This window comes from Chrysemys picta, chromosome 4 (assembly GCF_011386835.1).
Source record: "Chrysemys picta bellii isolate R12L10 chromosome 4, ASM1138683v2, whole genome shotgun sequence".
Classification (NCBI taxonomy): domain Eukaryota; kingdom Metazoa; phylum Chordata; order Testudines; family Emydidae; genus Chrysemys; species Chrysemys picta.
Window position 1 is genome coordinate 148,079,001 of NC_088794.1, and position 258,413 is coordinate 148,337,413.

General features: G+C 48.6%; 3 protein-coding genes and 1 long non-coding RNA gene across 10 annotated transcripts; 1 reads left to right on the forward strand and 3 right to left on the reverse strand.

The window, feature by feature from the left end:
- The first annotated feature begins 18,895 nt into the window (after positions 1–18,895).
- On the forward strand, positions 18,896–71,759 carry NID2 (nidogen 2). Its single transcript, XM_065593942.1, has 21 exons — positions 18,896–19,204; positions 20,165–20,476; positions 33,958–34,190; positions 37,422–38,134; positions 41,029–41,178; positions 41,262–41,507; positions 42,872–43,072; positions 44,426–44,656; positions 50,078–50,221; positions 52,074–52,202; positions 54,471–54,614; positions 58,345–58,464; positions 60,984–61,226; positions 63,026–63,247; positions 63,872–64,041; positions 65,916–66,045; positions 66,755–66,926; positions 67,868–68,025; positions 69,681–69,804; positions 70,791–70,903; positions 71,003–71,759. The coding sequence occupies exons 1-21, from the start codon at positions 19,010–19,012 to the stop codon at positions 71,011–71,013; spliced, it is 4,161 nt and encodes a 1,386-aa protein (XP_065450014.1). The 5' UTR covers positions 18,896–19,009; the 3' UTR covers positions 71,014–71,759.
- A 100-nt stretch (positions 71,760–71,859) lies between these two features.
- On the reverse strand, positions 71,860–97,042 carry RTRAF (RNA transcription, translation and transport factor). Its single transcript, XM_005290222.5, has 8 exons — positions 96,762–97,042; positions 93,421–93,545; positions 91,192–91,291; positions 89,820–89,906; positions 86,831–86,919; positions 82,558–82,626; positions 73,649–73,697; positions 71,860–72,301 (listed from the first exon to the last, which is right to left on the reverse strand). Exons 1-8 carry the CDS (start codon positions 96,820–96,822, stop codon positions 72,147–72,149), a joined length of 735 nt encoding a protein of 244 aa, XP_005290279.1. The 5' UTR covers positions 96,823–97,042; the 3' UTR covers positions 71,860–72,146.
- Positions 97,043–108,428: 11,386 nt separating this feature from the next.
- Positions 108,429–201,255, reverse strand: GNG2 (G protein subunit gamma 2). Of its 6 annotated transcripts, none has more exons than XM_065593939.1 (5): positions 201,034–201,252; positions 131,507–131,617; positions 119,357–119,421; positions 116,387–116,502; positions 108,429–112,131 (listed from the first exon to the last, which is right to left on the reverse strand). In XM_065593939.1, exons 4-5 carry the CDS (start codon positions 116,471–116,473, stop codon positions 112,003–112,005), a joined length of 216 nt encoding a protein of 71 aa, XP_065450011.1. In that variant the 5' UTR covers positions 116,474–116,502; positions 119,357–119,421; positions 131,507–131,617; positions 201,034–201,252; the 3' UTR covers positions 108,429–112,002. The 6 variants fall into 6 exon arrangements, with proteins under 6 accessions (XP_065450011.1, XP_005290276.1, XP_005290275.1 ...); XM_005290219.5 differs by lacking the exon at positions 131,507–131,617 and adding an exon at positions 139,615–139,658; XM_005290218.5 differs by lacking the exon at positions 131,507–131,617 and having other exon boundaries at positions 201,034–201,255.
- A 30,525-nt stretch (positions 201,256–231,780) lies between these two features.
- LOC101948856 (uncharacterized) lies at positions 231,781–246,708 on the reverse strand. 2 transcript variants are annotated; one of them, XR_255510.4, is made up of 4 exons: positions 245,398–246,514; positions 235,325–235,480; positions 233,967–234,129; positions 231,781–233,369 (listed from the first exon to the last, which is right to left on the reverse strand). It is a non-coding gene; the product is annotated as an uncharacterized LOC101948856 (long non-coding RNA). The 2 variants fall into 2 exon arrangements; XR_508819.4 differs by lacking the exon at positions 233,967–234,129 and having other exon boundaries at positions 245,398–246,708.
- Between the last annotated feature and the right edge of the window lie 11,705 nt (positions 246,709–258,413).

Sequence of the window (258,413 nt, forward strand, 5' to 3'; positions counted from 1 at the left end):
GCTGGAGCAGCGCAAAGCCACCAGACTCAGGGAATAGAGACCTTCATGTTTGCAGCATAAAAAGCCCTCCTGAGACTCCATATGAGGTAGGCAGGTATTATGATGTATTTACTATTTATATTAGCAGAGCACTTGGGAACCCCAGTCAGACACCAGGCCTCACTGTGCTAGTCATTGTAAAGAGAAACTCTCCGAGTTGCATTTCTTAACATCCAGGACCAGACTTTCTTGGCATCTTGTGGACTGAAAGTTCATTTATAGGAAATACAGAACTGATTTGTGGCATTCAGAAGCCAGCTATAAAAGAGTTAGGCAGCTGTGTGCTTCTGATATTTGACATAGTAGGAAATAAGGGAAAGCGAAAATCTGTTGATATTTCTCTGCACTATGATGAGATGGGGAGAGGCAATCTTAAACATTCATATGTTATACTGGCACTAGAAAAGGTTCAGAGAAGGGCAACTAAAATGATTAGGGGTTTGGAACGGGTCCCATATGAGGAGAGATTAAAGAGGCTAGGACTCTTCAGCTTGGAAAAGAGGAGACTAAGGGGGGATATGATAGAGGTCTATAAAATCATGAGTGATGTGGAGAAAGTGGATAAGGAAAAGTTATTTACTTATTCCCATAATACAAGAACTAGGGGCCATCAAATGAAATTAATAGGCAGCAGGTTTAAAACAAATACAAGGAAGTTCTTCTTCACACAGCGCACAGTCAACTTGTGGAACTCCTTGCCTGAGGAGGTTGTGAAGGCTAGGACTATGACAGCGTTTAAAAGAGAACTGGATAAATTCATGGTGGTTAAGTCCATTAATGGCTATTAGCCAGGACGGGTAAGGAATGGTGTCCCTAGCCTCTGTTTGTCAGAGGGTGGAGATGGATGGCAGGAGAGAGATCACTTGATCATTACCTGTTAGGTTCACTCCCTCTGGGGCACCTGGCATTGGTCACTGTCGGAAGACAGGATACTGGGCTGGATGGACCTTTGGTCTGACCCAGTACGGCCGTTCTTATGTTCTGACGTTTTTAGGAAGGAAAACGGGGCTTTCCCTCTTTGTTTCCACATTTAAAAAGCGGCCACTAATTTGGGTTGTGTCGGTTTGGGGGCAGCCAGCTTTTAAATATCTTGGCGGAAATCCCGGCCCCATTGAAGTCAATGGCAAAACTCCAGCTAACTTCACAGAACACGATTCCCCCCCGTGTCTGATTTTTCCAGCGTGCCGAGCCCCCTCTCCTCCCCGCCGCTCCTGTTGAATTCGATTGGAGCGCCTCTGAACATCAGGCCCAAGACATTTCAAGGTGGGCCTCAATAATGAGCCGCCAGGGGGGTGTTAGTGTGTTACAGATTGTTGGAATGAGCCATACATCCAGGGTCTCTCTTCAGTCCACGATTTTTTGTGTCTAGCAAAGTTATGAATTTAAGCTCCCAGGCTTGGCTTTTGAAAGCCTTGTGCGGGTTTCCTGTGAGGACGAGGACTGACAGGTCAGATACAGAGTGATGGGTTAGTGAAAGGTGTTCGCCCGCAGGTGAGAGGGTGGTTTTGTCTTTTAACATTTTCCTGTGTGTTCATTCGAGAGCAGCATGATTGTCTGGTTTCACTCACGTACGTGCTATTGGGGCATTCGTTGCACTGGCTGAGGTGCGGCATCAAGGTGGTGATAGGCATGTGTAGGACCCAGGGATCAAGGTGTGTAGTGAGGGGTGGTGATCATCGTAGCAGTGGAGATAGGCCTGCAGGTTTTGCATCTCTTGTTCTGGCAGGATCTGCTACCGCTGCGCTTAGGGTGACCAGATGTCCCGATTTTATAGGGACAGTCTCGATATTTGGGGCTTTTTTTTAGATGAGCTCCTATTACCCTCCACCCCCGTCCCGAGTTTTCACACTTGCTGTCTGGTCTCCCTCGCTGCGTTCGTGGGTCCTGGTCTGTCGTGAGGTTGCTTCTGATGATGCACTTGAAGAGGTTTCCAAGGGAAAGAGTTTGAGTCTTTTCCACTTTACCCAACAGAGGGCGCAATTGTCATTACAAATTCTCACCTTCGCTGCCCAGCTGCATAGAAAAGGCCCTGAAAGTTTTATCAACTTTTCTACCCTCCTCTTTTGTTCCTCTCCCCCCCCCCACCTTTTTTTTTTTTTTTTTTTAATCTGCCTAATACATAATGTGGAAAATTCAAGGGAGCAAAGCAGCCAGAAGTGGAGAAGATCTTCCCCTCTGCAATGCACTATTGCCATTGCATGGTAAAACCTCAGTAACCGCTCATTTATTAAACACGAAAGAGCAAATCCTGACACGCACTGGGAAGGCGCTGGGCAGAGCAGAGCTGTGATTCCACTGCTCAGAAAGGGGCCAGAATTCAGTGCGCACCAGCCGTGCCAGGTCTGCTAGTGGGTTTAGCGGCAGACTGGTGAAGAGGTGGGCCTGCATCTATGTGGGTGTACCAACCCTCGCCCTGCAGAGGTGGGGCACACAGCAGTTAGCTAGGCCGTGGCTGGAGAGGGAAGAGTCACTGGCTCCTCGAACACGATTCTATCCTAGTCAGGTTCTGATTCTGCCCCTCATTTGCACGCCTTCTAGTTGTGCATCGAGAGCCGTGACTAACATCTGTCCTGTCTGGTTTGTTTCTCCCTCTCAGCCTCTCCCCAGGGATGTATTTATTCAGTCTGTGCTCTGGGGGATGATTTGTAAGTATCTGACTATCATTAGTTAGACTACAATTGCATTCGCTCTCATATGGCTCCACAGTGGAGTGTAATGTTATTTGACGAATCTTCATGCTCATCTAATCCTTATTGCAGCATGATGTTCGAACCAGACCTTTCATTTTAATAGGAGTTGCCTGGGGTCTATCTTGTCCAGTACCTTTCGCTAGTTATGGCCAGCACCAGCTGCTTCAGAAAAAGAAACTCTGCAGAAATGGGATAACCTGAGCCCAGGGAGAGTTTCTTTCCAACCCCTATTAGGCCATGTCTACACAAGGAAGTTCAATCAGTTTAACATCAGATGTGCATTTCTAGCAATTTAGTTAAATGGGTTCAACCTCCCCACCCCGCATGGATGTCCTTATTTAGGTCTAACACTGGTTCCTTTTGGCTAGTTTAAATCCAATAGGAATTGTTTAAGCTAAATAGGAGTAAATCACTCTTAAATCAAAATAACTGCCCACCATTTGCACCAGTTTGAAAACTCTTTTAAATTAAACCAGTGCAATTTTCTTGTGTAAACAAGGGTTTAATTAGAAACTGGCTTACGCGAGCAAGTATGAGGGGTTCGATCCCTTCCAAACTCTTGGGGATTTTCCCCTCTAGACTATTTTGACTAATTGGCGTTGGTTGAAAGATGGAGGAAATGTTGGCGTAATTGCTGCCAATATGTTTGGTGATTTCTCATTGAAATTTAGATTTTCAATTTTTCCCCAACCTGCTGTACATTTTAACAAGATCCCACCTGCCTGAAATAAATTAATGGAGATATCCTAGAGCTGGAAGGGACCTTGAAAGGTCATTGAGTCCAGCCCCCTGCCTTCACTAGCAGGACCAAGTACTGATTTTGCCCCAGATCCCTAAGTGGCCCCCTCAGGGATTGAACTCAGAGTGCTGGGTTTAGGAGGCCAATGCTCAAACCACTGAGCTATCCCTCCCCCCATTTACACACATTTGCATTGTTTATCCCCCCAAAATCCTAAATTTAAAGGTCTAGCTCAACAAAGCCCCTTTGCTGTCTGTTTTCAGGAGATTTGCTGGTTTCTCCTGAATGGTTGTGTCCGAACAACACACATAAATGGATGCTAATATACTGTGCTGCTGAATGACACAGGGTATATTTTGCTTGCCATTTAGCTCAAGTAAGCAGGCCCGTTGGTACATCCCAGTCTGGGCACTTCACAATGAGAGTCCTGTTCTTGTTAAGTGCACGTTGATGGTAATGGAGAGATGGCAAATTTTGGTGGAAAACCAGAGCTCTGGCCGTGTGGGTGAATGTTTAACTCTTCAGAGCACTTGCAATAAATAGGCAAAGGCATAAAGATAGATTAATGCCACGCTCCTGAGTTGCAGAAGAAGGCTGATTGAGTACGGATAAGCTCCAGTGACATATTTAGGATCTGGAAAAGTGAGTGATGGACTTGGGGTGAGATGAGGAGAGCTAGAGGGAAACTCTGGGAAGGGTCTGAACATTGCTATTAGAGGCACTGCTATTTAGTTCAAGGCAGGAGGGATAGCTCAGTAGTTTGAGCCTTGGTCGCTAAACCCAGCGTTGTGAGTTCAATCCTTGAGGGGGCCACTTAGGGATCTGGGGCAAAATCAGTACTTGGTCCTGCTAGTGAAGGCAGGGGGCTGGACTTGATGACCTTTCAAGGTCCCTTCCAGTTCTAGGAGATAGGATATCTCCATAAATTTCTTTTCTAGTTCTGAGATGGAGAATCCTTAAGAATAGATCAAAGACAACAACCTTCCGGCAATCAATGTACCTTCCTCTTCGGCATGGACTCAGGCCTTGCTCGGATTGTCTGCAACTTCATGTTACTGTCTCTCTGGGTTATTGATTTAAATGCTCAGGAGTCCGACGATGACCTCGGGAAGTTTCTCAGAGTAGCATTAACAGAGCCCATTCCACAGGCTGTAGAGGGCCAGATTATGCTGAGTAGCACCTTACTCAACTAGACTACTCCTGGAGCAAGACACTAGTTAGCAGAAGTAAGGGTATCGGGTCCATCTCCAATATACTAAAGCACAGTTGCGAGGGGAGAAACAGGAATAGAAATGATCACATGGTCCAGATCCTCAACTGTTGCACATCATTGACTTCAATGGAGCTACACCTGCCCATTGACCCTCCAGCACCCAGGCCTGATGCAAAGCCCTTTGAAATCAGTGGGAGTCTTTCCATTGTTTTCAACAGGCTTTGGATGAAGCCCTTATTGTAGAAAGGATGCGGAAGAGCTAAACATGGAAATCTATTCCCTGGTGGAAAAGGCTGGCCCTGTCCAGCCAAAGAGTTCCTGCCCCAGCTCATGTATAGACCCCCACACCTGTCTACAAAGCCTAGCGAGGATGGAGCCGGCAAATCTCTCTCTTGTGTTAATCTAGTAACGGGATCTGGGCTTCCTGCAGTCCAGAGCATCAAAGAATCTCACGTTGGTGTCCGCTTCCTGCAGCATGGGTTGAAGAACTCTCCATCTGAGCAGTCGTTAGGGATTTCCTCATATGCTCCTGCGGCAGCGCCTGTCCTGTGCAACATCATCTGCATAAAAATTCAAAGAATGCCGGTGCTCATTCACTGCCGGGCCAAAAGGGCTGGATCAAATATGAGGCTACACGCCCAACGACACAGAGCGGGGGTCAAGCCGCAGGTTCTCAGAGCGTGAATTGTTGCCTGCTTTGGAGAAGAGGGGACCAATGCACAGCCCATCTGCAGTGTCACTGATGGCGCAGACGAGGTACCGTGCTGCATTTCAAACATATCTAGGGGGACCATACATCCCATTTTGGCCGGGACAGTCCCTTTTCTAAGCCCTGTCCTGGCCGTCCCGACTTTTTTTTTTGGCAAAAGTGGGCATTTGTCCTGTTTGCCAATTTGATCAGTCTGCAAAAGCAAATGGAACAAATGCCCATGGGGGGGGGGGGAAATGGGGTGCAGCGGAACGTGTGTGTGGGGGGAGCGGTGATGCCAGCCCCATGTGGGGGAAGGGGGGAGAGGCAGGGCTCCGGTGGGGGGCAGGCAGGGCTCGGGCGAGAAGCGATGCCAGCCCCAGTCTTTCAGAAATATGGTCACCCCATTTAATATGTGTGTCGCTGCGCACCAGAATCCTGCCTGCCCCCTGCATGGGGAGGGGGGCTTGGGTGAGTGGCTCCATGGTGGGGAGGGGGAGAGGGAAGGCCAGCCCTGCATGATGTCCCATTTTCCCTTTGGGAAATATGATCACCCTAAACGTATTCTCTTTTTAAAATTCCCCTCTTTTAGGATGCCCAGGGGTGGGTCTCGCTCTGAGCTCTGTTACGTGTTTGAGCAGGGTTTGGAATTTCTGATTGTCCTGTCAAAAGATACAAAATGCCACTCCCCTCATTCATAGATTGTTGCCTGGCCAGGAGATACCTTTGTGTCTCACAATGAACAATGTAATACCTATCAATACCACTGTCCCCTCCCTTGCCACCGGCTTTCACAGCAAAAGATGGTTGCTCTGCACTTCATCCCCTCTTTGCTGATGCTGAATTACCTAAAACGTTTGATTTTTGCCTTTGAGCAACAAACTGCAGCAGAAGGAACTTCTACACAGTGAAAAGCCAGGAAGCAGGGACGGGCATCGGGCTACGCAAGTCTGAATGAAAACTGAGAGTTGTTTGGGGAAATATACAACAAAAGGTTCCTTCTGTAAAGATCAGCACTTTAAGACTCCTGAAAATATTTCTCTATGGCAGTAAGAAGAAAGCACAGTTTCAGCACATGGGAAAATGATGGCTCTGTATTGGAAATGCAAACTACTTAGGCAATATGAGCTAATATAAGCGTCTTGTGTTTCTCCATAATTGAATTGAAGGAAAAATCCTTGACATCAGGAAGCGTTTTGCAGGAATTAGAACCAAGTAAGGACTTCTGGTTTTGTCCCAAAGTGAGACTGTCATTAAGAAAATCAATCACTGTCAGATGTAGTTACAGATGCCATCTCCCTTTCCCGTGGGGGAAGGCTGGACAGACACCACGACTGAAGTCAATGGAGCTATGCTGATTTACAACAGCTGAAGAGCTGGGGCTGTGTTGCATTATCATCATTTAATGGTCATCTCTTGACAGGCGGTGCCAAAGAAAGGTCAAGCTATTGATAAGGAAGGAAGGAAGGAAGGAAGGGGTACCACAGATAAAATTCCTTTTCCTTTTCAAACTTTGCCTCTTAAATACATTTTTAAGCATTTGCATTAGTTAGTTGAGATGAGATTTTTCAAACCTGCCTACGGGATTTGAAACCACAATCCTGTTCATCTCTAACAAGGACAAGGTACAGACTAACACGGCTACCACTCTGAAATCAAATTCCTTGGTTGACTTTGAAATCCTCAGCCTTCCTACATTTCTGGCTGGGAGAAGCAGGAATAAATCACCTTCAGTAGCTGGCCTTTCAAAGTAACAAGTCCACATTTCTTCTTCTCCACACATAAAGCCATCTTTCCGCAGCTAAGCTCTGATGGAGTTACTGCCGGGATAATTTGGCTCCATCTCTGAGTGGAGACCTCTCTTATCTACATCATCAATCAAATTTTTCACTGGGCTAATCTCAGGGACTATTGGGGGAACGACAGCTGGGCCCCACGTTGCTCAGACCCAGAATGGACACCGGCATGGATAGATCCCCTCTTCCCTTCCCCATCTGATCAGCGGGAAAGTCCAAGAAGGAGATGAGTCAGCAGAAGTCACTTCCTGCTCTAAAGAAGAGATATACAAATTAAATGAGATCTTGTCCCGAAAAGGGAAATATTAATGAGGCTCTGGAGACATAGGGCGAGCTGAAAATCAGCATCACTCTACTGACTTCCAAGCTGCCCCAGGAACCCAGAAAGGGCTTCCCCTGGACCACTGTGGAGGTAAATGCAGACCCAGATGGTTCTGCGCAACATTTCAGATGGAAATGAGTTAAACTCCAAAAGGACAGGGCACAAAGGTCTAGAAAACATGACCTATGAGGGAAGATTGAAAAAATTGGGTTTGTTTAGTCTGGAGAAGAGGGGACATGATAACAGTTTTCAAGTACGTAAAAGGTTGTTACAAGGAGGAGGGAGAAAAATTGTTCTTAACCTCTGAGGATAGGACAAGAGGCAACGGACTTAAATTGCAGCAAGGGAGGTTTAGGCTGGACATTAGGAAAAGCTTCCTAACTGTCAGGGTGGTTAAGCACTGGAATAAATTGCCTAGGGTGTGGTGGAATCTCCATCATTGGAGATTTTTCAGAGCAGATTAGACAAACACCTGTCAGGGATGGTCTAGAATAATACTCAGTCCTGCCGTAAGTGCAGGGCACTGGACTAGATGACCTCTCGAGGTCCCTTCCAGTCCTATGAGTCTATGATCCACATTCCCAAGGCTCAAACAGAGCCATTCCTAATGTGTTGAGATACAGAAAAATACAAAGGACCAAATCCTGCTCTTCTTTACATCTTGTGCAATGGCAATAACTACTAACTGGTGGGGGTGAGGAAAGAACATCCCCCATCGGCAGTTTAATCCAGAGTTGTCCACTATGGAGATTCCAGTACCTTTCCCCAGAAGTAGCTGGTACTGGCCATTGTCACAGAGTGGATGCTAGAAAGACCACGGGTCTGGCTCAGTATGGCTGTTCCTGGGTCAGGGCAGAAGTAGGCTCAAAGGCTCATAGGCTCCTACGTCTCTTGATTTCAGTGGAAGTTAGGAGCCTAAATACCGTTGAGGATCTGGGCCAAAGTGAACCCATCGCCTTCTTGCCTGGAGCGATTTGTGTGAGAGAATGTTGTTGATTTGTGATCAAGCTTTTAATATTCATGGTTCAGCAGCTTGGATCAATTAAGTAAAGAAATCGGCGCATCCAGCCAATGTGCCCATTTGACTATAATTAGATCCATCTGTTGCAGACACAGAAAATGGCTAATAGCTGCAGATTGCAGCTATCATTTCTCCAAATAGGCTCCCGCACGTCCACTCGCGCGGACCGGTGGGAGTTGCAGTAGCAAGGGGAATCGCTAATTTTTGGAGGAACATCAGCCATTCTTATTGCAGCTGCCACGATCACGTGGAAAACAAGTGGGATGGAGAAAAAATTAATTTTCCCTTCTGAAGACTAGGAGCAGTGTTTATTTGCTGCTAGATAATAGCACTTTGGTTGAGAAGCCGGCATTAGCCTTTTCTGCGACTCAGGGATACATGGTGAGAACATACTGAGCATGGTGGGGGGAGGGATAGCTCAGTGGTTTGGGCATTAGCCTGCTTAAACCTAGGGTGGTGAGTTCAATTCTTAAGGGGGCCGTCTGGGGATTGGTCCTGCTTTGAGCAGGAGGTTGGACTAGATGACCTTCTGAGGTCCCTTCTAACCCTGATATTCTATGATCATCCTCAGCTTGACTAGCAAAGAGCCCCAATCAAAGAATTTCCCAGTAACTTTCTTGGAGTTTTCAATATCAGGAAAACAGGACATCCCATTGAGAAAATCATCAGCACATATCCGGGCACAACTCCTGTTGACTCCAGGGTGCAGAATCAGACCCTAATGGCAATGGGTGATGAGTAAGGTTTAAAAGAAGCATTTTCCATTGCTGCACTTCATTTGCCCGGGTAAAAGACCTAAACTACCAGCTAGCTATAGAACACGTATGGTATCTTTCTTTCAGGGATCTCTGTGGTCAAATCACAGCCGCCGTTCAGTTGGCCAACAAACAAAACTGAGGACATTTTCAACAGTAGCCATTCCTTTCGGGCACCTCCGTTATTGACACCTGGGAGCTGGCTTTTCAGAAATGTTATGCACCCACAAACCCACAGATGGAAGGATGGGCCAGTGATTATGGCACTAGTCTTGGACTTCGGAGACCCAGGTTCCTGTGTGGGTCCCTGTTTGGCCACAGACTTCCTGTGTGACCTTGAGCAAGTCACGTAAGTCTCTCCTTGGGCCTCCATTCCGCAAGTGATAGCACTGCCCCATCCCCCGGGGGCTTGTGAGAATGAATCCACTAAAGACTGTGAGGTGCTCAGATGCTACAGATAAGTCCCCAGGATAGATAGAATTGCACTCAATGGGGGTATTGAAGCTGCAAGTGTTCAGCAACTCTTACAGTCAAAGCGCAGGGGTCACAAGCCGGGCAGTGAGGCACCCAGAAAATAGTGACTGTTTGTGAAGGCCTCAGTAAATTATCTCCTTGGGCAGAAACACTGAGTCAAATCCTGATGGGAGAAATCACTGTATAACCCCCACCCAGTGGGTGTCACTGAGATCAGTGGGTGGCCTATAGCATGACTGAGTTACACTGTTATCCCAGTGTTTAGTGTGTGCTGCCGTACAGAGCAGTGAGAACCTGTCTGTATCCATTTGTTGTCTCTTTTCCAATACTTAGATCGTAAGCTCTTTGGGGCAGGGACTTCTCCTTTTGGTCTGTGTTTGTACAGCACCTAGCACACTGGGATCTTGGGCCATGACTGGGGCTCCTAGGTGCTATGCTATAATAATGACTGCAGAACCCAGCGGGCACTGCCAGCTTTTGGAAGTGCTGAGGAAGGACTAGTTGGACAAGAGTGAAGAAAATCGATTTCTCTCGTGACCGTTGAATCACACAAGCTATAAATCCTGTGTCTTTGCTTAGCGTGTATCTTGGTAGTAGGTGATCATCAACGTCTCACTGAAAAGAACAACAGCAAAAAGAAGGCAAAAACATTCACTTAAAAAAAAAAGAGAGAGAGAAGGAATCAGCTACAATCATTACTAAAGATAAATCAGCAGCTGCTGCCCTATTTTGTAGAGGATATTGTGTTCTGGATTTGGAGTGGTAGCCAAATTCTCCACAAGAAAAGTTCCGCGCTATGAAGTAGGCCAAATGGACTAAATGTAGGATCTCTCATACCAATCGTGACCCAAAGTTGTTGTCATTTGATCGCTATTTAGTGGTCTACCCAACATGAAAGAAGTTGTTGGTCTTATTCCATTATTTTATGACTGCCAAATGTCTCAGCTGGTTTGGACTGTACAACACAGAGCAAATTATTGCTCAGTCCCAAAGCATTTATCCAAGGAACGGGTCTGTTGTGCACAAAAAAAAATAAAAAATATAAATAAAAGGAAGTTCTTCACACAGCGCACAGTCAACTTGTGGAACTCCTTGCCTGAGGAGGTTGTGAAGGCTAGGACTATAACAGGGTTTAAAAGAGAACTGGATAAATTCATGGAGGTTAAGTCCATTAATGACTATTAGCCAGGATGGGTAAGGAATGGTGTCCCTAGCCTCTGTTTGTCAGAGGGTGGAGATGGATGGCAGGAGAGAGATCACTTGATCATTACCTATTAGGTTCACTCCTTCTGGGGCACCTGGCACTGACCACTGTTGGTAGACAGGATACTGGGCTGGATGGACCCTGGGCCATTCTTATGTTCTTATCGCAGAAACACCATCAGTCTAGAAATCTACCCAACCTCCCCCTGGCCCCTCGGGCATGAACCTGGCAAACAAATAGCGGACGTCTTCACTAGAAATGGGCTAGATTAAAGCATCCCTGTGATGTTATTGATATAATCTGGGACCATATAGAACATGGTTGCAACCAAAGTCCTATAGTGGCACCAAATCTTGTATGAAGGGGGTCAAATGAAGTGTCTAAGACAAGGTTATGGTTTGCTGGTTATAATTATGCTGTCTATATGTGTATATCAATTTTGTAGTTGAAGTTATGAATATTGGCTGTATACTGTCTGTATTTCAAACTTATGCTATGCTTCTGGGAAACATCCCAGACAAATTGGTGTTAGCTCTCCCTAGCCTGCTTGATGACCCATTAAGGACCATCAGCTATACAACTGACCCATTGAGAGAAGGCAGATACTCCTTGTAACTCAGCAAAGTATGCAGGGACTGGCCCATGTGACTCCAGACTCCATTTTGCTGTAATTTTCCACAGTAAGGACAAAGAGGTTTTCTTATATCTGGAAAAGACTATAAAAAGGCTGATGCCTCTCCCCCATCTTGTCTTCAATCCTGCTTCTTACCTCTGGAGGGACTTTGCTACAAATGGAAGCTCTACACAAAGGACTGAGGACCCATCCCAGCTGTGGATGTACTCCAGAGATTTGATTTGAACCTGCAGTTTATTCTGTCACTGCTACAAGCCTGAACCAAGAACTTTGCCATTACTGTATGTCATTGATTCCATTTAACCAATTCTAGCTCTCATCCATATCTTTTTCCTTTTATGAATAAACCTTTAGATTTTAGATTCTAAAGGATTGGCAACAGCGTGATTTGTGCGCAAGATCTGATTTGTATATTGACCTGGGTCTGGGGCTTGGTCCTTTGGGATCGAGAGAACCTTTTTTCTTTTACTGGGGACCTGGTTTTCACAACCATTTGTCCCCATATCAAGTGGCACTGGTGGTGATACTGAGAAGCTGGAGTGTCTAAGGGAATTGTTTGTGTGACTTGTGGTTAGTCAGTGGGGTGAGACCAAAGTCTTCACTGTCTGGCTGGTTTGGTTTGCCTTAGATGTGGAAAAACCCCAGCCTTGGGCTGTAGCTGCCCTGTTTGAGCAATTTGTCCTGAATTGGCACTCTCAGTTGGGTCCCGCCAGAACCGCATCGTTACAATCCCTGCTCGTGATTCCAGCTGCTTCCCACAGCTCCAAGCATGACCTCTGCCTTAACAAGTGAGTCTGCCTTAGCCAGTTGTCATCTGGTCTTGGTGGTCCATTATTTACTATTTATACTGTGGTACCACCCAGGGGTCCTGACTCAGGGATCAGGGTCCATTGTGCCAGCCCCTGTACACACAACAAAAAACAGACCATGTCCCATATCGTACAAACGGAGGCCCTGCTATGGGGGAAAGCACTTCAGAATGTGCTAGACCATTGGTGTTATTTTAGCCAGCGGAACGTAAGCGTGTGCGTAATGCTCTCCCGGACTGGCAGGCTTTTCTGAATCGGCCTATGTATTTGATGAGGTGAAAGAGAGAGAGAGAGACACTGGGGAAGCCGCTCACCTACATCATCCATGTCTGTGTGCACACAATCGCCATCTATATGTATCTGGGGGCTGGGCACCATTTTGAAAATCTAGGGTGACATCCTGGCTTCAGTGGCAAAACTCGCATGGAGTGGAGCCAGGATTTCACGCCTAGGCTTTAAGGGTGAGGAAACGGGCCCCTGTGGGCTTCACTTGCTGCAAAGGATTCCTGTGGCGGTTCTGTACTGCTCTAGCATGGAAATGATAGCTCAGTGGTTTGAGCATTGGCCTTCTAAACCTAGGGTTGTGAGTGCAATCCTTGAAGGGGCCACTTGGGGATGTGGGGCAAAAATCAGTACTTGGTCCTGCTAGTGAAGGCAGGGGGCTGGACTTGATGACCTTTCAAGGTCCCTTCCAGTTCTAGGAAATGGGATATCTCCATTAATTATTATTATTGCTCCCAAAGCTGCTTAGTAGACTGAGATTGTGTATGAAGACGTACATGGGGGCAGATCGGACGAACAAAGGGTCCTTGGCCAAGACGCAAGATGAAGCAGCTGTAAGAGATTCACTCGAAAGCCAAAAGATTAGTAATATGAAGAGGGGAAAGGGAGGAAATACCCCCCATCCGTCTCGTACGTTTCCTCTCTCCCTGCTTAAGCATCTTAATGCTTTTTCCCCTTTAAAAAATGCTCCGGGCCTTGCTCCTTACCAGTGAAGTGAGAGCTGTGCATGAGAGCGAAGCTCTCCCGTTCTGTCACCGCAGGGACATCTGCTAAGCCTTCTTGGAATTGACATGCTCCAGAGAAACATTCCCTTTCCTTCCCAGATGACATCAGCCCAGATTCAGTGCTGAATGTTGTGCATGTAAAATATGTGCCGTGTTAACAGAAGCAACTTTTGCCTGCACTCCGTCAAAACACTGATAAGAGCTACTGCAGGTATCATGCCAGGCTGAACGCCTGTATTAGGGAGGGAAAGCCGGTCCCACTAAAGGCAAAACTCCCCCTCATCTCAGTGGGGCTAGGCGTTCACCCTGTGTTTAATACTGCATCAAGCTCAGCTTTACTGTGCACAGAAGTATTGAACTAATTTTTGCTTTGCCATCCATAAATTCAGTCCAGCTGTTTTGGGAGCATAGTGTTCCCGTAGTGGGTAACACACTGGACTGGGATTCATAAGATTTGGGCTCTGTTCTTCTCTTTGCCCCTGGCCTGCTGGGTGCCCTGGGGCAGGTCGCTTTAACCTCCCCGTGCCTCGGTTTCCCCATCTCTCCTTTGTAGAGTGCTTTGAGAGCTCCTGTTTCGTCCTACTCCCAGCGCTTGGGTTATGACTTGAAGCCGGAGGGTTTATATCCCTGCAAACTTAAAAAAAAAAATCCCTGCTAATGTGAAGCAGGATGACCGTGTTCACTGTCTCTGTGTCTTGACCTCAAAAGTGAGCACCATGTGGTGGCATTTAAATCCACACCCTTACAAAACCTAGACCAAATGTGGACACAAATAGTACCAGTGAAACTAACCCCACGCCAGAGTCCAGCCACTTACCAGCAAGCCCTTCCTCTTTGAGAAAAGCTTTTCCACCAAGACCAGAAGAATATGTAAAGCAGTAACCACAGCCCTCCCCTTCAAAGAAATCAACCCCAGGAAGGGCTTCCTCTAACCAGGGAAGCAGACGAGGGGAGGAGACTACATGAAATACACTAGCAACCTCGTGCTGCCGATCCGTTAATTTAGAAGGCACTGAAAAACTCCCAGCGCTCCCTCGTTACATTTTCAAACAGGCACCTTCCTGCTTTCCCCTGTGCTGACCCTTCTGCTTGGGAGGAGCTCCCTGTAAACGTCCACAAAGCTACCTCGATATTTCCCTTCAACTCCCTGCTCCAAACACTCCTTTGCTGTGATGTGAGAGCAGTTAGACTGCCGGTGTGCTGAGACCGCCGCCGATCAGGCTGACCTATCTCATCTCGCTGGTTCCTTGTGCTCTCCCTTTTGGCTGAATCCATTTGCAGCTCTTGTCTTATACCTAGATTGAAAGCTCTTGGGGGCAGGGCCTGTTTTTTGTTCAGCGTTTGTACAGCGCCTAGCACAACGGGGTCTTGGTCCATGAGTAGGGCTCCCCCTAGTAGTACAAATGAATAGTAACAATGAATGGGCACCAGCGCATACCCTAAGGCAGACAGATGAAGATGATTAAGCTTTGAGGTTAGATTTAAGAACTCCACGTTGTTTCTGTTCTGATTCAGGGGTGCTGGAACGGGGGAGTGGGGGTGGGGAAGGGGCCATGACCCTCCCACTTTTGAAAGTGGATAGGCCTTTTCACCATGGGCCTGGCCCCCTGCCCCGCCTCTTCCCCCTGAGGCCACGCCCAGGTGGAAGCAGGAGCCCAGTTCAAGTAAGAGTGGCCCAGGGAGCCCAGGCAGCTGTGGGGAGCTGCTCAGGGCAGGTGGAAGGTCTTACCTCGACCCGGCTCCAACTTCTGGCTTGGCCTGGGGATGGGGTCTCGGGGCCAAAGAGCTGCAGCCGGGCCATGGTCAGAGTTGCCTGGGCAGCTGTGGGGAGCCACAGACCCTCCATCTGCCTTGGGTGGGGCGTTTGGGGGGCAGGGACACGGGCTGGGGCCTGCTTTCAGGCTCCGCCGCCACCCCGGGCAGGTAAAGGGGCCCAGGCTCCCTGGCCTGGCTCCAGCTTCTGGCTTGCCTGGGGGGCAGGGCCTCGGGGGGAAGAGGGGCAGGGGTGGGGTGCGCCCTCCCCCCACTATTAGGAAGAATCCTTTGCCCCTGTTCTGATCCTTGTAGACTCAAAACGTAACCCAACCCAGCCTGTTCTCAGCCTGGCCTTTACCCCGTAACACGCCGAACCTCAAATAGAAGCACAATGACAACATCACTTGGAATCCGTTTTTGTCTTCAAAACGTCTCAGGAGAAATGAGCATTTCCTGTTTATTTTCTTAGCTTCCCCTGGTGCAATTTCTAATCAACTCTCCAAGGGCTGTGGGGATTTCCTGTCCGTGCTTCAGCCCCACAAACTCTCACACACTCTCCGGTGTGGAGTCTAGCTGTAGTTTTCCCTCCAGGGTGCGTGGTTAAATATTGTTGACTATCAGGCCTCATAGGTGCAGATGGCACTTTGCAGACACAGATACGAACAGAGGTCCCTGCCCAGAATAGTGTACAGTATAAAGACTTGGGTGCACAGTGTGTGTGTTTTTGGGGGGGGGGGAAGGCGCACCCAACCTCCCTTTTCATTCCAGGCATAGTCTTCGTCCCTGTGTTCCTCTGAGTGCATGAGCTGCTCCAGCCCAGTTCTGCTAGCTCTCCCAAGGGAGCGAGGCCCATGGCCAGCTCTGCACCAGGAGGGGGAAGGATAGCTCAGTGGTTTGAACATTAGCCTACTAAACCCAGGGTTGTGAGTTCAATCCTTAAGGGGGCCATTTAGGGATCTGGGGCAAAAATCAGTCTGGGGATTAGTCCTGTCTTGAGCAGAGGGTTGGACTAGATGACTCCCTGAGGTCCCTTCCAACCCTGCTATTCTATGAAGTTATGGCAGGCTGTGGTGTTCAGTCTCATAAGGCCTAAGGTTACAGTACTGGAGGGGGATTCAGGAGAGCTGGGTTCAACCCTCTTCCTGTTTTATCTTGGGCAAGTTGCTTAATCTCTCTCTGGGAAAGGTGCGAGGAGGTGTGAATTTAGGTACTTGCATGCTGTGGCAATGGGGCCATGCCGGGAGCTATATAGATATGGAGTCACAGTGCAGCCTGAGATAACAGACAGAGTTGGGGGAAGGCTACTAAGGAAGTAGCTATCTAAGCATTTGTAAGGCACCAGTGGCCACCAAGGTGTTGTGAAGTATCAGAGGGGTAGCCGTGTTAGTCTGAATCCGCAACAGAGGGTCCTGTGGCACCTTTAAGACTAACAGAAGTATTGGGAGCATAAGCTTTCGGTGTAAAGGAAGGCGGCTCGGCTCTGCAGATTGTTATAACGGAGGCTGTGAGTGTCTGTTCAACAACTTCTTCCTCAGAGAGAAACTGGGAGGAAGCTAATACTGTACAGGAAAGATGTTGCAGACTGCCCTGAACCCCATTCGATTTGGTTCCAGCTGGTTATCGTCTGGTAAGTGCAGCCTGGGGAATTGTGAGTGGCAGATAATACACCAAACTACGGGATTAGGTACAAACTATCCGGAATAACCCATTGATGAAATAAACCAGCCCCTCCCTCTCAACCTGTATTTAATGATGCTTGTAGAATGGCATGAAAAGGGGGCCGATCATTTGTGGGTTTTACCCACTGCAAATCATCAGGTGGGAAAATGTCAATTATACGGCTTCTCAAAGCGGCATATTATGAGCTGAATGGGGACAGTCCGAGTGATGGCCAGACACAGCAGTGATGAATCAGCGCGGTGTTCAGCCTGTTTCTTCCCAGCATACAGCTTTGGAAGACGGAGGATGTTAGACTTGATAACTGCCCTCCTGAATGCTTTCATGGCTGTTAAAAATCTTCTTTGTACACAAACGTATTCCATAATATTCCCTCGGGAAAAAAAGGTTGCCCGGTCTGTTTCTGCCTTTCGGGGCCAAACAAAAGGAACAGACGTTGTTGATAATAAGCATGTGTCTTTGTTAAGACGGAACTATTAAAACAATTAAAGCCCAGCAGACAAAGATTGCGGTGTTAGCTATTGGAAATACAGAACCCGCAACCGAGAGTCCATCCACTGGGCAGTGTCTTTTGCCACAGGTTCTTAAGTCCAACAACCAAAAGTTCCTTTAGTGTGCCTCTCCCTTGTCCCTCTACCGCACCCCACTCACAGCTGTTGTCCTTGGTCAGTGAAGACCCAGAGTTCAGAAGTGCATTCGTGTGAATTCACTTCCCACCCGGGATGGGGGAGAGGAGAAGGCACCTTGCTCACTCCTTCAGCCGCTCGCTCCTCCAGCCACTCCAAATGCACCACTGGCCGCACTGCCAGCCTCTTGCTGCTGTGCCAGCCACTGGTTCGGTGCCCCGCCAGCCACTCGGTTTGCTCCGCCGGCTGCTCGGTTCAGTCCTAAGGGATGTCTGTAGATGCTTGCTGAACATAGATAATACAAATGTTGCAGGCCAAAGGGGCACAAGCAGGGAATGTGAAACCTAGAGTCAGATTATTAGCTGGAGAAGATCAAGCAGGTTTACGACATAATCAGGCCAAGATTTTCAAACGTGGCTGGCGATACCGGCTGCTTCCATTTTTCGGGGCCCAAGTTGAGACACCTTAAAGGGGCCTGTGTCTTGGGGAGTACCAAGCACCCCTCCTTTGGCAAATCAGGCTCCTTTATGGGGGCTCAACTTGGGCACCCCAAAATGGAGGCCCCCCCAGAAGGACTCACCCCTGGTGAAACTCTCGGCCGTCCAACATTTGAGTGAGTGGTGTGGCTTCCCTGGCTTTCCGCACCCCCGTTGGGATGGGCCAGAACGGGGGGCAACCAGCTGCACCCTGGGGGGTTTGCAAAACACCAGCCTCAAATCTCCACAGTCACATCAACCCACCGTTGGGTGCGTGTGTTTCCGTTTTTCCTTGTTATCAGCTGGCCAAGAGACTTGCCCGGCCTTCCTCCGAGTCCTGCAGCTTCTGCGGAGATGGAGTCCAGAGACCCACTCTGGCCATCAACCCAGGGGGCAGGCAGAGCCCCGCTCCAGAGGGCTCCCCACACCAGGGCCACGTTGGCACACCAGCCCCCCAGCACATGGCTGGCCAGCGGTGCCCTGGCAGGGGTGTGAACAGACCAGCCATTGGTAGGGTGACCAGACAGCAAGTGTGAAAAATCGGGACAGGGTGTGTGTGTGTGGGGGGGGGTAATAGGATCCTATATAAGAAAAAGACCCCAAAATCGGGACTGTCCCTATAAAATTGGGACATCTGGTCCCCCTAGCCATTGGCATGGGGCTGATTCAGTCCCCACTACCGGGGGGCGGTCGCTGAAAGTCCCCTACAAAGAGGGGCTTAGACTAACCCCGACCTGTCCCCCCATAATCCGGTGTGCAGCGCACCAGCGGGGCCGGCTCTTGCTTCTCCCCCCGGCAATCGGGGGACCCCCTGCGTCCCCCCACGCCGGGCTCCGGCTGGCCCCGGGCACCGCCGGGCTTAACACGAACCAGATGCGGCGCCGCTCCGGCTTGCTGGGGCCGGGAGTGATTGGCCGCTGGCCGGGCTCGGGGCGCCCAATGGCGGCGCCGGGGCAGAGCCGAGACCCCGCCCCGGCCCAGGACAGCGCCGGGAGCTCAGGTCGGACGTGGTGGGCTGCAGATTCCTGCCGCCGCCGCCGCCGCCCGGGAGGGGAGCGAGCCCCGGGCCACCGCCGCCCCCAGCATGGGGCTCCCCGCGCTGCTGCTCCTTCGCTGCCTGCTGCTGGGCTCGGCGGCGGCGCTGCCCCGGCGGGAGCTGCTCCCCTACGGGGCGCCCCGGGGCGATCGGCTGCTGCAGGACGGCGACGACGAGACCTCGGCCGTGGTGCCGCTCGGGAAGCCGCTGCTCTTCTACGAGACGCGCTTCAGCCACCTCTATGTGAGTGCTGAGCGCCGGGCCCGGGGCTCGAACCCGCGGCTCCCGGGCACCCCCCGCCCTGCCCAGGTTACAGTCACCCGGGGGCTGGAGGCTAGAACGAGAGCTGAAGGGCTAGTAACAGCCTGCAGCAGGGTTATTGGTCCGGGACTGGGCAGACTTTTTAGTCCGAGGGCCACATCTGGGTATGGAAATGGCATGGCGGGCTACTCCCCCCACCGCCACAGGTGCCGCCTCTGTAGCTCCCATTGGCCATGGTTTCCGGCCAATGGGAGCTGCAGAGCCGGCACTTGGGGCGGGGGGCAGCGTGGGGAGCCTAGGTGTAGGAGCCGGAGGGGGGGACATGCCACTGCTTCCCGAGAGCTGCGCGGAACCACAGCACATGCGGATCAGGGCAAGCCCCCCGACCCCGCTCCCCGGCAGGACCTTGAGGGCCAGATTCAAAGGTCTGATGGGCTGGACGCAGGCCCGTGGGCCGTAGTTTGCCCAGCCCTGTCCTGGGAAGATGCAAAGAACTTGGTGCATCCGTAGATTGTCCTACATGCTCCCCTTTCACCCAGCTATCCCTACCCCTACCGCTCTGTCTAGCTAACGGTGCTGGAAAACATTGTGCCCAGCTGTTTCCTCTGGTGTGGGGGTTGCCTGGAGTGAGCGTGCAGCTGGGGATGGAGCTCACATGGGTAGAGAAGAAAGGGAGGAAGTTGAGGGCTTTGTCCCCCCTGCAATGCTGGGTAAGTGAGGTCCCTTGTGATGGGGTCCCTGCTGGACTGAAAGCCCCTGGATGAGGTGGGTGGAAGGACTTGGCTCGGAGGGAGGAACTGGTGATGCAGAGGGGGGCAGGGGTGTTGCAGTGAATGGGATCTTTCTGCACTGCAGCTGTTGCTGCCTGTTGACAGGAGTCCTGTGAGGGTGGACCGAATGGTGGAGGGTGCTGTGAGTAGAATTCTTTGCTGTCTCTTGTAGGTAGGGACCAATGGGATCATCTCCACCCAGGATTTCCCCAGAGAGACCCAGTACGTGGACGACGACTTCCCCACCGACTTCCCAGCCATCGCCCCCTTCTTGTCCGATATTGACACCAGTGGCGGGAGGGGGAAGATCTATTACCGGGAGGATCAGTCCACCGAGGTACTGGGCCAGGCCGCTCGCCTTATCCGTGCTGGATTTCCTAGTGCAGCCGCCACTGCCTTCACGCCCATCCATGCCTTCATCGCCACCTGGGAGAACGTGGGTGCCTATGAGGAAGTCTCTCGAAACTCGGAGCCCTCTAAGAAGGTAAGACCAATGTTAATGTTAGCTGCTGTGATCCCATTGGGATCTGAAGAAACAGTGTAATTCCAGAGAGAGATGTGGCTGGGAGAAGGTTTCTAACCAGAAATGCATCAGGCAAATATTACCCAGGTCGATGGCCCCTGTTTCTTTTTTTTTTTTGAGCATCTGTACCAATTTTCCAGACTAAGGTTATGTCTACACTGCACAGTTATCCCAGGTGATTGGCACCAGGGTCTGGGCACCCTAGTTAGCCTCACTCAGGTGTGAGCATGCCCACTGCAAATGTAAGACTGACAGACCCTGGTTATTGGTGGGCGGGATCGAACCTGGGAAGCTTAGTGCATGAGCCTGTACTGCGTGAGCTAAAAGCCACATGGCTCTTAGCTAAGTCTGTAGAGAAGGCTCATTAATCTCTCTCTCTAACTGGTCTCGGTGCCAGTAGATGGGACAGAACACCACACCCAGGAGATGTGTGGGTTACACAAAGTCCTACCTGCATTACTGTGTCCCTAGTGTTTCTACCCTCACCCATGTGTGTCTGGGTGCAGATCCCAGGGTTCTCTGTGCTGAGACACTCTAGGATTCTTTCCCTGTAAGTTAGGTCAATTACTGAAAAACTTGTCTGTCCTCTGGGGGAGTTGTGGGAAGAGCTTTGGAGGACTATCGGCACTCGAGTGATTTAACCCTCATCAGCTTTCAACCTGAGTTAAAGTGGAGTTCAGGCTCTAACCCACACCCGCAGCCTGGGCTTAAAGTGCCTCTGAGTTAACTGTGCAGTGTAGACATATACCCTAAGACCTGGACTTTCACTCGTGTGCTCTCTAACCCCTCATGGAGCATGAGCTGAACCAGAGCTCAGACTTAGGGTCACAGCCCAAACTCCACCGTCTAGAGTGTCTACAATTGAACAGCTGATGGCAACACAGCTTGGATCTCGCATGGTGAGGCTAGAATACCATTCACAAAACGCTTAAGGACCGACTGTGAGACCCTTACTCCAAGGAGTCCTCTTGAAGTCAGCTGGGCTACTGTTGTCACTCGCTGCTCACAAGGGATTCACAATCTCTCTTGCAAACACCAGTGGTGAAAATCAACGGTCATGAGCTATCATAATTTGACTATTAACAGCATCCACTCAACATATACAAAGACTTGGTCTCTGCTGCAAAGACCTTGATAGGGCCCTTTGTTTTCAGTTTTTATTATAGTTAATTTTTCTGGGAATTTATCGGTGTTTATTACTACAACCAAAACGGGTGAAAAGCGGTGGAAAAAACGATTAATAATTTTTCTGGGTAAATATCAGGGTTTATTTTGGTGGATGGACAGACAGGGGGAAAAAGTATTCAGTAGCTTTAAAAAAAATAAATTTTAATAAATTAAATACATTTCCATTTAAAGCTTTGATGAATGGAATTCAGTGTGGTTTGCTGCAGAACTAAAACAGAACAGAAAACAAATGTCACCTCTGAGTTTAAGAAAACAATACATCTCTCATCCCCAAATAAATCTTTTCATTCGAATAAACAGTTTACGGTTGTAGACTTAGAACTATTAGCCTATAAATATTTACATTTAATATTGGGCCACACCATTTGCAGCGCATACACTTGCTTTCATCCTTTTCGCCTTTTTTTGTTTTTAAATCTTGAATACTTCCTTGTGTTCTGAAACGTATTCTGAGACGGATTTTCGTTTTCTTCCCATGTTAGTGTGTCAGATCTTTAAACCGTTATCTGCTTACGGCTTGAAATGTGTACATGGTGGGCGTAATATTCATCAGTACATTCAGATGCGCACGCGCTTCAGAGCTTGTGTGTGTGCCTGTTTGTTTATTGTGTGTATCTTCTAGACTAATACAAAGCCTTACTTCAACAGACAGTTTTGCATATACACACAGACTAAAGTATTATCGTACTACAATCCATTGCATGACATAGATGTATTTTCTTAATAAAACGATTTACTTTTTTATATATTTAATGGTACAAAAGTAGGGTGAAAATCAGAAAAAAACGAATAATACTTTTTGTAAAACCCGGGATTTTTTCAGTAAAAATCGGTTTAAACTGAAAACAAAGGGGCTTAAGTATAGACAAAGAGAAAACCAACCAGGTGCTTTGAATGCTCCGGGTGATGGTATTAGTTAGAGGTGGTGCAGAAATCTCCCATTGGCCTTTGCTGAAAGGTTCAGCTGCAAATGTAGCTTCAGTGCAGTTGCTCTGGGTTTACATTGGTGTAACTGAGATCAGAATCTGGCTCAGAGGGACTGATACTTGTGAAAACAACAAGGAGTCTGGTGGCACCTTAAAGACTAACAGATTTATTTGGGCATAAGCTTTCGTGAGTAAAAACCTCACTTCTTCGGATGCATAGAGTGCATCCGAAGAAGTGAGGTTTTTACTCACGAAAGCTTATGCCCAAATAAATCTGTTAGTCTTTAAGGTGCCACCAGACTCCTTGTTGTTTTTGTAGATACAGACTAACACGGCTACCCCCTGATACTTGATACTTGTGAGTATCTCAAGTAGGTGTTTGGCCCAGGGTTTGTGATTTTATTTTTTTTAACCACTCCGAACATTTTGTTAATGATTTGGGATCCTAGTCTCCTTTTCTGGGGTTTGTTTTCCAAGTTACTCATTAACAAATGTCTCTGGGGCATTGCTTTCAGAATTTCCACCGTGGGTTGATATTGTGTATGGAAAAGTAGGCACCAATTAGATCTGGTCTCAAGAACTTCCTGCCGTGATGCATGCTTTTCAGTGACACGAACTGATAACACTCATGAATAGACTGAAACGCTTTTAGATTCACAGCCCTTGGATTCCCAAGTCATTTCATGGCTCTGGCCCATGAAGGCGGAAATTGCTGTCATGATGAACGCTGTTTCACTGGTCTGATTCCTTACTGAGGGGTTAGGGAGCTCCTAGTGTTGTCAGTGCCCCCCTGCTTGACTTTTACAGCGTTATTTGCACATCTCTCATGTGCCCTGAAAGCCTGGCTGTAGTCTTTTTTTTTAATCTGTAATTCGTTTGGGTTGCAGAGAAAAACTTCTTGAAAAATACCTTGATTTTCTGTTCTGAGCTGCCTGCGTGCAGCTTGCTGATGACATGCTAACATCATGTTGCAACATGATAGGAACATAGGAGTTGCCATCCCAGGTCAGCCTAGTGGTCCATCATCTAATCCAGCATCCCTGTCTCTGACAGTGACTAGTACCAGACGCTTCAGAGATGGGCAATTATTGAATAAATTGCAGTAGGGAGTTTTCTTCCCGGCCCTATCCGTTAGGAGCTGGTTTGTGCCCTGAAGCATGAATTTTTCTATGATTATTTATAAGATTTATAGATACATATGATATTTATATCATGGCTACATCTACACTGCATATATCCCCCCTCAACTTTAAAAAAAAATTATATTACAGTAGAATCTCAGAGTTACGAACACCTCAGGAATGGATGTTGTCCGTAACTCTGAAATGTCCTTAATTCCGAACAAGACATGCACTTAATCCACTGGGAGGGGGGGAGGGGGAAGGAGGGTTGGGGCTGCAGCCAAGGGTGTGTGTGTGTGTTAGGGCTGGGGGTGGGGTCAGGGCTTCTGACCCTTGGGAGCACCAGAGCTCTGGAGTTTAGATCTGGGAGGAGCGCTGGGGCTCGGGGCTTCAGCCCTGCAGCTCCATTCCTGGCTTCTGCCCTGGGGGGGGCAGGGCACTGGGGTTCAGGACTCCCCACAGCTCTGCTCCTGGTTTGAGCGGGGGGAGGGGTGCCTGGGCATTGGCTACAGGGGGAACACCGGGGGCTGAAACCAGTGCTCCCCTCGTAGCTAAAGCCCCGAGCCCCAGTGCTCCCCGCGGGGCTGAAGCCGGGAACGGAGCCGTGGGGCTGAAGCCCCGAGCCCCAGTACTCCCTCAGGTCTAAAATCCTGAGCCCAGTGCTCCCGAGGGTCAGAAGCTCTGACCCCGTCTGGAGCAAGCTAAAGCCCAGAGGCAATAAAGTATTTGCTTTTTATCTCTGTCTGTCTGTCTCTGCGGCTGCCTGATTACTTCCAGTACCAGAGGGTGTCTGGTTGACCAATAAGTCCGGAACTCTGGTGTTCGTATCTTTGAGGTTCTACTGTAATGTAACGCTGAACGTTCTCGCTATCCAGTTGTCTATACAAGTGCCCTATCCTTTTTTGAATCCTGCTAAACCCGGGGTCTCGCTGGTACCTTGTGGCAATGAGTTCCGCAGGCTAACCAACCACTCGTTGTATATGAAAAATATTTCCTTTAATCAAGTTATAAATTTGCTGCCTTTCAATTTCATTGGCCATCCTCTTGTTTTTGGATGATGAGAAGGCAAATAGAAGAGCCTGGTCCTGAGGTGGAGGTAATGTGGCCCAGCATTGCCGTGTGGTGAGATAATGTCACTATTCTGCACTTACTTGTATTGTCATATTAAGAGGTTGCAACAGTCAAGGGTGTCTTCAGAAAACAAGGTCTCCTTTGACCTTTACTCTCCTCAGCCATACAGCATATAGACTAGTGCTGCTTCCCCATGAATGCCTTTCTGCACCTCCTCCTTCAGCTCCAGCATCAGATGTCGAACAGCCTGTTTTAGGATTGAGAGATCTCCAAAGCACTGGCCCCCTGGCCTCTTTGCTCCAAGACCCCAAGAACCTTACAAATAGACTCTCTTTCTCTCTTCCCATGGGCTCTTATTAGGTTGTTTATCTGCTGCCTCTCCATGCTGGTGATGAACAGAGGCACAGTCTGGCTGAATGTCCATTGCTTTTCAAGCTGTCGAAGTGCCTCTTTCCCATTGGCAATGCATCTCTGATTCATCCACCGGCTTCCTCTATGGACCCAGTGGGTCTCCTGCAGGTTGACTGATGGACTGGAAGAAAAATCCCACGCTGTGCTAAGCGGGGATCAGGAGCGCAGTCCTCCACTCAACGCATCTTCTTTAAAAGTCCGCTGTTTAGCAGGCCTGCTGTTGCTGGAGCCCCCTGGCCCAGTTGTGGGTTTTGGTGCCATGCCAGTGCCTCTCCGTTGCAGGATGTTGGTCTGACATAGGAAGTGTGGGTCACCGGTGGGGTTTGTGCTGAGGGTTTTTATGGCTGCTTTGGGAAAGACTGTGATAGAAATGGAGCGACAGTATTTCAGGACTTCCTAACCTGGTACCAAATGGGAGTGAAGAAAAATGTGTTCTTTTTGAAGGAGGAAGTTGCTGTATGCCTCAGGGAAAACAATCATACAATCCCTAATTAAAATATCCGCTACTTGTGACATGCCAAGCATAGCTCACTCCAGGAGCAACAATTTTGTTGAACTCAAGTGTTCAAAAATCTGCCTCTCCCACTCAAAAAAATTCATGAGTGGCTTAAAAATCATGAGGCTTTTTTTTTTAAAAGGGGGTTCTATTTGCTTTCTAGGTTTTGAACCTTTATGGTCACATTTTCAAGCTTTTCTCCGCATGCATGAGAGTTAGAACCTTACATTTTTTTTTTAAATGCAAGTTAAGATTCTCACATAATCACATGATTCCAAGAGCAGGGGCTTTAAAATAAACTCCAAATGAGACCTGCGATAAAACCGCAAGATGTGGCAATGCTGGATCAATATACCGTTGCTAACGATGCTGCTACTTAGTTTGTTTAGGGACAGCATTTCACAGACATTTCTCCCCAGTGTTCTTATACACTGGCACGATCTTGATCAAGTAACTGAAAACAGGAACGGTGTTTGTGAGCAGTCTGGTCTCTGGCAGCCTGCACAGTGAAGCGAGTTGAAATCTGACTTACCCCTTAGCTGGAGCTCTGGGAAGCTGCACGGAGGTGGAATTTGCCCTCTCTGGCTCTTTTAACAAGTGTTAAACGGCCAAACTCCACTGAGATCAGCCTAGTAACAAGCTCTGAGCTGACCTTTCTTGCTCTTTGACCTCTGTCCTTTACACTCCATCCATCCCTCTTATCTGTCCCATTTTTCCCTAAACCTTCTGGCAAACGTTAGGAGCGATCCTGTCTGATTATCCTCAGTTTGTTCAGTGAGGACTTAGTGAGCAGAGACAAGGCCCAGAGTAAACTCTGTTGACTGCAGTGAAGTTGCACCAGGCTTTGCCTTGCCCGGCTTTGTAGAGTGTTTTTTTCCCCCCCCTTTTGAGATCTTTTTCTGTGTAGCTTTGTTTGTGTTGCTGAACTGCTGTCGCTGGGGCATAGTCCTAAATGCCTGTGGTTGTGAGTGTGGGGGTGTGTCCTTCACAACAAACTCCCTTTATAGAGGACGGATGATGACCGCCTTGTGGAAATGCTAGGAAACTCTGCAAATAGAGCTGGGGCCCTTTTTTGGCTGTTGAAATTACTGTAATAAGAGTAGTCCATGCTGCTGAGCGTCAGTGACGCCAAAGGCGAACGGGCTTGGGAGGGCATCTTTCCGTGGCTTTACCCTCATCATCACACTTAGAAGGGGATCATTAATAGGATTTCATTTTCCATCATTTCTCTGGAAAGGCTTTTAAACATAATTGAAATTCCTTCCTTCCCCCCAATAAAACACTAGCAGGTCATTCTCATTACGTTCTTATATTGCAGCAGCCCTTAAAGGACCCGTTTTGAGGGCAGGGCCTCTTTGTGCTAGTGTAACCCATGCCGGCTGGGTGTGGTGCTCTGTCCCTCTCTAGGGGCACTTAGACCACTTGGAGGTAATGAGTTTGCTACAGCCACCGAAGAGCCAGGTGACTTAGCTCACGCAGTAGAGGCTCATGCCCTAAGTTTCAGAGGTTGCAGGTTCGATCCCACCTGCCGGCAGTGTTACAAGTGGGGCCTCGTCGGGGATATCAACTGGGAAGTCTCTGAAGCTTGGGGTGTTCTTCCTTGGCTAGGGGAAGTACATAACCCAGGCCTGCTTGGTGGGACACAGTCCCCTCTAGTGGTACCCAGACCACCTAGAGATTAATGAGTCTGCTACAGCTTTGGCTAAGAGCCATGTGGCTTTTAGCCCATGCAGTAGAGCAGAGGTGGGCAAACTATGGCCCGCGGGACCCTCCTGCCTGGCCCTTGAGCTCCTGGGAGGCTAGCCCCTGGCTCCTCCCCTGCTGTCCGCCCCCCCCCCCCCCCCCCCCCCCAGCCTCAGCTCGCTCCACCGCCGGCGCAATGCTCTGGGCGGCCGGGCAGTGCAGCTACAGAGCCGCGGCCTGACCCGGTGCTCTGGGCGGCTCTCCAGGCAGTGCAGTAAGAGTGCAGTGGAATTGGGAGTGGTGATCAGGGGGCAGGGGTGTGGATAGGGGGTGGGGTGGTCAGAGGGCGGGGAACAGGGGTGGTTGAATGGGGGTAGGGGTCCCCGGGGAGCAGTCAGGAAGGAGAGGAGGGGTTGGATGGGGTGGCGAGGGTCCAGGGGCGGTGAGGGGACAGGGAGCAGGGGGTGGTGGATGGGGCAGGAGTCCTGGGGGGGGCTGTCAGGGGGCGAGAAGCAGGGGGGGTTGGATAGGGGTTGGGGGCCGGGCCACACCTGGCTGTTTGGGGAGGCACAGCCTCCCCTAACCGGCCCTCCATTCAATTTTGGAAACCCGATGTGGCCCTCAGGCCAAAAAGTTTGCCCACCCCTGCAGTAGAGACTCATGTGTTTAGCTCCAGAGATCCTAGGTTTGATCCCACCCACCAACAGCTGGGATCTGTTGGTGTTATACTAACCCTGGTACATACACATAGCAGGAGACAGTCCCTGCCTGTATGAAAAGACAAGACAAAGATAGTGAGAAAGGAAGTATTATTTTGCACTTTCCAGCTGGGGAATTGATGGACACAGAGATTCAGCCTCATTAAATCAGTGAGCCCAAAACTCAGAAAAAATATGTTTTAGTAGAGACTGGGGGATGGATTCTTCTCTCCCACTGGTGCAAAGAAGGAGTAACTCCAAAGCAGTCAATGGGGTTATAGCTGTGAGATACAGGAGAATTGTGTTTGGGGTTTACTCAGAATACAGTACAAAGGTTCATAGAGTATCAGAGTTGGAAGGGACCTCATCTAGTCCAAACCCCTGCTTAAAGTAGGACCAATCCCCAGACAGATTTTTGCCCCAGATCTCTAAATGGCCACCTTAAGGATTGAACTCACAACCATGGGTTTAACAGGCCAATGCTTAAACCACTGAGCTACCCCTCCACCCTTGTGTTTCTTGTGTGCTCAGGAAAAGAAGAGCTGGGGTTAAGAGCCAAGAAGCTAAAGTAGAGAAAAATGATGGAAGAGCCCCATTGCAGGGGAATGCATGCTGGGGAATAACTCACTGTGAGGAAGGGAGGGAAGTGGAATTTGTTTAGGGCAGCCTTGAAGCAGATGAATGTCTCATCCTGGAGCCATGCAAGTGAAACAATGCAGTGCTTGTTCTGTGGCTGATCGCCCCTCGAGTGGTGAATTCAGCCCTGTGCAGAGGGCCAGCCCGAGACCTGCTCAGCACTTATTTTGAGGAGGAAGGATGGGGATAGGGCACTGGACTTGGACTCTGGGCTCAGTTCCTGGCTGGGTCACAGAATTCCTGTATGACCGCGGGCAAGTCCTTTAAGCCACCCCATGCGTCAGTTTCCCACGGGACTAATAGCACTGCCCTACCTCAGATGGGGACTGAGGATGAAATCAAATAGTGTTGAAGTCCTCAGATACTCTGGTGACGAGGGTCTCGTAGACATAGATAGGGAGGTGGATATGCTGGAGACCTATTTTAATTTTGGGATGCCCTATGAGCTTCGCTAACTGGAGCTGCTCCTTGGTCAGTCTAAAAATTCCTGCTTATAGCTAGTTTTTAGACAATGGTGGTGTAAATTGGCACAGGTCTACTGGCTTCACTGGAGCGACGCCATTTACATGGGCCAGCGATCTGGCCTGGTGTTGGTTACAAGGAACATCTGCTCCAAGGAGACGTGTGGTATATTGATTCACCTTCTGAGGAATTAGCAGCTTCTTTTCCAGTGCATTGGGCCTTGTCTACACACACACATTGTACCAAGCCACTGGTGGGACAGTTATGCCGGTATAAATGTGTTTATACTGGGATATCATACAGTGACTGGGAAGAGGAATAAGCTACACAGGTATAAGGCACCTTTATACTGATATAATTATGTCCACATGTGGGGTTGTACCAGTAGAACTATATTGGGAAAAAATTCACATCCATAACGGTACAAAACCTACGTGTAGACAAGGGCTACAGCCATGTCTACACTACAGCCTTCTGCAAGCATAGCTGTGATCCCCGACCGACAGAGCTGTGCCAGCACAATTTAGATATAGCCGCAAAACTTGCACTTTTACCAGTATAGGGGTTTTACAATATTCATCCAAACTGCGGCTTTGCTAGCATAGCTGCGTCCACACCAGGAGTATAGTTAGCTGGTAAAGCACTGCTAGTGTAGATGTAACGCCAACAGGCCCCAGTCATCCGCAGGCGGGATCGAACCTGGGACCTCTGAAGCTTAGTGCATGAGCCTCTACTGGGTGAGCTAAAAGCCACGTGGCTCTTATCGAAGGCTGTAGAGCAGACTCATTAATCTCTCGCTACGTGGTCTCGGTGCCACTAGATGGGACAGAACCCCACGCCCGGGAGGTGTATGGTTTACATAGACATAGCCTAAGTGATCGTGAACTGACAATCTCCGGGTTTTGGAACGGGTTCTGCTCTCACCGGATCCTGTTGTATATTTGGAGTAGCTCCTCTGACGTCAATAGCGTCGTATGGACGACACAGGAGTTAATGGTTGCCCTCTCCTCAGCGCTGCTGAGGCCACCGCCGGAGTTCCGTGGCCAGTTTTGGACAACACGCTTGAAGAAAGATGCAAACAAATTGGAGCGAGTCCAGCGGAGAGCAGCAGAAAGGAGAGGAGGTTTACAGAACCTGACCTCTGAGGAAAGGTTGAAAGAACTGGGCATGTTTATCTAGAGAACAGAAGGCTGAGGGGGGAAATGATATCAGTCCTCAAATATGTCCAAGGTTGTTATAAAGAGGACAGTGATGGGTTGTTCTCCATTTCCATCCAGCAGGACAAGAAATGGCTTAAGCTGCAGCAAGGAAGATTGAGGTTAGATGTTCGGAAAGGCTTTCTAAGGCTAAGGGTCGTTAAGCACACGAACAGGCTACCTAGGGAGGTTGCAGAATCCCCATCCTTGGAGGATTTTAAGATCAGGTTGGACAACTGCCTGTCAGGGATGGTCTAGGTCAGCGTTTCTCAAATGTGGCCACATGCAGCCACCAAGGGGCTTTTCTTGAGGCCACAATCTCCAGGGCTTTGATGGGGGGAGAGGGGGAATGGCAAAGTAGAGTCCCCTCCCTGTTTTTCCTGACTGCACTGCCTTGGTGTTGATTGCTGTTGCTGGGGCTGTCAGTAGGGGTTGGGCCCTGCCCCCCTCCGGAGACACTTGGGACACAACACTGGAGGAGCAGGCAGCCAGTGAGTTCCCCACTGTCCCAGAGGTGGTGGAGCTCAGGCTTTGGGCTTCAGCCCTGGGGAGGCGGCAGGCTCTGGCTGTGGGAGTTCAGGTTCCAGCCCTGGGCTCCAGCCCCAGAACTTCGGGCTCTGTCCCTGAGCCCCGTTCCCCAGCCGTGGGGCTTTGGGATCTGGCCACAGGGCTTCATGCTCCAGCCTCCCCCGGCCGGCCACCCACCCACCCTGTCGTCCCCAACCCTCGCTGCCTCCCCCGACCCTTATCCAGGGTTGAATTTGTCCCCAGGCTTGCCAGGGCTGAGTAAGTCTGCTGTGAAAAGTGATCCTTGTAAGTTTGTTAATATCACTTTTCACAGCAGACTTACTAGCTAGCCATATAGAAATTACAATGATTTGGACATGTCTATGTGCATATTTATTTGTTTTTCCTAAAGCAAATTAAGTATCTTAGGAAAAAGTGTGAGAATGGCCACCAGCAAGAATGGATGGCCGCACTCTGAGACCACCAAAAAATTTGTCTTGAGAACCCCTGATCTGGGTATATTTAACTCTGTCTCAACACATGGGCCTGGCCCCCCTCTTGAGATCCCTTCCAGCCCTACATCTCCATGATTCTACGACTAGAGATATAGATATATAGAGACTAGAGATAGAGACCCCAGGTATAAATGAAAGCAGAATCTAGCCTCACGTTAATAATAATGTGTCTTCCTGGAGCTGGAGGATGCTCAAAAAGACTTCACAGGGGCATTTCCTGGCTCACAGTGGCAAATTCAGGTGTCTCTCTTGCTCCTATCTCAGTTGGACAGAAGCACAGCCCCTGTTTATGTAACACGGTTTCCCCCCACCCCAGCGAGGACGCTGACAGTCTTGGGAGGGTCGTTTATGTCTGAACATCAGATCCGTGTGAAAGGCAGGTGGGTAATGGAGAAAGAGCTGAGGAAACCACAGTCCCCACAGGGTCTGGTGGGTGAACTTTGTTCCTGACTGCAGCCCTGTTCTCCTGCCCTTGTTCGGTCCTCTGCTGTCCTGACCAGAGATTGCCAGCTGGGTTGTATTGCTCCCTAGGGACTGTGACTGGGGCCAGCAAAATTTGTTTCACACATAACGTGTCTGGAGACTGAGGACTAATCTATGGACAGATGGTGAGTCTCATGGTCTGACTGGCTGGTGAGCAATACCGTAGAAGTTTGTGCCTGGATTTCCAAACCGTGGAAACGCCTCATGATGGGATCATTGTGGTGTGAACTGATCATTCTTGTTTGAAGTGGACCATTGGCACCAATTACACAAAAAGCTCATTAAGCCCAATTTAAACCACATCCCGTTGAGCCAATGAGCCAACTCTCTCCCATACGAAATAACGAATGCAGAATGTGGTACGGTTTTGGTTCTTCGTGAGCCACTATCGATCTCTGGCTGCTTTCCTGTGCGAGCTGAGGCAAGAATTCCATGTGAGAATTCAGTCAAACACAAACCACGTGAAAAGCGGAAGGCGCACACTGCATTTGTTCCTCTCTACAGTGCTGGGGTTGGTAACAGCAGTTCTGGCAACACATCCCAGTCCCAGTTTTTTCACATGGCGTTTCCTATGATATGCTAGGAGGTCTCTCTTCAGGGTAAAAGCCCCAGGTTGCACATTTCTTGTAGTTCCAGCGAATATTCAGGTCCCTCATTCTCTTCTCTTGAATGCCTGTGTGTGTGTTTGTGTGGTGTGTGTGTGTGTGCACGCGCGCAACAGGGAGACGATTTCCCCCCTTTCCTGTTTTAAACACCCAGAACATATCACACTTATGGATCATTTTGCAACACACGCAAGATTGTGACACTAAATTATTTTCCTAGATTCCAAAGGCGCTGCTTGTAATAATTCTCCCTTCAATTAACAAGATGTGGAGGGTTGTAATAATTCTAATGCTGGACATACAGGGGGAAGGGGATAAGAGATGGTTGCTATTGACAGATTTTCTGGCTAAGCACCTGAGTGGGATTTTCCAAAGGAATGAGATGCCCAATTCCCAGAGAATTTCAGAGGTATAACTCTCTTGCCAAATCCTAGCCGTTGTCCCTACCTCTCACGTTTTCATCACAGGAGATGTTGTTATCCGGGGTTCTTTCAACCCAAAGCTCTTGGTAACTTTTACTCTGTGCGAGGTGGTGTCAGGAAATCAGGGGAGACACGGCCATCCGACCGATAGATGGCTGGCACAAACAGGACAACACAAGAGTGCTTTCACTTAAAGTTAAACTTTACTTAGTCTCAAGCACTTACACACATCCGCAACAGATTAGTAAAACACCCCCAACCCTTGATAATTACCAAAGCTGTGTGTGGCTTTCGAGTGACATAGCGGCAGGCTTCCGGTGGCCAAATCTTTCGTCTGCCGGTGGGGACTGCAAGATGTATCCAGAGGGAGAGTCCAAAAAGAGTCCCCAAACGAGTCCAACTATCTCAAGCTTTTTTCCCTTATTTATACATTAGTAATAGAATGACATGTCCCTTAGAGAAAACTTGTTAAGCAAGCAGTTCCAATGGGCAAGCAAGAGGCTCCTTCTGATTATTGATTAACCAGGTGTGGGTTTTTCCAGAGTTTGCAGCCTTGAGACCCCAATAGACATTCCTGGGGCACATCCTGCTCTTCTAAAATGCATGGATCAGCAACTTCAACACAATTCTTATCAGGAAGGATGCGGGGTCAAGCTGCCCTTTCTGTGGCACCTTAAAACTTCCCCCCCTCCTACCTTGGTCAAGCTGAGACCGCTGAATGACCAGTTTACAGCTTGCTGACTAGGCCGCCTTTAACAATAAGCCATAGTGCTTTCAGGCACTTTACTGGTTTGCCAAAGTCTCCCCGTACAATGTCACCCAGTCTGGTCCCAGAGTTCCAAACCCCTTTGATGTGCCCTTATTTTTAATTGCTGTGAACTAATTGCATCAAAACCAAAGTCCCATGTAGGTGAGGTCAGTTTGTGTCCCTCATTCCAGGGCTTTCTCTCATGGTGACTCCCGCATCCAAGCCCCCGTTTAACAAGTCTCCCGTACATTTGTGATGTTGCTTTCTTCTGCAGCTGAACACCTTCCAGGCAGTCTTAGCCTATGATGACTCCGACACCTACGCCCTTTTCCTTTATCCCGATGACGGCCTTCAGTTCTTTGGGACTCGGCCCAAGGAGTCTTACAACGTCCAACTGGAGCTGCCAGCCAGAGTGGGTTTCAGCAGAGGCGAAACTGATTACCTGAAGAGAGAAGGGCCGTATTACACTGTCACCAGCAGCGAGCAGTCTGTGAAAAATCTCTACCAGTAAGTAGCGCGGATGGGAGCGCGTTGAACGGCATGTCTGTATAACGCGGCTCTTTCATCAGATACAACCCCAGGCTGCTGAAATGCCGGTTCCTGGATCTGTCAGAGCTAAAAGCAGAGGCTGCCTCAGGGAAAACATTCCCTTTGGAAACAGTCTTCTGCTTTGGGATCCTGGTATGCAGAAACGCATACCGATCCTGTTGCCCTGATTGATGGTTTCCTACAGTTTACTTACCCGTGTTATTGCAAAGAGGTATTGACTAGCTCAGAGATCCCCCTGGGGGGGTGCGGAAGAACGTTCGGGGGGCGCGGCTGGGGCCCAGGCCAGCCCCCATGTGGGGCCCAGAGGGAGCACCACCCAGCTCTGCTCCTGGCCCCGGCTGCTGGTCCTGGCTGCTGGCCCCACACTTGGGGTCCCGGCGGTCGGCCTTGGCCCTGGCCGAGGCGTTGCTCCCACCCTAGCTGTGGCCCCAGCCTTGACCCCCTTACCCCTGTGTTGGCCCCACTCCCAGCCCCGGTGGGGAGGGTGTGGACAGGCTGCGAGGTAAAAAGTTTGGGAACCACTGGACTAGCTGAATCAGTGTTATTTGCTCCTTCTCATAACACAAGAACTAGGGGGTCACCAAATGAAATGAATAGGCAGCAGGTTTAAAACAAACAAAAGGAAGTATTTTTTTCACACAACGCACAATCAACCTGTGGAACTCCTTGCCAGAGGATGTTGTGAAGGCCAAGACTATAACGGGGTTAAAAAAAGAACTAGATAAGTTCCTGGAGGATAGGTCCATCAATGGCGATTAGCCAGGATGGACCCAGGGATGGTGTCCCTAGCCTCCGTTTCCCAGAAGCTGGAACTGTGCGACAGGGGATGGATCACTTGATGAGCTGGCTGGCTTGGAGGACATAATAGGTGCCACTAAGACATGGGAAGTATGAAAACAAGCAGGCTAGATGGGTTGTGTATTGATACTGGTCAAGCCCATATGTTGGGTGAAGCCCTGGCTCCACTGAAGTCAATGGACTTCAGCGGCTCCAGGATTTCATCTGTTCTTGCCAGTGCTCCTTGGCGCTTTTGGTGAGGTAGAACACAGTCCAGGTTTTGCGGAACAGGCTATTGTTGTAGTGACACGCTCGCTGTCTTCAGGTGTGTCAAAGGTGGTTATAAAGAGGAGGGTGATCAGCAGGGTTCCCTCTAATTTTTCCCACCCATGTGCAGAATGAATTTTGTTATGTGCACTAATATGACACACCACCTTCATATTGGTGCACATAACAAAATTCATGTGATGAGGGTGGGACTGAGGGGTTCAGCGTGTGGGAGGGGGGCTCTGGGGCAGAGGGTTGGGATACAGGGGCATGGGCTCTGGGGTGGGGCCAGGAATGAGGGGTTTGGGGTGCAGGAAGGTGCTCTGGGGCTACCGCAGGGAGAGAGGACTCCTCCCCGCCCCCCCCCCAGCACTCTCTCCCTACAGTAACACCTGGGCTGCGGGGGAGGGGGGGGAAGAACAGGTGTCTCTCCACGCCGTGGGAGCTCTGGGGCTGCAGGATAGGCGCCCCAGCAGATCCAGGCCGCCCCTTCCATGCCTGGGTCTGGGCCGCTCCGGAGTCGGGCCGTGCCGCATTGCTGCGGCTGGGCCCGATCTGGCCGCGGCTGGGTCCGGGCAGGGGTGGCACGGCCGGTTGGGGGCCGGGGAAGGGGTGCCCCTCCCCCGACCATGGCAGGTCCGGCTGGGTTCCCTGAGCGCTTGCGTGGCGCTAAATAGGCTGCTGCGCGGCCGTGCAGCTTACAGGGAACTTAGGTGATCAGTTGTTCTTCATGTCCACCAAGGGGAGGACAAGAAGTGATCTGTTTATGTTGCAGCCAGGGAGATTAAAGTTAGATATTAGGAAAAACTTTCTAACTATAAGGATAGTTAAGTACTGGAATAGGTTCCCAAAGCAGGTTGTGGACACCCCGTCATTGGAGGTTTTAAATAACAGGTTAGACAAATACCTGTCAGGGCTTGTTGAGGTGTACTTACTTCTGCATCAGCACCCGGGGTGGACTAGATGACCTCTGGAGCTCCCTTTTAGCCCTAGGTGTCTAGGAGTCTATGAATTCGGAGAAATTTAAAGAGCCAGAGACATCCGAATCGGTTGCCGTGGAAGTGATTGTGATGTCACCAACCCGTTAAAGACTTCAGTAGGGCTGAAACTCACCCATGTCCAGAGAGGCAGGACACCGGGGAAGCCTTCAAAACTGGGCTTATATGGTCCTTACGTGTCATATAGGCCTGGTATTGGCCTTCTGCACAGAGGGGGGATTTCTTCCAAACAATGGGAGCCGTTGAGCTCGTGAAATGGCAGCTGTTCTGTACATTATCTCTGTTCTCGAGGACCAGCTGTTCTCCTGCACACAGCTGACCTCAGCCATAAAGAACAAGGGAAGAAAAAAAAAATGCAGAAAATGTGACATAAAAGCACAACTGTTTCTAAAGAAACTTTTTTTCCCCACAAGGCACTAGTGCCTATTTAAGCCTGGCGCAGCTCAAATAACAGGTTGGGTAGAGCTCATCAAATTGAATGAAAAAACAGCTGTGAAAACATATAGACTGAGATTTTCTAAGAAATAAACTTTGATTTTTCCTCCTGACGTAAAATATTGATCCTCTCCTGTACCAGAAAGATCATTGCCGAAATTTTCAAATGGGACGAGCGATTCCAATTTAAGGGGGGGCAATTTGAGGCCCCTTAAGGGAGGCAGTGTAGTGGGTAGAATACTGCACTCAGGAGAGCTGGCTTGACCACTGGCTTGCTGGGTGACCTTGGGCAAGTCACTGCCCCACTCTGTGCCTCAGTTTCCCCATCTGTAAAATGGGGATAACGATACTGATCCCCCCTTCGTAAAGCACTTGGAGATCTACCGATGACAAGAGCTAGGTAAGGGCTCGGTATTATTATTAAAGGGGTCTGTTTTTTCAGAGGGGGAGTCATTGGCACTTTCTGAAAATCAGGCCCCTTAAGGTGTTTCAGGTGTTTGCTGCCTCCCCGCCAATCAAGGCCCCTCAAATCACTAGCCATTTCTGAGCATTTCGACCAGTAGCTCCAGTTGTACAGTCTGTCCTCAGGCAAATCTCCCATTGAGCACAGTGGGAGATTTTGTCTGAGCAGGAGTTGATGGATGGGACGCTCTGTGATTTGTAAGCAGCTGTAAATAGTTGTTGCATGTAACTGTTTGTAATTTGTATCTAGAACAAGCAACTCAGGGATTCCTGGCGTGTGGGCCTTCCACATTGGCAGCACCTCCCCGCTGGACAACGTCATGCCAGCTCAAGTTGGCGAAAAGCCTTCCGTGGGGCATTCCCGGCAACCTCTGGAGAGCACGCTCAGCAGTGCCACCTTGGAGCAGAACGTCCTGGAGGCTGACTATCCTGAGGAGGACACCGACTACGCCGAGCCCTTCTACGACGAGAACGAAGAAGACGACGTTGAGTACCCGACCGAGCTGGTGCCTGATGTTTACACGAGACTTGATTTGTACAGCGAGCCAAGACGCTCCGGGGCCAGGCTGGGTTCGGAGCTGGAATCCACATTGCCGTATCCAGTGTCCAGCCGTCACCCGGCCTCTCCTGAAATGCATGGGACGAAGGAAGGGCCATCCCAGGCGCCTCCTGCATTGGAAGATGAAGTGGAGTCCTCCCAAGAAACAGGAATCCGAAACCCGTCCTCACTAGAGACCAAGGACAGCCTGCTGGAGCTAACGACACAGGGGCTGCCAGCAAACACTGAGCAGGACAATGTCCAGCCCTACCCAGACAGTGACACTGTACTGTCCGAGCCGGACATCTTTCCAGTCTACCCACAGGGGGAGGTCATGCATCAGGGCTACCCAGAGAACTCCCCTCCCTTTAATCGTGGGAGGCAGGTAGTTGGTGTGGATGAAGACGGCAGCTTTAACCAGGAGGGTAAGTGATGTGAACCCAAAGTGTCCGTAATTGATTTCCAACTGTTGGGTTTCTTTGTAGCTAACAACATTTAAACTCTTCACCGGAAAGACTCGTTTGTTGATTGGGACATGAGTGAAATTAAGATCCATCGAGCCAGAACCTTCACTAGTGTAAACTGGCATCAACCGCATTGAAGCCAGCTGGACTTCCACTGGAGTCCGGGGAGCGACGCCGATTTGCACCAGCTGAGGAGGTGGCCCATAGCGAGCGATTTAACTTGGCGATGTCCCGCGGAATTTAAAATCTCGTATCCACTGAGCAATAAATGACCTTCGCCCCAGCAGTGTGAACTGAAATCAGAGTGACACCAAGTGCTGATACCCTTAACTAGAGCAGGAATTCAGCTACATTAACGGGAAGGGAGATTTAGCTTAAGGTTTGGCGTGGGGAAGTACAGATAATACAGTGGCAGGGGCATTGTTATTTTGGGAGGGGATCACTGTATAACCGTACGCTGGCTTTGGGCGAGAGAGATTTCTCCACCACAGGGAACTATCTGCTGAGACGACACATTTTACACATGCTTGTAATAGTCAGAAATCTTATTGTTTAACTTCCTGCAGCAAAGGTGTGAGGAGCTCGGGTTGTTTAGTCTGACAAAACGAAGGCTGAGGGGGGATATGATTGCTCTCTTTAAATATATCAGAGGGATTAATACAAGGGAGGGAGAGGAATTATTCCAGCTTAGTACTAATGTGGACACGAGAACGAATGGATATAAACTGGCCGTAGGGAAGTTTAGGCTTGAAATTAGACGAAGGTTTCTGACCGTCAGAGGGGTGAAATATTGGAACAGCCTTCCGAGGGAAACGGTGGGGGTGAGGGACCTGTCTGGTTTTAAGATTAAGTTAGACAAGTTTATGGAGGGAATGGTTTAATGGTAAACCATATTAGCTGAGGAATACCGAGCAATAGCAGGTAAACAGTATAATGGCTAACAAGGGTCAGGCTGGAGACTCTTGCCTACATGCTCGGGGTCTTACTGATCGCCATATTTGGGGTCGGGAAGGAATTTTCCTCCAGGGTAGATTGGCTGAGGCCCTGAAGGTTTTTCGCCTTTCTCCGCAGCATGGGGCAGGGATCTCTAGCAGGAGGGTTCTCTGCCAATTGAAGTCACTAAGACACAGGATTTGGGGACTTCATCAGCAGAGTCAAGGAAAGGGTAGGGACGGTTTTGTGGCCTGCAGCATGCAGGGGGTCAGACCAGATGATCATAATGGTCCCTTCTGACCTTAAAGTCTATGAGTCTATGAGGGGCCACCCCGGCTCCCAAAAGGCAGGGGAGCCGTGTGAACTCTTAGGGGGATTAGATGATCCAGAACAGAGCAAACTCCAAGTTTACTTCTGCTTTAATTCATACTCCACAAGGACCAGGTGGAGGAGGCGAGATTATCTGAGCGTTTTGGAGACGTTTTAAGGCCATGGTAACAGGGCCGAATCCCTTGGTCCTACATCGGGGAAGGTGGGCGGGAACGTGGGAGAAGGTAATAAGTCACAGCGGGAGGTAGCGTCTTTGTGTGAGAGGCTTGCATTGGCTGGCCCATTGCGCTTGTCTGTCCCTATGACAGCTGGCACAAGCCGTGGGGAGCTCTGCCAGACCTCCTCCTGAGTTGTGAGGAGCTGAGTGACGGGGAAGGAGAGTAAGGAGTTGTTATTAATGTGCAGAGAGAGAGAGAGCTGGGCCGGGGGTTCCAGCCTTTCTGAAGTATGAGGCATGATGTTTAACAGCTGCCGGATAAAGTACTGTAGCCCGGCTGTTTGGTGAGAAATACAAGCTGCCCAGAAAAAGCAAGAAAATCCAGACGTTGAACCTTTCAGCCATTGCAACGACGGGCAGTTAGGAACTGGCCCTTACCAAGGCAAATGCTTGAGAGCTCCTAGGCAGGCCATAGTTGTGTGCGCACGTACACCCCAGGGGTGATTGCCCTGAACGCAAGGACTCCGGCTCGTTTATGGCGATTCCCACGAAGGTTGCAGGTTTGTAAGCCACTTTGCTCTAGTGAATGGTGGCATCTGCAAGGGGGTCACGGTCTGGCCTGGGCCCAGGCAATGGTGACGGTGTCTCTCAGTAGCTAGGAGGGATTCTGGCTGGAGTTTTCAGTTGGGGCTAAGGAGTTAGGTGCTAAAATCCCTTTGATCTTCAGTCGGGGTTGAGTGCCTAACTTCCTAAGCCCCTTTGAACCTCCCAGCCTACGTGAATTTTACAACTGGCCTTTCCGACAGTACAGGGTGCTAATTAGGAACATCTCCCCATGTGCACCCTTGAGAATGGCCAGTAGAGGTGCTGGGTTTAATCATTCACACAGTCACCCATCCCATCCCAAGTCTGGGGCAGGGGGGAATTCACCCCTGTGGATGGGAGACACTGGCTGGCTGCAGACCCCCTGGTGGAATAGAGTTTGCAGGTTTCCTGTACCGCTGCAATTCTCCTTGGGATGGATTTTTCCACTACTACATGCCTGGCACCTGGGTAGAACTGGGGAACAGTGGAACACACTGGCTGTGTCTCTCGGGCACCTCTCATCTTGTTCACCAGTGGAACACCTATTGTGTTTTCAGCAGTGGAAAACGTTTTTAAGACACAGGCCCCGAGCCTGCAGTCCTGCTGCAGGCTAAACTCCCTTTGGAGTCAGTGAGAGCTTTGTCTGCCCAGGATCCCCCCCACCTTGAAGGGACAGCTGTGTTTTCCCACTCCAAACAACGACAGCGAGAGGGCAGATGTTGTCAGATTTCCTTTAAGATCTGAAGGTTTTTGTCCGGGTTTGTACAGCTTCGCTAGTAGAGGGTTGTGCAGCTGGTGACGTGCTAAGGCCTGGTTCCTTACTACGTGCTAACCTGTGCTTTGGATGTAGGGTTCACGTACAATACCGCCAGCAAGGAAACCTGCGAACGGAACCACCACCAGTGCTCCCAGCATGCTTTCTGCACCGACTATGCCACCGGCTTCTGTTGCCACTGCCAGTCCAAGTTCTATGGGAACGGCAGACACTGCTTGCCAGAAGGTAAATTGTAGCGGGCGTTTGCAGAGCTTCTGTCATTGACTTGTTCTTTGAGACTGATCCAAGGTGTTGTGTCCTCTTCCCAGGGGCTGCTCACCGTCTCAACGGTAAAGTCAGTGGGAATCTCCTGGTGGGACAAACGCCTGTACGTTTTAGTGCCGTTGACTTGCATGCCTACATCGTTGGAAACGATGGGAGAGCCTACACTGCCATTAGCCATGTCCCTCCGCCGGCAGCTCGGGCGCTCATGCCGCTGACTCCCATCGGAGGTCTCTTCGGGTGGCTTTTCGCTCTGGAAAAACCAGGCTACGAGAACGGCTTTAGCGTCACTGGTAAGTCACGGTTGAGTACGCAATGCAAACAGGGCGTGGGCCGGGGCCCACTGACCCCCAGGGGAGCCTCTCCTGTTGACGTTGGGGGGCTTTCAAGGAGTGAGAGGGGTGGGGTGGAACAGCTAATCGTCAGGAACGCCCAGTGTCGTCTGACTTCTGCTTGTTTTCACCTTCTAAATCTCCTGAGTTATGGGCCTGGTTCTATTGATGGAGGAAATGAGTTATTCTGGGGGATCGTGGCAGGCAGCTGCCTGCCGTGCCCCTCCTCCTGGCCAGGGGTGCTTCTGCGGTGCCCTGCTAACAATTTCTCCCGTCTGCAGGGCTCTCCCGTTACATTCCCTTCTCCCAGGCCCTCCTGGCCAAGCGTCTCTTTCCTTTGCCCATACGGCAAACCAGAACTGCAGCCATCACCGTCACGATTCCCCTGCTGGCCTGAGGCTCTGGGTCCAGCTCACAGCCAGGCCCCCTGCCCCTGGTGGCCTCAGCAACTCTCATGACCCCTGTTGCTGCGGCTTCCTGCTGCCCTTCCGGTGGGACCACCTGATCCAACACAGGTGTAATCAGGCCTGGCTAGGCCTCGGGCCTCTGGCCCGTAAGGGCAAGCCACCCCTGTGACAGGGGTATTAACAGGTTGTCTTGTGTAATGGCTACGTACTTCCCCTCCTCTCCTCACACCCGGTGCCTTTCAGCCTTGAGCACCCTAACCCCCGTTCCTCCTTTTTATTCCCCTTCTGTGACACTCACTGTCCTCTGGCTGGTCTTCTCTGGAGCTCTCCTGAAAGGGCCAGAGGGTTCACTACAGGGGCAAGAGGCATTTTCCCCTCTTGGGACTAAGGCCCGTAGCCAGTGGGAGGTAGGCCCCACGATACCTCCGAGGACTGGCGCGTAAGTGTGCGGTCTCTGGGTGCTCCCAGGCCCCACAGACTTGGAAGCTAAAACACCATGCAGAATCTCCATCTCCATGTGATCCCATTACACCAGCGTTGGCCCAGCCTTTACACCCAAAACATTATTGCCAAAAAATCCGTTCAGTACTTCTGAACTTGGGTTTGGAATCCAAGTGACTAGCAGCGTTAACCTATTCCGTGCTGGGTAACGACTCGGATGATTAGTCTCCCCTCTGTAGATGCATGTGACGTGGTGCTCAGCTTGGGAGGCCGTGTGTGATATTAGCACATGCAGATCTTTAAACCCAGCCTCTTGAATCCAAAGGCTTCAGAAAAGGTCGGTATTATCCGCTCTGGGCTAACGATCTGCTTGTGTTATCGGTCTCAAATATAATCTAAGAATTGGGTAAAAAGATCGTTAGTTTATCCATTAAAACAGCTGAAACAGAGCTTGATTTTCTTCCCTGTTCATTGTAGGTGCTAAATTCACCCACAGTTTGGACGTCACCTTCTACCCAGGAGAGGAGAGAGTCCATATCACTCAAACAGCTGATGGCCTGGGGCCAGAAAATTACCTAAGCATTAAGACACATATTCAGGGCCAGTTGCCTTTTATTCCAGAGAACTTTACTGTCCACATTGCACCGTACAAGGAACTTTACCACTACTCTCACTCAGGTATGATTGGAGGTGCCCGGGATCTCAATCATTGTGTGTTTTGTTTTGCAGAGCAAATGTTGTTAGCCTGTTATTAGCCAGGCTGGCGTGTTTGCCCACAGCATGTTATGCACACTGGAATTCTGCAGCGTTCTGCAGTAACCAGTGGCCATTTTTAAATTTTCCACCGTTATCTGCAGAGAAACTGCTTCCTTGCAGGACGTTCGCTTCCCCTTTTGTTTTGGGGACACCTCCCTTTTCTAGGCAGAAGGACTTGGTGCATTTCCGGGACTCTGTGCCTTATATAACGTCCTCCCCGCCGAAAAGGGCTGGACTGCAGAGATGGAGTCCAAATCCCAGATCAAAATCCTCCCCTGAATTTTGCAGATGGTCTCTGCCTCGCTGAAGGGATCAGCCGAAAGCCAGGAACTGAACAGTCCAGAATATTGGGGTGTTTGGAATCCAGATCTGAGCCCTGACTCGGATTTTGTAGTCTGAGATTGGTGTGGCTGCAGGAGTCACGCTTGAGCGATAGGAAGCCTCCCTCCCATCTCCCCCCCGTGCTGTGCATGCTTGCTTCCTCGTGAAATCACTAGGTTTCCTGCTAGGGTTGCCAACTTGGTAATATTTAAAAATGGACACTCCCGCAAGCATGCCGGAATCTCTCCTGCCCTGCCTTTTCCTCCCTGAGGCCCTGCCTCTGCCCCGCCCCTTCCCCCAGGCCCCGCCCCCATTAGCTCCTCTTTCCCCCTCCCCCTGTCGCTCTCTGCTCGTCCTGGCTTCCCCACCCCGGCCTGGTTAGGAGGGACTCTTCCGCGGAGCTGGGGCTGGGAGCTGCAGCCGCCTGACGCCCATAGGAAGCTGCTCCAGCTGAGTAGGGGCCGGCGTGGGTGATGACCCGGCATCTCCGCCACCCGCAGTAACCGGACTTCGGTTGTCCGGTCAGTAGATCTGACCGGACGCTGTCAGGTCTGCTTTTCGACCGGACTTTCCTGTCAAAAACCGGGCACCTGGCCACCCTATTTCCTGCATGGCAGTGCTGAGGGCTAACCAGAGGCCACTGGCCCAAGCCCGGTGCTCACATCTCCAGTGAGTGAAAGTATCATGGTCATCAGTGCACAGAATTAGTCTGTGAAAACACGTTGTATTTACTCCTTTCTTCATTCTCTCCCCCACCCCTTCTCCATTGCGTGGGTTCATCCACCTGCTGTGGCATTACTCCTTGGAGCAGGGACTCCAGGTCTGGAAATTGCCCAGCCCAACAGGGCCTGGATCCGTGATTGGAGCCTCTAGGAGCTGCTGTGGTGCAAATAATAATAATTCATCAAGCTACCGCATGCTTGTGTGACCCGGGTCCTTGGCACTGTTTTGCAGCCGTGACTTCCACAGCTTACCGGCAGTATTTCCTCACCTTTGGGAGTATCAACCAGACCTTTGCCTACCAACTGCACCAGAACATCACCTTCCACGACTGCCCGCCCGCCCGCCACCACAGGGACGTTCCTGCCGTCCAGCAGCTGAGCGTGGATCGGATCTTCGCTTTGTACAACGACGAGGAACGGGTCCTGCGCTACGCCATCACCAACCAGATTGGTTCCAGAGAAGGTGAGCTCTACCGAGTCATTCTCGACTCAGTTGGCCTGTTGAAAGTAGGGGCCGAATTCCCTGCCGGTGCAACACCCCTGCTTTCAGCGTGGCCTAAAATAGTATGAGGGAAGATGGGTGTCAGTCTAATGTGACTACAGGCCCGGCTGTGAGTGGAGTGGTGAGCTGCACCACCGGGGCTAGACCTGAGAGGCCTTGTGTCACTGAGTCACAACCCTCCCCTGCTTCCCCTGGGTCCCTGGGGGTTGTGATTTCCTGGCAGTGTATTGTACCACCTCCTGCACTGGCTAGGCTGGGCAAGGTGGAGTCAAAGCTCTCTGTTTGTCTGCTCTAGGAGGGTGGTGAAGCACTGGAATGGGTTACCTAGGGAGATGGTGGAATCTCCATCCTTAGAGGTTTTTAAGGCCCGGCTTGACAAAGCCCTGGCTGGGATGATTTAGTTGGGGTTGGTCCTGCTTTGGACTAGATGACCTCCTGAGGTCTCTTCCAACCCTAATCTCCTATGATTCTATGAATGACCGTCTGACTCCAGTGGTCCCAGACCAAAAGTCTCGGTAGCCCGTGCGAGAGAGCAAGGGGAATTTTTCCTCCTCTGCACAGGCGCATGGTCCAAGTGGCAGTCTGGCCCTGGGGGTAACTGCTGGTGGAATGATACAGTTCCTGTGAGCACACACAGGCTTGTACGTGTGCCAATAGCACAGTAGAAAATGTCTGTGGAGCTCAATTAGGCCATGTGTACCTGGGCAAAACGCCACTGGCCTCTGGCTTTGCCCCATTTCACCCAGGTGGAGTTTTCCCACTGCTGTTAGATGACTATGAAGGGATTGGATTTGTTTTGTCCTGCTAAGCACGTGCCATTATGATAGATCCCTGCAGGAACTCATCTGCTCAGGATTCGGCCCACAGCGAAAGCTGCTAGTCTGAGTGCGTGGGGTACCAGCGGGGGTTTCGCTGGCTGGCATATGCTGTGCTTTGAGATACATTCGGTTTGGTTTTGAGGCAGCTCTTTCCCGCTGTAAACTCTGCTGCACGGAGGGGTACGAAGCTGTCCACACGGCAGACAGAGCTGGCCCAGAATAACCACGCAGTGTTCCTTCGTGCTGAGTTTTATCCTCAGTGCTGAAAGGCAGAACTCCGGGCTCTGGTGTGTTTGTTGGACGTGCAACCCCCTCCCCAGCCATGAAAAAACGTAGTGAGGGGCCGGGTGGAAAGCAAGTACCCTCCCCCCCACACACATCTCCCCCTGCCTTCTCTTGGCAGAGGTCTGTCTCCATGCTGAAATATCCAGTGGCCCATCGTTTGAAATACAATGAACCCCATTTCCCAGCAGCCGCTGCTGTTTCCTAAAACTTCAAAACTTTAGTCAAGAAAGTGGTAACTTTCCCCCGGCTTTCTGAACTTTCACGAGATTCGGCTTTGGCTTTAAGACAAAAGTAAAGAAGCAAAAATGGGGATTTTTCCACCCAACTCTACTATGGTGGTGTCTAACCGACTGTGTTAGAGAACAAAATGGCTAGGTTGGTCTCTCCTCATTCAAAAATGCACCGGGACATCCATGTGTTACCCATCTAGCCATTTCAGTCCCTTCTTGCGCAGCATAAGGACAGCACTTTAGCAGAGTGGGGTGGAAATTTCACGTTGTTGCTTCATTATTTTTGTTCTCCAGCCAAAGCAGATTCTACATGAAACTTTACTGGGAGTTCTGTGTACAGGGATGTGTGTGTGGGTGTGTAATCTCTGCCTAATCTACTGGCACAGGAGTCGCTCAAGAAAAGCTAGAAGAAGAAAAGCTCTCATGATTCTGTACAGGATCAGGTTTGGAGCCAGAGGCTGCGTTCCTTGTGCAGACTTTTATTTCCTGGAGTGGGGTGATCAGAGGTGGCGCGGAGTGTATTTTGTAGCACCATGCGCGCAGTGAGCATGGTTCTGGGTGCATCCAGGGCCTGCCGGCATCAGTGGAAAGATTCCAGGGGCGCTGGAGCAGGCCCCGGCTGTGTTTGCGTCGTTACCTGTTGAGTTGCACATCGCCGTCCGTGGCGAAAGGACAGAGAAGCTGGAAGGCCCGAAGTGTGGCTATAATGTAAATGTGGGGAGGAGAGAGCTGATTAAGGCCACGTGGGTGGGTGCTAGCCACCGTCTGGTTGGTTAGCTCGCGCTAGAGCTGGTTATCCCTCCGAAGAAGGGTCTTCCTGAAACCCAATCTCCCTGTTGGTCCCCAGGGAGCTCTTATCTAATTGGAATGTGTGTAGAACAACACAGCTGCCTGTACTTTCTGGGAGCCTCATTGTTTCCAGGAGGATGGAGTCAAAGGGGCCGTGTCCTTTCTGAATCAGTAATTGGGAGCCAGAGCTATTGACCCTCCTCTTCCCTTCCTGACCCCGGGGAATTTAAAGGGCATGTTGTGTGGACTTTAAAGGGCATGTTGTGTGGAATTTAAAGGGCACGTTGACTCTCGCACGGGGCAATCACCTGGGAGTGGAGAGCTCTTCCCACTACAGGGTGAAGCGATAGGGCGTGTGCAGGGTGTATGTGCTCTGCTTAAGGAGCCGCTCCTTGAACAAAAGCCTCCCCAGCCTCCTACCCTAAGCAAGTAAATTAGTTCCAGCTCTTGGGGTCAGAAAGCCAAGCTATTTAATAGAGGCCATAAAGGATCCAAAGGGGGACGCTAGCCAAGTGCAATAATGGGGTAGAGGAAGAGCCTTTTGAGAGCACAGCCGGGACCAAATGTGAGAGGGATTCAGAGCCTGCGTCTCAGGGACGTCTCCATGTCAGGGGCCTGTAGCAAACGAATTACACCAGGATCATGGCCGAGTCCGCGTAGCCTGGGCTGATTGCAGAGATGGGCGTGAAGACCCAGGTCCCAGCACCCCCAGAACTTTGGGGAGATTCAGATCCGCAGGCAGCTCCGAACAACGCAGCCAGCGGGGCAAAGCAAAACTGGGCCCACGCCGCCCCTCGCTGGGGGAAGGTTGGCGCTGGGGCTGGAGTTAGCAGCTGCGATTTGTAGGCAGGGCTGTGCTCTGGCCACAGCCAGCAGAAGCCCCGGCAGCCTCCCTAAAGCCAGGCAACGTGTGCCCGGGGGGCTTGGGCTGGAACGGTCCCAGTGCCGGTCCGATGCATTCTCAGTAATAGGATCTTGGGCTGGAGCTGCCGGAGTCACATCAACACTAGTGGGAGTTCTGGTGCTACAGCCACTCCTGCGTGCTGGGCTGAATCTACACTGTGCCGGGCAAGCATATCTCCGGCCCAGAGCATGCGCCCTGGTGAGTAAGGGGCTGTAAAATGCCCGAGTGCTCCCCCCATGTGGGCTTCCTGTATCACCCATCGCAGCCTGGTAGGACAGCAGCCCTTGCAGGGCCCCGGTTCCTGTGCAGGTCGATGGGGAGTGGGGGAAGTCACGGCTCCTTCCCAGCCCCCGTGCATTGGTGAAAACACAATCCAGCCACACGGACTCTGATTCATGGAGTCCAAGGCCAGACGGGACCATTGTGATCATCCAATCTAACTTCCTGTGTAGCCCAGGCCAGAGACCTCCCCCGGATAAGTCCTGCCACAGAGCTTTTAGGAAAACAGCCAACCTTGATTTAAAAATGGTCACCGATGGAGAATCCACCACGACCCTTGGCAAATTGTTCCCCTGGTTAATTACTCACCCTGAAAAATGTATGCCTCATTTCCCATCTGAATTTAGCTAGTTTCAACTTCCAGCCATTGGAATGATTTTGTGGTTTGCATTGGTTACCCAGGGGGGTATTCTGGGACCTGTCCAAATATGTAGTAGATCACACCTACTCCCTCTAGCTGATAACGATATAAATTGGGCTGGTCTTCCGGCTGGTTTTCAGATGGGCCAATGTAGATCATGCCAGTTTCCATCAGGAAAACACAGAAGCAGAGGAGATTAAATCGTTTTAATTACGATCTTGGTTGAAAGCTGGCGAGTCTTTACTCATGTCTTACGGTGTGGTCAACAGGAGTTTCACTTGTGTAAGAACTGACGAGAAACTTCAGGGTTTGGTCCTGACTGGTCTATCTATATTTAAAGCTGGTGGAACTTTACCATCCTGGAAATTCCTTTCGTTGAGTTTTTTGGTGTTGTTTCTAGGAGACGTAAACCAACAATTCTCGATTTCATCGCAAACTCGCAACAGGTCCGGAGAAACCTTTTCAAAAGCCCCTACGTCACCTAGGCCCAGATCCTCAAAGGCATTCAGGCACCTAACTCCCATTGACTTAGGCTCCTAAGCCACCTAGGTGCTATTGAAAATGGGAATTAGACTCCTAAATCACTCAGGTGCTTTTGAAATTTCTACCCCAGGGCTCAATCCAGCATCCATGCAAACTCCGTGGGAAAGACCCCCTTGGACTCCACTGGGTGCTGGGTCAGGCTCCTCACCTTTTGAATTGATCTTGCCAGTGAATTACGAGGTTTTAGGTAGTTTCTCTAACCTAGAGACAAAGTCCAAAGCCGAATTCAATCTCTGCCTGACTTCCCTAAACAGGGCACTTCAAGAGCCAGTTCTGGCTTTGCCCGGGCCCGTGCATGGGGCAGCGCATCGGAGCAGCCTGGGGGCAGATTGTTTCGGAGTCACACTCTGCGTCCTGGTTTCCTCCTGCTCCGTGGGTGGGGGGGACACCCTGGCGCAGCTGCGTTGGCTGTTGTGTTGGCTGGAGCCAAAGCTGCGCCACGTGCAGGAGGGGCCTGTATATGGGGAGCCCGTCTAGTGGATTAAGGGGGTGCCTTCCACCTCCTTAGTGCCTATATGGGATGCAGGACAGAGCAGCCTCCAGCCCTAAATTAGCCAATAGCTGCATCCCCAGCAGCACTTACTGTAGTTCGGTCTTTATTTTGGGTAACCGGCTGTGCACGGGTTAGCTGTAGAAAGGTGCATTCACTCACTCGCTCGCCATTGTGTGCCTGGGTCTTTCTGCACCTCTAGGACATAATTCTCCAGAGCTGCACTGACCTGGGATGTTCTTCCCCCTCTCTGCGTCCGGCACATGGGGATGCAGAATGCCTGGTGGGTTAGAGAACTTGGCCCTTCTGCTCTGTGTGCGAGTGATACGGTGGTCAAGGGGCAAGCTGTAGTTGCACTAACGGCATCTTCATTGCTTCGCACATGCGATACAGCTGTGTGCCCTGGGAAGGCAGTGTGGGCTAGTGGGTAAGGCCCTGGACTTGGGAGCCAGGAGTGCTGGGGTCTGTTCCGAGCTCTGCCACTGCCCTGCTGGCTGACCTTGGGCAAGTCACCTCACTTCTGTTTCCCTTCCTTCCCTTTGGGGTAGGGACTCTCTCGCTATGTGTCTCTGCAGTGCCCAGGGGCTCTGATCTCAGTGGGGGCCTCTGGCTTCTCCTGTAATATAAATACCCGTCCCGTGGCGCCTCATCCAGGTTTGCCTTTTGCTTTCTGGCCAATCTAGGTGGCCCCGACTTGAGCACAGCGAACCCCTGTTACGACGGCACCCATGCGTGTGACACGACAGCGCGGTGCCAGCCAGGCACCGGTCTGGATTACACCTGTGAGTGCACGGCCGGCTATCGGGGAGACGGCAGAGACTGCGTGGGTAAGTGGAGAACACCGCTAGCGGCTTCTTGCCGGCCGCAGGCTTAATTCTGCAGGTCAGGCTTGGCGATCTACAATCCGCCATCTTGCCTTTCTCTGCACATCCTTCCTGACGGGAGATTTATAATGATACTTGCTTAGTGAGAGGGTACCCAGCACTTTTCATCGGACGAGCTCAAAGCAGGGTAAGTATCCTGGTCATGGGGAAACTGAGGTACACAGCAGGTATGGCCCCGATCCACACAGGTTTTTAGGTGCCTTCCTGCCTCTTTAGGTGCCTGAGTCCGTCATTTAGGTGCTACTGGCATTTCCAAAGCCGCCGTTCAGCTGCCGCCTAACCCAGGAGGTGCCTAAACCCCCAAGGCTCCTAAGTTTCCACCAGTTGGCATCTGCAAAGCTGCCGATGCCACCTCCCCGCGAACGAGCTGCTCTGAGCCCAGCTCAAGCCGAAACCGAAGCCTTGGAGGCATGAAGGATTCTCAGTTCAGGCAGGGATCCCATCACGCCGGCAGGGCCTGACCCCAGAGGCGTGTTCTGAGTCTGCCTCAGGCCCAACACCTGTCAGACCCCGCAGCAGGGGGGCTGGAAGCAGGCCGCTGGTACAAGGGGGTGCAGTACAGCACCCACACGGAGACCGCCAGTGCCCAGGGAGATGGCGGGTGGGTGGGAGGGTGTGAGAAGCAGACAGAAACAGTTCGGTTGCTAGGGCCTGGGCTGCCTCGACGACTGACCTGGCTCAGGGGCCTGTCTTCAGTAGCAGGTTTGCAGCTGAGGGAGGTTCCCATCTTTGGCCCATCAGCCTGGAACACCAGGCCAGCGGCCTGAGCCCCGCTCCTTGGCATTTCCCACCTGGCTAGCTTTGGCAGCACCCCCCTCAGCTTGTTGGCTTCTGAGGATCCTTGTCGGAGGAGCCTCACTCGCCCCGTGCGTTGTACAGAGAGCCTGGGAGCCTAGCTTGGGGCTGAGAAAGCCGCAGGCCACCGAGAGCGACGCCTTCGTACCTTGGAGGATCTGGGCCGATGATTTGAGAAAAGCCACATAGTAATAGAATAATACTTACCTACTAGGTAGCATCCTTCGTCCATACAGCTCCAAGCGCTTTACAAGAGAAAGTCAGCAGCAGCATTGTACAACAGGGGAAACTGAGGCAGAGAGGCACAATGACTTGCCTGTGGTAACTCTTCAGGCCAAGAGAACGTAGGTTTCCTGACTCTATCCCCTGGACCACGCTGCCTCCTTTGCGGGCCTGTGGCAGAGGTGGGAATAGCTTCCCTCACGTCTAGTAGTTCTGGGCTTACGCTGCTGAACTGGAATCCAGTTTCCGGGAGCTTGGTTGTGGGTTTTGGCCCTGCTCCAGGCTCTAGCCCTGTCATCCTGCCCTAATTATGTTGAACATTTTTAGAGGGGGAGGAAAGTCTCTCAAGAATTTTGCTGGAAGGGAGGAAATTCTAGACACGTTTGGGGGGAAGCGGGATCTTCGGAGCCTGAATCTGCCCTCGGTGCCTGTCATGCACATCAGCGGGGTTACGCTGGGGTAAGCGAGATCAGGATCGGGCTCCGTGCCTTTGAGTAGAGCTGGTGTTTTCCTCAGCCTGAGCTGCTGTTTGTTAGTACATGAAAGAGCTCAGAGATCTGCTCATCGGCAGAGATTTCTCTCGCCCTTTACTGGTTCTAGTGGAAGGGGGCAAAAGGTTCCCGCTGAAAGAGAGCCAAACCGGTGCTTAGGAAGGGAACATTTAAGCTGCTGATCAGCCGGTTTAAACGGAGATCCCCGCGCCGAGGCCCCCGGGAAGTGCGAAAGCAAATGTTTTACCCAGCCGGCTGTGTAACCGGGTTCTTCTCTTCCTGCTCAGACGTCGACGAGTGTGCGGAGAGCCTCAGCAGATGCGGCCACCGCTCCGTGTGCATCAACTCTCCGGGCAGCTACAGGTGCGAGTGCCCCAGTGGGTACCAGCTGGCAGTCGACAGGCCTGTGTGTGTGCGTAAGTGTCACGCCCCTTTGTGAGTCTCCCTCCACCCCCACTGTACGTTCCCTACCTGCTACAGCGCGTGCCAAAGGCTTCTTTCCCGGGTCCCTGCTCCCACTGGAGTCGGAGGGAGCTTTGCCATCGCCTGGCAACTAATCAAGAGTTGGCCCCAGGCACTGGCCGGGGCACGTTCCAGGAGGGCCTAGTCGTGCCGCCCGTATTCACCCTGCTCGGCGCTGCCCTCCCGGGAGCTGCCCCGTTGATTGCCAGGGGACCGCCCGTGTGTAAGGGTGGTGGAGGGAGGCCTGGCTCCTCAGCGGCACCAGTGCTGCGCGCGACACGCCTCAGGCCATCCCCACCACGCTAGTCCGGGCGCTGGCCCGCACACCGAACCCTCTCCCCTGAGCTCGGTGGTGCGGGAGCGCTCGGGGGCAGCTTTCACTCAGGTCGCTCACCCGAGTGCTGCTAGTCCTCTGTCGCCGTCCCACAACGTCCCCCGGAAGGACAGACACATTCTCCCGCAGCTCAGCTCCCTGCACGCCGCGGGGGGCGCCCCCCAGAAGCCCGACTGACATGCATGGGGGAGCGCCGCGCCAGTGAGGACCCAGTGACGCAGGCCGGGCTTTGCAGGCTGGCTGCTCACACCTGGGCAAGGCTGACTTGGAGCTCGGACCCGGGTGCAAATCACCGGGCTAACCCTGCAGTGAAGATGGGCCCTGGGAGGTGGAACAGGCAAAGGTGGCCTTCCACCATCTTTCAGTGCAGGCCATCAGCACAAGTTAAAGCAGCCCGAGGGCTGTAGTGGCTTGTAATGCCCCCCCGACCCCCCCCCGAGGGCTGTAAAGCCAGTGGGCATCACCAGAGCGCAGCGCACTCTGGCCAGGCCCCCATCCCAGCCCTGCCAGGCCCTTGTGTGCTGTGGGAGTGGAAGCATAGAGATGGCGATGCTGTGCCAGGGCCTTACCCATTTGCCGTGTGACGGTGGGATGGAGGGGGCTGGCTGGCTGCTGGTCATTTATGTGACCATGGAAAACCCGCTCCCGCAGGGGAAGACACTTTCCTTGTAGGGAGCTGTTGTCGGGCCTATTCCTTTGAATGGCAGATGGGCCAGGGCTGGGCCTCTCTCGCTGCTGTGCCCAATGCTCTGATGAGCCCGCCTACAATGGCGTGTAGCCGATCTGCCACTGCCAGCAGCAAATATCTCCAACGACACTAGACGGGGAGGGCTCCGAGTGACTACAGAGAAATCTTTCCTGGGTGTCTGGCTGGGGGGTCTCGCCCACAGGCTCAGGGTCTAACTCAGGGGAGGGCAAACTATGGCCCACAGGCCGGATCCGGCCCATCAGGGCTTTCAATCTGGCCTGCGGGGTTGCCAGCCCCGTGGCGCAGAAGGGCTAAGGCAGGCTCCCTGCCTGTCCTAGTCCCGCACCGTTCCCGGAAGCGGCCAGCACCACATCCCTGCAGCCCCTGGGGCACAGGGCTCCGTGCGCTGCCCTCGCCTGCAGGCACTGCCCCCCGCAGCTCCCATTGGCTGGGAACGGGGAACCGCGGCCAATGGGAGCTTGGGGATGGTATCTGCAGGCAAGGGCCATGCGCGGAGGAGCCGCCTGCCCCACCCCACCCCCACAAGCCACTGTCGGACATGCTGGCTGCTTCTGGGAGTGGCGTGGGGCCAGGGCAGGCAGGGGGCCTGCCTTAGCCCTGTTGCGCGCTGTTGCCAGCCCGGAGCCGCTTGAGGTAAGTGGCACCGAGCCAGAGCCCACACCCCCAACCCCTTGTGCACCCTGCCCCCCAGCCCCCTGCCCTGAGCCCCCCAACCTCTTGCCCTGAGCCCCCTCCCGCACTCCGCACCCCTCCTGCACCGCAACCGTCTGCCCCAGCAGTACATTCATGGCCCTGCATGCAATTTCCCCACCCAGATGAGGCCCTCGGGGTTTGCCCACCCCTGTGGTCGCCAGATTTGGGGTCAGGAAGGAATTTCCCCCAGGTCAGATTGGCAGAGACCCTGGGGATTTTCGCTTCCCTCTGCAGCGTGGGGCACGAGTCACTTGCAGGTTTAAACTAGTGTAAACGGTGGATTCTCTGTATCTTGAAGTCTTTAAACCATGATTTGAGCCAGGGGCTAGGGGTCTGTTCCAGGAGTGGGTGAGGTTCCGTGGCCTGCAACCTGCAGGAGGGCAGACTAGATGATCACGATGGCCCCTTCTGGCCTTAAAGTTTAGGAGTTGGAGAGAGCAGCTCCAGGCCACTCACAATCCTCGTGTCATGTCGTTCCCTTTCCAGCAATCCCCCCACCGTCCAACCCCTGCGAAGACGGCAGCCACACCTGTGCTTCGGCAGACCGCGCCCGCTGCGTTCACCATGGAGGTGGCTCGTTCAGCTGCGTGTGCCTCGCGGGTTATACGGGCAACGGGCATAATTGCTCTGGTATGTACACTCAGACTGGCCTGGCTGGGTTCCCCACCTCCCTGTCTCCCTCTGGAGTGCTTCCCTGGCAGGACCCCGTTCTCTGCTTGGACCGCTGGGAGGAGATGCCAGTTTGGGTTGGTGATGACACACTGCAAAATCCGGATCTGGACTCAATGTTCAGGGGGTGTTGGCATGGCCCCGTTCCAAAGAGAAAGGCCATTTGCAAAATTCAGCCGCATCTCTGGGTTCAGATTTTGAACCCCCCTAGAGGCCGGGGTCCTTTGGAGCTGAGGGGCTGTTCTGGGCCCATCTCTACATTGACTTAACCCCATGTTAGCCTGAAGTCCCCAGGCATGTCCTGGCTCTTCTTGGGCTACAGAACGTACCGCCTGGGCAGGAGGAGGCAGGGTTACTGCGAGCCTTATGCCTGCTGGATTTTCCTGGCCCAGGACTATGCCCATTGATGCCAGCGGGCATTGGGCCAGTGTCTTCAGCAGGTGCAGGACTGGATTCTCCTCTAGCCTCAGGACTGGGTTGTGACTTCAGACCCAGAATCCTCTTCTGCCTCTTCATTGCCCCCTGGGGAGAGGCGTGGGGGTGGGGTAGCGATTGGCTGCTGGCTTGGACCAGGAGTAAATTATGGCAACCCCTCCCCTCCCCCTCCCCCCATGCCGACTCCGCTGTGCTGGCCCGTCAGTGGGGGGGATGAGCCAAGGCCCAGCCCACTCCCCGTCCCCCTGCTCCAGGGATGGAGCAAATGGGCGCTTAGTCCAGTCTCTTCCTGTGCCCGAGGGCTGGAGAGCCAGCGTAAGGAGGGATGCATGGTCCAGGGTCTGAACTCATGCATTCCTCTCCACGAGCCCCTGCAGAACATGGCCCGAGAGTCTGGTACGCCTGGCTCAGCACGGGCTGCCGTGACGTGCATCACCACAGCCAGCCGTCGAGGTGATCGGTTTCTGCGGCATGGAGGGTTTGCAACCTGTTGAGCGAGTCCACCCCTCGAGGCTCTGGTGATGCTCCAGCCGGGGCCGTGGACAGCCAAACCACTTCCTGCCGAAGAGGGCAAGCAGCCTCTTGGCAGAGGCCCTGAACATCCTTTGGGGGGGGGAGAGGGCTTCTCCTCCCCTCCCCCTAAGCGCTGTCCTGCTCCACATCTGTATTTACAATGCCGAATACGTTCACTGCCTTGCTGCAGCTGGTGGTGCTGCTGGGGCAGCGAGAGCAGGGCCGACGGGTGCGCCGTGGGCTAGCCGTAATGGATGGGCAGAGTGACCTCGTGTGGGAATCCAAACGCTCACACGTGCGTTGCACTTCCCGTCCCGGGGTACTGCTCTAACACGACTAGCACAAAGGAGGCCCTAGGCCGTAGCTAGATTCCTAGACGCCGTGGAAACCGATGGACCGGACCGCTGGCCTGATTTTGTGCTGGGGACAATCAACAGCAACAGCGTTGGTCAATTTCAATAGGTTCTTAAGAGCGGGTTGCTCTCTGTGGGGTCAAGGGAGTCAGTCCCCCCCCCCTCCCTCCACACTACCTGGAGCTTGGGTCTGGGGATAAGCAGGAGTGCCCCTCGCTCGCTGCCTCCCCCGAGTGGGGGAGTGGGAAACCGACTGAGCCCGGGCTCTGCCACGGCACCCCTGAGCCTGCCCCTGGGGTGGGGTGGGGGTGGGTTAGACCAGCTGTGAACTACTACCTTGTGGGATACTCCTGGTAGGGGGCGGAAGTGTGTGTGTGTGGGGTGGGGGGGACGACACAGCTATGTATCACTATAGGCTGGGTGCGGGAATCTAGCCATCACCACTATTATTATTATTATTTATGTTGCAGTAACAACTAGCAGTCTCCACTGAGATCTGGGCCCCCCTGTGCCCGGAGCTGTACAGCCCCCTAGTGAGCGACCGCCGCTGTTCCAAATGGCTCGGTCGTGCGTTTCCGTACGTGTTAGCACAAGGGTGGGCGTCAGGGTGGAGCTTTATTATGTAGCAGAATTTCTGTTCCCACCAACATAACTGCCCAGAAGTGTCTTGCCATGAAGCAGGCCATGAGGGTCAGTTCTTTATCTCCACCCTTCCCGCTCCAGCCCCCGCCAAGCAAACCGGCCTCACCCAAGTTGCTAGATGGGCTTGGACACACGCTTCTGGCCTGATCTTTGCACAGCGCAGCAGTCGCGTGGGATGGCGTTGGGAGCACAATTTCATCGCCGCCTGTAACGTTTTGCTGCCTCGTGGAAGGGAGCGATGGTGCACGGTGCAGCCCAGACCCGGCCCAGATCTTGGCCCTGAGCGCAGGAAACACGTGCTGTGGTGCGCTCGCCCTTCTGGAGCCCCGCCATGGCACTGCGACTGAGCAGAGAAGGGCGGGGGCCAGAACCTGGGTGGTTACTCTGCTGCTCCGAGGGTTCCAGGCCCTGCAGGAGGGGGGCACTCCAGAGCGGTGGGTGAGGAGTGGGTGAGGGTGAGGAGGCCTGGGAGGATTGTGATGATTGGAGGCTGTAGGCAGTTCTTAGTGGGACCCACTGGCTACTAGAGCTGATAGGTCCTAGTGCCTGGAGCACTTTCCTCGCCGGCCTCTCAGTCTGGCCCAGCGTGCGCCAGCAACCCCACGCGGGTGAGAGCTGCAGCGACCCCAGTGCGTTCCGTGAGAGAGACTGGAGGGAAAGGGATTCGGGCCCTGCTGTTGATGTGTATCCTGAATCCCCTGGGCTAGGGGAAGGGGGCACTCTGCGTGCAGGAGCTGGTGCTGTGGCGTAGGGGCCAGCCCTGAGTCATCTGGACGAGCGGTGCCAGGCGAGGCTGGTTCTGTCCCCTCAGTGCCCTGTGCTCCAGCCTGCCACGGTGGTGGGTGACCGAAAAGCAGAGTGTGGTAGTGAGGACTCAGGCCCCACGCTCCGTGGCAGCCAGATTCCGGGCGCTGGCCACGCTTATTGTAAGGATTTGATCAGGCTGGGTGGCTGCACTGACCATCCCTGGCTCCGGCTGGCTGCTTTCGCCTTCTCACAGAAGTTCAGTGCAGCCCGCGGGTGCTGTGCCGTAGCTACGCTGCGCCTCTAGCACCTTGGAGCAAGAGCCAGCTTGGCTTCTCGCCACCACTGAGAATCTCTCCTTTGCTTTCATCCTCCCGCAGTGGCCGAGCACAGAGTGAGCCCTGTGGCCACAGCGGCCAAGTGGTTTCCCAGCCTGGCGGCCCGCCCGCAGGCAGGTTAGAATCAGAATCATAGGAGATTAGGGTTGGAAGGGACCTCAGGAGGTCATCTAGTCCAAGCCCCTGCTCTCAACTAAATCATCCCAGCCAGGGCTTTGTCAAGCCGGGCCTTAAAAACCTCTAAGGATGGAGAGTCCACCATCTCCCTAGGTAACCCATTCCTGTGCTTCACCATCCTCCTAGTGAAATAGTGTTTCCTAATATCCAACCTAGACCTCTCCCACTGCAACTTGAGACCATTGCTCCTTGTTCTGTCATCTGCCACCACTGAGAACAGCCGAGCTCCATCCTCTTTGGACCCCCCTTTCAGGTAGTTGAAGGCTGCTATCAAATCCCCCCTCATTCTTCTCTTCTGCAGACTAAATAATCCCAGTTCCCTCAGCCTCTCCTCGTAAGTCATGTGCCTCAAGCCCCTGATCATTTTCGTTGTCCTCCGCTGGACTCTCTCCAATGTGTGCACATCCCTTCTGTAGTGTGGGGCCCAAAACACGTTCGCACTCTGGCGACTGCGCCTGGGTAACGAACATGTTCCTCTCCCTTCCGCAGATGTGGATGAATGCGCCGAAGGCAGATGTCACCAAGCCGCCGCGTGCTACAACACGCCCGGCTCCTTTTCGTGCCGCTGTAAACCAGGCTACCAAGGGGATGGCTTCCACTGCACACCTGGTAAGGGATCACGGGCTGAAGGCCTGATGCAGTGTGAACGTCAGGACTGGCCCATGCTTCTGCTGCCCATCATGTAAACGCTGCTAGCGTGGGAGGTGTGTGACTGCTCCACCGGGGGGAGGCTGTGTGCGCCCAGACTGTGGCGCCGCCCCGAGGCCCGTCCCCATTCAGCCTCCTCCCCCCAAAGCCCCACCCACACTCCGTCACCCCGTCCGCCACTCCTGCCTCTTCACCCCCTCTCCTGGCCTTCCCGGCTGCTCACCGCTCGCACGTGCCTCTTCACCCCATCCCGTGAGGCCCCCATGTGGGCAGAGCCTCCGGGGAAGAGGACGATTGGGGGCGGGGCCACGGCCAGAGTGCCCACTCTTTTGGTGGCAGCACTCTCCGAAGGCCGCGGGCCGGCTGTTTGGAGAGGCTCCGCCTCCCCTGGCCTCTTATACCCACCGCCAGGGACTGTTAGCCTTGTCTTGCTTCCCTTGTGCCGCCTGTTTGTGTACAGGAACTCCTCGCTTAACGTTGTAGTTGTTCCCAAAAAATGCGACTTTAAGTGAAACGACGTTCAGCGAATCCAATTTCCCCATAAGAATTAATGTAAACTGGGGGGTTAGTTTCCAGGGAAATTTTTTTCACCAGACAAAAGACTATACACACACACACACACACACACACACACACACACACACACACACTATAAGTTTTAAACAAACATTTTAAGACTGTGCACAGCAATGATGATTGTGAAGCATGGTTGAGGAGGTGAAGTCAGAGGGTGGAAGAGGGAGGGCTATTTCCCAGGGAATGCCTTACTGCTAAATGATGAACTAGCGCTCGGCTGAGCCCTCAAGGGTTAACACGTTGTTGTTAATGTAGCCTCACACTCTACAAGGCAGCACGGATGTAGGGGGAGGAGACAGCATGGCAGAGAGAGACATACACACACATCCCGTGTGTGTTAGAGACGTGCATTGCCCCTTTAAGTACGCTGACCCCACTCTAAGTACATTGCCTTTTTAAGTAGATCAGCAAGTTGAGACAGAAGCTGCTGCCAGGAAGCTCCCTCTGTCCTGAGCCCTGTCGTGCTCCCCCTCCCCTATGCAGATGGAGTAAGCAGGGGGGAGGGGGACACCCTGACATTAGCCCCCCTCTTTCTCTCCTCCCCCACACAGCAAGCAGGAGGCTCCCAAGAGGGCAGGAGGAGCACATGGCAGTGGGGGGAGGGACAGCTGAACTGCCGGCAATTGATAGCCTGCTGGCCGGCTGCCACACGGGTTGCTGATGGGGGGGCTACCAGTCCACCCTGGTTACTAGCCCCCACCAGCGAGCTCCAACGGGCTGCTCTTTCTGCAAGCAGTGGATAAAGCAGGCGGCTGCCAAATAACGTTATAAGGGAGCATTGGGCAACTTTAAATGAGCAGGTTCCCTAATTGGTCAGCAGCGTAACAACGAAACAGCGTTAACCGAGCCTAGTTCTCTTAGCTGAGCACACTGGCAACACGTGGACCATGCTCCCCTTTCTACTGACTGCTCCACTAGGGGATAATTGCCTACTGCTGCTACCAGAGGTGCGCCATTAGCTCAAATGGTAGAGGCCCTGCTGAAGGGCCCAGGGTCAAACCCTGCTGATGCTGGGCAGAACAATGATTGAGTACGGTACTTTAACGGGCGGATTATAATTTATAGCACCATTCACTGGCGTCTGTACATGGCCAGAGCTTATCTGCCTGGTTTGGCCAGTGTTCGCCATGGGGGCGCAATATGAAAACAAATACCCAAAACCAAATTTGCCCCTTCAAAATGTGGGCCAGTAAAGGAAACTGGATTGCAAGGTGGGGAAGGGGAGTGGCGTCTAGTGGTTAGAGCAAGGGAGCAGCAGTTTTGACTCATGGGGTCTATTCCTGACTCTGCCTCGGCCGATCAACCGACCACTCTGCGACTCAGTTTACCAGCCTATAGAAAGGGACTTATACTATTTGCCTCCCGTGCAAAGGTGCCTGAGGCTGCAGCACCGCAGTGAACGAACTGAGAGAGGCCGGAATGAAAGACTGTCCACATGGGCAGCGGGGAGACTAGTCCTCGGCCCCGCCCCTTCAGCCTGAGGCCCCACCCTTTCCACCCCTCCCCTACCTGAGCCCCCCCACCGCAACCGGAGGAGCCCCGCCCCAGCCGCCCTGAGTCCCGGCCCACCAGCCGGCCCGGAGTGCTGGCCGGCCCCGGCCCCAAGCACCGGCCCCAGCCTCCCCGAATCCCAGGCTGCCGGCCCACCCCAGCCCCTGCCCACTTCGTGGAGGGGGAGGGGGGACAGTGGAGCAGCCTGGGCTGGGGCCACAGGGGAAGAGCGGGAGGCAGGAGGGGGTCTCGGCGTGGGGCATGGGCGGGGCCACGCCTGCTTGGGGAGACGTGGCCTCCCCTGGCCTGGGATACCCGCCGCCCGTGGCTGTCCACGTGTGTTTGATTTTACCTCGGCGTAACCCCTGTTTTGTTGCTGTGTCTGCTGCTCACTGTCGCGTGCCTGCGGGCAGAAACCGCCCATCGCCTGACGCCGTGTGAACAGGAGCGCCTCTATCCACAGCCCGCCCATGGGCTTCGAGGGGTTTCGGCCCACCCGGGGCTGCACAGACCCCAGTGCGACGACGAGGGGAACTACAGGCCGCTACAGTGCCACAGCAGCACCGGCTTTTGCTGGTGTGTGGATGGAGCCGGGCAGGAGATCGCTGGGAGCAGACGCTCACCGGGCAGCGCCCCGCCGCGCTGCAGGACATCAGGTGAGTGAGCCCTGCCCTCCTGAGGCTGCCGTGGGAACTGCCGTGGGCTGCCGTCGGCCCTTCGCTGATCGAACACAGGTATCCATGAACCCTGCTTTTCCTCATGCACAGCCAGTGTAAAATGCACCCGAGTTCCTGAGTGCTACATAGCCCCTGCCCTGGGCACCTCCACCTGCCCCACGGGGCGTGGAAATGGGAGATGGAGCTGTGGGTAGATGAGCCCTTGCGTTGAGGCTTTGAACCCTGTTCCTTCCCCCTCCGCCACACACACTTGCTGGCAGTGGGGCCAGGGCACTGGATTGGGCTCCAGGTGCCGTGGAGTCTATTTCCAGCTCTGCCAGTGAGCTGGCGTAAGTCACTTTGCCACTTTAGATTGGAAGCTCTCTGGGGCAGGGACGGTCTCGCCCTAGGTATTTGTACAGCGCCTAGCACACTGGAGCCTCTACTTGCTGTTGTCATGATACACCAGAGCTGTGGGTGCACCGCACCTCTCAGCATCAGGCCCATAGCAGCAGGTGTATTAAGGTCCCTCTGATGAGCACGAACATAGCTTGTTACTAATCTGCCTGCTGAGTAAGGCAAAGTACATGGGGCAGGTGTTAGGTTCACTCCCTCTGGGGCGCCTGACATTGGCCACTGTTGGTAGACAGGATGCTGGGCTGGATGGACCTTTGGTCTGCCCCAGTACGGCCGTTCTTATGTTCTTAGGGCTTGTCCCATGATGGAACAAGCGCGCGCACACACGCGCACACACACACACACACACACACACACACACCCGCCCTGCTGCAGGCCAAGCAGGCTGGAGGCACTGCGGCACCTGACTCCCGTTGAAATCTCTGGACGTTAAGCACCTAAATCCCTTGCAGGCACTGAGCCTCACCCCCTGCTGCTTTGGGGGAGGAAAATGGTCCCTGAGAAGCTTCCCAAATCAATGTGACCTTTTCTGTTTCGTCTCCCCTGAGAGCTCCCAGCCCCACAAATCAGCCTTTTCTCGTACCTGACCCTGAGCTGAAGGCAAAGGCACTTCCTAGGGAGGCTGTGAGATGCCCAGTGCTCACGCCGGGGGTCAGGGCTGCATTGCTACAAAAGGGATTTATTTCTCCATTCTCCCTTCCGCTCCCGTCCCATCGCCGTGCTCGCTGGCTGGGTCTATTTTGCCCTTCTGGGCACACGATCAGGGGTGGCTCAGCTTAAGAGCAGCGTCCCCCATTTCCAAATAGCACTGAGCTCGGTGGTGCCAAGAGCTGTTGGAACAGAAACCACCCCCCTCTAGCAGTAAGGTTATAGCCTTTGCTTAGGAAAGTCTTTAAGCAAGAGTTCCCACTGGGTTCTGTATGAAACAGGCGGACGTTCTCCAGGGCTTATCATTGGCTCAGACAGTTTCCAGGGCCCGGAGCCAAATAGCCCATTCCTGTAATTGACCCTGCTTCTCTCCTCATCTTCGCTTTACTGTAGTAAATGCCACCAGCTCTTTTAATGGAGACTGATTGGCATTGGCCTGGTTCGAATGAGCTGGGCTGGGAACAACGGGTAACTCCTTAAAGGGACACCATCCCATTGAAAGCTATTCTAAACCAGCCCGAGCGTGCGTTAGCTGCCTGCACGTTTTCCATTCAGATCTATAGGCTGTTCTATTTGAATTATTTGGGGCGCTAACGTTTTTTTTAGCGTCATTGATGGGCCTGGTGCCGGAAAACCGGCGAGCCTTGCAAGGTGGAGCTTGTGCTTAGGGCTTGGGCGTGTTGTAAGCAGATTCTGGCCGTGCTCCCATCAGAACCTCTCACCCTTCGCTGTAGAGCCCACCCAGAGACCGCAGACCATGTGTGAACGCTGGCGGCAAAGCCTCCTGGAGCACTACGGTGGCAGGCCACGCGAAGACCAGTACGTACCCCAGTGTGATGCTCTGGGCAACTTTAACCCACTGCAGTGCCATGGCAACAGTGGCTATTGTTGGTGCGTGGATGAAAGTGGCAGAGAGGTTCAAGGAACGAGATCGGAACCTGGCGTTCCCCCGCCGTGTGAGTACACAGTGATTTGCTGGAGAGGAACTGGGTATGAAACAAAAGGCTTGTTAGGGTGAGGGGAAACGGTCACGCTGCTAGACTAATGCTCAGAGATTCACAGCCAAGGGTCTGTACACAGAGGATATAACTAATTAGGGTCCTGATCCTGCAATGGGATCCAGATGTCTGTGCAGCTCCAAGTGCAAGATCAGGCCCTAAATCAATACACAAGAAGCTGAATTGTAATCCATCTCGCCCCGATTCCAGTGCGGTAGATTTCAAAAGGGTGGGAGCGGAGGAAGAACTCGGTGCAGCTTGAAAGCTGGTCTCTCTCTCACCAAGAGAAGTGGGTCCAATAAAAGATATGACGTCACCCACCTTGTCTCTCTGCATGTGTGTGCACTTGCCCACACACAGTCTTAGAGCTGGGTGGAAAATTCCCATCCAAAGTTTTGACAAAAAAATGGTGGTGGAGCGAGGGGCAAAAGAGATTATACACCTCCCCACCCCCCCACACATACTTTTCCAACTTGAACTCTGGTCAGAACACCTGATCTTCCCCTTCGAGAGGTCACTGCACCTTTAAAGTCTCTCCACGCGAGGTCAGGCAGGAATGTAATCTTTGTGTTTGACTGACAGGTCTCCCCAGCCTTGCTCCTCCCACTGTCCAGCCCTCTCCGCGTCCTGATGTGACTCCGCCGGCTGCGGGCACCTTCCTGCTGTATGCTCAGGGACAGCAAATCGGCTATTTACCGCTGAACGGCACAAGGCTTCAGAAAGAGATGGCAAAGACCCTGCTCTCACTGCATGTAAAGTATCTTCTTCAGAATGCGTTGCGTCTAGCAGCCCAGGGTTTAAAGGGTGCACCGTATGTAGTGACAAGTCTATATAGAGTCTTTGCCTTGGGAGATGAGCTGTCTGTATAAGGAACGTATATGTATGTAACACCAGTGCTTGGGTGGGGTGGGGGGGAATTAAATAAGTTAAAAACAGACCCAGCTCTCTTGCCAAAACTGTAGCAGGCTAATCAATCGCGCCTAGCCCCCACCAGAGGGAGACAGAGCACGACACCAGGCGGACATGGCTTATACACTCCACCTGGCCAGGGAAACACATCTTGAGCTTGAGGTTTCCCAGTTCAGTTCCCTGTACAGGCCACCACTTGTCTTACCACGCCCCGGCTGCGTTGTCAGAGCCGGGACTGAACCTCTGGCTTTGAATGTATGTGCTGCTACTTCCTGAGTTGGTTTGAGCATAGGCCTGCTAAACCCAAGGTTGTGAGTTCAATCCTTGAGGGGGCCATTTAGGGATCTGGGGCAAAAATCTGTCTGGGGATTGGCCCTGCTTTGAGCAGGGGGTTGGACTAGATGACCTCCTGAGGTCCCTTCCAACCCTGACATTCTATGAGTTGAAAGACTCAGGTCTTGTAGACAAGGCTGTAGTAGACTCATCGACCTTGATGTGGCACAGCCCCCACTGGAGGGGGACAAAGCACCTCACCCAGTGGGCATGGCTTGCGTATCAGGATAATATTTTCAGTTTTGTCGTCTCTCTTCTCTTTCTCCAGACGATAAAATAAAATGGGACTCGGAGGTGGTGTGGTTTTCGGGCTAAGTAGGAGATTGAATCATTAGTATAGTTGAGAGCAGAGGGTAATGTCCTATCGAGCTTTTGCTTCAGATACTCCATTGAGAAAGTCTTTGAACCTTTGAACCTTCCCACAGCCCCTTCTCCTTTTATATCTTTTCTCCCTCCCCCGCCCCCACTTTCCCCCCATTAGAGACGAGCCACTTATTCAATCATCTCAAAAGGGACCAAACAGGCCAAGAGAATTGGGGCATGACCATCAAATCTATATCGGGAGGAGGGGGGAAATGTACTTAAATTGTGAAATATTCCCTCCTGAAAGTTTGAAGGTCATTACATGTGTTGGCTACAATCTTGTACAAGTCTCTGCTTGATCCCGGAGGTTTTTCTAAAGCCCAGCTGGAGACAGACATGTGCCTGGGACATCTGTCTTAAATAAGAATTCCCAAAGATTTCAGTACAAACTCCTAGGCCGTGCAACTAACAAAATCTGGACAGTAACACACCAGTGCTTCAGAACAGAAGGAAGTGCTTCTCCATTCGTCCAGCTTGAGTATTTCATACCAAACAAAAGTCAGACGGATCGAGCGGTTCAAATTCTCTGGTGGCTGAAACACAACTCAAGTCGGTAGAACTGCAGCCGCTTACAGCAGCACTAGGGTCACCAGATGACAAGAACAAAATATCAAGACACAGTGGGGGCGCCGCCGAAGCAAAAAAAAGAAAGAAAGAGTGCAAAATATCGGGACAAATGGTGTCCCGACCATACGTTGGTCGGGACCTGGGACAAACAACTAAATCTCGGGACAGTCCCGGTTTTATTGGGACGTCTGGTCACCCTAAGCAGCACCGAATTGGGCCCAGCTGGTTGAATTAAAATACAACCACCCGTTTGGAACTTTGATGTCTTTCAAGCTTATTCCCGCATACAGAAAGTTTGATCATTTTAACCAAATTGTACCCAAAGGGACAAACCTCAAACTATGGCTAGATTGCCTGAGTCAACTCTGCCTCCCATCGTAAAGATCTTTGCAGTGGAGGGGAATAAGTTTAAAAAAACAAACAAAAAAAAGACATATATTTTAAATCCCTACAGGGTTCCATAGTGGTTGGACTAGATTATGATTGTCGGGAAAAAATGGTCTATTGGACAGACGTTGCTGGTCGGACAGTTAACCGAGCAAGTTTAGAACCAGGGGCTGAACCTGAAACCATTATTAACTCAGGTAAATCACCATTTCCTTTGGATTGAATATGGCTGGTTTGAATAGAGACATTGAAGCTGCTGTCCACATAGCAGAATCACAGTGGGGCTGGGAAGGAGGAATTTTTGAGCTCTAATCACAGCTTTGACGTGGTCGCTCTCAATAACCTTTGGCAAGCCATTATCTGCCTGGCTTTCCCCATTAGGCATCACAAATTATGATCGATTCGGGGGAGGAGAGCTAGATGGAACAACAGGGATAATAGTAAACCACCCGACGGGGTACAGGGAGGATTAATTACGATATTACAAAATGTAAAGTACTACTGTAGAACCTCAGAGTTACGAACACCAGAGTTACAAACTGACCAGTCAACCACACACCTCGTTTGGAAGCAGAAGCATGCAGTCAGCCAGCAGCAGAGATGCGGGGAGGGAAGCAAATACAGTACAGTGCTGTGTTAAATGTAAACTACTAAAAAAATCAAGGGAAAGCAGCATTTTTCTTCTGCCCAGTAGTTTCAAAGCTGTATTAAGTCAATGTTCAGTTGTAAATTTTTGAAAGAACAACCAGAACATTTTGTTCAGAGTTACGAACATTTCAGAGTTACAACCTCCATTCTGGAGGTGTTCATTACCCTGAGGTTCTACTGTACGTAAATACCAAGTCTGATCACAAAATACTCCCTTGCCCATATACTGACAGTGGTTCTCTTTTCACTTCCTTCCAGGCCTGATGAGTCCCGAAGGACTCACCATCGACCACTTCCGCAGAACCATGTTTTGGACAGATAGCGGCCTGGACAAAATTGAGCGTGCAAGATTGGATGGTTCAGAGCGGCGAGTTCTGTTTGATACAGACCTTGTGAATCCTCGTGCAATTGCTGTGGACGCAATTAGAGGGTAAATGGCAGCACAGCACCCATGCTGTAAAAGGCGGTATTCTTACAGACCTTTGTGTCGTTATGTTCGTATGGTGGGTTGGACTGAAATGAGATTCACCCACAGGGCAACTGACTACAATGCTGGACCTAGGAGCTGCATTTTCCGTGTTAAAAGTCAGACCCATAATTCACCACTAGCACCATTCCAATAGTGGGAGCTGTAGTGTAAACAGGTCTCACAACAGGGTTAGACAAACCTGCTAGTAAGTACATTGGCATCCTGGCTACCCCATTGGAAAAGCACTGGTGAATAAGTGAACTGAATTTTCCTCATGTGCATGCTGCCCCCTACAGTCATTTATTAATCAGTCACTGGCCTGAGACAAAACTCTTCTTGCTCTGAGTAAATGCTACCGGCTGCAAAGCAAGTAATAGTGGTAATATCTGGCGTGATAGACATTTCGCTCTCGTGTGCACACGCTCCAGATAGTTATTTCCTTAAGGGTGTGTAGGAAGGAAGCTCTCAAGATCAGAGTGTGAAACACTTTTACCCTCCTATTTACTAATTTAATATTTGGCTAAATTTACCAGTTATATGCAGTGTTCAGATTTAAAATATCATTGAAAGGGTTTGAATCTTGTGCAAATTTGGAACACTTTTTTATGAAGAGTGCTTATAACACCCCATGTTCGTACATTTGCTGTCTAGAAAGTTAATGGGACTGGCCCTAATTACAGAAGAATAGCTTCAATCTAATCGTTGCAAATGACTTGTTGTAAAAACACATTCGGAGCTTGTTCAGCTTTCCTTTTAGGGAATGTCACATCCGCTAATGATCTGTTCCATAAAGCAGACCGAGAGGTCTGGGACTTTTCTGATCGTTCTTGCAATTCTGTTTTTTTAAATTGGTTCACCCACTGTGAATCTTTACTGTGGTTTGTTAATTGACTCCCCCACAGCAACCTTTACTGGACTGACTGGAATCGTGAAGCACCTAAAATTGAAACCTCAACCGTAGATGGAGCTAACAGAAGGATTCTGGTGAATAAAGACATCGGCTTACCAAATGGCTTGACTTTTGACCCTTTCTCCAAACTGATTTGCTGGGCAGACGCAGGTAACTTAAGCTAATACAGATTGAAACATAGCACATCTATAAAAATTCTCCATACACTTCCCATCATCCCCCTTATAAAAAACAAACAGGGAGTGGACTTTTTCACACATTGCCTGTCTAAACATGACAAATTTTAGATTGAAAGGCAAAAAATACTTTACTGACTTCTGAATATAATAAGGTGGGCTTGCTGAAGCTGTGTAATGTTATTTTCTGTTAAGTGGGTTAGCTGGCCTCTATCAGCTAAAACATTGTGGACGATTTTCCTCTACCCCACGTTAGGTTTATGTATGTGAATGAAGTGTGGATGTCTTCAGAGGTTAAGTGGGCGTTGGGCAGACAGGCTTTAGAGCCACCGGCAGAGGGTAGTATAGACCAAAGGCTTTCAACTTCAAGCAGTAGAATGCAGAAGAGACTGTAACTCGACCTGGATAGGAAATTTTTGTTTTTAAAGGAAAGGTGAAATAATTTAACTTCTAAAATTGGGATGCCTGTATATAGTTTCTAAAAAAAGTGTTCCTTATTTGGATTTCTCCGCAATTCTTTTGCAGATGGTTTTGACTGTCATGAATATTAATGTGGAATTGTAACATTTAACACACAACAGCTAGTACTTCATCACAAGAATGTATTGGCTGCTATACACAGATGGACATTTTCTGTACTATACAGCATCGAAGGAGAACGCATGTGTAGCTGCATTTTGGACTGAGATATGTTTAGGACTAAGTTTAGAATCCACATGGGTCTTTCAGTGACTACTGTATATATGACACAGATTGAAGAACTGAGCCTCTGTACAGAGGCACATAGACAAAAATAAAGTACCGTATATACTCATTCATTAGCCCATTTGTTTATAAGCCGACTCCCCCAAGATGAATAGGTAAAAATAGCAAAAACTGTATCATCCTTTCATAAGCCGACCCTGTATTTCAGGGGGTGCCAAACTTTGGCTCCCAGCCCATCAGGGTAAGTTGCTAGCGGGCCAGGACGTTTTATTTACCTGGAGTGTTCGCAGGCACGGAGCCCCTCAGCTCCCAGTGGCTGTGGTTTGCAGTTCCCAGCCAATAGGAGTTGTGGGAAGGGGCATGGGCTGAGGGACATGCTGGCCACCACGTCCCGCAGCTCCCATGGGCTGGGAACAGCGAAGTGGGGCCAGTGGGAGCTGAGGGGCTCCGGGCCTGCGAACACTCCAGGCAAACAAAATGACAAAGTATTAGATATTCAATTCAATAGAGCTTAAAATCATCAAATTTTGGTGTAGAGCCGTTGATAAGCCGACCCCTGCTCTTTAATGCTTATGAACAAGTATATATAGAAATTGCTTTCCTTTACATCCCTATAGTGGATTGAGCAGAGGTGCATGCATACCTGCCCAGTCAAACTGGGAATTCCATTTCAGTCTCTATACTCCCACTATAGAACCAATTCCTCTAGGGTAAAGAAAACACCCTAGAAAACCAAAATTCTAGTTATCCTCCATTATGTGGATTTTCACATTCTTTAGAAGGAAGGGACCTAGGATACAAGTTCACTCATCAGGACTGTTCTGATCATCATTAGGCCACAATATGCTGTGGCCTACTAGCCTGAGTAAAATTCCATGGAAAATACACTATTTCTTGCCTGATTAAATGTTTTATTTGTAAAAGGTACCAAGAAGCTGGAGTGCACGTTACCAGATGGAACAGGAAGGCGTGTCATTCAGAATAACCTCAACTACCCCTTCAGCATTGTTAGTTATGCCAATCACTTTTATCACACTGACTGGAGAAGGTAGGCTAGTAACTATTACACCATGCCAGCATGTCATCTTTAAGCAGCAATCCAGCCTATTGTATTATTGACAGTTATGGGGTGGTTTGGGGGTTTTCTGTTCCATAGCAGTTAACATTATTCAGTGTAGGCTGAATAATGTTAACTCACAAAAATATCAAGTTCTTGTTTTCCAAGTTTCCTTGGTACTAGAGACAGCTAAAATTCAGTTGAAAACCCCTAAGTGAAATTAATATACAAGTTAGTCACTTTCACAGAAACCATCTGTGTCAAATACACTGCAAAATCAACCCCATGTTCCTCAAGCCAGTTCTGTTTAGTAGTCCTGTCAATGGAGGCCTAAATGTAATATGCACTTTGCATTAAAAGCAGTGTACAAATGGTATATAATTATTTTAAAAGAACCTACCCCCAGCTTTCACATTATCTGTGCAAAAACAAACAAACAAAAAAAATCATCTATGAATGGTGCTACAACTATATTTTTATAAAACTAGTGCCATTATGCTTTTTTTTTTTTTTTTTTTTTTAAATAAAGTAAAAAGCTTGACTCCCTTTTCCAAACATGCCCCATACCAAAGGCCCTCTTCCTGTTCCTTCTACCCACTCCAAAAAACCCTTATAGTGACAGTGCTGGCAACAAGGAACCAGTCCTGACCTCATTGCAGGCATTCATGCAATCCCATTACATTATTTTCAATTTAAACCTGTACGTCTTTTCCAAATGTTCAGTGACACAGACAGTTGGGAGGCAATACCGCCTCCTTGGAAAGGCCCCTTAGTGATTCTGCCCTGGGCTGATTAAAATAATAACACTAACACAACGAATCGTCTTGATGCAGTGAGGTTCTCCGGCCTGTGTTATGCAGGAGGTCAGAATAAATTATAATGGTTCTGTGTGTCTTAAATTCTGTGAACATAAATCCTCTTTCAGGAGTAGTTCTATTTCTGTGGGAAACTAAAGCATTTCTCACTTTTGTTAATAGGGATGGTGTTATAGCTGTGAATAAAGACAATGGCTTCCTTACGGATGAGTATCTTCCAGAGCAGAGATCACATCTCTATGGAATAACTGCAGTTTACCCATACTGCCCAGGAGGTAAAGTCCATCTTGTTTAGTGTAGACCAGCTATTTGCCAATATGTAAATTTCACTGTATTAACAGGAACTTTAATCTATTTCCTCTCGCTCTCTGCAGCAAGAAAATAATCAGCTACTTCAAGTAAAAAAAGTTCAATCTTTACACCTGGAGGAAGAATTCCAGACCCAGAAAATGATCACCACATACAGTTGAGGGGAAGAAAGTCTGCAAAAAAGAGGCCATTGATATTTACTGAAGATAATGAAGTGATCTATTTTAGTACAAAAGATTATCAAGTATTTTTTAAGTTATACCTCAATCTTTACTACTGTATTTTTTTAAAAAGACATTTTGATATATTGCAAGAAAATATAATGGCTCTGGGAATACTATGCCATTACTCTAATTTTTGCTTATGTAAGCAATTTTTAAAAAAAGTCTTAATGTAACTTTCTTAATCCATTGTTTTATTGTATGGGAAGGAATTAAAACACAAATCGACAATCTGACCAATAGGTTCTTTTTTAGCTAAAAAGTTAAATGTGTATGGAAAGATTTTAATGCAATGTCTTACCTGGGTCAATTAATCTACAGCCCTGATTTTGAGTATTTAGGAAATTATGCCAAACTGTCATGGGAAATGGCAAATGCATTAAAGATTTTCCAACATACAGTTCTAGATATATCTTTCCCTCTGCCTCAATGCATGTCTTTTAGTATTTATATTAGAATATGCTAACTTGATGGTCCTTAAGTGCCTCCAGAGAACTACCCATTACTGACCAATACATGTTCGTAAATACCTGTTAAACTGTAATGTCTCACTTTTTCTAGGTTACTTCAGTAATAAATAAAGCGTTTGTTTTGAATTTTCCATATGACCTAGTTTTTAAATGTTTTTGTTGCATAGCAGAGTTCAGAGTAGTAGTAATTGTGCCAAAACCAGGATTTCATAATGCAGGACTATAGCAACACAGAATTCCACAAATCTTTATATAACACGCCCTTTTAAACACAAAATCAAAGATAAGGAATGAGAAGGACTACTATACTTAGCAACTTATAGATACAAATTGTTCTGTTTAGCTATTTCCCCAACTTTATTTAAAGAAAAATGATGGTAATTCACTAGACCAGTCAGAATTCCATTTCCTCTTTGCTCTCTTTCAAAATAGAGAAATCTCCATTTCAAAATGCATGCCAGAGTTGTACTTAGTACAATTAGGAACTAAGTACACAGGAAACTACAGTCTTAACTTGCTCATCTTCCAACTTTCCCCAGTCTGTGGTCTGTCTTTGGATCAGCAATAATTGCCTGAACTGCTACGATGGCTTCATTAATTTTTGTTTGCAGCTCTCGGAGTTCCTCTATATGCAGCAATCGAAGAATTTGGGCAGCTTCATTAAGGACAGCATCTAGTTCATTGGCAAAAGGAGATATGGATTAATGGTTAATAAGCACTTTCAATTTACAGACATGGAGACAGACCAGAATAATTTCTAAACCAATTCACAGTTGTATGAAAACTCAGAGCACGAACTAAGTGAACAAAGGAACTGCAGCAGACCTGAAAATGAATTAGTTTAATGGTAAAAGGGATATCTGTGCCAGTCAGATTAGACTAGACTGTAGACAGTTGGCCATTATTCACTCAAACAGAGAGCACACCAGTTTGTACTATTACATCTGGCTAAAGCATCCTACTTGCAAACCAATAATCAAAACACAGCAGATCACCACTAGTCCCTTTGGCAACCATTAAATCAACACAAGTCCTCTGCCAGGAGAAACAAGGTTTTGACAGTGTCTTGTTAAAAGGATAAAGCCCTCCTGCAATAAAATATGTCAGCCTTTACATGGCCGCAACATATAACCATTATCCTGAGATATTATTCTACTCCAGAGGTGGGCAAACTGGGCTGCGGGCCAGATCCAGCCCGCAGGATTGCCCCCCATGGCGCTGTGGGCCCCGTGCTGCGCTCAGAAGCGGCCGGCACCAAGTCCCTGCAGTTCCCAGGCAGGGGGCAAAGGGCTCCGTGCATTGCCCATGCCTCCAGGCACTGCCCCCCACAGCTCCCACTGACCAGGAACGGGGAACCGTGGCCAGTGGGAGCTTCGGGGGAGGTACCTGAAGGCGTGGCAAGGGCAGCGCATGCAGAGCCCTCTGCTCCCCCTTCCCCAGGGGCTGCAGCGCTTCCTGGAGCAACGTAGGGTCAGGGACAGGGCAGGCAGGGAGCCTGCCTTGGCCCGGTGCGCACCGCTTCCACCCTGGAGCCGCTTTAGGTAAGAGGCACTGGGCTGGAGCCTGAACCCCTCCTGCACCCCGCTCCTCAACTCACTGGCCTAAGCCCCCTCCTTGCACCTCGCATCCCAACTCCCTGCCCTGAGCCCCCTCATACACCCCATGCCCCTCCTCTGCCCCAATCCCTTGCCCTAAGCCCCTTCCTGCACACCGCACCCCCTCCCACACCCTAACCCCCTGCCCTGCATACAATTTCCCCACCCAGGTGTGGCCCTTGGCCCAAAAAGTTTGCCCACCCCTGTTCTACTCCATCAATATAGTCGTCTACTTTTATGCTCCAGCAGAAGGTGGAAGAGAACTTTTGTAAACAAGTTCCTGTAAGTAAGAAAAACATCCCTTTTGGCTTCTGGAAAAATAATGCCTTCTTACTGTACACATCATATACTTCTAGAGATTAGCTATGTACTTAGTCCAATGCAGCATCACTGTTAAACCATATATAAAAAATAAAATCTCTTACCTCCGGTGTCAAAACCAAGAATGTGCTTTTCTAAAGCAACAGGCAAACCCTTGAAGGAAAAAAAAATTTAAAATGCCATTAGAAATGCTTGGGGGGGGGGGGAAATCAGACATTGACTAAATAACTTTGAAGTAAAATGGACCATAATTTTGCCCCACTAAAACACAAATGTGATCATTCTGGTTGAACCCACCTGAGTACCATGTTCCCCACAAGGACAGCATTTGACCCAGTGTAGTGCAATGTGTAATCTCGCTGTACATAAAAAAGGAAAGTTTCATCCTTAACACCATTCCCTACGTTCATTCGTTATCTCGCCTGTTCGTAGAGCACAGAGTGCACACTTTGGATCACCTGTTTCCAAAGAGCCTGGTCTGCCATCGTTGCGGCCTGCTCTATACTCAGGCAGATGAGGCTGGAAGCTACAACCGCTCTCCAGCGTGAGGCACAAGGTCTTCTACATCCAGCTTTTATTGGATTAAATGCATAAGTCTGGTATGGACTCTGGCATACAGACCAGATGGCCAAGCCACCTGAGCCAGTGTTGAGTCATTTGGGAAGATATCGGCGGCTGGCTGGTCTGTTGCCTGACATACTCGTTCGTAATGTGATGAAACCACCATACGCCTTCAATACATCGCAGTAGTTTCATGTCCAAAGTATTCAGCTGGGGCATTTATGTGTCTGTGGTGGCCCAGGTTTCAGAGCCACACAAAAGGACAAAAGCCCCTTCTGCTTGATAGATTTGCATCTTAAGAGTTGATATGTGGCCAGAGGCTTCCAAAGAGCATGCGTAACACCCAGAAACTTGCTTATTTGATGACTTTCAGGGCATTGATATGGTTCGTTCGTGAGGATGCGAATATAGCCACGTCATCTGCATATTCCAAGCTTGCTATGCAGAAGTCAGACAGTACAACCCTCCGTATGCAGCTAATGACGGCTTCCTTAGTCGGTCAATAATGGTGTTGAACAATTCTGGGGCAGCCAGGCACCTTGGTGGGTGCCTGAGTTGTATTCAAACCAGCTGGACATCCGAGCACCTAAGCGGACACAGCTGTCACTTTGGCACTGCATTTCTACGAGACGATTGAGGAGCTTGCCAGGCACACCAGCAGCCAAAGGGGGCAACGATCAATAAAGTCAAAGGCGGCTTTTAAACCTACAAAGGCTGTATGCACTTCGTCCTTCCTCTGCTGAAACTCGAGCCTTTTCAATAAATTGGTCTAATGATAAAAATCTGCTCAGTGGTTGACTGGCCAGGTAATAAACCCTAGATGTAAACGGCATAGATTCCTTACGGCAGGCTTAACACACTCAAGCACTACCAGCATGAACAGTTTGTTTGGAAGGTAAAGCAAAAAGCTTTATTTGGACAATGTTTGGAACACACCAGAGAATCACCTTTTCCTTTCCAAAATGGGAGACTGGCACCAGTCAGGGGGAGTTTCTCATGACTCCATACTCCCACGATGAAATCCCTGCCATGCTTGAACAGCTCGGCAGCTATATGACAAATACGAGCGGCACAGCCATTCTTGAGCTTACATGCTGAGCTTCAAACCTCCTCGACAGGGACAGATTCTACATTATACAGAGGGGTGATCACTGGACTCTTCGCATCCTCCTGGAGCTGCAGCTCTGATGTGGCAGTTCAGAAGCTCCTGAAAGCGTTCTTTCGATACGCTCAGACATTCTGCCTCCATGTTCAATGTTACTCCATCCACCTTTGATGAGCAAGGATTTTTCTGTGGACCAGCTTTTCAGGTGTGCAATTCTTTATAGACCATAATCATTGCTGGCTGATGCAGTTCCCATCAATTGATTTTATTTACCCAAAATATCACATAGTCTTGCTTTAAACCTGTGCTACACAAGGCATTGAGGTGTTGGTATTCTTAACCAGGAATTCCCTACCCTGTCCAGTTAATTGGATTTTAATGCAAATTTCTTGCATTTTACCCTCAAAGCTGACCATGCCACAGTCCAAGAATTGGGAACATCCAAAATTCAGTTTTACCCAATAGATAAAATGGGTCTCTAGCCATTCAAATGCACACTTAGCATGCACAATCTACGCCTTCTCAAATAATCATTGCCAATGAGCAACTGCCACATTTTAGTGTTTTAATTTCAAAATACCAAAAGCAAATCAATCACGCTGTAAACTCATTTTAAGCAGGCAACACTGATCCACTTGAAAATATCCATTTGTTCAAAAATTTCTTAAATGCTCTTCCAGCTTGGGAGTAGATTTCTGTAGCCAAATTTCAAAGTCCTATTTCTACAGTGTTGCTAACAGAAATGCCAGGACAATCGTACAGTGGCACCAGTGTAAGGTTATGTCTACACAACAGGGGCACAACTACAGTGCTGCAGCTATGCCACTACAGAGCCATAGTTTAGACACTTCCCATATTGACAAAAAGGGGTTTTTCCCTCGATGTAGATAATCTACATCACCGAGAAGTGGTAGGTACATCAGTGGAAGAAACCTTCAGTACGCCTACACGCATCTACACCAGGGATTAGGTCTACCTAACTATGGCATTCAGGGTTATGAAAAATTTTCATGCCCCGAGTGATTTAGTTTTAGGTGCAGACCAGGCCTAGTAGTTTCAACTGAGATTTTACTGGCTGGGAGACAGAAGTCCATGGACAATGATAATACAAGACTACTTAAACACAAGAGGGAACAATCCAATTACTAAGGCAGTTCAACTTTTATGTAAGACTGAAAGGTCACAGCTGAACCAAGCAAATTAAGTCAAATCTAGTACAACACCCTCAGTGCAGCTATACAGAGGCTCCTAGAGCATGAGGAAAGTTAAGTCAAGTAAGTGATCCTTTATATGCAATGTTCTCTCCATCTCATCCAACCTGTAAAGGGTAACTGTCAGATTCAAACTTGGATATTAAATTTCCTCTCTCTTAGATTTTTAAGTCTTTACTTGTAATCATCTAATCAAATGTTATTTTCCCATAATTTATGCTGTTTACCTTTTCTACTACGTTCATCTGACACAATGAAAACAATTGTCTCTAATCAGTATCATTGTACATTCACAGGATGCTATATGTTTGGATTGCAAACACTCCAGAAGACGTTAAATTTCAAGGGAAACAATTTTTAAAATGTGTGGACTGCTATAGATGTTTTCTATTAACAAGCATTTAAAAAACCCAAATTTGGGATCTAAGTTGACCCTCAGTGCCTTATGGGGCCTTAGAAGTCAGTGGACATAAGTGAACTCAGTCAGTTCCTTGTTGACTAATTCCCACATACAAAGAAACACCACAAAGCCACAACTAGCATCTTCAGTGTTGAATGAGCATGGACACACTTTCAAAGCAGTCATGGCCCAATGTTTCAATGCAAGTGCTGTGTTTAGGAACTAAAAATTATTCATGCAAGATCTACAGCAGGCTTTGAAGCTACTACTCAGAAAGTTGTTACCCAGATATGAAAGTCCCTAGCTTTCAGGAGACCAGATAATCCATGTGAAATTCTTAGTTTCGGAACAAAGTGAAACAAATATTGCTGCAACGTAAACGTGACAACAACCAGTAGTAAATTGGTGACTTGTTCGTTTTAAAGTGTTTTGGAGGACTGAAGTCACTAATGTTACCGTTCTGATGAGAAATACTATTTGTCAATGCCTCCTTCCCACATGGACATGGTGTCAGCTCTCTGTTCATGGAACAAGGGTCCTTTTGGTGATACACAGTGATCACTAGCTCTCATAGCAGCTGTTCATCCTGGCAAAGCGGTAGGGAAGTCCTCCTCTTCCTGGATCATGTGGTATCTAACAATGTTATTGGGGCAGGCAAGGAGCTGTGGTAGCAACAGATGCTTCTGCAGCAATAGTAGGTGTGCTCTTATTCTCCCGGGGGCTCCAGGCTCTTTGCCCAAAGTGATTTTTAGTTCTCTAATGGTGAGCTGGCAACCTGAAATTAAGCCCTGACTACAGTACATATAGGAAATGAAACAAGTGGTCATTTAAAATCCCCTCCATCCAATACACTAATTCACTTTATGGACTCATGTCCAGGAAGAATCAAATTTAATAAGCAGCCAATTTCAATGTTGTGTGACCAAAAATAACTGAAGTCACCTACTTGTTTTTGCAATCCAGTGCAAATAAAATGAAAGCCTGCCTGATTTCAGGCTGTGCAAAACATTTGCTCCAAGGCTAGCCATTGCATGCAAGTTTTATCCAGCATGGAAGTGTCAGTAAAATTTTAAATACTAGTCCCTTAAAATAGAGGGCTCTCTTTTCTCTAGAAGCACTGAGGGATACCATTATACAATTTGTTACATAGACAGTTATTGCTTTCCAGTGACTCTAGTACACATTTAGAACAGATGAAGTAAGCCGTGCTGCATTGAATCATGTGCACTGTGCAGCAAGGTCTAGACCGGGGCAGGCAAACTTTTTGGCCTGAGGGCTACATCGGGTTTCGTAAGTTGTATGGAGGGCTGGTTAGGGGACGGGATCGTGGTCTTGCCCCCGCCCCATCTGCCCCCCCCCCCAGGACTCCTGCCCCATCCACACACCCCCACTCCCTGTCCCCTGACTGCCCCCGGACCTCCGCCGCCCCATCTAACCCCTCCTCTCATTCCTGCCGCCCCCCCCCCCCCCCCGGGACCCCTACCCCATCCAACCACCCCTTTTCCCTGTCCCGACTGCCCCCTGCCACCCCATCCAACCCCCCATCCTTCCTGACTTCCCCCCCCAGGACTCCTGCCCCCATTCAACCCCCTGTTCCCCCCCACCCCATCCACACCCCTGCCCCCTGACCACCCCCCCGAACTCCCCTGCTCTCTATCCAACCCCCCCCCCCCCGCTCCCTGCCCCCTTACCACACTGCCTAGAGCACTGGGTCAGGCCAGGCTCTGCAGCTGCGCTGCCCCAGGAGCTCACAGCCCCACCGCCCAGAGCATTGCGCCGGCGGCGGGGCAAGCTGAGGCTGCGGGGGAGGGGCCGAGGGCGAGCCCAAGGTGCTAGTTAACTTGTGCTGATGGTTAATGGCCCTCACAAAGGGCCACTCTGCTGGCCAGGTCCACTGGAGTACATTGGGCTTAGCCTACCCCTTCCTACCTCTGACACACGCCCTATGTCAGAAAACCCCCAGGAATCAGATGCTGCCTTAAGGCAGTTTTATATCCCCTTTGTGCCATAAAGAGGATTTATGAAGGAATGAGAATGTGGTCTTGTGGCAAGACACCATAATTAATGTAACTACTTCCTCTCCCTTGCATCTACTGTAAAGACTTTACAGTATGGATACTGATCGCACACCTTTAAATACGGTCATACAAATAAAATTATCTTGTACTGAAAGTTTCTTACGTTTGTAGATGGAATTTGTTTGCATATTTCAAATATACCTAAGGTACATTACCGGAATTGGGAAGTGTTCATATTCAAAAGTCAGTGATAAAAGTTTCTCTTCAGCTCGCAGTATAATCAGAATCCTAGTCTAGACTCTGATTAAATATTGACCTAGAGCTATAAAGTGTCAGTTAAAAAAAAAATAATCCAGTCCATATTTAAATAAGGAAATCTACTGATCTTAAAAGATTTGGTTTTTGACAGTCCTAACCAACTGAAGCGTTCAGTTTATTCACAGAGCTGGTAAAAACAAGTGGGGCTGTGCAAATCTCCCCACACAGTCCTGGCAGCATGCCTGATCCTTCAGTTGGAGAAATCAGCTCTAGGACTTCCATTTCTACATCCATTTAATCCTTAGCCATTGCGTTGAGGCTGCCAAGAATGTCGGAACGACAATTTTTTTTGCAGAGTCTTGTCCACAGGGAATGGGACAAAGACCATACAGGCGAGTCTCATCTTACGCGGGGGTTCCGTTCCGCGGTCAGCACGTAAAGCGAAAACCATGTATAGTCAAAATTACATTGGGTTGAATGGCGGGCGGAATCGCCAGCACAACAGGTACAGTATTAAAATTGTTATTTTTCTCTTTTTTGTTTTTGCCGACCGCGTAAAGCTGAAATTGCGCATGTTAAATGCGCGTAAGATGCAACAGACCTGTAGTTTCACTGAAAGAAGTTATTTAACAGCCATCAGATTGCCCAACTTTGGGCACTACCAACCTGAGCTAAGTCTAAAAAGTTTGTTATCCCCTCTATCCCATTAAGTTCCTAACGATTTAACTTCTTAAAAGACATTTTGATCAATTTGGCACAGTACAATGTGAATTACAACCTCTGGTTTTTCTTCCTCCTAGAACGTGTGTTGTGGAAGATCATTATATAATCCATTTATTCTGCTAACATCATTTCCCACGTTGTGTACATGCATTAACGGAGTACCAAAATGCTCATCCTCTCACAAACCGATTTCCTCCTGTTTGTCTGTCACTTGCTGCATCACTCTAAAATTTAGTCCAGAAGCGCCCTGGGCTAGTTACTGGCTCGTTCTATGCCTTCTATGAAGAGCCAAACACACCTTTGGGAACTATAAAATATTAACAGGTAACCGTGATTGCCGAAAGTAGAGAAGAAAATGGAATTCTACCCTTTCCCAAACAAAGAAGAGGATTATGTTTTCTTATAGCACTTACTGGGGGGGCGAGGAGGAGGGGGAAGAGAGGAAGGAAGAATCAAACTTCTATTTTCCTACTCCAACACTATAGTGACGTAAGTAACAGCAGCACAGGGTTAGCTTTCAGTTTTACAAGCTTAGCATCCTATAACTGATATTGATATAGTAATCTCAGCTGTTCACATATTCTCTTCTTGTAATAGTTTTAAAATCTAATTCAACCACTAACGTACTGTGACAGTACACCCCATATTTGTCATGGTAATATTATATATATATGATATGATTAGTGCATAATAATGATGCATTTCATACCTGAGAACTCCAGACAGCCTGTAAGTAATGGCTGCTATGACTCAAGGGCATGTGACCAGGCCACATGACTCTAGACTCCATTTTGGGTATCAGTATTTTTTCCACAAACTGGTCTGGGAGCCAAGTTTGAAACAAAGGGTTCCCACTATATGGAAAAGCTATATAAGGCAGGGAGTGACCTCATCTGTTGTTCTTCACTCCCCCACAACTCAACAGCTGAAAGAAGCTCTGAAAGAAAAGGACTTGGAACGGGGGCGGGGAACCCAGCTGCAAAGCAAGTACAGCTTGTGCCTTGAGAATCTGGAAGCCTGCTTGTATCATGAGTCAGGGTGAGAAATTGCTAATTCATATCCAATCTTTCTAGTATCTTAGGTTTACTTTGTGGTTTTGTGTATTTACTAGGTAATCTGCTTTGATCTGTTTGAGATCACTTAAAATCTATCTTTTTGTAGTTTATAAACTTGTTTTATATTTTGATCTAAACCAGTGTGCCTTTAAGTGAAGTATCTAAGGAAGTATCAGAGGGGTAGCTGTGTCTGGATCTGTAAAAAGCAACAAAGAGTCCTGTGGCACCTTAAAGACTAACAGATATATTGGAGCATAAGCTTTTGTGGGTGAATACCCACTTCATCAGACGTATGTGTCTAGGGAAAAATCTCAGCTTAGTTAACACAACTTTGTTGCATATTCCTCGCCACACCTAGGGAGAGGTGAACCGGGTAATAAATTCATATTGGTTGGAGTTTTGATCAGGGGTGGGTGGTACAGCTCTGGGGTCCTAGGTTGGGAAGCTGGGGGGTATCTTGGCTGTAGCCTCTCTATTGTTGGTTCATGCAGTGGCTGGTCTGCCTGCATGTAACTGGAGCTCAGTGTGTCCCTGTCTGTATGAATGCGGGAGTGTAGGCCTGGGAACAGTCTACAGCTTGTCCTAGCAGCACAGTGAGAGAGGGAGCCCAGGCTGGTGGGCCAGAGGGCTCAGTGGAACCCCAGTTCCAGGTGGCACCCTGGGTGGAACCCATCACATGTACATCTAAGGCCTTTGTTTACTGCACCGCTGCTTACTAAGTCAGTGCAGGTTACAACTCAAGACTCATTTGTAGTCACCAAATAACAAATACAAGAAGTGCCATCTATTCATTATCTATCATACAGTAAGTGTTGCTGTGATGTAGATGTCATGAGGGATGAAGGGACCTGCAACTCCTGAGCATACAGTATATAGGTGCTCTTTAGGAACAGTTCTGGACAACGCTTTGCTCTAAAGGTGTACAAGTTGCCTTTACTATCTAAACTCAGTACACCACAGCAGCAGCTTGTACTGCAAGTAATGGACTGAATGGCCAGAATGTTTACGAAATGACTCTCCGATAAACCAGAATTCTGTGAACATTCCTTTTGCCATGTTTGTCCAAATGCATTCTGAATGTCTTACAAACCTTGCTCTGAAGCCATATTTTCATAGATATATTATTCATGCAATTCTTTCATTATGGAATTATACATCCCAGTCATTTCTCTTTTGGATGGGTAGGGAAAAAAGCCTAGATTCCCTCCCCAACTCCCATAAAAGTCACATGAGAAGCTAGAAACAGCATATTCTACACTACAGGGAAGAAAATAAGATACTTCCACTTGTTTATTTAGCCATCACTACTACTTGGGAACAAGAGTCAGTCCAGGACCCCTCTTCCTATTCCACTGAAATGATGATACTGAAACCTGTTGTAGTGTACATTTCTGTAATGTTAGAGGATTGGGATTACACTCCATTAAGCAGTAAACTTTTGTTTAAATAACTATCATGAAAAAAATCACATGCATTTGATTATTCTGTGTGACTTTTCCTTTGGTCTTTCAGATTCAGGTTTGCTGTATGAAGTGGATAAATCTTCTTCTACCTCTCCTACCTGAACGCTACCAAATACAAATGCTAGCCAGAAATAAACATCCATTTCTATATTTAAATGTACTTGATTGAATACTGTAAAGACTCATTACAGCAGGTGGACTTGCGTTACATTCACTTACCTCCTTCGATTGATTTGCCTTTCCTATGGCGTCCTGAGTCAAGCGCTCTTGAACCAAAATGCGAATTGCCTAGAAAAGTTTGAAGACCAAAGAAAGAATTCCATGTTGATGCATGTCTCTCCAGTACTCCATGGAAGTCAAACAGCGTGAAGCAGCTTTAACCTCAACCAGAGGCTAGCTCATCCTGAGGATGAACTAGCCATGGTCCCTTCCCAAGTCAACAGCACCTACTTTTGAGGCTATGCTGACAGCTGGAAGGCCCACAAAATTTTGCACTACTGGAAACTGTCCAATGAAGAAAGAAGAACAGGAGTACTTGTGGCACCTTAGAGACTAAATTTGTTAGTCTCTAAGGTGCCACAAGTACTCCTGTTCTTTTTGCGGATACAGACTAACACAGCTGTTACTCTGAAACCTGTCCAATGAAGGTGCTTACTGCCGCTCGGAGCCCTTTGCCATGGTTTGAGCCCTCGTCCACCCGCCCAGAATCGGAAGTAAATCTGGCTATTGAGTTGTTTATAAAACATGAAGTCAAAAGGACTTGTAATATTTAAAAATTGGGAAAAAAGTACAGCCTTGATCTTGGATATTTTACAATCCTTCTGCCCATCTGGTTAATTTACTGGCTCCTGCACTTGGCAACTTTCGCCACTCCAGGACTATTCATACGGATATACGTCTGTATAAAGGCCTCTAAAAATAACTCTGGATACGAGAGCGCCAGAATTAGACCATAACAAAGCAAAAAGTCTGCTCATTCCAGCTGTTTCTCTCACCATTTCCTTGCTGAGTTATTCAAGTCTGACAAAAGCACTCAAATTACTTCATGCATCACTTCACTTTCTATTTCTCCTGTTGCCTGACATATGATTAAAGTTGACATGTGACATTACAACATCGAGCTAAGGCAATATAGAATTTTCTTTCAAACCAGGGGAACTGGCATTAAGAGAGATTAATTTGACTAAGAATATGAATTTGTTTAGGATGTCTCATCATGAAATCATTACAGCTGCGATGACTATCAAAATAATGAGACTTAGCAGAAAGAAAATTATTTTAGCACTGTTGGTACCTGTGAGGAAGGTGTTCTCCCCGGCCAACTTCTCAAAAGGTTAGCTGGGCAAAGAGAACATCAAGGAATTTTTGCTTTACTAGCTACTAAGGTTTAGTAAATTTTAGCTGGAACTCTTGTTCTCTCTTAGGCTTTTCTAAAGCAGCCATTGTATAACAGCCAAGTATTAATTTAGATTATCACATTGTTCACATATAGAAATTATGTATCACAAAATTGTGCACAAAACAGCAATTCCGCTGACACATTCTAGCAATATCAAGCCACGAGAACAAAATTAGGGTGGTTTATATAGCCAGAACTGCCAGCATGAAGTTTTAGTCTTAACCCAGTTAAAAGCAAAAGAGCTCTCTCAGGATTTTCTTTGCCGTACTCTCCTCTTGCCTGTTGTGTTTTGTCATCCTCTCCACATTTCTGGTCCTATTCACTGCTTTTCTCTTAAATTTTGAATTTTCAATACATTTACATAGAAAAACATAATACAAATATAGTAGGGCTGTCGATTAATCGCAGTTAACTCACGATGAATTGCGATTAATATTTTAAAATCGAGATTAAGGTTTTTTTTTAGTTAATCACAGTTTTAATCGCACTGTTAAACAATAGAATACCAATTGAAATTTGTTAAATAGTTTGGATGTTTTCTACATTTTCAAATATATTGATTTCAATTACAACACAGAATACAAAGTGTACAGTGCTCACTTTATATTATTCATTACAAATATTTGCATGGTAAAAGTGATAAAAGAAATAATATTTTTCAATTCACCTCATACAAGTACTGTAGTGCAATCTCTTTATTGTGAAAGCGCAACTTACAAATATAAATTTTTTTTGGTTACATAACTACACTCAAAAATAAAACAATGTAAAACTTTAGAGCCTACAAGTCCACTCAGTCCTACTTCTTGTCCAGCCAATCACTAAGACAAACAAGTTTGTTTACATTTACGGGAGATAATGCTGCCCACTTCTTATTTACAATGTCACCTGAAAGTGAGAACAGGCATTCGCATGGGACTTTTGTAGCCGGCATGGCAAGATATTTACGTGCCAGATATGCTAAACGTTCGTATGCCCGTTCATGCTTTGGCCACCATTCCAGAGGACATGCTTCCATGATGATGACACTCGTTAAAAAAATACATTAATTAAATGTGACTCAACTCCTTGGGAAAGAATTGTATGTCTCCTGCTCTGTTTTACCCACATTCTGCCATATATTTCATGTTATGGCAGTCTCAGATGATGACCCAACACATGTTCGTTTTAAGAACACTTTCACTGCAGATCTGACAAAAAGCAAAGAAGGTACCAATGTGAAATTTCTAAAGATAGCTACAGCACTCGACTCAAGGTTTAAGAATCTGAAGTGCTGTCCAAAATCTGATCGGGACGGGGTGTGGAGCATGTTTTCAGAAGTCTTAAAAGAGCGACACTCCGATGCGGAAACTACAGAACCCGAACCATCAAAAAAGAAAATCGACCTTCTTTTGGTGGCATCGGACTCCGATGATGAAAATGAACATGTGCTGGTCCGCACTGCTTTGGATCATTATTGAGCTGAAACAGTCATCAGCCTGGACGGGTCTTCTGGAATGGTGGTTGAAGCATGAAGGGACATATGACTCTTTAGCACATCTAGCACATAAATATCTTGCGACGCCACCTACAACAGTGCCATGTGAAGCCTTCTTCTCACTTTCAAGTGACATTGTAAACAAGAAGCGGGCAGGCTTATCTCCTGCAAATGTAAACAAACTTGTCTGTCTTAGTGATTGGCTGAACAAGAAGTAGGACTGAGTGGACTTGTAGGCTCTAAAATATTACATTGTTTTATTTTTGAATGCAATTATTGTTTGTACATAATTCTACATTTGTAAGTTCAACTTTCATGATAAAGAGATTGCACTACAGTACTTGTACTAGGTGAATTGAAAAGTACGGTTTCTTGTTTTTTACAGTGGAAATATTTGTAATCAAAAATAAATATAAAGGAAGCACTGTACACTTTGTATTCTGTGTTGTAATTGAAATCAATATATTTGAAAATGTAGACTACATCCAAAAACATTTAAATATATAGTATTCTATTATTGTTTAACATTGCGATTAATTTTTTAAAATCGCTTAACGGCCCTAAAATATAGTGATTATTGCTGTCTAGCACTGGATATAGTGAAGACGTAAAAACTACATTTTTAACATAGCTATTACAGGTTACCATGTACTTCATAAGAAGGTATTACAAACTTCTAAATCCACACTATCTCCAAAACAAATTTACACTATATGCTTTTATTTGTCTGAAATACCTAGCATATTTTTGGTTGCTGAACAAAACAAAGCTTATTTCCACATTTTGTTATGATCAAGACTGAGGGGTTACTTTGCTCCAATCCAGTACAATGATGTAAGAATACAGTTTTGATCCGAGATTCATAGAAGACTACGGAGTTCCATCACTGAACCACAGATCTTCTGTGTCTTCCAATTAGTACTTGGGATAGGAGCGTAAATTAGAAAATTAATCAGCCAATTTGCTTTATCTGGCCATTAAAAAGTCTGATTAATTTACAGGATAAAATAAGATCTGCTTAAGTTAAGGCAAAGTGGAAGGACAGTCATGTGGAAGAAGTACAGGACTGGAAGTCAGGAGATACAGGTTCTAATTCTGGCTCTGCCACAGGTTTTTTGAGAGACTCTGGACATGTCACCTAGCCTCTGTCCTTAAGTTTCTCCCACCTCTAGAATTGGAATACTATTATTTACTTCACAGGTGTGTTGTGAGGTTTACATTCATTAACATTTTTAAAGCATTCAGAGATACTGGAATCAAAGGCATGAAATAAGTGCAAAGCAGCAGCTTTAGATGACACGAATTCTCAGTTAACGACTTCAGGAATTCTACCACCATTTGTTGAAAATCTTTGAAATATAAATGCCCATATCTTCAATTCAGAAGATCATTTTTCTTTTGCACCAACCAGAAATTAAGTACAAAATGTATTAGCAGACAAACTTTTATTTGCACCCAAAAATCAAAAGTTACTGACTTCACACGCCATGTTATGGGTGGGTTTTTTTTCCCCCCATGTGAAGTCAGTAACTTTTATTTTTGGGTGCAAATAAAAGTTACCCTAGTTGCTCAGACCAGATTCCCAAAATATGAAAAACTAAAGATGTGAATCTTACCTTAAGCATTACCAAATAGTCATCATGTCGCTGGATTTGAAGAAGGTTAGCCAAAGCCATCACTCCAGCCTTAAAGTCAGGATTATTCACTGCAAGATAAATAAATACTGCCATTATATTTGGTTCCAGATATAGAGCAAGAAATCTAACCTGCATTTTGGAACCATAGGCTTAATTTTAGGGCTGTCAGCTTGACATTGATCCTGGGAAAGATAGTGGGGCGGCTGATTTGGGACTCAAATACTTAAAGGAAGGTAACGTAATTAATGCAAATCAACATGTTTTTAGAAAATAGATCCTATTGAACTAACTTAATATCATTTTTCACTCAATTGCAAGTTTGGTTGGTAAAGGTGGTGTTGATGTAACATGCTTAGACTTCTGTAAGGCATTTGACTTGGTACCATGTGACATTTTGATTAAAAAACTAGAATGATATAAAATTAGCATGTCTCACATCAAATGGATTAAAAACTGGCTAATTGATAGGTCTCAAAATGTAACTGTAAAATGGAGAATCATCATCAAGCGGGTGTTTCCCCAGTGGGATCTTGCAGGGATCAGTTCTTGGCCCTATGCTATTTAACCTTTCGCCCTATGCTATTTAACCTTTGTATGAATGATCTGAAAGCAAATATAAAATCATCACTGATCAAGTTTGCAGATAACACAGAGATTGGGAAAATGGTAAATAATGAAGAGGACAGTGATCTGGATCACTTTGTAAACTGGGTGCAAAGAAAGTATGCATTTTAATACAGCTAAACGCAAATGTATACATCTAAGAACAAAATGCAGGCCACAATTATAGGATGGGGGACTCTAATCAGTGAAGCAGCGACTCTGAAAAAGATTTGGGGGTTGTGGTGGATAATCAGTTGAACATGAGCTCCCTGTGTGACGCAATGGCAAAAAAACTAGTCTTTTCCTGGGATGCCTAAACAAGTGAATCAAGTGGGAGCAGAGAAGTTATTTTACCGCCATATTTGGCACTGGTGCAACCGCTCATGGAATACTCTGTTCAATTCTGGTATCCACAACTCAAGGATGTTGATAAATTGGAGAGGGTTCAGAGAAGACTCATGAGCATGATTAAAGGATTAGAAAACAAGCCATATAGTGATTGAGCTCTTTGAGTTTATCTACAGTAAAAGCCGTTTTATCCGGCATGTTGTGGGAATGGGGCGTGCTGGTAAGTGGAAAAATTCCAGTTAACTAAGAGGGTGGGAGTTTGGGTGCAGGATGGGGTGCAGAGCACGGGAGGGGGTCCAGGCTCTGGGAGGGCGTTTGGGTGCGGGAGGGGTTTCAGGGTGCTGGATCCGGGGGCCCCTCACCTCGGGTGACTCCCTGCAAGCGGCAACCTGGCTGCTTCTAGGCAGAGACGTGGCAGGAGGTCCCCCACAGCTCCCAATGGCCACAGTTCCCAGCCAATGGGAGCTGCGTTGCTAGCACTCAGGGCAGGGTGAAGGCAACGTGCAGAGATGCCTGCCATACCTCCACCTAGAAGCAGCTGAGACAAACTGCCGCTTGCGGGGAGCCGCCTGAGGTGAACGCCCCCCGGAACCAGCATCCCACATTCCCTCCCGTGCCCCAAGCCCCCTCCCACACCTAAACTCCCTCCCAGAGCCTGCGCTCTACACTCCTTTACACCTGAATTTCAGTGAATATCAGAAATACCGGTTTATAGAGCTTTCCGGCTGGTGAAGGGCCAGATAAAACAGCTTTCTCTTTATTAAGCTTAATAAAGAGAAAGTTAAAGGGTAACTTCATTAAGTATCTACATGGAGAATAAATATTTAATAATGGGCTCTTCAATCTACCAGAGAAAGGTATATCATAATCCAATGGCTGGAAGTTGAAGTTAGACAAATGTAGACTGGAAATAAGGCATACATTAATGGTGAGAGTAATTAACCATTAGGACAATTTACAAAGAGTCAGAGTGGAGTGTCCACATCGATAACTTTTAAATCAAGAGTGGGGTTTGTTTGTTTTTTAGAATTATTACACACACACACAATTATTTTGGGGAATTTCTATGGCCTGTGTTATACAGGACATTACACTACATGATCACAGTGGACCCTCTTGGCCTTGGAATCTACTAGGCCAGTAACCCTGTAAAAGAAATAAATTAGATTGGTTTGGCATGATTTGTTCTTGACATCCATGTTGGCTATTACTTATCAACTTATTATCCACTAGGTGTTTACAAATTGGTTACTTAATAATTTGCTCACTTAATAATTTGCTCCAATATCTTTCCAGGGATCAAAATTACACTATAATTACCCAGGCCATCTTTTTACAGATAGGTACTATTGTTTGCCCTTCTCCAGTCCTCTGGGACCTAACCCATCCTCCTTGAGGTCTCAAAGAGATCACTAATCATTCTGAGATTGCTTCAGCTAGCTCCTTAAGTACCTAGGGTGCATTTCATCAGGCCCTGCTGACTAGACTACATCTAACTAGACTAGACTAACTATTCTTTAGAATATTCTTCCTCTCCCCTCACCCCCTTCTTCTGGCTTGCATCCCTTCCTCCTCATGCCCGAATAAAACTCTAGGTACTTTGCTCTACAGGAAAAAGATTCTCTCACCAAAACAAGCTCTTCATCAATCCAATTCAAAAGGACTGGAATTAATATGGAGCAGCTACTTTGGAGCAAACCACTAGCACTCGTCTCTCCTTAAGTATAAATGCAGAGTCTTGGGAAATAAAGCTTTCAAAACAAACATCAAAAGACATAACATGCCTTGAGATAGGTACTTTCAGTACAGCATTAGAATACCCGAACCCACACATTTCAAAAACGCTGAAGATGATTTTCTGAATCTATCTGGTAACCAAAATGCTAAAATATGACTTTCAGGTTTTCGCTTAAAATATAGCTAGAGGCTGTAGATTTAAGAGGAACAGATTGACGTAAGATGCATCAACAACAATATTTTTCTAGAGATCAAAAAGATAAAGTTACTGTATACTTACCATCCAAGTTTATCAGTGGCTCTGCATTTTTTGCTGCATTGTCAGTATTTTTAGCACTGTCAGGCGTGGAGTCCTTATACTTATCAGCTGCCAAAATAAAAACAGTTTTGCTTCATAAATGTAAAATTCAGGAGAGAGCTAATAATTAGTTAAAATTAATGGAGCTCAAAGCATAGAAAAAAACCCATTACTAATGCACATGGTTAGCTGCAATTGGGCCAATTGCATTTTCAGCACATGGTGGAAGACTGGCAGCCAAATCAGTTAGTAGATGTTTCAGTTGTTTCCCACTACTGAAACTCCAGAAGAGGAAAATTCTAATAAACCTTGCTCAGGTAGGAGCTGTTACAACTGCCTATGTACTAGCTCAAAGTCGAAGCACAACTGCAGAGATGTGCTACATCATAGGGAGGACATAAAAGCGTGACAGACCAGGGCCGCCCAGAGTGCGGTGGCAGGGGGCCCTTCAGTCACTCTGGGTCTTTGGTGGCATTTCGGCAGCGGGGAGCCCTTCAGTGCTGCCGAAGACGCGGAGTGACTGAAGGGCCCCCCACCGCCGAAGACCCGGACCACCGCCGGGTGAGTACAAGCACCGCAGCTCTCCCGCTTTGCCCCAGGCCCCTGAATCCTCTGGGCAACCCTGTGACAGACTCTTAAGTGGCAGTCTTCATCCTAGCTAAGCAAGAAGGGACAATTCAACTGATTCTTGTAGAGTGAAGAACTACTATAAAAAAGGCTGTCAACTGGATTTCTAAGCTGGAGCCCCTTCAATATTAATGGAGGGGACATTCAGTAATCACTCTAGATGGACCATTAGTCACACATTTCAGTTGACCCTGATCCTTGGACATCAGATGGACAGAGTACGACACTTTACTATACAACGGACACCATGCCTATTAGATAACAGGATAGGAATATTACCATTTGCTTTCATATGGGGAAAAAATTAAGTATATATCTTGCTAAGAACATTTGACTTGTTATTTCTGCTGAAGATCAAAGATATGCTGAAGAGACAAAAATGTCTTTTCTGCACCTCTGTGCCTCACATTGATCCCATAGTGAAGTCAACCTTGTGTATGATTTTAATTCCTCCTTTGTCAAAAAACTAGGAAACAAATTATGAGTTTACCGTTAAAAATCAATGCAGAGAAGTTGCTCTGAAAAGGAGAAAACTCTTATTCGAATGTTACAAAATAAAAATAAGAATTCATAAAAATGCTGAAAGTAAATTACACATTTTTAATAAACATACTTTCTATGTGCTCTCATTGCCTCAGGTTGAAAAATCCTGTATAATATTAACAAAATCATTCACAACAGTTTCCTTACCACCTTTAAGTAAAGGTATTTAAAAAACCAGCCATACCATTATCTCCATACTCAAGCCTAACAGCTAACCCAAGAAGCCAATCGATTGTTTCTTGTCGTTCTTGTATCTTGAAGGGACAGTTAACATCTTTCAGATACTGTGGAGGAGAAAAAAATGGGAAAACGCATCCATCATCATGACTGGTTGGGAGGAAACATATCCACGAATTAGTCAACATTGTCAATAATGCTTATCTATCAAAACAATTCTACAATCCCCTCTTCTATCAAGCTCAGTTTTATCAGAAGGCTAGTATTAATGAATGATGTCATCCTGAAATACGTTATATTCCCCACTGTGGTTCCTCTGAGGCACTTCAGTGCTTCTCATGCCACAATTCATCCATGTCTCTCATCTTAGTACAGCAAAAGCTTTTATATCCAGCATGTTGGGGGAATGGGGGTTATAAGTGAAAAAGTGCTATAAGTGTTATAAGTTATAAGTGCTGATAAGTGAAAAAAACACCGGTTAACTAAGAGGGAGGGAGTTTGGGTGTGGGAGGCGGCACAGGGCTGGGGATTGGGTCGCAGAACGGGGTGTGGGCTCTGGGAGGGAGTTTGGGGGCAGGAGGGGGCTCGGGGCAGCGGCTTGGGATGCAGGAGGGGTTTCAGGGTGTCGGATCCGGGGGGCGCTCACTGCGGGCAATGGGAGCTGTGGGTGTGACACCTGCAGGCGGAGGCAGCGCATAGAGCCATCTGCTACGCCCCGCACTCCCTCCCCAACCCCCAGCCCTGCAACCTCTCCCGCACTCCAAACCCCTTGTGGCCTGTTCCTCTGCCTGGGAGCAGCTTCCGGGGAGCCATGTGAAGCCAGGTAGAGAGCCTGCCTGCCCCACACCAACCAGACTATAAATTGGACTTTCTATGAAGATTAGAAATGCCGGTTTATAGAGCTTTCCGGTCGGTACAGGACCGGATAACACAGCTTTTACTGCAATCATATCTGCTTCTGAACTAGTGAATAATTGATGTTTTCCTTGTAATATTATAAACAACAGATCTAAAACACTCCAAAACATTCTAATTAAATTTATATTTATGCCATCACCCTGTCGCCCCTACATTTCCTCCAACACCATAAGCAGGGAAAGCGGAGGACAGGTCAGAAAAACTAAACAACTACACTTCCAGTGCTTTAGGGCTCAATCCTACAAAGTCCTGAGCACTTTAGCCTCATCCCTCAAGACATGGAAGCATCCAAGTAGTCCCACTGAAATAAATGTGCTGAAAGACTAACTGCTTTGCAGCATCAGATCCAGAGAGTGTTTAGCACCTTGCAGGTGTTGAGCCCTCAGACAGAGAGGAATGTGGATGTCACAGACAGAGAGGAGAGTGTCAAAGTGTTCATGCACAGCAAGTCTGCCAGAAATTGATGGCTATCTGCCATGCTTTCTGCAGGCAGTGGACAATCATCCATCAGAAGTAGCAACAGACAGAGTTGGCTACAGTAGACCTTTATAGGCTGCTAAGACTATCTGATCTTAGTCAGTTTCCACCTTGGTGTATAGTTTTATGCAGAGAAAAACTGACTATTTTTAGTCCATTTCCTTCTGCAGCAAAGGCAGAAATACCTTAACCAGTAAGGAAAGAGATAAGGATACCAATTATTGCAAAAACTGATCGTGTTTAGATTTAAGTGAAAATTACGTATAACAAATTATAGTGTTCAATTACCCCTGCATTTTGGCTTCTGTAAAATATTTAGAACTCTAGCAAATAAAGAATTCATCATTTTCTCTGAGGGATAGCTCAGTGGTTTGAGCATTGGCCTGCTAAACCCAGGGTTGTGAGTTCAATCCTTGAGGGGGCCATTCAGGGATCTGGGGCAAAAATCCATCTGGGAAGTGGTCCTGCTTTGAGCAGGGGGTTGGACTAGATGACCTCCTAAGGTTCCTTCCAACCCTGATATTCTAGTATTCTATATATATTTGTTGTATGCAGTGTTGTTGTAGCCACCTTCGTCTCAGGATATTAGACAATATGGATGAGGGAATATTTTTGATTGGACCAACTTCTGTTGGTCTCTTCTTCAGCTTTGTGTAAGCACAAAAACTTGTGTCACACACCAACAAAAGTTGGTCCAATAAAAATATTCCTTCGCTCACCTTGTGGCTCAAATATATTTGTTGTAACATATACATTGAGTAAAAAGAAAGATGGTTTATCACCAAAACCAACTACCACACATAGGTTATAACGTGTTCTACTGTTTCAGGTACAAAGTTACCTTTTCAAAGGCTTTAGGCCATTCGTCATTGTGTATGTTTCTTAGACTTCCTCGGTCTTCAATCTTGTAGTGTCTGATTTTCTGGTCTTCGAGCCACACAATAAAGTTTCTAAATTCTGTTTCATCTATAGCCAGAAATAAAAACAAACTAAATAATAAATCAGAATAAAGTCATGTTTTCTTACAGAAGTCAATGAGGGCAGAAGCAGGCCCTTAAATTCTGATCCACTGTATGAAGATAATTTGAATACCTGTGTCCCCAGCCAATTCTTTTTCTTTTTAAATGCTATTGTCCAGTGATTCCAAAAATACACCTTAATTTATAATCTTTCACCATGTGGACTCTTGGTGAGAATTTACTTGACTGTTTTAATCATGTTAAAAATAGGCTTGAAAACTTCTAGTCAGTCAACAAGAACAGCAATGTAAAATGCTTATTTCAAATCTAACAGGTCCTACAGAACAATCACTAAATTAGACTGGCATTGAGGCCAGGGGATATAGGGAGGGGTGGAAGATGGTTATCAAAGTGACATGAATGCAATATCTCATTGGCCACCTGATCCAGAAAACAAAAACAACCTGCTCTTCAGTTATATACAACATTATTTTCTACACACAGTTGATCGATGTTTTTAAGCGATGGTATCTCACATTGGCCCCTCAAAGCAGCAGTGCTATTTTGCATAGGTTCAGTCCTTAATATCCTGTAGTAAATTCTACTCCTGGACCTCAGACCAGGGTAATTTTCAAGGCTTGCAGTGAGCCATTCTTTCGGCAGGGGTGGAGATAGATGTTCCCAATGCCCTAAAACTGTTTTGGCAGAATAATGTACCCTAAACCTGTTGAAAGCAGAAGAGGGGAAAAAGATGTGCTCCCAGCATAAATGAAGGGGAACTGCCTGACAAGATAGATTTGATAAGGTAGCCTCAATAGTGATCAAGGTGCACCACAAAGCACTTTAGACAAGCAACGCTGGCAAATGTCAGTATGCAAGAACATCTCTTTTCTGTTTGCTGAAGGAGCCACCAGGGGAAAAGACAACAAACCACCTGAAGCTTAAAACTGAACAAACAGGCCAAACTACACATCTATCTAATCTATCTATACATACGCACATACCTATCACCCAAAAGACTACGGTAAAAGAACATTAAAGTTGCAAAAATCAAGTGCTGAAAAGTTAGGAAATGCCAGAATTAGGGTTGCTTGTGCATATGCATTATGATACAGTCTATAATTACATGATCACATTCTGTTTTTTCCATAGGACCACCACCTCATTCAGTGGAGGTTGGACCTGCTCTGGGGGATGAATGGGGCTATGTGTGAATGAGACCAGCCTGTAGGACAACTGCACCTCATTGGTTGTAGAAGTTGGAAGGTGTGTCCTGAACAAGGTAGGGATTGCAGGAAGAGAAAGGATGGTCTCATGGTAAAAAGTCAGCCGAATGTTGCCCTGGAGAACTGGATTTTATCCCTACCTCTGGCACAGAGCTCCTACATCATGCTAGGTAGGTTACTTAAAACCAGACTTTTCACGGGTGGCAATTAAATTGCGTGCTCATTTTTTTTAGGTGCCCAACTTGAGACCCTGGGATCTGAACTACAGAAGCACTGAGCACTCACAATTGCAACCAACATCAATCCAAGCTGCGTTTGAACATGTAAAGCAACATATAATGGGAAGCACTCTGAAAAATCAGTTACTAGGTATCTCAAATTGGTCATCTGTGCCTCAGGTCCATAACTGCAAAATGGGTATATAATAATATCACCTTGGCCCACAGAAATCTTGTGAAAATAAATTCATTACTGTTTGGGCAGCACTCAAATATTGTTGTGATGAGTACCATGGAAAAGCTCATGAGGAAATAGTTCTGTGATCAGGGAAGGGTTTGAATAGTAAGGTAGGTCTAGGGTAGGGTGACCGGATAGCAAGTGTGAAAAATCGGGACAGGGTGGGGGGTAATAGAAGCCCATACCAAAAAAAAAAAAAAAAAAAACCCAAATAATCTTGTCCCTATAAAAATGGGACATCTGGTCACCCTAGTCTAGGGCCACATCCTTAACAACGAAGATAAAACAAAATACTGCATAGTTGTTCATTAACTGAGCAGATCTGCGCACTGAGATAGCAGTCTGTGGGGGAAAAAATTGAATATGATCAAGTAATTACACACTATAAAACAATGAACACACCCAGTTGAAGTAAGGTTGCACAGGCAACATGAATTCCAGCATTTGCTAACTTTTGACAGTGTAACTTTGCAACCTTCATGAATGAATTAAAAAATAAACACACAGATATTTGCCCCAGAAACAGCCTTATCGAACATTGCCCAGGAACATTTCTTTCATAGCCTGATTGCCAGGGAGAACAAAGTGTTGATTGTTAATTAACCTTTCCTAAGTTCCCTTTCCCCAGCCCAGGCAAGCCCACAGTAGGGAATCCACCCACCCCAAACACACGCACGCTTTTCTGCTCCTTGGGGGAAGGGAGGACGCCAGGCCACGCAACCCTGTGTGCACGAAGCCAGCGATAAAGGCCGGGGCAGCTGCCAACCAGCTGGGCCCATGGGGCCAGAGGAGGTGGAGGATGAAGGGTCCATAGAGCAGCCCTAGAGCACTGCAGGAGATGGACGCAGGACCGGCTCCAGGGTTTTGGCCGCCCCAAGCAGCCAAATAAAAAAAAAAAAAAAAGCTGCGATCGTGATCTGCGGCGGCAATTCAGCGGGAGGTCCTTCGCTCCCAGCGGGAGTGAGGGACCGTCCGCCGAATTGCTGCCGAATACCTGGACGTGCCGCCCCTCTCCGGAGCAGCCGCCCCAAGCACCTGCTTGCCAGGCTGGTGCCTGGAGCCGGCCCTGGATGGACGCCCTAAGGCCAGAGCTAGGGATGGCAACAGGGGCTACTAAAGAAGAGGGGGTGGGACACCCCGGGGCCAGACTGGGGGGGGCAGGGCACCCCGGGGGCTACTAAAGCAGAGGGGTCGGGACACCCCAGGGCCAGACGAGGGGGGCTACCAGAGCAGAGGGGGGGGCGGGGCCCCCCAGGGGCTACCAGAGCAGAGGGGGGGCGGGGCGCCCCGGGGGCAGACAGGGGGGCTACCAGAGCAGAGGGGGGGCGGGGCGCCCCAGGGCTACCAGAGCAGAGGGGGGCGGGGCGCCCCGGGGCCAGAGGGGCGCCTCGGCGGGCGGCCAGAGCAGGCCTGGGGGGGCACGGCTCAGGGAAGCCGGGGACGGTGAGACGGGGCCTAGCGCAGCTTGGGGGAGGTGGAGCCCGTCTGGGGTGACGGGCCTGCGGCCTAGTCCCCTCGCGGCGCCCGGCCCGGCCCCGCACCTCGGCAGTTGAAGCCGGCCGGGTTGTGGTAATCCAGCGCCGTCAGCTTTCGGCGGAACATGGTCCTTCCGCGGGCCTCACCCTCCGCGCAGCAGCCGCTCGCTCGCAGCGCCGGGCAGTGGGAGAGGGGCGGGGAGAAAGGGGCGGCCTAGGCCGCCCATTGGCCGAAGCCGGAGAGCGGCAGCTGCCGCGACCAATCGGCTGCCCGCAGAGCGAGCGCGAGGGCCGAAGCCAGCGGGGCAGCAGGGAGAGAGGCCTCGCGTTCAACCAACTTTATTGACAGCGCCACAGGCGGACACGGGCAGGCCGCGGAGAGGAGGGGCGGAGGGATAGATGGCGGGGGGCGGGGCAGAGAGAATGGGTGGGGGCTGTGGGCGGGGCCTAGGGAGGGAGAAGGGTAATTAGGTCCTAGGGAGAGGCACAGATAGAGGGGGAGTAGGGTGACCAGACAGCAAGTGTGAAAAATCCGAACGGGGTGGGGGGACAATAGGAGCCTATATAAGAAAAAGACCCAAAAAGCGGGACTGTCCCTATAAAATCGGGACATCTGGTCACCCTAAGGGGGAGGGAGAAGGAGGGTTGTGTGAGAGAAACAGATGGGGAGGGGCACAGATAGGGGAGGAAGTTGGGGGAGGGGCACAGAGGGGGAGGTGGCTGCGGGAGGGGCACAGATAGAGGAGGAGGGGAGGAAGTTGGGGGAGGGGTACAGCTAGAGGGGGAGGGGAGGTGGCTGGGGAAGAGGTATAGAGTGGGGGCTGGCTGCTGTGGGAAGGATTTAGGGAGGGGAAGGAGGATGCGTGAGAGGCACAGAGCAGGGGGGTGGGGAAGAGGTGGGGAAGAGCCCCGAGGGGTAGCTGTGTTAGTCTGAATCTGTAAAAAGCAACAGAGGGTCCTGTGGCACCTTTAAGACTAACAGACTTCTGTTAGTCTTAAAGGTGCCACAGGACCCTCTGTTGCTTTGTTCAAGGTGGTTTCCTCACCAATTTTCCTTTTCCAGCAGTGGCTGACTAGCTCTTAGTCTCTCCACAGTGTTCAAGGTGCTGCTTTTCCTTGTCTCCTTAGGTGAAGGATAATGTAGGGGTTCGCTCCCCCTCTCTTTGAAATGTATTCTTCTGAAATGTATCCCCAGCTAAAGTTCCTTTCCCCTGCTGGGTGCAAACACCATGCTGTCTTCTTCCCACTGGTGATTTTCACAATGAAATGATCTCTTCCTGCAACCTCCAATACAAAGGAATAGCCCACTGAATTTGGCCACACTTGGTTTCAGGTGTTGGCCTCTTTCCTTTGGAGAAAACCTGTTTATCAACTCCCCCTGATATGCCTAAATTAAATTAAACATAATTTAATCACGTATTTCTGGCATATATCTATAGAGTCCATTGTGGGTTTGCCATGCATACATCATGCAAGAATATTAATGATTGGTGAGTTATGAGTTTTCCAATGATACATTACATGCCACATTTTGGTTAAAGAGATTATGACAACACTGTGTTAGGTGTCATGCGTATGTCTGGCCTGACAAAAGTTGCTGACTCAGCGTAGTGAACCACCACTGGGCCTGTGTCACAGGACCATCTTTTTGTTACATGATTCTGCAATGCCCAACATGATGGGGCTGGAGTCTCTAGGCAACACCACAATACAAATAATAAATAGAATAGTTTAGCAATACTTCAATGGGCATCTACAATAAATCAATATGAATTTCATGTTAATGTTTATGAGCTCTCAAGAGTAAAACCAAAAAAGAACTTACGTGCACGTGTCAGATGTTTGGCTGCATGTGTGTGTGTTCTCCCTGTGTGCCGTCCCAGTTCTGCGCAGACAGCTGGCCCAGCAGACCTCGAGCAAACCGCCCAATGACCACAAGATCCATTAAGGTACGAAGGCACCTGGCCAGGTTTATTGTCGGCAAAGCACGGTCCTAGCTCCCCGGATCAATGTCAACATTTATACTAGCACTTGTATGCCCCTGACAATGGACGCAGCTCAGTGAACGGAGGGACTTTCCATTCCCCCCTCGGCTGGCCAAAGACACTCCCTCTGAGATACGTCTTTATACCCTGATACAAACAAGTTACATATTGTCGCTCTGACATGGCTAAATGCCACCCATTATCTTGTACATGTTGGTTTAATCAAAACATTTTTATTCATTATGTTGTTATCCCGACCTTATCTTTAAGATGGTCAGCGTGTTCCTGTTCTCTTTGGGGAATGCGTTGGTATCGAGGTGTTCTGGTGCCACCCTTCTGGAATGTGTTTGAGGGTGTATTCTGTGCCTAGCACTTCTTAGGAATGAGTATTTCTGCAATATTAGCCCCATTCTTGCCAGATTCTGTGAGCAGGGCCTACCTCTTGCTCACAACCTAACTTTGCTTTATACCACCAAAGCTTTGACCACTACTTTAGCTCAGGCCTCATACCAGGCCTCTGATACAAGGTCTTATGTTTCAGGCCCTCTTCCTACTACAGCGTGATGAGCAACAACTAACATTATCCTTGTTAAAAAATAAACAATATATGGAGAAAAAAACATGAATGGATCAACCCAGAAGTCTGCTGACAGCATTACATGTTGTTATGCCTGGCCCCAAATTTAGTGAGGGAGGAAATGACCATCAGGGAAGGAAAAGCGGCAGAGACAAATGCACTCAGCCTTGTAAACACCTTGTTGTGCTCTGTATCACCCTTCCTGGGTCACTTCTAGAGAGGCCTCCAAATACTCACTGTTAGCAGCATGGTGGGTGAGCATCAGTGCCTCAAGCATGAGAAGGAGGGGAACTACAATGTGTGGTTGCTTAGGACTCAGAGGAGCTGTGAGCTGTGGAAGGCAAAATTCTAACGATCAATTGACAAGGTGGAAAATTAGTTAAAGAACTTCCCAGGCTCATCATAAAGATGAGTGCGGTCACTTCCCCTCCATTCCCAACTATGCCCCCTAGTAGTCTCTCAACTTGAACTCTATAACCTCCTTCTCGCTGGCCACCCTCATTCTCAGCCTTGACCTCTCTGTAATCCATCCAAATGCTGCTGTAAAACACAGCTTGCCCACGTCCCTGATTCATATCCAGCTTCTCTTTATCTTCCATTACGGACGTCCCCAAACCCTTGCACTGAAGGTCTTTCTCCCTGCCTTCAAGGTCCCGCTTTACTTAGCTCCTTCCTACATTTCTGCTCTCATAGTTTTGCTTGTGCCCATTTTGCTCTGTCGAAACTCATGTCTAACTGCCCCTCTTGTGCCCTTTCTTATTCTCTTTTCCCTGCTTTCTTCCATGAGGTCCTGTGGGTTTAGAGCAGTGGTTCTCAACCGGGGGTACACGTACCCCTGGGAGTATACAGGAGATCTTCCAGGAGGTACATCAACTCCTCATGTAGATATTTGCCTAGTTTTACAACAGGCTCCATAAAAAGCACTAACAAAGTCAGTACAAACTAAAATGTCATACAGACAATGACTTGTTTATCCTGCTCTATAGACTATACCCTGAAATATAAGTGCAGTATTTATATTCCAATTGATTGATTGAAGAATTATATGGTAAAAATGAGAAAGTCAGCAATTTTTCAGTACTAGTGTGCTGTGACACTTCTGTATTTTTATGTCGGATTTTGTAAGCAAGTAGTTTTTAAGTGAGGTGAAACTTGGGGTGCGCAAGACAAAGACTCCCGAAAAGGGTAGAGTAGTCTAGAAAAGTTGAGAGACACTTTTTTTGAGCCCTTTCCCAAGTTGATCTGCCTGCACATTCTCCTTGCAAACACTTTCTTCTGAGAGGTCTACATGCCCGAATGATCTTCTCAAAGTATTTACAAATTATAACTATTTTAATAAATCCTGGGAGAAAAAAATGCATGCTTAACCCCACTATTCATTCGTCTGCTTTTGGTACATCCTATTTCTTGTCCCTTGTCTAGTCACGGGCTGTTTAGACTGTGAAACCTCCAGGGCAAGGACCATGTTAACTTAGTTATATGGGCAGTGCCAAGCACAGTTTGGGTGGGTTTTTTATAAATAAGAAAATATATGTACATTCATGGAGCTCTGACTTTCATCACCTATTGAATTTGAGTTCAAAGAAGAATAGAACAAGTGTTATCTTTCATATTTCAAAGGCTACAGCATTCTCCACCGAACTTGGTAAGTACTAAGTTAGGCTGTGTATGTAGGAGTCTCAGAGATAGACGGGTAATGAGGCTGTTGTGCCAGGGAACAAGAGAAAGAATTGAGTTTCCCTTACTTGCCCGCTTTAGGTGGATGAAGAATTTGCCTGCAGAAGTCCAAACTGGCCAGCAGAGGGCTTATGAGAAATGTAATAATTCCTGATTCTTTACAGGTTTCAGGGTAGCAGCCGTGTTAGTCTGTATCCTCCAAAAGAACAGGAGTACTTGTGGCACCTTAGAGACTAACAAATTTATTAGAGCATAAGCTTTTGTGGGCTACAACCCACTTCTTTGGATGCATATAGAGTGAAACATATATTGAGGAGATATATATACACACATACAGAGAGCATGAACAGGTGGGAGTTGTCTTACCAACTCTGAGAGGCCAATTAAGTAAGAGGAAAAAAAAATACCTTTTGAAGTGATAATCAAGATAGCTCAGTACAGACAGTTTGATAAGAAGCAAGTGTGAGAATACTTACACTTTCTTTACAGTGCATTTGTAAGAAAAGTGTGATACATTTATAGTAACATTTTTCATAGCATTTTAATTAGATAAGATCTGCATCTTTTAGGAGCTGAACTTAAACAATGCTTTCTGTCTAAATAAGGAGTTTTATGACCAAAATTAAAGAAGGGAGGATGAGGATGAAAGTTAGATTTCTACCTGGCATTTAAAAAATAAATATTAAAAGAGCTACACACAGTATGATTTTGCACACCTTTTTCTTCTCTTCATACCTTTCCTGTTATTGCTACAATCCACTTCCTACTCTCACTGTCTCTATCTTTTAGGAGAAATATGGCCATTGAGCAGTTCTGTTAAGACACTCACCAATGCAGTCTTCTTCCTATAATAAACTCGCAAGGCCCACGGATATGAAATAAGAATTTTCCTTTTATTGGCTTTAGCCTTGAGCATCTTTTCCTTTACATTTATTTTCCTAAATGGTTCAACTCCAGTTCAGCATCCACTGTTCAGGGAGGTCCTATTTTTCCAGCTGGGCAGATTAAGGTGCCTGGAAGCTAAGATACCAGATAAGGAAAATGCCATGATAACATGGCTTCTAACCAAGTTTTCACTGTGAGCAAAAAATTCCTTTTTATTTGGCCATTGTTGCGCCAGAGTGAATTTAAAGTAACTTCAGCTGAGTTAAAGTCTCTGCACCAAATTGTATTACAAAAATTGTTTAACTCATATCGCTCCTGACTTATAAGGTAGTCTCCAGGGCATAGAGTTCAGAAATGGCCCATACAGCTTTGGAAATGCCTATATTTGCTGCCTGGTGACTACTGAAGATAACAGATCCTACTGTGTATTTTACATCATACCATAAATATTACTGCTACGTTTGCACTCCATGCCACTCTGTTAGCAGAAGCACCAAATAACAGTGATGTCGTTCTCAGAATGGTGCCAGTACAATTTGTAAACAAGAGACTTGGAAACTGACACCTCCTTCTTAGAGCTCATCCATTCAGGAAACTGAACCATATTGTATAGCCAAGCAAAATTAACCAACACAACTTGTGTTTCAAATGCGGACTACACACTGCAGCCTAAAACCTTCCTGGGTCACTTCTAAGAGTTCTTCATAAAATCATTCACCAAGTAATTTCTAATAAATGCATTCAATAAAACAGTGAAAAATCATGACCCTTATAGAAATCAGTTGGAATTCTGGAGTCTTCTTGATCCTGTTAGTTTTTCTAGAGGTTTTTGGTACTGGCATAGAATTTAAAAGAGAATTATATCCCTGCTATAGCATTCTATAGGAAGGTGCAAAGCACCAATTAAAGGGTATCCTTCTCTATAAAAGCCTACAGAATTCAAAAGTGTGACGGGATCCCTGGGGTGCAACCTGCAGCCGTGAGACCGCTGTGCCCCCTTAACTCTCCAGCCTGGGCTGTCTCTCCCAATGCTTTGCTAGTGACAAGCAGCAAACCCCTCCAGGAGCTATCACTCAGCATGTGGAGCCCCACACCCAGCTAGATTGCATGAATGCTCCCAGAGCTACTCACAAATCATGCAGAGAAAGGCACCAGCTCCCAGCCTTGTACCTCAAGATGAGCAGTGCAAATTTATTAATTGGTTCACCACTTCATTGATGGAATGTGGATATACACTGGCCTTTGCAAACCTGAGCGAACACCCTTACCAAACAGTTCAGGCAAACTCACTGGTAAAGATAAGGAGTTAAACACATTTATTGACTACAAAAGATAGATTTTAAGTGATAGGCAAAATGTCAGAGTTACTTATCAAAAGAAAAATAAAATAGAAGCACTTAGTCTAAACCAGGGGTCGGCAACCTTTGAGAAGTGGTGTGCCAAGTCTTCATTTATTTACTGTAATTTCGCATGCCAGTAATACATTTTACATTTACAGGAGCCGGCGGACAGAACCTCAGACTGGCAGCGGACTGAGCGGGGCTGGCGGCCGGGACCCCAGCTGGCAGGGGTCAGCAGCTGGGACCCCAGACCGGCAGCGCGGGCAGCAGACGGAACCCCAGACCAGCAGCGGGCTGAGACACTCAGCCCGCTGCCGGTCTGGGGTTCCATCCACCAGCCCCGCTCAGCCTGCTGCCAGCCTAGGGTTCCGTCCATCCAGGCCGGCAGCGGGCTGAGCGGGGCCGGCGGCTGGGACCCCGGCTGGCAGCAGAGTGCCACTAACAATCAGCTCACGTGCTGCAGATTGCCGACCCCGGTCTAAATTCTCAACCCTATTAGACTGGGCAATATCTACGTTAAGCAGTTTTTCTCGCCCCACTGTATATTGCAGTTCATAGTACACAGGTTTCACCCTTGAAACCTGGGCCAGTCTCCTCTGTTGGAGTCTTCAGTCTTCTCAGTGTCCTTGTTACTGGCAGCATAGGTGGGGGAAGGAGAAAGGCCAAGCATGGGGCCCCTGTGTTCTGTTTTATACCCTTAGTCCATGTGCTTGGAGAATACAAGTCCAGGGCCAGGAAAGTCTGGCGGGCATTGCTGAGTCCCCAGGCAAGATTGATCAATTCCCCTGGTGTAGCCTTATGCAGGTGAGTCATTGAAATGTAGCTCCTTTGCTGGACAATGGCTGTTGATGGTTGTTTGACACCTGCCCAGGCGTTGCTTACTTTCCTTGCTGTTGTCTCTGGGGCCGGATGCGCTGCATCCGAGGGTGCTAAAGGAGTTGGCGGGTGAGATTGCAGAGCCATTAGCCATTATTTTTGAAAACTCATGGCGATCGGGGGAGGTCCCAGATGACTGGAAAAAGGCTAATGTAGTACCCATCTTTAAAAAAGGGAAGAAGGAGGATCCGGGGAACTACAGGCCAGTCAGCCTCACCTCAGTCCCTGGAAAAATCATGGAGCAGGTCCTCAAGGAATCAATTATGAAACATTTAGAGGAGAGGAAAGTGATCAGGAACAGTCAGCATGGATTCACGAAGGGGAAGTCGTGCCTGACTAACCTAATTGCCTTCTATGATGAGATAACTGGCTCTGTGGATGAGGGGAAAGCAGTGGATGTGTTATTCCTTGACTTTAGCAAAGCTTTTGATACGGTCTCCCACAGTATTCTTGCCGCCAAGTTAAAGAAGTATGGGCTGGATGAATGGACTGTAAGGTGGATAGAAAGCTGGCTAGATCGTCGGGCTCAACGGGTAGTGATCAATGGCTCCATGTCTAGTTGGCAGCCGGTTTCAAGCGGAGTGCCCCAAGGGTCGGTCCTGGGGCCGGTTTTGTTTAATATCTTTATTAATGATCTGGAGGATGGTGTGGACTGCACTCTCAGCAAGTTTGCAGATGACACTAAACTAGGAGGCGTGGTAGATACACTAGAGGGTAGGGATCGGATACAGAGGGACCTAGACAAATTAGAGGATTGGGCCAAAAAAAACCTGATGAGGTTCAACAAGGACAAGTGCAGAGTCCTGCACTTAGGACGGAAGAATCCCATGCACTGCTACAGACTAGGGACCGAATGGCTAGGTAGCAGTTCTGCAGAAAAGGACCTAGGGGTCACAGTGGACGAGAAGCTGGATATGAGTCAACAGTGTGCTCTTGTTGCCAAGAAGGCTAACGGCATTTTGGGCTGTATAAGTAGGGGCATTGCCAGCAGATCGAGGAACGTGATCGTTCCCCTTTATTCGACATTGGTGAGGCCTCATCTGGAATACTGTGTCCAGTTTTGGGCCCCACACTACAAGAAGGATGTGGAAAAATTGGAAAGAGTCCAGCGGAGGGCAACAAAAATGATTAGGGGTCTGGAGCACATGACTTATGAGGAGAGGCTGAGGGAACTGGGATTGTTTAGTCTCCAGAAGAGAAGAATGAGGGGGGATTTGATAGCAGCCTTCAACTACCTGAAGGGGGGTTCCAAAGAGGATGGAGCTCGGCTGTTCTCAGTGGTGGCAGATGACAGAACAAGGAGCAATGGTCTCAAGTTGCAGTGGGGGAGGTCCAGGTTGGATATCAGGAAAAACTATTTCACTAGGAGGGTGGTGAAACACTGGAATGCGTTACCTAGGGAGGTGGTGGAGTTTCCTTCCTTGGAGGTTTTTAAGGCCCGGCTTGACAAAGCCCTGGCTGGGATGATTTAGCTGGGAATTGGTCCTGCTTTGAGCAGGGGGTTGGACTAGATGACCTCCTGAGGTCCCTTCCAACTCTGATATTCTATGATTCTATGATTCTAATATCTGGCAGATTCCCCAATTTACAGCATGTGTTACTGACATGCATACAACACAATCTCATAACTTCATGTGCACTAATGATATACATATTTAGATAGAACAGTGACTTTCAGCAGATCATAACCTTTCCCCTGATACCACACATGGCAGGCTTTATATGCACGATCACAATTATATATAAATGAGGAATATGGAGGCTACAGGGCGCTCCCCCAGGGTATAGAATGTCATATAGAGTTCCTTATATAGAACCCCAAATAGTTCTCTGAAAACATCCTCTCAATGTGCAGCAGCAGTCCAAAAAGGTAACAGAAACCATTAGGAAAGGGATAGATAATAAAACAGTGAATATCATAATGCCACTATATAAGTCCATAGGATGCCCACCCCTTGAATACTGTGTGCAGGTCTGGTCGCTCCATCTCAAAAAAGATATATTAGTATATATCTTGGAAAAGACAGAGAAGGGCAACAACATTGATTAGGGGTATGGAACAGCTTCCAGACAAGGAGAGGTTAAAAAGACTGGGGTTGCTCAGCTTAGAAAAGAGGTGCCTAAAGGGGGGATATGATAGCGCTCTATAAACTCATGAATGGTGTGGAGAAAATGATTATCTACCCCTTCACATAGCCTAGGGACCAGGGGTCACCCAACGGAATTAATAAGCAGCAGATTTAAAACAAACAAAAGGAAGTACTTGTTCACACAACACAAAGTCAACCTGTAGAACTCGTTGCCAGGGGATGTTGTGAAGGCCAAAATCATACCTGGGTTCAAAAAAGAATTAGATACCTTCATGGAGGATAGGTCCATCAATGGCTATTAGCCAAGATGGTCAGGGACACAACCCTATGCTCTGGCTGTCCCTAAACCTCTGATTGGCAGAAGCTGGGACTGGACCACAGGGATGGATCACTTGATATTTGTTCTGTTCTATTCATTCCCTCTGAAGCGTCTGGCACTGGCCACTGTCGGAAGACAGGATATTGGGCTAGATGGACCATTGGCCTGACCCAGTATGGTCGTTCTTACGTTCATTTCTGTGGAACTCTGCTGGTATCTTCCCAGTGAAATTCTACCGTTCTTTTCCATATGGGGAACAAAGACACTAAATTAACCGGAAACAAATCATTCAGTACAAGTTAATTACTCAGCTTTTGTGAGGTGGACACATCCCCTAGGAACAACTGAGCTGAGACCAGCTAAATGTCTGTACATACATCTTCTGTGTAGTAAAGACTGTTCGTTACTATTGTACTGTCCTAGATCTGAACCTATGACCAAAAGGTGAAAGCTTCTGTATCCTGGGCCATTACTGATCCCCTGAGCAAACATTTCATTTCCAGTTTGTACTTCAATAGAGAGAGCCCCAGGGGAAGGCAGCACCCTTCAGATAAATGTTGATTAATTCCTCTTGCCATGGAGAGAGGCTAATAGTTATGTTAAATGCCAGCATGCTCGGCACTGTATAGGACGCAAAGACAGTACAAGGAGCTTACATTGACCTGCTGGAAGATCATTGCAACAGGGAGCGGGAGCCTTTCCTTTGGACTGGGAAAGAGTGCACACATGTTGTCCACTCCGGGGGAAGTAAAGCAGCCACTCACCCTGTGAAGATGTTAGGAGAAGAGGGTGGGAAAACAAAGTGCACCATCTTTCCCAGGAAGAAGGCAGCTGCACACACGGGGTGGCTGTATGCTTGCATGAAAGGGGAGGCAGTTCATTGGTGAAAAAGAATGGAATCTGGACTATTTCCACAGGGGCATGGTCACATGCTGGGCCAGTTTAAGTGAGTGAAACTAAGCTGGTGTTTCACACAGAGCTCCCATGCAGCAGCTGGGAATTTGGAGTCTCGTCCTGGAAAGGTTGAACGTGTGCCCCCACAAGAGCAGAGATCTGCCTTTTTCTGGAAAACAAAAGCATTTGCCTGAGATGGGGAGGTGAACTTGGGACCCCCTTTGCTTCCCGGTATCTTTTACTTATGGCAGACTGGTCATTTCCTCCTGTGCGGGGCTTTCCACTCTAGTTCCATTACGGGTCCCAGGGATTTTGGAACGGGGGAGGCAACTCATATAGCCAAGAATTTATCCTCCATTTCCAAAGCCTTTGACAGTGTCGAGTAGCTGAGTCAAGTCATCAGCTTCTTCCAGAGGCAGGTGCTAGGATCCGGCTGGCAATACCCTCTCACCCCCAGGATTAAGTAGCTGCTGCTTCTCGCATTTGACTTCATTTTTACTTTTAGGAGTGGTGGGGGAGAAACAAGGCAGGAATGAGGATGACATCTGGCCTTCCCTGCAGTGGGATAGAGTCACCATTCTCTATAGGAGGTAGGTTCTAAACATTTACCACCCACTGTGCCTTGCCTACCAGCAATTTGCACTACCTCTGGGTAGTCACACCTGTACAGATGTGCTGCACTGGCAAAAAGACAGGTTTACACCTGTGCCGCTTAAGCTGGTAACACCCCAAAGTAAACTGTGTCAGCGTAAGCTCTGGGGCAGCATGTCCACATCAGGGGGTTGCAGTAGTGTAATTACATCAGTGGAAATTTCCTTAAAGCAAACAGCGTCTTAGAGAGGGTCCTGGGAAAGCTGAGGTTCTGAAAGGCCTCTTTCCCTTTCACACCATCACAAAAGCGGCTATTGAAACCGAGGGGGCGGTGGGGGGGGAGGGGGATGTGGTTTACGGTTAGTTTGGAAAGCTCCCTAAACCAACATCATATCCTGAACACATTTGGTTCTGTCATTTGGAGCAGGAGAGTTAACTTGTGAAAAAGAAGAAAAACCCACCAACCCTGACTGCTACTTTAAAAAGCAAACAGACAATATTTGAAACGAATCCAAAATTTTATTTCATACACATACATTGATCACATGGGATGAGCGTGTGCACTACATCACAACTTCAAGTTTCCCTGTTTGAAAAACAAAAAAGAAAACACCCACTGACATTTACGCTGATCCTCTTCCTGCAAACAGATAGCTTCTTGGGTAGGAAGATGCATCCACCTCTCTGGCTGATATGACATAATGTACATGTAGCAACTCACCACTGCTATGAACAAAGTTTGTAGCGGGAGGGGGGGGGGGGGGGAAATCACACTCCCGTACATAGGATATTTTTATTGAAAAGACCTTCAGTATATCAAACAAATGTATACCATGTTGAATATACAGAATCAATATATTTTCAATATTGAAATATTTTACTTTTTTATAGGGGAAAATTTTCTTGGTAGGTAAAATTTCTACTTTGCTAGTGAAAGTGGGTCTGTGTAAATATAAATACTAGGGTGAGATTTTCTGGTTGCGTCCCCAATTAAAAAGAATTTTAAAAAATCCGAAGTAGTAACTGTAACAAAAGAGATACTGAATGAATGTTTTGGTGTAATTTAAAATGTCATGGAGCATTCTTTTAAAGAACTTAAGTTGTAAAATATGTAAGTCATTAAAAAGTTATGACAAAACTTCCTGCCAGGATTGGAGTACTGTTCCGGGATTAGTGAGATTTAGGGTCTTGACTAATTAAGCTATGCTTCATTGTCAGTTATAGTAGATCTTATTAAAAAAGTACAGTTGCAATATATTTACATTGTTTTTACCAACACAAGTGAAAACAGCTGTAGAGTTACTCATTGGTCAAATGAAACCCAAGCTAGTCAAACATACAGTATAAAGATTGAAATACAGGATCTTGTATTTGAAAGCTAGCAAGGCAAGTCGTACACCACTGAGCTACTGGTTGTATTGTATAAACATTCCCAGATGCCAAGAATCAGAAAGAGAGAATCCACTGTTACAATAAGTGGTTTTCGCTACAGAAACCCTTCTGCCTGTACACAAGGATGCAAGAGTAGAAAAGAGTTAGTCAAAAACAATTTCCACTTTGTTATGGGCTATAAAGATTTTCTGACAGGTACCTTAAGACTCTGTTGTCCTTTTAAATACAAAAATTTGAACTCATCCCTGATTTGGAACTTCATATTAACAGGGTTGCCATGGATCCGGAATTATCCTAAATGTATAGCTGCTGGGTTTTTGAGCCAAAAATGAAAGCGTTCTAAGGGTTCAGAATAGCCTGGAAAGCTGGAGCCGTTCTCACTCCTGCACCGGTGGCATATGACAGCTCCTCTCTCAATGCTGTTTAGGTGTGAGGCGTATGGGTGTCTTTGCAATCGCAGCAGTCCCGCTTCAGGCCAAAGGCCAGAACCCAATTTAAACAGCAGTAGAATCTCCTCAAGGTATGTTTGGAGTCGCATACTGTACCTGATACTGTAACCTGCCTCTCTGAGCTCTTTATGGGGCCATTTCAGATGGCCTCAGCCTCCACCTGAAATATTAGGTGTTTATGGTGTTCAAATTGACGTTTGTAGCCTCTGGGCTTATCTTCTCGCTCTACATCTGGTTAGGACAAGTTTCCTAAAGCGGATTAAACAAATTTGTCAATTTCAGGCTATAGGTAAGCAAAGCACTGGGTGCTTCCACCAGGACACCATTCTGATGGTTTGGCTTTGCCCTGGTTAGCAGGGCTCATCCGATCGATTAGAGAGCCACCTCGCCATCTTTCTTAATGCCTCATGATCCAGCTTGGAGGCTTTAACGGAGGTCCACCTGGAACAGCAACTCACAGCATGATATTTACAAAGCGAGGAAGTTGCAAGCTTCCACCTTAAGCTGTTCGAGGTATGTCGTGTCAATATACCACCCTATAATTGGGTGCTCTATTTAAAGATGCACCCAATTTTCTTGACTCTCATTTTGTTTCGTGATGGGAGGTTAAAGCGGTAAGAAATACATGGTGAAAGCACACAAAGGGCTGGATGGTTAGTGACCGGCTAACGGGAGTCCAACACATTAACAAAAACGTCAGTGGTTGATAGATCACCCTTAGTCCTTCAGTATGGAGTCCTCTCGCTATTATAACCATATGCACATTTGCGATCTGCATGTTGCCATTGTTTGGCTAGAGTGCTATGGCCCTTCTGTTAGTAAAAGCCTGTTCTGAATGAGTGGGGGAAGAGGGGATTGAAAATAGCAGTCAGATTCGATGGCAGAGGGAGTTTTGTAAACACTGTGGTTTAGAGCCAATAGATTTGGGAAAAGATACCCATTGAGGGCAGTATAATGGAAGCAGAGAATTGCACAGGGGTGGACAAATTTGCACTGCCTTCCATCTGAGGTCCCCTCTGAATCAAGCCACGCTTGGATCAGCCACTTAGCAGAGTACAGCAGCAGGCCTGCTGTAGGCTGGCTCTGTCATGCTGCTTAAGGGACATGGTTCAGATAAGACGTGCTGCTGTGAAACATTAATATAGATCAGGTGATATTAAAATCGAGAAACATGGGTAAAGAGAAGAGGCACAGAAGGGTAGGGGAGGACCAGAGACAACTTGGTTAAAATAAACATATATCATTTTTCTTCTTGGTTTTACCCTATGACCTCCATGGATCTGAGTGACCCTAAACTCCCCGTATAAACTGTTCTGATTTCAGGAATAGGCTTCTCAGTAGCTGGCAACCCTACATAAGATGAGAGGTATTTCAGGCACATCTAAGGCATTAGAGTAATTTTCTCTTTGCTGTCAGAACATCTCTTGTTTTTTCTCTACAGCGTCTTCCACCAGCATGTGGCTCTGAACAATAGAAGTTTCTAAATGGATTGAACACCGGGATCTTTTCATGCACTATTACTTAAAAGTAGTCACAAAAATATGAAGCACCAATCACAACACCCGATTTACTTTTACAACTGAAGCTACCATATACAAGTGTTAGAAGTCGTGGTAAGAGGTTGCGAGAAACACACAGACAGACAGTGTTCACACTGCAGATGTGAAGTATACTGACTAAGCCCTTGCTAAACGGTTTAGTTTGTTATCTTTTGAGGAATCCCATCCATCTCTGTGTTACTCTAATGCAAAAACAAAACAAAAAAAGCACGAGACCAAACATTAAGTAATATAATAGTAATCTAGCCTGTTGTGATATTTGACAATTCAACTTAAATAAGTATTATTTGGAAAAACCCAACGATAATCATTCCAAGGAGGATATACACAGCCTCAACCTTTACCTTGCTCAGCACAAGTGTCTTTTTTAAATATGGAACAATCAAACAAGGGTTTGTTTTTTGTTGGGTTTTTTTTGTGAGCAGAAAAGTGACACACATTTAATCTTTACATATTTTTCTATCTCGGTAACTCTGCAGACCTCAGATCTTCTGCCTCACGATGTAGATCTTATTCCCCAAAAAGGTGACCAGTTTCTTTAAACATGCACATCTCCGGATCTTCCAGGCCTTGTTATTTTTTAAATTCTGTGGACTAGAAAGTTGTCCACATTGCTAAAAATGCTACATCAGTGTTCAGAGCAGACCGAGTGCATGTCAGGCTCATGGAGGGCTTACAGAATCGCACAGAAGAACTTCTTCTCTCTAAAGGGGTTTTCTGAAGCTGGCACCGGGGTCAGGAGAGGGTCTTCCTTGGCATGGGCTTCGCAGTACGCCATCAAGTCTGCCGCTGCTTTTGACACCTGAAAATAAATGCACACTCTGTATAAGCCTTGAACTACGTTGTCTGGAGCTCCTCCACTTCAGAGCACACAAAGGAGGGAGCACTTCAGCAGCATGGAATTAAAGTAGGATGACCAGATGTCCCAATTTTATAGGGACAGTCCTGATTTTTGGGTCTTTCTTATAGGCTCCTATTACCCCCCACCCCAACCCAATTTTTCACATTTGCTGTCTGGTCCCCCTAAATTAAAGCATCTTATTTAGGTGAATGGAAGATAGAGAAGTTGCCTGAAGTTCCCACTTGCTCCTTCACTGTACTCACTACCAATCGATGGACTTTCTAACTCGGCATTACAACAATCACAGCCCTGTCCTTGTTCACTACTTGGCATTCATATCATCCTTAGGTAAGAGTGACCATAGAATGTAACTGGCTAGGAATCTGAAGTGCTCCTGAACTCTAAGATCCATTTTAAAGTGGTACACCAACGGGGGAAATTCCCCTTTAAACTGCACGACTCTTCTACTTTGAAAAGGGATTGTTCTCTAGCGGCTGCAATCACCACCAAACTTTAGTGCCAAAGTGTTGTCCCAACTGCACCGGTCACTTAGGGCATGTCTACACGGCCATTAAACCACCTGCAGCTGGCCCACGCCTGCTGACTTGGACTCACGGGGCTCAGGGGCTGTTTAATTGCAGTGTAGACATTCCGGCTCAGGTTGCAGCCAAGCTCTGGGACCCTTCCACCCCCCAGGGCCCTAGAGCCGGGGCTCTAGCCCGAACTGGACGTCTACACTGCAATTAAACAGACCCAGCTCAAGTCAGCTGGCATGGGCCAGCTGTGGGTGTCTAAGTGCAGTGTAGAGGTACCCTTAGGGCCAAAGTGGAGATCCTTGCTCGGGTTTTATTCAGTCCTTACTCATGCAAGTGGAATTTGCCTAACTAAAGACTGAGGGAAGACCTGCAAGCAGGAAATAGAATGTAAACTGAACTTTCACCCTTCCTAGATAGCCCGTGGTGTAACAACTGGAACCTCCATTGTTTTTCTTCCTCATCTGGAGTATTTGCATTTACACTGTGTGCGTGCCCAGTGAATAGAAGGACATTGCTTCTTTCCAAGTGTAAAGAATGCCCTTACCAGGAAGGCAAGGAAGCAGGATTTGTTGCTTCAAATGCTCTCTATTTTCTAAATGCAGACCTCAGCTGGAGTGCCCCGCCCAGCTGAAGGCACATAATGACTTTACTCAACTTCTGCTATAAGACAACAAGTCCACAAACCACTCTGAATGTGGAAGATCCTCTCTAGGGCTTATAAATGGGTTGGTCACACCCTCAGCACTGACACAGGTTCAGCGTCCCAAACTTTCATCCGCTCCCTGGAGATTTCCCAATTTAGTCTAAACTTAAGAACAATCGATGTAAATCTTTGCACAAGTCTCCTTGTGGACGGGTTGTTGCTATGGTTATTTTACTCTGCAAGACCTCCTGTCTCATCGCCTAGCTCTTAGATTCCACCTGTTATCTTCCAGAGTTGGAGGCTAGGGGACCCTCCACCTGATCTGATTGCCAGCTGAGTAGGCCTCCAACTCCGAGAACCTGAAAACCTACTCTCCACCCAACCCTCTACTGCTAGGAGCAGACAGATTTTTGCACATGTAATCAATTCTGAAGCCCAGTTTATTTTTTGGGGTTTCAGGAGCCTGATGATGTCAATAAGAGGGCAGGGCAGGCCAGGCCAGCTGGGAGATTGGACATAGTAAAGAAGATCACCTGATCAAATGGTAACTTGCAGGTCTCAGTTTTATTCTTCAGCTTTATACTGAAAGTACATTTTTGCTGTAGCATCTTTGATGTCCCGTGTGTGCAAATCCCAAACAACTTCCACACAATAAAAGGCATTTATACATCAACTATCCAAAACGTGGTGTTCATTTCTTTTGATGCTAAGATGGTTTTCATTTGCATCTCTTTCAGGCAATCCAGCCTTCTAGTTCTGTTTCCCCCAACCAAGCAGCCTCTTTTCGAGGCATTTAACAGCTAACACAAATCTATTAGCAAAGACTTTTAAGAGAAAACCTATGCGGTCTGCAAATCTATTTTTATCTCCCTTTAGTTACAGGCAGGTTTTTGATCCATCAACACCCTTTTACCTGATTTGATCTTACAAACACACTCAGTGCAGGACACACTCAACTGCAAATAGCTTGCAAGAAGACATGCAACAATATTTATTCACGATTAAAGAAAGGGAAGTGGCATGTCATTTTTATACCATGTTGAACCCGTCCAGTGGAGGGCTGTGGTTGCTATGGTAACAAATATCAGTGGAGTCACTGACTATATACGGATATTCATAGATTCTAGGACTGGAAGGGACCTCGAGTCCAGTCCCCTAAATTAATGGAGATATCCTATCTCCTAGAGCTGGAAGGGACCTTGAAAGGTCATCAAGTCCAGCCCCCTGCCTTCACTAGCAGGACCAAGTACTGATTTTACCCCAGATCCTTAAGTGGCCCCCTCAAGGATTAAACTCACAACCCTGGGTTTAGCAGGCCAATGCTCAAACCACTGAGCTATCCCTCCCTCTTATCTATTAAGAACATGAACCTGGCTCAGTGGAAGCTCTTGAGCAGTGAGGGGACGTTACCAAATGCTGAAGTTCAGATATTGGTATTTCACACTTTGGAATCAGCTACGTTTCCCTTTAACAAAACTGGAATGCTCCAAGACTCTGCTCCCAAAAGGTTCAGGTTTCTGGAGGCAACTTTCTGAGCCAACACAGAACACACAGTTTAAGCAGCAGAGATACATTACGCCTTTCAAAGCCTGCACATATTTGGGGGGACAAGACTCTTAATATATACCTGAGCTGAGCATGAAAAACATGCAGTTGCATGCATCAGAATGGTGCTTAAGCAGCACACACACAAAAATAAAATAAAATAAAATAAAATAAAAGGCCATAGGTGCATATTACCCTTTTGTGCAGGGAGCTGTTTATTTGGCATGCACCATGACGTGTCTGTGCCCACACATTCAATACAGGCACCCAGTTTGGAATGTTGGCCTTTAAAAACTGAATCTGTCCATGATCACAATTGTAATTGTTGTTTATGGTAGCATTCATCATGTGCTAGGGGCTTTCTGGACAAATCAGGAAGGGACAGCCCAATCCCGGAGGAGCTCACAGTTTAAGGACAGAACTTAGTAAATATTGGAGGGGTAAAGGCAGAATTGTGCCCACACTACAACTCAGATGGACAATATAGGGGCTCATTATTCCAGCGTAACAACGTATGGACCAGCACCAAAAGACCTATATGCAGCCGATGCAGAGGAATCCCTCCCCAAAGGGATCACTCTTCTGTCCATTGAAAAAGAGACTTGAAAGGATAACTTTGCTTTTTGTTTTGTTGCGTTTCTCTAAGCAAGTCTGGGTACACCACTGTGCCCAATTTCATGCATTAACAATGTTATCCAAAGAACAAAAGTGTCTGAAATATATTAAATGAGACGCTCAACTGCAGTCATCTTCAAACAGAACCAATTCATCATGAAAGAGCGTCTTCCTGTTTCCCAAAAGGCCATCTAATTAGGACTAGTTTAACGGAGTTTCCCAAACCTTCTAGTTTTCCCATTGTACAGTTCATGGTCACACCAGCAAAGTATCCATCACCGAATAAGAAAGCTAGGGAACTTTGTTAACACCACAGACTTGAAGACAGAAGGACTCGATGATCATAATGGTCTGCGCTCCTATAGAACACAGGCCCCAGATTTTATCCAGTGAGATTCCTGGATCTAACCTGACATCATTTAGAAAAACCATTCAGTCTAGATTTAAAGACTCAGTGATGGAGGATTTACCACACCCCTGGCTACTCCATTCCAGTGGTTAATTACCCTCATTGTTAAAAATAAAAATTTCCAGTGTGAACTTGCCTACTTCAACTTCCAGCCATTGGATCATGCCTTTTGTCTGCCAGATTAAAGAGCTCTCCAATATCAGATCTCTTCTCCCCGTGTAGGTAATTGTAGGCCATGATCAATTCGACTCAATGTTTTGTTCAATAAGCTAAATACACAGAGCTCTAGGACTTGAGGGACACTAGATCTCGAGTCTATAGCTTGTGTTTTATAGGAAGTCTGACTACATGGCTCCAGTAGTCTTATCTGGCCTTAAAATCTATGACTTGGAGTCTTAGCTGCAGAAGGCTCATCATGGAACCACAAAGAATATGCCAATTACCCAGTTGCCTTCAATCATGCTTTACCTTTATTCTGTCAATGTTGGCCTCCATTTTCAGCTGTTCCACCAGCTTCCTGGCTTGTGCTATGCTGGCGGTGTTGTTGCTGGCCATCTGAGTGCCGGTTGCGCTTTTCAGATATGCTGTGGAAACAAAGTGAAGTAAGGCAATACATCAGAGAACTAAAACTGGATTTGCTGCAAGTACCATGGAATCTAATAAAGGGCGTCTGTGATTAACAGAGATGTGGCTGTGTGTGTTAAGTTTAATGTGGTCCCAGTCCATTTTTATATAGGTAAACGGTCTCAAAAGATGTAAATCCTGGCTGTAGTGACATTGCTAGAACCATGACAATGTTCCTCCTCTTTGCAGTGTCTACAGTGGTGAGGAGTCAAAAATCATAAGGGTCCCAGAGCTAGAAGCGCTATTCCAGCATCGGGCACTGTTCCCTCATCACATCAGGTATCTAAAAGGGTGTCATAAGGAGGAGGGAGAAAACTTGTTCACCTTAGCCTCTAAGGATAGATCAAGAAGCAATGAGCTTAAACTGCAGCAAGGCAGGTTTAGGTTGGACATTAGGAAAAAAGTTCCTAACTGTCAGGGTGGTTAAACACTGGAATAAATTGCCTAGGGAGGCTGTGGAATCTCCATCTCTGGAGATATTTAAGAGTAGGTTAGATAAGTGTCTATCAGGGATGGTCTAGACAGTATTTGGTCCTGCCATGAGGGCAGGAGACTGGACTATGACCTCTCAAGGTCCCTTCCAGTCCCAGAATCTTGGAATCTATGAAAACCACTATGACACCAAATGAAGTTAAATCTGGATTTGCCAGTTGGCATTAAGTGAGAGAAGCAGGCCCACTGTTTATATCCTTACTTGGACAGTGACTGGAAAGGGAAGGAGATCTGGGGTTGGAGGCAGGCGGGAACATACTTTAGTTTTACAGCTCTGATGGGGCTGTCTCTTCAGTGCTGTAACCATCAATCACTTTGTTGTTTCCCAGGGTAGATTCTTAAACTGCACTGAGCAGTAAGTTGTGCTGTTAACCCTGCTCTTTTGGCTAGTGTTGTTGCTCTGATGCAGATCAGCTGTAAAGCCAATGGTGTTTTCACTGTTCGTGTATTGCAGCAAGCTTTCTAGAGAGCAGATCAGTAATTAGGATTTTCACTTCCAGGTGGATAGGAGAGAGAAGTATCATCACTAATGGAGAAACTTTTCCCCACTACCTTCCCAATCAAAACAACAACGCTATAATTATGTGCAGAATGCAAGCAAGCATTTCCTCCAGTCTTGGAACAAAATAGCACCTACTATAAAAGCCCCTCTCAGTTTCAACTTCACATGACAGCAAACGGATGTTTTCAACAAGTTCTCTAGTCGACAGCTTGAAGTGTCTTTCAAGTTGCCCGTAGCAGTAATATCAGTCATTATGCTTCATTATACTGTATTGAAATACCAAGCTTTACTATAAAATAATTAGGAAATATACATCCGTGCATTTAAGTAGCTGACTATAATATACTGATTTCTAGAGACCGACATGGTGCATTGGTCTAGCATTGCATTGTCCGCACAACAAGTGAGCATTTAGATGCAAAACAGGATATTGTCACTTCCTGTTTCTTTAGGGTTTCCTACAAAAGGATAACTGCAAGCGTTCATTATGTTGCCAAGTCTACACTGTCTCTATAAAGCATGCTTTTCTAAGTTGGCTCTGCTTACACTGAGCAGAAAAACAGTGTCTGCGTCTTTCCAGCAAGGGCCCCATTTAAGCATGATTAGTATTTTTCAAGCACAAACATGATCAATGTAAGAGATGGGATACAGTTGAAGTGCATTGGGCTATCCCAGGCGGTGCTAGGAGAATAAACTGACTTTTCAGATTTCTGGCAGTTCCGGAAAAAAAAAAAAAAAAAAAACTCCACACAATCAGTTTGTCTCCAACTGAAACTGAAATTTTTAGAGAATTGAAAGATTTCATTTCAGGTATTTTAATAAAATGAAGGGCTCAATTCACAAAAGCTGAGGGAGGAGGAGGAAGAGGTAACGCCACCCTTATAGCCTTTAGCCCAGTGGTGAGAGCACTCACCTGGGATGTGAGAAAGCCAAGTTCGAATCTCTGCTTCTGCCCCTTCTGAGGGGCGTGCCCAAACCACCAGGCTATTGGCTATTCGGGGCTGTCTCTCTCAATCTCGCAGGCTGAAGATGTTCCACTTGGTCTAAACAAACAGTCACTGGAGCAGGGATTGGAACCCAGATGTCCCCCAGCTAGAGACAGAGTGAGAATGCCTGACTTTCTCCCAGCCAATGACTATCCAGATATTTTATCCTCTCCATGGACACACTCACCAAGAGTCTAGGACAGCATTCTCTTTTATGAATTTCTGGGCTAGAAAGACCAACCTAGAGTCAGCTCTGTATTCTCTACGGGCCATATTTTTCTTCGGAGTGATAACGAGTAAGGGGGCAAAGAGGCATTTCTTCAAAACATCACCCCTCAAGGGGGTCTCCCGCTGGCTTTGAAAACTCTCGGCCGGTCTAGTTTTGGCCATTTAGCCTGAGCCAGCTTAAAGGGGAGGATCCAAGGGTGCTCACGCTACAGCGCTTGTGTTAAATCCTTCAACTCAGGAACTCATCTTCAGGCCTGCTCAGAGAAAACCAGAGCCTGACATGAAGCCATTGCAGTGCCGTTCCCGTTCAGGCCTGTCCGGCTAGGATATGCTGGGGGTAGCAACAAGGAGCAAGTAGCAAAGAAAGCTCATACTGGGTTTGGGAACCGGGCGGGCACAAGCTTGCCCACGGCTAAATGACCCTCCCGCAACTTATGGAGAGGATCCACCGAGTCCAGGACTTGGGCTGGTAGGTAGGAGGCATGTTTCAAGGAGACCTTGAACTGCGAGGAAGAGCTCTCGCCACAAACACACCTCATGATCCCCAGGCCTTCTCCACACCCAATCTACCCTTTTCACTTAGAATGAAGTAACAAAGCGTTTTACCAAAACGATCTTTTCCGGGAGTTGCTTCTCTAGTGGAAGGTCTGCCGATCTTCAATAGTCAATACCTTTAAGGGGGACAAAGAGAGAGAAACAATTGATTAGACTGACACTTTACATTCGATCCATGTTATGGACTGACTGTTATGGACGTTACTTGGAAACCAAGACGTGTCAAAATATCACTCAGAGGATCAGCAAGCTTGAAAACTCAGTTCAGAAAGGCAGAATGTACTGGGGGAGGGGGATGGGGGAGGTTATTCCAAGACGCTTGGCGAGATGACATTGATTTTTATCCTATTCACTTTTCCATACTGCAACAGGGGTGAGCCTAGGAGGGCAGAGTTTCAGGATTTCTGACAGAAATTCCTTCCACTTGTCTCATTCCTCACATAAATATGCCCGGTCTAGTCATAAGCATCAGAGGATGACTGATAGGTACACTGACCAATCAAATACAGATTCCAATTCACTAGACTAGGAAGAAAGTTACACTACATTTACCTTATTTACAAGACTTTTGAATTCACGTGGGTCAGGAACGGACTGAGAAACATTGCAAGAGGGGAAAAAATATTTTAAAATGAAGGAGATCTATTACACATACATTCAATTTCTATTACATTGAATACGTGAGGGTGGTCTGGTATAACCTGGTCAGTGGCCCTCAGTTGGCAAAGCCTGCATAGTTCAATTACGCAACCACTCCACACTCCTGCTATTAGAACTGTAAAATCATGCTCCGGCACCCCAGCATGTATTCTATTTTATCTATAGTGTGTGATGTGCACACAGATTATAGAGCCATACACACTCACACACACACAGAGCTGTATAAGGAAATTATAAGAAGACATTTTAAGACGCAAGCTAGCGTTCTGAGATTTATTAGAAGTTAAGCCCCTTTAGACAATACTTTATACAGAGCTACAACAGCAGTTGGACTCTTCCTCACTGAATTGCAGAGTGCATTCAATTCTATTAGATTTGTAGCTGAAGGATGGTTTGTTGGAGACCTGCTTGGAGAAGTGAGCCCTTTAAGGACCAGTGCACCCCCAGTTTCCCCATTTCACTGCGTCCTGCCACGCCCCAGAGCAAGCGCGGCTTACAGTTTACCTCCTCTGTTGATTTAGGAGCCTGGATGCTGGAAGGAGTTCGCTGGGTTACAGAGTCTGCCTTTCGTACAGGAGTCAGCGTTTACACTAGCTAATCTATGTGTAAACTGACAAACGTTGTTGCTTTGCGGTTAGCAGTGAACCGCTGTGACAGAGAAATACAGACAAGAGATGGGAGGAAACAAGATCGCTTTCCTGTGGAGCTCTTTGCTGTTCAGAGTACAGGGCAAGTTCATTTAAACTTTAGACTTGCTCCTCCTTACACACCTGGAGTTCTTTCAGAGAAGAAAAAGTTTGGCCAAGGTAGATAAATGGATGATAAAATGAACTCATTGGCTACCGATGCGTTCCTACGTGACATGCTATACAGTGCAATAGACTGCACAGTGCAGGCTTTTTTAAGCCAATGAACATTGGCTGGGATCTATTTTGGGTAAGTTTGCCCCGTTTCATTGTGAAAAGCTTGTCATCAGCGGCTAACATTTGAATGCCGTGTTCCCTAGCAGAACCTGCATTACCGTGGTGGGAGGAGCCATTCCTGTCTAGCCACAGGGAAGACCAAGTCATTTCTACTGCAGTTGCATCTAGAAGTCCCAACCAAGCTCAGGTTCACCTTGATCCTGATCTAGATCTAGATCCTGTCCAAACATGCAGCAGCAGCATGGCGGCTAAATTTCCAATGTCTGAAAACTAGACCTCCCACCCCACTTTGTCCCCAAGGCCCCACTCGCACCTCTCCCCATGAGCACCCCCAACTCCAGCGTGAGTAGCCCCAAGGGACGTGCGAACCCCAGCTCCAGCAGGCTGCCTGGGAGTAAAGGTCAGAAGAGCGCTGCAGCCACACAGGAGTAGCCCAGCAACCCCCTTCCCTGCCCCCCTCTGCGCTGTCTGCCCCAGAGCAGTCTGAGAGCACAACAGGAAAAAAGCACTGGGCGGGGCGGGGCAGGGCAGCTCACCTCCCTCCCTCCTGGGGAACGTTCCCAGCCCGCTGAGAGCTCCTTACCCCACTCGCCATGGGCCCCTGCACTCTGTCCTCCGCTGCAGTCCTGCAAACCGTGCTCCTCAAAGGGGCTGCCTGCGGCCCGAGCTGGTGCACGCATCCTGCCGTAGGAGCTGCCACTTCAGGACTGGGCAACAGACCGCCCCTATTCCCCCGCCCGCAGTAACCAGACTTAGTGTCCGGTCAATACAGCTGACCGGACACTGCTAGGTTCTCTTTTCAACCGGACTTTCTGGTCAAAAACCAGACACCAGGCAACTCTAAGCAGGAGGCACTTCCTAGCCCAGTGAATTTACTATCTGAAGACACAAGGGTAGGAGCAAAAAACCACCAGAGGCACAGAGAAAGTGACTTGCCCAAGGTCATACAGCAGGTCAGGGCAGAGTTTAAAGTCAGGTCTGACTCCCAGTCCCGTGATCTATCCACTACCTTCCAAGCACCCCGCATGCCTCAGATGAGGAGTGTTTCTGTATACAGATGCAAAACATTATTACAGCATTTCCTTCACAGCAAAACAGGCCCGAGAGTGTTGCAAAACAGTTTCAGTTACAACCCAGCTGGCTCATAGACTCATAGCTCTGCTAAGAATTCACCGGACAGGGTGATGTTCTCTACAGACTCTTGGTTTTTCTAAGAGAATCCCTTTGAGCAAAGTCCCTTTTCACCGTTTTTGAGTTGGGAATATGAAATATTTACTTCCCACACCATGAAAAACTAGACACCCCACCCCATTTAAAGAGGGGGGAAAGGAGATTTGGAACTTGGCATATAAATAGTCCTCAGACGTAAGCCCACGGGCAGAGGTCACATCAAGTGGGCCACAAAAGGAAGGCAGGTTTGTTAAATCAGGCAAATAAAACAAGCAGCAAAGTGCCCTTGCCTGTGTTGTCTACAGGCTAGGGACAGAACTAGAGGGAAAAATACCTATGTCTACACCATTCCCTAGGGAGACCTAGATAGTCTCCCCTACTCACAGGGTGATCACTCTGTGATGTCATCAATTCCCTCCCAAGCTGCAGCTTCCCCTCACTAGGGCAGCCTCCTCCCTTTATATCCAGGTCCCCTTTGATTATTTACTGCAGCTGGAGGACCCTCCATCCAGGGCTGATGCTTCTGGCAGGTGTTCCTGATTTAACTCCTTGTCTCCAGGCCAGATCATTAACCCTTTGCTGCCCTCACCCAAGGCAGAGCTTGTGCACCTCATCACAGTCCATAGCTAGGTCTGGGGTGGGGGAAGAAAGGAATGAACAGTTGCATGAACATTTGAAGACTGCAGAGCGTGCATAGACAGCAGAAAACATTAGCTTGCACTTTGAGTAGGGTGACCAGACAGCAAATGTTAAAAATCAGGACGGGGGTGGGGGGTAATAGGACCCTATATAAGAAAAAGATCCAAAAATCGGGACTGTCCCTATAAAATCGTGACATCTGGTCACCCTAACTTTGAGATACACACCCTGGAAAGTGCAAACTGCTGAGAATGTGCATTAGCTACTGACTGGTGCCGGCTTGCTCTATCTTTGAATGTCTTTTCTCATTATTTTTTTCCTTTCCACTTTGGGGGTTGCTCCTGGCAGTAGAGTCCAGGGGGTGCAGAAGTGCATGATAGCAAAGTTAAAGTACCTTTGTAAGTGTTTGCAAGATTGACTTTGCAACAGCAGCCCCCAAGCAGAAAAAAATTAAGGGACCGTGTTCGTTCAAATTTCCACAGCCGTGCTCATTTAGCTGTCCTGCATTTTCATTCTTCCCTCCCCCCTTCTGAAATATGTAGGTGAGCATGTTACTGTTTATGTTGGTAAAGTGAAGAGCCTGACTGTGCAATGCTCTGACTGGTTTCCCTAAGAAAACAGCAATGTTAGAGGGCCAAACCTTGCTGGCCCTACTCCCTGAATCGCCCCATTGGATTCAGAGCGGTTACACATGCGAAGGTGAGTAGGATCTGCTGTAGAAGAAGGTTTTTAGCTCTGTTATCTGAAGAAGCTCATAGCTCAGTGATCAAGGAGGCATCAGAAGTAAAAAAGAGTGACGGAAAATCAATGCCTTTTGTACACTATTCAAGAGCCGTTCACCATGCGTGAATGCCATTTCTCATTTGATGGCACATAAAAAGGCTTTGCCGTTGAGCTAAAGCTCTCACCTGCGCCTTCATCATCCCACCCTGATCCTTCCATTTAAAATGCAGGCGGACCCCAGCTGCAGGGAGAGGCTGCGAGGAATCCCAGGAGATGATGGCCAACCAGAGAGTGGGGGCTCATGGGGAGAATGGGGGTAGGAAATGTCCAGAGCTACAACCCGTATAAGGGACGGTGACATCTCAGGCGGAAACAGGGATTAACGTTGACTGGAAACTAAACAAGACAGTTCATGAGGAGGGAGGGATAGCTCAGTGGTTTGCGCATTGGCCTGCTGAACCTAGGGTTGTGAGTTCAATCCTTAAGGGGGCCATTTAGGGATTGGGGGCAAAAAAATCTGTCTGGGGATTAGCCCTGCTCTGAGCAGGGGGTTGGAGTAGATGATCTCCTGAGATCCCTGATGTTCTATGAATGTGACAATTTTGATTTTCCTGGCTGAAAATTCCAGACGTCAAGTTTTTCCCATAGAAAACTTTTATTTCAACGAAACCTCATTTCCCAGTGAGAAACTGTTTAGTTTGACATTTTTCTTCCAGCCCCAATTGTAAATTGCAGGATTGGGGCTTCAGATAGGACACTACCGTGAGCATTTTTTCTTTGAGACCATTACTGACATGCCTTTCAAAGTGTATGACTAGAGATGAAATTAAACATGTAGCAGTTGGTAGAAATGTACTTCTGCGCAGAGGCTATAAATCAGAGACTGGGGCGGAGAGGGAGAATTGCAAAGAAGTTATGTGAAAGAGCTCTTTGTAGCAGGGAGCAAAATTGTGATCTGAATTAAAAGCAAACAGAAAAACCCACTATCTACATTCCCGGGATCTCCCAAAGCTAGCAGTGACCCTATTCCTCAAGAAGGAAAACTTACACATTTTGCAGTGAGCGATGCTTTCATTCACTTTTTTCTTATCAAGTATGAGCGTGTGAAAGCAGGGTGTGCTATGCAATTCCCAGCTTTCGCTCTCATCAAAGCTTCCTTAATGCTTAGATAGAGATTTACAGTTTGAAACAACACCATCCGTGGTCATGGGGGGAGGGAGAGCTCAGTGGTTTGAGCATTAGCCTGCTAAATCCAGGGTTGTGAGTTCAATCCTTGAGGGGACCATTTAGGGAATCTAGGAGCAAAATCTGTCAGGGATGGTACTTGGTCCTGCTGTGAAGGCAGGGGGCTGGACTTGATGACCTTTCAAGGTCCCTTCCAGCTCTATGAGATAGGTATATCTCCATATACATGGAAGATTCTGAATGTAGCTGAAACGATGTTGCCCTGACCCTCAGGGAGGCACTCAGAAAGTCCACAGCCTTCATGTGCTATGTAGCAGGGGCTGCTCCTGCTGGGGAGGTGCTGCCCAAAGCATTCTCCAAGGCTTTGTGGTATGTGGACTGCAGGCTAAGTAAGGAAGAGGTGTAAACTATTTCCTTGCAATATTGTCATTTGGCCACTAGATGTCTCTGTATGCTGTGCCAGGGTGCAGTCCCTGGTAAACAGAGGAGACCGAACTAGAGCTCAACCTGTGTGGAAGCCCGTGTGTGTGTCTGTAGTTTGCAGTTGCTTTGCTCAATAAATGCATCATGTTGAAGATGGACTATGACTCTGTGTATCTTGCCCAGAAGAATTTGGGATGGTGTAGCAGCTAAGAAAGATACCTCAGCACCAATTACTTCCCTCTGTGAAACTCCATCAAACACAGCACATTGACTGAAGTTGGGCACTGGGTCTGGGATTTTGCCCTCAGAAATTCATCTTCACAGCAAATTTTTGACATTACAAGTTTTTAAGTGCTAATCATATACGGCCCAACATGTTTAAATACCCATCTTTTCAACCACCATTTGAAATGTACAGTTTTCATTGTATACTACTTGGATTTAAAGTGCTATTTTGACAACACCAACTGTACTTTTGCAAAGCTTTTAATTCTTATCAGTTCAGGTTCACTTGGGAGCTTTTCCGAATGTAAGTTTGTACATTATTTTCAAACCAACCAACCACACAACTATGCACGAGCATAGACCTCCAGGAAACCGTGGACACTCCTTAGTCAATAATAAGTTCAGATACAAGAGCGCTCAATGAAATTAAAAGGCAACAAAGTACAGCTGAAGAAAAGAAATACCTTTTTAAACAATGCATAATTACCCGGTGGAATTCATTATTGCTAGATACGGAGAGCAAGAACTTAGTTGATTAAAAAAGGATAGACATTTATACAGATAAGAGCCTGTACAGTCACATTAGACAAAGGAAAAGATGTAAGGGCTATAAACCCTCAGGTTCCAAAGAATTTCCAAACACTCATGAGTGGTTGGCATGAAACTTCTCCTATTATCAGGTTATTTCATAATTATCCACTTAAGATTTTTGGCATCTTCCTCTGAAACATCTGGTGCTGGCCACTTTCAGAGACAGGATGTAGAACTACCTGGACTATTGGTTCGATCCAAAGATGGTCCAAATACAGTGGTATGTCAGCTGCCATTGGGTGGATTTGCAAGTAGATTTGTGCAGAAACAACACCACAGAGATTATTACTGCAGAATGTGTGTGCATGCGTGTGTAGTCAGATATCCCATTTGTGTTACTGGGATTTGCCAATATCACTTCCCTGCTTGTTGTTAGACAATACACACAACCCATTATCTCTAATAAGATTCTCATAGCACAAATGGAGTAATTATGCAGGACAGCATTTTCCAGTGGTTAACTGGGACCAATTTAATCAGAGCCAAAGGGAAGACAAGAGAAAATCCAAGACCAATAGTCTACCTGAATCTTAAGAAAACATTTAAGAAGCAACTTAACTTTACAGCAGTTCCTGAATCCCAATGTGGAATGAACTTTGTTACATCTAATATAAATAATAAAACCACATTAGAATATAGTAATATCTATTATATAACAACGAAAGGAATTTTTCTTCTTTGCAGGGAAAAGAAACCTTTTAGTGAAATTCACAATGGAATACAGACAGCCTCTCATAGCTGCAGTTTAATGATGCACACACGTTTCGGATAATGGGGTTCTTGCCTTGGAGACCGCAGGCTAATGAGTGAGGATACTGTTTATTTCCATGATAATGATGTTTATAAAGTATAGTATATAGGTACTGTGTCCCTGTGGTATGACACTTTAATTACAGCTGTGTATTTCTCAGGATTGTTTTGTTCCTTTTTGTAATGGGCTGGATTCATCTGACAAGCAAAACACAAAAAACTCAGACACTTCTCCAGGCCCCAAAACTTTCCAGCTGGGTTAGTCTCCCCAGTGCCTCCGCTCAGAAGAGCTAACCGATTCATCGGAATTTTCCAGTTTTTAAAAAATGAATAAGAGAGCTTTGTATACTTGAGCAATCTTTTCCTCTTTGATGCTTTTTTGGCTCCAGAACTGCAGACTGGCCACTTGTGTTCAGAGGGAAAATACTTCCATTTGAACAGAAAAACTAAGACTTCCCCCCCCAAACTACAGTAGCTGGAGATCTTAGGCCAGGCTTTATTTATCTGAATCCCACGTTTCTGAATTTATTTCATGCCATACTTTAGAGTTCGAAAATACACGGTACTTAAAATGGAGCTGTCTACTCACACCTTTCACGTTGTTCATTATCCTCTGGGGAACACCCTTATTTGGCCATTTACATTTGTTGCCTTCAAATTTAAAAATTGCATTAACACTTTGTCATTGCCCTTTAAAGCCCCGATCCTGCAAATAAGCCATGCGGAGCCCTACAGGAGTCAGTGGGCCTTAGCCCAGGTGAAGGGGTCCACCCGCATGGATTCCATAGGCGCTGACTTCCTCTCTACCCGGGGGGGTGCTCAACCCCTCCCACCTTCGCCCCAGGCCCACCCCCACTTCACCCTTTCCTCCAAGTCCCACCCGCCTTGCCTCTTCCTGCCCTGCCCCAGACCCTGCCCCACCCCACCCTTTCCCCCTTAGGCCCCTCCCTTGTCCCACCTCTTCTGTCCCCACTCTGCCCTCTCCCTGCCTCTTCCCCTGAGCACACCCCATCCCTGTTCCAGTCCTCCCTCTCCCTCCCAGCAGGGCCAGCTTTAGCAGGTGCAGGGCCCCACACCAGGACGTGAATTGTCTCGCGCACTCCCCCACCCCGACTCCGCCCCAGCCCCGCCCCAACTCCGCCCCCTCACTGCCCCAATGAATCCCTCCCCAAATCCCCGCCCTGGCCCCGCGTCTTCCCCAAGCACGCCGCATTCCTCCTCCTTCCCCCTCCCTCCCAGGCTTGCGCTGATCAGCTGTATGGTGGCGCAAGCGCTGGAGGGAGGGGGGAGAAGCAAGATGCAGCTTTTTTTTTCCCCCTCTGCTGGCAGCCCCGGAGGTTGAGGGGCCCTCTTAGGCGCGGGGCCCCATTCCGGGGAATCGGCCGAATCGGCTTAAAGCCGGCCCTGCCTCCCAGCACCTCCTGCATGCCACAGAACAGCGGATCACAGTGGGTGGGAGGCGCTGGGAGGAAGGGAGAGAGAGGAGTTGACCAGCGGGGCGCCGGTGGGTGGGAGGCACTGGGAGGGAAGGGGAGGCGTTGACCAGCGGGGCGCCGGCTGGCAGGGAAGAGGGGAGCTTGCTGCTGGTGGGTGCTAAGCACCCACTAATTTTTTTCCATAGTCGGTGCCTATGATGGCTCCTATTTCAGGATCATGACCCAATGCTTCAATTCAGCAAGGCACTTAAGCCCATGATGTCATTGGCAATAGTCACATGTTTAGAGTTACGTACGTACTTAAACTTGGACTCTGATTCAGTAAGTTCTTAGAACTTGGATAGCATTTTACCTACGGGACATGATGATTAGGGCAACCCTCACAGTGAGCATTAAACACGGGGCCCGTCACTTACTCTATTCATCCATCTTTGCTATGTAACCGTTCAGCAGATCTGTTGTCCTTTTGGAAGTGCCTTGGCTTGATTCTCCCTTCCTCAGAAGATATTTGTACTCAGTCCATCATTTTAGGACTAACGCAGAAAACCTATTTCCCCCCACAATTATTGTGAATGGTTTGTTTCTGCCTTTGTTTCGTAGTGCACTGACGCCCCGTATCTTCACTCAGCTGAATGGTGGTTGTAGCCTAATGTGTCTTTTCTGAATGTTAATCAACGCTACATTCTGTCATGTACATGCGGCTTCTTTCCAGTCCTGCAGCAGTCATTTAACGTCTGCTAAATTTGGAAAATACCTTTTTCTAGAGTGGCCCACGATGGTACCAACTAATGGGAACATACTGCAGGCGCAGAACAGAAAGTCTAATTTCATTTTGATCCCAAACCACTGGAGACTTTTTTAAATCAATGGTAGATTAATTTACGAAGTTGCCTGCAACTCCCTATCCAATACAAGTCTGCAGAGTGTTAAGATTCACTGAGCTACTCTAGCTAATAAGAACCGTGCCTTTCCCTGTATCTTCCCCTCTAGAAGAACTCAGAGATGGCAAAGAGAAATATAAATGGGTCATGAAGTCAATGGTGCTATGCTCATTTACATCAGTTGAGGATCAGGCCCCTGTGAGTCCACTGAGTTTGTAATCCGGTTTCACCAACTCCCCCACCTCCAAGGGATGGTGCCAGAGATACTCCAGAGTGGGCAAGGCCACCACAGCCCACACTAGGCAGAGACTCAAGGGAATACATGCGGAAGGCAGTCCCACAAGTGCCAAGATGCCATCTGCTTCTGTGCACCCTCCAGTCCCCCTGTAGCAATAGGGCCATGGCTAACAGTGCCATTAACCTGCCTCCCGCTCAGCTCCCACCCATCACTCCTCTACAGGCTCAGAGTTGCAGCGAGGGGACTTCGTGGTGCATTTTACAGCGCAAAAATTTTGCCTGCTGTTCTGAGAGGTGAACGTGCTACGTAGACCAGCTATTCATTTGACTCCTGCCCTCTTCCCCGGCCCTGTAGAGCAGATGTGCCCCAAAGGAGGTGGGGGAGAGGCAGTTACCAGATGAAATGCTATCACACAGCTCCTTTTCCCTCTCCTAACCCTTCTCCTCACAGTCTGGGAGAGCAGGCTCCCTTCCGCACAGTGTGAATGGGTGGGACAACATGGATCACGTGACTTTAAAGTGTCTTGGAACTGGTGGGGTTCGGACCGCGCCATATCCTGGGTACAGCCCAGAAAGGACAGGTGGCTTGGTCTCTCCCACCAAGGGACAGTCACTCCAGATTGCCCTTCCTGCTCAGAACTTGGAGGGTGGTGAAACACTGGAATGCGTTACCTAGGGAGGTGGTGGAATCTCCTTCCTTGGAGGTTTTTAAGGCCCGGCTGGACAAAGCCCTGGCTGGGATGATTTAGTTGGGGATTGGTCCTGCTTTGAGCAGGGGGTTGGATTAGATGACCTCCTGAGGTCCCTTCCAACCCTCATATTCTATTATTCTATACTCCGGGAGGATCTGTAGCTTCCTTCCAGGCAAGGCCCAAGGCTGTTTCCTTTCTAGCTCATTGTTGGCCATGGGCTTAGTTTTGTGGCTGTGGATAGTTACAAAGAGTCTTATTCATTGTATGCAGGTCCTTGACAAGTTTTGGCTTTATGAGTCAGCCTTGCCACTCAGTTACCCTCTGGACTGACATCTGTATCTCCACTGCAACAAGTAGATACATGCCAGATTTACACCTACATAAATGAATTCAATACCTGGCCCATACTGTACAGAGAGTCCAATGGTAACTATGTGTGGAAGGTTTTCTCCCAGAATTCCAGGTTCCAGCCCCCATTGTCTAAGGACTGGCTCAGATTACCCAGAAACCACCTTACCCGTTGTGATCAGGTCTAGAGAGGAAGGAGAGCCCAATGGTTAGGGTGCCAGCGGCGTTCAATTTCCTACTCCTGTGTGATCCTGGCAAAGTTAATTAGGACCAGACTGATTTCAATGGCAGCAAGGAGCCTGGATGCTTTTAAAAATCTCACTAGGTCCCTGCCTGCAGCTTTCAGTGCCTAAATACCTTGGCAAACCTGGCCCTGAGAAGTTTCTGCACACGGACGTTTTCTATACACTAGTATACAGGTTTATAGCAGCGTAGTTTTATTCCTGCAAGGAGGGATCCACACTAAGGGTCGTACGGGGATAACGATTTCGGTAATGGGAAAAAAAAATCTCTCTCCTCACCGAAATAGTTACATGTGTATAACTGGGTATAGACCAGGCCCTGATCTCTCTGTGCCTCAGTTCCCCATCTGTAAAATGGGGATGATGCAATGTATTTAGCCTCCAGACAGCATTGACTGTGAGCTGCCTTAGCCACCTAGACAGCCATCCCACGACAGCCACATTCCGCAGAAATAATGGCACGGTTATCCTCAAGAGGGAGCTGTGTGAGAGAGAGAGAGAGCGCTTTCTCAGATACTGTCCCCACACCCCACGGGATCAGGTGTGACCATGAAACTCAGGAACCTCAGAGCAAAAAGCAAATCCCAGTTCCCAGTATGACTATTTTCAAGAAAGGGAAAAAAAGTGACCCGGGTAACTACAGGCCTGTCAGTTTAACATCTGTAGTGTGCAAGGTCCTGGAGAAAATTCTCAAGGAGAAAGTAGTTAAAGACCTTGAGGTCAATGGCAATTGCGACAAATTACAACATGGTTTTACCAAGGGCAGATCGTGCCAAACCAATCTGATCTCATTCTTTGAGAAAGTAACAGACTTATTAGATAAGGGAAATGCGGTGGACCTAATATACCTTGATTTCAGTAAAGCATTTGATAGTGTACTGCACGAGCAATTATTGGTTAAATTGGAAAAGATGGGGATCGATATGAAAATCCAGAGGTGGATTAGGAACTGGTTAATGGGGAGACTGCAGCGGGTCATACTGAAAGGTGAACTGTCAGGTTGGAGGGAGGTCACCAGTGGAGTTCCTCAGGGTTCGGTTTTGGGACCGATTTTATTTAATCTATTTATTACTGACCTCGGAACCAATTGTAGGAGTGGGCTGATAAAGTTCGCGGATGATACGAAGGTGGGAGGCGTTGCCAATTCGGAGGAGGATCGGGATATTCTGCAGGGAGACTTGAATGACCTTGTAAATTGGAGTAACAGAAATAGGATGAAATTTAATAGTGAAAAGTGTAAGGTGATGCACTTAGGGATGACTAACAACAATTTTAGTTACAAGCTGGGGACGCATCAGTTAGAAGTAACGGAGGAGGAGAAAGACCTTGGAGTCCTGGTAGACCGCAGGATGACTATGAGTCGACAATGTGACGTGGCGGTGAAAAAAGCCAATGCGGTCTTGGGATGCATTAGGCGAGGTATATCTAGTAGGGATAAGGAGGTGCTGCTTCCGCTGTACAAGGCACTGGTGCGACCTCATTTGGAGTACTGTGTGCAGTTCTGGTCTCCCATGTTTAAAAAAGATGTACTCAACCTGGAACGGGTACAGAGAAGGGCCACTAGGATGATCAGAGGAATGGAAAGCCTGTCGTATGAAAAGAGACTCGATGAGCTCGGGTTGTTTAGCCTAACCAAACGAAGGCTGAGGGGGGATATGATTGCTCTCTTTAAATATATCAGAGGAATAAATACCAGGGAGGGAGAGGAATTATTTCAGCTCAGTACTAATGTGGACACGAGAATGAATGGATATAAACTGGCCGTGGGGAAGTTTAGGCTTGAAATTAGACGAAGGTTTCTGACCGTCAGAGGGGTGAAATATTGGAACAGCCTTCCGAGGGAAACGGTGGGGGCGAAGGACCTGTCTGGTTTTAAGATTAAACTAGATAAGTTTATAGAGGGAATGGCTTAATGGGATAACATGATTTTGGTCAAATGAACAGTGTGCCAACGCTGGTAAATAGTATCAATGGCCAATGAGGGTCTGGCTGGAGAATCTTGCCTACATGCTCGGGGTTCTACTGATCGCCATATTTGGGGTCGGGAAGGAATTTTCCTCCAGGGTAGATTGGCAGAGGCCCTGGAAGTTTTTCGCCTTCCTCCGCAGCATGGGGCAGGGGACACTAGCTGGAGGATTCTCTGCTACTTGAAGTCTCTAAACCACAGGATTTGGGGACTTCAACAGCAGAGTCAAGGGAAAGGGTTGGGATGGCTTTGTGGCCTGCATCATGCAGGAGGTCAGACTAGATGATCATAATGGTCCCTTCTGACCTTAAAGTCTATGTGTCTATGACCACAACCACTGCCCAAAGTCCAGTTCCTGCAGACCGGAGATGCGACAGGTAAAGCTACCCAGAGTACCCAGCCTAATTTTACGGGGAGCTCGGAAACTGTGGTGATGAGTCTAGTGCAAGAACACAGACCGACAGATTTGATAGGGCAGCTATAAATAAGTAACTACTTTTTCCCCATCTACATAATTTCCCCCACTATTATCTCTCTCAGCCGTGGAAATCCCTCACGCTAAGCTGTGACAGCTGGTTGGGTTTTTTTTCAGTAAGATTGTTGCTTCTCAAAAGGTTTTCCTCTAAAATAAGCCGCTCGTAGTTTGAAAACAATTTTTATTAACCCCCCTCCCCCCCAAAAAACCTACATTGACCAAAAAAATAAAGGAAGGGGCCAAATCTCCAGCCGGAGTAATTCGATGCAGTTCTATTGACTTCAACACAGCTGACGCTCTGGCCCAAGGTATGAAAGAGATTTGATGATGTCCACGTTGCACACATTTCATTCTTTTCTGAACAACGGAAAATAAAATGAAACAAATTAAAATTGTGCCTAAGGGTTTCCTTAACCGGAACAAAGGTTTTGATTCATAAATCACGGTTAAGTGTTCCCACACTTCAGCCTGCTTTCTTTTTAATGCATACTGGATTTGTGTGTGATTTATGAAGCGGTCTTTCAATATTGAAAAGCCATTCACAAATTGGAGGGGAGCCAGCAGAAAGGAGTGGTCATGAGGGAGTTTCCATAGAAACGGGTTCATTAGCATGCTAGCATCAGATACCTTCCGAGAGCAGGAAAGCGGGGTCTGAGACACTGCAGTTCAGCTACTCCCAGGAAAAGTCAGCTTGTCAGCATATAGGTCTTATTTTTAAAGAATGTTGTTTTGTTGCTGAACCTCGTTCCTGGACAAGTCTCCCACTTGGGCTGGATTTTTGGGCATGGTGAGCCTGCAAACAATTGCTTAAAGCAGGCCCAAGGGCACCGGAGGGGACATTTTGGCCCCCTGCGACCACGGACAAGCCGGGATTTGTGACAGTGCGGTGAGCAGTCCCGGCCTCTCACTGAATGTCGCTGAAAAGGCAAACGCTCAAAGCGAGTCCAGGTGGATTGTTTTTAAAGGGCACCAAAGCATTTGGGGGTACACCCCATGGTAGGGTTAATAAAGAATACTGACTAAACCTTCGGCCTTTCACTTGGAAGTGTAGTTAGTACACAGTACAAAGAGAGATTTGCTTGTCCAGGTTGGGACTGGTATCATCCAAGTTAGAAAATGACGATTTACTGGTTTGGGAGAGACACAAACTCAGACAGCTGGGTTAACCTCAGCAATGGTGGTGCATCCGATGCAGCCCGTGGGACCCCAGGAGAAACGCATCCCTAAGGAAGGCAGATGGTGTTTCTGTCTCTGCTCTACTTCAGGGATGGGCTGTGGGACTGGGCAGGTGAAGCAGCTATTCCTTTACACTGCAGCCACCCGGGGGGGTCAGTGGCGGAGGAACTCTTTCACGGGGACAGCAACGGAAGTTTCTTCCACCCTGGCCATGCCCCTTTTTGCATCAGCAACCCCCACTGAGGTTGCTATCCATAAAGGGAGAGAGAGACACTTCCCCCGGATGCCCATGTCCTCAGATGACGTTCCTATTTGCAAGACCTCCATGGACACTGGGTACGGTAGCATAACTCCTTCCAGGGGCAGTGTTTGTCTACACACAAAGGTTGCACCACTTTGACTATTGCTAAAGCAGTACAATCCCCATAGCATAGACACAGTTATATTGGTATAAAGGGGCTCATTCCCATATGGGAAGGGGAATAAACTATGCCAGCATATGCCACTTTCATGCTGGTATAATTGCACCCCTACTAGGGAGTGTACGGGTAGAACTATTTTGGTAAAAAATAATCACACCCCTAATTGATAGTCATACTGGTACAGGCCATGGGGCGGTTAACAGATAGAAGCAGCAGGCAGAGTTCTCAAGGGGTATTACAGAAATGATGGGTGGCTGGGAGTGGAAATAACCAAGGACAGTTTGATACTTTGTTCCAGAGACTAGAGCTGGTGTTTTTAAGAGAGTCTAAAGGAGTTAAGCACCTAAATCCCATTGAAAGTCAATGGAAGTTGGGCACGAAGGGTATGTCTACACGGAGATAAAAGACCCATAGCATGGGCGTGGCTGATAGGTGCCAATTCCGTGGGGGCTCTGGGGCTGGAGCACCCATGGGCAAAAAATAGTGGGTGCTCCACACCCACCGGCAGCCCCACCAATCAGCTCCTCCCCCCCAGCACCTCCCAGCCACCAGTGATCAGCTGTTCAGTGGCGTGCAGGAGGTGCTGGCGGTCGAGGGAGGAGCAGGGGCGGGAAGAGGCGGCGGAGGGGGAGGGAAGAGGTGGAGTGGAGGAAGAGGAGGGGGCGGATTAGGGGTCGAGTAACCCCTGGGAACTCAGGAATTCAATGCCTCTGCTGGCTGGCCCGGGTCAGCTGACTCAGGGTTGCAGGTTTGGGCTACTGGTTTTAGTATCGCAATGCAGACATACCCTGCCCAAGCATTTATTTTTTCAATTTGATCAATTAAAATTTTCACAGTTGCATAAAATGATGGGTTTTAATTGTTTTTTTTACTGATTTTAATAGTTATGGGAAATTATGGGGGGGGAGGTGTCAGACAAATTATTTAATTACCACAGCTATTAAGATTCAAAAAGTGAAAGTGTTCTAACTGTTAACACATACAACTGTCGACATGGACAAAGTAAATATCATTAAATCAAGCTCTACGAAGTTCTCAAGCTGCATTTTTCTGATGTTGCTTATCATCTATGGAAATATTTTTTTGGTGGTTTGGGTGTGTGTAGGGTGAAACTGACGTTCACCAACATTTACTGATAAAAATCTAATCCTTCCAAGCCTAGTCATATGTAGGTAACCAGTGTTGGAACAAACTACCGATGAAACAGAGTTATTTTTATTTTAAGGAGTTCACATATTTTCCCTCAAGATCTGGCAAGCAGCGAAGATTTCAGCAAACACATCAGTAAAACATCCTTCCTGTTGCCACACGAGCAAAGGCATAGAAATGGCAATGGTATTAAAATAATGAAGGTAACAATGCATTTTTATTATTTATACTCAAGTAGCACCGACTGGCACCAATCAGGGCCCCACTTTGCAAGGTGTTAAATAAAAGACAGTCCCAGACCTGAATTATCAATGAGCAGCAATATACAAGTCTATAGAATACTCCTCTATCTTTCTACCTTTGAAAGTACCTTCACCAGCAGAAGAGATCTGATTTTAGGAGGTTCTTAACCTAGCAGGCAAAGGCAGGAAAAGGTCCAATGGTTAGAAGTTAAAGTTAGAATATTTCTAACGGGAAATAAAGATATACGTTTCAAATGATGAAGCAAAGTAAAAGGTGCATTTGGAGTCTTTAAATCCAGATGGGATGAATATGCTCCCAGCTCCAGCCATGCTCCAATGCAACCACAAGTTATTGGGCTTAATATTGTTCCTTTAGGTCATGGGGAAGAATAAATAATTCCTTCCCCTATAGCGATTGCTGGGTGAAATTCTGTAACCTGGGTTATTGCAGGAGGTCAGGCTAGATGATGAGCATTGTCCCTTCTGGCTGAAAATATCTATGAATCTATATGGCTCCAAGAGGCAGAGTGGAAAAATTCTGAGGAAATTAAGGAGTTCTGAGAGCTCTCTCGTATGGCAGAAAAGAATATATGGAACACGGCTCCAGGAGGAGACTCATGCCAGTATGAAATATATCAACAAATCAGGTCAGAGGAATCAACACTATAAAGACCTGAAAAAGAATGAAAGAAAACAAGGCCTACAGATAGAACAAAAACCCAACCATATTGTAGTTATATGGGGCCATAGGTGTGCATGGGACTTTGGAGAGGAAATAGAAAGACAAGGCCTCTGAGGTGGAGAGTTTACAAATCCATGGTGCAAATGTCACGATTTTATTTTCTTAAAGCCCCAGCTCCTGGAGTCAGAGGAATGTGAGAGAAAAAGCTTGTGTGACCTGAATCCTTCTGAAGGCAAAAAGAACCCACCATTTCTTTACTTTTTAAAATCCCACAATTTCTCAGCCAGTCTCATGATCCTGGGGAAGGCCTAACACATGATTTTTTAAACACTTAAGGTGGGCAACAGTCCAATCTCAAGTTAGACCAAAGACAGAAAACAAACTGATGACACACACAGGAAAGTAAAAACCTTAGAATCAGAGGACACAGTTAAGCCTTTGGAGACATACAGACCCACAGTGACGGAGACAGCGGATTACAGCTTGAATTTCAGTTATACTCAAACTGCCTTGGGCCTCAGATTAAATTATCAAAAATGCCTAAGTGATTTAGGATCCCATTTTCAAAACGGATTTAGGCCCCTACAAGTCTATATCACATTGACGATGAATGGGATTTATGCTCCTCCATGCCTTTGTCTGCACACCGAAGTTTCACCAGTTTAACTTAATTTGGTTAGTTTGCACATTCGTATTTCAGTTTAGCTTAAACTGGTTCCCAATTGCCATAAGCTAAATACATATAGATCAGGTTTATATCAATGTAAAGGTGTGTGTGCCTTTCGGCGGAGTGTTGAGTACATACCCATGTAGGGGTATAAATAACAGTAGAGAGGGCGAGGCGTGGTTTTACTCATCCAAGCCGTGCCGCCCCATCTACAGTGCTACAAGGAGCAGTTGTAGTGTCTCACTTCCTCTCGGCCTTTTCCCTCCTTGGGAAAACACTCCCCCAGTGAGGAAAGGCTCTGGCAGGAGGAGGCAGTTTTCCCCACTGCTTCCCCTGCCAGAGCCTTTCCCCGACACGTGTAGTTACACAACGCAGTTTGGATGCAGTGGGCTTTTCACAGCGGCGTGTAGCGACATGTACACCACTGGTGTGTAATGTGGACGTAAGCCAAGAGTGTCCACACTGCCTTTTGCACCAGTTTGACTAAATCGATTTTAACGCGCACCTTTAGTTAAACCAGTGCAACTTTACATCTAGACAAGTCGCTAGACTCGCACCTACCTGCTCAGCTCCTCCAGATTTGGTCCAGGGAACCCTGTGCAAATGGTCACAAGACGAGCGTAGCAGGAAAAGCCACGAATGAAATGGGAAAGTAAAAGGTAACAAAGCAGGGAGTGGAGAGAAAGAGTGGCTAATGGCACTAGCTTGGGACTTGGGAGATCAGAGTTCAATTCCCAGTCCCTCCCCAAACTCCGTGTGTGTCCTTGGGCAAGCCACTTAGTCTCTCTGTGCCTCAGTTCCCCATCTGTAGGTGTGCTACTTCCAGGGGCTTTTGAGAGTAGAAATACATTAAAAGACTGGAAGGTTACTATGGAAACAGGCCATATAAGTATGGTAGATAGACTTGGACTGGCTATCGAATAACTACATACACCACCACCATTAGGCTAATGGAAGTTTGGGTGGCTAAAAGAATTAACAGCACAGATGATACAATAATGTTCGTAGAATCTTTGTTTGCCTTCTCCAAACGCAAGGTTATAAAAATACAGACACGGACCCAGTGGAGCTGTCAACTGTGATTGCACTCAGATGGAGCGGGCCTGACACATCTGCCTGCAGTCTGACTCTCAACTACATCTGAACTCACAGATGAGAGGAGAGCTTTCAGAATAGGGCAGTGCAGTCACAATGCACAAACAGCACCTACGGGGGTTTGCTCCAAGTCTGAGGTCAGTAGAGACATCTTAATGGGCAGGCCACTGTCACCACCCTGACAACAAACCTTTCCAGCTGTTTAGGAGAGTTCTAGAAACCACTTTATTCTAATTTCTAAATGACCCCTTTACTAAATGTATGCTGAAAAGAAAACCACCCCACAGAGAGAAAATATATATAGTAAATAATACCATCCCTTCCCTTCCCAAATATCTCCCATGGGGAATAAACTGGGTTAGAAGATAACACATGCAGAATAGGTTGGGTGAAACTTTATTTGTTCTCAGCATTTTTAGGAATCTCATTCGGCAAAATACTTAAGCACATGCGCAACTTTTTAAGCATGTGCATCATCCCATTGACATTCACACGGGCAGCAGTGAAGAACGCCGCTAAATCATTACCCAAAATGTTTAAAAGCCCGAGTCAATTCTTTTTTATTTTTTGGAAAGGCGGGATGGAGCTTGAGAGAGGCGGGTGTGAAAGCACATAGATGGGATACCTCAGCCCCAAGTGTTAATTTAATTTACTTGGTATTAAATGAGGGGTGCACGAGGCCCCTTTGAATTTTAGGGAAATACAGATCCACAGGCAGACATCATGGTTTAGCTCCATTTCTGCTCTGTATGGGCCATATTTCGGATGTGGTACGTCTTGATTACATAGAGCTGCACTGTCTACAGTGGGAAACCAATCATTTGAGTTATACATCGGATAGGATGCTGCACATTTTAACATGATGCAATAGTTGCGGATGGCTTATTCTCACGGATACACATGCATAATTCCTAGTGCGGAACATGTACTGGGGCAGACTTGACCTCCCCGCAGTGGTGGTGTTTTAGGACATTGACACATTTGTGAAATTAACTGAACTAAGCCAAGCCTGATTCTAGTCTCCATTTTGTTTGATGGGCTGGACAGAGAATAAAAATAACCAGAATTTCTTAATCTCACTCTCCCATAGTGCCTTTGCCCTCTGGTCTAAAGCTTTGGGAGCAAAGGAAATCCTTCCCCCCCCCCCCCAATATCTCCCCCCCCCCCCCCAAACACAAGGTCTTTGTGACAATGTCATTGAGGACACCATTGATTTAGGGGAGGAAAAGAAGCCACCCCGATCCTTTCTTAATGGAAAATGAAAATAACTGAAGGGACTGGTTTAAACCTAATCAAATATTAAAACTTACCCGAGGCAAACCAGTAACTGAAGTGCTGAAATACCCACTTCATTCTGCGAGAAACAAATAGTAGAAAGAATTAAGCCTCCTGCCCCAGAGGTTCCCAAAGGGGAACGATGGCTCTTGTATTTAAATCAAAAGCTACGAGTACTTCTGAAAGTTAGCTGGTTGCAAAAAAGAAAAGAAAAGAAAAGGCAAATGAATACGAGACTCATGAATGTTATCTGCTTGCTGGAAGCTTTCCGTTGTTACTTGGCGCTCTTTAAGCAGTTACTCTGTGTGCTACAGTGGAGTACATCAGTGATTATCTCAAGGGAACAGGTCTTGGGTAAAACAGTATCTAGCTCTCTGGTGACGGAAAACTCCCACTAAGGGATATCTGCAAAGCTTACAGGACTAAGATTAAACCTCCTCCTCTGGGTTTTGGGTTTGCTATTAAGTACTTCCATTCCTCTGTCAGACTGCTCCATTCTTGTGTGAAATAAACAAGGATTCTGATTTTAGGACATACAGCTAAGAAACCCAGCTCCCAGGTTTGTTGGTGGGTCATGCAACAAAGAAGGCAGTTGTCAGAATGTTGCAACCTTTGCTTTGGGGAGCTTGGAAGACATTTCAGGATCAGGATGGGCTTGGATTTCTTTTCATTATTTTTGAGATTTATTAAATTGCAGTAAGCTTAGCAACACCCCTTTAAAAAAGGAGAAATGTCTGGTTTTAGGTCTGGTTCGTGACTGATACAGACGTACAGAGGACGGTGAGACTCGCAAACCCACGTTCTCAGAATGGGCTGTCCCGCTTCGTGCCTGAGTGAGCACCCACGATTCTCATTAAGATCAGAGATTGGAGGGAACTTTACAGCTTCCCAAAATACTCTAGTACCTTGCAGAACTGAACTCCTCTGCAGTCACAGAACGGGCTTAACTTGTTCGGCCCTCATTGGGAACCACATGCGCCCAGCCCCAGCAGAACAACGCCCCTCAGTATTCAAGCAGAATTTTCTTTTTCATAACAACCAAAAACATGCCTCAAAAAGTCCCCAGATTTAGTATTTGCTGTTAAGAGGAGAATTTTTTGGAGCATCAAACATACACTTCTATATTAATTACTGCCATCCTCCTGAAGAATTACACAAAAGGTAGGAAACGGACAAGAACTTTAGAATAGACACCAGTGTTCTCATCGGCGCTGAAAACACCCCCAGACGGTCCACACTGCAAAGCTGCGTACTCAGCCTCAAAATGCAGTGGGGCATGTACAAACAGCTCCAGGGTTGCCCTCCTGGTTGATATCGTCCTCAGAATACTTGATAACACCACAGCCTTATAACTGGAGCATGCTTTTTAAAAAAAAGTTAGCCACTATTTAGAACTTAAAGGGGCCACTAAAACTTTGCCCAGCTGAAGGCCACGCTAACAGCTAGCCAAGATCGTGTGCGTGAGAGATGCTACTTTTTTGTTGGCGTAAGAGTAAGCGTCTCCTTCCTCACTCGCTACCCAATGCATAATTTTGGCAAATCATTAAATAGTAAACAATAGGGAAGGTCACGTGGATTAAGTCCAAATAAGTGCATTGAACATTTTCCTAACCCAGGGATAGCGGACATGTTCATTTCCTGCTCTGTGCCCTTCTACTACTTTACTAAAAGACCACACGCATGATACTGGGTTTAGCTTTCTACATCGACAAAAAACAAGTCATTTTATAGACAAGTCACTTAGGCCCCGGTCCCGCAATGAGTGTCACATGGGCCGCCCGCTGCCCATTGTGGGCTCTGTCGGTGCCTGCACAGATCTCATCGCCGGATTGAGACCTTCCGTCTAAACTGTCAAAAAAGTAGCAATTGATTTTGGGTGCCTCTCTTCTATTCTATAGACATTTTTATACCATGCCAATCCCCATTGTATCTGAGCATCTGACTGAAGTCACCTATGTCTATGTGATAGAAACAATGAAGGAAAGCCAGAGATCCAGATAGACGGATGACAGGAGAGGAAAATTTCCCCCCTCAGGATTTATCACCTTTTTAAGCTGGTGCCTTTAGATTAGGTCAAGACTAAAGCCCGTGGAAACTTTTCCATCAAACATATTTTTCAACAGTAATGGAAATTTCCTGTGGAGATTTTCATTTTGGTCAAAATGTTCTGGTTTTTCAGTGAAAGAATGAAAAATGTCCAGTTTTGAGTTCTCTCGCTCTTCTTTTCTCAGGGGGAAACAGCTGAAAACAGATTTCCGTTCTTTCGTATTGTTTTCATTTAGGCAAAAAAGCAAAACTTCACGCTAAACCATTTTTTTTTGATTCATTTGAAACATTTGCAGAAAATATACGTGACCAGCTCCGGTCCTGACCCTTTTCCACGTGGCTATTTTTTTATGGCCTTTGTGCTGCTAAGGTAGTTCAGAAGACTCACAACTGAAGTTGCAGCCACCCTGGGTTCTGAAGATATTACAAAGAAAATGCAATGCTGGGGGATCCGGTTTGTACGACGTCTTGATTTAAAAATAAATCAATTTTCTATATCCAACTGTTTTAAGAAGTTAAAGCCCACAATTTCGTTAGCCATGACAGGAACACTTGTGCAAATAACCGTCAGAATACTGAAAGTATGGGAATGTAAATGGTGCGTTCAGCACCTCACACAAGGAGTCCCCTGACTCAGGGCCGGTTCCAGGGTTTTTGCTGCCCCAAGCGGCGGGGGGGTGGGGGGTGGGGGGTGGGAAGGGCCGTGATTGCGATTGGCGGCAGCTCCACCGCGCCGCTTTCTTTTTCGGTGGCACTTCGGTGGCAGGTCCTTCCCTCCGAGAGGGACTGAGGGACCCGCCACCGAAGATTCGGACGTGCCGCCCTTCCCCTTGGCCGCCCCAAGCACCTGCTTGCTGCTCTGGTGCCTGGAGCCGGCCCTGCCCTGACTGGGGACTCTAAGCATTTTCCAGTACAAAGCCACAACAGCATCTGAACGCTCTCCAGATCTTCCAGATGCAAAATTACACACGGAAATAAACACAGCGCTCTGGAATGTCTCTGTCATTTTTACAGTCCTTGAGCAGCGTGTCTGCTGATGTAGAACTGTGCTAAACGGAGTGGATGGAACGTGTCGAGCTTGCAAATCTAGGCGTGCGCCTGTTTCTGATGAAGTAGTCATTTTCCTTGCCCTGCTGGCTCCATTTTCATACCCAAGGGTATCCCGGCCAATATTCGTTTCATTCAATGTTTTCGCTCGTTTTGCTACAGAATATGCAGTAGATTGTCAGGGAAATAGTCACCCTATTTTATTAGCCCTTGATAGAAAAATAGGTCGGGAAGGTGCTAAGTCCAGGACAAGGTTAAGTGTTGTACAGGGAAGGCTGGGATCCAATGATCAACCCCCCATTTTATTGCTGTTGGAAAAGCCTTCCACGGAGATGGGGTACCCTGTACGTATTGTACTCACCTGATGTGATCACACCATGAAATTCAGTAGGACCCTTACTTCGTAACATGTTATAATTGGGTGAATAAAAAGAGCGTGTTCTCTCTTGGGCCCACTGGTCACTGGTTGAGCTGGAATGCTGAACTGGGCTTCCCCTCTCCCTCCTTTTAAAACAAACATTGGTAGTCAACACCCAGAGCCGCTCTGCCAACAAAAGGTTATGACTTAACATTGGAATGTGTTCTTGAACGTTGCCCATCAAAAAAAGTGTTTTTGAGGCATTGCTCCCCCCTCAGTCCCGTATTTCCCCTGACTTATGATCAAACAGCTGCTGTTTTCCTTATTGTCCTGACGACTTTTCCATCTTGCTGTGCCTGGCGGTTGGTTAGGAAATAGTTGGGTGGGGTGTGAGGGGGAAAAGGGCGCTTTCCTTCATGAGAAAACAAACAAACAAACAAACCTCTGCGTATTGGTGGTGAAGTGACCTTGTTTTCCAGGGCCGGAGCGCAAACAAAGCCTTCTTCACTGATCTTTAATATTCGCACTCCAGGGGAAATGCTATTTCCGCACATACGCCAGTGAGCTGCATTAACAGCACAGTTATCACAGCAAAACTTGCCAGCGCCACGTCTGACTAGACATGAGAAGACTCGACAGGCTCCACTGCGGAAGTTGTACAAGACCCTACAGTGAGTAGCTAGCCCGAGTGGGTCACCCCAGCACTGGTAGTACAAGGGAATTTCAGCCAAGTAGGCTATTTACTTATGATTGTTTATTATGTGTATTACGGTAGCACCCAGGAGCCCCAGTCATGGCTCAAGGCCCCATTGTGCCAGGTGCTGTACAAACCTATGACAGAGCTTCCAGTCTGTGTGGAAGATGAGAGACAACAGGTGAACTCAACCGATTTACCTTCCCTTTCTCTCCTGAGCTGTTGTGTGAGGTTCCCAAGTGGTGTTAAACAACTGCCACAGGAGAGGTGCTGGAGTGACTCCTCCATACACAGTTCAGAATGCACTTCGGAATCCTTCAGAATAAGAGACGCTACAAAAATGTCAAATAGCAACAAAACCTCAGTGAGCCGGTTCTCTGAGTGACAACACGCTGCAGTAGGAGTGTTCCAAACTGGCAATCATTTCGCTGAGTTGCTTTCCTGGTTGCTCCCTAGCATTTCTTCTAGAACCCTTTCCCGGAGAATTTGTAGCCTGCATGAAAGAGGCTTGCCTGACAGATCTGGAGACTGAAGTCTATTTATCTACAGTAAAGGCAGATCATGGGCAGTGCTCTGCCTCCTGTCAAATCATACTCACCTGTTGTCTTTTATCTTGTACTGTAAGCTCTTTGGGGCAAGGAGCATCTTTTTGTTAGGTGTATGTACAGCACCTAGCACAACGGGGGCTTGATCTATGATCGGATGCTACCATTGTGCAGATAAGTCATAATAAACAATAATAATAAACATGGCAGTGCCAACCTCCCCACACTACCCAGCCAGTGTGCTTCAGCCCTGTCCTCTGATGCTAATGCTATAGGTGAAATAACTATTCAGTTCTCACACTCATTCAGACCCTAGTATCCATGTTGGAACCAACACGAAGTGTCAACTGTGGCAGGGCTTTTCCAAAGTGCCCATTTTCCCTTCTCTGCCCTGGCAGGAGGCCACCAACACGTTTTTAATTGGTGACCAAAGAGTTACCAAGTGGTAACATTTTTGAATCACTTCCAATCTGGGATGGATCTGAACAGCCAGCCAAGCAGCGAGAGACTTGGTGTGCCAATGACCACTCCTCTGAAGACTCCAGCCTCGATTTTCTTTACTATGGTATATTATAACTAGGGCTGTCAAGCGATTAAGAAAATTAATCGCACTGTAAAAGAATACCATTTATTTAAATATTTTGGATGTTTTCTACAATTTTCAAATATATTGATTTCAATTACAACACAGAATACAAAGGGTACAGTGCTCATTATTTATTTTTGATTACAAGTATTTGCACTGTAAAAAGCAAAAGAAATAGTATTTTTCAATTCACCTAATACAAGTACTGTAGTGCAATCTCTTTATCATGAAAATTGAACTTACAAATGTAGAATTATGTACAAAAAATAACTGCATTCAAAAATAAAGCAATGTAAAACTTTAGAGCCTGCAAGTCCACTCAGTCCTACTTCAGCCAATCGCTCAGACAAAAAACTCTGGTTACAATTTGCAGGAGATAATTCTTCCAATGTCTTGTTTACAATGTCACCTGAAAGTGAGAACAAGTGTTCGCATGGCACTCTAGTAGCTAGTGTCACAAGATATTTATGTGCCAGATGCACTAAAGATTCATATGTCCCTTCATGCTTCAACCACCATTCCAGAGGACATGCATCCATGCTGATGACGGGTTTTGCTCGATAACGATCCAAAACAGAGCAGACTGACGCATGTTCATTTTCATCATCTGAGTCAGATGCCACCAGCAGAAGGTTGATTTTCTTTTTTGGTGGTTCGGGTTCTGTAGTTTCCGCATCTGAGGGTTGTTCTTTTAAGACTTCTGAAAGCATGCTCCACACCTCGTCCCTCTCAGATTTTGGATGGCACTTCAGATTCTTAAACCTTGGGCTGAGTGCTGTAGCAATTTTTAGAAATCTCACATTGGTACCTTCTTGGCATTATGTCAAATCTGCTGTGAAAGTGTTCTTAAAACAAACATGTGCTGGGTCATCATCCGAGACTGCTATAACCTGAAATATATGGCAGAATGTGTGTAAAACAGAACAAGAGACATACAATTCTCTCCCCAAGGAGTTCAGTCACAAATTTAAATTAACACATTTTTTTAAATGAGCATCATCAGCATGGAAGCATGTCCTCTGGAATGGTGGCTGAAGCATGAAGGGGCATATGAATGTTTAGCATATCTGGCACATAAATACCTTGCAATGCCAGCTACAAAAGTCCCATGCAAACACCTGTTCTCATTTTCAGGTGACATTGTAAATAAGAAGCAGGCAGCAGTATCTCCCATAAATGTAAACAAACTTGTCCATCTTAGCGATTGGCTGATCAAGAAGTAGGACTGAGTGGACCTGTAGGCGCTAAAGTTTTACATTGTTACATAACTGCACTCAAAAATAAAACAAACAAAACAAAACAAACAACATTTGTAAATTGCACTTTCACAATAAGGAGATTGCACTACAGTACTTGTCTGAGGTGAACTGAAAAATACTATTTCTTTTGTTTATCATTTTTACGGTGCAAATATTTGTAATAAGAAATAATAATATAAAGGGAGCACTGTATGCTTTGTATTCTGTGTTGTAATAGAAATCAATATATTTGAAAAAGTAGAAAAACATCCAAAATATGTAATAAATTTCAATTGGTAATCTATTGTTTAAAAGTGCGATTAATTGCAATTAATTTTTTTAAATCGAGATACATTTTTTGAGTTAATTGCGTGAGTTAACTGCGACTAATCGACAGCCCTATAAAAAGCAATACAGTACAGTACTGTACAGTTAAACGAAAACTACTAAAATAATAAAGGGGAAGTTTAAAAAAAGACTTGACAAGGTAAAAAAAACTGTTTCTGTGCTTGCTTCATTTATATTAAGATGGTTAAAAGCAATATTTTTTCTGCATAGTGAAGTTTCAAAGCTGTATTAAGTCAACGTTCAGTTGTAAACTTTTGAAAGACCAACCAGAATATTTTGTTCAGAGTTACGAACATTTCAGAGTTATCAACAATCTCCATTCCCGAGGTGTTCATAACTCTCAGGTTCTACTGTATATAAATGCATGATATGCCCACACATTGCATACTGTGTGCAGTTCTGGTCACCCCATCTCAAAAAAGATATACACCTCTACCCTGATGTAACGCTGTCCTCAGGAGCCAAAAAAAAAAAAAAAAAAAAAAAAAAAAAAATCTTACCACGTTATAGGTGAAACCGCGTTATATCGAACTTGCTTTGATCTGCCGGAGTGTGCAGCCAGCCCCCCCCCCCCCCCGCCTGGAGTGCTGCTTTACCGCATTGTATCCGAATTCGTGTTATATTGGGTTGCGTTATATGGAGTAGAGGTGTATTAGAATTGGAAAACGTACAGGCAAGGGCAACAAGGCTGATTAGGGGTATGGAACAGCTTCCATATGAGGAGAGATTAAAAAGACGAGACTGTTTATCTTGGAAAAGAGACACCCAAGGGGTGATATGATAGACGTTTATAAAATCATGAATGGTGAGGAGTAGGTGATTAAGAAAAAGTTATCTACCCCTTCACAGAACACAAGAACCAATGAAATTAAAAGGCAGCAGGTTTAAAACAAACAAAAGGAAGTACTTTTTCACACCATGAACAGTCAACCTGTGGAACTTGTTGCCAAGAGATGTTGTAAAGGCCAAAACTATAACTGGAGGATCTGTCCATCAATGGTTATTAGGGATGATCAGGGATGCAATCCGTGCTCTGTCTGAGGGCTTGGCTACACTTGCGAATTAGAGTGCAATAAAGCAGCCCTGGGCGCCCTAGCTCACTACCCGTCCACACTGGCAAGGCACGTAGAGCGCTCTGACTCCACGGCTACAGCGCTGCTGGTACCCACCTCAGCAAGTGGAATAACGTTTGCTGGGCCTTGGCTACAATGCCTGGGCATCAGTGTGTGAACGAGGTGTTGAGTTACTGCGCTCCGATCGGCCTCCGGAAACATCCCATAATCCCCTTAAGTCAAGTGGCCACTCTGGTCTTTGGTTTGGAATCACTGCAGGAATGCGGATATGCCCTTTCGAAGCTCCGTTTCTGACAGCCGGCTGCTTATCTGCTCCGAGACAAAGCAACCATTACTGTGGAATGCTGTGTGTGAGAGAGAGAGGAGTGAGGGGAGGTCTGCTGCTGTCTGAACTTACAAGACAGCATGCTGACATGCTCTCAGCCCCCCAAAAACCCACTCTCCCCTCCACACATACACACAACACACTCCCTGTCACACTCCACCCCCCATTTGAAAAGAACGTTGCAGTCACTTGCATGCTGGGATAACTGCCCATAATGCACCGCTCCCAATGCCGCTACAAGGGCCGCAAATGTGGCCACGCCAGTGCGCTTGCAGCTGTCAGTGTGGACACGCGGCAGCGTTTTCCCAGCTGCGCTCTCCGAAGGCTGGTTTAACTCAAAGCACTCTACATTTGCAAGTGTAGCCTTGCCCTAAGCCTCTGAGGGCCAGAAGCTGGGACTGGACAATAGGGGATGATCACTCAATAATTGCCCTGCTCTGTTCACTCCCCCTGGGGCACCTGGCACTTGCCACTGTCGAAGACAGGATACTGGGCGAGATGGACCAGTGGTCTGACCCAGTGTGGCCACTCTCGCCTCAGTTTCCCCATCCGTAAAATGGGGATAATGATACCGACTGTCTTTGTAAATGCTTTAATGAAAAGCGCTATAGGACAAATTGCTGCTGCTATTACTCCAATGTGCCAAATACAGGGCAGAGAGAGAAATTCCCTCTCACTACTGGGAATCATAAAAGACTTGGCATCAAAAAGCCATCAGGGAAAACTGTGCCTGACCTCAGGAGAAAGGCGAGAGATGGCACCATGCTACACTGCAAACCTTGCACTGGCTCAGGAGTGGACCCTGCTGACAAACGCACCCAGAGTCTGACACCCCGAACATCATGCGGCCCTTACCTATAACACAAACTTGCAAGGTCTGTCTCTCTCTCATTCTCGGGCAACACTAGCAGAGCCTGCCATGCCAACAATGTTGTTTTGAACTGGAGGCAGCTCTAATCCTTTTGAAAAGCAGCGCCTGAAAGACTCCATGCAAAAGCTTATTGTGCATGAGTTTAACTGTATATGCAAATACAAGGGTCTGTCGGCCTGGTTTGCGCGCACGATCTTGGCGCGTACTATTTAGAAATCTGCCCCCTTGAATCTCCTGGTAGGAGTGGTAAAGGGCATGGACACTGCCTCCTCCACTTGGTCTGGACATTACCCAATTAAGCTAGAAGCACGAGCTGCTGTGTTATCACAGGGTTTCCCAGTGCCGCCTTTCAAGGTTTCAATTTCTCCTTTTGCAACAGTGGTTTTATTAAGGGGCGACCGGGCGTTTCATGTTCCAATGACGTTTTGTCTTTGTGGTTAATTAGACACAAGGCCAAAGGCAGCACGATCATCAGACCAAAACACACAGCCTGGAACATCTCGTGATTCTGAGAAACGAATGGCTAAAAAACACACATGACACGAGAAGCAATGTCTAGGAGACCGATTTGGAAAAAGTTAGGTGTAAGATCACGCTGGAAAATGGTCCCCATTAAGCCATTAATATCTAAGACAATGTTTGTCAGAGAGTACAGAGCACAGATCCTAGGGAAAACCTGGAGGGCTTGCGGGCAGTGTGTGGAAGATGTTTAACTACATGTGTTCATCGTTAGCACCACATAGCAAGGTCGATGTGGGGGTGGGAGCAGGGGAGGAGAATTGGACACAATTGGTTTCATTTTTCTGAAGAGGGTTTCGCTGTCAGGAGTTTGGGGAATGCTGATTGTACACATGGGAGTGACTCATTTTTAAAGAGGAGCTTTACTACCAGGGGAGGGTGTCCGAACCTGAGTTCCTGAAGCTGTTCCTGCCTCTCAGCCTCCTTTCTCACAGCTGCCAGGCAGCAAGGCAGACCAGGGGGAACACAGCCACTTCTGCATCCCAGCTCAAATGTAGCCCGATCCCGCCTGCCTTCTCCATCCACTGGGATGCTTTTGATAAGTCAATGGATGCCGTATAGAAAAAGGAAAATGCAACACACAGTAAAAACTGTAAGCTTGAAAGTCAAGATCAGCTGAGTGCAGGAGAGTGAGGGAAGGGTCAGGGGCAAGTTATACCTCCCTGATTCTCATGGTGCATTTGTGCCTGCCAGGCCCTCTGTCTGTAGATTAGAGCAGTTATGGGGCTGCTCTAACTTATGCCAACTGGTGACCAAACATCATTCATGAATTGGCATAGTGCAGACCTCTTCCACCTGGTACACCAGAGTGTGTGCGGCGAGGGGGATGGGGTGGAGGAGGGGCAACTGACATAGGAGCCAACTATGCCACTTTATACCAGATAGGAACTCCCGGGCCCAGGGACCTCTCAGCTGGACAATTAGTCTGAAATTCTGGAACAGGAGGGGGGAATCTGGGCCACCTTTGGAAGCCAATTATCTCACAATGAAAGTCAAACACTGGAATCTTTCAACAGAATTAATAATTGTTGGCATGGTAACAGAACGGGAACGCACAGGGAAAATAGCTTGGGAACCTAGAGTTGAAGAGAACCTCGGATCCCTGCTCAGCTGACAGCTTTGGACACAGAAATCAAACCCAAACTGCAATGCTCCTCACTCTTGTCCCATCACACTGGGATCGGTTAAGTTATATTCACAGCAGCTGAGAAAATGGCGGTAAAAAGAAGCAGGCAAAATCTGGAGGATAAATGGTTATTTTTTAGTTGAGAATTTTCTTTCACTAGTAAACGGACAGATCTGCAAGGAGATAAACGCAGGCACGGCACATTCCTGTCCTGTCAACGTGCAATAGCCTTTCAGAAAGAAGTGAACAGTTCCTGGTAACAGGAGCAATAGCACGGATGCTAAAATGTCTAAATCACACCATATCGCCGTGACAAAAGCTACTTTCATAGGACACGGTGCACGAGAAATAAATGCAAAAACCACAAAAGGGAACGTTTCCCAGCATCTAAATAGTACTGGGGGGACTATTAAACCACACTGCAGATGGAATTTTTCAGTATATAAGTTCTGCATACTTGGACTTCCCTGTCCTGGGTATCTGAATGATGGACATAAGTCCCCTCCCCTGGGAGGGGCAGTGTTTGTGCCCAGTAGCTCCAGGGTTTGGCCTTATCGATCTTAGCTACGAATATGGCCCCCAGCACCAGAGCAGCTTGCAGTCTTTATGTATTTAGCGTCAAAACCCCCCAGAAAGGCTCAGTGACTTGCCCAAGGTCACGCGGGAAGCCTGTGGCAGAGTAAGGACTTGAACCCTGCTCTCCCAAGTCCTAGAGGAGTGCCCTAAGCACTGGACCAGCCCGCTCTGATAACCACATTTTGCTGCATCACAGTAAAGGCAAGTGGTGTTTCCGGCAATCTACCATCACCTGGGGGTCAGTTGCAAATGAAGGTCCAGATTGCGTCTCCTGACTGCACGAGTGTGAGAGTTGCATCTTTTGCAGGGAGGCGAGAAAGAGGGTGCAAGGAGCCTTCCTTTCCCTTCCAAGCGGGTAGAGGGGCAACACAATCTGTCCTGGAGGCTAGTATGCACAGGAGGGAAAGGGACAAAAACAAGGTCATGGCCCCACCCAACACAGCTGACCCATGGGGGGGGGGGCGGGTTGGGGCCACTGTAGCTTGTGCTTCCTCAGAGCTGCAGCAGGAGCTGTTCCTACTTCATGCACAACAGGAAAATGTATCTGCGTTTACCTGAGAATGTCCTTTCTTTGAGTAAAGATGTCCGCAGATCCGTTACAATGGGAAAGTCACTCGGCTTGCAGCGGGGGGTAGGAGCAGACCTGGCAGATCCGCTGAAATTCCCTCCAGCTGAGATCAATTCACAGTGAGATTCAGGCCAGTGTGCTTTCCTACATTACAGATTGTGTTACTCACGCTTTGAGGACAAAGCACAACAATTACTCCTGCTGCAGAGCATGGGAAATTCCCCTGCAGTGACAACAAACCCAAACCCTGGGATATCCATTTCTATCTGTATTCTGGCTCATGCATGTGTTTTCAGGATGGGCTGGATCGGTGGATCTTATTACCCATAGAATGGACATTTTCAGGTGAGCCCAGGTCATTTTTCCTATTCTTCCTTGTGCCTATGGCCACAGATCTATTACAACGGATGTTTGTAGCCGTGTGCCTCCGGGCACCACAATCCTTTAAATATGGACATCCAAACCCAGGTATATTATATAGCCTTCATCTTCCCCTGAGCACCAAGGTGTGGAGAAGACTTCTGCCAAAAAACCAGCATTGGCTACATAAAACATTGGATGAACAATATGCAGAGTTTGGTGAGCTTCTTATCAGTGACGACCTAGGAGATCCAGATCTCGGACCTGAGATTGTCAACGCTCCTTATAGACTCATAGACTTTAAGGTCAGAAGGGACCATTATGATCATCTAGTCTGACCTCCCGCATGATGCAGGCCACAAAGCCGTCCCAACCCTTTCCTTTGACTCTGCTGTTGAAGTCCCCAAAACCTTAGGGCCAGACAGAGCTGCTAGCCTGCTTAGCAGATCTTTGGGAATGATTGTATGACAGTTGTGAGGATCACCTGTCTGCATTAAAATCCCGAGTCTCGTTAGAGAAAGCTCCCAACTTCAAAATGTGTCTGATTGTAGATGGTAGCTATCAAGAGGCTAACTTTCGTGCATAAACGCCTAGCACCCAAATAGACCCCTTGAAAAATCAGATTTTGATGACCGCTTTCATCATATACCTAATATCTAGAGGCCTTCATAAAAAGAACAAATGTTTTACTGTACAATAAATTCACAAGTACACAGCTGGATTAACCATCCCATTTTCCCCTCCCCCAGCGTCCCCGTGGTATACGCAAAAGTCTTGGCTTGCTACATTGGAAGCAATGAGTTCCTAGAATAGCAAGATGATTACAGCATCTCTTTGTGCAACTCTGAACCTCTGACCCTTAATTGATGGGAGCAGCCCAGAGCGCTTATTTCACGTTAATTATCTGATCCTTTATTGGGTTTTGTTTACAACATCGTGCTCTTAAATACTTGCGAGCCTCAAAGGCTAGAAGTTTGGGGAAGGTGTTCATTAAGAAAAATGAAAAGGAATACGTTTGATGAAAAGAGCCATTTTGTTAGGAGTTGAAACCTGCGAAAGGAAACGGGTGTTCTTGATTAGGTAAAGAGCCAGGGCTAGTTCTGTGACACTGACACGCAAAGTTGCACTGTTTTTAACTAAATCGGTGCGACATCACACCTTCGGGCCAGGCCAACCCGTGCAAGGCTTTGCCGGTGTCGTTCTACCAGCACAGCACTCCTTGTGCGGACGCAGCTCATACCAGCAAATCTGCACTGGCAGAACACCGTGCTTTTGCCGGTCTAGCTCATTCCTCACCCACCCCCACAGCAAAAATCAGCGATACCAGCAAAGGTACAGTTCTGCTGGCATAACCAAGTCTACACTAGGGGCTTTCGCTGGCCCAGCTATGTCGGTCACAAGCCACGGCCCATCACACCCCTGACCGACAAAGTATGCCAGCAAAAGTCTGTAGCGTAAACCTGGCCGGAGTTAAAACGGCGCAACTCTGTATGGGAACTAAGCCTAAGGCTTGTGTATCATCTTGGGCCACGGGGGCCGGCGTTTCCCCTCTCACAAGGATACAAATCACAAGTGCCTGCAGTCAAATTCTCTCTCAAATTCATTTCTCGTTTTCTTCCATTTTCTGCCCTGGTAAGTGATGCTTCAAGCAAAATGGAACCCCCTAGTGTAAGTATCATGAATTGCGCTAAACCACTGGTTCCCAAACTGGGGGGCGTGAAGAAATTCCAAGGGGGGCACGAAGCTGCCCGGCCCCTCCCGTCTATCCTCCCCCACAGCCATGCAGGCAGCACGGCTTGCACCTGCCCACCTCCCAGGATTTCCAATAAGCCAGTCCTGCTGCTCTGAGCAGCCTGGTAAGGGGGCGGGGAGCGGGGGGAGAGGGGGTTGGATAAGGGGCAGGAGGTCCCAGGGGGTAGTCAGGGGACAGGGAGCGGTTGGATGGGATGGAGGTTCTGGGGATGGTGGTCAGGAGATAGGGAGCAGGGGGGGGGTTGGATAGGCGTGGGAGTCCCGGGAGGCCTGTCAGGGGGTGGGGGTGTGGATGGTCAGGGCAGTCAGGAGAGATTGGATAGGGGGTGGAGTCCCGGGAGGGGGCAGTCAGGAGACCGGGAGTGGTTGGATGGGGTGGAGGTTCTGGGGGTGGTGGTCAGGAGACAAGGAGCAAGGGGGGTTGGATAGGCGTGGGAGTCCCGGGGGGCCTGTCAGGGGGTGGGGTCCTGGGGGGGGTTCCGGGAGGGGGCAGTCAGGAGACAGGGAGCGGTTGGATGGGGCTGAGGTTCAGGGGGGGCACAGTCAGGAAGCAAGGAGCAAGGGGGGTTGGATAGGGGGTGGGGCCCCAGGAGGGGGGGTGGGTCAGGGGACAAGGAGCAGGGAGGGTTGGATAGGGAGTGGGGTCCTGAGGGAGCGGTTAGGGGTGGGGGGTCCCGGGAGAGGGCAGTCAGGGGACAAGGATCAGGGGGGTTTGGATGATGTTAAAGGAGAGGTAGGGGGCGTGAGGGTTTCTCGAAAAGTAAAAAGGGGGTGTGATGCCAAAAAGTTTGGGAACCACTGCACTAAACGTACAACTGTTAAGCAGACAGACACTCTTATGCCACTCAGATACCTCAGATCCTTTCCCTAGTGAGCAAAGGTTATTTTCCATATCTAACCGAGAACTGGCCACTTGATCATTAACCCTGTTTATCAATGGCACATGCTCTTTGAAAGGGCTGTAAACATTTCCCTCCACAATCGCCCACTGCTGGACTAATTTCTTCTGCTTCTGTGAGCATCTTTTCTTTTTCCAGATCAATGAAAATGAAAAACGTTCTCTTTCTGCTCACAGGTGAGGCTTTTTGCCTTTCCCTTTTACAGCACGTCAATTACACATCGTATCACATCTTTCTTTTTCCCTAATGGAGTTTTGTCGTCTCTCAAATGATACCACCCACCTCACACCTTCACCGGTGTCTCATTTTAAGTAACGTTCAAACAAAGCCTAATAAACCGGCCCAGCCTGTGGGAATCAATCCAACAAGTTACATCAGCAAAGAAACAACCCAGTTCGCAGTCCCATTAGTTGAAGGCCTCAGAGGAGTTCTCTTAGACTGTTTTAATTAGGTATCCATCATACAAATGAATTAATTAATTAGTGATAAGCACCTGAAGCACATTACTCATAAGAATCTATTTTAAGCTTCAAATACACCAAACAGGTCACACCCCATTACTACATCAAAGCAGAACAAAGCTTCAGTGTCTCAGGCCTGGTTCACACTAGAAAATTAAGGCGGCTTAACTACATTGCTCAGAGGCGTGAAAAATCCACGCTGCAGTTTGGCCACCCCTGCTCTGTACTATTCTGGTGTCTACATTTTAAAAAGGATACTGGAAAATTAGAGGCGAAAGAAAAGAGCCAGAAAAACAATATGAGGGTGCTGGAGAAAATCCCCTATAACCTGATGCCAAGGCACACATACCTTGGGGGAAGGGATAGCTCAGTGGTTTGAGCATTGGCCTGCTAAACCCAGGGTTGTGAGTTCAATCCTTGAGGGGGCCACTTGGGAATCTGGGGCAAAATCAGTACTTGGTCCTGCTAGTGAAGGCAGGGGGCTGAACCCGATGACCTTTCAAGGTCCCTTCCAGTTCTAGGAGATGGGATATCTCCATTTATTTTTTTTTTCTTCTGGGGAGAAAATATCAGTTACTAAAAGGCTCTTTAATCTAGCAGAGAAAGGCAGAAAAAGAACAATGGGCGGGAAGCTGCAGCCAAATTCAAATCAGAAACAAGGCCCATATATTTAATGGCCAATCACCTTCACCACTGGAACAAACTCCCAAGGGAAGTGATGGATTCTCCATCTCTCCATGTCTTCAGATCACCCCTGGATGCCAAACACAGGTCTCCAGGCTCAATCCAGGGGTAACTGGATGAAATGTAACCGCCTGTGATACATAGGAGGGACTGCAACCTCAGTCTTTTTTTTAATATATGGAGATATCCTATCTCCTAGAACTGGAAGGGACCCTGAAAGGTCATCGAGTCCAGCCCCCTGCCTTCACTAGCAGGACCAAGTACTGATTTTACCCCAGATCCCTAGGTGGCCCCCCTCAGGGATTGAACTCACAACCCTGGGTTTAACAGGCCAATGCTCAAAGCACTGAGCTATCCCTCCCTAAGTCCCTTTTGGCATTAGAATCTATGCCTAGACAGTCATACTATTTTATTTTATTCTACACAGGTTCTTATTCAGCCCTCATCACGGGAGTATCCAAGCACCTGGCAGACGTGCCTTAAGCAACGTGACTAACATCTGTCATGTGCGGTTTGTTCGTTTTCTCATCCATTATCTGATGATCATAATGGTCCCAGAGTTGGCCATAAAAATCACTGAGTTTATGAAACCAAGGGACTTCTGGCCACATTAGTTAAAAGAACATGCTTCCTGGGAATTAATCAGTACATTGTTTAATCAATACCTTGAGGTTAAAATGCTTGGTGCACTAACGGAGACAGAGTGTTCCATGTTTTAATCTGAGGACAGGCTCTGTTAGGGGTGTGGGTTATCACAGCACTGATGCATAATGCAGTCTCTGGTCGGTGAAGAGGCAGAACAAAGCACAAAACAAAGCTATGGTTTCTCCCCCCCCCCACCCCTCCAATTCCTAATACAAACAGAAAGTGGCACATTCCCGTAACCACTTTCTGATCAGTGTCTGAAGGCCCTTCCTCAAATGAGTTAGTCACTGTTACAATTTGCAAGACTGAGTCATCTCCGTCCACACTGAACATGATCCCGGCCCTCTAATTCAGAATCAACGCTCCGGGAGCAGCACATATGTGCTAACTCCAATTCGGAGGACGACACTGCTGTGAAGAATAAATGGGGGCAGAGGGAAAGCAGCTTTTCCCCGCTTCTCACGCTGGCCTTGGATACAGAAGGCACAGCAATACCGAAAAGGGCTGCACCAAAGGCAGAAGGGGCAATTCCCCATCTATTTTAACTCTCTTCCCAACTGCAACTTCTCCTATGCATCACACAGATGCCTTGTTCCTGCATGGAGAAAGATCATTCGGGGCCACAACGGGATTGACTGGGAACCCCTACTGCAGCCCTCCTGGAAAATGGGAAGGCCACCCATATACATGTTTTTCTGGTGGCCCCAATGGGTCAGCACCACGTTTCTTCTTTCTGGGTGGATGCTCCACCCCCATTCTGCCCTGAGGCTCTGTCCCTTCTCCTAAGGCCCCACCCTCGCTCTGCCTCTTCCCACCCCCACTCTGCCCCCTCCTTCAAGTGTGCCCTGCCCCTGCTTTGCCCGTCCCCCCCAAGGCCCCACACTCACTCCGCCTCTTCCCGACCACACTCTGCTCCCTCTCCCCAGTGCTTCTTGCTCGCCGAACAGCTGATTGGCAGGACCTGCTATTTTTTTTCCGTGGATGCTCCAGCCCCAGAGCACCCACAGAGGCAGCGCCTATGGTCAGCATGTGACGTTGCACTCCATAATGTTTTATGGAAATATGTTTATAAGTGTGAATATGATGTAACTGGGATATGCATTATGCAAAAGGTCTCTTCTAAGGTATCATAACAAAGGTTATAACCTACTGAATATATTCCTCTTATTTGTATGCATGTATGAAGTATAACTCTGAGGTCCTATTGTAATTATGCAAAGTGTGGGCCATTAATGGTGGTTTAGAATCTTGATGGTTCCCACTGACTAGGACAATTGGTTGTAAATTATTTGTTTACCTGCAAGCCTTCCTGTGTACGTGTGTGCCAGACCCTGGGTAATGAAGAATGAGGTCTCATAGAACATGTGACCAGTCACATGATATTGGAATCCATCTTAAATCTGGTACTTTTCCATTTAGAAGGAGGGGTGGGGACCCAGAGAGACAAAAGATTCCTGCCTTGTGCCAAAGCTATAAAAGGGGGTGGAGCAGGACAAAGAGGGTCCCAATCATGAGAAAGTCCCTGCTTTTCACCTAAGGTGCCTGCTGGAACTAACAAGGACTGTACCAGGGGACAGGATTGGGCCCAGACTAGGAAGGAGTCTAGTCTGTGAAAGAAGCTTATTGGAACATCTTTGAGGATGAGATTTAACTGTAATCAGTTTCTTAATGTATTAGGCTTAGACTTTCGTGTTTTATTTTGCTTGGTAACTTACTGTGTTCTGTCTGTTATTACTTGGAACCACTTAAATCCTACTTTTTATACTTAATAAAATTTTACTTTTGTTTAAGTGATTAATTTGGGGGGAGCAAACAGCTGTGCATATCTATCAGTGTTATAAAGGGCGGACAATTTAGGAGTTTACGTAAGCTTTATACCGAGTAAAACGGATCTATTTGGGGTTTGGATCCCATTGGGAACTGGGTGCTGGAGATAGGTGACCTGCTGAGTGGTTTTCACTTAAGGCCTGCAGCTTTGGGGGTGTGGTCTAGACCCTGAGTCTAGGGTGCAGCAGGCTCGAGTGTCTGGCTCAACAAGACAGGGTTCTGGAGTCCCAAGCTGGCAGGGAAAACGGGCTCAGAGATAATCTCAGCATGTCAGGTGATAGTCCCAAAGGGGGGCGGGGTGTCTCTGTGACCGAACCCATCATACAGCACCAATCAAGGCAGCCACCTGCTAGCAAAAAAATAAAATAAAAACCCTTGGCCGTTGAAACATAATCCAGTTTACTCATCGGTCTGGTGGTAAAGAAACAGCAGTAAGTATGAGGGGGTGTTTGTTAATGCCTCTGAGAATTAAGTGGCTTTGATCTGATGTCATTATCACTGGGAGCTAAAGACACATATCTACTGAACTGGATCATTTCAGGATACAGTGCCTCTGTCCACATCTAAACTTCCCACCCCACAGTCCAATGTAAACAGTAAATCTGCATCTTATGCAAGACGCCGGTAATATTACAATTAGAGCTACGCAGATAACTGATATTTCGGTTCAGTGGTCATACAATAAATAAATACAATTCATTTCCTGTTGAGCGGAAATTAAATGTTTTTGAAATTTTCGGCTAACTGGAAAACAAATTTTCGTTTTGAATTGAACTTTTTAAAAACGTTAAGAAATAAAACAGAAGTCAATTTCAAACCAAAAAGTCATTTAGAATCAAAAATGTCAAAACGTTTTGATTTTTTCTGGATTATCTTTAAAGGTCGCCCCCCTCCCCCCCAACAGAAACAATTGGGTGAATTCGACAGAAGTTTGTGAAATGTTCCCATCGACTCCAGTCGGCATGTTTTGGTGAAAAAGGTTCAGCCAAAAGCCTCCCAACTCTAGTCACAGTTCTAGGGAGAAGCAAAGCCCCGAGCTCACATTCCAACCTCATTCTGCCGGCCATGCCGAGAGCGGATGGGCGCTGCTCTTTCCCTCAATTGTCTAACCAATGATTTTCAAACATGAACCTTCTTACCCTGCATTTGTCTGGAAGGGCAGGGCTTACATGAGTAAAATGTTCTGTATATTTCATGGGACTGATTTTATAGCCAATTATTAGTGATTCAAGGGTCACGGACACAAAATGAACTCTATTATATGAAATGGGAAAGGTCTGCCTAGGAAGGAGTACATAGTGTAGTTGTAGCTGTGTCAGTCCCAGGATATTAGCGAGACAAGTTGGGTGGGGTCATATCTTCTGTGTAGCTTGAAAGCTTGTCCCCCTCACCAACAGAAGTTGGTCCAGTAAAAGATATTACTTCACCCACCTCGTCTCTCTAGGAAGGAGTATTGCAGCAAAGGATCTGGGCGTTACAGTGGATTAAATTTGCACCACAGTTCAGAGAGCAACTAAATACGAGTCAACAGTGTAACGCTGTTGCAAAAAAAGCGAACCTCATTCTGGGGTGTATTAGCAGGAGTGTTGTGATCAAGACACGAGAAGTAATTCTTCCGCTCTACTCCGTGCTGATAAGGCCTCAGCTAGAGTCCTGTGTTCGGTTGTGGGTGTCACACTTTGGGCAAGATATGGACAAATTGGAGAAAGTCCAGAGGAGAGCAACAAAAATGATAACATCTAGAAAACATGAACTACAAAGACAGACTGAAAATATTGGGTTTGTTTAGTCCGGAGAATAGAACACTGAGGGGGGACATGAAGACACACTTCAAGTACGTAAAAGGTTGTTATAAAGAGGAGTGTGATAAATTATTCTTCTTATCCACGGCGAACAGCACAAGAAGCAATGGGCTTAAACAGCAGCAAGGGATGTTTAGGTTAGATGTCAGGAAAAACTTCCTAACAATAAAGGTGGTTAAGCACTGGAACAAATTGCCTAGGGAGGTTGTGGAATCTGTATCATTGGAGATTTTTAAGAGCAAGTTAGACAAACACCTGTCAGGGATGGTCTAGATAATACTTTGTCCTGCCTCAGTGCAGGGGACTGGACTAAAATGACCTACTGAGGTCCCTTTTAGTCCTGAATGACCTACTGAGGATCCTTCTAGTCCTAAATGTCCATGCTTCTATGATGGATGGATGGGTTTTTTGCAGGAGGAGGGGGAAAAGATGAAAATAAAAATGCTAATCAGGATAGATTGTCAATGATCTAGACCAGGTAGAACTCATATTATCCTGACCTCCTGTTATTATTATGTATTCATATTAGACAAGTGCCTAGAACCCACCCAAAGATCAGGACCTCATTGTAGTAGGTGCTGTACAGACAAGTAGCAAAGACAACAGTCCCTGTCCCAGAAAGTTCTCAATCCAGGTGTCAGACAAGAAGATCCTGTACAGATGTCAAAAGACACTGCCCAGCATCCACACGGTCTAGCTCTTTTCAAGGACAGTTGTCCAGCTACCCCTCAGGGCCAGGAAGGTAAAAGCTATTTAACCCCATGCAGGCATGTGAGAAGTTAACGGAAAGCACAATGGCACCGAGTTAACGGTGGGAGCCAAGTTAACTCGTTTCCGGTTGTACTTACCAGGAACAGTCACTGCTGGAGGGCAGCCAGCAGCAGGAGGTGAAGGTTTGGGGAGCAGAACACAGTGGGGGACTTGGGGAGGAAGGGATGCAAGAGGGAAGGGAGCAGGGGAAAGGAGTGGATCGGGAGCAGAACACACCTGACCCTCGGGAAGGGGTCCATGTCTGTGGCTGCCCCTAGAAAAGAAAGAAAAAGAAAAGGAGAAAGAAATGCAGCAGGAGAAAGGAGAGAGACAAAGGGTAGGTCTACACTTACCTCCGGGTCCGGCGGTAAGCACGCGATAAATCGATCCCGGAAGTGCTCGCCATCGACACCGGTACTCCTGCTCCGCGAGAGGAGTATGCGGCATCAACGGGGGAGCCTGCCTGCCACGTCTGGACCCGCAGTAAGTTCAAACTAAGGTACTTCGAATTCAGCTACGTTATTCATGTAGCTGAATTTGCGTACCTTAGTTCGAAGTGGGGGGTTAGTGTGGACCAGGCCTAAGGGTAGGTCTACACTGCAATGTAAGCCCAGGGTTAGTCAGACTCGAGTCAACTCACTCGTGCTAAGGAACCCTGGACTCGAGCGGCCACACTGTATTTTAACCCTAGGTTAAGAACTTTCTGACCCATGCTCGAAGCCGTGCTCTGGCGTCCGCACTGCAGTGTGCACACCCGAGTCAAAGTAACCATATCTAGAGTCCCTAGCACCTCGTCCCCCGCCAAAATGTGGATGCTCTAGCCCTAGGAATGGGTGGACTGTGGGAAAACTTTACTGCTCGCCCTGTACGTTACCAGGAAGCTGCTCGCTTTGCAAAAGGCTCCATCAGTTCGGTCTCCATTGCAAGCTCTCTGATCGTGTGCTTGCAGATCGGTGATCAGAAGAGAATGAGGAGTTAACGTTGACCTGAGCTGCGGCTGTTTGCCAAGAGGGTGCAGGATGGTTACCGGTTTCCATACAGTGGATTGCAGATTGTTGAGAGAGAGAGAAAGTGAGAGAGAGAGACTGACTAAGGAAGTTGTCCCACAGAATTGTGGAATACTCCCAGATGTCTCCCGGGACCTGAGTCAAGCCAGGCAGCGTCTACACTGGGAAGCAATAGGGCTCGGACCCAAAGTCCTGGCTTGACTCAAGCTCAGACCCTCCAGCTGTGCAGGGTCCTGGGACCCTGGGGGATATGATAGAGATATATAAAATCCTGAGTGGTGTGGATTAAGTGAATAAGGAAAAGTTATTTACTTGTTCACATAATATAAGAACTAGGGGCCACCAAATTAAATTAATGGGCAGCAGGTTTAAAACAAATAAACGGGAGTTCTTCTTCACACAGCACACAGTCAACCTGTGGAACTCCTCGCCTGAGGAGGTTGTGAAGGCTAGGACTATAACAGGGTTTAAAACAGAAGTAGATACATTCATGGAGATTAAGTCCATTAATGGCTATTAGTCAGGATGGGTAAGGAATGGTGTCCCTAGCCTCTGTTTGTCAGAGGGTGGAGATGGACAGCAGGAGAGAGATCACTTGATCATTACCTGTTCGGCTCACTCCTTCTGGGGCACCTGGCATTTGTCACGGTCGGTGGACAGGATACTGGGCTGGATGGACCTTTTGGGCTGACCCAGTATGGCCGTTCTTATGTTCTTATGACCCTGGGTCTGAGCCCTGGGTTAGCGCAGCTGCAGTGTAGACACAAAGGGGGTTAGCCTTGAGCCTGGGCTCATGCTGCAGTGTAGACATACCCTAAGATTATACACTGCTGGGGTCACTGTAGTGTTCTAGGAACCCCAAGAGGCACTGCCAATGCCAAGTAAAGATCACATTTAGGCTTTCATAAAACGTGGCTGCAAGGGGCACTGACTGTTGGATTTTCCTAATACCCTGCAGGTAACATGCTGGAAGAGTTGTAAGGCTAGAACAGGGGGCGTTTGCCTCAGGCTACTCCCCCAGATCTACCTTTTATATTTTCATAAAAAGTTACCTCCCTCTGTAAACTCCGGGAGCAGCGGTGCAGCAAGCCGATTTTGGGAGGGCTAGGTAAAGAGAAGTAGGTTGCTCACACATGCCTCCCTGCTAATTCTCTGTAGGTGGGGTGACCCATATTATGGCAATTAAATTTCACTTCTGAGCCCCACGGCTGTGTTCTTTTTCAGCGAAAGCCTTTTAGTTTAACGAAGAAACAGGTTAAGGTGGCAGTTGATGCACCTTGGGTCTTTCCTAATGCAATTAAAAGAACTGGGCGCTCACGTCTGCTGCAATTCTCACAGGCCCGGGTCACCAAATTGGGACAAGCAACTTTCAGCCGCATGAAGTGTCTAGAAGGGCTCAGGCCTGGTCCATACTTAGCATTAGCCCCGATTCAGCCGTCAGCGGCCAGCAATCAGCACCGCTGCACCAGTGCGGAGGCCAAGCATAGACAAGGAAAACAGCGATGTGCATTGGTTGAGCTAATCCTGATTTCAAAACCGGGACCCGTTCAGATGGTGCACAACAACCACTTTCTTCGGCTAGGCCAGGGGCTTGCAGTAGTGCAGCTACGCCAGTCGCTGGCCATCGAAGGAGGAAACATGGATCCAGACAAGGCCTAGGCTGCTCTGTCAACCACCTTCCTATGCTGCACTCCAAGCTCTTTGCCCATTCCGGCCTGGCAAGCCGTGCTCATAACCCCCTCTCACCGTGGCTCGTTGGGTAACAGCTCGGTGGTCAGCGGTGGTGGAGGGAGTCCTGTGGCACTCCCGCTCCTTCTGGCGACGGCGCTCGCATGGCAAAGCCACCTCTGCCGGGGTGACCGTTAAGCAGCAGGAGACAACCCAAGTGGGAAAGGGTGAAGATTTTCCCCATGCCGGGCCCCGAGGAGCAGCTTACCAGGCCCTACTTTCCAGTTCGTACACGGAGGCAGATCATGCATGTGTCTTAAATCAACACTTTATCTATCTGCTTCCACTAGGCTAGGCAACCCCTAAACCAGGGCCTGCCGCTCCCCTCCGTCAGTTCCGTGTGCTATCTATAGCTCAGTGGTTTGAGCATTGGCCTGCTAAACCCAGGGTTGAGAGTTCAATCTTTGAGGGGGCCATTTAAGAATCTGGGGAAAAAATCTGTCTGGGGATTGGTCCTGCTTTGAGCAGGGGGTTGGACTAGAAGACCTCCTGAGGTCCCTTCCAACCCTGATGTTCTATGATCTAGAACGCACTCTACAGTATATTGAACAGGTTGGCCCATTCGAATTAAACATCCCAGGACAGCATTCTTGAAGTCCTTAATAACAGGACAGGATCACAAAGCACCATAAGGCTGATATGGGGGAATTTCCATCCGCCCCGCCCGCCCCATCTCAGCTTGGCCTCTCATGTTGCAGCCCCGGTACAGTCTCCTTTCATTTTCACGAATACTTTTCCCGCTCCGTAGCGATGAATCCCTTTTCTGTGCCACGCTTGGAAAGCAGCCTCTGTGTTTTCAGCTCAGTTTTAAAACTTCCCCTGCTGCTGCCTTGGACAAACACGTAGGACTTGATTGATCGGGAGTGGAATGATTTAGGAGGCGGGCAAAATATAACCAGCGGGGGCACGCGGTTTGCAGGCTAGCGTGGCCCATTGATAGCGAGACGAACAGCAACTAAAGTAGTTCCTCGCCCACCGTTACGCTCGGTGCTTAATTTGTAACGAAAGAGGTGCCGGGGCTCAAGCAATTTTTTTCCTTTAAAACAGTTGCAGCAAGTCCAGAGGGGCCGGGGCTCTGAACCGCCGGGCCCAGAGGGGCCGGGGCTCTGAACTGCCAGGCCCAGAGGGGCCGGGCTCAGCCCTGGCCCAAATGAAGCACTGACTACGCTGTATGTTGCATTCTAGTTACAATGTGGAGCTCGTGCCATAGAGAAGCAGTCATGTGGGCTGTCTAGCCTTTGATTTAACTGCCCAGCACTGTCTCCGAGGCGAAACTGAATCTGCCCCCGGCTGAGACACCCAGATTCGCAGCAGGCTCTCATGGGATTCTCCTCTCTCAACAGCCAGCTCAGAAGCAGGTTTTGTTACAATATTCTTGCCAGCTGGCAGCTTGCCTGATCACACCCCATTTCCTTTTCCTGTTACTCATAGCTGTAACTCTGCCACAGGTACCACCTACCCTGGTGGTCAACGGCAAGCCCCTCCGGCATCCTTCATAAACTCCTTTTTTGCCCCATCATATGCCCGCTAAGTGACATTGTTCTTACAGGGCTGCATCACAATCACTGGCTCTCCGGGAGGCATGGTCCTTGGGCAGTCTTGCGTTGTGTGGGTACGTTATGCACATCAGGTCCTGCCCAGCCTTGGACGCACCTGCCCTGCACTTAACTTAGGTTGCATTGACCCAGGTTTTTGATGACCATTTCATTTCCAGAGAGCTGTGCACTTCAATGCCAGTTTTATGCCAGCCATGGAATAGCACCCAAAACTCTACCCTGGTACGCAAAACCTCTTAAGGGAATATCCATTCATTTTTATTTAAAAATGGGATTTTTTTTATTGTTATTTAAATTGCAACAACCTTTTCTTTTTAAAAATAAACTTGTTTAAAATGAAATCTGAATTTAATACAAAATATGTTAAGGCCCAACCATATTATAATCTTTTAAAAGATTTAAATAAAAACTAACTATGCTGAATCCAGGAGGCGCTATCAAAAACATGGTGTTAGAGGCTGCTTTTCTATATAAAGAAAAAATCAGGGGGAAAAACCATTTAAGTTTTGAGGTCAAGCTTTATAAATATGGCAAAAAAATTCATGTACTGTATTAAGGGCTTGATCCCGTGCGGGACTCAGAGCCCGTACTATGGGTACAGGATTGTTCAATAAACATAAATTTTATCTGCTGTTTTGTGTGTTTAATTAAATTCCTTCTACCATGTCACTGCAGCTTGACACAAATCCTGACAAAAAGTGAATTCTCTTGTTAATAAGAACATATTCGCTATTTTCTAACATTCTAAAAATGTACAATTAATAAGAAAATATCAAGCTATATAAATAATAATACAGTTATTAGTGTACCTTCTTATGTAGCAAAAAGATGTATCAAATCTAATGTCAAGGCTCTACTTAGTTGTAAATCAATGTGTTTTAATGGTTATATCAACCAATGGGAATGCACCTTTCTTAGGGTACCCGGAACAGTGGGTAGCGATCGATCGATTTATCCCGTGTAGTGTAGATGCGATAAATCGATCCCCGATCGCTCTCCCGTCGACTGCTGAACTCCAGCTCGGCGAGAGGCGGAAGCAAAGTCGACGGGGGAGCCGCAGCAATCGACCCCGCGCCATGAGGATGCGAGGTAAGTCGAACTAAGATATGTCGACTTCAGCTACGCTATTCTCGTAACTGAAGTTGCATATCTTAGGTCAATCCCCTCCCCCCCAGTGTAGACCAGGCCTTAGAAAATAACTGAAGTACAAATGGAAAAAAATCGAAGATTTAAATCGAGGCTTTCCACTTGGTGATTTAAATCAATCTACTCTGGGCAGTTCCTCCCCATAGTTCCTGCTGAGTTGATGACAATGAATTTAACTCAAAGTGTTGCTTAGAGTTAAAAATTGATCAAAGAAATGGAAGATGGTCTTAAGAGGAATAGAAAATGGGTTAATGGCATTCACGATGCAGATGACACAGTGCTGTTGGCTGATTCAGACGAAGGGTCTGATGAAGTTAGTGGAGATTATATATAAATATGGCAAAGAATATGGCCTAGAGCTAAATGTGGACGAGACCAAAACTACTGTGGTGTTGTTAGCAAGGATCCTGGGAAAACATGGAAGGTTCCAGTGAATGATACAGCCATACAGCAAGTGAGAAATAATTTCTAATTAGGAAGCATCATTACAGAAGACGCATGATCAGATACTGAAGTCAGCACCAGAACAACAAGAGAAAAGGAGACATTCTGGAAGAATAAACATCTGATGACAAGGGACATAAATCTAAATTTGGAGTCTTAAAAACTTAACATTCGGTCTGTGTGAAATTATGGCTGTGACACATGGGACATTCAAACAATCAATAACCCCCTCCTCCCCCCACGGTCCTTCAAATTATGGTGTTATAGAATAATTCTGAAAATACTATGGTAGACTGCATAATCCAAAAAAAAAGTATTGGAAATGATGGGATCTCTAGAAAAAGCTAGTCAGGGATCTTATGAAAAGGGCACATTTTAGGGGGTTCAGTGGGTGATACACTGGAAGGGACAGTTGATGGCAGAAGAATATGAGGCAGGAAAAAAAAAAAAAAAAGATCTTGGATGGATGATCTTTTAGCCTGGGAGGATCGAAAGGATTATTCATCCACAAAGAGATTAGCAGATGACCATACAGAATAGGCTACCAAGGTTGCAAACCTCCAGTCATGGAGATGCCTCATCAGAATATTGCTTAGAAAAAACAAATAGTGTAAAATGACCTGGACTTTCCAAACAGATGGGAAGAGGAAAATATTTGAACCTACCAGCCTCAACAATGTCTTTACAGTCACCATACAAACCACAAGAGCAAAGAAATACATATGTAAGGACAACATTCCATACTTAAATCTCAATCCATAGTGCCTAATGACCAGCCTAGGATGACATCTCTACAGACAATGATGCAATTACTGTACGGTGTTTAAAAAGTTAGTTCATTCTAGGATCATGTCTTTCACACAGCATTAAGGAACTGCAGACTGCAGTTCAGTGGTCCATTAATACACAGCTCAGGTGCACTGTGGGCGGCCCAGGAGTGCTTTCTGCCAGCTAAGATGGATATGAATGGACCACTAGAGCACAACCTCCAGCATCTCAATGCCACGAGACTTGTCAATTTAATCTATTCTCACTCTTCCCCTCCCCCCATCTTTTTACACAACAATTTCTAACTCTAATGGTATTGAAATGGAACATTGTAAACGGTTTTTCCTTTTGTAGACACGGTTCTTTACCTCTGCAACTGCCAACATCAGAGGTGATTAAAACCGAAAACCTATTGATGCCATTTGTTAACTGCATTCCTCTGAGCTGCAACTATGAAAATCACTCAAGTCCGTTGTACTTCTGGGTGCAAGGGGTGGGTTTAAAAACCACGGTGTATTGTGTTTTTTTAAAAAAATGAATGGAAACATTTCTATTGGATTCTGTGGAATCCCTCCCCCATCCATAAAAAAAAGACAAAACATATCTAAATTGATCATTAGCTATTTTTTCTCTCTGTTCTAGGTTTCTGCTTTAAGAGCAGCTTTCTCTCTCTCTCTCTCTCTCTCTCCCATGATCTTGAGAAATTAGTCTTTTCATTGCGATCTGAGGCATTCACAACAACAGTCAGCACATCAACAAAGGAGAAGGATCCAAGAACGAAGGAAGGAGAGGGAGGAAAAAAATCTTCCTTATAGGCATTTATCTCCAAGCACTAGCCACAAAGAGAGGGAAATACTGGACATAAATTAAAAATGGGATCCTCTAAGAATAACGTATGAGTGACAATTATATTAGTCTTCTAATAAATATTGCATTTTATTTTTTATGGTACCAGCATTTCACAACCCCCTTGTGTCTCTACAACAGTAAACCAGACAACAGATGAAACGCGACACGATAAAAATCATTCAAATAATTGAAATGAAAGCCTGGCCGAAAACCGGCCAACAGGAAGATCTTTGCTCTTCTCTTAGAACGAGCGCAGCCCCCAGTTCTCCAGCTGGACCTCGGCAAGCAGAGCCCTGCACCAGGATGATGTCCAGCTGAAGTCAAACAGATCCAACAGCAGGGCCTAAATCTGTGGTACTTCCCAACTCCAGTAAGAAGGGGACGGCACAGACACTGGCTACTGAATCAGATGTGAGCTATGTCTATTCTTCGACCACCTCTCTCCCCTCACACCTGCCTGAGAAGGCAGAAGGAATACAGGAGATTAGAACCTCAGCTGGATACTTGGGCCTCAGCCTGTTTAAGGTTTTGTGAATTGTAACAAAAGCCTAACACTCAGTCTGCTTCCCCAAAGGCAGCTGGCGCAGAACCCTCCGCACCCGATTCCCAGTGCCCTGCACTCAGGGCCAGCATTTGTGCAAATGAGCACGCAGGCCGCAAGACAGCAGAGCGTCAGTTCCAGCTGTTTAAGGTTCTGCAGACTTGAGAACGGCACCATTTCAGAAAAACATCAGCTCCTTTGTTCTGGAAGGTTTTATTTCAAACCACTGAGCTTGAGCCGATGGGAGTTCTGCCGATCCCACTGGGCACGGCCAGTGCAGAAGCCACACATTGCCCCAGCAAGCTTTCTGCATTGGCCTGCTAAACCCAGGGTTGTGAGTTCAATCCTTGAGGGGGCCATTTAGGGATCTGGGGCAAAAATCAGTACTTGGTCCTGCTAGTGAAGGCAGGAGGTTGGACTCGATGACCTTTCGGGGACCCTTCCAGTTCTATGAGATAGGTATATCTCCATATAATCCAGCGCCTTTGTGTCCCCAATACTATGGATTTTGCCACTGCGTTTGCCTTTCCTAGCCCTCCCCTACCATCCTGGAGCCCACTTCCTATCCCGGCTCACCTGCCTCCGTGGTCTTCTCTTCCATGTCCTTCCTTAAAACACACCCTTCTCCCCAGAGACCCATAAACCTCCGCTTACCCTTCAAAGACACGGACTCTTTTCATGTCAATTTGCTCACGTCTGACAGCTCTGGAATTAACGAAGCACATGATAAATTTCACTGGCCATGTTACTTCCTATTGCATCCCATCCTTCAATCTGCACCAATAAAGTATCTACTCGGGGCATCTCACGCAAAGACAGGAGATCATTTGGCGAGTACTCTGGGCAAGCTGCTTTCTGGTTTGTCTTGTCTTTTGGGTTATCTACACTGCAATCCGTGAGGTGACTGCAGCATGGGGAGACACTCCTGTGTCAGCTTTCCCGCACTAGCTCAGCTAAAAACAGCAGCATCGAAGCCAGTGCCACGGTGTCTACATTGCTATATGAATTCATGCCACAATCACACCTCAGACTGCAGTGTAGACATACCCCTTCAATACGAAGCTCTTTGGAACAGGGACACAGTTTTCTGTGGAGTACCCTGCACAATGGGGCCCCAACCTGGTTGGGGCATTTAGATGCTAGTGGCATAGAAATAATAGAAAATCATTGGGAACCTGAGCATCAAGAAAGTTACACATGGAAGGGTTTGCAGGATCTGGCTCTGTGATAGCCAGCTTTTTGGGTGATGGACCTAGTCTGCAGACCTGTTAGCACAGCGCCTGCCATGCTGTGGGAATTATACAAATAATATATTTAAAAACACATATGTATTATGTTTGGGGAAAAACTGACAGCAGACAAGCAAATTGGGAAATTAAGAATAAATAGATGCAGCTTAAATTGGGCTTTCAATGTCTCAGCAAGCAAAGTTCTCAAATTAGCATTACGTAGGTCAGGACTTAAGTACAGCTTCACCTACTGTTCGTCTCTTCTGTCCGTATCAGCCAGCAGGACTATATCCCAGGTACGTAAGACCAGCAAAGGTGTCACTAATTCAGATCGGCTGTAATGCAGTGAAGTGACCATCCTGCCTAAATCCTACAGGGCTCTCCTTTTTGGGGGGGCGGGGGGGGAATGTTTCAACACTTTCCCTCTTTTGGGTTCCCAGTTTTTAAGTATTAGAAGGTAGATTGGGCCCGATTCTTAGATATGATAAGACCTGGCCCCGTTGCCCCCCTCTGGTTGCTAAATTAAGGCCCTAAATGGGGTAGAAACTATCCCAACGCACTGCCCTACCTTTCTAATCTCCTTTTTCACCTTCTGCTGTGATGGGCCCAGTTCAGATTGGATATAAGCAGATGTAACTCCCATGGAAGTCTCTGGGACAAATGCAATGATACCATGTCCCAAGGGTTTCCAGGTTTTTCCTTTGCGCTGAGTTGTTGAGGCCACCTTGATGGAACTCCATGGAAACGTATCCTGGACGTAACTCCATGGAAGAGACGCCACACCACTGCAAGAATTTGGCTCAGTGTTTTTGAGGAAATAAGGTGACGTTCAACAGCTAGCTTCTTCCAGCTCTGTTAGCCAGGGGTGGATTTCAGCTTGTGCTGTAGGAGGTTCGCTGCAGGATTTAAGTCTCCTGGCAAACCTAGTTGAGTGGGGAGTGGCAACAGTAGAGTAGCTGAGCAGTGCGCCTTGGTCCAGTGTGAAATTCATGGCCAGATTTACAATGCCTGGATCATAATCATTTAGCTGGACCTCCAGCATAATACAGGCCAAAGAACCTCACCTAGAAACTTCTGTATCAGGCTTATAACTCCTGTTTGAACTACGGTCCAGGATGCAGAGCCTAGTAACTGTGCTAAGTTTTTCCAGGGGCTATCACTGTATAATCACCTGTACCCACAATTGGAATGTTGTTTGTTTTCCAATAGGTTTCACCAGTAAAATTCAACCAAATGCCAGAAATCTTTGATACACTAAATGTGTCCTTAAATTACATACTGGGTCGGGATTATATAAAGGGCGATTTGAATAAATTATTCAATCACGATGGGAGGTAGATCATCAATAATTCTCTTATGAATTACTTCTGTGGATTCAGACAGGCCTGAAAGTTGAATTATGGACCAAAAAATGCACAGCCTGTTATTTACCACCAGGCACTACAGTCCACTCAACGCATGTCTACCAAATAGCGACGTTTGTCTATTGAACCACTTGTCAGCCTCAGTTTACTTTACATTAACGCTCCTGCGGATAGCGCTAGATTATTTGACGGGTTAGTAAGTTACATTGTCCACACCACCACAATGAACGGTAATTGCGAAGGTGGTTTTTTCCCCCTCTTCTATAACCTCGACACCTGCCTGTTCCTTCAAAGAGCTAATCAAAAAGGGAATAAACTGGTTTAATTATAGGACTGAGCCAATAGAACGGCGAGTTTCAAGATAAATTGCTCATAAGGTGCAATTCCACATAATGGGCCCCAGTGTTACGCCAATGGGGAATTTGCTTCCCACCTCACCCCCCTTTGCTGTCTCTGGTACTTGGAGTCCAGCTCACTTGGCACTAAGGCGTCAGGACTCTGCGTTAATCACCCTCCAGTGAGTCCAGATTCCACAGGAAACCCACCCAGCGAGCCAGGAACATGCAGATACGTGCACTGCTCATCGGTACAATAGTCTACGAATATCCCATGCGCGCACAGCGTCTGGCACATCTCAGTAGAACGGTCTTTGAAGTTTCCCGGCTGCCAAGGTCTCCCATCTGTCAGACATCCTTCCTCGTAATCTAGCATTCCTGTTTTTGCATTTTGCCACCTATCAAAAGGGCTATGAAGAGTTTGAGAGTCAGAGGGCATCGCACCTTCTTCAGCCAGTGAGCTGCGTTCACAAATGCTAAGCCACCGCTGACATATTTGTGAAATGCCCTGCACCTGCAAAGAAAACATGCCATGAAGATGCCTGGCTGGGGTAATTTAATCACAAACGATGGTAATTGTCTTATTAAAACTCATACCACTGGAACAGAAAATGAAGCCCAGACTTTTCCTCCATCCATTCTCTTTCCTGGCCTGTTTGGCAATTCGGGTTCTGCTATTCCCAGACACACTCCGTTGGAGGAGTAATTCACAACGGAAGGTTTGAGAGCCGGGCTTGTGTGCTGTGTTACGTGGGTGTGTTTCACGGACGTTTCACTTGCTGACAATCAAGTTCTATATTTAGCGCCGAGAAAGTTATTAGCGTAGGCGGTTGCATCGCATCTTTTTTAATCACGCCAGATCAAAGGGCAAATGTGAAGCTCTGTAAAGGAAACGGCTTCAGATCGATAAGAAACAGTGCTGGGGGGGGGGGGGGGGGGACCTAGCCGTTCGGAAAACGGATTATGGCAAGAATGGGGCTGTCTGGTTAAAAGTGATAAACATCAGTCCGAAATTTTCAGTTAGCTCTGCCTTGGTAGCATTAGGGTTTATTCCAGAAATATGCGGAGATTGCTCGGAAGGGTAATAGCAACTATATGGAGATTTAATTAACATAGTTACATCTTGCCAAACTATTACAGTACACGGCAACAAGATCTGGGGGGGGAGGGATAGCTCAGTGGTTTGAGCATTGGCCTGCTAAACCCAGGGTTGTGAGTTCAATCCTTAAGGGGGCCATTTAGGGATCTGGGGCAAAAATCTGTCTGGGGATTGGTCCTGTTTTGAGCAGGGGGTTGGACTAGATGACCTCCTGAGGTCCCTTCCAACCCTGGTATTCTATGAAGAGCATTAGTTAACAGGATGCAGCAATGAGCAAACGTGAAGGCGATAAATATCCAATGCCACCTTGATAACATTGAATACACTCGGATGCCCCCATCCTATGCCCCCTCCAAAGTACGGGGCCTGAGTCACTCCTCTGGCAAGGATATGCCACCCATGAGCCTACAGGTTTATTATTTGCAATGCGCTAGCTCCCAGAGGCTGCCTCTGCCCATCATGCCAGGTGCTGTACAAACATAGTAAAGAAACAGTCCCTGCCCCAAAGAGCTTACAGGCAAAGTAAACCAATGGGATTCCCCAAGCCTAGCCTCCCTGGAAGTAGAAGAAACAATCAAATCCCTTTCTTCAGTGTGAATGGGTTCTCTTCCTGTCTGCTGTAATTGTCTCCTGCGCCAAGTGTCCTTGAAAAGCCGACGTGCAACTCTTGACAAGACCACAGATCCCCAAGCCTGGTGCTTGGAGAAGCAAATGGCTTAAGTTAAGTTTAGTCAGGGGCCAGGATGACTCCCTACCTTAACCCACTTGCCTGGCTTTGAGCTGCATTTGAGTTTGCCACCTGTGGGCTTGTTTTCACTGCAGAGTTAATTCGGATGTTACCCTGACAGAAGTCCTGTCCACACACAAAAACCCCTACGTGCGGTGGTGCTTTTAATTCTCATTGTGTGCCCAAGAGGAGCTACAGACTAAACCCTGAGATAACACAACTTGTCAGCTGCTAACATGACCACTCTGTAGTGCGGACACAAGTAGCACCACTCGAGTGCTGCTAGTTCTCCAATGCCTGCCCACAATTCCCCCCAGGTCTGTCCTTTTAGGGCACAAGTTCTCCCACAACTCTGTGGGAAAGAATTCCTATAAGGGCTCAGCGTACTGCAGTGCTAAGAACCGTGGGCTGTGCTCCCGGAAGACTTAGCACCAGGCACACACGAGCGAGGGCGGCGCTGGTGTGGACACAACCACTCAAGTGTCAGAGCGAGGCTTGGAAGGATTCGATTTTTACTGTTGTCAGTCAACGCCAATTTCACTGGGGGCAACTGCACCTGTATTTCCTCCGCTGCCCAGCGAGGGCACCCTCGCTGAGCTCCTCTCTTGGGTAGAGACATGTGTCTCCCTCCCTCCTAACTGGGTTTTTTTCAGGCTGCACAGTTCCCTGCCTAGACTGTGATATTCCCAGTAGGCCAGACTGGCTAAGCAGGCCTGCCTCTACACTTTGCTTTCTCTTCAGAGACTCTGCATAGCTGTGGTTGCCCATGGTTTTCAGTTATCACACACCTCTTTCTAAGCAAGCACATTTATTCTTAAGGTAAAAGCACTACAGAGAAAATATTAAGCACACTAAAAGAACCTACATACATGCTGATGAGTTTACCAGAGATCACCACTCACCCCCACTCTCCAAAAAGGGTTCTGGTCCTTCCCGCCCTTCCCCAACGATTGGGGCCTCCCATGGACAGAGGGTCCTGCCCACTTGCCGGATCAGACAGCAGGCCCTGAGTCACTTTAAACACAGGCTATTTATCCAGAAGTCCTTTCTTTGTCTTTGCCCCTGGAGAATCCAGTTTGAACCAGTCTATGCAAGTCTCTCCAGAGGGTGGTACCTCTCTGGAGGTGTTACATCCGGAGTGAATTTGCCTAATCACACCCCTTTGTTCTTAGTCCCTGGAGGGACTCTGGATACCCTCCCCCAAATAACATACAATCCCCGGTCCACAACGATTCATAAACTCAGTACAAGAAGATCTCCCAAAGAGATTACAGGAAATTGCTAATCTGTCACACACACACACACACACACACACACACACACACCAACTGATGAAAAAAATATTTCCACCGATGATGATAAAAATTTACAGAGCGAGAAAGTAAGAAAAATGCTGCTTAAGAATGTATTGGGGTTTGATTTAAGGATATTTACTTTGTAAATTCTGACATGTGATGTTGACAATTTGTGGTTTTTTGAACCTCAATATCATCTGTCATTAAAGCATTACTGTTGCCCCCAATCCAGAATTTTCTGCAACTGTGAAAGTTTAAATAGATAAAAATAGGGGAAAACAATGCTTAAAAATAAACATAGAAACTATAATAAAGTTAAAACTCAATTCTACCCAACCTAGTTATATCCCAGTGCGCTGCTCTGACTTGAGTTAAATCTACAGTGAAGACGCACACTGCCAGTCGGCGTATATTCACCTATTCTCCTTCAATACTCACCTATTCTCCTTCCTCCCTAAATGATGCACCTTGCTGAAGGGTCTTGGAGTAAGGAGCCAGTTTGCATCTGACTCGGGGAGGCTCGAATGGGGATTCTGGGAAGAGTCTTAAACTGAAAGCTAAATTCTGGGAAAGGGACACGAGGGCTCAGAGGCAGTTCTGGGAAACGGAGCTGATATAAAGGGCCTGGAGTTTTGCAATATTCCTTCAGTTCCAGCATGAAAGTTTCTGTAGTACTGGGCAGACTCACCATTGCCACACCATGTTTTGTTTGTATTTCAGCTTCTCAAGCATTAGTCTTTTCATTGGCATGTTATCTTGGCTTTCAAAGGAAAACCTGAGTTTATACCGACATATGAAAATACCATGTCTAGGCAATTCCCTCAGGAACTCCTTAGCGAGGGCGTTTTCAAAAATCATCCGAGCTTAGCTGAAGAGATCAGCTCCCTAATGCTGGCAATCAGAGGCAACTGCATAAAGCAGGACCACCGTTGACTTTGAAATTGGTATTTGCCCCTGGCTCTCGAGAGCTAGATCAGAGTTACCTCAGATGCAGGATTTCGACCCGGGAGCTGGTTCTACGTAAAAATTTCAAGAAGCATTTTCTCTCTCTTGTATGCAAAGGCTGCACTGAAAATAGGTTAGCCCTTCAATCTATTGGCTGGCTGCCTCCCTCCAGCTAGGGAGCAGTCCGTCTCCCCCCCCCCCCCCCCCCCCATCTCTATTTCTTTTTCCAAACCTTTGTAAGGCCAGGCTTCATTTGCAGTGAAGCCATTCCTCGCCGTGTCCAGAGTTCCAATCCGAAGGCAAATATTCACTCCCTTCACTGTGTCTGCAGTCTGCTGGCTCCAGCTGTATCGTCCCACTGCCAAGTCTTCCAGTGGTTTCAAAATGTAAGTGAATTTCTGCTAATCAGGCTTCAATGTTGTTCTTAAACAGGGCTAGGCTAGTGGAAAAATCCATTTGGGCCCAGCCCTTGTAGGCCTTATTCAGGAACAACTCCCACTGATTGCAATGAGATCGGACCCCAGGATCACGCTCTTCATTTGGAAACAGTTGTCAGAGCCGGACGTAACGGGGTTGAGGAAAGAGCAGCTACGCCCAAATGCAGGGACTGAGTCCTTGGCTTCAAGCAGGAATTGGTTCCACTTCAGCCAGGCATCAGACTGGGGGAAAAAATAAGTGCTGGTAGTCCCCCAGGCTCCACCGCCCACTAAAGCCCCACCCACCAATGAGGCCAAAAGATTTTGCTTCTCATAATAGACTATACAAATCTTCATACTATGACCATCCCTTTTCTTTCTTGCATGCCTGGGTCAGCAGTGAAACAGACAAGGTTTAGATTTACACTACAATCATTAGGCTTCAGAGTGATCCGCCCAATGCAATAAATGAAGCAGTCATCTCTTAAAGTTAGTCTTTCAGGCTTCCTGAAGACTCATGCAGACATTACTGCCTGGGTCCATATTCAGTAGATTATTTCTGCAACTATAAGGGCTAGACATTTGTATTTTTAAAACTAAACAAATACACAGATTCTGGAGCACACGAGCTCTTTTACCAGGGAAAAGTACAGGATCACCAGGGGGAGGGGGGGGCGGGCGCAAATCTGACCCCTGATGTGACCTAAACCTGGGCATTGCCGTCTTGCATTTAGCGCTTTACATCACACAGAGAGTTCACTTCAGGTAAAGACTGCATGGCAACCTCCCGATATTATGAATCTGAAAACATGTTTCTTTTGGCCTCTGCCACATATACAATCTGTTCTGTGCCGAAAATCGAATACATTTCGTTATTGCACTCCTCTTCCCTTATCTTTGATTAATGCAAGGTAAAGTCAAAGAATCTGGACCAAAAAGGAATTAAATGAATACTGAATCTCGTACACTGGGTTATGATGGACACATTTAACTAGAACAAGGCAAGAAGCAGAACCCAAAACACTTAGGGCTGGCAAAATGCATCAGACTAACAGCTCGTGCAAACTAACGCCTAGATCCATAGATCCTAAGGCCAGAAGGGATGTCTAGGATCAACTTGTCTGCTCTCTAGAGAACACAGGCCCTAAAATTCCACCATGTGGTTCATGTACCAAGCCCATAACTCCTGTTGAAGCTAGAGCCTGCTTTTGAGAAATACACCCAGTCCTGATTTAAAGATTTCCTACAACACAGAATCCACCACATCCCTAGGTAAGTTGTTCCAATGATTAATTACCCTCACTGTTAAAACTTGCCTCTTGTTTCTAGCCTCAGTTTGTATGGTGATCACATAGAAACACAGGAGGATTGTACAAAAGACAGACAAAGTAGATTTTTTACAGGGAAAGCAACCCAGAACGTTTAATGCGTGACACCAAATCACTCCTTGGAATCGGCATGTGTGAATCTTAGTACGATTGCTCCTGAAATACCATTGATGCACCGGACAATGGCCATCCCTTCAAACAAGGCACGCAGCGTCAGCGTTAAGGGAACAGCTGTAGGGGTGGTATGGTGAGCTAGCGTCCATGCCCATCTAACCCTTGCCTTCTCGGCGATTTCCAGCAAGACTCATGTGCAAGGAGGCCCCTACTCCAAGAAGAACCGGAGCAAAACTCATTTCACAGCAGTCACATAGCAGTGGTTGCTATTTTATTCAGCCGCTTATATGTTTCACGTCATCCCCATGGTACCTGAGCGGCTTCCAGGGTTATGAATAAACAAGTGAAATCAGTCTAGTGACTACCGACCTGGGCCAGAATAAGCCAATAACCTGGAGGTGAAAGGTTCTATCTCATTACAAATCCCCCCACATCCACACCCCCTTCGCCCCCAAGCAATCTAGCCCCTGAGATTCAAGAGAACCTGGATGGGTCAGTCCTTACGGTTTTTAATAGCTACCCCTACGTTTAGATAAGAACGTGGCAAATCCCGGCTCCGTTATTCACCCCTGTTTTCTCCCAAATTGTCACAGTAAGTACGATGGGATACTGCCCCTTCCACATGTCGGGCCTCTTGTCCCTTGCTACTCTTTTCTTAGTACAATCCACGGCTGCCTTGCCCGAGCCAGGCACTTAACCCACATAATATCAAGCCGCAACGATGCTGGTCCAAAAACGTAACAGCAGCTGCTTTGCAAACGTGAGTAGCAGCTCATTCTTATTCAGCCCTGGCTAGGGAGCCAAGAAACACACATTGGATGGCCCAACAGTTGGATTTAGCATCCAGGACACAAGTCTCACATTGCAGTGATGAAATTGGAGCGACTGGAGGAGAGGCACCAGCTGAACAAGCAACGCCCCTGCAACTTCATGTTACGCTTCACGGAAGAGCCAAACGAAATGGCCAGAAGTTGTGTTCAAGCCCCTTACTAAGAGGGTGAGAGAAGCGGCCAAATTCTATCCCCACTAGGACCTCAAATCAGGTTCCTGCAACGGCACCAGGCATAGGCACCGCCTTTTAGTATTCCCCGGGGTGGGGGGCTCCACCCTGAGGCCCTGCCCCCCGAAGGCCCTGCACTCACTCTGCCTCTTCCTGTCCCTGCTCTCCCCCTTCCCCCAAAGCTTTGCTCTGCCCCCTCCCTCTCCTGAGGCTCCGCCTCCTTCAGCCCCCCCCAAGGCCCCTGCCCACCGCTGCTCTCCTCCTTCCCTCAAGCCCCTCCCCGAGCCACCAAACAGCTGTGGCTGGTGGCTGCCACCAAACAGCTGTGGCTGGTGGCTGCCACCAAACAGCTGTGGCTGGTGGCTGCCACCAAACAGCTGTGGCTGGTGGCTGCCACCAAACAGCTGTGGCTGGTGGCTGCTGAGAACCCACTATTTTTCCCCCCCGTTGGTGCTCCTGCCCCAGAGCACCCATGGAATCGGTGCTTCCGTCAGGCTTTGATGCCTCTTCCATTTGCTTCAGCGCATCAATAGCTCAACCTAGTGAAACAGACGATGGACCTCTCTGTTGACTACTTATTTCCACAAGGGTGCGAGATAATTGAATGCTTCACCACAGTTTGTTTTTGAAGCACAAACTCCTCTTCCTCCACTCGTTTCACTTGAATAAAAAAAACATCTCATCTGTGTCTCTCATCCCTGGTCAGTTGCCATTTTTCCCCCACTATAAACTCTGTTTTTCAGGAGGTTTAGGCCTTTTGCCTTGTGCAGGTGTAACACTGACAGACCCCTCTTGGCAGCAGGCAGGATCGAACCTGGGACCTCTGAAGCTTAATGTATCACTCTCTACTGCATGAGCTAAAAGCTACATGACTATTAGCCATGGCTGTAGCAGACTCATTAATCTGTAGCTGGGGCAGGTGTCACTAGAGGGGGACAGAGCACCACACCAAGCAAGCCTGGGTTACACAGGGTTTACTCCGGAGTGCATTCTGCGCCAAAAAAGTAAAAATTCTGCACACGACATCTTAAAATTCTGCAAATATTATTTGTCAAATAAATGTGGAGGCTCCATCATGGCATTGGGGAACACAGGCCACTGGCTGCACAGAGATGGGAGATCACTCTACAGCTCCCCCCTGCACCCCAGGGACATGGACTCAGCAGTGAGGCTGCCCCCAACCCTGACAGCGCAAGGACCGGGCCTGCCCCAGAAACACCCCAGGCTCAGCCCAGCAGGATCCAAGTGTGGAGGGGCTCAGTGTGGGGGGATCCAGGTGTGGGTTGAGAGGGTTCTGCGTGGGGCAGCTCAGTTGGGGTTTCCGGATGCGGGGGGGGGATCTGGATGCAACTGGGCTTGTTGGAAGGTTCTGGGTGAAATGGTAATGGGACTCTGCAGTGGGGGTCCAGATGAAGGTGGTTGGGGCTCAGCCGGGGGGTGGGGAGGGATAAAGCTCAACAAGGGGGTCTGGGTATGGGGGGGTCCAGATGCTAGGAGAATGGGGCTTGGTGGGTCGGGGATCTGGGTGCAGGTGGCTCATCGGGCTGGTCCAGATGCAGAGGGAGTGGGGCTCATCAGGGGGGTTCAGAGTGCAAGAGGGGATGAGGCTCAGCAGGAGGGTCTGGGTATGAGGGGGTCTGGATGCACAGGGGTTGGGCGGATGGGGGAGCAGCTCCCCATACAGTGATCCCTCCCCCTGCAACTGAGGAGCAATGGGTGCAGGAAGTGGGGGGTAGTTTGCAGAGCTTCCTGCAGCCTGGGGAGAAATCTGGGGGTGAGTCTGACCAGGCTCTGGATGCCGTGCAGGGGAAGAGGAAGTCCTGTCTTCCCCAGCCCAGCTGGAAATAGCAGCTGAGGCCAGCACAGGGTAGGAGCCACCAGTTGGGTCTGCCCCAGTCCCGCCACTTGCCCCACAGTGATTTACCTCTCCACTGCCTGCCCAGTGAGGGGTCCATGGCCACTCTTGTGGCTTCCCTTTGCTTCCCCATCAGAAAGTCATTTTTCTGCAGTGAAGCAAAGAAATCTGCAGGGGACATGAATTCTGCGCATGTGCAGAATTCCCCCAGGAGTAAGGGTTGAAATACAGTGTAGAAATGTAACTTTTTTTTATTATTTAAGTCACTGTGGGCTTTACTTTTAAAGCAGTAAGACCCAGCGTTGATAGAGGACATTGGGCACTTAGAATTTGAAATTCTTTTTTGACCCTTGGAATCTGTCAACAAATCTATCCCCAGCCAGGGCATTCTTAAGGGCTAGATAAATGTGCACCTGCAGTTTTTTAAAATGCTAGAATATAACATACATAGTAGAGAGAAGGTTAAAAACCCCCAACAAATTGATGACATTTTAAATTTTGAAATTTGGGGTGCGGTTGGGGAGAAAAAAATTTTTTTGGTAAATTTTCCCCCTCAACCAGCACTGCCTAATTGTTAATATATGGAGATATACCTATCTCATAGGGCTGGAAGGGAACCAGAAAGGTCATCGTGTCCAGCCCCCTCCCTTCACTAGCAGGACCAAGTACTGATTTTATCCCAGATCCCTAAGTGACCCCCTCAAGGATTGAACTCACAACCCTGGGTTTAGCAAGCCAATGCTCAACCCACTGAGCTCTCCCTCCCCCTGAAAAACAAAGTCATAGAATGTCTCCCTTCTCTTCTATGTATAAGCATAGTTCCCACTAGACCCAATGCATAAGGCCTATGCCTCACTAAATGCCATTTAAACCTTCCAAACATGCTTTGGGGAGATAGTAACCATTTACATTAGTATATAGTATAGTTTGCAATGAGTTATAGTCAAGCCAGAAGGGCGTATCGAGAGGGGCTCCGCAGGGATCTGCCTTGGGTCTGGTGCTATTCAATATCTCCATAAAACGATTTGGATAAGAGCAGAGAGTTCATTTATAAAGTTTGCGGACAATACCAAGCTGGGAGGGGTTGCAAGCACTTTGGAGGACAGGATTACAATTAAAAAATGATCGTGACAAACCAGGGAAATGGTCTGACATAAAGAGGATGAAATTCAACAAGGACAATTGCAAAATACCATATTTAGGATGGAACAATCAGTTGCACAAACACAAAATGGGAAATGACTGCCTAGGAAGGAGTACTGCAGAACAGAATCTGGAGGTTATAGTAGATCACAAATTAAATAGGAGTCAACAATGTAACATCGTCACAAGAAAGAGAAGATCATTCTAGGATGTATTAGGAGGATTGTTGTAAGAAAGACATGAAGTAATTCTTCTACTCTACTCAGCACTGATATGGGCTCAACTGGAGTATTGTGTCCAGTTCTGGGCATCACATTTCAGGAAAGATGTGGACAAATTGCAGAAAGTCCAGAGGAGAGCAACAAAAATGATTAAATGTCTAGAAAACATGACATACTGAAAAAATGGGGTTGGTTTAGTCTGAAGAACAGAAGACTGAGAGGGGACATGAAGACAGTCTTCAAGTATGTAAAAGGTTGTTATAAAGAGGAGGGTGATAAATTGTTCTCCTTAACCACTGAGGTTAGGACAATAAGCAAGGAGCTTAAATTGCAGCAAGGGAGGTTTAGATTGGACATTAAGAAAAACTTTTGTCAGGGTTGTTAAGCACGGGAACAAATTGCCCAGGGAGGTTGTGGAATCTCATCATTGAAGGTTTTCAAGAACAGGTTAGACAAACACCTGTCAGGGATGGTCTAGAGATAACACTCAGCCCTGCCTCAGTGCAGAGGACTGGACTAGATGATTTATCATGTTCCTTTCCAGTCCTACATTCCTACGAATTCTATGATATTGTATCTACACACCTCAACCAGATCAGGACCCCAACGTACTAGACACTGGACACTCATACAGTAAATGACCAGTCGACTCAGAATTGCCACCCACAAGTGTTCAAAAATCGTGAGTCAGGTGTCCTCAAAAAAATCACAAGATTGGCTTAAAAATCTGAGTGATTTGGGGGTTATTTTATTTGCCTCTGTTTTTGAGCATTTGGGGTGCAGCAGGGTCACATTTTCAAGCTTTACTCCCCAACCATGGTGGATAAAAACTTACTTAAAAAAACCCGGAAGCTTAGATTATTCCCTAATCACGTGCCTCCAGGAGTTGGGGCTTTAAGAAAGCCCCCAAGTATCACAAGTCGTGCGATAATCCCAAGCATCGGCATCACTAGGGACTTAGCCTGCAAAATCATATGCACCACTTTCTGCGGAAGGGTAGAGAATGGGAATTACATACATAATCACCTGCAATAGGAAAAGAGGAAAATATACCCTCGTCATTCCCAAATTTAAAATTCTCTGTTCTTTATCACTGTCCTCCTTATAAGAATGCCCCCCCCTTTTTTTTTAAAGGCAGACAAAGCTAGATTCCCAAAAACAGTGCTATGCTACTGCCAGAGGATTGTATATTTTGCAAGAAGCTAATGATTACATGGAAATGTATGACAGAGCTGGAAGGACCTTGCTATAATTAGCGCAAACATTACTCTTACCCACTCCACTCTTTCTCGAGGAGTCAGTCATCAGAAAAATGCGATGTGTCGCCTAGCTCCATCTGTGTAGGGAGGTTAAGAAGAGGAGCTCTTGTCTCTTACCGATCTCTAGAAGTGTTGTAAACACCAGAGATTCCATAATTAAACGTCTGTGTCTATTTGCAGAGGCCCTTTGTGCTAACAGCTGCTCCTGCAGTGAGCACTAACCGCTCCCTGCACATGGGGATGATATCCATGGGTAATAAATTGTGGTTTACAATGAACCTTAGATTTCTCTAACCTGCACTCTGCCCACTAAGGGGATGTCTACACTGCAATTAGACACCTGCGGCCGGCCTATGCCAGCTCACTCGGTCTCAGACTAAGGGGCTGTTTAACTGCAATGTAGACATTCAGGCTCGGGCTGCAGCCCAAGCTCTGGGACCCTCCCACCTCGCAGGGTCCTAGAGCCCAGGCTCTGGCCTGAGCTGGAACGTTGGCACCAGTGGTACCCCTGGTTGAGAACATGTACCCCTGGGGTACACAATGGTCTTCCAAGGGGTACATCAACACTTCTAGATATTTGCCTGGTTTTACAACAGGCTACATAAAAAGCACTAGCAAAATCAGTACAAACTAAAATTTCATACAGACAATGACTGGTTTATACTATCCACTGAAATGGAAGTACAATATTTATATTCCAATTAATTTATTTTATAATTATATGGTAAAAATGAGAAAGTCAGCCACTGTTCGGGAATAGTGTGCTGTGACCCTTCTGTATTTTTATGCTTGATTATTGTAAGCAGGTAGTTTTTCAGGGAGGTGAAACTTGGGGGTACACAAGACAAATCAGACTCCTGTCTGGAAAGGTTGAGAACCACTGGTCTACATCGCAGCTAAACAACCCCATAGCCCGAGTCAGCTGCACATAGACATATCCTAAAGACTTCCTTTAACATACCAAACCTCTGAGCAGCTTCATACAGCACCATTCAGAAAAATACAAGCAGCCGGGCACAAAAATAGTCCCCCCTCCCCCAGTGTGGAACTTCCCCTCCCCCAGTATCACACCCCTTCTGAAGATCTGCGCTAGTGATTGGTTGAAGGTCTGGTATCTAGCACTGCAGCAGAACTAGAAACAGGAACTTAAACCATTTTAAGGGGAGGCTCCCAGTAAACCCCTGAGCCACTGGGTTTCTTCAAGCTCTGATGTTTTAATGCTATTTCAAGGGACATTTAGAGAGATCTTCAATGTAGTCATTTAAATTTCCCTCCCCCTCCCCTCTGGTTTCACAGGTGGAAGGACACAAGAAGTAGCCCCAAGAAGAGTTTTTAGAACTCTAACATTTCGAAAGTGGGTTTTCTGTAATATCCCGGGGTATACACGGACGATCTGGCAGTGTGGTACGAAGGGTTTATCAGCATGCATTCAGAATAACCTGCATAACCTCACTCATGGCTTTGCCACACCCAGCTAACCCCAATATCGCTATTTCATGCCGCTAAAAGTTTTATGCCACACCACCTCATCGTGCATTCCGTATTGTACAGAATACTGCGTTAAAGGACCATTGCAAAGCCAAGCACTGAACATGTAGGAAATACTGCAATGAAGGATACCTGCGCAGCTTAATTTGGCCCCTTAATTTGACAGTCTTTAGTTACATGATCACATATTATTTTATTCATAGGGCCGCTGCCTCGTGCAGTGCACCGGATGGACAGTGCTCGGTAACGAGCATCTATCCAATGTTTTGTTTTCTCCTCGTTGTACAATGCGTCCCCAGGCCTTGTTCACCGCACGCTACTCAAACCCTGCTCTGAAATCAGAATGATTGGTTTCCCTCTGGGCTTGTCTGTGGTCCTCATCACGACAGTATCGGAGCGCTTCACAAATACAGAACGGATTTATTTTCACAGCACCCCTATGAGATGAGACGGTATTTGCCCCATTTTACAGATGGGGAACTGAGGTACAAAGTTACAAGCCACTGAAAACAGGGTCTTATAATTGGAAGCGTTGGACAACCTTAATAGCAGTGCTACCCGCTGTCATTATTACAGTGAGCTGTCATGGGATGTGAAACAGTTACCCTTTAGCTCAGGTGGTAGAGAGGTACATGGTGGGGATCTGAAGGTCCAATGTTTGAACCTTTCTGATAACCGATAATCCTTAAACTCGCACATGACAGAACTCCTGTTTGCAGCAACATAGTTTATGGGATGAGGCAGTAGGCTGGGAATCAGGAGGCTTGGGTTCAAATCCCAGTGCTACCCTTCGCCTGCTGCATGATCTTGACAATCTATTTCTGTGCCTGTTTCCCACCCCACCCGTTATCTGTTTACACTGTAAGATCTTAGGGATGGGGACTGCCTCTTACTGGGTGTTTGTACACAGCCTAGCATTTTTCAAGCTAAATTCTATGGTGAGTGCATCCATTTCCTCTCAGGGGATACATTCCAAACGGGAGGCTCACGGGTCAGCTTTTTAACAGATTCTCAATGAATCAGAAAACAGGGGTAATAAAAGATAGTAAGACATGCAACGGCTGTACACTGGCAAACGCTAGAGAGCGTAGTGCATCTGTTCATGGCTTGTGGGAATGTCTCCTCCCTGGCGAAGAGCAACTAACCCCCATGCTGCAGACAATACAGAATTAATAGGCAAGTCAAAGGTGTGAGTGACATTGCAATCTAGTGGCCGGACCACAGAGAGGATGAGGGCCTTACTATACGATTACTGGGTTCTCAACCTTTTTCTTTTTGGGGCCTCCCTCAACATGCTATAAAAACTCCAGGGCCCAGCACAGGATGACGGGGGGGGAACTCAGGGCTCCGGGCCAGGGGTGGGACTCTTGGCATAGGTGTAGTTTGACTTCTATTTGGGGGCGGGGACAAATGCCGGCAGTGCTCAGGCCAGCTCCGCACAGCAGGGTCCAGGGATGGAGCGCGAGCGCCGCCTCCACCCCCGACTCACCTCCACCGGCCACCCACCTGTCTGGGGCTGTGTGCTGGTGGCTGCTCCCTGAGGGCTCTGCCGGCCCCGGAGCCGGGTCCCCGCCTAGGCAGCTCTGGCCGACTGCGTGAGCAATCAAAGGGGGCTGGGAGCTGAGGAGCAGCTGCAACCCCGGGCACCAGCAGCAGACGGGGGAAATGCCACAGCTGCCCACGCCGTGGCACCACCACAGCCAGAGCAGCAGCTTCCTGGCTCCAGCTTCCCGCCTAGGATCTGGCCAGAGGGGGGGGCTGAGGGAGTGGAGGAGGAGGTGGGGGGTGGAGCTGTCCCGCAGGACAGCCCCACTCTGGGTAAGGCACTGCAGTTTAGGGGTGGCAACACCCTTGTGTCCCCTCAACTCTGCCTATGGGCTCAAGGCTTCAGCCCCATTCCCGGCTTCAGCGGGGGGTGGGAGGGGAGCTCGGGGTTTCAGCCCCACACCATTCCCAGCTTCAGCCCCATAGGGGGCACCGGGGTTTGGGGCTTCAGCCCCGCACCGCTCCCAGTTTCAGCTCTGTGGGGAGACACCAGGGCTCAGGGTTTCAGCAGGGGGGCCCCAGGGCCCCCCTGAAAGGACTCATGGACCGCACCTCCCAGTTGAGAACTGCTGGTCTAGTGGACAGAGCACTGGACTGGGACTCAGAAGACCTGGGTTCTCTTCCTAGCTCCTCCACTGGCCTGCTGGGTGACAATGGGCAAGTCGCTCAACCGCTCAGTTTCCCCGTGTGTAAAACGGAGAGGATATGGACCTCCCTTGTAAAGCGCTTTGAGATGTCCTGATGAACAGGGGTTACATAAAAGCTAGGTATTATTACTACTACTAGTAACTGCAGGAATTCTCCCTTAGCTCAACTGGCAGACACCTATATTAATGGGGCTTAAAGACAAGGGCTCTAGTCCTGTTTAGCCACATGTGCAGTGGGTGAAATTCTAGGCCTATTTAAGTCAATGGGTATTTTTCCATGGACTTCAATGAGGAACAGGATTTCATCTTCTCTGTTGCTTGCAATATACAGATCCTCTACCGCAGGAAGGAAGATTTTTGTGGGGCATAAGATGAGCAGCTTTCAAAGAGAAACAAGAATCCCAAACATTTTAGTGGCCTTATATTTCTCAGTCTCCCCTAGGGCCCAGAAACGATCAGAGACCATTAGGGTGACATCATGGAGCACCTCAGAGGGAACTCAAAGTGGGACAAGACGTGCAGAGAAGCAATGCAAACCGTTTCCTGGTTAGCTTTGAGCGGTCAACTGGTTGAATCCGTTTGTTTTTCCGGTCTTAATGTTAGTTTACTTCCTCACAGTGAATGAGCCTCTTTGATGCTAGAAGCACAGGTCTGAGGACGGGGTTTGATTGTTAACAGCGCCTGCAGAGGTGGGAATGGTGAACGCAGGAGTACACAGACACAGGGTGAGAACCGTGAAAACCTGTCCTCGTTGAAGTCCATGGCAAAACTCCCACTGACTTCAAAGGGGACACAATTTCATCCCCTCTTCCTTGATAAATCACACACACAAGTCACCACTGGCTATTGCATCTTCTTGAATTCCTCTCGGACACAGTGGTATTTTTTGACCAAGAACAGAATTCAGGACCCAGAGGAAACCCTTTTAAAGCACAAATTCTGGCCTTGATTCAGGAAAGCAGTCAACTGTATGCTTAAATCCATCTCTATTCAGAAAAGCCCTTTCAGCACATGCTTAACTTTAAGCTTGTCTCTAAGTCCCATTGACTTCTATGGGACTTAAGCATGTGCTTTCCTGCATTTCCTGCATAGGGACACTATCTTGAATTGGGGCCCAAACGTTAATCAGAAAAAGACCCCAAAAGAGACATGCTGCATTAGCCACCTGAAAATTAAGGGACACCGACAAGCTAAGAACTCCTCCTTCTCTCCAGACATTTTTAACACCGGAGATGGCTATACCTGAAAGAAATGAGAAAACACCACATTTTCCTTCCCCATCCCCATCCCCATCCCCCCTCCCCAGTTTATTCATTCGGCATTTGACAGCACTTTCGGCGTAGACAGTTGATTCTGGAGGGGAAACAGGGAAGTAGGGAATCAGTTGGCTCTGCGCAGATCTTTCACAAAGCAACAGACGAAACAAAAGCACTTTAAAAAAATAGGACAATGTGATTGTAAGGCACAAGCCCTGGGAGAGGAGGAGTATCTGACACCACTGCTTACTACTATTTTTTTTTTTTTTAAATCTGACTAAATTTCCAGTTGAGGACTGTAATGGAGTCAACCGCCTCCGGAGACCCGCCCTTATGGCCGGGAGTGGCTCTGTGTCAGCTGCCTTCTGCTCAGTTCCCAGGAAGAATCCACCACGGCTTTCTGTCCAGTGACACCCCTCCTGGGGGTCCGGGTTTCTGAACAGAACAGTTTAAAACAATCCTGAAAGTCAAGTCTCAAAACCCAGCCCTATTTCGGCGGAATTCTCCCCAGGCCTCCCCCTGCCTTTTCCAGCCATCTGGCTCCACATGGTAGCAAGCCAGCTGCGTCTGCCGCCCCCCCCCTGGTTTTTCAGGGTTCCTGCAGGAGCCTGGCTACTCCCCGCTTTTCCCATCAGCTGCTCCCAGGCTTCCATCCTGCCTGGTGGGAGAATTAAACCCCCTGTCCCAAGGACTAGCCCAGGAGTCTGTCCCTTCCTCCCTTCTCTCTCCAGGCCTGGCCTGAGTTAATCACATGATCTCATTCATTATTACCCACCTGGGGAAGTGAGCACATCTAGTCACAGGTGGGGCGGAGGCCCCATTTCTCCTTAAAGGGCCAGCCACCCTGTGACGGTGACCCCTAAAACTACTTTGATTCCCATCTCTTTGCACCCAACCCCTCCTAGATCCCACAGCTGACAGACCAAGGCAGTGATTAAAACTCACATTCCTTAGGTGCTACTGAATAATCTTGGCATTTTAAAGCGACTGAAGCACACTTTCCGGGACTGGCTTCGCGCCAGCAGCACAGCAGTTTCCAGAGAGTACTGAGAGGGCACCGGTTAATTTCAACGGTATAGCAATAAGCCTCTTTGTCGAAATGCGCTGCACACAGGGAAAACGTGGGAGAGGGAGACTCTCTCCTACTTCTGAGCAAAACCGAAATTACCTACAAATTACCATTTAAAAAAACCTCATCCTCTTTGACTTCAGAGTTGCACTAGGGGGATTGGATGTCCAATTTCCATTCATTTTAACCTTGTGTGGGAGGTCTTTATGGGAACTGGATTCCAGATCCCATTGATGGCTGTGAAAATCTTACCCACAAAGTCCATGTCACATAGGCATATATCTCCTTCCTTTTACTTATCCATTGGATTTCATGCACTGGGTGTTTTATCACAGCGGGTAATGCACAGCAACGCTCTGCTAGTCCATTCTCTTCTCGGCCTGGAAATCTCCCCCAAAATCTTCCTGGTGCCTGGCCCTGCATGACCTCGCCCTGCACCTTTGGTGAGCAACACTGACTTCTACAGGACTCAGCATGGACACACAGGTGCATCCACACCCATCACATTGAAGGACTGGGGCTTGAGGTTGCATAACTACCTAGGAAATCAAGTGAGTTTCTGCTGCAAGGGACAGGAGGACCCAGCTATTGGGGTACCATAACACTTCCTTAACTGATGTTCAGACATCTTACTTGAATTTGGTGGTTGGCTTATATCCTCCTATTATCTCTTGTACTAGGTTTACTCTATCAGAACCTAGCTGTGGCCAACAATTTTTCCGGCAAGAAAAACTGCTTTTAGTAACAATTACAGTAGATTTCCTTCCCTAAGGCTGTGGTGGTAGGACTACAGGACTGTCTGGGGGGGTCTTGGTAAAACAGGTTTATCAATCAGCTAGAAGAGCTTATCTAACAAGTGTGAAAAGTTAGTACAGTATCTATCTCATGTCTGCTTCCCAGTCCTGCAACACCCATTCCTGTTACTGTCACACCGAATAAGTGGATCACAATAACCCATTTAAAGCTATACACTTAAATCAATTAAGGTGACTAGTGTAGCTGGATTGCTGTAACTTCAGCCAGGATGGCAAAGGACGTCTCTTTCACCATGACCTGCTCCAGGACTCGTTTCACTTTCAACTTCTCTGAGTCATCTAATCACTGGATAGTCAGTTGTTTGCTCCTGGCACCAGGAAGATATTGACATTTATGTACGAGCCTGATGCTAGTTATGACCAAGAGGACACTTCATTATAAGAGTCCCATTTCCAAGCACTTGGGGGGGGGGGGGGGGAAGAGGAGAACCGCTCAGGCTTATACTCGTCTCAGTCTATTATTAATTATAATTATTTATTTGTATTGCTATAGCACCTAAAAGCCTCAATCAGGGATCTGGGTCCCATTGTGCAGAGTTCTGTACCTGTGTCATAAAGAGACAGACACTCCTTCAAAGAGCTGAACACCTTCCCAGAGGATTTATGGATTTTAAGGCCAGACGGGATCGTTATGCTCATCGAGTCCGATCTCCTGCATCACACAGGCCACAGAACCTCAGCCAGGAACATCTGCATCAAGCCCATGACTTCTGTTTGAGCTAGAACATCTCTTTTAGAAAGACATCCAGCCTTGATTTAAAGACTGCAAGAGCTGGACAATCCACCACCTCCCTAGATAAATTGTTCCAGTGGTTAATTACCCACCACACCGTTAAAAATCTGCACCTTATTTGTATGCTGAACTTGTCTCTCTTCAGTTTTCAACTGCTGGATTTTGTTACACCTTTTCCTGCTAGATTAAAGAGACATCTTCTATCAGAAATCTCCTCCCCCTGTAGGTACTTGTAGACCATGGTCAAGTCACCTCTTGATCCTCTCTGGGACAAACTATATAGACTGAGCGACAGCGATGGTGAGAGATAACAAGTGAAGAAAATTAATGAGTGAGGAGCAAGGGGAGGACAAGATAAGGGTGAAAACTAATTTGATTTGGCTTAATAAGCAGCAGTCACAGTACATCCATTGCCCAGTCACCGTGGAGTGATCTGCAGGCAGATGATTCATTTATTTGTAAAGCTTGGAACAATTCCATCTGCTCATTTCTTCGCTGGGGGAGTGGGGGGAGGGGGAGATGGGAGGAATGTATTTTTTCATGGCTAAAGTCAATCTTGAGAGAGACTCTCTTTGAATTCAGATCTCTCCAAATATATATCTGTTTGAAATTTGCCATGGGACGACCCAGGAACCTGGACATGTCTGAAGAAGTATGGTTAATAAAACAAAAGTGAGGGGCTGTCCAAGGCTCGGACAGCCCTGCACTCCGTTGGACACGAACGGCTTTACAGCGCAGCACGCTGGGGAGCTCTGGATGGAGCAGTGAACAAAACCAAAGTGGTTTTGGGTTTTTCAGACTTCATCTATTAGGCTTTGGCCTTGTAACCCAAACCCAGGAGTGGTTTGCCTCTGGCTCCTACACTCTCCAAACCCTCAAAGCTTTGGAGAGAACTCCACTTTCAAACAACCTTAATCTACTAATTACGGGCTTCGACCAAAGCCCATCAAAGTCCATGGAAACGCTCCCAAGGACTTCAGTGGATAAGACCCTCTATGCAGCTGGAGCCAGACCCTAGCTGCAGTCAATTAAGAGTTGCAATAAGTGTTTGGTGCTTACATTTGAAGCTTACTTCACCCATCATAGATTAGCCTTCAGAAAAGGTAAGAGCCATAAACTGTTAATGCAATATGATGAGTGAGGTTTTCTGCACACCAGTCAGGAAATTCAAAGTCTTGGTTCCCACAGCAACCATCACCTGGTTCCCTTGGGTATATATAGTATTTGCATTAATAGTCATATTTTATATAAAGCCAGGCAAGTTAACAGCATATGAAGCAACACAAGGCCCAGGTTATGGCTGGCGTGGGAACCTTAACACTGTATTTACTGATGCTTTGCTCACCACAATGTTGCACAAATGTAACTCTCCTCCCACACTGAGTATTACGTTTCTCGGTCTTAACTAAAAGCACATTTTTGCTGGCAGAGTGCGGATTCTGGCTGGAGCTGTCTTGGCCGACATGAACCCCAATAGCTGTTGCTTTAGCACAGCCACAGAGCACTTGCTTGCGAAGCAGCAGTTCCACCTCTGACTTCTGCCAATGAATTAGATTTGTACGCACAGCTGCTGCTGCAGGACGCCCAATTTAAGGGGCATCCCCTGCCCTGTGCGTTAAACCACTGAGCTATCCCTCCCCGAGTGCGAGTACTGGCCTGCTAAACCCAGGGTTGTGAGTTCAATCCTTGAGGGGGCCATTTACGGATCGGGGCAAAAATCTGTCTGGGGATTGGTCCTGCTTTGAGCAGGGGGTTGGACTAGATGACCTCCTGAGGTCCCTTCCAACCCTGATATTCTAGGATTTTATTAAAGTCATTGTGCGTTTAAGCTGTCAGGCCTGGCTCTCAGCGGAGGTGACAGGGCTAGATTTCAAACATCCAGATTCTCATGGGCCACCCTCCGTCACAGGCTTCTTTTCCTAACAAAGCGCTGCATGCTCATTAGATCCGGCCTCAACATTCACCGGTGACATCTCACCATTTCCCTAGGACTCCTCCCGCTGTTGTGATTGGAGATGGTGACAAGAAGAAACAGACGTGAATAAGGAACCAAAAAGAAGAAACGGCAGCAGCTAGAAAAGAGGAAAGGGTCTGAACAACATCTTCTAGGCACCTATTTGCTGCTTGTGTGAGTTTAAACTTTTAGTCTAATTTATAGCTGGAAGCAGGAAGTCAGGTCACGGCTGTTTGCAAGTGTTGGAACGTTTCCTTAGGTGAGTGGTGCTCCATCTGCAAAAGTCTAGCTGAAGGCAGGGTGCAAGATGCGACTGAAATGGAACTGTTCCCCGCTGCATTGTAATGCACCCCCTCCTTGCCAGTGCATCATATTTGTAATAGTTTGAAACAGACACATTTACATGAGCGGTGTCAAACTCATTCAGGGGAGAAGGCCAAATCCCATTTTTAACTATGGCCCATGGGCAGGGGTATCACTTCAGTGGGAGATCTGCTGGGGGTTTAGGATATAGCCCTGATGTCAATGAGAGGCTTGCCCAGAGATCACGGCCTTCCTGGGGCAAATGAAATTTTAGTCTTCATCACCTGGAATTAGCCTGAAACTCGAAAATTATCTTCTGAATCTGGCAGAGAGTACCGTACCAGTCACATTCAAACAGGAACTTTCTTCACAATGCTGATGATTAAAAATAGTGGAGGTTTTAAATGGAAGCTTAGATTCCCCAGAATTTGATGCAATGCAAGTCACATACAGATATCAAAGAGGTCGGGGATCCAGCCCAGGGACTAGGTGTACGAGACTTCTAGCCTACACAGATCCACTCTGTGAAGGAGCCATTCTTTGCTGACATTCAGCATTTAAAGCATTAAAGCACGTCTCCCTCCATCGCCACAACGGAAGATCTTGTCCATCTTAGGAGAGCTAGTAGAGGGAGGAGAACTTCAAAATTCTATTTGCTCACAGTTCAACGAAGCAACAGACTGAAGCAGAAGCGAGTAATGAGAAAACATCCGATGAGGTTTTAGGAAGTGGTGGTGGTGGTGGGGGGAAATGCATCGAAGCAAGCTTCACCGAACTGATGAGCCAATCAGCAAAAAGATGAGACAAGTGGAAGCAAGGAAGTGAAACGGACCCCATAAGGATGTAGCAAAAGAAGCAGAAGTAAGAATGAGCATTAGCCACGGCGGGAGAATCGCAGTCGGGCCCGAGGCAGCGTGTCCGCGCATTGTTTTGGCTTTTTAACCAAGCTCAGGGAATAGCCCTGAAAAACGTTCCAGCAAGCAGCAGTATTGGAGGGAAAAGCCCTCTTACATGAGGTTGTCTCTCTGGGGTGGGTGGATACAGGCAGGGTAGCCCCTACCCTCTTCCAATCCTCTGGACATTCGCGGCCGTGTCCCATAGGCATCCAGGCATCGCACTTCCAGATTTCCCAGCTTTGTGGCTTAGAAGCAAAGGGGTGGGGGTAGGGCATCAGCCTCACCCGCTGACCAAAATGCCAACATGTTGCTCTGTAACGGGGAGGGAAGAGACAGAGCACAGCACACAGGACCTGCCCCTCTGCACAGATGACTTGAGAGCCAGAAGGGTCCTGAGACACCACCTCCCACCTGCCCTCTGAAGAAGAGGAACCCGCTTCCCCCAGCCTGTCTCCTTGTTTCAGCGTTTCAACTCCCTGAGTAACTGACGCCCTCCCGAGAGGCGGGGGATGAAAGGGGGCCTGTCTTCTTGAAAATCTTGGACAACCAGCTCCAGGGCCCTGTGTGCTAGGAGACCTCAGACAACGGTGGTTTTTGCAGCTGTGGAGTCGAGGGCAAAATTTACAACCATTCAGGTCTAGTTTCACGCTCTTCGCAAAGGCAAAATTCCCACTACCTTCCTTGGGGACTTTCACCTGGGTGGGGCGTACAGGATCGGGCCCCAAAACTCTTGAGGGTCTCTCCTAGAGTCCACACGACATGTCTCCCTGCCACAGATTTCAACAGGGATTTAACATCGCACAATCAGCCATCGTGCCAGGCCTAATTACTATGGTAACCACATGTACTGGAGGTTGTTTCTCTCTTAAAATGACTCACAGATTTTTAAAAAGAAGAAGTGGTGCCTCTGCCACACTGTTTTTAGACTGACAACAGAACACACACACACACACACCCCTCTCTCTTGCAGGAATACTCTCCCTTCAGTTATCATCCTTACACGCATCAAACACAGCTGCTGTGCTCTTTGGAGACAGAATCTGGGTCTGCCTTCCTCTTGGTGTGAATAGAGAAAAACAGTCCCTTGTATGATTCAGCCATCTGGGATAAATCTACATAAAACCCAGCACTATAATCCAATTAATGTGACTTTGTCAATTGTTTAGAGAGGACATATCTGCTTCTGTTGCAAATAGTTTGCAATTTCATGGCCTTATTTTAAAGGTAGAATCAAGAGAAGCAGGAACATTAGGTTTGCTAGTAGATTAGAGAATACAATGGAAGGAATTCTAACCTGAGGGGGCAGATTCTCCGCCCCACCCAAACTCAGCTAAGTAGAGGGGGAACCCAGAAAGAACCTGGTTACAGTTTTCTAATCCTGAACACAAATGGCGCAGGTACAAGTTGCAGGGCAGCAGAGTTCCCCTCCCTGCTCCCCAAACAATCCCCTTGCACTGACTCTCCCAACTTTTGGCAAGCAGAGTTCCCCTGCACAGAGCAAATTCTCCATAGGCCATCTCTGGTTGCTGTAAGGCCACTTTCCACTGCTTAGGGCCTCAGCAGCCCTGAGAACCCAGCCCGCAGCACGCAAGAGGCATCCTCCAGGCCACTTGGCTCGGCTTATGTCCACACTGGCTCTCACTAGCCTCTTTTCAGCACTGTTCGGTGGACGCTCACAGCTCTGTTCACCCGGCACTCAGTCCATTTTACTCACTTCTAATTCTATCTTCCCCAAGGCTAGAGTCAACTGTTCTCCAATGCACCTGCAATTACTGTCCTCCGCTAACAAGAACCAAGGCCCATTGTCAGCGGTCATCTATGGAAAGCAGATTTCATTGGCAAATTAGGAAATACAGAGTCGAAATCATGAATCTTGCACCTAGACACACACTTTGGAAAGCTCTGCTGATCTTAAGTTACTGCAGGACCAAGTATGATTCAGAGCTCACCAGAACAAACCAACCAACCTTTTTCTTCTCTCACACCCTAAACTCATCATCTTCCAAAACGAGACCAGAACGTCACCCTGGCCTGAATCCAGCCGGAACGGCTGATGCTTCCTGCTACCCACCCTCTGCATTACATCTTCCACATCTTTGAAATCGGCCTTGTCGTGGCAGCTAACTGGCTGGGTCCGTCTAGGCAAACAATTCGCAAACAAACACAAATCCCTGCGGATTCTGCTCACTCTTCTTGGTAAACCAGCTCACAGGCCAGAAGCCAAGCAGATAAAAGGTACTGAGCTAGATCTAAGCTCCGGCCAAGGAGTTCTTGGTGCAGCTGAGGAGGGGGTGTGGAGAAGCATGGGCTGCTCTTCACCAGGCTATGGGTTAGGCTATTGTAACCTGTACCAGTGGGAAGGGACCTCAAGGAGCTGTTATGATGGCTGGGGATCACTGGAGTGAAGGGGAGGCCTGGCCGCCCCCTATCTTCCAGCCACACATCCTAGGCTGGCAGCTGAGTAGGTGGAGTGGTTGGCCTAAGAGCAGCTACAGTGACACTGCTGTACCCCAGGCTCCCTCTCCAGGGGAGAGATTTGCCAGATTTTGGCCACATTGCGGTAGCATGGGCGTGTAAGCGAGGGCAGAATCAGACTCATCCTCCAGAAGATGTTCAGATTGTACTGTCTCCTCGCATCGTCACTCACCCCCCCAGCGGTAGCGCCCTGCCACCAGGAAACGCACACACCGAAGTATTTAACAATGGGGAGGAAACTAGATTTAGACCTTTCCCTGAAATTGAAATCCAATTACGAGCCACTTTCTCAAAGGCCAGCACGAGAAATGGATGGGGAACCCGTCTGAGGGGAAGGCACCGAGATGGATACTTGGGCACAGGCCGAGCCTGTCTGAGGTTAGTTACTTCGGTTGAATGGGCAGCCAAGGGAACTCCCAAGGTTTCCTTTAATGTACGTCTCTGCAGACTGCCTGAGACAGAGCGGCACTTTAAGTGCAACCCTGTCTGGTCTGCCCCGGGTTTTACAATCGCTTTCTAATGTGACAGAGGTTTTCATTAAACAGGACTGACCCCTCCCCGGAGCTTCCAGCTGGCATGGGGCGGAGGCTCCCAGAACTTGGAATGTGCACACGGCAGCAGCAGCCGCCCACTAGGGCAATGCTTGCTCATGCCAAGCTCTCCGGTGAGCCGATTTCTGCCGCGCGTTCTGCGTCTGGAGAGCTAGTCTCAATATGTTCCGAACAAATTGCCGGCCCCAGTGAGATTGGGGAGTAAGAGCTGTGCCAGCGGGATTCCCTGGAGGTACCAAGCCAGACTCTCACTAGGTCTGGAAACAACCTCACTGCTACACCTGTTCTCCCACGTTTCAAGATTAGTTCCCAAGCTGCAGGCAGCAAAATCCAAGGCTTCTCCCCCCCGTACTGTTTATAGTCCCAGACATCATCTGGCTGAATTCGCTCTGTTCATCACTCCTGCTCAAGAGATGTACCATACCACCTTTCATATGATTGCCATATACCCCTGGGTGTGCTACAGCACCTACAATACCCCCAAAGGAGTAGGGAAAAGACTTCTCCTCAAACACAGAGACATGACCACAAATGTTTCTCACTTCCTGTGCATTGCCTGAAGACACATCCCCATCATATATGGGGGGGCTGAGTTGGCAGATATGGGATATTAAACACACCATTGGCTTTTATTCGCCTTTCATTGGCGAACACAAGCAGAAGGTACCCACGGCAACTTCCGCAAGTAAAGTGGCCACTCCCATTAACACTCAGTCACCGGGATAACTGGGATGGAAAAGCACAGCGGCATGAGGCATGCCTTGAAGAGAAACAGTCCAGCAAGAAACGCTCAGTGCCAGCCAAGTCGTTCCTGAATGCTGCTTAGAAACCTTCCTAATGCAGCATTTAAAAGCAATTAGCAGCCCCAGTAAAGAAAACGGATCATTCTGTATCCAGTTCAAACTCTTCTCCAACGCTCTGCACAGCCTGGCTTCTCCCTCGCTAGCTCTCCAGCCCGGTTTCCCACTATCCCCCCACCCATGCGCTATACTTGCCAACTCCTCCTGCATTCTGAATGCTCTCCTTCCACGCCCACACAATGTGGATGCACCATATTCCAAGATGCTCCTTATACCCAGAATGCCCTCCCTAAATCAAGGCACCCTGCCTGCTCTTCCTTCCATCCCCTCCTTGCCTAAAGCACAACAGAAAATGCAACTGTGCACGAGGAAAAAATATATTAAAGAACCAACAGGAGATGGGGTCACATGACCTGATCCCCCATTCTGGAAATACTCATTGGGTCCACACTTGTTTCTGATAGGCTCCTGGTACTAGGGTGACCAGACAGCAAATGTGAAAAATCGGGACGGGGGTGGGGGGTAATAGGAGCCAATATAAGAAAAAGACCCAAAAATCGGGACTGTCCCTATAAAATCGGGACATCTGGTCACCCTACCTGGTACAGTAACTAACACTGTAATGAGCAGAAAAAATATGTTTCGTATGTAGACACGACTCCTTATATAGTTTGCAGTGTTGTCGTTGCCGCGTTTGGCCTAGGCGATTAGAGCGACAAGGTGGGTGAGGTAATATCGTTTATTGGACCAACTTCTGTTGGTGAAAGAGAAGCTTTTGAGCTGACACAGAGCTCTTCTTAAGGCCCGCTTTAAAACGGGGGGAGGGGACGTTTATTTTCTGGGGAAAACATAACAAAAGCAAACAAAAACACTAATGTATTTTGGTCCCTTCTTGATTCCGGGCGGGGTGGTGGGGAAGAATCTCATCCAAACAGTACCATGACTAAGGCATTTACAAAACTGATCAGCAGCCTAGTGGTACTGAGTTACGTCGATATTCATGGTGAACAATGGAGTAGGGCACGGACAGTACCAACCGCAACACTGTGCTGACTTGAGTAATGCTATAATCAAAAGATTTGTGGTGTATTAGAAAAGACCTATTATAACCCTCTGAATAAGTGCTCCAACAGCCTGCATTCGGAGCACCGCCTTAAATTAAACCGATCAAGAATCTCCGTGTGGTTCTTTTACAGCATTAGAGACAGGCTTTTGCACCGAGTGCTTCTAACACACCCCATCTACTCAGGGGATGCAGGCAATTTAAAAAACACAAGAGCTTCACCCTAGTGCTTTCTATGGGATAATTAATTGAGTCATATTTCAGTTCATCCACTGGCCATATGGCAGAAAAGAGGATTAAAAATTTCAGTCTCAAAATGTATTCAGTGAAATCCAGTTAATACAGTCAACCTATAAGCAACCCCCTCCCCCAAACAACAAAAAATAAAACCCCATTATTGTACTGGACACATCATGCTGCCAGTATACATGGAAACCTTTTTCCTTATACAGCACAGAAATACAGGTTAATCTTTTAGTCCAAGCTATCTGACAATTCAGAGGTTTGTTTACTGGGCAGGACTACAAGCTCTGCTTCTGTGTTGTCTTAGGGAGAGCAGTGGGAGGATCCCGATTGGGAGTTGGCCAGAAAATCAGTTTTCTGCCAGTCTCCGGCTCCTTAAATAAAATATGGGAGCAATAAACCTAATTTTAAATGACTACAGTGAGCTAGATACAACAGGTACCACAGTATGAAAGTTACTTCTGTCCTATAAGTTAAGGATCATTACCTTTTAGTTGATTATTCTCTAACTTTAATATCATCTTGGGGGTGGGGAGAGAGAGAGATGGGGATTTTTGTTTATATATAAAATCCGTTTTCAATTAAGGTAGCAAGAAAGACTCGTATTCAAGGGATTCTCCTCTATCGATTCCATTATTTGAAAAATAAACCCAAGGAATTAAGTTTCCCAAGTTCATTTTTCCACCTGCATCTGTATATCATTTCTATAGTTTTGCACATATTTCTAACAGCAATGTAGACAAAATTCTCCTTTGCCATGGTTACTCCTCATTAAACAGTTACCGATCACCAGTATTTCCTGTTAAAACCCAGTAATAAAAAAATGGGTTTTGAAAAATAATATTCTGAACTCGAATCCTTTGTACAGATGCTCCTTTGTGCTTTGTCCAACTGCTTCTGTCTGAAGAGGTGGAGTAAGGGTGTGGCTAATACTTTGGTATTCCATCTTTGAGATAAAATGATAACTTTAAGGGGTGGAAAGATTCTAATCCAAAGAGATAGGGAATTAGACATTTATGTATCACTGAAATTTTCAAGTTTGATTTTATACTGACTATCTCGGGGAGGAAGGTTAATTTCAGTTAAATGAAAATCCCTCCCCTTCCCTTCCCCAAATAAATAAATAAATGGAACACTAGACCTCATTCATCCATGAAAAAGCTTTTCCTACAACAGCAAATCAGTTGATTAACTGAGGATCAAAATTTCTAAATTAAATCTTTGTTGAGGAGACGGGACCTTTTACAAAGAGTCTAATTTTTATTGACAGTCTTTAACCCCCGATCTATGTTTCCATGCAAAATGTTCACAATCCGAATTCCCAAAACAACCCCTTTCCTGTGTTCCGATTTGTGAATGGCACTGGGAAGGGGCGTACAAGACACTGGTATTTTTAAATTAAAACGGACCTGCTATCATGCCCTCATACGATCTCTCCAGGAATTAGGGGAAAGCATTCTGCACCTTGTTTATTTGGCCACCATTCTGCTAAGAGACCAGCAATCCGCACTTCTGCTTCGGGTGCTCCCTCTCACCTCCATCTGGTTGAATGCCACGGCCCATTTCGTCTAGAAAGCTAAAATGAACACTCTGGAAGGGCTTGCCAAAGCTGAAACCAACGCACGGTGACTGTTTCTAACGAATCCGTTTCTTCCTTTGCTTTAGAGTAAACAACTTCAACTATACATCAAACCTACCAGCGAAGAGCGGGGTGGCTTCCGCGGTTATCTGAGCAGGGGATGCATATCTAGCGGCCACTTGCCTGGGATCCCGAGTCCCTATTACCAGACCGTTTGTAAATGGCAGACACACCAGAAGCAATTTCCGCGCACGCTTTTAACAGCGATAATTGCAATTAACATCCTCCGGCGCCAGCCTCGCTCCACAACCGTGTAGCCTGTGTGAGCAAGAGCGGCTGGACCAAGCCCCAGAGCTGGCTCCGGGTGGGCGATGCACACGCCCCGCCAGGCTCCTGCGGGTGGGGAACTGGGTGGAAACAGCGTCACGCCGCTTGCTTGCCCCCGTGTAAATGGGTCTGTTTAACAAAAAGCCCCGGTGGCTGAGACTTGCCCAGCCCGCCCCCCTGGCTAGCCAGCAGCGCCCGGGGCTGGAGCGGAACCGGACTCCCCGGAGATTGGGGCTTTTACCTTCTAGCTCCGGTCGCGGCTCGCCCGGGGGGAACAGCTGGAGCTCGCCTTCTCCGGGAGGGGCGGTGGGCTCAGCGGCAGCCCTGGGAGCGGCGTCCCCACCCAGCTTTGTCTGCGATCATCATCCTGGGGACAGGAAGCGGCGCGGCTCCGACTTCCTCCTCCCCGGCTCGGCGGCGCTAGCTCCGAGCTCGCCCGGCGCAGGCTGCGTCCCCCGCCCCGGCCCCGGCCCGCCCTTCCCTGCCTGCCGCCCGCCCCCGCGCGGCCACCGCCCACGGGCCGCTCCCCGTCCGCCCGCCCGTGGGCCCCCGGGCGGCCAGGCAGGAACCGCGGCCGGGGGCCTGCAGCTTCCCCGGGCCCCGCTGTCCCCCATAGCCCCTACACACCCCGCCCCGCTGTCCCCCTATATCCCCTACACACACCCCGCCCCGCTGTCCCCCTATAGCCCCTACACACCCCGCCCCGCTGTCCCCCTACAGCCCCTACACACACCCCGCCCCGCTGTCCCCCTACAGCCCCTACACACACCCCGCCCCGCTGTCCCCCACAGCCCCTACACACACTGCGCCCCCTGCCCCCCCACAGCCCCTACACGCCCCGCTGTCCCCCCACGGCCCCTACACTCACCGCCCGCCCTCTGTCCCCCCGTATCCCTACACACACTGTGCCCCACTGTCCCCCCATAGCCCCAGCCCCTACACACACTGCGCCCTCGTCCCCCCATAGCCCCTACACACACCGCCCCGCTGTCCCCCCATAGCCCCAGCCCCTACACACACTGCGCCCTCGTCCCCCCATAGCCCCTACACACACCGCCCCGCTGTCCCCCCATACCGCTACACTCACTGCCCTGCTGTCCCCCCACAGCCCCTACACTCACCTCCCTGCTGTCCCCCCAGAGCCCCTACACACACTGCCCCGCTGTCCTCCCATAGCCCCTACACACACTGCTCCCCTCTGCCCCACCGGCCTCACCCCCTACGCACACTGTGCCCCTCTGCCCCACTGATATCCCCCCGGCTGCCCCTACTTACACAATGCCCCCCCCGCTGTCTCCCCATATCCCCCGGCCTGACCCCTTCCACACACTGCCCCCCCGCTGCCCTCCATATCCCCCAGCTGCCCCTACACACACTGCACCCCTGCTGACCCCCTACACAAACTGCCCCACAGATATACCCCGGGCCGGCCTGACCCCTACAGACAATGTGCCCCTCTGACCACCTGATATACCCCTGGCCTCACCCCCTGTACACACTGCCCCGCATATCGCCCCAGCTGCCCCTCGACACACTGCCCCACTGATATCCCCCCGGCCTCTCTCCCTACACACACTGCCCCCATGCTGCCCCACTGATATCCCCCCGGCCTCTCTCCCTACACACACTGCCCCCATGCTGCCCCACTGATATCCCCCCGGCCTCCCTCCCTACACACACTGCCCCCACACTGCCCCACTGATATCCCCCCGGCCTCCCTCCCTACACACACTGCCCCCACACTGCCCCACTGATATCCCCCCCGGCCTCACCCCCTACACACACTGCCCCTCATATTGCCCCGGCTGACCCACCACCATGCTGCCTGTAGGAGCAAATCGAAGGGTTTTGCTTCTAGGCAAACCTTTCCAAACCAAGCAGTAAATCCTCTGTGGTGAGGTAACTGCAGGCCCGGCAGGTTTGTCCCCATCTCCCTCTCCCCTAGCAGACCAGCTGAGTTGGGAACAGAATCCAGATCTTCTGAGTCCCAGTCCAGTGCCCCGTCCACTTGGCTACACTGCCTTGTGTGCTGACAACTACATCTATAAGGAGGCCACTTGAATATTTGGTCCCTAGTATCTTCTTTGATGTTATAAGAACAAATATAACTTTATTTCTAATAATTTAATCTAAAATGTCCTGTCACAAGTCTGCAAGCTTTAAAGGGGGCCATTTGGGAAGAAAACGACCATAGGGAAGCACGGAGACAGTTTTTGTTGCTGGTGGTTTTTTTTTTTAAGATGGCTTCTGTTTTTGCACCCAGTATTTGCACCCAAAAATAACCAGAGACACAATTTAGCTCATTTAGCTGTCATCACCTGATTAGACTTTTAAATATCTGATTTGTAGGTGTAAGTAGCTTAAATTGTACACCAGGATAATTATTTGCACCTGCAAAATTACAGGCACAGGGAGAGCAAAAGAAGTCTACAGTTGTTCTTTGCAGAAAACTCTATACAATGAAATGCTTTATATACACAAAAGGTTTTAATTTTTGCTGGATTTTGGCAGGTTTGGCTAGTTCAAAATGCTAATCTGAGCTGCTAAATACCGGCTCACCCAGGGGGGCGGGTGGGTGGCCAACCTGAGCCTCTGCAAGGGCCGCCTTGCTGTTTTTATTGAGTTAGCTTGAGCCCCGTTAGTGGAGTCTGACTACCCAGCTGGGCAGCTCCCTGCTGCAGTGGAGACATGCCCCTGGGCGCTGGGAAGCAAGAATCTCCGCGGAATCAGGTGGCATTTTACATGTTGCTGCTTTATTAAAATTCTTAATGAAAGCTATTATATTTTAATGGACTCACTGTCTGGCTTGGCTCAAGCAGCTTACGAGCTGCTTGTGTTTCTGACTAGCAGAAAAGATTGTAAAGAGAAGGAATTATACGAGGGATTTGAAATCTTCAATCGTGAATCCTCTCTAAACCAGGGGTACTGGCCCCGAAGACTGTGGGAGACCACAGAGCTTTTGGCAAGCACCGGAGCTCTGTGAGTCAGAGACTCCTTCTTTTATATGAACGTAAGAACGGCCAGACTGGGTCAAACCAATTGTCCATCTAGCCCAATATCCTGTCTTCCGACAGTGGCCGATGCCAGGTGCCCCAGAGGGAATGAACAGAACATGGCAATTATCAAGTGATCCATCCCCTGTCGTCCAGTCCCAACTTCTGGCAATCAGAGGTTATGGGGCACCCAGAGCATGGGGGTTGCATCCTTGACTGTCTTGGCTAATTGATGAATCTATCCCAGTTATAACTTTGGCTTTCACAACGTCCCCTGGCAAGGAGTTCCACAGGTTGACTGTGCGTTGTGTGAAAAAATACTTCCTTGTGTTTGTTTTAAACCTGCTGCCTGTTCATTTCTGTGGCTGAGCCCTGGTTCTTGTGTTAATTGAAGGGGTAAATAATACCTCCTTATTCCCTTTCTCCACTCTATTCACAATTTTATAGACCTCTATCATATCCCTCCTTAGTCATCTCTTTTCTAAGCTGAACGGTTCCAGCCTTTTTAATCTCTCCTCATATGGAAGCTCAAGTGCGTAGTGCTTAGCACAATGGAGTCCTGATCGGGACCCCTAGGTGCTCTGGCAATACCCATCAATAATGATAATATGCATTTTACAAGAGACACACTTTATTAACAGGATAAAAAGACAGCAATGTTCAGAAGTGGTCACTGGTTTGGGGGGCCTCATTTGAGACACATTGAGCCTGATTTTCAGAGGCACTCTGAGTCCCATGGGGACTGTGGGGTGTTTACCAATAAGGGGACTTTCTAAGCCTGGATGCATAGGTGGACCCATGACCAGTATCTCCAAGAGTTGACCCTTAAGCTTGAACCTGGGTCTCTGAGGACACTCAGCAACGTCTCCCACCGGGGTCAGCGCCTACCTCTGTAACCAAGCTAATGGCTTCAGTTTATACACACTCAAAATAGCCGGGTGTAATGCACCGGTTTAGTGCATGTCTCTCACTAGTGGCGACATCAACCTGCTGCTTACTCACGGCTAGCAGTCGCTCCTTTATCATAAGTCGCAGGGCCCTGGGCCGTTTGGTACGGCAGATCACAAATGTCATCCTTGTTGACAACCGTGATGCATGTACGCACGCCTGCAGCCCCGGCTTGCTACACGGGATCACCCGCAGAGACCGAGCTCAATGAGATGCCGTTCTAGGTAGCGTCTTTTAGTGGCGTTTTCACGCATCATTTTGTAATTGTTCGTCCAACTAACAGCTACCGAAAGCAGCCTTCTCAGACCGATGCCACAGAACGGCCGGACGACGTCTCTCCACCTTATGGACAATCTTAATGAAATAATGGCAGCTCAGCTTTTCGGAGAGAGCTTTTCACTGACGGAACTCAAAGCACTTTACAAGCTGAATGGAAGAAGGCTCAGACAGCCTCACGGAAGTGGGGGAGCTTTGTCATCCCCCTCCGACAGATGGGGACGTGGGGGTCGAGGGAAGTTAAATAGTGCGCACAAAGGAATAAAAGGGGCAGAGACAGGAACTGAACCCTGGTCTACTCCCACTCCATCTCCTTAACCACGAGACTCTCCTTTCCTTCCGTGATTTCTGGAAATTAATGGAGATATCCTATCTCCTAGAACTGGAAGGGACCTTGAAAGGTCATCGAGTCCAGCCCCCTGCCTTCACTAGCAGGACCAAGTACTGATTTTGCCCCAGATCCCTAAGTGGCCCCCTCAAGGATTGAACTCACAACCCTGGGTTTAGCGGGCCAATGCTCAAACCACTGAGCTATCCCTCCACCCCGAGGCACATATTCTCACATACCAGCAAACAGACATCTCGTATTAGCACAGATCTGAATAAAGAACGCGTAGCAGTGTGGTAGGTAACTGATTTTTTAGTTGGTCTAATACAGGGGTGGGCAAACTTTGTGGCCCGAGGGCCACATCTGGGTATGGAAATCATATGGCGGGCCATGAATGCTCACGAAATTGGGGGGTTGGGGTGTGGGAGAGGGTGAGGGCTCTGGGGTGGGCCAGAAAGGATGAGTTTAGGGTGCAGGAGGGGACTCCGGGCTGGAGCAGGAGGTTGGGGGGTGGGGTGCGGCTCCGGCAAGGGGTGCAGGCCAGGGCCGGCTCCAGGCACCAGCTTGCCAAGCAGGTGCTTGGGGCGGCCACTCCGGAGAGGGGCGGCAGGTCCAGTTGTTCGGCGGCAATTCGGCGGACGGTCCCTCACTCCCGCTCGGAGCAAAGGACCTCCCGCCGAATTGCTGCCGCAGATCGCGATCGCGGCTTTTTTTTTTTTTGCGCCACTTGGGGCGGCAAAAACCCTGGAGCCGGCCCTGGTGCAGGCTGTGGGGTGGGGTTGGGGGTGCAGGAGGGTTCTCCGGACTGGAATGGAGGGTTTTGGGGGGCGGGAGGGGGACCAGGGCTGGGACAGGGGGTTGGGGCATGGGAGGGGGTCAGGGGTGTAGGCTCCAGGTGGTGCATACCTCAAGCAGCTCCCAGAAGCAGCTGCACATTCCCCCTCCGGCTCCTAAGCAGAGGAGTGGCCGGGCAGCTCTGCACGCTGCCCCGTCCACAGGTGCCGCCCCTGCAGCTCCCATTGGCCCCAGTTCCCAGCCAATGGGAGCTGTGGAGGCGGCACTTGGGGTGGGGGCAGCATGCGGAGCCCTCTGGCTGCCCCTACATGTAGGAGCCAGACGGGGGACATGCTGCTACTTCCAGGAGCCGCACAGAGCCACAGCATGCGCAGAGCGGGGCAAGCTCTGACCCCGCTCCCTGGCTGGAGCTCGAGGGCCGGATTAAAACATCTGAAGGGCCGGATGCGGCCCCCAGGCCATAGTTTGCCCACCCCATGTCTAATAGAAAAGTTCTGGCCTTTTTTAACACTCACAGGACCATATCCTCAACTTGTGGGGTAAATCGTTGTAGTGCCAGTGAAGTCAATGGTGCCATGACAATTTACACCATCGTTTTTATTCGATATCTGCTGCACTGCCAGGGTTACACACTAGTGCGGTGACTTTTGCATCCTGTGACTGCCTGAGCATGGACCGGAAACAGGCCACTTTTCAATTCCGTTAGAAACATTGTGACTGTGTATTCTAAATTAGACCACATGGGCCCGATATTGCATCATGGCTTTAGGAGAAAAACCTTTGATGGAGAGCGATCATTTGCAATACCGTTGATTAGCTCTTGCATAAACACATGTTACAATCAGCTTGTCTTGCTAGGGCATTTCATAAGAATCTCTGAGCTTTTTTTTTTTTCCTTCCCCTTTTGCTTCTTGCATTCATCTAGAATTTCTGTAGATTTCCTGGAAAGGATGCAATGGACTGTGATAACATGGGTTTCCCCTCTAGTTACCATGGCAACACTGAATGACTGATTTCCTATGTTGCCATGCAAATGCAGAGGATGATGCCAGCCTTTGTGCAACACAGGGCAGGCAGTAATTAAAAAAAAAATCCACAAACAAACAAACAAACAAAACCCCTTGCCAACAACCTGTAATCCTATTTCCTCACACCCAAGAGAGGGAAAAAACACACTCCCATTGTAAATCTGTGTCTGTCCCAGATGGGGGGTGGGGCTCCTTTTCAAGGGTGATGAGCCTGGATAGGAGAGGTGGGGGGAAATACCTTTTGCCAGGCATATTGGGCAGATGACAGAAGAATTACACCGATGCCTTTTTTTTGGTGACTGTGATTCCACCAGACTGGAAGCCTTGACCATCCGCTTTATTTATAGCCACAGTGTCTCTCTCGTGATTTTTCCTTTCATCCGATTCACGAGTTTTCGTTTTTATTCAGTGCACACGCACACAGCTCATCTGTGTCACAGGTCCTCTACTGCCAACAACCAATGGATACTCTCCATTAGCTCAGGAGGGAGGGGCTTGTGCTTCTGAAGCAGAAGGAGCTGTGCGCCATCCCCAATGTTGCGACGAGGCCCGGTACTAACTGAGAATTTCGTAACTGGATTTAAGTATCAGAGGGGTAGCCGTGTTAGTCTGAATCTGTAAAAAGCAACAGAGGGTCCTGTGGCACCTTTGAGACTAACAGAAGTATTGGGAGCATAAGATTTCGTGGGTAAGAACCTCACTTCTTCAGATGCAAGTACTGTAAGATGTAACTGGATTTGTTACATTTAATGGCCCGAGCGTGACTACCATTGCCAGCCATCGGGATGTCAGAGGATGGCTATATATAACGGCTGCACATCTGACTTTCAGAAACGCTTTCTCAGAACCCTACTCAACAGCATTACCGCATGCCAATAATCTAACCAAAGCCAATGGCGGAACAGCACGTCCGATGCCAGCATCCCAGCCAATCATGAGAGCTGCTTTGAAATCAAACTCGGAATTGTCAAATGATCTAAACTTGGGTTTCTTTCCCCCCAGTTTTCCTTTGTGCCTCTCCAACCGACTGTATAACAAATAAACACGCAGCAGGAAAGAGGGACGTGTGACTAAAGTCCCACGGACACATGTCCTTTAACACGGCACTTCCCTTCCCCCCCTGCGGTGGTGCCCCACTCATGGTGGTTGTCCTTGATCAGCGGAGACCCAGAGTTCGGAGGTGCTGCGGCGGCCTCAGCTCCGCCACTGGCTCACTGCGGTTGCTCCCCACTGTTGTCTCTGCCACCGCCAGCCGCCACCTCGGCTGCTGCTTGCCACTCACTGCCTTTTCGGCAATGCCACGCTCCGAGGTTCCACCCTTCTGCCCAGTTCTTAGTGATGCCACTTCGGCTGCCGCTGCTTCTTCGTTGCCTTTTGCGGCAACGCTGTCCCCACACCCCTAAACCGGCTCGCGTGTGATTTCAGCTCTAGTCATCACGGATCAGAAACAAGGACTCTCAACGGAGTCCAATCGGTTCAGTCTTTAAACACCGGGGAGGGTCAAATGGCACCCAGGGACTTGGCTGCGCTTCAACTGCAGTAGCGCCACTGTAGCGCTCAGCGTAGACGCTACCTGTACTGAGAGGAGGGGTTCTCCCATTAGCACGGGTAATCCCCCTCCCTGACAGGCAGCAGCTAGATAAACAGAATTCTTCCTGCAACCTAGGGCTGTCTACACCAGGGGTTAGGCTGGCTTCACTGAGACTGACACGGGTGGTTGCATTCAGGACTGTTTATTAGTTTCCATAGATCAGTGACGCTCTTATGCTCTGAGAGTAAAGTGTCTGTGGCTAAGAAATTCCTTTGCTAAGCCCATGTTGCTTGCTTTACCACCACATTGTTCCCTGAAGGGGTTAACTGGCAAACCAGAGCTCCCACAGCCAGGTGGGCTCTGGGAAAATGTATCTGAGCAACTGGAAGCCAGGGAGGGCCCTGGTTCTGGTTCCAGGGTCTAGGTGGCTGGACTGCAGGGTCCCACTCCCCAAGGAGGGTGTTGGACACGGGGTCCATACCTGGGAGTGTGTCTGAGCGATCCGGAGCTATGACCAGTGTTCAACCACTACCCATTGTGACACCCTGGTACCCCTTTATTCATATTTCCCTATGCTAAATACGAGACACCTGGTAAAATTACTCGTATTCAAGCGAGTTTAATGGCAATCAGTCAGAACTATGCAGTACAAACATTCAAATTAACATCAAGTTGGCCAAGCCCCTGTTAAAAAGAAATATTGTGTAGTTGGATTCTTCTTATTTACCTTCTTATCTTTAAGGCTTTAGGGTTCACAGGGGGAGGGGTGACAAACACCCCAACCCCCCCCACACACACACACACACTGGGAGATGTGACACACACACTCCCATACACCTCTCTTACACGGGGGGGGGGGGGGAGAGGGAGTGTCACCAAGTAACATGACCCTCCCTTCCCGGTACTCTCTGCCCTCCATGCTTGGCTGAGCTGCCAGAATGGACCCTCCTATCCTGGTACCTGGTGCCACATCTTCCTGAGGCAACATGTGTGGGGGAGGTGCAGGGTCACATAGAATCATAGGACTAGAAGGGACCTCAAGAGGTCATCTAGTCCAGTCCCCTGCATGCATGGCAGGGCTAAGTATTATCTAGACCATCCCTGACAGGTGTTTGTCCAACCTGCTCTTAAAAATCCCCAATGACGGGGATTCCACAACCTCCCTAGGCAATTTATTTGCCAGTGCTTAACCACCCTGACAATTAGGAAGTTTTTCTTAATGTCCAACCTAAACCGCCCTTGGTGCAATTTAAGCCCATTGCTTCTTGTCCTATCCTCAGAGGTTAAGAAGAACAATTTCTCCCTCCCCCTTGTAAAAACTTTTTACATATTTGAAAACTTATCATGTCCCTTCTCAGTCTTCTCTTCTCCAGACTAAACAAACCCAATTTTTTCCAATCTTCCCTCATAAGTCATGTTTTCTAGACCTTTAATCATTTTTGTTGCTCTTCTCTGGACTTTCTCCAATTTGTCCACATTTCTTCCTGAAATGTGGTGCCCAGAACTGGACACAATACTCCAGTTGAGGCCTAATCAGCGCAGAGTAGAGCGGAAGAATTACTTCTCGTGTCTTGCTTACGGTACTCCTGCTAATACATCCCAGAATGATGTTTGCTTTTTTTGCAACAGTGTTACACTGTTGACTCGTATTTAGCTTGTGATCCACTATGACCCCCAGATCCCTTTCTGCAGTACTCCCTCCTAGGCAGTCATTTCCCATTTTGTATGTGTGCAACTGGTTGTTCCTTCCTAACTAGAGTACTTTGCATTTGCCCTTATTGAATTTTATCCTATTTACTTCAGACCATTTCTCCAGTTTGTCCAGATCATTTTGAATTTTAATCCTGCCCTCCAAAGCCCTTGCAACCCCTCCCAGCTTGGTATCGTCCGCAAACTTTATAAGTGTACTCTCTATGCCATTATCTAAATCATTGATGAAGATATTGAACAGAACCAGAACAGATCCCTGCAGGACCCAACTTATTATGCCCTTCCAGCATGACTGTGAACCACTGATAGCTACTCTGTGGGAATGATTTTCCAACCAGTTCTGCACCCACCTTATAGTATCTCCATCTAGGTTGTATTTCCCTAGTTTGTTTATGAGAAGGTCATGCGAGACAGTATCAAAAGCCTTACTAAAGTCAAGATATACCACATATACCGCTTCCCCCCATCCACAAGGTTTGGTATCCTGTCAAAGAAAGCTATCAGGTTGGTTTGACACGATTTGTTCTTGACAAATCCATGCTGACTGTTACTTATCACCTTATTATCTTCTAGGTGATTACAAATTGACTTCTTAATTATTTGCTTCATTATCTTTCCAAGTACAGAAGTTAAAATGACTGGTCTGTAATTCCCCGGGTTGTCCTTATTTCCATTTTTATAGATGGGCACTATATTTGCCCTTTTCCAGTCTTCCATGACTTTCAAAGATAATTGCTAATGGCTCAGAGATTTCCTCAGTCAGCTCCTTGAGTATCTAGGATGTATTACATCAGGCCCTGGTGATTTGAAGACATCTAACTTGTCTAAGTAATTTTTGACTTGTTCTTTCCCTATTTTAGACTCTGATCCTACCTCATTTTCACTGGCATTCATTATGTTAGACATCCAATCGCCACCAACCTTCTTGAGGGCTGCTTGTTGTTACATTAGAAAAAGCCAGTCCAATTTACTGTGATTTTACTAAGAGTCTCTATGGAATTATGACATCACACATACAAGAGACTGAAGCTTGAACAACTGAGAGTGGGAAGGTGTTTGGGGTAACAAAAACCAAAGAGTTTCTGTTTAACTTCTATATACTTCAAACTCCTGACAGCTAGTTGGGAGAAAAGCTCTCTTTGCTAAAGATTCAAGCACAAGCAAAGGCTGACACAAGTCTTGCTTCAGTTCTCTAGTCCTCCTAGGAGTTCTCCAGTAAAAAACAGGGAATACAACTGTTAATATTCCTGCTATTCCTAAAGTATAAAACAAACAAAATGAATTTTTTTCAGGCTTTCTTCTCAGTCATAAAACAGCAAAAGCAGAAACTCAGCAGAAACAGACTTCTCCTTTTCCATATCACTTGTAGAACGTTAATATTTGTATCAGCCAGCTCCAAGACCACTTCTGCAGTTGCTCTGTGGTTTCCTTACTCCAATGCCATTTTTACATTTATCTTCAGAGAACTTTTGTTCTTAACTGAGTATGCCCACATGCTTTCAGTTTATGCTTTACTGGCCTGAAGTGGCAAGCCGCATCTTCTGCTTTATAGGGGCGAGTCTTTTACCATGGTGCCACCGGCAGCTAATATTAGCAAAGCAGCAAGGGAAGAACTATGCAGCAGTCTGGAGAAATCAAGAATACTTTGATACCTTTAACTTACGAGAAAATGTACTGGTAGTGGAAGGAGTCACAGGGGACTTGCTCTACCAAATGATACCAGTTCTAACTGCAGTTTCGGTGTTTCAGTTTCCAACAGGTTTCAGTGTCAGCTGCCTGTTGCAGAACCTGGAAAGGGGTCTGCAAGGTATTTGAAGGAACAGTTATACAAATCTTTTCCTGTTGGGTTAATTGCTCCCCACCCCTGTGTTACCAGATGTGCCCATTACTTTGGGGTATGCTCATTTATTTGGGTTACTCCTCTGGGGAAGGGGGTTCTGTAATCCTGTCAATGTACTGCTTGTGTCACTTGTATTTACATGTGGAGCTCTACTTCTCCCTTCTGCAAGTCCCCTCCCAATGGAGCTATCCTGCAGGACCTAGGGTCCCTAGGGCTGGGTTACTCCCACCCCAGAACCAGATAAACACCCACCCACCCAGACGTACATTAACAGAGCAAGTCTGAGCGGACCGGGTCAATCAGCACTGTCAAGCTGACCTCTTATATGTCTCTGGACTCACTGGCTGGAGGAAGCAGCACTTTCAAGCTGTCTCTCCTTATATGCCCCTGGGCTCCATGGACTGGGTCAAGCAGCACTTTCAAGCTGTTACCCTTCTGCGTCCCAAATTCAGCACGTCCTTATCCCCACTCCCCCAACACAATTGTACTGGCAGTAACCTACTCGATGAGCAAACCCCACAGTATTTTGGGTGCTGCAGGGATCCTTAGCTTAGGTCAAAGAAGCATTGCTGTAGAGTGAATGGGGGAAGCTAAAAACACAAATGAGTAAAGTTCAGCAAGAGAGAGAGAGAGAAGCAACCAACTTAACCATAGAAGTTATTTATTGAGTAATAGTGATAACTACACAAGGAGGACAAAACCAACATAACATACATGATTAAAGGCTAATACCTAAGGTAGACAGGAAAACAGAGAGAGAGAGAGAGAGAGAGAAGGGGGTCTCACCACTCCCTGAAGCTTGAACTAGTCGGGGTTCCCAGATAATGGTGGTAGCTGAGGGTCCTGAGGGCAAGAGGCAGGCAGAGTCCCCAGCACAATCAGTGAGGAGACGATGGAGTTCCAGTGGAACTGATGCCTAGTTTGGATCTAAGCATCAGAACCCTGACTAGAGGGTGAGTAGGGATTTTTGTAGAGAAAATACAATGGTTGAAGGGAGACACTAGATTTGTTTATAGGTAAACTGATGACTCAAGGGTTTTCTTTAGGACTCAAGGGTTTTCTAGACAATAGGAGCTGATCACTCTTGGCTATGGGTGGTGTTTTCTTCCAGGGAGCTCACAATGCAACTAGGCTGCTTCAGTATTTGGATATCAATTAAGGATTCATTACTAGAATTGGTCTGATAACTGCTGAGCTGGGTGTGTGTGCCGGCGTAGGTTCATTAGCATCTGGAGCAGAGATTCCCATGATGCAGTGCTTCCCTGCTTTTTCTGGTCCCAGAATTCAGTGTGGTTCTCTGTTCTCCATTCTGTATGTAAATTCAGATGTCTTCCTGTCCCATCTTTTATGCAGATGAGGATAGGGGAGTTGTCTCTGCTCTCCATTCTGTATGCTAATGGAGATGTCTTAATCTTGTCACCCTTGTCAGGAGGGGTCTAGGTGTGTCTCCCAATGCCCTTCACTGCTCTCTGCAAGTTTTCTTCCTCTGATGGGTTTTGGTTTAAGCAGAGGCTCGGGCATGTGTGTGTCTTTCATGAGTCAGGCTGGATACTGCACCCCGGTTCCCCAAGAACACAGAGGTGTCTGGTATCACCTGCCAAATCAGTTCGGAGCTAGAACTCTTTTCTATGTCTAAGAATAAAGTAATACATTCTACATTCACCATGCTCTGTGTTTGTAATAGCAAAGCCATGTCAAAGAAGAGCTCCTAGCCAGTTCTGGTTGTATAGGGCATAGGTCCCACCCCAAACAAACATACGCTGAGATATTAGCCCAAACAACAGAAACCACAGCTCATACCAAGAGTAGGGCCTGGTTCTGATCTTACTCTGATCTTACCAGTAGACCTTCACTGAGTTCAACAGCTTTACTGCTGATTCCCACCAGGTGTGACCCAGGTCCTAGGCAATCGTCTCACAGTGCCCAGAGTGTCTCTTCAATGCAGACCAGGAAGCGGGGCGGGGAGTGTCACTGCCTGCTCTGCAACTCAGCCTTCAATGCTAGGTTGCTGAGGCTCACAGCCTGGGCACCGACTGCCGGCATACACGTTTGCAGGTCCCATCCTAGCTTCCACTGCCCAGTGACTCTTTGCAGGGTGATCCCAATCCCCTTCCAGTCCCGAATTTTCCCAACACTGTCTGCCAATGTGACAGTCTGCTGAAGCGCTCAGAACTGAGTTACTGTGTTATCCCTCTCCTGCTTGTTAGCTTTGTTTACCTTACATGTAAATGTACCTTCCTTGCCTCTGCCTGCCAGCCAGCCTGGCCAGACAAGCAAATACACATTCCTTTGTCCAGGGCAGACTGGGCTTAGGTCTTGCTTGCCAAACACACTTTATCCATAACTCTTTGTATGCACCCTGTACATACACCATCCAAGAATATTAATGGTCAGTGAGTTATTAGCTTTCCAGTGAGATCTTACGTGTCACCTTTTGGGTCTGCCCACTTCGTCAGACCCATGCGTCTGATGAAGTGGGCATTCACCCACGAAAGCTTATGCTCCAATACATCTGTTAGTCTTTAAGGTGCCACAGGACTCTTTGTTGCTTTTTACAGATCCAGACTAACACAGCTACCTCTCTGATACTTTTGGGTATATATCATGACAACAGTGTGTTAGGTGTAGTGAGTTTGTCAGACCTGACAAGAGTTGCTAACACAGAGTAGTGCACCACCAATGTGCCTCTGTGTCACAGGGTTCGGAGCTGGCATTTGTTCCATGGAGTGCCTCCCTGTAGCACAGCCTGATCAAGCAGCCGTGCAGAATTCCACTCACTCATTTGCTGCCCCAGAGGAGGTGGGCGGGGGGGGGGGAGGGGGAGATCATTGAGAGTAAAGTAACAGTTTTCTCATTACAGTGAAGGGTGACCGAATAGATTTTGTGGCTGAGCTGGCAAGTTTTCCACGATGGTTTGGTCAGGCTGGGCCAAGGAGATATTACAAATGGTCACCGAGCTAAAGCAAAGAGCTAAAGTGGCTATGTGGGATGAAGAGGAACTGGGAGGGTGTCTGGCTCATGGTGTCTGTAATGGGGTTGGCATGCATCTCTCACAAGTATCTTCCCCCTCCCCCGCCCCGGTTGGGTGTGTCTGCAGTCTTTAAACCAGTCCCAACCCTGCCATTGGGTTGTACCCCCAGAGCTTCCTTCCTGGAGGCAACGGTTTTGCCCTTTTAGTCTGTTTTGGCCCCAGTCTTCAGCTGGGCCTCCTGACAGTTCAGTCCCCTTCTGGGGGTTTACTGATCATAGAATCATAGAATATCAGGGTTGGAAGGGACCTCAGGAGGTCATCTAGTCCAACCCCCTGCTCAAAGCAGGACCAACCCCAACTAAATCCCAGCCAGGGCTTTGTCAAGCCTGACCTTAAAAACCTCTAAGGAAGGAGATTCCACCACCTCCCTAGGGAACCCATTCCAGTGCTTCACCACCCTCCTAGTGAAAAAGTTTTTCCTAATATCCAACCTAAACCTCCCCCACTGCAACTTGAGACCATTACTCCTTATTCTGTCATCTGGTATCACTGAAAACAGTCTAGATCCATCCTCTTTGGAACCCCCTTTCAGGTAGTTGAAAGCAGCTTTCAAATCCCCCCTCATTCTTCTCTTCTGCAGACTAAACAATCCCAGTTCCCTCAGCTTCTCCTCATAAGTCATGTGCTCCAGACCCCTAATCATTTTTGTTGCCCTCCACTGGACTCTTTCCAATTTGTCCACATCCTTCTTGCAGTGTGGGGCCCAAAACTGGACACAGTACTCCAGATGAGGCCTCACCAATGTCGAATAGAGGGGAATGATCACGTCCCTCAATCTGCTGGCAATGCTTCTACTTATACAGCCCAAAATTTTGTTAGCCTTCTTGGCAACAAGGGCACACTGTTGACTCATATCCAGCTTCTCGTCCACTGTAACCCCTAGGTTCTTTTCTGCAGAACTGCTGCCTAGCCACTCAGTCCCTAGTTTGTAGCAGTGCATGGGATTCTTCCATCCTAAGTGCAGGACTCTGCACTTGTCCTTGTTGAACCTCATCAGATTTCTTTTGGCCCAATCCTCTAATTTGTGTAGGTCCCTCTTTATCCTATCCCTACCCTCCAGCGTATCTACCACTCCTCCCAGTTTAGTGTCATCTGCAATCTTGCTGAGGGTGCAATCCACGCCATCCTCAGATCATTAATGAAGATGTCCAACTGTAGGCCCTTCCCCAATGACCTATGGCGGGGGGGGGGGGGGTGGAAGGGGAAAACAGGCCCACCCACTACTCCAGGTCCCAGCCCAGGAACCCTAAGAATAGTAGCCACTCACTGCTGTGTCCCTTTAGTAAAACTGTCTTCAGTTCCCTAGGCCACTTTCCAGTGGCCCCAGCCTTCAACAGCATCTTACCCTTAGCTCAGGGCTCTTCTAAGCTCAGGCCCAGTAGCCAGCCAGGAGCTCTTCCTTGCTCCCCTGGTCCCTGCTAGTACTGGGCTGTCCGTTGTGCTGCAGTTCCATCAGCCAGCCACACCATCCACACTCCTCCAGCTCTAGCGAGGAACTGCACTCTCTCTCCACTCTGTAGATCCTTTATATAGGTCCCTCCTGGGTCCTGATTGGCTGTTTCCCCTGCAGCCCCTCTAGCCTGCTTGGAGGACCTCTCCACTGCTGCTTACCTGGGATGAGTGTGGCAGGACCCTGAGGCCTCCACCAGGGGGCCTCTGGGCCTAGTCCACCCTGTCACAGTGTCCATGCAAGGAGCGCTTGCGTTAAACAAATATATTTATTGTCATTTGTAACTTTGTCACCTCATGACAGCACACAAGCAAAAGCCTGCCCCTGGCTGCAGCCAGCTCTCTGCTCTGGGCAGCGTTCACAGAGCCCTGCTGCGAGCCAGGTGACCCTTAGAATTGCCCACACCCTTACCTAGCAGTAGCAGCTGCAACCAAAGGTGTGACTGCAGCATGTGGCGGGATACCTGTGCCAGCTTTGATCTAGCTCACTCACTAAATATAGCGGTGAAGATACAGCAGCTTGGGCTTCAGCATGGGCTAGTGATGGGAGTTCGAACCCAGGTGGGCGAATACAGTCCACGCTGTTGCGTCTTCACTGCTATTTTTAGCCAGGCTAGCTGGATCAAAGGTAGCATGGTTTGCGTCTACACAAGCTGCAAATCACACCTCTGCATACCCAGAGGGGGGTTTAAAAGACTCTCCAACAGACGCTGCAGAGCATGCAGTGCTACTCATGACAGCACAATCAGGGATCGTTAAATACTGACTGTGTAGTGTGCAGGACAAGCCTACGATTCTATCCTAGGGCATGCCTGTCCAGCACGCCCCCTTGTGGCCTGCTGTGGCCCTGCAGGCATATTGTGTACAGTGCCCGTTGGGGACTCGATTATTCACTCATTCTACAGAGGGAAACTCCAATTCACACCCACTCTAGGTCCCTATAAGAATCTTGGTGAGTTTCCCTTCCCACCCCGCATTCAGGAGGTCCCAGCCCTTCTCCTGGAGCTGGGCTGCATTTCACACAGTCCTTTTGCCCCTCTCCTTAAGATAAGGGCCTCCAAACTCTCCTTCCACAGCTGGAGTTGTACTTTAAGCCAGCCATAGAGGCACGGGCAGCTGGCCCTTTTCCCAATCCGTCCTTCTACCCTCAGGTTGGGTGGGTTCAGTAACCAGACTTGCCCTGTCTTCTCCCAGCTAATGCAGAGCCCTGCAGCTGTCCTCTTACTCCCATGAGTGTCTCCAGGCATCTGCCCTGATACGATGGAGGGTGAGAGGGGAGCCCTGCCTTACCCTCTCTGCAAGGTCCAAGGTACAGTAACAGGAGTTCATCTAAATGCTACATCTGCCCAGGACCTCTATGCCCATATCTCCTCAGGCCTTGCGTATCAGACCACCTCCACCTCTTAAAGAGCCATGCCATGTGATCAGGGCCGGCTCTGGCTTTTTTGCTGCCCTAGGCAAAAAAGCCACCCACCGCCCCGCCCCCCCCAGCGCGGCGGGGAGGGCACCGAGCCCGGCCGCAGGCCCGCAATCCCCGACCGGCCAGAGTGTCGGGGGGAGGGCAGCAAGCCCGCCGTGGCTCCGCTCTCCCCGGCGGCCAGAGCGCCGGGAGCAGGGCGGCGAGCCCGGCCGGGGCTCTTCGCTCTCCCCGGCGGCCAGAGCGCTGGGGGCAGGGCGGCGAGCCTGGCCAGGGCTCTCCGCTTTCCCCGGCAGCCAGAGTGCCGGGAGCAGGGCTGAGAGCCCCCGGCAGCCAGAGAGCTGTGGCGAGGGCAGCGAGCCCGCCGCGGCTCTCCGCTCTCCCTGACCGGCCGGAGCGCCGGGGGGAGGACGGCGAGCCCGGCCGGGGCCCCGCTCTCCCCGACCGGCCAGAGCACCTGGGGGAGGGCAGCGAGCCCGGCCGGGGCCCTGCTCTCCCCGACTGGCCGGAGCGCCACGGGGAGGGCGGCGAGCCCAGTCGTGGCCCCGCTCTTGGGCCGGAGCGCCCCATAGCGCTGCCCCCCTACAGGCGTCGCCCCAAGCACATGCTTGGTGGGCTGGTGCCTGGAGCCGGCCCTGCATGTGATGGAGAGGACTGACCTTAAGGGCCAGATGACTTGGTCACAGACCTCAAAGCACATTTTCAAAGAGTCGCTCTATCACCATCATATGTCTCTTGGCCCAGCGGGGCAGAGGGAACTATAGGCCGGACCCACAGCATCCACTGAAGTCAATAGAAAGATTCCCGTTGACTTCAGCTGGCAGGGGATTGAGCTCTTGGGCACCGTGGCGGTGAACAATAGACCATTTTCCTAGGGATGCAGAGCCCAAGGGAAGGTCCTTGAACACTGACGCTCCCAGTGCTTCACACGACGGCCGTGTCAGGGCACTTCTGAGCCAGGATGCTGTGCAGTGCCCCTCTTTGGTTGGGCAGCAGCGTGCGGTGCTGGGGAGCACAGGACTGCCTGGGCTAGTGCCATTCCTTGCACGGTGGGGATTTTCAGAAGCATCCAGCACTGGCCTACCTACCTCTGCCACCGCTGACGTCAATGGGAGGCAGGGCCGGCTCCAGGCACCAGCTGAGCAAGCTGGTGCTTGGGGCGGCAGATTGTTGGAGGCGGCATTCTGCCCAATCCTAGGGCGGCACGGCCACTTTTGTTGTTGTTGTTGTTCTTGTTCCGCTCCGGCCACCCTGTAGGGGGCGGCAGCGCAGAGAACCAGAGCGCCCTGCAGGGCAGTCCTCTTCCTTCCCTCGCCGCCGACCAGAGCGGAGCCCTCGTGGCAGACGGCAGGAGGCGGTGCAGCGCCCCTGCTGTAGCCCTGGCCGCCCCCTTCTCTCTCTCTCCCGCCCGCTCCCTCCCCCGCCCCTCCCTCAGCCGCGCTGCAGGTGGTTTTTTTTTTTTTTTTTTTCTGCTTGGGGCGGCCAAAAAGCCAGAGCCGGCCCTGATGGGAGGATTACCGCCATTTTCAATGGGAGCAGAATTGGGTCATTGCTGAGCTCTTTGAAACACCCTAACCTACCTTTCTTTTCCCCAGACCTCAGAGGTGGCTCCCGGGGGTTGGGAAAAGGAGGCAAAGCAGGGCTGAAGGTTTCTGCGCAGAGAACTATCAGATCATAATTTGAAACCATCTAAGTTTTCACCCGACTATAATAAAATCTGGAGGATATTCTTAGTAACAAACAACAATAAAAAACCCCTCCGAGTCTGTTTCTCTCTCTCTCCTCCTGCCTCTGCCTCCCGAGTGATGCAATTAGCTAGACTCGATATTTCCTGTTGTACTGGCAAATAGCAGGGAACGACTGTGAGCCGTTTGCCAACCCCTGAAGCCCACCTGTCACGGCTAGTGCCTCAATTGTCCGTCTTCGGGCACATCTCTTCTCGGGGCCAGTTCTAGGCTTGGGGCACAGAAGGAAAGCTCGTCAGCGGCAATTGTTTTAGGAAATCATAAATGAGGTGCACACCGTTCTATGAAGCGCAGCATGGAGCGCCGGGGGGAGATCGCGCTTAACACCAGTGGGTTACAGAATTCCCAGGGGGTCAATTGTACAGCCAGAGGGGCGGGGCGGGGGGAGGTTTCTAGTCAGCCTCTGTTTTGCAGAGTGGGTTTGTTTGTATTCTTAGAATCGCACAAATGTAGATGAAGCAATAGAAAGTTCCTCTTGCGGAACGCGCCAGCCTACACTCAACCCCATCAAAGGGCAGGGTAGGAAAGTCAACTGCTGTAGGGTTTGCATCCTGGTAACTAGAGTTCCTAAACTGCACATGCCCTCCACTGCACTGTGTGATTGTCTTACGAGAGGGCGCCAGGATCCCAACCAAGAGTCAAGCCCCCTTTGTGCTTGGCGCTGTTCTGACATGGAACAAAGCCAACAGTCCTGTCTCAGTGAGCTCACAGGCTACACATCAGCTTGGCCACAACAGGGGCCTGAAACAGACCAACCGGGCGGGTTGGATGGGAGGCCCGGGGAAAGCTAAAACAAAGTTTAGCAGACTGGTCACAGCTCACCCCGTGTCTTGCCAATGGCCCAGGCTTCGTGACAGAGGCAGGTTTTGAGGGGGGTTTAAAGGAGGACAGAGTGGCAGCTTTATGGATCTTGACAGGGCTTTCCCCACCCCCCATATTTGTGGTGGGTTTGTGGAGGAGAGAGATTGTCAGAAAGGTACTAGAGGAGAAGTGGACAGGCAGGTGGTTGAGGCCACCATCACGGGCAGAACAAAGGCTGGCGCCGACGGCTTAGTAGACTAGTAGATCGTATGGAGAAGGTGGGGTTGAACGGTAAGGGCTCTGTAGGCAAGGAGCCTGTGTTTGCTCTAGCTGATGAGAGGGAGCCAGCGGAAGGACACAAAGAGTTGGATCCTGGCAGCAGCATTCTCAATGGGCTTGGGGTGGGTGGGAGGAGGGGGCACCTTGGCTGGTGACAAGGCCAGGGACGAAGAGAGTGTAGTAGTCAAGGGGCATGATAAGGCTGAGGATGATGATGAAGAACATAAGTAACAACTGGAGATGGGTTCAAAGCATCGCCAGGCCCGGAGCTCCCCTGAATTCTAAAGACATTTGGATCTGGAGTGGGTGACGCTGGCCCATCGCTAGTAGCTGTTTCCTACAGTCCATCGTCAGTCCGATGGCTGGCGGGATGAGAAAGTGGAAATGCAACCCACACACCTCTTGGGTGTGGTGCTCTGTCCCATCTAGTGGCACCGAGACCACGTAGAGAGAGATGAATGAATCTGCTCTACAGACTTAGCTAAGGGCCATGTGGCTTTTAGCTCATGCAGGAGAGGCTCATGCATTAAGCTCCAGAAGTCCCAGGTTCAATCCTGCCCACCAACAACCGCGGTCTGTCAGCATCACAGAAATAACCCAACTGAAAGGGTAAAGTCTTGGATTCCCAGGTGGCCTCCGCTAAGCTCACCTGTGATCAAACGCTACAATGAGCGTAATTGACCCGTCAGTCAATTACTGTTCGAATCCACTCAGTACGCCCCCTTGAACCAGGCAAGCAAATCTCCTTCCTGAGTCATGTTGTACCCTGGAGTGAATAACATTTACATCTGCCTCCTTTGATCCGCTCCCACTATCCAGCACTTGGCAAATGTTACCCTGCTGGCTAACAGCAGGCCACAGTCAGTCAACAGGCCTCAGCCTCCTCACAGCAAGGGCAGCTGTACTTGAAGTGGCCTGGGGAGGACCAGAACAAGGCAATAGGAGGGAGAAAAGGCACCTGAATACTTCAAACCCAGTCCAGGCCATAAGGGAATCTTATTTCAGAGCCGCCTGGTCCATTGCAAAAGCTCCTGGTTGTTTAGGTGGGGGAGGTGCCAGAGCCCCTGGGGATGCTGGTCACATGTGGGTTTCGGTATCTGAGAGGTGGTTGGGTCTGATGTTTGAATCACTGCATCCCGAACAAGAGGATGGGCCAGTGAAGAATCCCGGGCAAACAGGACCAGATGTCTAGTGTCTGTATTTTGATCCAGTTAAACACGCCGAGCAGGAGACGGGTCAGTCGGTCTCATTCTCGTTGGTGCCCAGGCATTCTGCATGACGTGTAATGTGCGTTTATACCAAAATAACAGGCCCCGCCTGGGCAGCGGCACACAGCACGTAGCCCTTCGCTGGGTCCATTCGCTGGGGTTAGAGCGGGTTGGGAATTTTCCAGCCGATATCCAACATGGTTTGATTTTCCAGTGGGAAAGACTGAACCGAAATCTCCATTCAACGTGAACTGAAATATTCAACATTACACCATCTTTTCCTGCAGGGGGCTGCATGGGCTTGTGGGAGTTGTAGTTCAGCTCCTTGACGGGCTGAGCTCACTGGACTACATCGCCCCCATGCACCATGGGTCTTGTCCCCTCTGACGGAGATGCATGGTGCATCCTAGGAGACTGTGGTGGATTCTCCATCTCTTGATGTCATTGAATGAAGACTAGATGCCTTTCTGGAATGTGTGTGCCCAAAAAGTAACTATTGTACTATAAAGGAAGCCTATGATATGCAGGGGCTTAGATGAGATGCTCTAAAGGTCTCTTCTGGCCATAAAGTCTACTAATTTTGGAAACACTGAGTGTAGCATTGGGAGCAGCCTCAAATGATGTTTTACTGTCTAACCGGCTTGCTTCCTAGAATGAAAACGCATTGAATGGGGTGATCCGCAGAGAGTAGCTCAAACCTTCAAAGTGTCAGGCCAGCAGCAGGACATTAGCACTTCAGGGGATGGGTGGGTGTGGCAGTGACATCACAAAGGCCTTTTGCAGGACCTCAGCCTATTGGTCAAAGGTGTTAGGGAGGTGGTGACCTCAGAGAGAGATGCTGACATCAGCCAGGCAGGACAGGGGCGCAGGGCCAGGGAAACCTCAGAGACCCCTGTGGCTTTGTTTCAGCAAGTCTCCTTCTCGAGGTCTCTCTTTGAGGACTGAGAGAGTATTAGGGTTCACGTATGTGAGTGCGAGCAGGAGCCTCTTTCGAGTTTTCTCCTTTCCTTTTACTGATTTTACTAGAAAACAGACGTCCCTGTTGAGAAAGTAAGTACCTCGGAGAGTTTTGTAACCTGTTCAGTCTGATCCACCTTGTGCCAGCTGAATTCTAGGCATGGAAAACACTAGTTCAAGGTGGCAGAATTTTATAGTCCACCTGGGATTTTGTCCCGTGGAATCACTGGGGACATTAGGGTTTGTCCTTTTCGTTTTACCTTTTCCTCCATCCCTCCTTCCTTTCTCTTCATCTCTTACTTCTTTTGTCCTTTCTCCTGTTCCCCTCCCACCACCAGGAGTGGTGTGTGTGTGTGTTGCTGGGGGTGCTCTTCACCTCCCCTTGTGGGAAGTTCATCCAAAACTGTGGGGTTGAAATAGTGCTTGGACTCCACTGACACTAGATGCTGCCATCCTGTGGCTTAGCATTAGTGTCTGGGATGACTTGGGGCAAGATCTCAACCTCCCCGCAACCCACTTGACTGCTGCCAGAATCCCTCCTGCCCCCCCTGCTAGAGCTGCCTCCCTGCACAACCTGGGTGGGGGTGGAGAAGAGGGTTCTGATAACTTGAGCTGTGGTTTGGAGGTGGAACAGCTGTCAAGGGCACTGAGGGGGAGGTAGCAGGAGCTCACCCTACAAGGAGGGGAGTTGGCACTGGAGGTTACTAGAAAGGACAAGAAGACTCCATTCTGGGGTTCAGGAGGTGAATTCATCCCTCAGGGGTGGGCAGGTGCTGGGTGGAGATACTGCTGGTTCCAGGTGCCCTTAATTCCTCCTGATTCCTCGGGGAGTTTGAGTCTCTGACAGGTTCTTGTTCCCTTGCAGCAGGAGGACGTCACGGCCAAAGTGATGCACCAGCTCCGCATCATCCGGCACTTGCGCCAGGTGCCTGAGACACTGCAGGGGCTGTGCCTCTGAGGCCATCAGCAACTCCCGCTCCCTGCTGCAGGTACTGCTCTGGCTCACTGTAAATGGAGAGCTAGTGGAAGGGGAAATGGAGCCACCTGGCACTCACTAAAAGGGAAAGTGGTAGATTCTCCATCTCTTGATGTCATTGAATGAAGACTAGATGCCTTTCTGGAATGTGTGTGCCCAAAAAGTAACTATTGTACTATACAGGAAGCCTATGATATGCAGGGGGTTAGATGAGATGCTCTAAAGGTCTCTTCTGGCCATAAAGTCTACTAATTTTGGAAACACTGAGTGTAGCATTGGGAGCAGCCTCTGATGTTTTACCGTCTAGCCGGCTTGCTTCCTAGAATGAAGACGCATTGAGTGGGGTGATCCACAGAGAGTAGCTCAAACCTTCAAAGTGTCAGGCCAGCAGCAGGACATTAGCACTTCAGGGTTTGGGTGGGTGTGGCAGTGATATCACACAGGCCTTTTGCAGGACCTCAGCCTATTGGTCAAAGGTGTTAGGGAGGTGGTGACCTCACAGAGAGATGCTGACATCAGCCAGGCAAGACAGGGGCACAGGGCCAGGGAAACCTCAGAGACCCTTGTGGCTTTGTTTCAGCAAGTCTCCTTCTCGGGGTCTCTCTTCGAGGACTGAGAGAATATTAGGGTTCACGTATGTGAGTGCGAGCAGGAGCCTCTTTCGAGTTTTCTCCTTTCCTTTTACTGATTTTACTAGAAAACAGACGTCCCTGTGTAGAAGGTAAGAGCCTCCAAGAGGTTGTGGAACCTGCTCAGTCTGATCCATCTGGTGCCAGCTGAATTCTAGGCATGGAAAACACTAGTTTAAGGTGGCAGAATTTTATTCCCTCCCTGGGATTTTGTCCCGTAGAATCACTGGGGACATTAGGGTTTGTCCTTTTCGTTTTACCTTTTCCTCCATCCCTCCTTCCTTTCTCTTCATCTCTTACTTCTTTTGTCCTTTCTCCTGTTCCCCTCCCACCACCGGGAGTGGTGTGTGTGTGTGTGTGTGTGTTGCTGGGGGTGCTCTTCACCTCCCCTTGTGGGAAGTTCATCCAAAACTGTGGGGTTGAAATAGTGCTTGGACTCCATTGACACTAGATGCTGCCATCCTGTGGCTTAGCATTAGTGTCTGGGATGACTTGGGACAAGATCTCAACCTCCCCGCAACCCACTTGACTGCTGCCAGAATCCCTCCTGCCCCCCCTGCTAGAGCCACCTCCCTGCCCAACCTGGGTGGGGGTGGAGAAGAGGGTTCTGATAACTTGAGCTGTGGTTTGGAGGTGGAACAGCTGTCAAGGGCACTGAGGGGGAGGTAGCAGGAGCTCACCCTACAAGGAGGGGGGTTGGCACTGGAGGTTACTAGAAAGGACAAGAAGACTCCATTCTGGGGTTCAGGAGGTGAATTCATTCCTCAGTGGTGGGCAGGTGCTGGGTGGAGATACTGCTGGTTCCAGGTGCCCTTAATTCCTCCTGATTCCTCGGGGCGTTTGAGACTCTGAAGACTGATCTCTCAGCTTCGGGGTGCTGCCGTATCTGTAGAAACATCTCCCATTCCCCCCACCATTCATCCCTCCACCCTTTGGTGATCTCCAATCCAGCCATCCCCACATTTCTCTGCAGCTCTTGGTCGCCCCCTCACTGCACAGTATCTCCAGTATCTCCCCCTATCTCCACTCTCTCGCACTTGCTTCCCAATCCCTCTATGGGGGGCAGGGCGATGTTGTCCAAATTGCAATTTTTAGGTCAATAAAAAAAACAAACAGGAAAAAATGAAGTGTTTGCAAATCCAACCCCACCCCACATCTCTCTTGCCTTTTGCCTCAAGTTCTACCCTCTCCCGCTCACCTTCAAACCCCAGTACATCTTTTCCCTCCACTCCCATGTCCCTTCTCCCACACAGACCTCTTCAAAACCTCCTTTGCCTCTTCCTTCCACCCACGTCCTGAGTCCTCCTGCCACGCCACTCCTTGCTCTCAGAACTCCCTCCTGCACGCCCAACAACCATATGGATGCCCACCCCAGAAAGCAGAGGGGGCATCTGAGACTAGGCCTGCGTCTGGACTGCACTGTCTATGTTAGACTGCCACTGCTCCTTCGGGCGGGCACAGATCCTTCCTTTATGGTTGGGACAGCAGACTGCGGACATAACCTCACCAGTACCGGAAGACAGATTTGCGTGAACTTGTCCTGGCTCCCAAATTGAAACAAGACCCCTTTGATGGCCTCATGAGAACCACAGCTGCAGGAAGCCGAGGAGACGGTTAGAATCACTTCTTCTGGCATGCCCAAGTGTGTGACTTCAAACCTTCCCCATACCTGCTGTAAACAGATGATCCTACAACCCGGTCCATCCATTGGCTCTTCCTAGCCTGCCACCTACTGGTCCCCCCTCTTGCCCAAATTCTCCCTTTGTCCTGCAGTGCTATTCGGAGCTCAGCTGGCCCATGACTCACTCTTAACTATTCAAATGCTGCTTCTGCTCCTGGCGTTCATTTGCAAGGCCAAGTGACGTGCCAGGTGTTTCAGGCGGACAATAGGAAGAGAGCCCGGAATCCCCTGCGGAAAGCAGATATTTTTGGACGGCCGTTCAAGTGCATTTGTCTCTGGCCAGATGCAGGAAGAAGAAAAACAAAAGAAAGCAAGAAAAGAAGAAATAAAACCAGGAAGCACACTCCGGAGAGGAAGCCAACGCCAAAGAAAAGAGATGGGGCATTGGCAGACTGGTCTCATTTGATTAGCCAAATAACTATGGGACGCCCCGCATGCCACCCCCTTCCACGTCCCACAGGGGTAGTCAATAGGCGGATTGTGAGCCAAATCCGGACTCCTAGATGCTTTTGAACAGACTCCAAAATCTTTTTATTTACTTATTATGTTTTGTATTATTTTCTCTGGAGTCTGGACTTTGAGTCTCCCTTGACCAAGAAATTTGGACCACCCCAAAAGAATTGACTATCCCTTTCCTGAACCCTTATAAAGTGATGTTTCTGCAGTGGGCACCTGCACGTGGCAGCTAATCCAAAGGCTAGTTGAGTCAATGGAAGGGTTTTCATGGGCCTTGGATCAAGCCCTTGGTAACCAGTTCTGTTCTTTAACACGGCAAGCGCTGGGCTGTTTTTTTGCAGAGATTAAGTGTCATCCCTTTGCTCTACCTTCCGGGGGCTCTGGGGCAGTGTAATGGTTTTGGGGAATCTCTCTGTATAACTTATCTGGTTGATACGTTGAAGTTACTATTATGAAACTGCTGTATCATGGAAGGCCTCTCTGGCTCTGCGCATCCGACATTGCTATCAAGCCTTTAAGCGTGTATCTCCCAGCCCAGGGACAGTGGTGGGATGTCAGAACTCAACAATTGTCTATTTGAGGCCCTTGGGACAATGTCTTTGGCAGCAGAGGCTTCCTCCTCTTGTCTGAAGAAGGGCGAGAAATGGAGAGAACGGAAATTCTCTCAGCAGGACAGAGGTGACCAAGCAGGCGGTTATACAAGGACTCATGGGGAATGGGTCAAAAAGGAGCCATACAGGAAGTTTGGGCAGGCCAGAGAAGGGGAATGGACTGGCCAAGGTCAGAGTAGGTGAGCTGAGGGAAGAAGGCTCCAAGCCATACACTGCGAAATGAAGGACCCTGGACAGCTCCACGTGACCCTGACCCCAGCCTAAAGAGTGCCCTGGAATGGTGAGGAAACTGAGGCAGGGAAGTGTGCGTAGGGTTTATTATTATCCTTGGATAGGTTTGTGTATTTGTCGTGCTATTAAAGGAAGAGCAATAACGGGTTAGCATCCAGTGCAAAGTCTGTATGCGTTTTGTGCGCCACCGTCTCCTGTGCCCCTGAGAGCCTTAAACTGCAGCCAGTATGGTGCACGGCCGGAGTTCAGAGAGAGCGTGGGCATAAGATACAGGGGAAGTTTGGTTCCAGCAGTTGGGCAGCAGGCTGCTTGGTCTAAGCTCATAGGAAGGGTGCCAGATAGAAGATCTGCAACCTGTGAGTGCCTGCAGATCCTAAGGCAGCATCAGGGCCTGGGCTCTATGGGCTTGAAACACCCGGGGAGTCAACGGCAGGATCCTCTCACAGCCATCTAGTGAGTGGCCAAGGTGGACGGTGCTCAGCTGGAGCTGTGACAAGCAGGTTCTCCTTTGCTCTGCACACTGGGCAGCTGTTAATAGCAGTGCAAGAAGAAAGATGGCCCAGTGGTTAGGGCTCTCCCTTTTTTCTTTTATTGGGGTATTGGTTTTCATAATCATTTGTCCCCCTAACGAGTGGCACTGGTGGTGATACTGGGAAACTGGAGTGTCTAAGGAAATTGCTTGTGTAACTTATGGTTAGCCAGTGGGGTGAGACCAAAGTCCTCTTAGTCTGGCTGGTTTGGTTTGCCTTAGAGGTGGAAAAATCCCCGCCTAGGGCTGTAACTGCCCTGTTTTAAGCGATTTGTCCTGAATTGGCACTCTCAGTTGGGTTCCGCCAGAACCGCATCGTTACACCTTGTATCACCACCAGCACCGCTCCTTATGGGGATGAATGGTTATGAAAACCAATACCCCAGTAAAAGAAAAAAAGTTCCCCCAATCCCAAAGGACCAAGCCCCGATCCAGATCAATATACGAATCAGATTTTACTCACAAATCACACTGTTGCCAATCCTTTAGAATCTAAAATCTAAAGGTTTATTCATAAAAGGAAAAAGATAGAGATGAGATATTTGGCACCCAATTAACATTAAGTTAATGTAGATATTAATGTTGTTCATAGTACAGGAATCTTGGCATTTAGCCATGGAAGCAATATGGTAGTGTGCCTCAGTTTCCCTTTTCATACAGCACATTAGGTCTGGAATGTCTTTTCCCCTGTGAAAAGTTCCAGTACTGTTTACAGGCATTAACAGTGCAACATCAGGATAACAAGGCCTTTTAACATAAAGTCTGTTCTCATGTATTTCTTTTACCACATTCAGGGGATCTTCCAAAAGATTAGGCACATTGCACATTTTTACAGTTTGTGGCAATAGCAACACATTAGTTACCAAAATTACCATTAGCAATAACAACAACTCCATTGCAAGTGTCCATTTACAATCATGTTTGCTATGCCACACCTTTGGCTTAATACCATTGGGGATTTGGCATTTTAGGGTTAACCTGTGGCTTCCCTTTGCAAAATTAAGTTCTTCTTTTTCTCCTTGGCCTGCAGGATCAAACCCTGATTTCTCTTGCTTAACAGAATTCACTGGCTGATGGGGTGGGCTCTCTGTGCTAACAGCTATTAGCAAGTCCTTCCTTTTCCAGCCAGGCAAGTAATTTGCATTACCACAGACAGAAGCCAGTCCACCAGTTTTCATATCCTTAACTGCTATTATTTCCAAGGCTGGACTCTGTCTTAAAGAGATACCACACAAATCCAAAGAGTCTGAGGGTAAGAGTTTGCTTGCTCTCCCCTGCATCCTCAAGCATTTAGCCATAAAACTGTTCTGCTCTGACACACCAGTAACCAAATCTGTCCTCAAACCCTGAAGCACAGACTGCTCACTTAAAGAATCAGAATGGAGACATTCCTGTTCCAACACCATTGTCTTCCCAACAAGCTGGCCAAACCCAGCCACTTGGTTATAGGGCTGCTTAACTTTCTTAATAGCTTTTACTCCATCTCAGACCTTCTCAAAGCTATCCGCACTGGATTTTTCAAAAGGAAAGTCAGTGGATCCATTTACAACAGAAAATTTCTGGCTGTTAGGAACTGAAACTTCCTTGATTAACTCACTTTCACACCCTTTAGTTGTATCAAGCTGCTTGCACAGATTACCATGAGGATTTCTTTCCTTAGCAGCTTCTCTAAGCAACAATTCACCCCTCACAGAAATTCTGCTCTTACCCTTTTCACCTAGGGCTTGCTCGAAGTGAACACTTCCCTGAGCCACAACAGACTCTTTCTGGGTTTTACTCACATCCATGATCACCTTTGGCCCATCAGGCGGATTTCTACACAATCCCCTTTCAGGCAAACTCATAGACTCACTAGATAAAAGGTTAGAAGCATTTTCCTTCCCTTTGCCACACACAAGTTTAGGAATCTTTTCCTTTGTGCTACAAGTTGTCAAACTGTCATTAGGTAACACAATTAAATCACCTTCATGCTTTCCTTGTGCCCTGGCTAGGATATCACCCTGATCAGACAGAGTTGCTACACCCTTTTCCAACCACACATTAGCAACAGGCAAAATACAAGCACCAGAATTGTCTGTTCTCTGGGATTTTGCCAAGACACCATCTGGATGCAACCTAGTTCCAGTGCCATTCTCCCCAGCAGACACAAACTTGGGACCATTCCCTTCCTGGGCTTTAGTTGAATCCAAAACCAACTCTGAGACAACTGCACTATTCTCAACCATCACAGGCTGAAAGGCACCTTCTGTCTGCTCCACAGACAAAGAAGAACCGGAGACACAGCTTGGGATTTCATTTCCCTTGTCCCAGCACAAAGGGCTGCTCACAGACAACTGCTTGGAGACCGAGGTAGCTTCCTCCATAGGCAAGTCAATACCCCTGACAGACACAGGCACATTTCCATTCCTTCACTGTCACAATTCTCCACACAGGAAACAGGTAAGGTATAGGGACACTCATCTTTCACTATCCTTGCCTTCCCAAACTGCTGACTAGACAAAGCCATCAGCTCACAAGGCTGTCTAGGCTCATCCAAACTTTCCTTACCAGGCACATGGCCACTCCCAACAGACAAACTGCTGCTTTTCTCACTCCACTGAGCTACTTCCAGCAAATCACAGTTACCCTTTTCAGGTTCCCTTTTACAAGCTGTACTAGCCACCAATCCATCACCCATCAAAATTCTACTCTTCCCCTCCTCAGTTAGGGCTTCAACCTGACCATCCACTTTCATCTGCTCCAGAGAAACATCTTCCTGACCAAGGAGTTTTTTCTGTGCTTGATCGAATTCCAGATTCACTTCTGAGACATTAGATAGACATTCAGAAACTTCATTCACAGCCACACCGCTTTCTTGCACAGACAAACAGCTATTACCCACCAGGTTAGAATCCCCCTCTCCATGGCCATAGCAAACTGCCCAGAGTAATACCACATATCCACATAGTTATAAACTGGATTTTCAAGAGGATACAGTTTCTGCTGTTCTTCCCTTGCTTTTTTGACTTGGAGCTGAAGTCTGGCCATCTCCTGGTCCATCTTGTGAATCTCCTGTCGCCTCTGTCGAGCTTTCTCCTCAGCAGCCAGAAATTCCAGACGCCCCTTATGAGCTTTTTCTTCTCTCTCATCAGCTTCTTTTTCTAACTGAGCCAAGGCGTGCTTCTCTTTCCTTCGAATTTCTGCCAGTTTTTGTTCATGTTCACATTGCAGGCTGTCCATCAGGGCTTGCAGTTTCATTGCTTCTGCTGTTGCTTTTTGGCTCATGGTCACTGATCTTTAACCAACCAACTCTCAAGACCAACATTCAAATGTGGATAGCGTGGGGTTCTGACCCAAAGTTAACTGACCCGGTTCTGTGGATCCTAGCACGACTACACCACTGTAACGATGCGGTTCTGGCAGGACCCAACTGAGAGTGCCAATTCAGGACAAATCGCTTAAAACAGGGCAGTTACAGCCCTAGGCAGGGCCGGCTCCAGGGTTTTGGCCGCACCAAGCAGCCAAAACAAAACAACAACAACAACAACAACAACAAAAAGAGCTGCGATCGCAATCGCGATCTGTGGCGGCAATTCAGCGGAGGTCCTTCGCTCCCAGGCAGAGTGAGGGACCGTCCGCCGAATTGCCACCGAATACCTGGACGTGCCGCCCCAAGCATCTGCTTGACAAGCTGGTGCCTGGAGCCGGCCCTGGCCCTAGGCTGGGGTTTTTCCACCTCTAAGGCAAACTAAACCAGCCAGACAAAGAGGACTTTGGTCTCACCCCACTGGCTAACCACAAGTTACACAAGCAATTCCCTTAGACACTCCAGTTTCCCAGTATCACCACCAGTGCCACTCGTTATGGGGACAAATGGTTATGAAAACCAATACCCCAATAAAAGAAAAAAGGTTCGCTCGATCCCAAAGGACCAAGCCCCAGATTCAGGTCAATATACGAATCAGATTTTACCCACAAATCATGCTGTTGCCAATCCTTTAGAATCTAAAATCTAAAGATTTATTCATAAAAGGAAAAAGATAGAGATGAGAGCTAGAATTGGTTAAATGGAATCAATTACATACAGTAATGGCAAAGTTCTTGGTTCAGGCTTGTAGCAGTGATGAAATAAACTGCAGCTTGGAATCAAGTCTCTGGAATACATCCCCCCACTGGGATGGGTCCTCAGTCCTTTGTTCAGAGCTTCAGTTTGTAGCAAAGTTCCTCCAGAGGTATGAAGCAGGATTGAAGACAAGATGGAGGAGAGGCATCAGCTTTTTATAGTCTTTTCCAGGTGTAAGAACACCTCTTTGTCCTTACTGTGGAAAATTACAGCAAAATGGAGTCTGGAGTCACATGGGCCAGTCCCTGCATACTTTGCTGAGTTGCAAGGCGTATTTGCCTTCTCTCAGTGGGTCAATTGTATAGCTGATGGTCCTTAATGGGCCATCAATCAGGCTAGGCCGAGCTAACACCAACTTGTCTGGGATGTTTCCCAGAAGCATAGCATAAGTTTGAAATACAGACAGTATAGAGCCAGTATTCATAACTTGAACTACAAAATTGATACACACATATAGACTGCATAATCATAACCAGCAAACCATAACCTTGTCTTAGACACCTCATTTGACCCCCTTTATACAAGATGTGGTGCCACTACAGGACTTTGATTGCAACCATGTTCTATATGGTCCCAGTTCAAATCAATAACGTGACACAAGGGAACTGGAGTGTCTGAGGGAATTGCTTGTTCTCAGGGAGGTGCCCACATGTACCCATCACGTGACGCTCCCAATGGTGACACAAAAGCATGAGTATCAACCTCAGGGCAGGCTGTTAGAAACCAGGGCACAAGCCCCACAGTGGTTGTGAGATCTAAACTTCAATTTCACCAACCCACTGTACCAAGGGCAAACTCCTCAGGCCCTTTAACAGCCTTAATACAGAGGCTCAGATACTCCCCTTGGGTATATGGGTCTGTCTTACTACCCAGGTGAGCATAGCTTTGTGATAGCTGGGCTCTTACACCAAGAATCACAGCAATATTCAGATGAGTCCTGATTCCAAAAGGCAGGTCACTTACCCCAGATCAATTGCACTTTACGTCTCACACCAAAGACAACGCTTGAAGCCAATCCTATAGTACCTATATAGGAAAAGGAAATTGGAGCATTATTTACAGGGTTAAAGCAAGCAAATATAGACACATGAATGAGTTACTGTCTTAGAGCAAGTCTACACTTCAAACACTGCATCAGTGCAGCTGCACTGATGTAGCTGCGCCGCTGTAACGCTTTAATGAAGATGCTTTAAGCTGACAGGAGAGAGCTCTCCCATTGGCCTAGTTAACCCACTTCCCTGAGATGCGGTAGCTACGGCAACAGGAGAAGCTTTCCCACTGACCCAGCGACGTCTACATGCGGGGGTTAGGTCAGTATAACTACGTTGTTCGGGAGTGTGTATGTTTCACACCCCTGAGTGATGTAGTTCTGCCGATTAAGGTCTGTAGTGTAGACCGGGCCTTAGGTTTCAAAAGGTAATGTAGGCTTCTATAATCAGCAAGCTCTCTTTTTCCTTTAGGGCTACCCCAGGCTAAGCAGCTGGGGATCTCTTGCTTATGCCTAGAAACACCCTGCCCACCCCGAGTCCAAGAGATCCTGAGCGCCATTGGTCTGGAGTTTTTATCTCCCTCCTGACCTGTGCACTGAGCTGCACACTCAGCTGATGGCCGCAGTCCACTCACATGACTTCTCTTCCTGGGGACGAGAGCAGAACAACAATAAGAGTCTTTAGTCCTGTTGTTGATGGTTTCTCAATCCGGATGTAGGGAGTTGCCAGTTGTAAACTCCAGTGGTAGCCCGTCTGGTATCAAGGGGTCTCATCTTTCAGGTGGGGTGGGATGCTTTCTGCAGATGAGCAACTCCTCCCACTCCTTTGTGGTGATTCGTACAATCACAGATGCTCACACGACACCCGCTCCAACATTACATTATTATATGGAGCACAGATATTACAAGTAAGATTTAACGCAGGCAGCAACACGCAAGTATCCGACAGAGTCCAAACACTGAACACTTCCTTATCATTCTATCACCTAGTGTATCACTATTAACCCACAGATGAGCCAGGCAGATTGCAGCTGTGTATCTGTGAGTGTCCAGCTGAGACCTTGGCATGAGCTAGCCCCGGGCCTGCCAGCAGCACAGTCCCTGTACATACATAATGGTTGGATTTCCTCACTGCTTAGTAATTGCATTCCCCAGCTGCACTGAAACTCCTGGCGAGACAATGGAAACGAGGACAGCTTAAATACATGGCTGCAGAGAGCGAAGCCGAGCGCGGAACGGGCGTGCGGGGGGATGGTCCCCTCCTCCAAGCATTTTGTTGGTAAAGGAAGGCCGACGTGGTTCTGGTATCTCAAGGATCACTGACAGCGGGATGCAGCACAGGTCCTGGGCCAGGGAATGATGATGGCTCTGGGATGGGGTTGTATAAACCCACACCAGCACAGAAAGGGGTCAGGAGTTGCTTTGGGCTGGAGTTGCCTCACCCTGCTGCACCTGCAAGTCATGCCAGGACTGGGAGGGGAGTTTAAAAGGAGCAAACACTGCTCAGTAGGGAGAGGGAGAGGGAGCAGGTTTCTGAGCTTCCCTGCTCTGCTCTGAGGAAGAGGGAACACAGATCCTCTGTCCCCAAAAAGGGGAAGGAGACTGTCTCGTAGAGCTTGTCCTGGCATTGAGGTAAACTCTTGCTTTGGTATGTTTCTCCTCTAGGCTCCATCTTGTTCTGTAGAAACAACAAGTAGGACTCCATTTTGGACGCCCTCCTTCATGGAGAGCTTCCCGCCCCTCCCTTTGCCTTTTTCAAATTAGAGCGGGAAAGGCAGGGAGCGGTTAGGATCATGTGACTGCGTAGTCTGCCCAGCGACCACAGAGTAGGTGGCAGCCCCACTGGGGCCAGGAGTATCGCGTAGGGTGTCAGGTTCCAGCGGTGTCACACACTGCATGCACCTGTTTCCATTTCCACCGGCGAGTCCGCACACTACCGCTCAGGATGACGCACAGGGGACGGAAGACATAAGAAAGAAGACAAGCCACGCACCTGGTGATTGTCGCATCCTGTTCCAGCGTTCCGGTGGTCCAGCGTTTCCAGTTTTCATTGGTTCTGTCCAGGAGTCCAGAACCATCCTCGTTGCGGCGTCGGGGTTCTTTCCGTGGAACAGTCGGGGTTCATCCCTTGGATGATCGGGGTTCGAGCCTAGGACATGGAGAGAGATGGTACTGTAGTTTCCTTTTATTGTCTTTTGGTTATCAGGTTCGTGGGCTCCGGACTTCAAGTCCATTTGCATCTGCTGTTAACGACCGAGCCATTTGTTATTGCTTGTGCTTTTGTTATTACTTGTGCTTATGTTATTTAGCTTTGTAACAAGGGTTCTGCTTGTAAGACCACGTTGGTCTAATAAATCTTGTTGTATTTGCCCCTTACCCTGTTGGTTTTATTCTTAACTACCCTGGGGACAGATATGGGAGAGGGAAGGGCCTGCAGATTAGCCCATCTTCTGAGCGGCCGCAGAAAGTATACACCTTAAAATCTGTTTTGGGGTAACACTGGAGCCCCAGCAAGCTTTGGGGAGGCTATGACCTGTCCAGGGCCCCTCTGAAGAACGAGAGGCCAAATATCCTGGCTAGACCTGCCTGCGGGCTTCTTTTGTCTTCTTCGCCTTTTTGTTTAATTCTTTTGCTGCCCTTGGATTGCTCGTTTGCTTCACTTAGGACTCTGAGAGGGGAGAAATAGTCAGAAGTCCTTGGCGGGAGGGCGGAGAGCCTGTCATAGCTAGATTGATGGCGGGAAGGATAAGGCCTTCTCCTGTAGCCATATGGTAAGGCCTAAGGCCTATGTCGGCAGCCATATTAGGAGAGCTGCAGCCATTAACTGAGAAGCAGGAAGTCACATCTTCACAGTCCATCTAAATGACATTAAAACAACGGAAGATCAGGCGGTGAAGAAGGAGACCCCGTCCTAATGGCACCCACTATCACCAGATAAAGAAACAGATCTTAAGGTGGTTAAAGGAAACTTAGTTGGATAGTATCCTGTCTGGCAAGAAACCACTTCTCAACCATTGTGGTTGTGAAATCCTCATTTCTGTATTGTTTTGTCATTATGGTCCCCACTTCCCTACTGTTTGTCTGTATGATCTCTGTCCGGTTCTTTCATTGTTTCTGTCTGTTACATAATTCATTTTGTTAGGTGTAAATCAATTAAGGTGGTGGGGTAGGATTGGTTAGAGAATTTTGTTACAATATGTTAGGATTGGTTAGTGAAATGATTGGTTAAGGTACAGCTAAGCAGGACTCAAGTGTCACTATATAGACTGGGATCCCAAAGGAAGTTCTTTGGGAACCAGCTCCAGGACACAGCCCCAAGATCAGAGCTGCCAGACCTCAATGCTCTGCCAATGACACCATGCAGAAGCTGGAGTCCCCCAGATGACCTTGATCCTGACAGGCCAGCAGGGCCGGCTCCAGGGTTTTGGCCGCCCCAAGCAGCCAAAAAAAAAAAAAAAAAAGCTGCGATCGCGATCACGATCTGCGGCGGCAATTTGGCGGAAGGTCCTTCGCTCCGAGCGGGAGTGAGGGACCGTCCGCCGAATTGCCCCCGAATAGCTGGACGTGCCGCCCCCCTCCGGAGCGGCCGACCCAAGCACCTGCTTGCCAGGCTGGTGCCTGGAGCCGGCCCTGCTGGCCAGCAAGAAAAGTTTCTCTCTCTTATTGGGAGCGGTGAGCATTGTATGTGTAGTGTGTGCATTCTGTTTTGGTGATTGTTAATAAATAGAGGTGAAGTGGGATATTACTGTGTAAGGCTCTTTCACTGGTAAAAGACCCCATAAACCTGCAAAAGATTAAGCCGGGAGTCCAGAGGGAATGGGTGTTTACGCGGCGCCCAGAGGAGTAGAGCCCACGGAGGGGTAAAGTTAGATGTCTAAATTAAGAAGGTTACACCTGAGCCCTAGGAACAGGGTAAGGGTGGGTGCCCTAGAGTATGCGAACAACAGAGAATTTTGTGCGGATAACACAGCGGCCGTGCGCTCCGAAAGGACTAGACTTGTGTGAACGCACTTTCCGTGCAGCATCGGATGGGGAGAGATCCCTGGCAGGCTCTTGCGGTGCTAAATTCACACTCCCCTCCAACTCCCGGAGGTGAATCTACTCTCTCTCGCCTTCTTAAACCTGTCGTGAACCCCAGGCCAGCTCCAACCTGCTCATGTTCCAATGCAGAGACCTCAGCGCGAACCTTCCCACATGGCTCCAGCCCCATTTCCCAGTGCCTTGCCATCGCAAGCTACCAGGTCGTGAGTTAATCAGCCTGCTGCAGCTGGTCTGAAACTCTGGCTAATAGCTCGCTGCCGCAGCGCCCATTACTCCCCCGCCTGCGGAATGGTTCTCGTGCGTCTAATCAGGCCTGTCAGAGGCTGTCAACTCGGGCAACGCGTCGTGCACGCCAGCTGCATTGGGTTTGCGCCCCAGCAACGAGCGCGGGCAGTTGCTCTCCCTCTCACAGGGAGCTTTGCACCTCGTGGTTAGGGAATAAAACCGGCACAGTGACAGTTCTAGTCACACGTTTAAAGTGGCCAGTTCTGTGGGTTTAAATCACCCCCCCCTTCAGTGCCACGGCTGGAACCCTGCCTGAGCGTTTCACGGACGTGCACAAGACTCTTCGGGTCGGTCTACCGAGCAAAAAGAACCTCCCACCATCAGCAGCGAGTCTCAGAGCCCGGGTCAACTGACTTTCGCTCAGGCTGCGGGGCTAAAAGGAGCGCAGCCATTCAGGCTGGAGCTGGAGCCTGGACTCTGAGCCCCTCTCCCACCATGCCGGGTTCCAGAGCCCGGGTTCTGAGCCCCTCCCCCACCATGCCGGGTTCCAGAGCCCGGGTTCTGAGCCCCTCCCCCACCATGCCGGGTTCCAGAGCCTGGGCTCTGAGCCCCTCTCCCACCATGCCGGGTTCCAGAGCCCGGGTTCTGAGCCCCTCCCCCACCATGCCGGGTTCCAGAGCCTGGGCTCTGAGACCCTCTCCCCACCCCAGGTTCCAGAGCCCGGGCTCTGAGCCCCTCTCCCACCATGCCGGGTTCCAGAGCCCGGGCTCTGAGCCCCTCTCCCACCATGCCGGGTTCCAGAGCCCGGGCTCTGAGCCCCTCTCCCACCATGCCGGGTTCCAGAGCCCGGGCTCTGAGCCCCTCTCCCCACCCCAGGTTTCAGAGCCCGGGCTCTGAGCCCCTCTCCCACCATGCCGGGTTCCAGAGCCCGGGCTCTGAGCCCCTCTCCCCACCCCAGGTTTCAGAGCCCGGGCTCTGAACCCCTCTCCCACCATGCCGGGTTCCAGAGCCCGGGCTCTGAGCCCCTCTCCCACCATGCCGGGTTCCAGAGCCCGGGCTCTGAGCCCCTCCCCACCCATGCCGGGTTCCAGAGCACGGGCTCTGAGACCCTCCCCCCCCATGCCGGGTTCCAGAGCCCGGGCTCTGAGCCCCTCCCCGCCCATGCCGGGTTCCAGAACCCGGGCTCTGAGCCCCTCCCCCCCCATGCCGGGTTCCAGAGCCCGGGCTCTGAGCCCCTCTCCCACCATGCCGGGTTCCAGAGCCCGGGCTCTGAGCCCCTCTCCCCACCATGCCGGGTTCCAGAGCCCGGGCTCTGAGCCCCTCCCCCCCCATGCCGGGTTCCAGAGCCCGGGCTCTGAGCCCCTCTCCCCACCATGCCGGGTTCCAGAGCCCGGCCTCTGAGCCCCTCTCCCACCATGCCGGGTTCCAGAGCCCGGGCTCTGAGCCCCTCTCCCACCATGCCGGGTTCCAGAGCCCGGGCTCTGAGCCCCTCTCCCACCATGCCGGGTTCCAGAGCCCGGGCTCTGAGCCCCTCTCCCCACCCCAGGTTTCAGAGCCCGGGCTCCAGCTGCAGCGTCTGCACAGCTATTATAGCGTGAGCCACATGAACTCGTGAGTCAGTTGAGCTGGACTTGGAGACTGGCTGCTGCGGGTCAGTTTTTGCTGCCTGTACCTGTTGTTTTCTAATTCTGCTGGGCGTGTCTCCAGCCGGGCGTGTCTCCAGCCAGGCGTGCAAAAATGGAGGCATCGGACACGTCGGAAAGCCTGGGCCTCTGCCACATGCCCCAGGTCCCAGAGCGCTAGCCATGCAACCCCCATGATCTAGCTCAGGGGTAGGCAACCTATGGCATGCGTGCAGGAGCGCCGCCAGCTTTTTTGCCGCCCTAGGCGGTGGAAGGTCCCGCCTCCGAAATGCCGCCCCCCCACAGAGGCGGTGGTAGGTCCCGCCCCCGAAATACCGACAATGACCGGGGTGGCCGAAGATCCGGCCGCCGCGGTCGCCACCCTCAAAATGTTAATGCCGTAGGCGACCACCTAGGTCGCCTAATGGGTTGCGCCGGCCCTGCATGCGTGCCGAAGGCAGCACGCGAGCTGATTTTCAGTGGCACTCACACTGCCCGGGTCCTGGCCACCGGTCCGGGGGGGGGGCTCTGCGTTTTAATTTAATTTTAAATGAAGCTTCTTAAACATTTTAAAAACCTTATTTACTTTACATACAACGATAGTTTAATGATATATTATAGACTTAGAGAAAGAGACCTTCTAAAAACATTACAATGTATGACTGGCACGCAGAACCTTAAATTAGAGTGAATAAATGAAGACTCGGCACCCCACTTCTGAAAGGTTGCCAACCCCTGACTAGCTTATCTGGCCTGGTGGTTTAACCAGAAGAGCATCCTTCCTCCCCTTCGAACGGGAGAAGGTGCTGGCCATCAGCAGAACACTTCAGTTTAGTGCAAATAGAGAAAATCTCAGGTTGAATGTCTGAATATCCTCCCCCTCCCCCCGAAAAGAATTATTATATTTTATTTTGACACAGAAAAAATAAAAAGGATGCCAGTCAAAGACTCTACCAAGCAGCAGGCCCACAATCCCGCACTGACATGCCCATGTATCCCAAACTTGCCTACAGTGGGGTTTCCTGCAACTTCATCTGGGGCATCTGGTACCAGCCATCACTGGAGACAGCACAATTCATCACTGTCCTCTTTATAACACCCCTTAACATATTTGAAGACTGTTATCTGGGTCCCCCATGTTCTTTTCTCAAGACAAAACAGACCCAGGTTTTTTCAGCCTTTCCTCAGAGGTCACATTTTCTAAACCTTTTATCATTATTGCTTTCCTCTGGACTCTAGCCAGTTTGTCCACATCTTTCTTAAAGTGTGCTGCCCAGGACTGGACACCATACTTCAGCTGAGGCCTCACAGATATCAAGCAGAGCAGGACAATTATCTCCTGTGTCTGACGGACAGCATCCCTGTTAATACACCCCAGAATTAGACTAGTTTTTTGGGGGTTTTTGCAACTGCGTCACATTGTTGACTCATGTTCAGTTGGTGATCCACTATATGCCCCAGATCCTTTTCAGCAGTTCTACCACCTGGCCAGTTATTTCCCATTTTGTAATTGTGCATTTAATTTTTCTTTCCTATGTGAAGTGCTTTGCACTTGTCTTTATTGACTTTCATCTTGTTGATTTCAGACCAATTCTCCATTTCGTCAAGGTCATTTTGAATTCTTATCCTACCCTCCAAAGTGCTTATGTAACCACACACCTCCTGGGTGTGGTGCTCTGTCCCATCTAATGGCACTGAGACCACGTAGAGAGAGAGATTAATGAGTCTGCTCTATAGTCTTAGCTCAGAGCCAGTTGACTTTTAGCTCATTCTGTAGAGGCTCGTGCACTAAGCTCCAAAGATCCCCAGTTTGGTTCTGCCTGCCGACAACCAGGGTCTGTGGGCGTTACACTTGCAACCCTGCCTGGTTTGGTGTCAACCACAAATTTTATAAGCATGCTCTCCAGCCCATTATCCAAGTCATTAATGAAAATATTGCATAGTACCAGACCCAGGACAGACGCTTGTGGGGCCCCGCTAGATAGGTTCCCCTGTCTGACAGCAAACCACTGATAACTACTCCTTGAGTACAGTCTTTCTACCTGATAGTAATTTCATCTAGACCACATTTCCCTACTTTGCTTATGAGAATGTCATGTGGAACTGTGTCAAAAGTCTTACTAAAATCAAGATCTATCACATGTACTGCCTCCCCTTAGCCACTAGGCCAGTAACTCCATCTGAGAAGGAAACTGGGCTGGGTTGGCATGATTTCTTCTTGACAAATCCATGCTGGCTATTCCTTATCACCCTATTATCATCCAAGTGCTTACAAATGGATAGTTTAATAATTCATTCCTATGTCATTCCAGGTATCAAAGTTAGGCTAACTGGTCTATAGTAGGGTTACCATTCGTCCGGATTTACCCGGACATGTCCTCCTTTTTGTGCTAAAAATAGCATCCGGGGGGAATTTGTAAAGCACTCACAATGTCCGGGATTTCCCCCCTCCCCCGGCAGAGCAGAGCGAGCGGCTGGGAGGGCTGCAGGAAAGTCCCGGGCTGGACTCCGGAGCAGCTGTAGAGGAGCCGGATCCGCCCTGCATTCTGAGCAAGTGTCTCAGCACAAAGTGCAGCCCTCCCCTTTTGCAACTGGGAGCGGTTTCTGCCATGCAGCGTAGCAAAACGGGAGCGAGAGCACTTTGTGCTGATACAAGGGCAGCTCTCCCCTGCAGCCCGGTCCGGCAGCACTGTGCAGGGCCAGGGACCGGGTTTTGTTGTGCTGGGGAGCGCAGCCACGTGTCCGGCTCGGCTCGCACAGAGCCCAACACCCTGTTCTGAGCAGCAGGGTAAGGGGGCCAGGGGGCAGGAGAAGGGGCAGGGAGGTTCTGGAGGGGGCAGTCAAGAAACGGGGGGGGGGCTTTTTGGGGGGAGTGGAGAAAGTTTTGGGCAGTCAGGGTACAGGTAGGGGGTAGGGTCCTGGGGGGCAGTTGGGGGGGGTCTTAGGAGGGGGCAGTTAGGGGACAAGGAACAGGGAGTCTTAGGTAGGGGGTGGGGTTCTGGAGGGCAGTTAGGAGCAGGGGTCCCAGGAGGGGGCAGTCAGGGGACAAGGAGCGGGGGGGTGGGGGGCTGGGAGTTCGGGGGGGGGGGCTGTCAGGGGGCAGGAGTGCGGAGAGGGATCGGAGCAGTCAGGGGACAGGGAGCAGAGGGGTTTAGATGGGTTGGGAGTTCTGGGGGGGGCTGTCAGGGGGCAGGAGTGCGGAGAGGGATCGGAGCAGTCAGGGGACAGGGAGCAGAGGGGTTTAGATGGGTTGGGAGTTCTGGGGGGGGCTGTCAGGGGGTGGAGAGTGGTTGGATGGGGCGTGGGAGTCCCAGGGGTCTGTCTGGGGGTGGGGGTGTGGATAAGGGTTGGGGCAGTCAGGGGACAAGAGGCAGGGAGGCTTAGATAGGGAGTGGAGTCCTGGGGGGCAGTTAGGGGCAGGGGTCCCAGGAGGGGGCAGTCAGGGGACAAGGAACGGGGGGAGGGTTGGGGGTTCTGGGGGGGCGGGAAGTGGGAAGTGGGAGGGGCAGGGGCGGGGCTAGGGCGGGGCTCCTCCCGTCCTCTTTTTTGCTTGCTGAAATATGGTAACCCTAGTCTATAGTTCCCGGGGTCCTCTTTGTTCCCCTTTTTAAAGATAGATACTGTTTGCCCTTCTCCAGTCCTCTGGGACCTCAGCCAGCCTCCATGAGATTTCAAAGATAATCACTAACGACTAGCTCAAGCTAGTTCCTTCAGGATTCTAGGATGAATTTCATCAGGCCCTGCTGACTTGAATACATCTAACATTTCTAAACGTTCTTTCACCTGTTCTTTCCCTGTGGTGGCTGGTGCCCTTCCCTTTGTTGTTAATATTCATTTTGTTCATTTTCTGGTCACGATTTACCTTTTTACAGGGAAGACTGAAGCAAAATAGGTATCGAACACCTCTGCCTTCTTGCTGCCATCCGTTCTTAGCTCTCCTTCCTTGCCACGCAGAGGCCCTACACTTTTCTTTGTCTTTCTCTTGCTCCTAATGTATTTATAAGATCTTGTCTTCCTGCTTTGTTGCCCCTTGTTAGGTGTCACTCATTCTGGGCCTTAGCCTTTCTGATTTTGTCCCTGCCTGCATGTGCTAATCTTTTTGTACCCCTCCTTAGCAATGCATCTGTGTTTCCCCTTTTTGTAGGACTCCATTTTGATTTCCAGGTTGATGCTCCTGGTGGAGCCATTTTGCCCCCTAACTATTCTTTCTCTCTGTCCTTCACATTGGGATAATTTGCTGTGGTGCCTTTAATATTGTCTTTGAGAAACTGCCAGCTCGCCTGAACTCCTTTTCCCATTAGATTTTCTTCTTTCCATGGACTTTACCTGCCAGCAGTCTGAGATTGTTAAAATCTGGTGGGTTTTTATTATTCTGCTTCTCTCACTCCTGCCTTTCCTTAGAATCACGCCATCTACCATTTCAGGATCACTTTCATCCGTATTGCCTGCCACCTTCAGATTCACACCCAATTCCCCATAGTGGTCAGAATCGAGTCTAAAATGGCTGACCCCGGTTACTTCCGCCACTGTCTGAAACAAAAAGTTGTCCCCAACATGTTCCAAGGACTCACCGGCCATTCTGTGTTTCGCTGGTTTGTGTTTTACATGCATCACAAATGCAGGTTTCAAGTGGAGACACCGGGTCTCCTCCCATAGTAGGGAACAGTGAAAAGGGCTCAGCACAGACCGGTGACTTCACATGCTACTCCTGGAAAACAGACAACTTCCCTCCACACATAAGACTGGGAGGATTTCATAACGCAGTACAGAGAACAGCCCACGATAATGCCCCTGGCTGCTGTATTTGAGGCCCTCTAATTCTGCTGTCACAATCTCTTGACCTCGTCGGAGAGGAAAATTAATGCCAATCTCCTCAAGTCATATTTACGGCCGAAGAAAATGTTTTAAGCATTAGCAATTGTTCCAAAGGCTTTACCACCTCGAAGCAGATCAGAAAAAAATATACTATGGAGCAAGATTGTTCTTCATCCCCACTTTGTAGGGAGGGGCATCAGGGAACTCGGATCAAAATCATAGCCCGCTGCCTGGTGTCCTCGGGTGAGGTGCACTGGGCCAATTAGTCTTTGCAAGCAGAAGCCCACATTCTTTGCTGTGCACTGTCTCCAGGGGGCTGACGGAGCTCTCAGCTGGTTACAGCTCCTTGATTCTCCGTTTGGTTTTTGTGCCCGTGGCACAGCCCAGGGCAATATAAATATTAAACCAGAATGAGACTGAAGACAGGATTTGGCCCATTACACGTCACGGCAGGTCTACAGGAGATTAGGAATCGAGGCTCCCCACCTCCTCTCCTTCCCCAGGCAGCTCCCCTATTGCAAGGAATGGCACAAACGGCATGTGCACAGTGCCGATTGCTAGTCACCATCTCTGGTAGCGTTTAGCAGCTGCCCTGACGCAGGATCCTGATGCGTTCCGAGCATGCTGGTCGCTTCTACCCAGAGGAGGAGAACTACATCTTCTCTCACTTTCACAAGTCTGTTTGGACCTTCTGGCCAATGAGAATTAGGGCTGAATTTCTACCCATGCTGGAGTAGGAGGAGCACCCAATAATGGCCTGAGCAATGCCATTCCCAGCATCTTTGCAAAGGGCTGGCGTTTCGGCCAAGAGGCATTCCCTTGCTAGTCCAGAAATACCCATCATGCAGCAGCCACGGGTGGGAGGACAGATTGGGAAGGGTGCCGAGCACACAACTCCAGTCGGGGCCAATCGGCGCCATGGCGCCTCTGCAAATCAAGTCCATAGCCTCTAGCGCTAACTTCTATCTGCTCAATCAGCTACAGCCCCCCTCAAATCCACCCTCCCCCCAGCTGAGCCGGCAGGGTGAGCAGTGCCGCTGATGGAGCCTTATCTTTGCCTTCCCAGTCTTCTGCCCCTCAGACCCTGTTACTAGTCCAATGATGGCGACAGGCTCTCGTTACAGCCACTACCCTAGCGCCCGGGGGGATGTGCCAGCAGTAAATGCCACAGGATTTGGTGCTTAAGACAGCAGAATGGGGTGATGGTCCCAGATTTGGGGCGAGGAACACAAACAAACCCGGTCACTTCCTTTGCAAGGGCTTGATTGTTTTTAGACACACCTCTCCCACTCCTGCCTCATTTGACTGTGACATTTACAAATTTCCCATACTAACTCACACTTCATTTTCATTTCAGACTTACCTTGCAGTCTAAGCAGTAGTGAAATGCCAGTCTCTCTCTGTTCGCTGCCTCCTTTCAGCCGAGATCAGGGCCCCACCGGGCGAGGTGTTGGACACAGAGAGAGTCTTAGCACTTAGCAAAATGCAGTCTAATGGCACACACAGCAGGAGGAGAGAGAGAGGGGAATTGATTTGGCAAAGGTCACACAGCAGAGCTGTGAACAGAACTTGGGTTTTCAGAGTCCCGGTGTCCCACCCTTCTCACCGACGTTCATTATTTCTCACAATGGTTTGTATGACGGATGCTCAGAATTGAGCAGCATTGGACTGTTGTGATCATCTAGTGCCACAAGATGGCATCGGAGTCCTCTTTTTCTCTCTCGCCTTAGGGGAAGGTGGAAGCAGTCCGCTTGCAATGGAAGGGATCCAATATTACAGGAACTCCGAGTAGGCACCTGAGTCCAAGACGGCCTTTGTGGCATGATCAGCATCAGCAGGATGTGTTCGGCGGTGTCACTTCCCGGCTCGGCTGTGACGGGTTTGTCTGGCGCTCGGCGAGGCTGAATACACTAGGGCCTGCTTCTGTAGTTTGTAAGTCTTAGTGGCATGGTTAAATGAGTGGCTGTGATACAACTAGTGTACGAAAGATCCTCTTGTCTTATGCCCCTGCTCCCCCGTGTTATGGTTATTTATGCTGCAGCATTTTTGCTGTCTAGTTCCTGTCCCACTTCCGTGTCTTTCCCATGAGCAACAGAGAATGAGGACATGTGGGAAACAGTTGGGTGGTCTTCACAATTAGGCAAAAAAGAGATCTGGGTAATTGCCTTGATTTAATTCTGAAAGGCCAGGTTGAAGAAAGCAGCATCTGGGGTCAGTCAGAACTGGAGAGGGCCAGAGAAAAACAGGACCCGAGTTTGAGCGTAGGTATTAGCATTAGATAAATTCATGGGGGACAGGTCCATCAATGGCTATTAGCCAAGATGGTCAGGGACGCAATCCTGTGTGCTGGGTGTCCCTAAACCTCTGTTTGCCAGAAGCTGGGACTGGACGACAGGGGATGGATCACTCGATAATTGCCCTGTCTTGTTCATTCCCTCTGGGGCACCTGGCATTGGCCACTGTCAGAAGACAAGATCCTGGCCTAGATGGACTGACCCAGGGTGGCGGTTCTTATGTCATTGAAACACTGGGACAGCCAAGGCTAAACCTTGGAGGACTGCAGGCTGAAGGCCCGGGCTGGGAAACCTGAGCTTTGACGGTGTGGTTTTCTATTTGAAAAGCCTTGTGCGTGTCCTTTCCCAGCTCGGGGAGGAGGCTGAATAAAACTTTAGGCCTTGAGAGAGAGAGAGAGAGAGAGAAGCGTAATGAAAGCCAGACCCACTGCTCGAGCTGCGCCTGGGTCAGTGTAGAAGAGGGGGGGAATCTTTTGTCCTTGGTCTCTCTAGGGACGTCCCTGGTCCTCACTGTCACATTGGCCGGGGGCTGCCCACTCCACAGTAGATTTTATCCTGACGGCACCCATGGGAGCTGGCTGTGCTGTTAGCTGGAGACCAGCGGCACTGAGCACCCCAGCGATTGGCCGGGGTCACACAGGGAGCCTGGGCAGAGCAGGGACCTGAAGCCATGTCTCTCGAATCCCCAGCCAGCGCCCCATCTTACCTGTCTCAGCCCAACGTCGTCCCCCTGAGCCCTTGACCCTCTAAGCCTGGATCAGCTGGGAAGGAAAAGCGCCAGCTCCCACTTCAGCAGCCTCTGAGCCTAACCTGCCCCAGCTGGTGTTAAGCGGGGTGGGGTTTCTGTATAGCCCAGTGCATCCTGGGGCATTGTGACATCACAGAGGCCGATAAAAGGGCTGGTGCAGCCACACCAGTGGAAGCAGTAGGGGTCTCTCTGGTTGTGGGGGCACAGCTGGTTCTTAGAGGACCACTGGCTCCTTGAGGAATCCGAATGGGGAGGGAGGCAGATGGCTGCACCTTAAAGATGGCCTGGGGTGGGGGTTCAAGACTGGGAGTAACACTAATCCTTGTACCACTCCCCGATCTGCCTAGCCCCATTAGTTCTACACAGCCCCACCCCCGGGGAAGGGCTCAGCGACTGACAGACCAGAGTGAGGCCTGGAGCGTTGGAGGGGCACTTCTCCCACCCTATATCGGTGCCCATCCCCATGGCCTCTGAGCACCTCCTCTGCCGCTTCTGCTGCCATCACTGGGCCCAGAGCCGGCCAGTGCTGCTGCTCCCTGGGCACTGCCAGTAGGGGTCTCTCTGGTTGGAGAGATGGGAGAACTGGGCGAAGGAAAACCAGGCCAGGGAGAGGGGGCGAAACAGGCAGGAGAAAGGGCTTCTCAGCCCCTAGTGCTAACACAGGCCTGCGTGCTCACTCCTCTGACAGTCGCACGGGGGGCTGGGTCCCTCTGTTAACCCTTCCAGTGCCAGAGCCGGGAATTCACTCATCTCCTGTTGTTTGCCAAGGGTAAATGGTTAAGGTTTGGCAAAGTCATAAGGGACTGAAACCAGACTCTTCTGATGGAACGTATGAGCTGACAATACTGCCTAGATCTCTCGGCCTGTGGCAGGGGTTTGGTTCGTTGGAAGGTTTGAAAGCCTGGAAATTCTAAGTTTGTGGAAACAACCTTAACTCTGCCCCCATATTCCAAAACACTCTCCATGTATCTGCTCTCTAATGGTAAGTCTTAATCAATTGTTACGAATACCTGGGGCCAGGTTTTCAGCTACAGCAGGACAGCAAGTCAGCCAGGGCTGCAACGGTCACCTATGTACTCCCTCCCCGGAACCCCCTGCCACCCATTTGGAGGGCTGATCTCTCGGCATCGAGGTACAGCAGCCTGAGAAGTGCTTTAACTCACCGGTTCTCAATCCGAGGTACGCAGAGATCTTCCGGGGGTACAGCAACTCATCCAGCTATTTGCCTCGTTTTACAACAGGCGACATAGCGAAGTCAGAACAAACTAAAATTTCATACAATGACTTGTTTATACTGCTCTGTGTACTCTCCACTGAAATGTAAGTACAGTATTTATACACCAATTGATTCATTTAAGAAGTGTATGGTAGCAATGCGAAAGTTGGCCATTGTTCAGTACTAGTGCGCTGGGCCACTTTGGTATTTTTAGCACTGATTGTGTAAGCGAGTGGTTTTGAAGTGCGGTGAGACTTGGGATCCGCTAGACAAATCAGACTCCTGAAAGGGGGACGGTAGCCTGGAAAAGTTGAGAGCCGCTGCTCTGACTTACAGTGTCTGCTAATGGCCACAAGGGGCCGACATTGCAACCATGGATTGGTGTAGCTGAAGTGTCTGTTGGCCACCTCCCCTTTCTTTGCTACACCGGCCGGGTGGAACGGGGTGGGCAGTGGTATCAGAGTCTCTGCCACACTGCGAGCTGATCTTACCAGCTCCAGGTATATAAGCTTTTGGGCCATTGCTTATCACACAGATCAGTTGCATCTCCCTGTGTTACCTTGTCCCTCCCCCACAGTCTGTTTGTAGCCGCCTGTTGGCTCATCTTGTACTTAGATTGTAAGCTCCAGGGGGCAGGGCCCATCTCTTTGTGCTATGTTTGTACAGCGCCTAGCGCAACGGGGCAGCGGCAATGCAAATAATAACTCAGAACATGCTAAAGCCCATTGCTACCCTTCTATCCCCGTGGCCAGGGGGGCGGGGGATCAGCTGTATCACAGCAATCAGTGGTACAGGGAGTGCGGCTCATCTCTACGGGTCTGATTGGGAGTGAAATCAGGAGTCGCAGCGCTTTCAAACGCCTGGAAGTGAGATCAGAATCCGTCCTAATTGATTTACCCTGGGGCAGCCCTTTAGAGCAACGAACCTGTAGAGCTCCTTGTTTGTAGGAAGGCAGCGTAAAGGGCTGGCAAAGCCCACGTACCTGGCACTCATTGTGAAGAGCACCGCAGGGTACCTCCCCCCTGGCTGGCTTCCAGAGTCCAGGCTGCAGCCCGAGCAGGAAAATCTATGCTGCTATTATTAGTCCTGTAAGCCCAAGTCCATTGACCCCGGCTCAGAGTCGGTGCCACAGGTTTTTCTTTGCAGTGTAGACACACCCTGGTTTGGGGCCTGGTGAGCCAAGCACTGCAGAAGGGGCCCGCCCCCAACTCGTCTCAATCAAATGCTTTTATATCTATAACTAAACGAAAGGACCAGCTGCTGGGTCACCTCTCTGCACTCCTCTCCCCCACCTGCACTAACGGGGAACAAGAGATCTCTGGCGATGTATTCAGTGACCTCAGGACTTACCAAGGAAGAATCATAGAATCATAGAATCATAGAATATCAGAGTTGGAAGGGACCTCAAGAGGTCATCTAGTCCAACCCCCTGCTCAAAGCAGGACCAATTCCCAGCTAAATCATCCCAGCCAGGGCTTTGTCAAGCCGGGCCTTAAAAACCTCCAAGGAAGGAGACTCCACCACCTCCCTAGGTAACGCATTCCAGTGTTTCACCACCCTCCTAGTGAAATAGTTTTTCCTGATATCCAACCTGGACCTCCCCCACCGCAACTTGAGACCATTGCTCCTTGTTCTGTCATCTGCCACCACTGAGAACAGCCGAGCTCCATCCTCTTTGGAACCCCCCTTCAGGTAGTTGAAGGCTGCTATCAAATCCCCCCTCATTCTTCTCTTCTGGAGACTAAACAATCCTAGTTCTCTCAGCCTCTCCTCATAAGTCATGTGCTCCAGACCCCTAATCATTTTTGTTGCCCTCCGCTGGACTCTTTCCAATTTTTCCACATCCTTCTTGTAGTGTGGGACCCAAAACTGGACACAGTATTCCAGATGAGGCCTCACCAATGTCGAATAAAGGGGAACGATCACGTTCCTCGATCTGCTGGCAATGCCCCTACTTATACAGCCCAAAATGCCGTTAGCCTTCTTGGCAACAAGAGCACACTGTTGACTCATATCCAGCTTCTCATCCACTGTGACCCCTAGGTCCTTTTCAGCAGAACTGCTACCTAGCCATTCGGTCCCTAGTCTGTAGCAGTGCATGGGATTCTTCCGTCCTAAGTGCAGGACTCTGCACTTGTCCTTGTTGAACCTCATCAGGTTTTTTTCTGCCCAATCCTCTAATTTGTCTAGGTCCCTCTGTATCCGATCCCTACCCTCTAGTGTATCTACCACGCCTCCTAGTTTAGTGTCATCTGCAAACTTGCTGAGAGTGCAGTCCACACCATCCTCCAGATCATTAATAAAGATATTAAACAAAACCGGCCCCAGGACCGACCCTTGGGGCACTCCACTTGAAACCGGCTGCCAACTAGACATGGAGCCATTGATCACTACCCGTTGAGCCCGACGATCTAGCCAGCTTTCTATCCACCTTACAGTCCATTCATCCAGCCCATACTTCTTTAACTTGGTGGCAAGAATACTGTGGGAGACCGTATCAAAAGCTTTGCTAAAGTCAAGAAATAACACATCCACTGCTTTCCCCTCATCCACAGAGCCAGTTATCTCATCATAGAAGGCAATTAGGTTAGTCAGGCACGACTTCCCCTTCGTGAATCCATGCTGACTGTTCCTGATCACTTTCCTTTCCTCTAAATGTTTCATAATTGATTCCTTGAGGACCTGCTCCATAATTTTTCCAGGGACTGAGGTGAGGCTGACTGGCCTGTAGTTCCCCGGATCCTCCTTCTTCCCTTTTTTAAAGATGGGCACTACATTAGCCTTTTTCCAGTCATCTGGGACCTCCCCCGATCGCCATGAGTTTTCAAAAATAATGGCTAATGGCTCTGCAATCTCACCCGCCAACTCCTTTAGCACCCTCGGATGCAGCGCATCCGGCCCCATGGACTTGTGCACGTCCAGTTTTTCTAAATAGTCCCGAACCACTTCTTTCTCCACAGAGGGCTGGTCACCTTCTCCCCATGCTGTACTGCCCAGTGCAGCAATCTGGGAGCTGACCTTGTGCGTGAAGACAGAGGCAAAAAAATCATTGAGTACATTAGCTTTTTCCACATCCTCGGTCACTAGGTTGCCTCCCTCATTCAGTAAGGGGCCCACACTTTCCTTGATTTTCTTCTTGTTGCTAACATACCTGAAGAAACCCTTCTTGTTACTCTTAACATCTCTTGCTAACTGCAACTCCAAGTGTGATTTGGCCTTCCTGATTTCACTCCTGCACGCCTGAGCAATATTTTTATACTCCTCCCTGGTCATTTGTCCAATCTTCCACTTCTTATAAGCCTCTTTTTTGCGTTTAAGATCAGCAAGGATTTCACTGTTTAGCCAAGCTGGTCGCCTGCCATATTTACTATTCTTTCTACACATCGGGATGGTTTGTTCCTGCAACCTCAATAAGGATTCTTTAAAATACAGCCAGCTCTCCTGGACCCCTTTGCCCTTCATGTTATTCTCCCAGGGGATCCTGCCCATCTGTTCCCTGAGGGAGTCAAAGTCTGCTTTTCTGAAGTCCAGGGTCCATATTCTGCTGCTCTCCTTTCTTCCTTGTGTCAGGATCCTGAACTCGACCATCTCATGGTCACTGCCTCCCAGGTTCCCATCCACTTTTGCTTCCCCTACTAGTTCTTCCCTGTTTGTGAGCAGCAGGTCAAGAAAAGCTTTGCCCCTAGTTGGTTCCTCCAGCACTTGCACCAGGAAATTGTCCCCTACGCTATTCTCCTACGGAGAATAGGAAAATAAACAATGTTTGGTCCAGATTCTGCCCTGAGTTACACACCAGCTGATTTGCAAGCAGGTATGTAGGCTCACACATGTGCACGCACCCATAGAGTCCCTTTGCTTCACTCCCCTCTGCAACCTTTTGCCAAATACGGATGTCTAGGCCATAACCTGTACATAATCAGCAGGGGCCAAGGAGAGAACACAGCCCCAAAGCCGTGTCTAGCCCTTGACACATTCCAAACGGCAACGAGCAGGCAGGGCTGGGGGAAGAGAATAGCAGAAGGAGAAGGAGGGAAGGGGAGAAACGTGTGTGGCTGATTGGAGGGGAGGACAGGAAAGGACGGGCAGATGGGCTCTCTCAGGTATGCCCAGGTGAAACACCACGGCAAGGTTTGCCATAGGTTGGAGAACGAAGGGGCGTCAAAGAGGGTGGACATGACAGACTCCTCCTGTCCTAGTGAGGTTCCAGCTTCCAGCATAGACAACTTGCAGGCCCTGGTGCAGCGGTCAGGCCAGGATGGGAAGAGGACATACGGGGGATGAGAAGCTGTGGCTGAAGCACCAACTCCAGCTGTTCTGTGCTGGCATAATGGCCCTCAGCCGGCCTCTGCAAGACACCTCAATATAGAGCAGCCCGGGAGCTGCTCTAAGCTGGGAGGTGGGTCATGGCTGCACAGGCCCTGACATTGGGAGGCACAAAGTTGGCTCCTTTCTTCTCCCCACTCTTTTCCTTCCCCCAGCGCAGGAAGGGCGCAAGGCAAAGTGGCTCCCTGCAGCTGGCCCTGCCTCCTTGTGCGTGGGATGACGATTTAGTGCTATGGGCTGTCTTATCAAAGGCAGGTTCACACTCCTTCCTCCCCAGTTTGGCTTTTGCATCTTCCACCTTTATTAGAACCTTGTGGTCAAGGGCACAAGGTGAGACCCAGCCAGAGTCCTTCGTGCCCAGCCACACTTTGTGCTGACGTGCGCGAGTGACAAAAATGACCTCAGGGAAACGCTGCCCCGCAGCAGGTGCAACAAATCACAACAGACGGAGTGCCTGGAATTTCAGCCCGGCTCCGAAATCCGAGCTCCCCCTCGCGGAGCAGGGAACTGCGCTAGCAGCACACGGGGCCTGGGCAGGAGACAAGGGGTTAACGCTCACCAGCCTGGAGACCTGCTCTGACAGCACAGCCCCGGCAGGCTCACCGGGAAAACAGGCCCAAGGGACTTTTAATACAGTGATGTGGCGAACCACAGTGATACCGTTAAAGGGCCAGATGCTGTCCTCACTCCCACCTGTGGCCCCTGCTGGATCCAGTTACAGGGATGCCATCTGCTGGTTTGTGATGCACGGCGGGAAAGGGCTCCCAGAGGCGTTTTTGTTAACGGCCACACATCAGCACCACTCCCACGCCAGGGCTAGGGCTCCTGGCTGAGTCTCGCCTGCTGCTGGCCACCTGCCTGGAGGAGAAGCTGCAAGAGCCAGACAGTAACGCGGGGGACCAGAGCCTCAGCGGATACCAATCAGCAGATCTTGCCTGACTTCAGTGGAGCTTTGCTGCTCGACACCCGGGGAGGATCTGGCCCAAGAGGTACAAAACTGCCTTCGGTCTGGGTCACTGGAGAGCTGAATCCCCCTGGAGCGCTGGCTGCCTGGGGTGTGGGCAGCCTTCTTGCCAGATGGGCTGCTCTCCATGTTCAGGGGAAAAACAAAGCCGGTAGAATAATAACCCCCCTTAGACCAACTGCTGTTTAATCAGTTCAGAGGTACAGTCCTCTCTCCACACCCTCACTGGACTGCATCTTCCCGTCCTCTCCGATCATGGCCCAAGTGGTGTCCTTGTTTTTACTGTTCCTGCTTTTCTACAGTCTCTCCTTTCTTAACCCATCTTTTCCTTCGCTCTCCCAAGCCCACGCGGTGGTTGTCCCAGTTGGCATGTCACACAGCTCGTCTTTGCTACAGGACTTCGGCCTATCGATCACTCATAGATCATTCCCGTTAGAAACACAACAGAACTACATGTTGAAGAGGGATAGCGGGACACTCACAGATCCGACTGTTGTTTAACCAGGAACTTAACCTTATTGACACAGCCGTAAGGATGAAAGTCAACACAGCCCACAGAGGCAGGGGTCTGATCAGGGAGCTGGAGTATTAGATTAAGTCCAGAGGAGAGGGATTAATGGGCAGAGAGTATGTGAAGCTGTCAAAGGGAGCCCGTCTCAATTCCCTTCTCTGCCAGAGACTTCTGGTGTGACCTTGGGCAAGTCACTTTGTCTGTGATCTGTGCAATGGGGATAAGAGCCCTGCCTGGCCGGGGAGTTGTGAGGATAAATACAGCCAAGATTGTGAAGTGCTTTAGGATCTCCTGATGAAAAGAGCTAGTGGTATTATTATTATTATTGCTTGGTCTACCATCTGGTGCTGAAAATGCATCACCTCCACATATGCACCATACCTGTCCATGCACGCCCGTCACGTGCATCAGCCAGGAAATTCAATGGTACAATTCCTTCGCTTGTTTCCATTTCACACAGATGCCCTGTTAAGGCCTGGCCATCCACAGCCCAGAGAGTTATTGATATCCCACGGACTCGAGGGCTCTCCCAGCCTGCGGTTCCTGCTGAACCATAACTAGCATGTTTCTGATTCTGGTGCACGTCATAAAGAAACCCACCATATTGTTGCATTGATGTCCCTAAAGCGGTTTTGCCTCATTTAAAGTTAATACTAACAGCATGAAGAGTCATTCTGAGGCGCCTTAAGAATTCTGCCCTATACACGCAAGCTACTTACGTTATCATCACTTTCTAAGAGTTGTCATTTTTTCTACCTAAAGCACCTAAAGAAAACGCTGGGGGCGTAGGTTCTGCTCGTGGGCCAGCCCCTGGCCAGACTCATTATTTAAGGGTCCCTCCCCACCATCGGTCCCAGGAACGCTAGCTGAGGAGCTGCCCCAGATCACCTTGCTGAGTTATAGAATCGTAGGACTGGAAGGGACCTCAAGAGGTCATCTAGTACAGGCCCCTGCCCTCATGGCAGGACTGAGTATTATCTAGACCTTGATGGTTCCGGCAAGAATTAGAAGTAGTCTCATTGATAGGAAGTTCCATCGATGCCTCACCCATGTAAGGGTCTGTCTACACTGCACTGTAAACCCGGGCCTAAACCCAAATCTGAGCCTAACGGCCCCTACCCTCCACGCACAGATCTGTCTGACCCGGGTCAGCAAGCACCCAGAACCCAGGTCCTAGGGCTCGGCCATGAGGTAGGGCTGAGCCCGAGTCCTACTGAGTGTTGGGCCCATGCCCTGTCATTCTGGAGTGTGGACGCACCTCAAGCCGCAGACCCAAATCACCTCTTACTCAGAAGAAATGCACTGTCCCCCTGCAAAATAAGGTCGCAGAGCTGTCATCGAACACAGACCCGTAGGGTTAGGGGGGACGGCAAGGGTCATCTAGCCTAATCCCCTGCCCAGATGCAGGATTGTCCCCGGAACTGAAACGGGTTCATTGCTTGCAGGAAGACGTGTAGCTTCAGAAGCGTCTATTGTATAGCGATGTCAAGAAGCGGGTGTTCCAGGGGGAATGTTGCGCCTCAAGAAGGCAATGGTGCTCTTTACACAGTTCTGAGGCCATCGATCAGGTTCAGGGAGTGGAATTCAGAGTCATCTCCTGTGCTAGGATCTCATTTTCGGTCAGAGCATCATGAAAAGGCTTTTTTTGGCCTCAGCAGGTGAGATGCCAGGGGAAAAAACAACACTTTCTTTGCCATGTTACGCCACCCAGACTTCAAGCTTGGAGCCAAACCTTCATGTGCCGTGCATGCCCATCCCTGCAGCGTAGGCAGATTCACTGTCCCCGAGGCTTGCTTGCTTGAGCTCATCAAAACATCCAGACTTGGTTGGATATGGTTTCTTGAGGCAAAGAAAACAAGACAAAAAACGATATTTGCTTAAACTCATTAAGCAAGCAAGTGCTTTGTTCAGGAGCCAGGAGTCCCGTTCACCCTGCTGCAATCAGGGCCGGCTCTAACTTTTTTGCCGCCCCCCCCCCCCCAAAAAAAAGAGTGCCGCCCTCCATAGCGCTGCCATAACACACCCCCTCAGTGCTACGCCGCTGTGCCGCACCGCCGAACCCCCCCCCAGCGCCGCACCGCCAACCCCCCCCAACCCTCCACAGAGCGCCACCCCGCTGAACATGCCAGCCCCTCATGGAGGGCTGCTGAACCCCCCCCGCCAAACCCCTCTGCCCCCCACGGAGCGCTGCCGAACGCCCCCCCAGCCCCCTGTGGAGTGCCGCGCCACCAAACCCCCGCAGCGCGCTGCACCGCCGAACACGCCAGCCCCCCATGGAGCGCCACTGAACCCCCCTGCCGAACCCCCCAGCGGAGCGCCGCTGAGCACTGCTGAACACCCCCCCACACTGCGGAGCGCAGCGCCGCCGAACCCTCCCGCCGCCACACACACCTCCCACCGAGCGCCGCTAAACACCCCCACTGCCAAGCTGCGCTGCCGAACACCCCCCCCCCCCGCGGAGCGCCGCGTTGCCAACCCTCCCCCCCCGGAGTGCTGCAGCCAAATCCCCCCCCCCAGCCACCAAAACAAAAACAACCCCCCCCAAAACAAAAAACCCTGAGCGCCCCCTGCCACCCCAAGATTGGCCGTCCCTTACCAGGTGCCGCCCCAAGCACGTGCTTGGTCAGCTGGTGCCTGGAGCCGGCCCTGGCCGCAATACGCCGATACCATTGCATGCATGGCAGCTTTACACAGGGCTTAGAGAGCAATCGACTAACCCAATGGCACATTGCGTGCTTTGCATTTCGGCTTTCCCCCATTTCTCCAGGGGTCTGACCACTGGCTTCCGTGTGATGGAACGGCTCAGGCGATCACGGCCTAGGCTGACCTACATCCTTGTTAAAAATGAGGGTGGCCAAGCTTTTGACTATCTAGAGGCCTGAGCTTCTGAAAATACTGAACACCCAAAGTCTGAACATTCAGCTGAGTAGAGGCACCTGCAAAATCACTTGTCACTTTTGCCCTTCTTAGCCAGCGTCAGGGCCGGCTCCCGGCACCAGCCGACCAAGCACGTGCTCGGCGGTGGGGGCTCGGCGGTGGGGGTGTTTAGCGGCGCTCAGTGGGAGGTGTGTGTGGCGGCGGGAGGGTTCGGCGGCACGCTGCTCCGCGGTGGGGGGTTCGGCAGCGCTCCGCGGGAGGTGTGTGTGACAGCGGGAGGGTTCGGCGGCACGGTGCTCTGCGGGGGGGGGGGGTGTTCGGCGGTGCTCCACGGGGGGCTGGGGGGTTCGGTGGCGCTCCGCTTGGGGCTGGCCTGTTCAGCGGCTCGGCGCTCCGCGAGGGGCTGGGGGGGTTTGGTGGCACGGCGCTCCGCAGGGGGCGGGGGGGGGGAATGTTCGGCGGCGGGGTTTGGCGGCGCTCCGTGGGGGGCTGGCATGTTCGGCAGCGCGGCGCTCCGCGGGGGGCTGGGGGTTTTGGCGGCACGGCGCTGGGGGGGGTTCGGCGGTGCGGTGCTCCGGGGGGAGGGTGGCGGCGCGGTGCTGAAGGGGTGTGTTATGGCGGCGCTATGGAGGGCGGCACGCTTTTTTTTTTTTGCTTGGGGTGGCAAAAAAGTTAGAGCCGGCCCTGGCCAGCGTGCACTGCTTCTAAGGCGCGGCGTAACTGCTATGCAGTGTCTGGATTTGGGTACCGGCCTCTCACAACTGACCTACTGGGAGGCAGATACTGTTATGGTGCCAAGATGATCCGAGCGTTAGGCAGAGGGACTGAGAGCTGAACATTCTTAGCAGCGAGGAGTCCGGTGGCACCTTAAAGCCTAACAGATTTATTTGGGCATAAGCTTTCGTGATGCTTTCAGATGCAAGAAGTGTTTTTTTACCCACAAAATCTTATGCCCAAATAAATCTGTTAGTCTTTAAGGTGCCTCCTTGTTGTTTTTGTGGCTACAGACTAACACGGCTGCCCCCTGATTCTTAGCAGCTGGTTGTCATTTCCAAGGGGATGTTACCATCAGCATGAAAAGTAGAGGTCCCTGTTGCATACACTTGCCTCAGTGTCCCCAAGGCCCCTCTATTGACTGTGTGCTGGTGCCTGCCTTTGCAGCAATGGCTACATTAATGACACGGGTAAAATCCATTCAGGCATTAGAACGATTTGCGCCTTCCAGCCATAGCCCCTATGCGCAGAAGAGGGAATACAATGGAACTGCTGATACGGAATGACCCCTAAATCAGCGACAGTCCACGTAGCTCTCCATGCTCTAGCGCCGTGGTCTTCATTCATACCAAACGCCCATTGAAGTCAGGGCGCAGCCTGGGCCCCAAACAATGGAGGCTCCCAAAACCACTCGTTGTTCTTGCCGATCTCAGCCAGCATGTGCAGGTTCGA

Excerpts from the sequence above, each read along its gene's own strand:
- GNG2 (XM_005290218.5), bottom strand. The coding sequence starts at position 116,473 with ATGGCCAGCAACAACACCGCCAGCATAGCACAAGCCAGGAAGCTGGTG. Across the intron at positions 112,132-116,386 it reads CCAACATTGACAGAATAAAG|GTGTCAAAAGCAGCGGCAGA; the intron begins GTAAAGCATGAT and ends ATTTATTTTCAG.
- RTRAF (XM_005290222.5), bottom strand. The coding sequence starts at position 96,822 with ATGTTCCGCCGAAAGCTGACGGCGCTGGATTACCACAACCCGGCCGGC. Across the intron at positions 86,920-89,819 it reads GCCACTGATAAACTTGGATG|TGAATAATCCTGACTTTAAG; the intron begins GTAAGTATACAG and ends TTTATCTTGCAG. Across the intron at positions 73,698-82,557 it reads AGGCAAATCAATCGAAGGAG|GGTTTGCCTGTTGCTTTAGA; the intron begins GTAAGTGAATGT and ends TTTTCCTTCAAG.
- NID2 (XM_065593942.1), top strand. The coding sequence starts at position 19,010 with ATGGGGCTCCCCGCGCTGCTGCTCCTTCGCTGCCTGCTGCTGGGCTCG. Across the intron at positions 58,465-60,983 it reads TGGCTTCCACTGCACACCTG|AAACCGCCCATCGCCTGACG; the intron begins GTAAGGGATCAC and ends GCCTGCGGGCAG. Across the intron at positions 68,026-69,680 it reads GATTTGCTGGGCAGACGCAG|GTACCAAGAAGCTGGAGTGC; the intron begins GTAACTTAAGCT and ends TATTTGTAAAAG.